The sequence below is a fragment of the Peromyscus eremicus genome, chromosome 1, assembly GCF_949786415.1.
Source record: "Peromyscus eremicus chromosome 1, PerEre_H2_v1, whole genome shotgun sequence".
NCBI classification, from domain to species: Eukaryota; Metazoa; Chordata; class Mammalia; order Rodentia; family Cricetidae; genus Peromyscus; species Peromyscus eremicus.
This window is the reverse complement of record NC_081416.1, coordinates 99,746,838-100,003,455: the sequence shown is the minus strand read 5'-3', so window position 1 is coordinate 100,003,455 and position 256,618 is coordinate 99,746,838. Positions and strand designations below refer to the sequence as shown.

The 256,618-nt window shown below is 45.4% G+C and overlaps 6 protein-coding genes, 1 long non-coding RNA gene and 1 pseudogene across 8 annotated transcripts; 5 read left to right on the top strand and 3 right to left on the bottom strand.

Annotated features, from left to right (window-relative positions):
- Positions 1–3,763: 3,763 nt before the first annotated feature.
- Positions 3,764–31,463, bottom strand: Ppme1 (protein phosphatase methylesterase 1). Its single transcript, XM_059265859.1, has 12 exons — positions 31,298–31,463; positions 28,576–28,589; positions 25,051–25,108; positions 24,692–24,743; positions 21,253–21,407; positions 18,977–19,067; positions 16,289–16,354; positions 11,925–12,048; positions 8,271–8,400; positions 5,125–7,072; positions 4,582–4,649; positions 3,764–4,241 (listed from the first exon to the last, which is right to left on the bottom strand). Exons 1-10 carry the CDS (start codon positions 31,461–31,463, stop codon positions 6,942–6,944), a joined length of 987 nt encoding a protein of 328 aa, XP_059121842.1. The 3' UTR covers positions 3,764–4,241; positions 4,582–4,649; positions 5,125–6,941.
- A 28,519-nt stretch (positions 31,464–59,982) lies between these two features.
- Positions 59,983–177,680, top strand: C2cd3 (C2 domain containing 3 centriole elongation regulator). The gene is made up of 33 exons (XM_059270563.1): positions 59,983–60,207; positions 62,389–62,658; positions 67,733–67,890; positions 79,612–79,835; positions 80,551–80,798; positions 86,492–86,624; positions 87,464–87,586; positions 91,176–91,323; positions 96,249–96,400; positions 97,160–97,387; positions 98,000–98,112; positions 100,914–101,032; positions 103,975–104,097; positions 107,588–108,079; positions 109,755–109,906; positions 112,898–113,144; positions 116,235–116,415; positions 118,620–118,803; positions 119,896–120,068; positions 121,517–121,640; positions 125,020–125,288; positions 125,907–125,996; positions 126,914–127,516; positions 130,984–131,313; positions 137,169–137,307; positions 139,129–139,193; positions 142,853–143,058; positions 143,659–143,792; positions 148,923–149,084; positions 151,915–152,135; positions 154,732–155,644; positions 161,705–161,816; positions 176,889–177,680. Exons 1-33 carry the CDS (start codon positions 60,153–60,155, stop codon positions 177,036–177,038), a joined length of 7,041 nt encoding a protein of 2,346 aa, XP_059126546.1. The 5' UTR covers positions 59,983–60,152; the 3' UTR covers positions 177,039–177,680.
- Positions 177,681–180,600: 2,920 nt separating this feature from the next.
- On the top strand, positions 180,601–195,134 carry Ucp3 (uncoupling protein 3). Its single transcript, XM_059252992.1, has 7 exons — positions 180,601–180,709; positions 187,008–187,227; positions 187,676–187,877; positions 188,086–188,286; positions 189,271–189,372; positions 189,771–189,951; positions 192,633–195,134. The coding sequence occupies exons 2-7, from the start codon at positions 187,102–187,104 to the stop codon at positions 192,745–192,747; spliced, it is 927 nt and encodes a 308-aa protein (XP_059108975.1). The 5' UTR covers positions 180,601–180,709; positions 187,008–187,101; the 3' UTR covers positions 192,748–195,134.
- A 6,219-nt stretch (positions 195,135–201,353) lies between these two features.
- Positions 201,354–204,871, top strand: LOC131916910 (uncharacterized). Its single transcript, XR_009380616.1, has 3 exons — positions 201,354–201,485; positions 202,260–202,421; positions 204,838–204,871. It is a non-coding gene; the product is annotated as an uncharacterized LOC131916910 (long non-coding RNA).
- Positions 204,872–204,897: 26 nt separating this feature from the next.
- Ucp2 (uncoupling protein 2) lies at positions 204,898–207,890 on the top strand. Its single transcript, XM_059270548.1, has 6 exons — positions 204,898–205,059; positions 205,207–205,417; positions 206,199–206,393; positions 206,476–206,577; positions 206,924–207,104; positions 207,488–207,890. The coding sequence occupies exons 1-6, from the start codon at positions 204,934–204,936 to the stop codon at positions 207,600–207,602; spliced, it is 930 nt and encodes a 309-aa protein (XP_059126531.1). The 5' UTR covers positions 204,898–204,933; the 3' UTR covers positions 207,603–207,890.
- Positions 207,891–211,232: 3,342 nt separating this feature from the next.
- Dnajb13 (DnaJ heat shock protein family (Hsp40) member B13) lies at positions 211,233–225,811 on the bottom strand. 2 transcript variants are annotated; one of them, XM_059270528.1, is made up of 8 exons: positions 225,675–225,811; positions 220,347–220,450; positions 218,889–219,050; positions 216,105–216,262; positions 215,030–215,143; positions 212,737–212,850; positions 212,073–212,149; positions 211,233–211,530 (listed from the first exon to the last, which is right to left on the bottom strand). In XM_059270528.1, exons 1-8 carry the CDS (start codon positions 225,740–225,742, stop codon positions 211,377–211,379), a joined length of 951 nt encoding a protein of 316 aa, XP_059126511.1. In that variant the 5' UTR covers positions 225,743–225,811; the 3' UTR covers positions 211,233–211,376. The 2 variants fall into 2 exon arrangements, with proteins under 2 accessions (XP_059126511.1, XP_059126519.1); XM_059270536.1 differs by lacking the exon at positions 211,233–211,530 and adding an exon at positions 211,689–211,731.
- A 12,206-nt stretch (positions 225,812–238,017) lies between these two features.
- On the bottom strand, positions 238,018–238,992 carry LOC131901939 (ADP/ATP translocase 2-like; annotated as a pseudogene).
- Positions 238,993–247,174: 8,182 nt separating this feature from the next.
- Positions 247,175–249,818, top strand: LOC131901931 (cytochrome c oxidase assembly factor 4 homolog, mitochondrial). Its single transcript, XM_059252978.1, has 2 exons — positions 247,175–247,282; positions 249,052–249,818. The coding sequence occupies exon 2, from the start codon at positions 249,062–249,064 to the stop codon at positions 249,323–249,325; it is 264 nt and encodes an 87-aa protein (XP_059108961.1). The 5' UTR covers positions 247,175–247,282; positions 249,052–249,061; the 3' UTR covers positions 249,326–249,818.
- The last annotated feature ends 6,800 nt before the right edge of the window (positions 249,819–256,618 follow it).

Here is a 256,618-nt window from a genome sequence, read left to right as displayed (position 1 = left end):
GTTCTAGCTCAGGGGTCTGAAGGACATGTTGTCTTCAGCAATGGGGACTTAATTGCATCTCTGGGAGTCAACCAAAGGTGATGGCAATAGCCTGGATGTTTTGGGAGTCTTTTGGACAACCCTGACCGACAATTCAAAAGAGGCTTCTCATGACTGGTGTTGGGGTTTTTGTTAGGTGGTCTTTGGCTCTTGGAGGGAATGTTGTCAGCCCAGAAGAGTTCATTTAAACTATATATGTACATTTACACACAGACTTAGGTTCAAGTGTATTTGTCTTAGTTGGGGTTACTACTGCTGGGATGAAACACCATGACCAAAGCAACCTGGGGAGGAAAGGGCTTATTTGGCTCACACTTCCACATCCTCGCTCATCATTGAAGGAGATGAGGACAGGAACTCAAACAGGGCAGGAACCTGGAGGTAGGAGTTGATGCAGAGGCCATGGAGGGATGCTGCTTATTGGCTTGGTCATCATGGATTACTCAGCCTGCTTTTATGGAACCCAGGACCACCAGCCCAGGGTGGTACCACCCTCCCCCATCAATTACTAATTAAGAAAATACCCTACAGGCCCATCTTATGGAGGCATTTTCTCAATTGAGTTCCCTCCTTTCAGCTACCTCTAGTTTGTATCAAGCTGACATAAGACTGGTCAGCACAGAACTTTAGGTTGGTGGGTTTTTTGTTGTTGTTGTTTTTTTTTTGTTTTGTTTTGTTTTGTTTTTTATTTTTTTCCAGACAGGGTTTCTCTGTGTAGCTTTGTGCCTTTCCTGGATCTCGCTCTGTAGACCAGGCTGGCCTCAAACTCACAAAGGCCTGGCTCTGCCTCCCGAGTGCTGGGATTAAAGGCGTGCACCACCACCGCCCGGCTGGTTTGGTTTTTGTAAATGGTTAACAGTATGATTCTTTATGACGTTCTCAGACATCCTTACTGTTATCTTGCCCTATGGCTGCCTCTTTACTGACAGACACTAGTCTGGGGCCCACTCACCCATCTACACAGGTTACTATGGTGACTTTCCTCTGGGGAAGACCTACTGTTGCCTTGTGCCTGGCTGTTTACATGGATGCTGGGAATCTGAACTTAAGTCTTCATGTCTGTCTGGCAGGCACTTTGCCGAGTGAGCCAGCTCCCTAGTTCAGCTCCTCTGCCCATTTGACTTCCTTTAGGGATAGACCAACCTTTGGCTTGACTCAAGTATGTTGTTTTTACCCCTGCAGCAATCCCTCACTCAAATCCCTCCTCACTGGGATCTCCTTCTTGATTGTCTATAGGATATGATGGGTATTCTTAATGGCTAACACACAGTAGGTGCTCATTAGACATCAGAAGTGGACATCTGATCCTTGGAACTCACCCTAGTTGTGGCTGTGGGCAAGCCAATTCCTCATCTCTGAACCTCAGTCACCTTGCCTTTAACTGGAGAGGTGCCTACACTTGATGGTCACAGATGACACATCTATTCACAGTCCCTAACAGAGCTCAACCAACACTTCATTCTCAGCCTCCACCCACCAGACAACCAGGCCTCATTCCTTTGGTCATCCTCCTCCTGTTCTTCTGGGGCTGATGTTCTCTGAGCAAAACAGCTGCCATCTTCAGTTCAGCTGTGCAAATGATCGCCACAGCTGGGTTTGTTGACTGACGTCCCCAATGGGAAGAGGTAGGAAGACACTGGCCCCTCCCCTGAGAACAACATCCATGCTTGGTGAAGACTCTCCAGTGTGGCTGCTTTGGAGTCCCCCAGGCTCCTGTCAGTGACTCTTCACCCATGCTCTATAGTTAGCCCAATAAACTCATTAGTTCCTGGGGAGAACTTCAGTAGAATTAAGTTTTAGTTTGTCACTGGGACCTTCAGGGGTGGGTAAATAATGCACAGTCCCACTCCCAGGGAACTTCTGCCAGGGGTCCTTTCTACTACTCAGGAGGCAGCATGCTGTAGAAACCACTTGGGTTTGGGCTCTGACACTGTCACTTCTGAGCCATATAAACATTTAAATGTCTCCATACCTGTAAAATGAATGTAACAACTATCCTACAGGTTCTTCTGAGGATTCAACGTCAAGTAAATTTGATGATGTTCAAAATGAGTAATCCTAGCTTTGCCTCATGAACAAAACCATAGTGATCATGCTGCCCCCTGCAGGCAACAGGGCATGCAGCCCAAAGGCAATAGGAAAAGATGGGTGGCAGAAGTCAGATCACATGGAAGGTGGGTGCTTCTCTGCCAGGGTGCCCCTGCTTTATCTGGTCATAGTAAGCATTCAATCTCCAGCTTCTCCAGCTTCTCCAGGATGGATGTACTTGACAAATGCAGATCAGTTCTGACTAACAAGATGGAGTAAGGACAAAACCTGCATCAAACCTCCAGGCGAGGCTGGCACTAGTGGCTCAGACCCGGAGCTTTGTCAGCTGATCTACTCTAACATACATGGTCCTCCACGTCCCGGGGCAGGGGCAGTAGCAGGAAACCTACCAGGGTAAGGTGGTAATTAAGAGGAGAGATGATGAGACCCACGTCAGGGAGCAGCTGGGATGGAAAGAGGGGCATGAAGAAGGCACAGGGCATGGCAGCGAACAATGTGAGAATAAAGGGAAGAGGCCGGAACCATGCACTTAAAAGGCTCTGGTCACCTGGGAGAGACCTTCAGAACGGATGGAGATGACAGGGCCTAAGTGAAGGTATAAGTAATGGAAGTCACAGAGGCAAACCGTCCTTTTCTCCACCAGCTGAGCTGAGACCAGACTCCAGGTTCCCTGGGCTGTAGTAGAGACAGGTTCTGTCTATCTTCTAGAATCAGATCTGAGGAAGACACTGACAGGCTGAGGAAAAAGACAGCCTATCATTTTTGCCTCCACTCGAGCCCCTCACCTCCCTGATAATCCTCTTCCTAGCACCCCACTGTCTGTGTCCATCCCAGAGTTTCACTGGGGTTCTTCCCAGGAACACAGGTGATTATCTGCTTACAGGAGCACGGACCAACACTGGCAGAGTATGGAGAAGAGGCATTGTTCCTAGCCAGATCAACAAAAATAAGGGCAATTCCTCAAATGAATAAAGGTTGGGAGATATTTATTTTCTTTAAACAAGATCATAAATAACAAAGAAACAAAGTCGGCCCCAGACTCTGGACCGTGCAGCAGGACAGGGTAGGAAGTTGTTGGGTGAAAACCGGAGAGGGCTACACGTCACCTAAGACAGTCACAGAAAATGGGCTTCAGGGGGCTGCCCTCCCTTCCCGTGGAAATGGCGTGCCTGGGCAGCAGGGGAGGCCGCAGTGCTGGGATGAGGCAGCTGGATGAGGGCGAAGACTGGGGATGCTAGTCCATGATGTTTCTACACAGGAACATGGAAACCACAAGTGGGGCGAGAAGCCGTGGGTCTGGAAGAGGCAAGCGGCACTTGGCACACCTTCAGGAACCAACTATGAAAATGGTTAAATTCCATCATTAAAAACAATTCTACAGGATTCAGCCTGTGGCTTTGTGCGTGGGCTGTGTTTAACCTGGGCTGCTCTGTGGCAGATGAGGGCTCGTGAGGCTCTTGGAGCAGCCTGGCCTCAGCCCGGGGCAGGTGCCCAGACATGTGGGAGTGGGACAGTGGGCTCACCCAGACGGGAAGCTGTGTGCTTGGACTGGCTGGACCTGGCTTACAGGTGGGTTTCTTGGGGTGCTTGCTATCATCTACTACCTCTCCCTGAACCTAAGGCCGGAACCCCGGTCACTCTGACTCTTCCAGACTTGGAACAGTTAAGACTGGGATAAAGGTACCTGACTGGTGTTTTATTTGAAAGGGAAAAATAAGGGCCAGTGTGTGCATTGCCCATCCCATGAGGTAGGGCAGGACCATGCCAAGAACATCCTCAAGGAATGGAGATCCCTGAGCCTGGGGAGACATATGGACCCAGGTATATTGCCGGATGCCAGGAACAGGGACCCAGGGAGTGAAGGCTTCACCCTAGGTAAGGCAGGGAGCACACGGGGAGGGAAAGAGCTGGGGACCCCAGACTGCGCAGGCCACTGTTGGACAGGGGCCCTGGAAAACAATGCTTTTGACAGGTATACAGAGGGTTTGTACATCTGGGGATGCCCCTCTACAGGGAGCCGGTGTCACGTGGCTGGGTGGGATGGTAGGAGACGGCGTCGGCGGCGTCACAGTGGCCTCTGGTGCGATGTATTTACAACAGAGCTCAATGGAGAGGGAGGGTGGACAGCAGGTCACTAACAGCCAGGAAACACGCTGTCAAGGGTAGAAAGGGGATGTTACAGATGCGACCATGAAACCCCCATCTAGACTTCTACACAATCTCCATGGCCTGCCCAGCTCTGCTCAGCAGGGGGCAGAACATAGACATTTCTGGCAAAGGGTGATTCCCCTTCCAGCCTCCTCAGAGAACAGACACCTCATGACAGCAGATAAGGCGTGACTCAAAGCAAGACCCCACTGGACCCACATACAACCAAGAAAAACAATACCACTTCGGGATGCAGACCAGACAGGGCTAAGGCAGTGATATCCACAGCCTCCCAGATGCTTGAGTTTTGAGGCGGGCTGGACTCCTGTGCTTTTATGTACTCACCACTGGAATCCTCCGATAGGCTCTGCAAACCTGTGCCGGATCAGGAAAGTGGCAACAGCTTCAGCTACCTGGAAAAGAAGAGGCATTCTAGGCCCCGTGGAGGCAAGTGCTGGGCTTACGTTGCAAGCCCTGGGGGCTTCTGCCAGAAGGATCAGCTCACTGCTGTCCTCACGGGCACTACTGTCTGGGTAGCTGAAGAGCAAAAGGACCTGGACCAGGGGCTCTCATAAGGGACGGCTCCAGGGAGGTGAAGGGGAACAGGACCTTTTAATCTCGGAAGAGCCCATATTAATCTCTGACTGTAACTGGAATTTAGGGTGCAGTGCCTGCTCCAATTACCCTTGTCTGGTTTTAGGGGTAACAAAGAAGCAGATCTTAGTCACAGGGCCCTGGATGAAACAGAGGGTGCCAATGGCTCCTCAGCCCAGACATACAAAGCCAAGACCACAGACACTCACCCAGGAGCTTGGGGAGCTGGCAGCCCACAAAGGTCTGCAAGCCCACAAAGGTCACATCTCCCCATTGTCCTCTCTAGGCACCAACCTTGTCAGGGGCATCCTCATGGACTGCATGGCCACACTGCGGTAAGACCTGCATCTGGAACTTTCCTAGAGAGAGACAAGCAGGCAACCTCAGGGACAAAAGCCCTCCGCTTATCAGCCCTGGACCTCTCAGGTCACTGGGCAGCCCGGGAGGACCTTCCCTCAGGACACTCTGGACACAGCTCTCAGTCTGCTGAGTGTAACTGTAACCTTGTTCCTGGTCCCTTCACTTTTCACCCTCTCCTTCTGTATCCACTTTGGTGTAAATGTACTTTGGGCAGAAAACTCAGCTCCTGTACTCTCAGGAGTCAGTCCAGCCAGTGAGTAAAACACAGCACTACTGTAGATGTAGTCCAAGGCGAAAATGGGCATGGAGGCTATAAAAGTGTGTGAAAAGAGCTTCCTGAGCCAGCAGGTACCCAGACAGGCTTCTCACAGAAAGAATGGCCCACCTACAGAAGAGAAGGCTTGAAGCGGCAGTTAGCCACGGAAATAAAGAAGCTTGGCCTGGTGCTGATTTGAGCGGCTGGCAATGGGGCTGGGCCGGAAAACCGGAGGCCATTTGGGGCTCTGTAAGCTATGTTCAGAATGCTGAAATGGATCAGTGTAAAAGACAGCCAATGAGTATTAAACAGATGCTTCCTCACACTGCCTCCCAGCACACTGCAAGCTCACAAACTTATGGTAATCCTTGGTGGGGGTGGATTTAGGATTGAAAGTTGGCCCCAAGCATGCTACTCAAACACTACCTGAATGACATCCAATCCCTAATATGGCTGTTATTAAGAGTGAACAGCAGCTGGGCATGCAGCTTTCCTGGTGTGTGTTGGTCCAAGGGTTTGGTGTCCAGCAATGAGAAAAAGAAAAAAGGAGGGACTAGAGCTGAGCTGGCTGAGCACTAGGGGCAGGTGCTTGCCCGGCACCCAAAGACTCCAGTTCAATGCTAAGGACAGGGTTGGGGCGGGGGCGGATTAACTCTCCGAGACCCAGTTTTTCCATTTACAACGTAAGAAAGTTGGAGATGTCTTTGTGGCTCTCGTGTAAGCTGTACAGTAGTCCATGTTTTCGGTGTATATTCTACCCTCTGCTAAAGCTGTGTCTACAATCACACAGGTAATGAACCTAGCTATGAGTAGGGCAATGTCTCATCCAAGGCTGTGTAATTAGAGAAGGAACTGAGGCCACACCATTCATTAAGCCTATTAATGGCCCTTCTCCTGCAGGAGGTGCCTCTCCTTCAGATCTCTTATATTATTAATGCATATGATTCTAACATAGAGCACCCACTGTTAGATGTTATAGCATATAACATCCACTGCTGCACAGCCCTCACGTTCATGCTCATGGGTGTGCTCAGACCCACTATACTTTGTACTCCCTTTGAGGCTGGCATCAATGCTCTCATTTTACACATTCAGAGCATTCCAGCTGATACAGGTTCCTAGGAAAGCAGTGTCTAAAACTCACCCCCACGATGAAGCTCCCTCTTCTCCCTCCTCACCATGTCTTCTAACAGACCTTACACCATTTAGTACCTATACTATTTCTCTTTTCTAAAAACTCTGAACATAAGAAAACTATGTCTGTTCATAACGTTCGACGCCTATGTAAAACTTAATAATTTTCAGGTGCATGACCTCATTTACATCCTTCTACCCTGGAAACACAGCTAGAGTAATAAGTCTCATTGTTAGTTGGGGGGCAGTGAGAAACACGCTTCAGAAAAGGGAAGATACTTGCCCATAATCCCTGGTGTTGGAAGAGGTGGCGGTCCAATGGAGGTCGACTCTAACCCCACGCTCTCCCCACTGTACCTCACTATCTCAGAATATTAATTTTCATATGGCTGCCCAGTTCCCTGCCCTCGGAAAAGGATCCATGGGCACAATTTCTGGACGACTTACCCTGCATCTGGCCTATGGTCAGATCTTTATCCAATCTATCAACACCTAGAACAAAACAGGAGAATCTGTGAGTAGTTCCCTAGAAGAGGCCTCGTGAAATAGGTTTCACTGAGCACTGAGTAAACATTGCCTGAGAACTAAAAACACCACTGTACCCTCAATCCAGACTGACAACATGGTCCTGATTCCCACAGGCACATTCTCATCAGAAGAAATTTTTCAGGTTGAGATTTCTGGGTAATAATTTTCTTCTTCTTTTTTTAGATTTATTTCTTTTATTTATGTATTTGAGTGTTTTGCTTGCATGTATATATGTGTACCGCATATGTGCCTGGCACCTATAGAGGTCAGAAAAGGGTGTTGGATCACCTAGAACTGGTTACAGACAGTTGTGAGCCACAATGTGGGTAGTAGAAACCAAATTCGGGTTTTCTGCAAGAATAATAAATATTCTTAACTCCAGCCCCAATCATGTTCATTTAAAGATATTTATATGAAAACAAGGTTTTACTGTCTCAATTCTCACAGTATTCGGAATGCTGTTATAGCACTATCTGTAGCTCTAGGAGTCAGGTTTGACCAGGTAAAGGCTAGGCCAACACCTTGTACCATGGGAGGGTGTTTATACCCCATTAGGTGTAGGTCTGATGGGGTTTGACCAGGTAAAGGCTAGGCCAACACCATGTACCACGGGAGGGTGTTTACACCCCGTTAGGTGTAGGTCTGAATATGGGGAAGCTAGGGGAACAAGGATAAGTCTCCACTTTAGAAGTCACTACCGATTTGGTTAATATTAATAGTTCTAATGAGGTCACATCTAGGTGACAGTACTCACACGTCTATGGACTGAACTGTCCCCCACCATTCATGGTGAAGCCCTAGCCCCCAGTGTGTTTGAAGATGAGGTCTACAAAAAGGCAAAATGAGTTTGTGAGGGTGGGGGGGGTCTCTGACACAATAAGATTAGTGTCCTTGTACAGGACACCAGAAAGCTGTCTTGCTTTCTCTCAGCCATGTGAAAGCACAGAGGAAGGTCTGCGGACCAGGAAGAGAACTCTGAGAACTTAACCCGACTCCTACCCTCATCTTACACGTTCAGCCCCCAGACTTTGAGAAAAAAGGCTTTAGTTCTTTAAGTCATCCAACCTACTACGGTATTTGATTATTCCAGCCAAGCAGCCACACACACACACACAGACACACACACACACGCACACGCACATGCACACGCACACACACTTACCAGCCAAGAGCAGCAGTTTAGGAATAGGACAACTAAGAAAGAGGTTGGATAAGCCCCGGAACCAGCCATCCCAGTACTTTTCTGTTTTTGCCAGTTCAATTCTCCAGGTATAGGGATGGTCCTTCTTGGTCTGCAGGAATAAAAGCAGAGTGAGGCTGCGGGCAAGCCCTGAAGAGCAGGCAGAAAGCAGGTCTGTGGGGGGAAGGAGGAACAGTACTTCTCCTGAAGCTCAGGGTCCATCGGACTCTTCCTGAACTGCTGCAGGCTGGTGCAGCCTCTCCTTCTGGAGAACCTGACCTTCTCTTTCTCACTCCTGTTTGGTTTCTCCTGGCCCACATGTGAGTCTCCTGCCTCAACTTCCCAAATGGCTGGTACTCCAGATTTGGTCCAACATACCAACAACTCCTATGACTTTAGGAAACTTTGTAAAGATCACAAAGGCAGTTAATTATTGATCCAAGATGGAGCTTTTCCTATACCAGTGAGTAAAAAGGACACATCAGCAAAAGAACATATACAAAGACCACACTGTAGTAAAACAAAACAAAAGAAAAAGCCCAAGGGAAAGAAAAAGCAGAAAGTGACATTCCAGCTGGGATCACTGAGACAAGCGTGACAGACCCCGGGAAAGAACAAGCTGACATGTGAGGAGAGTGCTTCTTCCCATTTCAGATTTGTGATGATGACTAGTAACGGTCATCTAAGGCAATACGGCGAATATGAAAAAGTCAACATCTGTCTTCTCTTGACAACTGGATGAGCACACAGTGCGCTACCAAATACTAGGTGAACTAAAAAGTGAGTCCCATTCTTTCCTGTGACATGGAAATAAGTTAAATATTGTAACCGAAATAAGTGACTAGGAGATTGCATCAACTACAACCTGAAAACCTAGATGTAGACATGAGATGACACAGTGTGCTGAAGATCAGGGTGACTAAGATGTCCACACCACCCAAAGTGACGCACAGAGTCAGCGAAATCCCTATTCAAGGTTAAATTGTGTTTTGTAAAGATATTTTTAATGATCCTAAAATCGTCTAAGATTATGTATGATTCTGAATAACCAACCAACTTTGCAACAGAGGAAGAAAACTGGAGAACTCATACTTCTTGACTTCAAAACTGTTGCAAGCTGCAGTAATTAAAAGTTTGGGACTTGGGGTATAGCTCAGTGGCAGAAGTTTAGCATGTGTGAGGCTTTAAGAACAAAAAAAAAAAAAAAGGTTTGGTACTGCCATCAAAGACAGACAAAGGAATAGAGGTCTCAGAAAAGGACCACTGAGACACACGGTCAAGAGGATTGTAGGGGACAGTGATGAGATAATTAAACACACATAGTCACATGCAGGAGAATGCAGACCCAGACGGGCAATAAGTGGTGCAAAGATGCCCAAGAGCACAGGCAAATTCTAAACAGGAGCTTGGTGTGGCAGCATCTGCTCATAGTCCAAACACTCCAGAGCTGAGGCAGGAGAACTGCTAGTCTGAGGCCAGCTTGGAATAAATAGTATCTTACAAAACGCAAACCAACCAAACCCAGACCTCCCACAATGAGATGCTACTTCATGGCCACCAGGATTCCCCCCAATAGGAATGAAAAGTGTCACAGCCTTCTGAAAACAGTTCTCCCAGAGTTCCCACAGCTCCCAACTCATCTAGCAATTCCCTGCTCACATACACACATCTGAAAAAAAAAAATCCGATGTCCACACACAAAGTTGAAATAAATATTCATAGCAGAGTTATTCATAATGGAAAAGCTATAGAAAAATTTACATATTCATCAATTGATGAACATATTAAAATGTAGCATTATCCATACAATGGAACATTTTTCAGACATATAAATAAAGAAAACACTGATGTATGATGCATGCAACAACATGGATGAACCTTGAAAAGCATGCATTTATATGTAATGTTCAGATTAAGCAAATCTACAGATTGGTGATTGTTTTGGCTAGAACTAGGAGAAATGGGAAGTGACTGCTTATGAATAGTCATTGCTTAATGACTTCAGCTTGCCCCCTCAAACACTTCTGGAGTTTATAAAATCATATGATGGTGCTTATTTTAACACACTGCCAAGAACAAAGAACAGGCATTAAAAGTCAGGAGCATCTAAACGACCTGCTCTAAGTTTCTGTGTGACTACGAGTGAGTACCTGTACCAAGGGGTACGGAGGTGGTCTCCACAAGAGCATCTAACGACCTGCTCTAAGTTTCTGTGTGACTACGAGTGAGTACCTGTACCAAGGGGTACGGAGGTGGTCTCCACGACGAAGAGCTCAATGACAACCGGTGAGGCTAAGTGTGAGACGGCCACGCAAGGGAAATGGAATTCACGGCCATGGTTTCCAAGCTACCGTTTGCTAATTTCCTTGGGCAGACCTCTGCATTGTGGGTGGAGAGAGAGAGGTACTGGGGATGCTTAGGGCCTCTGCATGCTTGTGAGTGTCCCCCACTGAGCTACATGCCCGGCCCTTTTGACTTCCGCTGTTCTTGGAGTTTTTAAGACAAGTTCCCTAAGTTGACCATGCTCCAACCTCATTCTGTAGTCCAAGCAGGCCTTGAATTTGTGATCCCTCTGCCTCAGACTCTCAAGTCTAATTTATGAGTTAAGATGCTACTGTGTTGTAATATGAGAGAAAAATCTCCCTTCACCTTATAACATGTTGTGAGGCCCAAAGAGATGAAAAATGATTTATATATTTGTAAATTCTAAAGTAGTATAAAGCATTATTCTGATCAGTGATCTCAAGGATGGCAGGAAGATCCTCATTACATAAAAAATACTTTAAAAACCGGGCAGTAGTAGCACATGCCTTTAATCCCAGTACTCAGGAGGCAGAGGCAGGTGGATCTCTGTGAGTTTGAGTCCAGCTTGGACTACAAAGCAAGTTCCAGGACAGCCAGAGCTGCTACACAGAGAAACCCTGTCTTGAAAAACAAAACAAAAAACCCTTTTAAAAAATGTAATCTTCTTGCTGACAGTAACACCCCCAAAGGCAAGGGAGTGTGTGGTAATACCAATACTACCGACCACTACGAAGACACTTACCACATGCCTTAGAAAGTCACTAACCCACCCCACAAAGCTGCACTTCCCAGCACTAGCCTCAAACAGACTGCTCCACCAGAACTCGCTACTTACACAGACATGAACTAAACAATCTGCTTGCTTGGGAAATGGTTTCTATATAATTAGAGACAAGAGTTAGCGCTGACTGTCAGGAGTCTATGGCCCCTTTAAATGTGGCTCAGTTAGAGGACTTAAACTGCACAACTCGAAGAGTTGTATCACTGTATCACCGTATCACCGCGAGTCCACACGCAGATGGACTGACAGAGACGCACGGCAGAGACAGTAAGAGCAAGGCAGTCACAGGATACAGCGTGGAACCAAGATCTTTTCCCCTGAGAGAAACCACAGGCACACCTTTACAGAGCGGGAAGGAGCCTGGTGAGGAAGCGACCGACGGGAACACATGGAGTGAGTTCCATGTTCTAACTGGAGCCCAGCGTTAGTGCCCTCACCTGATGACCTCTTACCATAGCGTCTCCACTACAGGACGTAATCTGACAGAAACAACAAGGCTGTCTCTGCTGCCCTCCTCCCTCCATCTTCCCAAGGATGAGACCTTCACTCACTTCCATGTCATCTTCCTTTTTCCTCTTGTTTACTGACTCACTTCCTTCTTCCTCTTCCTCTTCCTCCTCTATGATTCCCTCTACTATGGATTTGGAGCCTTCTGGACTTGTAATACCTTCACACCTAGATTGAAAAAAACACTTTCATGAATGTCTTATCAAATTATCTTAGATATTCTTTTGCCCATAAGGACCCATTGTTAGTTTTTTGGCTGCGTTGTGTTCTTACCCAGCAAGGAAATGCCACGAAACACGACAGAATCCGCTAACAAAGAGTTTTATTAAAGGTAAAGGGACAGAGAGTGAACAGGCCTGCGGGAAACACGTGTGTGGAGAAGAAGGAACCAGGAGCATAGCGCCTGATTTTTTAAAGGCTGGGCGTGGACAGATCAGCGTCACTACTACACGCAAGCGCGTAGATCACATGGCCACGTTGCACGCTTACGTGGCCAGTGAAACGTCACGCATCTCGGTCCCGCGAGATGCCCTGACCCGGAAATGGCTATCCTGACCTGGGCCTGGCTAGGCGGAAGTGTCCGCCAGGCATATGCGAACACGCCTGATCGTGGGGGCGTGTTGTAAATCTTTCACCCATAAAAAGGGAATGGCATCTTCCAAGACATGACAGTCGAGGTTTTCCTGGATTTTTCATATGACCCTCACAGTAATTCTATGAAGTAGTCCTGAAGCGTTAAGACAAAGTTGTAAGTGCGTAAGGCTGGCTATAAATTCGGCCCCAAAAAACCCCAAAGCAAAGCAGCTCCCTCTCACAAAAGAACAAGGCCCAAAGAGCACAGTAAAAAGTTCTGTTACAGCCGCCATCTAGAAACTGGCGAGTTTAATGACCATGGCCGGCAGAACCCTCCCTGCACGTTGGAACATCTGATCCAAACAATTATCATTTTCTTCTTCTTCTTCATCTTTTTTTTTTTTCCCCTGTTGTTGTTGTTTCTTTCGAGATAGGGTTTCTCTGTGTAGTTTTGGAGCCTGTCCTGGATCTCGCTCTGTAGACCAGGGTGGCCTTGAACTCACAGAGATCCGCCTGGCTCTGCCTCCGAGTGCTGGGATTAAAGGCGTGCGCCACCACCGCCCAGCTCATTTTCTTTTTTAAAAATGGTATCTACACAAACAAGACATGACAGCATAAGAGAGACTTGTTGGCAAGAAGGGGATGAAAGTGGGTAAATAGGGGTGAAAATGACATAATCTTTATATACATGTATGCAACTGTCAAATCTAAAAAATTAAACAAGCAAATGATCACAAAAATGGAACCTCTTTACTATATAATTAGGGAGAAAAATCACTATTATATGAACAGTTGGTACCATGATTCCTTTTAGAGAAAATTCAATGGAAAAAGTATATAGACAGGTATGAGTGTGGGTTCTAAGGCCTGGAGGCAGCTAGAGGCAGGGTTTGCCCTGCATGAGAGAGAGTTTATTTTGACAAGAGAGAACAGAGAATACAAAGGGTGGGGGGAGGGAGAGAAACAGACAGGACAATTCTCTCTGCACTGTCCGGTGGCGGATCTCTTTGTTATTTACCATCTACTGCAGGCAGGCGCTTCTCTGCTGAGGGGTGAGCACGGCACTGAACTATGGGTATAGTAGTGAGCCATTAGGAGGTATATTATTGCTATGTTCCTTTAACAGATAATAGTAGCAGGTCTTCCCGTAGGCCTATCACAAAATGGACTCCATGGTTTTCATGCGCTTTTTTGTTGTTTTGTTTTCTGTCTTTTTTTAAGTTTGTGTGTGGTTTGAAGGAAAGTGGCCCCCAAAGGAAGAAGCACTATTAGGAGGCGTGGCCTTACTGGAGAAGTGTGTCACTGTGGGGTGGGTTCTGGGGTCTCTTGCTCAAGCTTCCCTCAGTGTGACACAGTCAGCTGACTTCCTGTTGCCTGCACCTGCACACCAACTTCCTCCCCATCATGATAACAGACTGAATCTCTGACACTGTAAGCAAGCCACCTCAATTAAATGTTTTCTCTGTAACCATGATCATGGTGTCTCTTCACAGCAATGAAAACCCAAACCAAGACATTTTGTCTGTTTTGGTTTTAGTTTATTGTTTTTCCTTTTTGAAACAGAGAGAAATAACATAACGTTGGGTAGAGAGAAAGAATATGATCAAGACATACTGTCAAAAAATTATTTCTAAAATAAAATTTTTTAAAATTGAAGGGAGAGTAGCAGATTTTTATGAACAGCAACTTTTCCTTTTCTAGCATTAAAACAGGGTAAAGTGTGTCCACAATGTTAAGCACTCACTAACAATCCTATTAAACTTGAGATGATGTCAAATTTCACATTAAGTATACAGAACAAATGGGACTTTAAAAATTACTATAACAAAAACCATGTGCGTTGACGTCCAAAGCCCATGGATAAGAAAGCTCAAGGCTGTGTCACCATGATTAAAAAGAGCAGAAAGGCCAAAGGAGCATGCGCAGCCACACACACACTCACACCTAGGCAGGCAGACAGCATAGTGTGGAAGTCACTTGCCACAGATGCCTGACAACCTGTATTCCATCCCAGGTAATCCAGCCCAGGAACCCATGTAAAGATGGAAGCAGAGAACCATCCTAAGTTGGTCTGTGACCTCCACAGCTCTCCTAAAGGATGGACATGCCCTTCCCACCCGCACCTTTCCACAACACGGCCTTTTTTTGGGGGGGGGGTGTGTGAAAAAGGGAAATAGGACTTGAAATAAAACTTAAAACCACTGAACTTCTATACATAACCTATGCAGATTCTTCACAAAATGCTTTACCGCTGTTCACATCATCAGATTTCAAAATATCAGGCGTTGAAAGTGGACAATCTCATACCTGCACCAAACTTTTACATTCTCTCTCCCTAATATTACTACTGAAATTACCTTCTGTAGGCATGAACTCTACACCACAGGCCTTGAAGTCAAACACACCAGTTTAAACCTCAGCTCTATCCTCTACTAGCTGTGGTCTCCCAAAGTCCTTTACGTCTCAGAGTTTCCATTTCCTCACCCGTAAGACAATACTGAATACAGTGGAAGGATTTGTTTGACAAATCTAGACTGTGGGAAATTCTACATGGCCAACTAGTTTCCTCAAAACTCTACTAGGCAGTGTGGCAGAGGAGGGAGGAGAGAGAGAATGCAGAACCTGCACGTTCAGACCCTCAAGAGGTACATCAGCAGACTGTTCATGCTTACTTTGATTTTCACTTTTCACTTAAAGTGAATTAAACAGAAGGGCAACTAAGTCTAACAGTAATGTAGCACATATTTCCAAAAGGCCAGAAAAGATGCTGAGTGATTTCACCATGAAATGAACATTCAAGGTGATAGATACACTAATTACTCTGAATTAATCATTATAAAATATACATGATAGTGAAATAGTTATTATATAATACCCAAGTACATATGCACACATATAATTATTATCTGTAAATCAAAAAATTTAGAAAAATTTGAGACAATAAGATACAACTGCTTAGAGTAATTAATTAATGCTATTAGATTCTGATTTTAGGTGTGATAATGTCATTATTATTATGTTTACTCTTTTCTTCCAGAGCATAAGGAATTCTTACAGAAGGAATCAGATCTGGGTGGAGTTTGCCTCACAATACTTGAGCTTAGGGGAAGTAAACAGGTGTGCAGACTAAACGAGACTGGCCACAAGTTAAAGCACTACAAACGGGCACTGATCACACTAGGGTTCCTTGAGTTACACTAAGATGTAGTTTTTCAGAATTCAAGATCTTACAAACAAGACTGTGCACATTAGATACGCTGCACAGTCCCTGGCAATAATGAGCACCCACGATGCCATTATCTAACTCCAGCACTCCTGTCTGGCCTAGTGGATGATGCTTTCTCAATTAATGTCTATTTTGTGGTCATACAAAGGACTCATGCAAATCCATCAAGAAAGACCAATTAGCTTGAGAAACTTTAGCTCAGCCTTTGAATCTGGCTTTTACTCTAGCTCTGCCCGAGTTTTCACACTTGGGTTTGGGTTTCATACAGGGTTCGGCTCACTGACACCATAGTCCGAACACAGGACCACTAGAGTGGACACTTAGTTGAAATGCTTCCTCACTGGAATCTGCCCACCCTAACAACAGGAGCTGTGCTAACGTAATCTAGTGGTTAAAGAAAACACGGCCAGGCTTCAGGGGTTCTAAAAACAAAACAGAAAAAACAACTAGGAAAATCATCTCCATGGCTGGCCTGACAGAACTCATCTGCAATTTTATCTAAAAGAATGAGGACGTTTAGCAGCATGGCAGAACAAGTGTGGGAACAAAGGAGCCCCAGTTCTCCCTGTCTCCCATCCTCAAAGCAGGCAGAGATAATACAGGACTTACTGTTTAACTTGGCCGACCATCGAGACTCGGGCAGACTCTAGGTTTCGAATCTGGCCACTCTTCACACTAGGAAAGGAGGAAAGGGGAGCGGTTACTCAGCACTCAGCTCGGCACACCACCAGGAAGGAGCAATGGAGATTTTGTGGGCTCTAACAGAAAGCTGCAGTCACCATGTGCAGACAACCGCCACTCTTTCCCTGGCTATTACAGCCATAAGTAAAGAAACGGCAGCATCTCAGCTGTTCATGGACAGCACAGAAGGAAGAGGACACACAGATAGCACTGATACGATAGAACGGTTCAGGAAGGGCTTTGTTTCCAGTGAGGACGCTGAAAAAGTTCACAGCACTGAGGACTGAACGGGAGAAGTTAACCACAAAAGGACGGCACAGCAGAGCACTGTGGACAGCTGGACAGCTGGACAGCTGGACAGCCGGCTCCATGTGAAGCTGAGGGCACGGGGAATGAGTCAGTGGGAGGAGGATTCTGAGAGTACTGAGTGCAAGGAACACAGTGGAGTGCACAGGAGGACCGGGACAGCATGTGGGCTGGCGGCAGACCACAGACAGCCTCCAGGGCCCTGTGAGCTGCTCTACTTGGAATGGGCGCCCAAAGCTCACTCCCTAGGAACCGGATTCTCACTGCAACAGTAGAGATGGGCCTTTAAGACATCATCAGGTCAGGCACTTCCTTCAGAAACAGGCTAAGATCTTTATCACAAAAGCAGTTCACTGGGCTGGAGGGATGGCTCAGAGGTTAAAAAGTGCTTGCTGTACTCCAAGGGACCAGAGCACCATGTCGGGCAGCTCACAACCATGTTTAACTCTAACTCCAGGGGATCTGATCCCTCTTCTGGCCTCTGTGGGCACTCACACACAATTCTTTACTGGCAATTGTGTATCTGTGTGACACACACATATAAATGAAAAAAATAAATCTTAAAAAAAAAAAGGAGGCTTGCTATAAAGTAAGTTTGAGGCTGAAGAGATGGCTCAGTGAGTCCAGGAGCTTTCATACCAAGACTTATTTCTGCAGAGAGCAGCAGAAATGTCCCACTCATCTTTGAATCTTCATCTTTTAGCATGAAGTAAATTTCATACAGACTTATAAAATTATCAGTTAGACTAATGAATATATTCAGTGATGACACCCTTTAACAGAAGCCACAGGCAATTCTGTCAACAATATTTTTATAAAAACTACTTAAGGTTCTTTTGTTTTGTTTTCCCCACAAATCCAAATAATTCTAGAGAGCAGAACCTGCACCTGCCCTGTTCATTCTAGAGAACAGAACCCGCACCTGTCCTGTCATTCTGGAGAACAGAACCCGCACCTGTCCTGTCATTCTGGAGAACAGAACCTGCACCTGTCCTGTCATTCTAGAGAACAGAACCTGCACCTGTCCTGTCATTCTAGAGAACAGAACCTGCACCTGCCCTGTCATTCTAGAGAACAGAACCTGCACCTGTCCTGTCATTCTAGAGAACAGAACCTGCACCTGCCCTGTCATTCTAGAGAACAGAACCTGCACCTGCCCTGTCATTCTGGAAAACAGAACCCGCACCTGCCCTGTCATTCTAGAGAACAGAACCTGCACCTGTCCTGTCTTTTTGAGAACAGAACCTGCACCTGCCCTGTCATTCTAGAGAACAGAACCTGCACCTGCCCTGTCATTCTGGAGAACAGAACCTGCACCTGTTCTGTCATTCTAGAGGACAGAACCTGCACCTGCCCTGTCACTCTGGAGAACAGAACCTGCACCTGTCCTGTCACTCTGGAGAACAGAACCTGCACCTGTCCTGTCACTCTGGAGAACAGAACCTGCACATGTCCTGTCATTCTAGAGAACAGAACCTGCACCTGTCCTGTCATTCTAGAGAACAGAACCTGCACCTGTCCTGTCATTCTAGAGAACAGAACCTGCACCTGCCCTGTCACTCTGGAGAACAGAACCTGCACCTGTCCTGTCACTCTGGAGAACAGAACCTGCACCTGTCCTGTCATTCTGGAGAACAGAACCCGCACCTGTCCTGTTCATTCTAGAGAACAGAACCTGCACCTGTCCTGTCATTCTAGAGGACAGAACCTGCACCTGTCTTGTCATTCTAGAGACTAGAACCTGTACCTGTCCTGTCATTCTGGAGAACAGAACCCGCACCTGTCCTGTCATTCTAGAGAACAGAAGCTGCACCTGTCCTGTCATTCTAGAGAACAGAACCTGCACCTGTCCTGTTCATTCTAGAGAACAGAACCTGCACCTGCCCTGTCATTCTGGAGAACAGAACCTCCACTTGCTGTTTCTTCACCATTTTATGTAAAATACAAAAAATGAATCTAGAACCAGGAGCTTCAGAGGTGGAGAAGGCTTTGAAGACCACCTGGTCCAAGTTCTCACCTTCAGGGCAAAAACCAGCTAGAGAGCAGGTGGCCTATAACTACTAATATCCTAGGAGATGCTGTATTAGGAAGGTACACTTTGCAGATGACCAAGGCAATTATAAAACACTTAAAAAATACTCTGCTTTAAAACTATTTCCTTACATACTATCACAGAAAGGCTTAGAAAGTCACCTTCTGTTTATCTTAGTACCTGAGTTAACAGAGAGAGAGAGAGAGAGAGAGAGAGAGAGAGAGAGAGAGGCTACAACATAACATTTACAATTGAAACAGCTTAGATTTGTGGGTTACCTCCATTCAATAGCGTTCTCCAGAGACTTGAAGGTTTTAGGACGACCACGTAAGAAATTCTGCATGCTATTAAGTGCATCCATGGCTGTACCTGATGTTAAACAAAAATTTTAACCACGTCAATAAACTTTTTTGTTATCTTGCCATGTAATTCTACTAAGTACTTATTTTTCCTTTTTAGGTTAGCACACAAAATTCTGGGTTTCACCATGTCTACGTCATTATACTTTGTTCTCTATTGCTTCCTGGCTCCCCTTTCATGCCCCACTCCAGCTGGTTCTTTCTCCCCCCAGTTAAGTCCACTCTTGCTCTCCTATCATATATAATCCAGGTTACCTCTCTCACCCCCTGTAAGATATCCTCCTCTCCCTCTCCCTCTCCCTCTCCCTCTCTCTCTCTCTCTCTCTCTTTCTCTCTCTCTCACACACACACACACACACACACACACACACACACACACTCTCTATTTTAAACTTAGTTTCCACGTATGAGGGAAAGCATGATATTTCTCTGAGTCTGGCTTATTTTGCTTAACATAATGATTTCCAGTTACATCTATTTTCCTGCAAATATCATTACTTTATTTTTCTTATGGCTGCATAACATTTTATTGTGCATATGTACCACATTTTCTTTATCTATTCGTCTATCATGGACATCTAGGCTAGTTCCATTTCCTGGCTACTGAGAACACAGAAGCTATAAACATAGATGTGCAAGTCTCTGGGATGCTGACTTAAGGCGTCTTTCAGGTATATATCCAAAAAGGTAGAGCTGGGTCAGATGATAGTTGTATTTTTTGAGGAACCTCCATTCTGATTTCCAATGTGGCTACACAAATTTACATTTCAGTAAATTTAAATATTTAAATAAAATTTACACAAATTTTATTCGGCAGTGAATAAAAGTCTCTCTTTCCTCATATCCTTAACAGTATGCAATCAATTATTTTATTGATGACAAGTATCATCCCTGAGTGGGGTGAGTGGAAACTCAAAACAGTTTTAAATTGCAATTCGTTGATGGGTAAGGATCTAGAACACTTTTAAAATTCTTTATTGGCAATTTATATTTCTTCTTTTGAGAATCTTTTTCCCCCATTCACTGACTGGATGATATCCTTTTTTGGTGTTAAATTTTGCGCACACACACACACACACACACACACACACACACACACACACACACACAATTAATTCTCAGTATGACCTAGCTTTCAGTGATCCTTTCCCATTCTGAAGGCCATCTCTTCTTCACTCTGGTAATTGTTTCTTTTTCTATACAGAAGCTTCCTAGCTTCGTGGAATTCCAGTAGTTATTTTTTCAGACTATTTCCTGTGCTGTTGGAGTCCTATAAACCCTTGCTTATGCCTATATTATCAAGAGAATAATATTCATATACTCTTCACATTCACAATGACAGATGGACAGGAAGAATCCTCCCCAAAAGGTTCTGTGTTGAAAGTTTGGCCCTCAGCTGGTTGCACTATCGAGAGGTGGTTGGACAATAAAGACATGAACTTCATCGATAGATTAATCATTGTTGAGTGATACTGAACAGGCTGTTTGGAGGCAGGGCCCACTCAGAGGATGCAGGTAACTGGGGGCAAGCTCTGGGAGCACACAGTTTGTTCCTAGTCCCCCTCTGAGTGATGTTCTGACTCACCACATTCTAAAAGCAATGGACCAGCCAACCATGGACTAAACTCTAACACTGTGGCCAAAATGAATCTTCCCTCCTTGAAATTGCTTATCTTAGATATTTTGTCACAGTGGCGAAAACTAACACACTGAGTCAACTCTATATATTTGCTCCTGGTAATAGCAGAATTCAGTGATGCTTCGGTGAAATAAAGATACAGTTAAGAACATTCTGAAGAGTAACACAAGCCAGCTTCCACTATGGCTCTCAGTAATTCTTGACTACTGGTATCTACTCCTTGTGTGGCACACCCTAATGAATATAGCTGGCCTGTACAAGCAGCAGTGAGTTTCTCAAGGTAAGTCAGAAAAGAAAAAGCAGTTTCTTTCTAAATGGTTAAATAAAACTAAAAGATATACATATGATTAGAAATACTATGCAGCCATAAAAAGGTGTTAATGAAGTGTTTCTGATAACATAGAAAATGGATGTATAACTTTATAAAGGTACAAAGAAATAGGGGCATACTTCAAGATGAGTGAAATTGAGAATAAATACGGCCAAGGTAATAATGTACCAGAGATGTCTCTTCTAAATTACTGAATCTGATTTGGTCAGTATTAAGAAAACTCACCTTCCACAACATCAATCATACAGAGGCCCAAGAGGCTCGGCACCAGGTTAGCTGATGCTGTGTGCACTGCAATGGCACCGCCCATGCTGTGCCCAATCAGCATGACAGGAGGAGGGAGGTCCCCGTACATGGCTTCAACCACATTGCCAACATCTCTGCAAAGAGAGAGAAATCTTAGAGTGCTGGAGGACACCAAAATAGCTTTCTTTCTCAGATCCTTCTTTTGGACTGTAAATAATAGTTGTGGTGGTAAAGATCTACAGAGCCACCCTACAAACACACTGTCTGCTTACATGGTTCTAGTATCTATGCAGAGAGCCACACCCCTAGTTCTCCAGATAAATGGCAGGTTAAGGACTAAGAACCCCAATTTCTGATCTTTCTTTATATCAACCTTTTACCACCCTACACATCTAGTACATTCATATAAACATATAACTGGATGTTTAACCTAAGCTTGGCATTCTGGAGAAATAATTTACTCTAAGCCTCTGTTTTCCCATATATGATACAATGAAGTTTGGAGTAATAAGATAACTATCAGCCTCAGTTTATTTATGTTACACTTGTGCATGTGTGTGTGTGTGTGTGTGTGTGTGTGTGTGTGTACATCATGGCACACATGGAAGTCAGAGGACAATTTGCAAAAGTTACTTTTAGCAATGAGTGAGAAGTGAGGGCTGGAGAGATGGCTCAGCCGTTAAAGGCTAGGCTCACAACCAAAAATATAAGAGAAGTGAATGTACAACTGTTAACTAAAAGTTAAAGGACTATTCAAAAGAAAAGACTCAGAAAAAAGAAAAAGAAATCAAAGCTTCCTTCACAACAGCATTGCTTCTAAAGACAAGACACCCTGTAAAAGGCAAAGTGATATTAGTGGAAGGAAAAACTATAACTTATTCAGTGTTGCTATGATCACTGAACGTCTCTCTCAAATTCAGATATTATTATTTGAAAGTTTGCACTGTATGTGTTGGAAGAACAAACATGGATAAAAGTTCAGCACTGCATTCAGAACTAAAAGGATATTAAGTGTTCATTATTGCTGGCTTTTGTTCTAGTTAATAGTAGTTAAAGGCAGGACTTACAAAAGTGACTGGGTCATAAGGGGTTTGCCTCATGAGTAGATTAACCCCTTTACAGATTAATGAGTGAATCACCTGTTATAAAGAGCGTTCTCTCTGGCTCACAGCTGTCTCACCATGTGAAATCCTCCACCATGGTATAATTAAAGACTAGCATCAGGCTCTAGACTTCCCACCCTCTAGAACTTGGAGCCTAAATAAACCACCATTCCTTATGACTCCACCAAATCTGTGGTCTCAGTGATGCAGCAATGGAAGGCAAGTGCCCATCATGCACTATGAGCTTTCTGTATCCTCTAATGTAAATCTTCAACAGCCTTGTCTGAAAGGGTCCTTACGACTCTTCTACAAGGAAGAAACTCAGATACATTTACCAGCTGCAGACAAAGCCCAGGCAATTAAGCTTACTGGGTCTACCAAAATGTCACCGCATTTATACCAAAGTAAAAAAATAAAAATAAATTAAAAAGCTGCTGATTTCTGCTACCACATTTAGTATATTTAAAGCCCTTTCCCTTGGAATCCAGCACTGTGAATCCAGAGTGACTCCATGAAGTCAACCCCATGATGCTTTGGCTCAGAGACTACTAGTAAATTTCAGGAACAGAGATGACTTAGATAAGGAATAGTCTCTAGAACAAGTAATGTAGGTGATTTATACAGTTTCAGAAAAGTAAAATCAAGTAGTATTCCTAAATATCAATATGACAAAACTGAAAAAAAAAACCTGTAGGCTCATTCTCATGTAAAGATATATGTGTGTGTGTGTATATATATATACTTACATGTACTTACACACAGACAGACATGGACTAGAGAGTCAATTAATTAATCTCAAGCCATGTGTGTTATGATTCTTTTATTTGGGGGCAAATCTTTTTTTTAAAAAGGTTAAAATTTAGAGCAAATATCAATAAATAAATTCCAGAATAATTCACAATTCTAACAAAAGTTTAGTTGCTAAGGATAAAATAAATAAAATAAAATGTTCTGGAAGGCATCGAATTCCACCTCTTAAAATATGCATTAACTGAGTTAGACATTCTCTATGAAAGTTGTTAACATATGAAGGTAGACAGGGTTTAAAATGCATAACAACTGGGGCTGGATAGATGGCTGCAACCAGGCAGTGGTGGTTATGTCTTTAATTCCAGAACTGGGGATGCAAAGGCAGGCGGACCTCTGAGTTTGAGGCCAGCCTGGTCAAAACAGAGAGTTCTAGGACAGTCAGAGCTACACAGAGAAACCCTGTCTTGAAAAAACAAAACAAAACAAAACAAAAGAGCATTGGCTGTTCTTCCTGAGGTCCTGATTTATTCCCAGCAATCACATGTGGCTGTAACCATTTATAATGGGATCTGATGCCCTCTTTTGGTGTAAAGGAGTACATGCAGACAAAGCACTCATACATAAAAATACAAAAATGCATCAACAACATCACATCTAAGCTTAGGAAAGGTGTGTTTACCCAAGCTAAAGGTGACTGATCAATCACTAGGAATTTATTCTTATGAAAGGCAATAGTTCTCAAATACCATTTACAGGACTGACTATCAGATTCCTTGACAGAATATTTTAAGAATATAAATACCAGGGCTGGAGAGAGAGTTCAGCAGTTAAGAGCACTGGTTTCTCTTCCAGAAGACACAGGTTCAATTCCCAGCACCTACAGCTCATAACTTTCTGAAACTCTAATTCTAGGGCATCTGGCACCCTCTTCTGGCCTCCGCAGGCACCAGGCTAAGATATGGCAAAACATTCATACTCATAAATAATAAAATAATTTTAAGTATTTTATATGTCTAGATTTAAGTGCTAAAAATGCCGATTCAGCAGGTCTCAGGTAGGGCCGAAGCTCCTGCATTTTTTGCTAGTTCTCATGTGAGCGAACACACTGTGAGCTCTGGCATATACAATACTTGACTTAGAGGCCCAGTCTCTAAGTAGGTATTCTTCATAGCCTGCCCTCATCTTCCTGTGATACTAGACAATAAATGCATACAGGCTACCTTAGTGCACATTCAAGGCTTCTTGTACTAAAATATTTTTCTAAATATGAGTCCATAAAAGATACCCACATTCCATTCAACTCTACCAACAGAAGGAATTTTTCAAAAGCCTGCACAAACTAAACAATTTTCAAGTGTTTTAGGTGATGACTATCAGACTGGACACACCGAGAAAGATGGAGGTGGTCTTTGAGATTGAATGGTGAGGATAAACTGAGAAGAGAGAACAGAGTGAAACTTGTGTGTTAATGACTGTCAAACAATTTCACCAGCAGCATGATAAAACTGTACCACCATTTACAGTGGCGGCAAGACTCAGGCAATCTATCAGTGTTTGCTCCTTACTTTGCCATCGTTTCTGCTGACAGGTCTTCAGAATTCTTGACTTTAGTTTCTCCTAAAAAGAAAATAGTTTTAAGATAAATTTTCAATGGCAGGAATCACAAAACCCAAGAGTAATGGAATGGGGACTTTATATATTTTAAAGATAGATTTAGCAAGGATGTTCTATATTCCAGATAAATCTTTATGGTTAGCTATTCTGAAGAGGATAATTACAGCAGTCTACCTACAAGCTAGGATTCCTTCCAAAAGACCCAAACAGGGTACACTAGGTTATTTGTGCCAACTAACACTGCGACCACTGGGCTTCTTTAAGGGGCTGGGTGACCGCATGTGTCAGTGGTCACGAGCGCTGGACTCACCATGACTCCGAAGATCCAGAGCTACGATCCTGCACTGCACTCTACTGATGATTGCTGCCTGGAAGGAAAAGAACAAAGGGAAGATGCAGGCTTTGCCCTGTTACCATGCCTTTGTTAAATGAACTGCGGTCATAATTCAAGGTACCCAAGAGAACTAAAAACTTGTCGTATCCCAAAGGTTGCCTTTTCAATATAATAAAAGAACAATGATTTTCTGTGTTTCTGTATACATTGTAGTCTGTCTCCAATTTAAAAATAAACTTTATCCAAACCCCTCCTTAAATCATCATTGTTCCTAGGCTTTCATCACACAGTGTAAGTAAGCACTTCCAGACGCTGGCCTAAGGTTTTCATCCACACCCCGAACAGCTTTTCTTTATTTTAGAGCCTGAATCCCCTAGATAAGGACCATGAATCAGTTGAAATACTATTTTGGCTTAGGGATTACATGAACACGACACATGAGTCATGAAATTACACTAAAATCAGAGCGTCATGAAATCTGAGATTTACCTAAGATAGGCACAGCAGCTATAGTTTACATAAAAATGATGGGAAGTATGAATATCACAGGAGAGATACAATTTTAGAGATTTAAAGAAACTTGAAATACCTCCTTCCTCAGCAAACCAGGTTTTCTGATAGTCACGCATCACAGTGAGCACATGCCATCTCTATTTTTTAAGAATAAAGTAACCATCTAGTCTAACCTTCACATTTTAAGAACGAGAAAACTGAGACCAAGAAGAAGGAAATCATTTGTTTGTGGTCATATAACAAGTTAGTAGTAAAACCCGAATTAGCATCATGGTAAGTTAACAACATAATGTAAACATGTATCAGAAAACAAACCAGAATACACTTAAAAAGCAGCCTCTCTCCTTCTGTTACTCCTAGTGAGCACCTCTTCAGAGTCAACAGAGCTCTGACGTCCCACCATACTGTGCTGTTTGTCCCTGCGAGGTAGCTGGTATTTATGGAGTTATCCGATGCACTGCGATGGTGGTAAAACCTTCTAGACCAAAAACAAATCTACAATTTGAACATAAAGTTAGGGGACAAAATTTTGTCAAACCTGTTTAACTGCTCCACATTTTAAAAAGTTATTACAAACAAAAGATAGGTCGGAGGCCAGTAACAGTCAATTCCGGCCTTTGGCCTGAAGGCAATGATTTATAATCATTATGCGCCCATCAGAAAACTATGACAAGACTATTAAAAGCAGCTTCTTGTTTAGTTGTTTAAATAACTCTTTTAAAATGACATGCAAAAACTGCCACAAATGAGTAATGGGGCCACAGCAGTGTCAACACAGACAATGCCCTGGCACTCCTGGTGTTCACATTTGTGTATGGTTAAAAACAGATGAGAAAAGTCAATGAGTGCAAAGTAAATTCACAGAACACCACGTGCTTTATAGATAAAGTGTGAGAGCATGTCTGTTAGTGACCTTTGGTCTTGTTTCAAACAGCACCATTTTGTTATTTATGAAGTAAGTGAAAAACAGCTGTGGTGATATATTGTTTGTAATCTAAGAAATAAAGCTTTCCTGAAGATCAGAGGACAGAGCCAGCCACAGAGTTAGCCACAGAGGTCAGGCAGTGGTGGCACACACCTTTAATCCTATGGGAGGCAGAGGCAGAGATCCAGCTGCAGTTCTGTGAGTTCAAGGCCACACTGGGCTACATGAGAGAAACGGAGCCAGGCAGTGGTGGCACACACCTTTAGTTCCAGCACTTGGGATCACACCCCTTTAATCTCAGTGCTAGGAAGGTTGAGACAGGAAGTGATATGGCTGGGCAGAGAAAGGCACATAAGGCGGGAGGAGACAGGAACTCTCTCTCTTTCAGGCTGAGGAGGTGGTGAGGTAAGAGGTGGCGGCTGTGCTTGCTCTGCTTCTCTGATCTTTCAGCTTTCATCCTGTTTTCTCTAGGCTTTTATTATAAGACCAATTAGGATTCGTGCAACAAACAGCAAGAACCAGACTCACGCAGCCGTTTCCTCAGTGGGATCTGTGCTATCAACACTATATCAACACTATATCAATCCGTTTCCTCAGTAGAATCTGTGCTATCAACACTATACCAATAGCAGCTAATATTTACCCAAACTGCCGAGGCTACCATTCACCTCTAAGTGCTTCCAGTGCATTCTCCTCCTCCTCCTCCTCCTCCTCCTCAGAACTCTTCAGACACACTTCTCATCATCTTACAGGGACAAGGGTTTACAAGGGGTTAGTATCTCCCTAGGCCAGAGAGCCAATAAACGCACCACCACAGCAGGCTCAACCTGCTGCCTAACACAAGTACCGAAGGAGCTCTGAGAAACACTGGAAGTACAGGATAAACCAACCCACTAGAAAGATCTGGGCAGAGCAGGCAGGGCGGCACATTCCGGGAATTCCAGCAGTGGGGAAGCTGAAGCAGGAGGATCTAGAGTTCAAGGCCAGCCTGAGCTAAACAGCAAGACCTAGTCTCCAAGGTGTGTATGTGGAGGAATCAGATCGCTTTGATATTGAGATAAATTATCTCGGATAATTTCAGCCTGGAGAAGTAGGCTGAAAAAGTAAGACACAGTATTTGTAACTGACAAATACTGAAGATGGGGAGAAATAACCATCCTCACAAACGTGTACATGCTCTTAATGTGTAACTTCTTGTCCAGACTCGAAGAGAGGTATGCTTGTATTTTGTTGCTGTCACAGCTGTGGGATTTCTCTAAATTTCAGTATTTTCACCTGCCTAAACTAAAAGGATCACAGGAAAATTAAGTAAGACCATAGTCACTTAGGCACTGAGCAGGGTGTCTAGCACAAGGAAAATGTCTAGGGAGATGCGGCTGCTTATTTTTCTTATTGTAGTTGATCCCTGTGGCTTACTGGTTCCAAATTCTAGGAGGCATGTGAAGATGACATAAACCGATATGATGAAGAACAAACTCACGGAGAAATATCTTCATTAGTAGTCAGTGTGATTCACTAAAAGTATCATTCTTATCTGTCAGATTCCTTATATTTAGCAAAAGTACTAGACATTTTCAAACACTGTTAGTGTTATAAATCAGTAGAACACTTTTACACTGATTCAATTATCAAAATATTTCTACCATTTAACAAAAGAAATTGCACATTTAGAGATCCTAAGCTGAGGGGAAAAACTGTCTAGAACTAACAATCTAAGCATCTAAATAAAAATGGCCATGTGAAAGCCAGTTCTCTAGCCATTGACTTGACTCCAAAGCAGAATTCCTCAAGCTTTAGTGTATGTCTGTGACTATAAACCCATTAAAAGTGAACAGGAACTATAGCAAATAGCAGAAATAGAGCCAAGTACTTTACAACATGAGAGACATGGCTGATGACATGATTGAGGGTAAGTGATCACATAAACAGGATGTATCCACAAGACAGAATATGGTACAACTCTATGAAATAATTCTCCTAGATAGGGGAAGCAGAAGGCATGCAAAATTGAGTAAGGCAGTCTGTGCTCAAGGATCACAGCACACCCCAATCACAGTACTCACCTCTTCCTCTGACCCTTCATGTCACTGGCCATATGTTCTAGAGTTTGGGGTTTTTCTAACCGCATTATGCAACTTCTTTACCAATGACTTGGTAAAGACTAAATAAATGACTTATTTAATAAAGACATAGGGGCTAGACATGGTGATGCAGGTCTTTAACCCCAGCATGTGGGAGGCAAAGGCAGGCAGATTTCTCTGAATTCGAGGCCAGCCTGGTCTAAATAGTAAGACCCAGTTTTGAAAAAATCATATGAAAATTAAACGAACAGAAAGACATATTCCTGCTTTCTTAAACAGAGTATAGCAACCAACATTTAACCTCTTCTCAACTGTTTGGGAATGACACCAACATATTTAATGGAGTACTAAACATCGACTCCCTAACAGGCATTATATGAAGACATTCCAGAATGATAAAGCAGTGTCTGCTCTCCAGGGTCCTATGACCTAACTTATTGATCACACATCCTGATCACACCTGTGCAGTTGCATTACAACACACACCAGTGCTGTTACTAACTCAAGAACAAAACATTCCTTAAGTATAATATACCAGACATAAATAAGCTATGACTTTTGCCTCCAGTGAGGTGTGCTCTGTAAACTACATACTGGATTTAAAAGATAGTATAACGAGGAATGTAATACATGTTGCTATGGCTCAGATGTGGTTTGAGAGTTCCCCTCCCCACAAAGCTTCCCATGTCAAAATTTAATCTCTATAGTGAAGAATTAGGAAGCTAAAACTTAATCTGTTGATAGTGTTTAGAGGCATGTCCCTTAGAAAATGATTAGGAAAAGATTAAATACCTTGAGAGAGGAGCCTGAGGAATGAATCATGTAGCTTTATTTATTTGGAAGAGACAGGGTCTTGTTAAGTAAACCAGACTCTCAAACTCAATGATCTTCCTGTTGTACTATAAAACTATAGTAATAAAAACAGCATGGCATTGGCATAAAAGCAGACACACTGATCAATGGAATCAAACTGAAGACCCAGACATATGTAAATATATCTGTGAACACCCAACTTTGTGAAGCCAAAAACACACACTGGAGAAAAGATAGCATCTTCAACAAATGGTGCAGGTCAAACTGGATTTCTGCATGTAGAAGAAAGCAAACAGATCCATATTTATCACCCTGCACAAAACTCAAGTCTAAATGGATAAAGGACCTCAACGTAAGGCCAGATGCCCTGAATATGAGAGAAGAGGAAGTGGGGATAGGCTTGGACTCATTGGCACAGGAAAGCCCTTTCTCAACAGACACCAACAGTGCAGGCACTAAGACCAACAATTAATAAATGGAACTTCATGAAGCTGCAGAGCTTCTGTACAGCAAAGAACACTGTCACTCAAAGGAGCAGCCACAGGATGGGTAAAGGTCTTTACCAATTATACATCTGACAGGGTTAGCATCTATAACTGAAAAACATGAACACTAAGAAAATAAACACCCACTTAAAAATGGGGCACAGACTAAGTAGACAGTTCTCAAAAGATGGAACACGAATGGCTAAGAACACTTAAAGAAATGTTCGACATCCTCAGCCATCAGAGAAGTGAAAATTAAAACTACTTTGAGATTTCATCTTACTCCAGGCAGACTAGCCAAGATCAATAAAAAAATGATGACAGATGAGGATTAGGGAAAGGGACTACTTACTCATTGCTATTGACAGTATGAACTGGTATAACCTCTATGGAATCAGTGTGGTGGTTTTCCAGGAAGCTGGGAATCGATCTACCTCAAGATTCAACTATATCACTCTTGGGCATATATCCAAAGGACTCTACATTTTATTACAGAGACATCTGCTCAACCATGTTCACTGCTGCTCTATTCATAACAGCCAGAAATTAGAAACAGCCTAGACGTCCATCAACAGATGAATGGAAAATGACAATGTGGTACGTTTGCATAATGGAATATTATTCAACTGTTAAGAAAAATGAAATTATGAAATTCACAGGTAGCTGGACAGTGGTGGCATACACTTTTAATCCCAGCACTCAGGACGCAGAGATAGGCAGATCTCCGAGTTTGAGGCCAGCCTGGTCTACAGAGAGAGTTCCAGGACAGTCAAGGCTACACAGAGAAACCCTGTCTCAAAATGAAAAAAAAGAAAGAGAGAGAGAGAGAGAGAGAGAGAGAGAGAGAGAGAGAGAGAGAGAGAGAGGAAAAGAAAGAAAGAAAGAAAGAAAGAAAGAAAGAAAGAAAGAAAGAAAGAAAGAAAGAAAGAAAGAAATTCACAGGTAAATGGATAGAGCTAGGGGGAAAAAATCACCATAAATGAGATAACCAGACAAATTGTATGTTTTCTTTTATATGTGGATGTTAAATTTTAAGCTTTTAATATGTGTGCTACAGTCCAAATAACCACAGAGGTTAAGTACTTAATAAAGGACTAGGGGGGAGGAGAGGGTCTCCCAAGGTAGAGGAAATAGACTATGGTGTTATAGAGAGACAAAGGTGAAAATGGGAGGGTAAGATAGGGAGGGGATGGGAGGGAAGGCTAAAGGAGGGACTATGAGGAGGGACAACTAACACTAAAGAGCATTTAAAAAGCCACATGGAAACCCCCTACTGTAGAAGCTTCCTAAAACATATACGTATATGAAAGGAATCTAAATGGAGTCACTAAGTAATAGGGGAAGACAAGGTCCCAACTAGACATCTTATGCCACCCAGTAAAACCTCCAGTGCCAGGAATGGTTACATCTTGTTAAGCCGTTGGCCAAAGTGGCTCCAGGGAAACTCCCAAACAGCAAGGAGGCTATTGATTGTTCTTCACAACCTGATGATAAGGCCCTGTTGCTGAAGACAACACTTACTACGTCATTGAACAGGGACAAGGTGATCTTGTGCCTAACTAGAAGCTTCATCCCTACTGACTAGCATGCATAGTACTGGAAGGTACTCTCTGCACAATACTGGAAGAAAAAGGTAACCATCAATATCTCCCAGCTGCAAACCCTGTGACCTACAACAGTGACCTCCCCACCAGATATACTGGTACAATAGTAGCACAAATGTTACAGGCGCAATCAACTGCTTTCAGATTGGATCTAAGGCCGACTCCATGAGATGGAATCCATATGTGGCACTGCCAACGTGGCCAAGAACCTGAGACTAGAGAAGTCCTGGGCCTAGGGAAAACCTACTACTATTACTCTGCTAAAGGAATACACAATAACTGACTCCTAATGACACACTGTTACACCCACAGGTCAGTGCTTCCCTGCTCAACCGACATCAGAGAAGCTGCTTCTGTAGTAGATGGGAATTAACACAAGGACCCACAACTGAACAATGTGAAGAGAGTGAGAGACTTCGGAAGACTCAGTCCTAAATGGAATATCATCATCAAAGCCCTCCCAGCAAGGCTCAGGGATTTATACAGAAGAGGAGGTGAAAAGACTCTAAGAGCTAGAGGGATGGACGACCCCAAGGAAACTGTGTCTTCCAGACATCACAGGACTAATGCACACATGCGCTCACAGACACTGTGGCAGTGTGCACAGCACTGACAGATGGGGTCCTAGCACTGACAGGGGAAGTGGACATGGGGTTCCACGCCTAACCAAGAAGCTGTCTATAATTGATACCCTCTGGCAAAGGGAAAAAAATCACTCTTCTCCAATGGAATCTCATGGGGTATATCAGCCACACTTCAGGGCAGACTCCATGCCCAGGAGTAGTTAGCCAACACAAAACAAACTCAATGGTATTTTTGTAGACTTTCTGTTTAATTTTGCTTTGTTTGCGCTTTTTTTTGTCTTATTGGTCTTTTGCTTGTTTTGATTTTTTTTTCATTTTTGTTAGTTTTTATTTTGTTTTGTTTTTAATTTCATGTTTTTGATTTTTGAAAGAGAGAAAGAAAAGGAACATAAAATTGGATCATTAGGGAGGAAGGGAGGATATGAGAGGAATTGGGAGAAGTGAAAAATAGGATCAAAATATATTGTATGAGAAAATATTATCAATTAAAAAAGGAACCACTAGATAAAATAATTATGAGCCAAAATAAACCTTCTATAAACCACCTCATATGTGGTACTGTGTTACTGATGATAACAAAAAAAGGACTGAGCCATGTCAATAATTTTTATATTGATTACCTGTTGAAATGATCAAGATGTATCATTTTGGATACAATGATTCAAACAAATTATTCTTTTTTTTTTTTTTTTTTTTGGTTTTTTGAGACAGGGTTTCTCTGTGTAGTTTTGGTGCCTGTCCTGGATCTCACTCTGTAGACCAGGCTGGCCTCGAACTCATAGAGATCTGCCTGGCTCTGCCTCCCGAATGCTGGTATTAAAAGCGTGAGCCACAGCTGCCCAGCAAACAAACAAAATATTCTTAAAGATAATTTCACTTAACGATATATCTACTAGAAAAAATTATTTACACTAGATCTATTTGGCAGCAGTGGTCTAGAGACATGAGAGAGCTTGGCACCATCAGGCAAATGATAAGCACAGCCTACTGTAAGAGAAGGAAACAGCAAACAAAAGTCAAATCCTTTAGTGCCAAGGATTTAATACTGAATCCCAACTGTGTGCCTCCAGGAACAAAGTGAAACACTTAGGGTTGTTATTCACGACCATTTGGCTCCAGGTACCTAGTTTTTTGTCCTTCAGTGGTAAACAGAGGAAATGTGTATATTTGCCCGACACACAAGAGAGCGCTTCATTTTATCCACAGGTGTTGCTAGTATCTTTCTTAGAAGTATCTCCTTGCACGTAGGCTGCCTTATCCTCTAGTCAAAGATGTGATCAAGATTTACAAAGGGTAATATTCACATTAGCCCACACGCTGTACTGTAGACCCAAGCACCACAAGCCAAGCATTATTTCCCAAGAGTTCCAAAGTACAAATGTGCATACACACATACAAATTGTTTTTTAAAGTAAAATAAAATAAAGCATTACTTTAAAAAGAAGACAGTTACTATTCCAGCATGGATGAGAGAGGAAGTCATGAAGATCCACCCCTAGCTGAGGCGCTGCTGGCAACTGATGGCTGTTAGGGGAGGGGAGTCTTTTCTTCCGGGATGTGGCCACTACTAGGTTGCGTAGGTTCCTGTGGATGGCCCCACTTCCATGCACACACAAGCTGCACTAACTAGACTCAATGGGTTACTTAAAAAAGACATGAAGGTGCAAGTATTGGAAGGGCTGAAGAAGTAGGAGGAGGGATTTGGGTTGGATATGACCAAGATACATTGTATTCATGTATGAAATTGCCAAATGATAAAAATATTCAAAAAATAAGAAATATTTTCCAACTATTTCTAAAACATCTCTATATGTAAGGTACCATGGGAGCTCTGAAGAAAACAAAGTGAGAGGCATATTTAAAACATCTGAAATAAAATGTCTACTCATCTAATATAAATTACTTTTGACGGGGCACAAATTCCATACCCCTGGCCCCAATGCACATAGAACCTCTAGCTTAAAGAACAGGGGACCTTGAGCACACAATACTAAAGCTTTGCAATCTACTCTCTCCTAGCCTTCTTCCGAAGCACTGAATGAGCATGGAAAGAACTAGGCAAGTCTACCCGAGAGAAACTAATCATACATAACACCAGTTTCTAGTATCAACGACTTACCGTGAACACTGCCCAGGAAAGGGCAGAATGGCCTCCTCCATGGAGAAGCAGCAGGACCGGACCCTCGGAACCACTCTTGTAAACTCGAAAAGTGTATGAACAGTTAAAGATAACAGATTTAAGGTTTTTCTTAATCAAATATACTGATTAAAAAAACCAAACAGGCAATAACCTTAGGAAAACTGCAGACTTAAAGGAACTTAAGCAGATGTTCCTAAGCCATCAAGACTGTTTTGAAGCACAATGTCAGTATGCCTTCTTTCTTTTTTCCTAAGAGGACTCAGGACTTGGTTTCTAGGAACTCAGTCACTTCAGCTTGCTAGACTGAGTTTTACTTTCAGGAATTTAATCCTTAATCCCTTCCCATGTGTCAGACAACTGCAGCCAAAAAGATTCTGCAAAAGGCTTACAGGTAACATTCCATGCTATGTAAAGGACTGTGGGGGATAGAGAGATGGGCACAGACAGCGGAACAAGGGACATTTAGAGCACCCAAGTCTGACTTAGCACCTTGCCCTTAGACTGAGGCAGTCTCTTTGAGAGGATATATCCTTGCCAGTTTCATTCTCCACTTCCACATCTTCCATTGACTCAAAGTACTGACTCCACGGGACAGGGGAAAAGTCCCGCTTCCGTCCAGGGCTAAGGAGAGGAAGAAAAGAGAGAGACAGCCATTTCAAATAACAGTTATTATGCACAAGGCAGCAAAATCTTGGTCAATAGATTCTAATTGTAAATCCAAACTGAAAATAGCAAGAGTGTTTTCTCATAAAGACACAAAGAATTCATAAAGCACCATATACAGTATTTAAGTAAACAGATTTAAGAGTAAATATTAAGATTTTATACAATGCTAGGTGTGATGGCGCATGCCTTTGATCCCAGCACTCGGGAGGCAGAGGCAAGCAGATCTCTGTGAGTTTGAGGCCAGCCTGGTCTACATAGTGAGTTCCAGGACAGCCAGAGCTACATAGTGAGACCCTATCCCCAAAACAAAACAAAACAAAAAGATTTTATACAATGAAGTCATTGATGTATTTTAATTATGGATAAACTCTGATTACCTATGTATATCACAAAATCTACTTTTATCAGTACCCTAGTACATAGGCTCACTCCTCTTATTTCACCCCTTCTCTAATTATTCTTAGTCACTACTATTGTTCCACATCTCTAACCTCCCACTTTTTCACGTTTCCCAGTCAGCCGAAGGACAACCTTCACAGACGACCGACTGATGACAGCAGTGTCTAGAGCTGTTTACACAGCAGTGAAATGACTCTCTAGTCAATGGAGTACTGATCATAATCAGAAAGCTGGAAAGAACCTAAATATCATCAACAGGGGATTAATTTGTGGCAAACAGAAATAATACTTAATTCTAACAGGGGACTACTGAATAGTAAAATTGTTTACACAGGGATATATAGTATCTCCAAGAGTCAGGTGTGACAGTGAAAGCTTGTGATCCCAAAACTTGAGAGGTGAAGGCATGAGGACCAGGAGGAGTTCAAGGTCATTTTTGGCTACATAGGGAATTAGAGACCAGCCTGGGCTACATGAGGCCCTGTCAAAAATAACAACCAAGATACACCACTAAATAAAAAGACAAACACCATATACATTCTACTACTTGTGTAAAACTGGTCAAACTAATCAAGCTCTTTCTGTTGTAGTGACTAAGTAAAATAATAATTTTTTATTGGTTCTCTGAGAATGTTAAACTATTTTTGAATATATTCATCCCTTCCCACAGTCCTCCTAGATCTCTCCAGCTTCACCCAACCTGTACGTATCTCCCCCGCCCCTTTTCCTTACACCCATGAGCACAGTTGGTGCTGCCCATATACTCCCGGATGTGTGCTCTTCCACTAGCATAGGGACAACTCCACAAGGGTCACATCCTTAAAAACACTGACTCTCCCTCTCAGCAGCCGTCAACTGCCAATAGCTCCTTACATATCCAGCAGTTGGTAGTTGCTGAGCAAATGGATAGGATAGGTCTATCTTTTAACAGAATGAGAGCCTCGTTGAAGTTGTTCATTTCAGCCCTGGCCAGTTTGTTTTATTTGGGGTTATGCAGGAATTCCCATGGGAACCCTAGAAGCAGAACATCTAATTCCACTTGCTCCTTAGTCACTCACAAACACAAGGATGCATATGCCAATTTCACAACCACAACACAACCTGCCAAACTTATCACAGGTAACAGATTCTACAGCTCCAAGTGTAAGCTGTGATACCTGTAACAAAGTAGTAAAAGCACTACCATTGTAGCAAAAGCACCCAACGTTTTCACTGTGCACACCGGTGAGCCACCAAGCCAAATACTTTACTGAATGATTCTATTTAATCCTTACAAACGTAGTTGTTTTTATCCGATTTCACAGCTCAAACAAAGATTTAGAGATGTAAAGTGACCAAGGTCCCATGGCTAGAAAGTAATAGCGACAGAATTAAAATCCAGTTTCTTCATTCTCCAACTCTCTTCAAGCCACTCGGTGCTACATATATTACTCTCAGCTTTTTCAGTTTCTCTTTCTACTCCCATCTGCACTTATAAAAACCAGTAAGGACTTATTCCACATTATCAGAGGCTTCATTTTCAGAGTGTAAATATGGCCAGTTGTGCCAATGCCACTGAAACTTCCTGAGGTGGCCAGGAATCAGTTAAAGAGAAACCACTGTGTGAAATTACAAGTTATCCTAGGACTCTTCACTCCTGATTTCCTCTATTTAAAAAAAGGCAAACACAAAGCAAGGTTTCAACTTACACCTACTCCACAAGCCTACTGGTTCTGCAGTTAGTGGCTCTAGACTGCTAAAGGCTGCTCTTACACATGGAGATGTCCTAGCACATCTTTGGTGTCTGCTTGTGAACACATAATTATTTTTATATTCCAGGACCTCAGCTGGTTTAGCAAACAATTTATACATGAAATAGTATCAAGGAACTTTTTAATCTTTGTTTTCTAGTTAGGCCAGAACACCTTGCATTTGAGAAATGTAGTTTGGGTTCTTTTTAAAAGTAGATTTAGGTTTGGGGAGATGGCTCAGTGGGTAAACTGCTTGCTGGGTAAGCATGATGACCTGAGTTCATGTGACGGCTGGAGCAGTGGTGCACATCTGTAGCCCCAGCAACAGTGGGGCGGTAACAGGTGGATGATAAGGGCTTGCTGGCCCACCAGCCTAATTGAAACAGTGAGCTCCAGGTTTGGAAAGAGACACTGTCTCAAAATAAAGTGGACAGAAGTTAAGGAAGACACCTGACACTAGCCTCTGGCTTCCACACATGTGTGCATACACACACACAGTTCTAGATTCTTATTTTATGTATAGTTACATTATGGCCAGTACAGCCCATATAGACCTTTTTAGCTATAATTTTAAAAATAACTGCTGAGGGGTTTTTTTGAAATATATTTATTTGTGTATACATTATTCTGCCTGCATGTGTCCTTGCAGGCCAGAAGAAGGCACCAGATCTCGTTAAGGATGGTTGTGAGCCACCATGTGGTTGCTGGGACTTGAACTCAGGACCTCCGGAACAGCAGTCAGAGCTCTTAACCACTGAGCCATCTCTCCAGCCCCTGAGGTTTTTTTTTTTAAATGAATAAATTTAAGAATTCTGAAGTAATGAAAGTTTTCAAAAGTATAACAAGGTTAAACTATACTTTAAAATAAAATGGTATTCATTCAATAAAAATTTGCCAAGACCTGTACTTAAAGTTGGATATGAAGTGAGGTATGGGGAAATACTGGCATAGTTATAAACTGAGGAATCCTGTATCTAGTCTCAAGAAAGCACAGAGTCCGTAAGTATCTAATACAACATACAGAGTTAAGAACCCCGAGGTTACAGCTAAAGTGCTAAGGAAAGAAGATGACTTCCAGCTTGGGAAATAAAAGAGAGGTTTCAAAGAAAAACTACTCTACGGGACTGCAGGGCAGAATGTGGACTGTGGAAAGGAGGAGTGAGCAAGGTATTGCAGGTAAACAGAAGACAGGGAATAGGAGCCACCACAGACAGAGTCTGCAGCAAGAGACACGGGAGACAGAACTGCTAACCGGGAAGAAGCGGGAACAGCTACCACAGTTTAGGGAAGCTAAGAGAAGCCAATACAATCCAAAGCATATAGTAGGAGAAAGACAGAATGTTGGCTATAATGAAGTAGAGAAGGTATGTATGTTCTTGGCGGTGTGTGTGTGTCTGTGTCTATGTACGTTTGTCTTTGTGTTTTTGTGGGACTCCAAAAGTCAAAGAGGTGTTGGATAGTACAGGAAGTGAGAGGCCAATAAAATGTACAGATAAAATTCCATATGATAAAAGTACAAGATGACATTAATTTGGAAGAAAATATGTTTATAACTACCTTGTTAGGAAGGGGTAAGAGCCTTGACTGGCACTGGAATTAAAAAGAAAGAACTGACCTTTGAAAAGGTAACCAACAAAACTCAGGAGTATCTACAATATGAGGAATTTCTGACAGAATCAGAATCAATTCTAAAGTCGAATTATTAAGTCTTATTTTAAAATAACTACTTTGATAGGTCAGTGCATGCAAAATTACTTTATGTCAAAATAAAATTTACTTTAACCCTAATCAAATGAATAAACAATGTCTATTTCCTGCTACTCTCTTGGCAGAGAGGAACAAAGTGTGGTGTGGGACACAAGCAAATCTGGCTCCTGTCTAACCCACGGATCCTTCGCTGTGATCACAGACCACATTCAGAATCTGGTAAGAGCTGTGGACACTCCATGGAAATTCCACATGCAGGTCCAGTGCATATACAATTCTACTGCTCCAGGAATCCCATCTGCAACTGGATTAAGAGCCACAGACCGCAACTTTGACCCCCAACAACCTATTTCTAGAGAAAAGAAGGAAAAAAGAAAATGACAAGATAATGTACTTTTTAAAAATAGTTGTTAAACCTGCAATCATTTTTCATTTGTTACCTAATAAGTTTATTTTTAAACCCCAATTCTGTGTTTCCTGTATGACATATACATATCACTTAATTTCTACAAGGCAAGCCTCTCTATGTCTGATGGGACTGTATCGTCAACTTTATACAGGTTGGCATGAGAATTAAAGTAGCCTCCTCACCACTCATTACTCTCAAACTAGCTTCTCTGTTTATGCATTTCTAAAAAGATTTTACGTCTATATTTGCCATAGTTCTCCAGCCAGTGCAACTCAGCACCCCTGCGAGATCCCTGAGAGGAAGACCATCCTCCATGTGTTCACAAAATCTGACACATCAGTAATTAGCATCTGTTAACACAATGAAATGAGCCAATGAGAATACAACACTAAGCTTGGTGTCTCAGTATATATCCATTATTACTACTATTAAATGGCTTGGAGGCTAATAAATACAATCCCCCTTACTTAAACCTAGTAAGGTTTCCAGTAAAAGAAAATGAGATACTACAAAACTATACTAACCAAGCCTGTAGTACAAGAGTAAGGATAACAATCAACTCAGTCCAGAAACAAACTCTACCTGATTTTCAAAACAGAGATCAAGGCAATTCAACGGAGGTCAGTCATTCCTACAGATGTGGGATTACTGAACACCTATAAGCAGTTTCCACACAACTACTGCTTTCAGAAGGATCGTTAAGTACATTTCATGGACAATAGCCTGGCTCTGAAGTCAGGTTATTTTGTTTATATTTCACTCCCAATAATCACAAGATTTCTGAGTCACTGTGGCATTAATCTGTCACAATTTCCTCAGCAACAAGCTCCAAGAAGTGAATAGGTAACCTTCATTCCAGGACCCAGAACCAGAGAGACAGAGGGAAACTGCCAAAGCAAAGGGCTACCTCACAGCAAAAAAGCATAAAACATACAAGGAAACAAATTGATAAAGGTTTCACATACTGAAACTACCAAAATACAGGCTGTTTTGTATATTTAAATAAATAGTAGAAAACTAAACAAATATGACATTAAAAATGAAATAATGACAAATAAATGGTCTATTTCTAACAGATTAAGCAGAGCTAATGGAAATGCTTCCGATGTGGTCATGCTGCACTGAAGGGGCTTCATGAATCTGTGGCTGAAGACTACAGCTGTCACCTGTGTGCGTATCCATCCTGTCCCACTCTTACTGTTTGGAACTTGCATTTGACATGAGGCTTGTATGTTATTCTCTTTGAGGTTCTTTGCTTCTATTCTTTGTTTCTACACTGTTTTCTAGATATATCCAAATGAATGATGGCTGGTTGTTCATGCCTGTGGGTTCTTTACTGACTTCAGTTACAGGTGCTTCTAATATTTAGGGAAACAATTTCTTGTCATCCCCTTACAGAGCAGCATTGACCACATCTATAGCATTTCCACTGTATTAGGTGTTACAGTGCCTAAGAAATATGTCAAAATGTTTAGCAACCATAGCAACTAGGAAAATGCAAATCAAAACAACTTTGAGACATCATCTAGTCCCAGTCAGAATGGCAAAGATCAAAACTGACAATAAATGATGGAGGAAGGATGTGAGGAAAGGGAATTCTCATTCACTGATGGTGGGACTACAGACTGGTATAGCCTCTGGAAAACAGTATGGAGAATCCTCACAAAGGTACAAACAAATCTACCATATAACCCAGCTATAAGATTCCTGGTCATATGCCCCAAGAACTCCACATCCTCACTGCTGCTCTATTCTCAACAGCTAGGAAATGGAAACCCTGCCCTTCAACTGACAAATAGATACTGAAAATGTGGTATCTGTGCACTATGGAATACTATTCAGCCCTAAAGAAAAATGAAATAATGAAATTTACAGCTAATTGGATGGAATTAGAAAATACTATATTGAATGAGGTAACTCAGACCCAGAAAGGCAAATGTGGTATGTTCTTTCTCATCTGAGGCTCCTAGGTCCCAATCTTCAGATGTGAGTATACAGCATGAAACAGCCATGGAAACCAGGGAAATATAAAGGAACTATAGGGAGGGGACATTAGGGACAGCAAGATATGAATGGTTTGAAAGGAGAAATAGAAAAATGGGGTGGGGGTTTCAACTGGGGAGGGAGAGAGAAGGCTAAAATAACATTAAGCATGTCTGAAAAAGCCATAATGAACCCTATTATTTTTTACCTAAATTACATATAATACATCTAAGTCTACACGTATACATATACATATATAATTTGAATGAAGCTTTCCCATTTGGGCTGACAATGCTTCCCACAAGAGCCAGAGACTATCTAATAAAAACTCTAATACCAGACCTGAAAAGCCCCTTTTGGTTGTTGGTCAGGGGAGTCCAGGAGACTCTCAAAACAGTACAGGCTATTGCTTTTGCGCTGGTTTGCCTCCCAGAAATTGAAGTTAAGTCTGTACTGCTGAAGACACCATGCACTTTTGACACAGGACCTCAAGACTCTGAACTAGAGCTGACTTGAAAGTCTCCCCCCGCAAGGACTACCTTTCATATTTCATAGTACTATACGGTGCCATGCAAGCTTCCAAGCAGGGAAGCAACCAGTAGTTGTACCCACCTGTGACACCTATTACCACAACGATGACCAGAGTAAGATATCCTGAAGGGTGGCACTCTTTATTTTGGTTAGCACCAGATAAAGCAGCTCTCTAATTGAACTTAAGGCCTGTGCAACTGGAGGGAAATCATACCTGATACTGGAACCTAGTCAACTGAGGCTAGTGAGGTCATGGATCTTAGAGGACCTACTCCACCACTTTACTAGACCAGCATAATTCCTCGCTGCATTCTCAGTCTTTCTCCTCATGCCCACAGATCCACTTACCAAAGAAACTTCTCTTTGCAACGCTCAGAGACCATTACAGAGAACCACTGAGAACAACTGATCGTGGGAGCTCAGTTCCAACTGACACATCCACAACACTCCTGCACCTATGGCTCAAGGAACATCATGAAGGAAGGGCAGGAAGATAAGAGCCAGAGGACCAGAAAATCTACTGTGATCAAGTGTTCACTAGAAATGACATGGAAGCTTCTCCCACGATACCTCTACAATATGGCTGCCTAAACATGACCTGAACAAGTACACCACCAACAGACATGATAACACAGAGGGGTAAATCTCCCATGGCCCCACCCCTAAACAAAGAACTACAGGCAACTAAGGGATGCTAACAGCTGGAGAAATAGTCTTCTCCAGGGATGAGCCCCCCATTGACTGTTCAATACAAAAAGGCTCTGAATTCAAGAAGGAGCAAGGGAAAGTATATGGTGGGGGTTGGAGGAGGAAAGGGAAAAATGATGTAATTATACCGTATCTCAAAAATCTTTTTTCTAAATCAGATGGTAGAGGTAGAGACATGGGTCAGTGGGTAAAAGCCCTCAGCACCAAAGTGGAGAGTCATCTCTCCAAGTTGTTCTCTGATCTCTACACACTCTGTGGCACAACCATGCCCCCACACACACACACGTACATGTTGTGTTGACTAATCTTGGCTGTAAAGTTGATTGCTACTTTGCTGAAAGTGATTTTAAGAGCTATGAACTTTGTGAAGTAGTCTTCAAATACACAGGATCATACTGTCTTCAAAAGGTTAACCTGACTTCTTTTCTACTTGTATCCTTTGTTGTTGTTTCTTACCTGACTGCTCCAGCTAGGAGCAATTCAAGCATAATAACAATAGGAGTGGAGAGAGTCAACACCATTGTCATGTTCCTGACTTAAGAAGAAATGCTTCATTGTAAAGCAGGCTACCAGTCTGCATAAATAGCCTTTACTAGGTTGAAGTATGTTCCTTCTATTCCTGGTTTCTTCAGAACTTTTCATCACACAGAGATGCTGAACTTACTGAAAGCCCTATTTGCAAAAGTTGAGCTAATCATGTGATTTTTGTCTTTGATTCTATTTATGTGAAGGATTGTTTATTGATTTGCATATGTAAAGTCATCTTTACATACTTGGAATGAAACCAATTTGATCATGATGTATGATCTTTTCATTGGTTCTGAAATATCATGTGCAAGTATTTTATTCAGAATTTTCATAGCTACATTTTATCAATGAAAGTGGTTCATGGTTTTCAATTTTTGTTATTTTTTTTTAACTTTTTGAGATAGTGTCTCACGTTGCAATCCTCCTACCAGTCTCCTGAGTGCTAGGATTACAGGCCTGCAGCACCATGCCCTGCACTCAACTTTTGTTTTGCAAACATTAGTTTACAAAAACCAAATGCCTCCTTCAAAAATAAGGAGCAAATTAATAATATATTAGAAAAATTTCCAAATGATGTCAAAACAATTATTTTACTGTACATCTCTGGTAAGGCATATTTTAAGGAAAAAAAGAACTAGAAAGACATTCTAGAAAGTATGTGTTTATATTACTGGTTATTTTTAATCGTTTTAATTTTGTTATGCTGAATATTCCTAATCTTAATTTCAAAGTAAAGATAGGAGTGTGCTCATGATTCCTTCTGTCTCTATTACTGCTGGTTATGTCTACTGTACTGCAAAGGCCTACAGGCAATAATCAACTTAGCAGTGCTGAGTTTTTCTGGTGCCCAGGATGTGACAACTCGGTGTCTGGCAGCTGCCTACAACACTGACCTTTTGTGTCTTTCCTCGTTTTCCTTTTCAAAGACAACAAGCAATGCCGGGCTCAAATCTCCCTCATACTCCTCACACTCTAATCCAGTCTGCCTGCCTCCTCCCTCACACTCTAATCCAGTCTGCCTGCCTCCTCTCACACTCTAATCCAGTCTGCCTGCCTCCTCCCCCCTCACACTCTAATCCAGTCTGCCTGCCTCCTCCCCCCTCACACTCTAATCCAGTCTGCCTGCCTCCTCTCTCACACTCTAATCCAGATTTCAGGGTCCTAGATCTTCATAACTGTGGATGCTGTCACTCTACCTGGTACAGACTCCTACACTCTTTGTACCACATTAGAAGAACAACACAGAGTGGTTTAACTCCAACTTTTCTACTCAGTTATAACACCTATGGCAAAATCCTAAATAATGCACGGAAACACTTTAGTTTTAGTATGGTTGCAGAAGACAAGATCAACATTAATGAGTTATATTTCTATATAGTTATAGTTAAAAAAAAAAACAAACCTAAAAACAAAATTAGTAGAACAATCCTATTAAAGCATCATTGCTAAGAATACGAGAGGGCAGGGTGGGGGTGAGATGGCTCAGTGGGTAAAGGAACTGATTTCAAAACCCGACTGCAGTTCAATCTCCGGAGCCCATGTACAGGTGGAAGGAGAAGACTGACTCCATGAAGCTGGCCTCCACAGGCACACCATGGCACGTACATCCCAAGCCCATAACAATAGTAAATACTCATTGTTTTATTTTTAAAGAGTAAACAACACTTAGGGTGGCTGGGGAGATGGTTCAGGTGGTAAAATGCTTGCCATACAAGTATGAAGATTTGAGTTTGGATCCTGGCACCCAAGCAAAAGCCAGGCATGACAGTGTGCATTTGTAACCCTAGTGCTGAGGAAGAGATGGGTAGAAAATCTGGAGCTTACTGACCAGCTAGCCTAGACAGATCAGCGAGTTCCAGATTCAGTGAGAGACCCTACCTCAAAATAAGGTAGAGGCTGGAGAGCTGGCTCAGCCATTAAGAGCACTTGTTATTCTTGAGAAGGACCCAGATTCAATTCCTAACACCTACATGGTGACTCATAACCATCTCTAACTCTAGTCCCAGGGGTCCAACACCTTCTTCTGACCTCTTTGGGCACCAGACAAGCATGTGGTATGCATGTGGGCAAAATACTTGTACACATATACTAATAAAATAAATAAATCTTAAAAAAATGAGGTGAAGAGTGATGTGGGTGCTTGCTTGTTTTATTAAAGGCGCAAAGCTACACAGAGAAACCCTGTCTCAAAAAAACAAAAAGAAAAGAAAACAAAAAAAAAATTAACTCAATATAGAGTGGGCTTACATGTTGAGAGCTAAAACTATAAAACTCCTCGAGTTGGGGCAAAAGAAAGAAATAAAACAAGCAAGCAAATAAAACCTAGTAAGAGAAGGGGGCTGGAGAGATGAAGGCTCAGCTGTTAAGAGTATTGGCTGCTCTTCCAGAGGATCTGGGTTCAATTCCCAGCACCCACATGGCAGCCCACAACTGTAACTCCAAGATCTGACACCCTCACACAGACATACATGCAGACAGAACACCAATGTACATAAATAAAAATAAATTATAAAAAGAGAAACATTTAAAAAAGAAAAACCTAGTCAGAGCAAAATTCTTTTCAGCCTATTTTCGTACTCCTTGGGGCCTCTGAGTCTCCACCTTCATGGGGCTGCAACACAAATGAGCTTGTCCTTTCATCTGCCTACAAATAGTCTTCAGTTTTTCTCTTCTAAACAGCTTACTATTTATTCTTCACTTTGTTTTCTCTCTTCCTAAATCTTGTTGGTATCCTATCTTCCTTGACTTTTGATTTTATTCTTTTTTCCGAATTACTACAATTGAGGGAGATTTTGACAGGCTGGGGAGGGGGACAACAAAGATAAGCACACATTAACTTCTACAACAACTTCCTTGCTTTTCAAACCGACAAAACTAAGGCAAAGGGAAGTTAAACACCCTACCTAAAACCACAGAAAGCAGATGAGCTAGACCTCTCAGGTCACTTTCTGATCAGTTCTCCACACTGTCCTCAGAATATTATTAGCTTCTCTATCCTTGAAACCATCAAAGCTGGCAATGGACCCCAGAAATCCTTAGGAAGAGGTAAAAGAGAACCTGTTCCTACTGCAGGGAAGAAGCGTACCAGTAGGCAGAGGGTTATTCCGTGAGGCTGAAAATAGAGACTGAGAGTAAAGGTTTGTAACTGAAATGATAACAGTGGGACAAAGCAGGGGCAGGAAGCAAGAAGGAAGAATCAAAGATCTCTAGTTTATCTAGTGTTACTCCCAGAGAAAGAACACCGGAGGAGCTTTAAAAGAATTCCATCATAAATAGACGTGCAAATCCTAAGTCCTAGTCTTAGTTTTGTGGTGGTGGTGGTGAGAATATTAAATTATCTAGAGATCAGGCATTGTGGAGCCCAAAAGTAGAAATAACAGTGGTTTATATATAGTCTTGCATTTAGACAAAACAGGGTATGCGCAGCAGGAGTACTTAAATATTGTGGCCTCAAGCAAGTAAGTGAAACTGTACTTCACTGAAAACCATTTCACATAAGATATTTAATCCACAGGAAACGCTAACCTGATGAGTCAGACAACATAAAAACATCCTTTGTTTAATGAAATGCAGAGGTAAGAGACTGCCGCTGCACAGTAAGAACAGCTGTAATTTTATATTTTTGTAATCAGGAATTCCACTTTAATTTAGGGGGGAAGGCCTGTATTTTGTTTCGCTACTCACCCAAAATGAGGACAACATAGTCACTAACTTCTTTTACCAAAAACTAAGGATAAAACATATAATTTCAATGTACTAGAATGGCCTCTGTGGCCTCATTACCTAACACATTACTGACATAAACCTTGGCTCTGTTTTCTTACACTGTATAAGGCTAGCCTCACACTGTTTTGAGGAAGAGCTGAGGTAATATGGTAGTTTGAATGTAACTGGCCCCATAATCTCATAGGGTGTGGTACTATCAGGAGGTGTGGCTTTGTTGAAGTAGGTGTGGCCCTGTTGGAGGAAGTGTGTCACTGTGGGGGCAGGCTTTGAGGTCTCCTATGCTCAGGATACCGTCCAGTGTCTCAGTGGACTTCCTGTTGTCTGCAAGATGTAGGACTCTGCTCTGCTAGTACCATGTCTGTCTGCATGCCGCCATGCTCCCCACCATGATGAGAATGGACTGAACCTCTGAAGCTGTAAGTGAGCCACCCTCAAATTAATGTTTTCCTTTATAAGAGTTGCCATGGTCATGGTGTCTCTTCACAGCAATAAAAACCTGAACTAAGACAGATGGCATACATGTGGAATCACTATAAACCATGTAAAGCAATCTAACAGAAAGTCTTTATTCCAACAATTCTGGAACATCTCTTTTTATATTTAAGACAGCAATATTTTAGTAATGCAGGTGGCCAAGGAACAGGCCTAACTGGACAGTAACTGCCTATATGAGAGTGAACAGCAAAACTGGAAATTTCAAGATAGATGTTGACAGCTTGGGAGAAAATCTTGGAGACTAATGTAAAATGCTCTTCTAACCACTGAGAACTGAATGGTTTGAAGGCTAGCTGTGCAGTCAGATGAGGCCGGCAATAGACAGCAAAGGTAAGATGGTTTTACATAAGCAGGATGCTGGCGTGTGGGCTGCTGTTTGGTTTGAAGAAGCGAGCGCTCCATGGCCGACGTTCCTGCGAGGTGCAGAGAACTATATTGGTCAGAGTGATTCACAGGAGTGAAGAGTAAATATGAAAATGTGTCAGGAGCACTGTGTTTGATTTCGTTCCCTTTCCCTTTCTGCATGCACTCATAAGTGAAATATGATCACTCCAAGGGAGCTCACAAAAAATATGAAATTTTTATATCCAAATAGAAAATGAACTCTAAGTGATAAGGTATTATGCCACGATTTAATTGGTAGGCCTTTTTAAAAAAGATTTATTTATGTATGTATTTTATGTATATGAGTACTCTGTCTACATGTATGCCTGCACACCAGAAGAGGGAATCTGATCTCATTACAGATGGCTATGAGCCACCATCTGGTTGCTGGGAATTGAACTCAGGACCTCTGAGAGAGTAACCAGTGCTCTTAACTGTTGGGTCATCTCTCCAGACCGAATAGGCCTTTTTCTTAATGGTTCATTTGACAACTGATGGTGCTTTGTATATGCAATATTTTCTTTATTCTCCTAATAACAAAATTGTGACTGATTTGCTTATTTAACTCTAAATTCCCTTTGTATTTTCTTTACTTGCTTCAAAGTGGTTAGGTAATTGGAACTCACATTTGCTGGTGGAGCGAGTAACACTCAGAGACAATGAAAACATGGCGTTTCCCCAACAGTTTAGCACTGTCCACTCTAAATTTAAATGGGCAGGAGGGGCAATAGACTTAACAGAAATGAGATTTAAAACTGATTACCAAACCAGATGTGATGTGCATACCTGTGGTTACAGCACTGGGAGGCTGAGGCAGGAGGATCATCAGTATACAATAAACAAAGTGCTACTAAATTGTGTTATACCTTGAATAATGAGTCTGCATATACAGAATCCTATTTTCTCCTCAAAACTGAGTAAAACTAGTCTTACACATTTTTAGGAAACAGAGTGAAGATTGCTGTAATTATTGCTAATTAGTAAAGCCAAGAAGGGAATCGTACTTTGCTTTTTAAAACCTATCTTCTTAGCCGGGCAGTGGTGGCGCACGCCTTGAATCCCAGCACTCGGGAGGCAGAGCCAGGTGGATCTCTGTGAGTTCGAGGCCAGCCTGAGCTACCAAGTGAGTTCCAGGAAAGGCGCAAAGCTACACAGAGAAACCCTGTCTCGAAAAACCAAAAAAAAAAAAAAAAAAAAAAACCTATCTTCTTCTACAGGACAGTAGTAGTGAACCAAGAGTACTGAAATAGAGTTGAAAACCATGTCTGCAGGCAAGTCCAAGCCAATCCTTCTATTTCTGTATGGCTCGTGAGTTGAAAGTGATGTCTGAAAGGTAGGAAGAGAGAGAGACTGCTTAATGACATATGAAAATGTTATGGTCAAGGTAGGAAGCTGCTTTGGATTCCAACTCAAACAGTTGTTTTAAAGGAACAAGAGCAAAGAACAGCAGTTGATATTCAAACCTCGGTGTCTACAAATAAAGTACTATTGGAGCACAAATCCATTCACCCTACAACAGCAGAACTCAAGGTCTGTGACAACCGTTCTATGAGGCCCTTCATGGAAAAACTGCTGACCCTGTGTAAAAAGGCTAGGTGCCACAAAGACAGCAGAAAGCAGGACACACAGGGGTGCACTGACCAGGCAAAGCCTTAGGAGAACCTTATGTATTCACCAGATCAAATTATAAAAGGATTTCTTTACCTTGCTACTACAGAAGGAACAAAGACAGAAAACCCTTTGCACTCCAGGAGTTTGAATTTTATAAAGGGAAGCATCAATTTGCATTAATTTACCACACGTAAGTCTGACATAGTAACGATGAAAGAGAGTAAAACCAAGTAGTAACACACAAAAATTAACAAGTGAGCGGAAATACAGAACATGTTATGGGTGCTCAGGTGACAGGGAGAGAAAAAGAAAGGGCTGGAGCAGCCTCAAAGAGCTGCACAAGAGTAGGACTTCAGAATGTGAAGGGAAAGGGACCGCAAGCAAAGTAAAGGTAGCAGTTGGCACAAGCAAAAAGCCTTCAGTGGACTGGTCGTGTTGCTCAGTGGAAAGGAACATAATGGCATTCATGCAGCCTGAGTTTAAAACTCATCATCAACCGACAAATAAAATGCTAATGCCACTGTCTGAGACATAATTATGGAGAGCTTCCGATGCTTCCACTTAAAAGTGCACAGCTTGACTAGTCCCTAAACTTGGCAGAGTCACCAGGATGTAGGTAGCATCTCCTTACAAAATAGTTTTCAGTCAGAGAACAAGAGATGAACAGGGCAAGAGCAGAAGAAAAAAAAAAGGTCCTACAAAATGAAGCTAGTGTAGAAATAACTGCTAATAGATATTACTCTGCTATGTGGACTTGCTTTCGGGTTAGGGGAATCACAGAAGAAAAGATATTTCGGAGGCAGATCTGCAGGCGGATCTGTGAATTTGAGGGCAGCCTGGTCTACAGAGCCAATTCTAGGCCAGCCTGGTCTACACAGAGAAACACTGTCTCAAAAAACAAAACAAAACAAAAACCAAAAAAAAAAAAAAAAAAAGAAAAGATAATCAGGAATGGATCCTTACAATAAAGAGACCAGTAACAAGTATGATTAGTTTTAAGTCTTATAGACACCCCTACTGTACCTACAATTTGGTGAACTAAAGTATAAATCTATTACTCTATAAAGTTTAAGAGATTTTCATAGGAAAGGAAATACAGCTCTGGCTATGCCATCTCCAAGGCACCAGTGGGGAAACAGGAACGGGGTAACCAGGTCTCTATCCGCGGTCAGCACTTCAAGTTTCAGAAAGGGCTGGTGATGGCTTACCAGAGAACCGTGCCATCCACTCAGCCTGATGACCGGAGTTCATCCCTAGGACCCACAGGGTGGAAGGGGAGGTCCAGATTCCTGCAAGTTGTTCTCTGACCTCCCACATGCGTGCACACACAAAAACTAAATAAATGCAAAATTAATTTTTTAAAGGTGTCAAAAAAAAAAAAAAAGAAAATAGAAAACCCTGGGGGAAAAAAAACCTACCCTAAAGAAGCTCTTGAGAAGAGAGATTCACATGGTTATGTCAGATGTTAAGTGTCTACCTCCAAGGGCCAAACAGCTACAGCGGTATCTATCCTACTAGAAGATACCAAAGGAAGAAAACTATACCATCAACTAAGGCAAGAGGGCAGCGAGAAAACTTTTATCCTGAGAGAACAAGAAAAAAGAAACGTAAGTTGCCAATTTTAAGCAAATGGCTCAAATATAGACCTGAAGATCTGTTTAGAGAGTTACTGATGAGGCATGACTTCACAGGAGCCGTCCCAGACACTCGTCACAAATGCTCTAGACAAGGAATTGCAGCAGAGGCTAATACTGAAGTTTAATTGCAGCCAGCCACTTCAATCAAGGCAGTGCTGCTTTTAAGATGTCCTCATTAGCAGTACTTTAAAGAGAACAGAAAAAAGCAACCAGATGGCTGGCTGGGAGTTGTAGTAGGGTTGGAGTGCCCATTACTAGAGAAAAGGACACCCTCTTAAAGTAGAAGTTGCAATTCAAAAAACTATATACAATTTGAGTCAAGCCATTAGAAATTATCTAACTCAAATCTTGCATTAAGGAGGAAACCGCATAGGTTCTGTTATGTATCCAGCATGGTTTTAAATTCTGCAATAATAGCATTTCCATTTTAAAGATGGCTCAGAGAGGCACTTTTTTGGTAACACTGGAGATTGGATATACTCAAGTATATCTGGTGCCAGACCATTCCTTCTATGATACCATGATGGTTGAGGTCCAGCCAGAGAAAAAATAACCAACCAGAGCTACATAGCTTTCTAATCACAGATTTCTACTTACACCCCTAAAGGTCTGTGGTTGAGGATATGCACAGATATATGTTGTAAAAAGACTTGACAGGAAGCAACATCAGTTTTTCTGATGGGATTTGAAATGGCTGGAATTTTCTACATATTCTCTTAGTCAATCTTCAAACTATAGTGATGGCATGTGCCGAAGATAGTAGTCGACACTGCATTTGGAACATCTAAGTGTGGCATCTAACCTTTTAATGGCTTTATTAATTAACAGCTTCCTGGGACGGAAAGTGGGTCAGCAGATAAGTGGCTGCCACCAAGTCTGTCAGCCCAAGTTTGATCCCAGATGCACATGGTGGAAGGAGAGAACCACTCTGGCAAGCTGTCCTCTGACATGTAAACTGAGGGACACCACAAACTAAAACAATTTTTAAAAGTTTCTTCTGGGGCTGGAGAGATTGCTCAGTTGTTAAGAGCACTGGCTGCTCTCCCAGGACCCAGGTTCAATTCCCAGCACCCACACAGCAGCTCACAACTATCTGTAACTCCAGTTCCAGGGAATCCAACACCCTCACACAGACATACATGCAGGGAAAAGACCAATGCAATGAAATAAAATTAAATTAATAAAAGAAGAAAAAGAAAAAAGAAGTTTCTTTTCTAAAAGAAACTATTTCAGCCGGACGGTGGAGGCGCACACCTTTAATCCCAGCACTCGGGAGGCAGAGACAGGCAAATCTTTGTGAGTTTGAGGCCAGCCTGGTCTACAGAGCGAGATCCAGGAAAGGCACAAAGCTACACATAGAAACCCTGTCTCGAAAAACCAAAATAAATAAATAAATAAATAAATAAATAAATAATAATAAATAAAAAGAAAAAAGAAAAGAAACTATTTCATAGCCTGAAAGGCCTTTTCTTCCCCCATTCCTGCCAATCTGCCCTCAAGTTATCACTATCACAATCAAGTTATAACTACCACTCAAGTTATGGAGAGCTCACTAGGTTTAAAAATCAAAAACAAAAGCTAATTACTCTTTTGGAAATACAAAAGTAGGTTTGCTGATAGCAGGCAACAACAGACCTTCTGTCAGAAGATCTCAGGTGAATTTTAAGTGGTTTAAATGTGGCAATAAGAGGAAGGCAGTGGGAATCACCTCCTTTACCCATAGTGTAAAGAAAAGAAGAGGGAATTTGTAGTTAAAAAAAAAATTCAAAAGCCAGGCGGTGGTGGCGCACGCCTTTAATCCCAGCACTCGGGAGGCAGAGCCAGGCGGATCTCTGTGAGTTCGAGGCCAGCCTGGGCTACCAAGTGAGTTCCAGGAAAGGCGCAAAGCTACACAGAGAAACCCTGTCTCGAAAAACCCAAAAAAAAAAAAAAAAAAAAAAAATTCAGCCAGGTGGTGGTGGCACATGCCTTTATCATAGCACTCAGGAGGCAGAGGCAAGCAGATCTCTGTGAGTTCGAGGCCAGCCTGGTCTACTGAGTGAGTTCTAGGAGAGCCAGGGCTACACAGAGAAACCCTTTCTTTGAAAAAAAAAAAAAAATCCATGCTCTTACACTTGTTACTGCTGGAATTTGGGGTAGGAGTCATTGACTACCACACAGACATGTCTAATTGCACAGCTCTTTCATTCTTTTCCTGACAGCAATGAATCAGCATTGGTCTGAACAAGTCATAATAATCACATTCCTATGCCACTGATTTGGAAAAATAAAGATGGAACAGGCAGAATTGCAACAACCATCACAATCACACTGTTAACAAACAAGAGAAGAAAAGCCACCGTTGTAAGAGCAGCAAAAGAAAAGTCAAACCAAGTCTGGGAAATGAATGGGAACATGATGAGGGAATCAACTCTGGACCATTCTATGAATAATGAATATCCACCCCAGGAGTGGTAGCACACACCTACAATCCTATCATTCAAGAGGCTGAAGGCTAGTCTAAGCTACATAGTTAAGAGCCTGTCTCTGAAACAACAACAAAAGTTTATTCTGTTAGAATTCAATAAGATAAATGTGAATGAGGGGAAAGCTACCTTTTCCATCTGTTAAAACAGATTACTAAATCTCCTCTCATGAAAAATATAGCAATGACACAAATAAGCCAACAGAAAAGGAGAAACACATCAGAAAAAACACAAATCTATGTGAAATGTGTCACGTAAGAAAGATATTACTGTAATCAATGAGGAAAGGACAATTTCTTTACTAATATGAAATTTACATAATGGGAAAAAGACTTCGAAGAAATAGTATTACAAAACCCAACCTGTAGACAGCTAAAACTAGGCCTGTTCCTCACTTAACCCAACACAGTATATTTAACAAAAATGAGAAAGGGCTTTTATGTGACTTAAAAATACAAAAGCAAGATACTCCAGATGATATATCAAAATAATTTTAAAACAACTTTTTCACATGGGAAAAAGATATGCAAAATAAAAGGCAACTGGGAACTATTTCTGATACCAATAACAAGAAAATATCCCTAATACATGAAAAGCTGTAAAGAACTATTAGCAAACTGCTTGGCAATTTCTTCAAAAGTTCAACCTAATTTACATATGACCTTATAATTCCAATCTTAGATTAGCTACACAAGATAAATGTAAACATATTTCTACACAAAGATCTCTATGTAGATATTCATGATATCATTATTCCTAAGAATAATAAAGTAAAACAACAACAAAAGTATCTATCAACTGATTGAAAGGGGAGTATATATCCATACTATAGAATAAATTGAGTCATGGAAAGAAATGGTGATACATGCAATAACATGGATGTATCTTGAAAACATCGTGCTAAGTGAAAAAACCTAGTTACCAAAGATCACCATTTCCAGAATGGGTAAATTCATAGAAACAAAAGTAGATTAGTAGTTGCGAGGGGTTTGGAGAAGAGTGACAGCTCTAGGTAGTTTCTCTGTGCACAATGAAAATGGTTTAAAATTAGTGGGAATCATTGTGCAGCCTGGTAGACAGAATAAAACCAATTAATTTCATTTATTTATTCATTGTGGTGCTGGGGATCAAACCCAGGGTCTCCAGCATGCTAAACACATGGTCTACCAGCAACCTTTATCACTAGCCCAAACTGCACACATTAAAAGTATGAATTTTGCATTATTAAAATATAATTTCTGTTGGGCAGTGGTGGCACACACTTTTAATCCCATCACTTGGGAGGCAGAGGCAGGTGGATCTCTGAGTTTGAAGAAGCCTGATCTAGAGAGCAAGTTCCAGGACAGCCAGGGGACACAGAGAAACCCTGTTTTGAAAAACAAACAAACAAACAAACAATATATAAAATCTATTTTAATATAATAATTATATTAAAATAAATTATATATGTATATGTATTATGCATGTGCATCTAATCTATTTTAATATAATTTAATTTAAAAAGTAACAAATCAGAAACAAGAGAGATTTAGTTTTTTAGTAACTCAATCTGTGACCGCCAGCAAATCACTTCACAGTACTCTTTCTCTCCTTCTGGCTGAATTAAAACCTTCCTAAGACACCTGGTGTCCATAACATTTTAAAAGTTGGACGAGAGACTACCAGAAATGAATAAACACATAGCTTGAGAGGAAAGTAGCTTGCATAGCCATAGTCTCAGCTACCAAAGGTGAGAGCATACCTAAGACCAGAAGCTGGTGACTGGCCTGGGCAGTGTAGTGAGACCCTACAGCAGAAAACCAAAACAGCTAATCATGTAAGAATTTTCTTTCACAAAGTAAAAAGCCCTTCCCACAGTTCTCCAAGTGTAACATCCACCAGCTCTCAAGAGCTTACAGGTCAGGAACCTTGTGTTTTCTCAGGTCTTAGCCTATGCCCACAGCCGTCTGAAGACAGCAGAAGAACTTCCCGGGTTAGACAAGAGAACACTCTAGGAAGACAAGTGGTTGACTGATGGAAACGCTCAAGCTAGGCGCTAGACCTTATTTGTCTTATTCTGAACACCACACTCTTTGGTCTAAGAAGATCAATCAACTAAAAAATCTGGAGTCCTGGGTTTGAATGCTGTTTCTGCCTGATTCTGTGGTATTAGGCAAGCCAATAGACATTTGTTAAAAGAAAATGTTACCTGAGCATATGGTGCCTGACTATAATCCCAGTGCTTTGTCAGTCAGGAGAATTAAGGGTTTACAAGATATTGACTCAAAAAGAAAGAGTGGGCATGGGGGAAGAAAGCAAAATAACCCTCCATCTTGCCCTGGTTTAATTCATTGAACACAAAAAAAGCACTAACTTCATTATCTTAAATCTTATAGAAACGTAAGTTTGTTTTTGTTTTTAATAGTATTGGGGCTAGAGAGATAACGCAGTTAAGAGCACTCCCTGCTCTTGTTGAAGACCAGAGTTCAGATCGCAGCATCCACTTTGGGTAGCCCACAGCCACCTGTAACTCCAGCTCCAGGGGATCTGACGCCCTCTTCTGGCACCACATGAACCTGCATTCCTATGTATACCCACACACATCCAAAGTAATCTTCTTTAAAAGTAAAACTATCGATAAACCATAAACAAGTTGAGTAATGAACAGCTTTACTACCCTGTAGTCTTTCCAACAGTAATGGTATGCACTCAAGCAGAAGTGTTTAAGAGGTTCTCCCCTTAAGCCTTTCAGAGGTGCAAGGCAAGTAAGGACCCAATCCAAAATGAGAGTAGCTTCAAAAGCTGTAATAAATTCACAACTATATGACTGTGTTATCCAAGAGCATCTATTAAGGAATTACGCCCAGGATTTCAGGCCTTACCCAAGAGCAGCACTGGTATACTTGAAAAGGAAATGGATCCCAACAACTAAAGCTAGTTCTACCATACACTAGTTGGGTGACTTTTGATCAGGTACAAAATTCCCTTACTCACAGATGGGGGTGGGGATCTATTTTGTAGGGCTGTAAATAGACTAAACCAAATAACATAATAAAGTTGCAGTGACAATGCAAAACATTTTTAAAATTAAGTGTTATCACTATTACCCATGAATACATTGGAATTTCTAAGTGAAATTTGAAAAACCAAATGATGGAAACTCAAGAAAATTTATAAACTTGGAATTCATAAAATTAGAATAAACAAATGTACATAAAGTTTAGTGAAAATGAGGCAAGAGAGCAGGATGTCACAGTAAACATTTCTAATCCCAGTACTAGGAAGCCAAAGAAAGAAGACTGCCTAGAATTTGAGCCAGCCTAAGAGACCCTGTTGCAAAAAAACAAAAACCAGTTGGGTGTGACAGTCAATGCTTGCAATCCCAGCACTTGGGGGGTGGGGAGAGGCAAATGCAGGAGAATCCTTCAAGTTCAAGATCAGCCTGGTCCACATATAGTGAGTTCCAGGCCAGCCAGGACTACACAGTAAGACTGTGTGTCCATCAAACCAAGGCAGGGAGGAAGTGGTAAGCAAAAAGCAAGTAGAAGGAGAAATAAAAATGGATGCTTTAAACTGACAGAAATGAGATTTGTCAAATCAGGACTAAGAAAAATGAATCTGAGAGTGACAACATGGACAACTCAAGTTAGGTATAAGCAAGGTGATACCCATGAATCAAATCAATAGGTCTCTGTCTAGACACCTAATCATACTACCTAGAGCCCTACCAATTAACTTTTAAGTGCATCTTACTTAGTAGCAGGAATATTTGAGTCTTGGTTTTCACATTTACTTTAAAATAAAATAAAATAAATTCCTCTGCCTTTGAGTCTACCTTACAGTGAAAACACAGACTTCTAGGACTCTCAGGTTCCTCAACCACAAGTCACAGTAGTAAAATGGGACAGTTTCTAAGTTTTCTTTCAGCTTTATGATTCTAAGAGGAAGAGTCTCTTTTTACTATTAGCATGAGACTTCTTAGAAAGCTTATGTACCAATATGGAAGAAGAAAAGGAAAATAACACTTGAGGACCACATACACATCTGCTCTTCTCTTCATAACACTATGACAACAAAGCATTTTTCTGCAGGTTTGGTGGCATACACCTGTAATCTTAATACATAGGTGGTCAAGGCAGGATGATCAAATCCAGACCAACCTGGGCTTCAAGCAAGACCCATATCAAACAAACAAACAAACAAACAAACAGCATCTTTCTAAAGCATTATCTTATTTTCTGGAATAAGCAATGACCTAAATCAATAAAACCAAAGTTTTATTATTTATTAAAAAGGATAAAGTACCAGCACCTATAAAATCTTTTAATGAACAGATTTTCTCTTGGTATTGTCCCCCAATTCTTCATTTTCAGAAAACTTACTTTGATAAAGTGAGGTGCTGAGGTCTACCTAAACTTACCCCAAGCATATAGAATTGTTTTTAAAAACTAGCATTTAGATATATTTGTACAGATGAGTACCAGTATACTGAAAGTTGGAATTGTAGTTAGGAAAAACAAAAAACAGCTACTAAGCCAATGTGTGGCAGGAGGATCAAGAATTCAAAGTTAGGCTTGGCTATATAGTGAGGCCATGCCCCCCCCAAAAAAAACTAAAAAAAAAAAAATCAAGAATAATCATTAATTTTATATTAATTTTAAGGATATTTTCCAAAATAATGGTATAAGTCAGCTTCCATATTCTCTTTATTCATGTTAAAAGCTTAAAAGCTCAATCTTTATGTCTTTTCATGACCAATCTTTATCTTATAACAAGCCTTTCATTTTCCCTTCTATTATGCATCCATCAATCTATCTTCAGTCAAAATATTTCCATTTTTCTACTTATAGATCATAGGTCTCTTGGATTCTGACTTTTCCAACCATTTTCACCACCCCTCCACCTCCCGTTTTACTTTGCAGGATTCTCTTTCTCTTCATTCCACTGTTAATCTTCACAGTACGACATTTGTTATCTTTTGGACATACTGCTTCTGTGGAACTGAATGTATCTCTTTGGCAATCCTTTCCCCAAGAATATCTACCAGTTTATCTCTTGAATCCCAAATCCAACACATCCCTCTTTTCTCTTTATAATCAGCAGTCCTCTAAACCCAATGACAATTCAATTCTCTCTACCTTCTAGCAACTCTCTTTAGTGTGTTCAACTATCACGCTTTCTCCAGCAACCAAGTATGCTGTAACTCGGCACAAGTCTGGCAAGGACCTAAACTTCCAAAGCTGCTCTCAGGAACTCAGCTGGTAAGCTGGGAGTGTAGCTCAGTGATGTGGCATTTGTCTAGTTCTGGGTTCCATTCTCAAAACCACGAATATGAATAAATGTTTTTAAATATATCACACACACACACACACACACACACACACACACACACACGCACACTACTCCCTTTCCAGCAAACTGCTTGCCCCCATTCTATGGCTACTCTCAGTGCCTCACTAATTCTAAATCTCTAGACCAGCACATAGCTTCCCTCAGGCCCCATTTGCTTGGAAAAAACAACAACAAACAATTGCCCACACCTTTCTCTTTTAGCTTCCCAGATTTTACCTCCCCAGTGCTTCCATTTAACAAACCTAATCCTAGTTATTTTTTCTCAGTCTCTGGAGATCAATGGTCACTGTTCCAAATTCAGCTGTCTTCCTCATCACATCCCACCTATTTCCCTAGCCTCTTGGCTCACTCCCTTTAACAGTCTCCTGGCCATGTTCTCTACCTTTCTTTAGGCCTGTTCTCCAAGCTTTTTAGTTCACTCTCTCATTCTCTGAACCCAACTCTTACATTTCTGGAAACTTTTTCTATACCCCTGAGGTGAAAGTCTTCTTACTCCTGGACAACTTACTTGATCCACCAATTCCCCTCAACTTTTTTCTCAGTCATTCCCTACTCCCCTCAGCTATGGCCGATTTCTCCTCATCTCACTGTCTCACTCTATCTCCAGTCCATCACTTCTGGAGTTGCTTCCCGTCATCTCTTTAAATCATCCTTTCATCTTTCTCAACCTTGTCCTTATTCCTCTCTCTCTCCAACAATGTTATCCGTCCTCCAATTTCTTTTCCCTTAGCGCCTCACCTAGTCCCCGAATCTACCTGCTACTCCATCTAAGCATCTCCAGGCCAACGCCAGCATTTCCTTCAATTCACAGCGTCCCTTCCCATGGTACTCTGAACGCCCAGACACCATTCTCCAATGGCCTGGGCCTGGCCTCCTGGGAGAGAGGTACAAGTCACGTACCCCATCCGCATCTTGGCTCCGCTCTGACTGCCCCCGCTGCCGGGCAGAGGAGGGCGAGAGGGTAGACGGCCGAGGTGCATGCTTTTTTCGAGGGCCGACATCAAGGAGAGGCCGCACGTCGACAACAGTGGCCGAAGCTCTGTCCCACGATACGTGCAGTACAACCGGTCACAGCTCACTCCTCTAACGACGCCCAGTCGCCTTTGGACAGCACCCAGACACCGGCAGCGCCGCCTACCGCCCACTGGATCAGTAAACCCCGCCCCCTCGACTCGGCGCTTCCACCGGAAGTGCGCAACAGCTTCGCACAAAGGAAACTGGGTAACGGAGTCTGTGGATCCCTCAGACTCTTATCAAAGAGAACTCGACAACCCTCGACGGAAGAAGGAGTCCTCCTGAAGGCAATGCATGCTGGACAATGGAGTCCTCAAATGGTGTACCATTTTGCGCTTGCGCAGCTGCAGGTGCCCTGCCGCAACCTCGCAAAGGTAGGGAGGCAAAGCATTCTGGGTGTTGTAGTCTACTCGCCGGAAAACATATTGGCGCCTTCCCTTGGCACCTCTTTCCGGGAACTGTTGGAGAGAGTTGCTTCTTCCTGCGTCCCAGGCTTCCCAGCGGCGCCCGTTGCCGGGGAACGCAGGCGCCGTGGGAAGGGATGGCGGGAGCACACAGCTTAGGAGCTGGCACCTGTGTTGAGTTGGTCACGAAGGGCCCGGGCTCGGCATGAAACAACGGAAAGGCCAAGGGCCTGGGGGCGGCCGTGGGCGCAAGAAGAGAGGTAACCTATCTGTCGAAAAGTTGAGGAAAGCATAAAAGGGCGAAAGGAATTCTGAGACTTCCATCTGCTCCGGTTAAACAAAACAAAAGAGGACGGAACAGAGAATATCCAGGCGACTAGAAAGTTAAAAGACAATACTTTTATTTTAAAGAATAGAAAAGAAATAGTGCCTGTGGGTCGATAAATGAGGCAGTGAGGGTTAATAGGTACGGATAGGAGAACAACAAAATTAAGAGTGTCTTTTACGACAAGGATAAATGTATGTGTGGTAGTAGGATTTGGAGTAGGGGGAAATGATATAAGTATCTCCCGAAGAGCCTGAGATGATGAAAGTGTGTGTGGTATAGGACTTCTTCAAATCAGTAACCCAAACTGACCAGAAGAATAGGGATTGTTGACCGTAGTGACAGCAGTTACTGTAGGAACTCAGAGCAGATCATGAAACTGAAAATTAAATATGTGACCGTCTTCATTGTGTCACATTGGGTGACCCTGACTTTTGAGATTATAATTGTCTCTTTAGTGAGGAGAGCGCTATTGAGAACAGTGATGGTACATGAGATCATCGGGTTAGGGACTGAACTGAAGCCACAGTCTGGGAAAGAATCTTGTGCAAGCTATCTAAAAATCAATAAGGCAATTTTAAGGTAATGCCTTTCCTGCCAGCAATGATGGAGCTTCTGAGAAGAAAGATGCCCAGTGCTGGTGTTCCCAGTGTCAAACCAGTCAAGCATTGGTTGGTAAGAAGAAAGTCAAAGTAGAAATGCAGTGGAAGTATAGAATAGAATAACCTTGCTATGGCATATGCATATACAGGTACACTTATTATATGCATGTATATGCATATACTTTTATATCTCAGCAGATTATCCCTGCGCTTTGTGGTGGATCTTTTCTCCACTATACAGAGCACAAATTATTTGTTTTAGTTGAAAGAACTATTCTTATTTATTAATCAGATAGATTTCAGTATATTTTCTTCTTATGATATATGATCACTCCCCAAAGAAAAAGAGAGATAGAAAGATGTATACATAAATGTTTTTATTTGTTGAGACAGGATCTCCCTCTGGACCCCAGGCTGGCCTTGAACTTGAGATCCTTCTGCCATAGCCTTGCAAGTATTTTTCTTCTTTTAAAGTCTTCTCTAAATCTTTCAGGAAAGGCACTGATTGAAAGGAAAACCAGGGTTGCAATTATTGTTTCATTTGCATTTTGATTCATCTTTTTGAAATCTAAGATTTGAAGTTAATAAATGTTATAAACCCAGAACTAAAAAAATACCACCAAATCTAAAGATGTTAGTCTCCATCCTTCTTGATTGTGTGATCTTGGCAGCAAAGATAATTTAAGATGGTCTTTGCTGAAATTCTAAGTTATGTTGATTCACACTAAATTGTGTGTCAGGGGAACTACTGTTTCATGTTTAATGTTGGTTTTAAAATAAGAATGAGATCAAGATAATGTATCTTAACTGTGGATTTGCAGCAGTATTTAACAAAACTTCCAACTACTGTGCACTGGAATAATTATGTTTGTGTTTTTCTTTTCTTTTTTTTTGTTTTTGTTTTTGTTTTTGTTTTTGTTTTTCGAGACAGAGTTTCTCTATGTAGCTTTTGTGCCTTTTCCTGGAACTCACTTTGGAGACCAGGCTGGCCTCGAACTCAGAGATCCGCCTGCCTCTGCCTCCCGAGTGCTGGGATTAAAGGCGTGCGCCACCATCGCCTGACTGTTTGTGTTTTTCAAGTAATATCTTTCAATTAAAGCAAAGTTTGGATTAACATGCCTTACATGGGCTGTTCCTTACGTAAAATTACCTGAATGCAACCTAAATACTTAGTATCCAACTCCTATAAATGACCAGGTAGGCTGGTCTATGGCCTGTTTTTCTAGTTACTTCTCAGTATTCGAACAGGTAGGAAAAGCCTTCTCCTTAGACACTAAGTAGTTTTGTTTATTTTTCATTCAAAGAGCATATTACGGTGTGGTGGTACACACCTTTATCTCAGCTCTCAGGAGGCAGAAGTAGGTGGATTTCTGTGAATTTGAGGCTAGCCTGGTCTACATAAGTGAGTTCCAGATAGGTTAAGTCTACCTAGTGAGATCCTGTCTCAAAAAAAAAAAAAAAAAAATCCATAGTTAGTCTAGATTTTAACTCAGTTGTGTTGCGTTCCTCTGTAGGTTTGAGTGACGTTTCACCATCCACAAGCCTGCCACCTCTGGTTGAAGGGCAGTTACGCTGCTTTCTCAAACTTACTATTAACAAAGTCGTCTGGAAGGTTGCGAAGCCTCCCACTTGTGTACTTGTCCGAGTAAGATGGTGGGGAGAAACATCAGATGGCACCCTCTTTTGTCCCAGGGATGCATTGCAGACTGAACCAAAAGCTGTGAGAACGACTACCCGTTATGCTATCCGTTGTGGTCCAAAGCAGTTCACCTCGTATCTAACAGGTATGCTCTTGTTTTGTTGTCTTAACTGCAAACCTGATAGGAAACCTGCTTGCCATCAGCAGTCTATTATTTCAACAAAGACTAACTTTAAACTGTCTTTCAAGTTCATACAGTCAAGGATTTTGCCACTATTTTTTAGTGCTGGGTTCATAAGACTAACTTTGAATCTTATCAGATTTCAGAAAGATGATAAATCTAAATGTAAATCGTATTTATTTATAAAACTTAAATCTTCAAATGAGGAAGGTTAACAGGTCAGTAAGAAAAAAGGTGTCTTTTAATGCAGGAATCAACACTCATACATTCATTTGTACATCTTGTGAGATAACTATGCTTCATCTAAACATTTAAGTTGGTGTTAGGAACTATAGGATTTGGGGAACGTACTTTCACATTTCTGACCCTCTTTCCTCTGCTATAAAGTGACATCAAATAGCTACCTACCCTTGACCATCTGGGTATTTTCATGAAGAAACAAACTAGCTGAGGAGAAAGAACACAGATTTGAAGTCCAGACGGTTAAGTTTGAGCTCTAGATTCAGACCTGGGTTGTTGTGTGATGCTAGGAGGTTTTTGTTTGGGTTTGGTTTTGTTGTTGTTGTTGTTGTTGTTTGTTTTTCAAGACAAGATTTCTTTGTGTAGCCCAGGCTGTCCTGGAACTCACTCTGTAGCCCAGGCTGGCCTCGAACTCAGAAATCCACCTGCCTCTGCCTACCGAGTGCTGGGATTAAAGGTGTGAACCAGTCGGCCAGGCTAGGAGGTTTCTTAAGAATGTAGAGTCTCAGTTTCCTGTTGTGGGGAGAATAGTATGTTCCTATTAGGAATTACCATGGAACTTGATTGAAAAAATATGAAGTGACCAGTCCAGTACCTGCTACATTGTAGGTGTAAGGTCTGCACAGATAGTATTCGAGGAACTGGGGGAGAAAGTTTTAAAGTATTGTCTCTATCAAGAAGAACTCACATGAGGCATTAATGAGTGAGGCCAGGCCGTGTGTGGCAGTATGTATGCAGTTACCCCATACATAGAGAAATATGACTCCTGTAGGTTGTCAAAAAAGGGCAAGCATGTAAATTATTAGGAAACCAGAATCCTACTTCTGCTTTTTACTTTTTCTACTTTATATTGAATGAGCCATTTCATCTTTCTGGACTTTAATCTTCCTACCAGTAATTTGAAGGAGCCTAACACAAAATAATATGTCCATGCCCAAGTTTCATTTTCTAGTTAGAAAAGAAATCATGGGAAAGGTAGTGTTTGAATAGGACACAGATGGGGTGAACCTTGTAAGAGTGAGCCAGCTGTCAACATAACCATGATATGTTTTCTAGAAAATAGAGAGCTAAGATGGGCTGGGGAACTGGCTCAGAGGGCACAGACACTTGCCACAGAGCCTGAGCACCAGAATTTGAGGCAAAGTTCCCACAGGGTAGAGGAAGAAAACTGACTCCCACAGAGGTCCTCTGACTGCCACTTGTGCACGGTAGCAGTGTCCCCTCCAACAATAAATAAACGAAGTAGATGAAAAGAAGAGGAGGAGCCAAGTAGTGTATACTTCCTTCATAGGAATGCCCACTATAACTGAAAACTTGGGGAATATGACTATTTCTGAATGGGGGGGGCATCTGTGCTATTGTTGTTCTTATCTGTACCCCCCTCTCCTGTACCCCCTCTCTCCTGTACCCCCCTCTCCTGTACCCCCTCTCTCCTGTACCCCTTTTCTGCATGTCACACTTAAGACGCAAAGATAAGCTAATGAGTAGTTTCTAGATTGGCATGAGACAGAGAGTCCACGGGGAGAGGAAATAGCAAACCAGTGAGTTCAGGGAAACAGCAACACCGGGAGCCATCGCATGTCTTAGAGTTTATGAAACACTTTCAAGTCTGTCAGCTCAGGAAAGCCGTCCTGTGACGCAGTGAGGTGGTTGCTTGTTCACTCCTTCAATCCTGTTTTATCTTTCTCTGAAAAGAGGTTAATACAGTCGCTAAACACTCTAGGTAGAGTGTTTTAAAAGCCATTTTGTTGAAGGAAAGTGGAAATACAGGTGAAGGATTAAGCTGAAGCCTCTGAGGAGTCCTAGAACACTTGTTGTGAGGCCCTGCCTATTTGCTGGGGTATTAGACGCATTTTCTAGATGGTGGGTTTAATTTTTGTTGTTGTTGTTGTTTTGTTTTTTTTGTTGTTTTTCAAGACAAGGTTTCTCTGTGTATCTTTGGAGCCTGTCCTGGAACTCACTCTGTAGACCAGGCTGGCCTCGAATTCACAGAGATCTGCCTCCCAAGTACTGGGATTAAAGGCATGTGCCACCACAACCCAGTGACATAAAAAATTTTTAAAAAAAAATTTAGCCGGGCGGTGGTGGCGCACGCCTTTAATCCCAGCACTCGGAAGGCAGAGCCAGGCGGATCTCTGTGAGTTCGAGGCCAGCCTGGGCTACCAAGTGAGTTCCAGGAAAGGCGCAAAGCTACACAGAGAAGCCCTGTCTCGAAAAACAAAACAAAAAAAAATTTAACCCAAGGTCACCATAACCTTAGCCCCAATTTTAGGAAGACTCTTGGCTCCAGGATCACTAATATTTCAATTCTTTTATGCTGCCTCAAAAGGTAGAGAGCTTGGAGCTGGAGAGATGTCTCTGAGGTTAAGAGTATTGTCTGCTCTTCCAGAAGATCTGACTTGGGTTCCCAGCACTCATATGGCAGCTGTCAACTGGCTATACCTCCAGTTCCAGGGGATCCTTCTGGCCTCCAAGGGGGACCAGGCACAAAAGTGGTGCATAGACATGCATGCTGGCAAACTCCCATACACATAATTTTTTTATGGATAGAAGGCTTGATAACACCTCATTGTTTCCTTTATGTCTTTTTCCTTTGCCCTTTACTCTTTTGCCAGAAATAGTGTCCATAAACATTCCGAAATATACTTCAGTGGCCCTCAACCATCCATCTTCATCACTGCTTAATCAGAGATTAAACAGATTCAGTTGGAATGAGTGACATGGGAATGTGAATATACTGAGTGATAACAGAGCAAGAATAAGGATAAAGATCACAAATCTGTTAAGAACGAAGCATCTTCTCCTTTAAGCAGTGTATAGTAAAGTAACATAGTATAGTCAACTTTAGAATTGCAGAGAACTAAGTTTTAGCCCATTTTGATGACTTTAATACTTACTGAACCTAGCACTGTTATGTGACCTCTCTGATCATGTTTAACCCCCACCCTAGAGTTAGAACACCTCTGCCAGAGTATTGTAAAGAAAGGGCCAAGGGTTGGGGGCTTAGCTCAGTGGTGGAGTGCTTGGTGGAAGGCCTTGTGTTTGGTCCTCTGCGCTGGGAAAAAAAAAAGGCCAGTGAAGTGACTCAGTGCATAAAGGCACCTGCCACCAAGCCTGATGACCTGAGTTTGATCCCCAGGCTCCACATGGTGGGAGGAGAGAACCAACTCCTGCAAGTTGCCTGTGGCCTCTACCTGTGTGCTGTGATATGCTCACACACACAACACAAAAATAAGTCAAGAGAAAGGTGATTTTAAAAACGAATTCTGAAGAGAATACTGAGGCATGAAAGAATCTAGTCATTAGTAAGTAACGCATAGATGTTGGTCCACTTCCCCTATTCCACATCTGGATAGCATTTGCAGCCTCCAGAGTACTTTTGATATATTTATGTAATTTTCTGAGATAAGCACCAGGAAAAGGACTGTGGTATGTTAAGTAATTTGTTTAAAGTCATGTAATAGTCATTCAGTAACTGCTATGTGGGAAGACAGTGTCCTGTGTAATCTATATGCAGTATCCTCAGTTCCCCCACACAGATGTTAAGATGCCTATTTTATAGATGGTTCCACCAAAACAGCTCATGACTTAGAGCCAAGAAAATCCCACATGGATCTTCTCATTATAAGTCCTACATACTTTTCATTTAAGGGTTGAACAAATAGTAATAATGAACCATTTCTCAGCTTCGATAAGAAAATATTCAGAATTTGTACTGTCTTGACATATTAGATTCCATTTATGTACACTTTATTCTCTTTCTATGAATTAAGATCCTGAAGGGATGAGAAATAAATTGTACCATGTAGTTAATGTGTTTCTGTTTGTCTTGGTTTCAAGTGTTTTTTGGTACCTCAGTATTCCAAACATAATTTAGGAACAAGCAATTAGCTTCTGGGAGGTCAAGGCCAACCCTACAGTCCCGCAGGAGCAGCCCTTTCTCCAAGTCAAAGCTGAAAGAATGGGATGGAAGTAACTAGGAGTTGTTATTAGCATTTATAGTCAATATTTTAGGACCATTGCTGGAGTTCTTGGCAAATACATCTACTAGTGTTTTTTGTTTGTTTGTTTGTTTGTTTTTTATTTTTTAATGAGACAAGGTCTCGCTATGTGGCTATGGCTGGCCTGGAATTTACTGTATAGACCAGGTGACTTCCAACTCATAGAAGTCGATCACTCTGTCTCTACCTCCACAGTGCTGGGATTAGGGGTTTATGTACCTGGCTGATACATTTACTAGTACTCTTAAAGGTATCTGTGTGTGTGTGTGTGTGTGTGTGTGTGTGTGTGTGTGTGTGTAGGACAACCACAGATTTTGTTTCTCAGGCTTGGTCACTTTTGTGTGTGTGGGATCACTGTGTGGCACTTGCTAGGTTGACTGGATGGCAAACTCCAGGTATCTACCTGTCTCCACTTCCCCCGTGCTGGGATTGCAAGTGCACACCACCTTGCCTGACTTTTTTACGTGGATTCTGGGGATTGGACTCAGATCCTTGAGCTTGCAAGACAAGCACTTACCCACAAAACCATCCTCACTAGCCCGTGGAAGTTGTTTTTCTTACCACATACTTAATATGCTAACTATTCAGTATTTATACTATATATAATATCCCGTACCTGTTCTTCCTCTCTAAAGCTCTCGTTCTTTTGGTGTTGGGCTCACCTCTCTTTTTATAGTATCGTAAGTAAGCGCCTGGTTTACTTCAATTTAAAGTCTACACCATGTACCCTATGGCCTACTTCCAAAAAACCAAAATAGTGGAAGCTATCTGAATATGTTGTAATTGTTTCTGATTAGATATGGCGGTGCTGGTGTTGGAAGTCATCACCAAACTTGACCACCTTCCGGTTGGCAGAGTTCAGATCAATGGACTCGCCCAGCTGTCTCCCACCCATCAAATCAATGGATTCTTTACCATTGTTTCACCAGCATCTAAGAAACTTGGAGATCTTCAGGTAAAAATGTAATTTTTCACTGCCGTGTTATCCCTTTCTCATTACTGGAGCCAAATTCCTGATGGGAAGCCACCTGAGGATTTATTCTGATTCCCGGTTTGAGGGTAGTCACTTGTGGGAAAGGCTCGGCAGCAGGAACTTGAGGCTGCTGCTCACACTGGGGAGGATCGGAAAGCAAAGATGGGATGGGAGCCGATAAACCTCAGGTCCACCTCATGCCTCACTTCTGTTGGCGAGGCCCCACCTCCTAAAGGTTCCACAACTTTCCAGAACAGCCTCACCAGCTGGGACCAAGTGTTCAAGTACAGGAGCCTCTGGGGGACATTTCCTGTCTGACCACCCAGTGACAGCTGCAAAGAATAGAGTCTGGGGGCAGAAGTCAAGTCTTCTAGAATGGATAGGGCTGTGGTTCCCATGTCTCTGCAAAGTCCTACCGTGTGCCTTACTCACTCTGCCCTTGGCTTTATTTCCCCTTTCTCTAAGTCCACCACCATCAGGAGGCTTTCACACTACCTGCACTGTATCGAATTCACAGGAGCGTTGATTGTGTCGTCACTGGTCTAGTGCAGTATCCAGAACTGTTTATTGATGGGATCCCCATGTGGAGTCTAGACTTTAAAAGATGAAACTCCGTTTTCTTCCTTTGCTCCCCCCAGTTCCTAGTATAGTGCCAAGAATCCGTGGTTTGACTCCTGTACATGCCGTCTTTAATATTGTCACTCATTGACCCACTTTTATGTACCACTAATACAGAGATAAGACATGGCTCTCATAAAATTTTCTAGAACACAGTATGACACATACTGGACTGTAGGTATGAGAGGGTGCTGTGAAGAACATAGGATTCCTTTTCTGAGAGGACTCTGGGAGAGTTTCAGGGTAAACACTTCACATCACATTTTACAAATTTCAAGCAATGAATGAATTCTCCCAGGAGCCCCCATGCTTCTTCCTGTAAGCGGCCTGAGGTGAACTGTGAAGATGGTTTGCTACTCTCTTGACCCAGAAAGCCCTAAAAAAAACATGCAAATCATGAGATTCAAATCTTCGTGTTCACTTTAAAAACACTGAAACTGCCCAGACCATCAAGAGTATGCATGTCCAAAAAGCCACGAAGTATCTGGAAGATATCACTTTGAAGAATCCCTGTGTGCTGTTCCACATTATAATGGTGGAGTCGTAGGTGCACCCAGGCTGTGTCCAGTGGGGCTGGACACAGGGTCGGTGGCCCAAACAAGTACTGAATTTTTGCTGCACATGCTTAAGAATGGATAGAGTGATGTTGAACTTAAGAGTTTAGATGTGCATTCTTGTCATTGAACAAAGTGCACAAAGCTCCTGAGATGTGCCTTTGAGTTGACAGAGCTCATGGCTGGATTAACCCACACATGAGCTCACTGCCACAGTGAGATGATCCTCACTGGAAAAGAGCAAATTGTTCCAAAGCCAGAAGAGGAGGTTGCACAGAAGAAAAAGGTATCCCAGAAGAAACTGAAAAAACTAAATCTTAGAGCATGGGAATAAATTCAGCATGAAATAAATGCAAATAAAAGTTTAAAATTTTCAATTGGTTTTACACCTTGCTAAATTTGCCCTAAAGTTAATACAGAAAATGAAATAAATTGGAGAGGAAACCAAGCAAAAGTAGAGGAAGAACACTAACATTGCCAGATATAGAATGACCACAGAGGCACACATGTCACTCTGTCAGTGCTACAGAATAGCAACTCCGAAATGCCTGCAGCCAAGTGGAGGAGCTCAATGACTTGTCACTAGATATGTGTCACTTTTATTCCGTTGATGACTACGGTGAAGTTGTTTACTCATGTGTTTCTGCTGCTGTAGGGTTTGCATCAGGTCTACAAGATGCTGAACTTTATGTTTCAAAGCCATAAAGACAATCAGCTTCATTTACCTCAGTCGTACAGAAATACCCCCCAAAGAAGAGAATACTCTGCATCCTTGGGGTTAATTAGGGCAATGTCTTTTCAGTACTAGAGAAATTATATCTTGTTCAACAGAATTAATTGTAGTTTGATGATGACCAAAGAAAATTAAGATGGTACTACAGGTATGCATGTGCTTTGATGCCTAGGGAAAAATAAGGAACGAAAATAGTGGTAGGAATGTAGGATTCTATGTGGCCTTTTATGGTGGTGTGTTTTTTATGATCAAGATATAATTTGAAAATATGAAATCCACCCTTTTAAAGTGTACAGTTCAGTTTTTATTTTCCAAGTGTTGTCAGCAGAGTATGCAAGCTTTACTATTTTCTGATTCCAGGACATTTCTTTCATTCCAAAACCCGATGCTGTACTCAATATCAGCCACTCTTCCATGATCTCCATCCCCAACCCCTGGCATATCATTCTACTTTCTGTCCTTATGTATTTTCTACTCCTGACGTTTCAGATATATAGAATATTGTGTGCACTTTTGAAACTGGCTTCTTTCACTTAGCATAATGTTTTTAAGATTATATATGACATAGCATATCTTCTTTTTTGTGGGTGAAACATTCGATTGTATAGATAGACCTCATTTTATCTGTTTTCCAGTTAGTGGACATTGGGTTTTTCAGCTTTCGTGAACATCTCTGTTTAAGTCCTTTTGTGAACATGTGCTTTCAGTTCCCTTGGGCACACACGTAGGAGTAGAATTGGTGGGTGATATGGCACTCTGTTTAACTTTTTGAGGAACTACCAGAGTTTTCCAAAGTAGCTATCCTATTTTTTGACCATATTTAAATGTAATTTATGTAATAAGATTTGTATTTTTAAATTTAAAAGTCATTGGATTTGAAATTTTTTTTTTTTTTTTTTTTTGGTTTTTCGAGACAGGGTTTCTCTGTGTAGCTTTGTGCCTTTCCTGGGACTCACTTGGTAGCCCAGGCTGGCCTCGAACTCACAGAGATCCGCCTGGCTCTGCCTCCCGAGTGCTGGGATTCAAGGCGTGCGCCACCACCGCCCGGCAAAAATGTGTAGCCCAGGCTGGCCTCGAACTCGTGATCCTCCTGCCTCCGCCTCCTTCAGCAAATCCTACCGGCGTGCGCCACCACAACCGGCAAGGATTTGAAATGTTTTTAATGGAAGATTGAGACAGAAGTCAGATTCTGAAAGATAAGGAGTTTGGAAATAAGGAGCAATTACAGTGAAGTAGAAGTAACAGTTAAAATTTCCCTTTTTCCAGGGCTGGAAACATAGTTTAGTGGTTAAAAGTACTTGCTGTTTTTCCAAAGGACCAGAATTCAGTTCCCAGCACGCATGTTGGGCAGCTCATAACTGCCTATAACTCTAGCTCCAGGGATCCAACACGTCTAACATGTACAGGCGCCTGCATTCACAATCACATAACCACACACACAAAATTTTAAATAAAACAAACCTTTTTTAAAATATATATATATATATATATATATATATATATATATATATATATATATATAAAACTTTTTAAAAAAGTATTTTTAGGCCGGGCGGTGGTGGCGCACGCCTTTAATCCCAGCAGAGCCAGGTGGATCTCCGTGAGTTCGAGGCCAGCCTGGGCTACCAAGTGAGTTCCAGGAAAGGCGCAAAGCTACACAGAGAAACCCTGTCTCGAAAAACCAAAAAAAAAAAAAAAAAAAAAAAGTATTTTTAAAAATTCCTTTTTCCCAGAGAAGCGGCAGTGAAGGAGGGATATAGGATGATATAATGGAAAATGTACAGCTGGAGAGAGAGCTCAGAAAGGGTTTGCTGTGCACGCACGAGGACTTGAGTTTGGAGTCCCAGTACCCTTGTAAAAGCCAGACATGGCTGCATACACCTGTAAGCCCAGGGCTGGGAGGAGAGTCAGGCAGATCCCAGCCAATCTAGCTGAATGGAGAGCACCAGGTTCAGGGACTGGCCCTCAAAAGAATATGGTTTTTAAACAAATGTGCTTGAGGAAGACATCCCTAGGTCAGTCTTAGCCTCCACATTGCTGCCACACAGGCAAGGTGTGCCTGGACGCATATGTACACACATGCTCAACACAAGCAACTAGATGTGGACAAAGAGAACTTGGTTACCAAAATAATTTTATGTTTACTAGCTATCATTTATAGTTGCTGAGCTTCAGTGCTCCATTTGTAAATGGCTCTAAAGCACCATTGCCAGCATTAAATGAGAAGAAGCTACAGAAACACTCTGTGTTGGGCTAGCCTGCAGTAGCAGCACAGCAAACCGCATGCATTCGAGAGGAGCTAAGCACAGTGAGTAACAGGATTGAGAAATTTAGATATGGCAGAAAATGGCTAGCATAATGCCCAGTGGTTCCCATCTAGTGTTTGAGCTACAAAGGCTTCTTGTATCTTTAAATGTAAAAGAAAAATATGGAATTTAGCCTAAAATATTGTAGGGGACCTAGTGCATTCAAAGAAGAAAACCATGGGAGATGGAAAATAAGATCATTGAGCCAGTAAGATTCTGAGGAGAATTTGATGGGGATAGTCTTGTCATGGGCACGTGCAACATTACCACTGGCTATACTTACATATGTAATAGTGTTTGCTGCACACAAATCCAGGTGCCTTTGGTGGGAGTCCTTTTCAAAATTTACCATTCTCAGTAGGCTTTGGTTCTTTCTCGCTTATCTGTCTATATGACTTCTTGTGATAGAACTGCCTTTACGTTTCAGTTTTTAAAAATCTCCTTAAATTCCAGCACTCCTCTATTTATTCCATTTTTATCATGCATCTTTTCTACAGAATGGCTATAGTTTGTTTCATAATGGTATTGACAAAATGGTTTTGACATCACATTTTGTCCATATATTACCCATTAAAAATATTTTCTTTTCCATAATGAAGCATACCTGTTTCCATTCATTTTAAATTTCCTAAGTCTCTTTTTCTTCCTTCATGGACACAGAAATATTCCACTTTCTTTGCATACACACACTTACATATGGTATAAAAATGGAATCAAGGCTGTTTTAGAAGAAGAAGAAGGGGTCTTGTAGGAGGAGGAAGGGGAACAGGAGACTATGGGGGGAATATTGTCCTAAAGTACATAATATATTTGAATTCAAATGTTGTTATGAGGGCTATGAGGACGGCTCAATGGGCAAAGTGCATGCTGTGCAAGTATGAGAACCTGAGTTCAAATCCAAAGAACCCATTTAAAGTTGGGCCTGGTAGTGCATATCTCTAATCAGTGTTCCTACAGCAAGATGGGAGGCAGAAACAGGAGAATCCCTAGAAGCTCATGGACCAGCTAGCCTGTCTGCACACTGGTGAACAAGAGACTCTCTCAAACAAGGTGGAAGGCAAAGACCAGACCCAAGATTGTCCTCTGACTTCAATATAATACCATGCACAGCCATGCCTGCTCTCACACACAAACACACAAGGCACACAAAGTTTATTTAAGATGTCATTATGAAAACTATGAGTATATACTCATTTGAAAAAGAAACATTCCCCTTTCCTCTTATCTCTACTATAAAAAAGACTCTAATCAGTGTTCCTACAGCAAAATGGGAGGCAGAAATATGAGAATCCCTAGAAGCTCATGGACCAGCTAGCCTGTCTGCACACTGGTGAACAAGAGACTCTCTCAAACAAGGTGGAAGGCAAAGACCAGACCCAAGATTGTCCTCTGACTTCAATATAATACCATGCACAGCCATGCCTGCTCTCACACACAAACACACAAGGCACACAAAGTTTATTTAAGATGTCATTATGAAAACCATGAGTATATACTCATTTGAAAAAGAAACATTCCCCTTTCCTCTTATCTCTACTATAAGAAAGACAGCAGATTACAGAACCCACAGACACTAAAGAAAGGTCACAAGTAAACCTACATGTTGAAATTTTATGACTTAAATGAAATGGCCTGATTCTTCCCAAACTAAACTACGAGAACTCCCTGAAGTAGAAGAAGAAATAGCCTGAGTAGACCTAGGACTATTTGTAAAAATTGAATTTGTAGTTTCAGACCTGCCCAAAAAAGAGAAATCTCTAGGCCTGTATCACTTCATTAGCAAATTCTTCCAAACATTTAAGGGAAGAAAAAAATACCACCAATCTTACTGTCTCCTCCAGAAAAATTGAAAAGAAAAAACACTATTCTGAGGCATGTCACACTTTGATGCCAAAACTAGAGAAGAAAAATATAAGAAAACTACAGAGCAGTATCCCTCATGAACCTAGACCTCAAAATCCCCAAGAAAATACCGGCAAACTGGGGCCAGCACTCCAGGAAGAATAGTCCTGTCCCCAAGAGCTTACCTCAGGAATGCAAAGCTTCTTCAGTATTTACAAAGTAATTAGTGTGATAAGACACCAGTCACAGTGTGCTAGCCACTAAAAAACAGAAACACTTGCAGCACCACAGCGGAATACCCTCCAAAGCTTATACACTAGATGATGGCATTTATAGGAGAGTCTTAAAAACCACCATGAGTAGATGGTAGAGGTTCACAGTAAGGAGGGCATAACTACAAAAGGATAACACAAGGCAATTATTGGGATAGTGGATCTGTTCCCTTTCTTGATTATGGCAGTTACAGTTACATATATATATATATATATATATATATATATATATATATATATATGAAATTACAGTTATTAAATTGTTGTTTTACTATAAGGAAATTTAAAAAAAACCTAACTGCTGTGGGATGTCTTTCTGTATGCTGTGAATATGTGTGGCTCCCATTGGATAATAAATAAAGCTGTTTTGGCCTATGTCAAGAAAGCTTACAGCCAGGTGGCAAGTCCAAGCAGAGGTACGGAGAGAAGAAGGGTAGAGTCAGGAGAAACTCGAGCCCACTGCCAAAGGAGCAACAAGATGCCAGCAGACCGGTAATGCCATGGCCATATGGCAACATATAGATTAATAGGAATGGGTTAATTTAAGATGAAAGAGCTAGCTAGCCAGAAGCTCGAGCCATAGGCCATACAGTTTGTAATTAATTAAGCCTCTGAGTGATTATTTTATAAGCGGCTGCAGGATCATGGGGCCGGGTAGGATCAAAGAAACTTAACATTACATTTGGCGCCCAACATGGGGCGCCAAAATGTAGCCAGAAGTTTCTCTGTTCCTGCCGAGCCTACAGGTGGGAGAGATTCATCCCAGCCATGGTGCTGGGCAGTCCCGGAGAAACTTCTGGCTACAACTAACTAATAGTCCCGGGTGTAACAACAGAGAGTAGTTATCACTCTGCTTCACATTAGGATGTTCTAGGAACTTCACAACTGGATACGTATCCTGACCAAGTCACTGGTCTATTATAGTTCATTTTTGCCACATTAGAATAGGGATTCAATATTGCTGGATCTTCTTATTTTTCAAGAGAAGCCAGAGATACAAATTTGTATAAGAAATGTAATTTTTAAAGCATTGCTTAATCATTGTTTAAGTGCTGTGTTACATAGCATAATTCTGAAAATTGTACGTTAGATGCCACAGATATAAGTAGAAAACTGTAGGCAACTTAGTACCAAAGAGACCCTGAGTCATTGCTAGAAGTCAGATATATCCTTAACATTGCTCTGTTATAGATGGGAGATGCATATGGTATATTTATGGTATATGTGGATAGTGTGGGCTTCAGGAGAGGGTGATATATTTAGATGGCAAAATGTGGTCTGGAGACAGAAGAACAACAGTAACAAATACTGTTAGTTCCTTATCCTGACGAATGAAAGTTGTTTTCATTGGAGAAAACTTAGGGACATGAAGACATTTTAAGGGAGAAATCTCCAGTTTAAAAAGTAAAATAGTTTATATAACATAGAAAATCTGGTTGGAATATAGCATATGTTTAGCATGCATGAGGACTCAGATCCAGCTCTCAGCATGGGAGACAGGCAAGCAGACAGAGACAGACACTGACTCATTAATGACACTGGCAGAGACGTGAACACAGAGAGAACATAGTTGGGGAGGGGCATAGAGTTGGGGGGAGTGAAGGTATAGATGAATGCAGGACTGTATTAAGAACACTGAGAAGCAGAGGGCTTAGGAGGCAAGCCCAGGGGGTAAACAGTTGGTTAATCTGTTTTATGCATCCAAAGTTAGATGTTTTTCCTTAGTCTGCAATGTTTTATTTACCTCAGCCGCACTGAGCTTCATCTGGCTTCATGCCTAGTATTTTCTGCTTAGTCATTTCTGTTCTGCTCCTGGAAACGGTCCCTGTACTCCTTCCTCACCTCTGCCCTGAGCTCAGCTCTCTCCCTAGGGTCCCCACATCACCCGTATACATTCTTACCCGAGCAGTTGTGTTTAATTTCTAGATTATTTAAGTTCTGTAAGATCCATGCTCTTCCGGGACTGTGTTGTAGTCATTGCTCTGCCCCAGGCAGTTAGCACAGAGCTGGTACCAACCAATATTAACAGAGAGTTAGGCCAGCCCTGAGACTGAGGGGAGGTGGTACCAACCAATATTAACAGAGAGTTAGGCCAGCCCTGAGACTGAGGGGAGGTGGTACCAACCAATATTAGCAGAGAGTTCGGCCGGCCCTGAGACTGAGGGGAGGTGGTACCAACCAATATTAACAGAGAGTTAGGCCAGCCCTGAGACTGAGGGGAGGTGGTACCAACCAATATTAGCAGAGAGTTCGGCCGGCCCTGAGACTGAGGGGAGGTGGTACCAACCAATATTAACAGAGAGTTAGGCCAGCCCTGAGACTGAGGGGAGGTGGTACCAACCAATATTAACAGAGAGTTAGGCCGGCCCTGAGACTGAGGGGAGGTGGTACCAACCAATATTAACAGAGAGCTAGGCCGGCCCTGAGACTGAGGGGAGGTGGTACCAACCAATATTAACAGAGAGCTAGGCCGGCCCTGAGACTGAGGGGAGGTGGTACCAACCAATATTAACAGAGAGCTAGGCCGGCCCTGAGACTGAGGGGAGGTGGTACCAACCAATATTAACAGAGAGCTAGGCCGGCCCTGAGACTGAGGGGAGGTGGTACCAACCAATATTAACAGAGAGCTAGGCCGGCCCTGAGACTGAGGGGAGGTGGTACCAACCAATATTAACAGAGAGCTAGGCCGGCCCTGAGACTGAGGGGAGGTGGTACCAACCAATATTAACAGAGAGCTAGGCCGGCCCTGAGACTGAGGGGAGGTGGTACCAACCAATATTAACAGAGAGTTAGGCCGGCCCTGAGACTGAGGGGAGGTGGTACCAACCAATATTAACAGAGAGCTAGGCCGGCCCTGAGACTGAGGGGAGGTGGTACCAACCAATATTAACAGAGAGTTCGGCCGGCCCTGAGACTGAGGGGAGGTGGTACCAACCAATATTAACAGAGAGTTAGGCCAGCCCTGAGACTGAGGGGAGGTGGTACCAACCAATATTAACAGAGAGTTAGGCCAGCCCTGAGACTGAGGGGAGGTGGCTGCAGAAAACGCGAGGTCTTTTGCTGAGCCTTTCTGTGCTGTTGAAAGTCCCGGCAGGCTCCTAAGCTAGACATCGCTGGTTCAGATGTGCTTAGGGCAGAGGAAGCCTCGCTGGCCAGTCAGCAAGTCCAAGTTAAGGGCAGGGTTCTCTTAGTCCAGTGCCTCCTGTGCTTCTAAATGCAGTGGCAGTCTTTGGCAAGTGATACCTGAAGCAGCCAGGATTACAGGTGACACTATTCCAGTGATCAATGCACATAGTATTCATCTTGCTACACCCTTGGCGTATGTCTTGTAAGAAAGTCTTGATGATGAGCAGATGTGAAGGGTTTATAATTCTTGGTTCATGGTCAGAATTCTCAGTAAGGTTTGGATTTTTGAGTTTATAGATTGGCATTTTCTCTACACAAAATATTCATTGACCTTTTCAAAGATATCTGAAAAAGTATTTTCATTTCTTGTGTTGGTCATTCATCATTATTTGATTGTTTAAGCAGTTTCTCCTCCTCTTTCTGTCATTGAAACTAAACTTTTCTTTTTTTTTTTTTTTTTTTTTTTTTGGTTTTTCGAGACAGGGTTTCTCTGTGTAGCTTTGCGCCTTTCCTGGGACTCACTTGGTAGCCCAGGTTGGCCTCGAACTCACAGAGATCCACCTGGCTCTGCCTCCCGAGTGCTGGGATTAAAGGCGTGCGCCACCACCGCCCGGCCGAAACTAAACTTTTCAATGAATAAACTTTAATTTTATTTTATTCCCCCATTAGGTTTTTCTCAGTTAGGCTCTTCAGAGGGCTGGATAATTTTTTTTAATTTTAGGAGAAAAACATAGGGACAGACGTGTGCGTGTGTGTGTGTGTGTGTGTGTGTGTGTGTGTGTGCATGCGTGCATGCGTGTGTGTGTGTGTGTGTGTGTGTGTGTGTGTATGTGTGTGTGTGGGTGGGTGAGTGGGTGGTGTGTGTGTGCGCGCGCGCGCGTGTATGTGTGTGTGCGTGCGCATGTGCGTGTGTGCGTGCGCCCGTGTGTGGGTATGGGTGTGTGTGTGTGTGTGTGCGTGCGTGTGTGTGTGTGTGTGTGTGTGTGTGTGCGCGTGCGTGTGTGTGCGCGGGCGCGCGTGTGTGCGTATGTGTGTGGGGGGGTGTGCATGTGCGTGTGTGTGTGTGTGTGTGTGTGTGTGTGTGTGTGTGATCAGAAGACAACTATTGAGAGCTGTTGAGTCACCTCTCTCCTTCTAGCTCTACCTGGGTTCCAGGGATTGAACTCTGCTCTCCAGGCTTGCTCAGCAAGTGCCTTTCCCCACTGAGCCGTTTCACTGGTACTGAAGAATGTTTTAATAGTATACTTCAGCTCACAGCAATGAAATGATAGGGAACTTTGTCTTTTCTTTTGAGACCAGGTCTTGCTGTGTAAGTCCCCCAAGTCCAAGGCTCCAAGGGTCCCCCTGCCTTGGCCCCCCATGGAGCTGGACTGCAAGCAAGAACTCATCTCAACCAGCAGAAACATAGTTTCTCCTCTTAGTGTTTTTCACATTGTATGTCCAGCGTGGCAGTAGGGACTTTTCCTGTGCCAAGCAACAAACAGTAAGAATATGAGCAGATGCCATGTCATTCATTCCTTTATCAGAACCTGAGACATGTCGGATATCAGAACCATGCATGTGGTTTGTGCTAATCAGTCTATAGAAAACTAAAGACTGTGGTTCGTGCCTTCAAGGGATTCATAATATATTAGTGTTGTAAGTAAATAATACAAATACATTCTCTAAACCTTGGCTTTGTTTGGAGATAGACTCTCACCAGGTAGCCTAGACTGGCTTGAAAATCGTAATTCTCCTGCCTTTGCCCCCTCAGTGTTGGCATTACTTGGCATGCACCACCACATCTGGCCTCGGCTATTTTTCTTTCCTTAATCTTACAGTTACAATAATATAAATTCCTGACAGAATTGTGTCATCACTGAAATAGTCTCAATGGGGAACACAGCACATTCCTGGCCTATAGTGAAGTATTCAGAAAGTGGTGATGATATTGGTGGGTGGACAGAGTAAGGAGAATGAGCAAGAAGGCCATGACCTTGACATCTTTACCCAGATAGAGAGAATAGGATGGAATAAACAGAGGTGCAAAGCCGTGAATATAGGACACTTAGAAGGAACCCTAGGTAATTGGTCTGTCTCAGACAGAGGGATGAAGGAGTCCTGGAAGCATAGTGAGAGCGGTTTTTGAAGTAGGCAGAAAGCTAGACCTACACTTGTGAGGAAAAGGTAGACATTAACTTCTGTCAGGAGGGATTTCTTACAATTAGTTACTGAAGGCTGAAGAAAATCTGTTCTGTTTCATGCTCTTTCAGGTCTCACTGGCCCTGGAGCCTCTGTCAGAAACTTACGACAGCTACAAGCCTCTTCCTACCACTGACATGACAGAAAATGTGCTTTTATCTGAGCGAGGACTCAGAGAGAATACTGAATCCAGCAACACTCAGTCCATGGTTCCATCAAGGCCTTGTGGGGCACCTACCATCAAAACTGATGGAAAAGAGTTAGCAGGCAACAGCAGTAGGTCCACCACACCAAGGTAACACTCACGTCTCCAGGTCTGCATCTGCTAGCCTCACTGTCCTCAGGATGTTTGTGTCGTCTGTGGTAGACTGAAAACCTGAACAGAGAAGCACAGTCATGCATTCAGCAGGTAGCTCTTAAGCACCCACTGCTGGCCTAGTTGGATCCCAGACACTGGCACAGAAATAAACAAGACACCGTTCCTGGGGCTGAAGATGTAGCCCAGTGGTAGAATGCAGGCTTAGTGCGCTCCAGAGCAGTTACGGCAGTCACAGAAGTCCTGTCTTTAAGGCCTGCTCTCGGTCCAGTAGAGAAGCCAGTATACACACGTGACTACAAACGTTACAGATGCCATGATACATGTCTGTGAGGGGAAAGGGCATTATTTTTTGAAATAGAATGGAGGATGAGAAACAGATTTTTGTCGTAATTGCTTGTGAAGTAATCTGCATTGTATGAGACTGTGTAGACACCCACACTCCCTTTCCCTGTGTGCTGATCTCTGTTTTGTGTCACTTAAGGTATAACCCACAGCTGTGGTAAAGATCTATCATTCCTTTAATTGAGGAGATTAAAAGCAGATATACAAAGTCACACTGGAAAAAAAAAAAAAAAAAAGCCACCTCTTACAAGGCCCCAGCTACAGGGCCCTCGCTGACCCTCCGAGCTCTGACAAGGTGGAATATTCCCCAGACAGGGTATGAGCTGCTGGCATTCTTTCTCTCTAACAGGGGGAAGGACCACTTGTACTTTGCAGAGAACCCCGATGCAGCGAAGAGTTCTTTGTGTGGACTACAGCATCACGTTAATTCAGGGCCAAGTTTAGAGACTGTGTTGCAGAGAGGCAAAGCCCCACAGAAGCAGATGTCCCTCCTCAACAGTTCCAAGTTTCAGCCACAAATAAGTACAGTCGCTAAGAGTCACAGTGACTCATGCATCCTGTCTTCAAACAACCCTCCTACAAAAGACCTTCTTTCAGGTACGTCTCTGTCTATAACCTAAGACTATACTGCATTTATTGGGATTGTTGTGCCCATAGAGGGGAACTATTGACTTCTCTATGAACTAGATAGCCAAATGGAAGTGTGAGACTTGCTTTCATCCAGAGTCTCATTGAAAGGCAGCTCTACTAAACTGCTAGGTGACTACTATTTAGATGTTTTTCTTTTAAATTAGTTGTAGCTGTTGTGTTTGTGGGGTGTAGTGTGATGTTTCAGTACACATATACAGTGGGTAATGACCACATCAGGTGACATCTATCATCTCAGACATCTATCATTTGTGTTAAAAACATTTAAAATGCCCTTTATGGAGTTGGTAAGATGGCTCAGCTTCTCCTGCCAAGCCTTGCTGAGCTGAGTTTGATCCCTGCGACCCACATGGCGAAAGAGAGAATTGACTCCTGCAAGTGGTCCTCTGACTTCCACACATGTACAGGTGGCATGTACCCACCTCCCACCCCACTGCATGCACGCACACGCACACACACACACACACACACACACACACACACACACACACATACACACACACACACATACACACACACACACACACACAACAGTGATGTAATTTTAAAAACACAAAGTGTCCTTTACTAGCTATTTCGCAACGTTCAATTACTTGTCAGTCATAGTTATCCTATGATGCTACAGAACGCTAGAAGTTGTTTCTTCTTCTCAACTGCACCCCTGTCCCCACTGGCCTTTTCCTTCCTACCCTCCCACCTGCCCTTCCCCGTTTTTGGTAACCTCTCTTGTATTGTCTGTTTAGGGATCAGCTTTCAAGCTTCCACAAATAAATGAGACAATAGGATATTTGTCTTTCTGGGCTTTACTTTATTTCTCTTAATGATGTCCTCCAGGGACATATTATTCATTCATGTGTGCCTGAGAACTTGTAAATCAGATTCTTACATTGCAAGTTTGGATATAAGGGTAAAGCTTTTCTTATAGAAATGTATTAGTCCTTGTCTGGCCCTAAATAACATAAGGCAGCTAGAGTAGTACCAAATTCATTTCACATTCTAAAAACTGTTCTTCTTCATGGGGACATTTAATGTGCAGGTGATCCTTATTGCTTAAGACTGGGAGTTCAGTTCTATTGCAGTATTTACAGTACTACAGAATACACAGACGTAGAAGGGAGACAGTTTGCTCATTTGTATGTTACTTTTCTCAGTGCTGTGATCAAGTGCACTTGACAAGGCTGGTCTTGGATTATGGCTTAAGAAGGAATATTGTCCATCCTGGTAGTAGGAGCATGAGGCAGCAGACTGCATTGGGCCCTGCAGCAGGAAGTGGGGCCAAGGCTATAGAAGTCCAAGGCCTGCCCTTAGTGGTCCACTTTGTCCAGCAAGGCCCCATTTCCAAGTTCCACAACCTTCCAAAACAGTGCCATCAGCTGGTGACCAAGTGTTCAAGCACATGAGCAAGCATACGAAAGATATTCACGTTCAAACCCAGTAAAAAGTGAAGGGGAGCAGCGTGTATTACCTCAGATCAGGGAGCAGTATGCCGTTAACTATTATTTCTGTGACATCAGGAGCATGACAGGAATGTGTATTCACTCCCATAATAACATTTCCAAAGTAGTTATCTGTACCATTTGTGAAAATGTCTTATAAATAACTACTTAGATACATATTTTATATTATTAGGGACATGTGGTCTTATATATTCGCGATGATAGGAATCAGACCCAGGGCCTTCTGCATGCATAACATACACTCTACTATTGAACTGTGTTGTTCAAATCTTTTATCTGAATGTCTTATGAATCCCTGTTTTTAAATATATACTGTAGGGCTAGGTGGTGATGGCACATGCCTTTAATCCCAGCACTCAGGAGGCAGAGGCAGGCAGATCTCTGTGAGTTCAAGACCAGCACCTGGTCTATAGGGCAAGATCCAGGACAGGCACCAAAACTATACAGAGAAACCCTGTCTCCAAAAAACAAACAAATATATATATATATATATATATATATATATATATATATTTATTATATATATTATTATATATATATTATATATATAATATTCCAGGGCTAGGGCTTAATAGGTAAAAGCACTTGCCATCAAAGGAGACCTGAGTTCAATCCCTGAAACTCACGTAAAGGTGGAAGGAGAGAACTAACTACCGAGGGTTGCCCTCTGACCTCCACATGCACACCATGGCACACATGGTCTGCACTCACACACACACATACACCGCATGTATACATACAATAATAATAAATACATTATAATAGTAAATACATTTTACACATACACTCTCACGTGCACACATGCTCTAAGATTATAAGTCATTAATTTTAGTCTTTTAATTTAAGGAGTTCATTTACAAGGAAGAAAACTGTCCACTACACTTAGCACTTAATCAGCCTCTACCTGGACTGTTGTATGGACTTATACCCCAGACTCTGAGGAAGGCATTTGTTCATTAAATAGGCATTTACCCAACACCTACCAAATGTCTGTGGCTCTTCTATGTGTCAGGGATGTAGCAATTTAAGTTTTTCTTTAAAAAGAGCCTGTCTTAGGAATCTGCTATTCTAGATGGGAAGACAAACTGGATAAATAAATACTGTATGTTAGATGGTGGTAATGGCAGTGCAGGTAAATTAAGCAAGGAAGATGAGAGGGGAGGATGCTAATTTTGCATAAATTGGCAAAGTAAGACCTCATTAAGAAAGTAACAAATGGTGCTGGAGAGATGGCTCAGAGGCTAAGAGCACTGGCTGCTCTTCCAGAGGACCTGAGTTCAATTCCCAGCACCCACATGGTGGCTCCAACCATCTGTAATAAGATCTGGCGCCCTCTCTGTCATTCAGGCATACATGCAGGCAGAACACTATATACATAAAGGAAGGAAGGAAGGAAGGAAAGAAAGAAAGAAAAGGAAGAAATGTTCTAAAGGGGACTAGAAGCGTAGCTCGGTGGTAGGACAGTTGCCTGGCATATGTGAGTCCCTGCAGTCACCACAAGGAAGAAAAGGAAAGAGTCCCAGGTAAAAGAAACACTGAAAGAAGTTTAGCCTGAAGGAAGCAGCTGCCCCTCTCTGAGCATCGCTGAGTTACATACTTGCTCCTTGCCACGTGTTTTACATACAGAATTTTATCATATGAGGTAGAGATGGTTAATCTCACTTAAAGTTTTTTACATTTATGTTATTTGTATTTGTGAGTGTGATGTGTAAGTGTAGGTACATGTATGCGATGGCGCATGTGTGAAGGTCAGAAAACAACTTGTAAGATTTGGTTCTGGGGATCAAACTCAAATGATTAGGTAGTGCAGCAAGCACCTCTCCACTGGGCCATCTCACTGGTCCTGCTAACCGCATTTTAAAATGGAGACATGAACTAGTAGTTAAGGAGAGCTCCTACCCTGTCAAAAATGGCAGCCTCCTCTCTTAGACTTTAAGGCTAAGGCACTCTGCTTCATTTTACTATAGGTTATTATCTATGTAGGCCTACCTGTGCTTTTTTAAGACTATGCTGAACAACTATTCAAGCCAAGCAAATATGCCAGGCACAATTTGTTCCTTTCCATAAGAATTACTAGGGTAAGTGGATTTAAAGATGAAATAAAACCAGGTGGTGGTGGTCCACACCTTTATCCCAGCACTCAGGAGGCAGAAGCAGGCTGACTTCTTTGAGTTTGAGGCCAGCCTGATCTACATAGTGAGTTCCAGGACAGCCAGGGCTACATAGTGAGACCCTGTCTGGGAGAAGAAAAAGAGGAGGAGAGGAGGAAAGTAGAAGAAGTAAGACAAAGGGTGGCTCGGTGTGATAGTCCAGTGGACAGTGACAGAAGAGGAACCCTTCAGCAGCTTGTGAATTCACTGCTGCATCTGTAAATGGCCAGGAGTGGACTGGATGGCCTTCTGAGAGTCTCTTACATATTGGATTCAGTGATCTAATATACAGTTGGATATGATTTTTGTAATAGGGCTTCATAGCCCAGGCTGGCCTCAGACTTAACTGTGCAGCTCAGAATGAATCGTAATGTAAGTATCTGTGTTTTCTGATGGTCTTAGGGAACCCCTGTGAAAGGTGTCAGGACACACTGGTTGAGAACTGCTGCTTTAACAGGTCTGTGCCCATGGCACCTGGGAAATGAGTGTAGGAAACATTGTCCTGAACACACCTGAGTGCCATTTCAGTGTGGGAAAGAGTCCTCAAGTTGTTGTGACCAGCTTCTTGAGAACCTGAGACATTCCTATTGTCAAGCCTGAAGCTTGGAGACCATTTTTCAAGGATGGCTTTCTCCACAGTGAAGCCAGTTGGAGGCCAATGTGTGAAGAACTTGAGGTCTAGTTCCTCTTCCTTGTTTTCCTTACTGTTTATTCCCTTTTACAACCTGCCTCAGAAGAGTATGTAGGTGACAACTGCCCTCCAGGTACCCGTGACTGAGTAAACTACTCTTGAAATGTTGGCATTCAAAGAGAAATTTTTATTCTCAGAGAAGAAAAAGAAGCTCAATTCAAGTATCAGAAAGCAAAAATAAGGGGAATCGGGAAAAAATCAGAAGCTATATAGGTACAGTAAGATATTAATAATAACTAATGAAATAATTATGATGATATGGTATATTAAAGTTGTCAATACCACTGTTCTTGTGTGTGCGGGCCTTTATTAGGTAAAGTAAGGGTTACTTGTAACACAAATCTTGAACTATCACAATGGTAATTCTGAGTAATAAAATAGCAATTGTGAGACTCAAAAGCAGGTAGAATATTCAGTGTGGCCAACAGTAGACAGAGGGGTGATTTATGTCCAGGACACAGTAGAGTGGATTAGGATTTCATCTCACTAGTCAGAAGAGCAACAAAACTTAGGGAGTATACATTCTCTACTTAATTTTTTGACTGGAATTGCAGAAAGTGAAACAATAGATAGTGGGGTACTTACAGTACGATACAGGTGTCATGTGTGTCTGGGCAGGTTCCTTACCATCTCAGAGGAGTGTTGAGAGGACCCAGTGAGTTGATATACATAAGATACTGAAGTGATGCCTGGCACATGGTTAGGTCCTAATAAATGCCCATTGCTATTGTTACTGCTGTTATTACCTAAGGGATGGGGCGACTTTTACTTATCAAAAATTGGAAGCCTTAGGTTTCACCTCAATTTTTTCATTATCCTGCTGTGGGACCTTAGATGAGTCATGGACTTCATTTTTGCATTCTTCGTTCATAAAAGTATAGATTTAGAATAGATTGTTATAGTTATGACTGGTTTCCAGAAGTTTAGCTGGAATAGTTGCCAGTGTTTTTTGGGTAAGAGTATTAAAAGCTCTTATAAATAAGAGAGTCAGAATAAGGTATCTGGTTATGAAAATAAGTCATAGGCACCATTAACCTCATGTGTAGACAGCAGCTGGGAGAGTTGGGTGGCTGGGACTTAACAGCTCCCACAATAAGATCAGTCTCCCTGGGATAGAGCGTTCACTCATTGATTTAGCATCTTCTAAACACAAGGTAGAAGCCAAGTAAACAACAGTTGTTAAGCGAACATCCTCTAGGAATTCTCGGGCTGTTGGGAGAACAGACGCAGAAGCCGCTACAGAACCTTGTAGCAAGTCATGCATAGAAGGACAAGTACTGTGACTATTGGAACCCTTCCTGCTGGATTTCAGGTGCTTTCGTTTTCTGTTTTTACTGCCTTCAGCTCTATTAGAACAGGGCAATAAACTGAGGAATGCCATGTTGATTTCTGCAATGAACTCGAGCCCAGATACTAGCATGCTGCTGGACAAAGTTCCTCCTCCTCTGATGGAAGATGCTTTCCAGTCTTCAGTGCCGTAAGTTAGGGGCAAAAGCGCACCCCTCCAGCTCGTTTCTTGAGTTGTTGACTTACCTTCTTTTTTGTTGTTATGAGTGGGATAATTGGAAATGTTCATCAAATAATTCATATATATATATGTGTGTATATATATATATATACACATATACCCAGAAGGTGGTGGTGGCACCCACTTTTAATCCCTGCACTGGAGAGGCAGAGGCAGGAGTTTGAGGCCAGTGAATTCCAGGACAGCTAGGGCTGCACGGAGAAACCCTGTCTCAAACAACAACAACAATAATAATATGCTTTTTTAAATTTATTTTTATTTCATGTGATTTGGTGTTTTGCCTGCATGTATGTCTGTGTGAGAGTGTCAGATTCCCCTGGAACAGGTGTTACTCAGTTGTGAGCTGCCATGTGGGTGCTGGGACCAGAACCTGGGTCCTCTAGAAGAACAGCCAGTGCTCTTAACTACTGAGCCATCTCTCCAGCCCTCAGCAAATAATTCTTAATGTGGTGAGCCTACAGCAGAAGGTACTCAGAATCTGTCACCTAGCATTGGGGTTTGCTAAATGTATAAATGGATACATTCTTTGCTCTCTACTCTGGAATGCTTATATATAAAATGAAGATTTTTTTTTTCCCTCTCCCTTCAGAAATGAAATGGGATTCTGATATTGGGAAGAACTTTGCAAAGTGTAAAGTTTTATATACATTTAAGGCAGATAAGCCTAAAAATGTTAAATTTTCTAAGTCAGACTTGTGCTTTCTACTCTTTCTTAGCTTGGTTAGGATTTGAATTTTTCCCATCTGTCAGCCATTCATGACAGAGTATTTTTTATACCTTGGAACCAGGAACTCATCTAAGAATCAATTTAAAGACCACAGTGATGACCACCTCCTCCCCTTGACTGAGAATTTGTTTTGTAAAGATGATCCAAAAGCTGACACCAGAGCCATACAGCTGCTGTTAGGCAGGTAAGTGCTCTTAGCTGGCTCTCCTCCATTGAAAACTTCTTCCAGTCACTGAGTACGTTGTTAGTAATACTTCCTTGGCCGAGTCCTTTCCTGGTCCTTAAACTAGGACTGTTTGCCTACTGAACAAGAAGCCTTTTCTTTCGGCTTTATTCACACACTGGCCGCAGCCCTCCTCTCTGTCCTTGTCTCCCCACTCTTCACCACCCCTGGCAGCTGCTGTGATGAAGGGAGCAGGAACCTTAACTAGAGTCAGGTGGGAAGCTGCTTAGCATTGTGGCCTTGGGCAGGTATCTCAACTACAGAGGCCCCAAAAGAATTTGCTAGTTTGCAAAATTTCAGTGAGGTTGAGAAATTCTGTATATAAAGGAGTTAGCATGGTGTTAGCACATACATGTGCACTAAAACCAGACTCATCATGTATTGTCTCTTGAGGAACTACTATAAACATTACTGTCTTGGAGAGGTTAAAAGCAATATGTTATACATACACAAGAAACATGTTTTTAAGAATGCACACTTGTTTAAGGTTTATTACTTTTGGGGGGGGTATGGTTTTTTGTTTTTTTTTTTAAGAGAGGATTCATGTAGCTCAGGGTAGCCTTGAACTTGCTGTGTGCTATGTGACTGAAAATGACATTGAACTCTGATCCTCCTACCACTGCCTCCCAAGTGTTGGCATTACAGGCATGCATCACAATGCCTGGCTTTTCCACTTAGTTTAATTTGGTTAAAATTTAAGCTTATAGGAAAGTGGCAAGACATAGGACCTTTGGTCCGTTGACAGAGGACTTTGACTATTACATTAAAGAACTTGAACTTCATACTAAAAATGGGGTGGATACCAAAATATTCTGAGTGGAAGAGTAGGAAGATCCCAGTGTATCGCTTCTCGGCCTTTTGGCTAAGATCAAGTGTAGGAAGATCCCAGTGGAGATGGGAAGAGAAGAAATGAAAGTTAAAATCCCAGGCTTCTATGATAGCAGTTGTAGAAAAAGGCAGGGAGTAAAGTACAGCCCCTGGGAGTTTTGTTCTGTGTGTCCTAATGAGTGAAGTATAAATCCTCACTTGAATGTGAGACAAGGATCTGAAGATGGTTCACGTTTGAGACTGTAAGTCTGTACAGGCCCTAGATCCGTGGGTGCCAAGCACAGCTGAGGGTAGAGGTGAGTGCCACACTGAGGGAGAGGAGACTGAGCTAAAATGAGTCCGTGGGATGATGGCTGCCCGCCAGCCTCAAGCCCCCTTTTCCTTCTTGACTCCTGAGCACACTGCCAGCCACACGCCCTCCCAGGCCAGGTGGAAGTCGTTCTGGTCAAGATAAAAGAGGTTGAAATACACTAACTGGCCCTTACTCAACAAAATGATCCAGCTCTGCCCAGTTGTTTGGTGATGAAGCCACAGTTATCAAGGTCCTCCTGACTCAGCCTGTGGATTGAGCTTCTAGTCGGCATTGAAGGCCTAGATTTGAAGACAGGAGGAATGCTTCCAGCATGCACACAGAGAACAGGAGTAGTAGAACATTGAGAAGAGAAAGGAAAGGAAAAAAGCCCCAGAAGATTTAACAAAAAGAATGAAATGGGAAAATATGAAAATAAAGTTTAAAATTGAAAATTAACATTTTCAGAATATTCAACATCTAGATAGTTGAAATTCCAGAAATTATGTTTAAGAAAAATAAAGGAATCGTGCTGAGAGTGGGCTTGTCTTGAGGCTAACAAACACAGATAAAATTCAACACTACAATAAATCATAAACAGGTAAATTAATTCAAAGAAATCATAATTGTAAAAAAGGAAAAACCATCATCTGCAGATAATTATTTTCCCTCTGAGAGACATTTCTTGGTCTGCTATTGGTCCTTAGTGGAACTGAACGTGGTAACCAAGTTACCATGAGATCTGGGCTGCCCATCAGGAACTGGGTGTTATCTGGCCCACCAAGGTATCAGAGGACTGCATACTGAGCAGCATAGATCTCTGCAAATTTGTATGCAGAGTAGGTGGCAGGCAGCAAAGAGCTATGGTGGACAGCAGAAACCCGAAATAAAGTTCTAGAGAGGGCTGGAGTGACAGCTAAGCTGTTAGCAGTACTTGCTACTGATACAACCTGTGTTGCTTCCTAGCACCCACATGGTAGCTCATAACCAGCTGTTAAGGAAGGTTCCAAAGGCTATGATGCCCTCTTCTGACTGCCACAGGAACATACTAGGTGCTCTCTTAGGGTTTTATTGCTGTGAAGAGACATCATGACCATGGCAACTCTTATAAAAGAAAACATTTAATTGGGGGTGACTTACAGTTTCAGAGGTTTAATCCATTATTGTCACAGCAAGAAGCACGGTGGCATGCAGGCAGACATGGTGCTGGAGAGGTAGCTGAGACTTCTGCATCTAGATCCACGGACAGAAGGAAAAGCACGTCACACTTCCTAACAGTGCCATCCATTCCTTATGAGCCTATGGGGGCCAATTACATTCAAACCGCCACAGGTGCAAATACATACGTACAGGTAAACAGAGACATAAAATGAAAAATTATTTTTTAAGAAGATGTTATATAAATGAATCCCAGAAATACTTTCAAAAAGAGAGCAGTTTTAGTTGCTAAGAGGCCAGCAGATGAAGAAAGGCACTTGCCGCCAAGCCTGACACCTGGAGCTGTCCCTGGAGGCCATGTGGTAAGAGAAGTTGTCCCATGTGTGCACATGTGCTCCCTCCCTCCCCTCTAGTTAAATGTAATAAAAGTAAAAAAATCTGAAGTAATGTGCAAACATTGTCTCATTTAAAGGTAATGATTGTGCCTTTTTGTAGAAATTTTAAAAAATGGTAGCTAGCTTAAAAAGGAAGCAGAGAAATAATAAATACATGAGTCAGTGATGAGCATACACTATTTAATAATATTACTGCTTTATTATTAATGGATGTTCATTAAAATATTGTTTAGTTCACCAACATTAAGTATTAGTTACTATAAGAAAGAAAAATGAAAAAAGATAAATTGTTCCTTAAAATATGAGTTTATAGTTATTTACATACGTACTTCCTCAGTTTATAAACTCCTCGTAGTGTTTTATTCATTTTTGTTTGTTTGCTTTGTTTCTTAAGACAGTTTCTCTCTGTAGCCTTGGCCTTTCTGGAACTCAGTCTGTAGACCAGGCTGGCCTAGAACTCACAGAGTTTATTCAATTTTATATCTAATGTGAAATTAATCATGTCATAATAATTCCCAAATACATGTGTTTGCTTAATTGAAGAAGGTATTTTTGTGAATTAGCCATCTTTTTCTCCCAGCTAGACCGTAGACATGACAGGAGCACAGCTGGACCTAGATTAGCCATCTCCATGGCAACCATAGCACATAATAGATAGCCAGCAGATAATTGCTGAGAACACAATGCATGTCAGGGTTTTGAGTACTAGTTGACGTCATCCCAAGAGAGGGGATAGAGCTGGAAAATGTCACCCAGTAGTCTATGGAGAGTGAGTCCTTAGCATACCATCTTTCACATGTTAGCAAGTTTTACCAGCGAGAGAGAATAGTTCCACTGAACGTTCTGTTAAAATCTTTGCCTTTGTTTTTCTTACCTCCAGTGCTGAATTATCCCAAGGTCACTTTTGGAATGGATTAGGCTCTCCTCCAGATTCCCCATCTCCTGGGAGTGATGTGTATTGCAGCAGTGACCTGAATGACCCTCAGTATGACCAGAGTCTCTTGGAGAACTTGTTTTACACAGCGCCTGTAAGTCATTGAATCTGAATGAAGTCCTACAAATCGGGGTCACAGCGTTTAGTAGCCACAGTCAGGATATTTGCAGGAAGCTATTCATTTTACATATACCTTATTTAATAATAATGATAGCCGGAGGAAGAAAGTGTTACCATTTTACGGAAAAGAGACAGGCCAGACACTTGAGTCTGTCCCAAGGATATGTAGCAAGTATCATTGCCAGAATCAGATTCAAATTCACCCAAGTCCAGAGCCTGTGTTGCAGTATGTCATATGGCTTCATTAGAGCTCTTCTAAGAAACAGCTAATGCAGACATGCCTCTGAACCCACTCAGTATCTGTTCAGAAAGGTCCAGAAACATTTCTACTCACAGGTGACAAAACTCTCTTTTGACGTGTAAAATAGGGAATTCTTTTCAGGTAGTTCTGCTTTATTCCAACCTTTTTTATGTCAAGCTGCATGATCTGGTTTAGCATCTTCTAGACCAGTGGTTCTCAACCTGTGGGTCGTAACCTCTTTGGAGTCATATGTCAGATATTTACATTATGATTTAAAACAGTAGCAAAATTACAGTTATGCAGTAGCAACGAAAATAATTTTGTGGGGGAGGGGGAGTCACCACAACACGAAGAACTGTATTAAAGTGTCGTGGCATTAGGAACCGCTGTTCTAGATGCTATGCACAATGAGCCTAATCGCTTTCCACAAGTTACCCTGGAGGTTGCTGTCATGCTTCTCATATAAGTCTGTCGTTTGTTACTATAACAATACCTGAGAAAGGCTGACTTTATAAAGAAGAGAGATTTATGTAGCTCATGGTTTAGAAGACTGAAAGTCTAAACAGCACTGGCAAAGCTCTGGTAAAGATCCCTTTGGCTACACCATCTCATGGCATCTATGAGAGAGGGATCATCACATCACCAAACAGGAAGCCCTGGAGGGGGGCTGGGGTCCCATCATCCTACCTTCTTAAGGACTTGTTCTAACAGAACTAAGGATCTCCTCCCATGAGGCCTGACATCTTAATGGTCACCAAGGGCCAAGCTTTCAACATAAAAAGCTTTTAGGGACATACTCTAACCATGTCCAGACCATCACACTTGTGATTTTCCCTTTTTCTATGTCAGGAAAAAAAACAAAAATGACTGAAACACAAGGTAGTTTATTCTGGCCTGATAGTAAGTTGGGGAGAGCTGCCAAAGTTGAGACAAAATGGGGGAAAATTATCTGATATTGCCAAGCAGGGGCATAAGCAGGCATAAAAGGTTTTAATAGACTTGAGAGTTTTGAAAGGCAGAGAAATGGGCTGTCTTAAAGCAACTTGGGGAGGAAAAGATTTATTTCGGCTTACAGCTCACGGCTTACATCTTCTCTCACTGAGGGAAGTCAGGGCAGGAACTCAAGCAGGGACAGTGGAGGAACACCACTTCCTGGCTTGTTTCTCATGTCTCAGCCTACCATTTTATACAACCTAGAACCACCTGCCAGGGGTGGCCTGGGCCCTCCCACTTCAGTCATTAACCAAGAAAATGTCCTGTAGACTTGTCTGTAAGCCAATCACACACACACACACACACACACACACACACACACACACACCCCACAAAAAAAAAAAAAAAAAAAAAAAAAAAAAAAGCCCAGCACATGGGTATAGAAAGAAGGATCTATATTTAAAAAAATTAAAAAGAATGTTGGGGATATACTTTTTCTGTGTGGTGCTGGTGATTAAAACCTATGGCTTTGTGTGTGTTAGGCAAGTACTCTACCACTTGACTATATCCCAAGTCCAAGTATAAGTGTTTATGTACTGCAAGAAATCCAGTTAACTAAATGAGAATTTGCAAGAGAATAGGGAAGTTAGCACTGGCCTAATGTAGACAAGGCCTTGAGTTTGAGCCCCAACACTGGGAAGAAAATTGCGTAGAAAATTAGTTCATAGACTAGACTGGCACACTGTGACCAGAGTGAGAAGCTTTTCATGGCAGGTGAGGTAGAAATGAGGGTTTAACCAGATGAGGAGCAGAATTAGAGGGCAAGTAATCCAAAGCAGATAAAAAGCTTTTGGGGTCTTGGAAAGGGAAAGAGAAACAGTAGAAGGTGGAATTCGCATCGAGAAAAAAGAGTTTGAATTTGAAAGACACTAACTGCTAGGATCCCAGGACTTCCTGCCTCAGCAGTCATCTCTGGTAACTGTGTTATGTGTGGGATAAAGAAGAAAGGGTCTCTTTGCTACACACTTATTTAACTAGTGTTCTGTGTGTCAAGGCCTTTACATGTTGTCTGCCATTAATTATGAACTGTACCAAATGTTTTTAATTTACCACTTCATTTACTTCTTTTACTAGACCCATGAAACAGTATTCTCTGTCTTATATACCGTGAAAAACAGCTTAGATAGTTAAATACAAGGAATTTAAATACTTAGAAGTGAAATACAAGGAAGCTGGCCTGTGGTGATATACACCTGTAATCCAAACACTAAGGGCTCTGCGGCAGGACCCGAGGTTCTAGGCTGCCCTTACAAAGCAAATTCAAGGCTGCATAGTCAGAATCGGTTTTAAAAATAAAAACATTGTAAGCTGTTAAGAAGCAGAACAGGAATCCTTGCCCAGACATTCTGGCAGGACACCTGTGTTCTTTTGCTGTCCCACACTCTCTTAAGTTTTAAACGTGGCTTTAGAACTCTACCGTGACTTCCCTCCCTGACCTCATCTCCCACTTTGGCCTTTACTCACTGGTGTCTCCAGGCTGGCATCCCATCCTACTCCTCAAACACACCAGCTGCTCCTGTACTTCCCTACTTTCTCCTCCTTCTAGTCCTTCTACTGGGAATATGGAAATGTTCTTAGCCATCTAGTAAACTGCATTCTTCAAAAGGCACTCTATGAGGAAACCATCCTGACTCTCCCAAGCAGAGTTTGATGCCCACAAGTTCACAGTGTCTTGTACATAACTTTTATTGTACATCTCTGATGCAGTTCTTCATAAACAGGAACATGTCCTATCTTTATTAGCCGTACAGCAAAGACAATGAATAAATGAATAGTTTAAGGGCACTAAATAATCCCCCCATGCTACATAAGCAAAGTAACTTTAGAAAATGTTTGTTGATGGAGACAGTGAACAAGTTGATCATGCAGCATCAGGAAGACCAGGAGTTTAACATGTTCTGCTCCAAATGCAATGTTTGACATTCTAGTATTGAGTAATAGTCACAGCTTAGAAATGCAGCATTACTGCTGTATGATTTTGGTTCCTGGAATTCCAAGCTTTTTAACAGCCCAATTTGTATTTGCCCTAATTTATTTTAACCTATGAACCTACTTAGATTTTGATTGTCTTGCATCTAACTATTTTATTTTTAGGATCCCATTATGTAGCCCTGGCTGGCCTGGACCTCACTATATAGATCAGGCTGGCCTTAAATGATCGGCCTGCCTTTGCCTCCCAAGTGCTGGAATTAAAGGGATGTGTCACTATGCCAGGCATCTGTACTCATTTTGAAAAGCAGCCATCCAAGGAAAACCTATGAGCACAAAGCTTTCTACTTTGATCTTTGAGTTAATTCGTCCTCCTTATCATGGGTCAATAAACTATGCACCCCAAAATACTGAAAGATGGGAACTGGAGAAGACAGGCTTGAGTAGTGGGCCTTCCTGAGCATACTGTGTGTTAGATACTGTGTGTCTTCCTGAGCACCCTTGTTAGATACTGTGTGTTTTCCTGAGCACACTGCGTGTTAGATACTGTGTGCCTTCCTTCCCGAGCACACTGCATGTTAGATACTGTGTGTCTTCCTGAGCACACTGCATGTTAGATACTGTGTGTCTTCCCGAGCACACTGCGTGTTAGATACTGTGGGCCTTCCTCTCCAAGCACACTGCATGTTAGATACTGTGTGTCTTCCTGAGCACACTGCATGTTAGATACTGTGTGTCTTCCTGAGCACATTGCATGTTAGATACTGTGTGTCTTCCTGAGCACACTGCATGTTAGATACTGTGTGTCTTCCCGAGCACACTGCGTGTTCGATACTGTGTGTCTTCCTGAGCACACTGCATGTTAGATACTGTGTGTCTTCCCGAGCACACTGCGTGTTAGATACTGTGGGCCTTCCTCTCCAAGCACATTGCATGTTAGATACTGTGTGTCTTCCTGAGCACACTGCATGTTAGATACTGTGTATCTTCCTGAGCACACTGCATGTTAGATACTGTGTGCCCTTTTGAATCTGAAGCCAGATAATCATGATTCCACCTTCTCTGTTGGTTTTGCATTTTGTAATTCAAGAGGCTAATTTAGTCGATTACAGTAGATGAGTTTTCTCAAAAATGAAATTAAAAGGGGGTTTTCAACTGATTTCTTTCATGAAGGCAATTTGTGAAATAGAGTCATTAATTTTTTTAAGCAAAATTAAAAACAGAACGAATTACTTAGAGCATGGATATTGGGGGGGGGTGGAGGGAGACAATCTTTGCACCCAGTTAGGTGACATTGTAACAGCCATTCTGCCTCAAACTATGATAGAAAGACAGACTTCAAAATCATGGAGATAAAAATGTGGATTTCCTCCATATAGCTAGGAATCACAAACAAGCTGCCTGGCTTTTTCCACTTGTAAAGACATGAACACACTGCGTACTGGGCTGCACGTGCAGCTCCTAGCACAACACAGCGGACAATCAGGACAGTGGTCTCCCTGAGCACTCTTGTGTCTTCTTGTTTACTCTGAATGGACTTAGAGCTTATCTGTGTGACCTACAGATTGTTTTTGTATACCCGGGAACAATGTGGCGTATATCCCTGCTCTCAGTTATCTCTTTAAGAGAATGGTGTTTTCGAAAAGAATGGCTGCTTGCTTTTGGAGAGCTGATTGGAACTGCTTTCCCTGAAGCAAGCGTCTTTCAATGCCGTGCCTTCTGTTTATCTTCCCCAGAAATCTGAAGTCAGCGCCAGTGATTTCCTCAGTGAAGATGATAGCATGGAACCTTCTAAAACAATGAACCAGTCAAAGGCCTCTGGCAGATCTAAGGTTGTGGGGTCAGGCGAGCACAAGCTGAGGAAGAGGGCAGCTGAAAAGAAAGGCAGGTGAGCCTCTGTGAATGCTCGATGCAGGCGAAAGCAGAGCAGGGCCATTGCCGCAAGGGAAACACCTGGAGTTGGCCAAGACTGCCTACGTGCTTAAGTTATGTCCACTCACTGAAGGATTTCAGTCCTTAAAACGGTAATGCACCACTCAGCAGGCAGAGGTAGGTTGAGCTCTGTGAGTTCGAGGAAACCAGGTCTATGTCTTGAGTTCCAGGACACCCAGAGCTACATAGAGAAACCCTGTCTCAAAAAGTCAAAAAAAAAAAAAAAAAAAAAAGGGACGGTGCATGAGAAGAGGGGTTATGAAGAAATCAGAATAGTGGGTTGTGGTGTGTGTGTGGACCGTGATCATACCTATATGGGAAATGTGAAGAGGAATAGACAAAGTGACATGGTAACAAGATTAGGAGAGTGGGTAAACTAGTTAGACTTCCCTTCTAGAATAATCTAATTCTGTAACATTCATTCCTATACTTGTATGGATATAAATCTTACAGTTAAAGAATATTTGACATACTTTTAGATGAGAACCAGATTCTGATCATAAACACTGTTTCCTAGCCCGGCACGGAAGTAGAAGCAGAATGGGGGTTTCAGACCAGCCTGGGCTACATAGTGAGACAGTCTCAGAGAAAAGAGAGCTGTTCCTACACTTGCCTTTGAAAAGAAATACTTGCTGCTCGACCTCTTTCCTCCTGTGCAGCTCGATTGTTCCCAGCTGGGCCTCTAACTCATGCCTACCTGTCTGTGAACTTGCAGAAGTGTGGTTGACGAACAAGTGCTCTCAAGAATTCCAGTACATACCCCGGCGACATCACTAAGTGTGGACAGACTGGCGCTTCTGGGTAGAGTACATTCAGTCAGAATCATCGTTGAAACCATGGGAGTCCCTCCAGATAGTCCACATATGACACCAAGCAGAAAAAGCTTTGCCGGGAAACCACCAAAGCCAGCAGCAGCAACAGCAACAGCAGCAGCAAAAAAGCGGTATATCTAAATAAGAAAGCGAAATGGCTTTGGGGGAAAGCGTGGCTGACAATAGGAAGGGTGTAACTCGTTACGATTTGTTTTCATGTACATTTCCAATCAATAAAAGTGATTTGGAGTTCCCAAAAATGAGGGTAAATTTAGAATAAAGAAAGCTGGGTTGGAAACCATTCTTACAGCCCTTACAGTTTTATAGTAGGAGAGACAGGCACCTAAGATGCCTGTCTGTAGCATAGCACCTCAGGGGCCGATAGATCGACCTCAGGGGCTGATAGATTGTTCATGTTGAACGTATGTTGGGTGCTCTAAGTGACCTCTGAGGCCATGTGATCCTGGAAATGGGAACTTCAAAGAGAGAGAGGCAGAAAATACATCTACTTTTTGTTTAGTTTAGTTTTAGATTTTTATATATCTGGGTGTTTTGCCTGTTTGTGTACCGTGTGTGTGGTGCCCAAGGAGGTCAGAAGACGGCATTGGATTCCCTGGCACTGGACTCATGTGGGTGCTGGAAACCTTGGGTTCTTTGCAAGAGCAACAAGTTCCCTGAACTGCTGAGCCATCTCTCTAGCACCCACCCACCCCACCCGACCCCTTTTCTGTTTTTTCTTGCAGCACTTTCTTTGTGGAGTATCACCTTCCTGTGGGCTTTTCTAAAAGTGGACTGGCAAAGACAGCTTTGATCACTGAGGTCGTGCGACTTGCCTCCAGTAAAATCACAGATGGAGGTAAAAAGCGTGCTGGTGTTCTGCTGATTACTGCCCCTGACCAGAGTGCTAGAATTAGAAGTGTGTGCCACCACCCATGGCCTGGTGTTTGCTTTTTAAAATGGTCTCACTATGTAGACTAGGCTGACCTCAAGCTTTCAGTCATCCTACCTTGGCTTCCCAAGTACTGGGATTTCAGGAATGTACCACATGCCTATCTGTAGATGGTACTGTTTATAGTAATGTTTTAGGGTTACTGTTGCTATGGGAAGAAAGCGTTTATTTGGCTTATATGTCCACATCTTAGCCATCATCAAAGGAAGTCAGGACAGAGACTTAAACAAGGCAGGATACTAGAGGCAGGAGCTGACACAGAGGCCATGGACAGGTGCTGCTTACTGGCTTGCTCTCCATGGCTTGCTCAGCCTGCTTTCTTATAGAACTCAGGACCACCAGCCCAGGAGTGATTCCACCCACAATGGGCTGGGCCCTCCCCATCAATCACTAATTAAGAAAATGCCCTACAGCTCTATCTTACTGGTCATTTTCTCAGTTGAGGGTCCCACCTCTCCAGTGACTCTAGCTTGTATCAAGTTGACATAAAACTAGCCAGCACAAGTATAAAAGTTTTTTGTTTTTATGTAGTTGATTTTATCTAATGTAGTTGATTTTGTCTGTTTTTTCTTTTGTCCCTTATGCTTTGATAATGTCTTTTGTTTTATTCTTTCTTGTTGTAAACAAAGACACCAAAAAATATATTCCTATAACCTAGTATTGCAGTTGCTCTTATTTTTTTAATCACTTTTTTTTTTTTTTAAGTTTAATTTTGCTGTGAAGGTGGATGTGAGGGGCATCAGCAGGTGTGGAAGTTCAGCACAACTTCCAAGAGTCAATTCTCTCCTCAGCCTTGGCTACACGTGGTTTTAAACTCTGAGCCGTCTACTCGCCCTGCAGCTGCTTTCCTCATACAGTGTGCTCTGAAGACTGGGTCCTCACTCTGATCATACCAAACACTAACTGTGTGATCTGAGCAGTCACTTTTTGTCTTTAGGCCACTCTTAATATAAATTAGACTGTGTATTTCATGATCTCTTTCAACTCTAAAAAACTTTCTCTAAGACATGGTTAGCAACTTATACAGATTTCTTCCATTGCCACAGTCATTCAGTACTAAAAAAGGCTTTAAGAAACAGAATTATATGATTGATACAGTAGTTTTTTTCTTTTTTTTTAAGATGTATTTATTTATTATGTATACAGTGTTCTGCTTGCGTATATCCCTTCAGGCCAGAAGAGGGCACCAGATCTCATTACAGATGGTTGTGAGCCACCATGTGGTTGCTGGGAATTGAACTCAGGAAGCTCTGGAAGCACAGCCAGTGCTCTTAACCTCTGAGCCATCTCTCCAGCCCGACTGATAAAGTAATTATGACATGTGCCCAGGTAGGAAGGAGCAGTTTTAACACCAGATTGCAATAGAATTCAGTTGGTTCATTAAGAACTACTACTGTACCCATAGTCTTTCTATTTGTCCCCTCAGTTGACCTTCCTGGTGCCCAAAAGAGGTATAAGTGTTACCCTCCTTTTCCTGGGGGTAGCAGCCAGAGAAATTGATCTCATGGTGACTGTTAGTTCCTGGGCACAGGCCTTTTGACCTGTGTGTGGATGAAGACCTATATTCTGCCTAAGAGTAATGAGAAGGTGAGAGTCAGGAATTGAGATTGCCACAAGTGAACAGAGAAGAGTAGGTCAAAACTGGCGATTTGAATGAATAGTACTCAGTGCCAGAATCTCTCCATAACTGGGCTGTTGATGAGACTTCTGCAGACCTATTAAAGATGCCCAGAAGTGAATGGACAGGAAGGAATCTTACAGGTGACAAATGTACCCCAAGTAGTAGACCTGAAGCTCGAGCACATTTCCTTTGATTTTATTCTCAGATTTCTTATTTCCTAGATGAAGCTGCATATCAGTGAAGACAAACTAAATACCACTGTCACTTCATCCTGTTTACAGCAGAAAGCCCTGGCTATTCAGAGAAGGCCTCTACTCCACCTGACACAGCTAACTAGCATGAGTAGTTGATACTCCATCATCATGACAGCCTGAGTGTCTTGTCCATTAGCGAGAAAATTAGCTTACTTTTATTACTGGAATTTTTAATTTTATTTTTCTATGAATTCATTTCTCTCTTGTCTTCCCCCTAGTTAATCACCTTTTTCTGTTGAGCCACTTGACCTACCTGATTTTCAAAAACAGTCATGTTTGCTAGGTCGTAGTAGTGCACACCTTAATCCCAGGATTGGGAGGCAGAGGCAGGCAGATCCCTGTGAGTTCCAAGCCAGCCAGGGCTACATAGTGAGACATGATCTCAAAATAAATAAACATTTAAAAAAACACAATGTCTGGCCGGGCAGCAGTGGCACATGCCTTTAATCCTAGCACTCGGGAGGCAGAGGCAGGCGGATCTCTGTGAGTTCGAGGCCAGCCTGTTCTACAGAGCGAGATCCAGGAAAGGCGCAAAGCTACACAGAGAAACCCTGTCTTGAAAAACCAAAAAAAAAAAAAAAACAAAAACAAAAAACCAATGTCCTGGCCACAGTGAGTTATATGGATAAGTCTCCTTTTATATCCTGGTTCCCGTTTGATGAGCACTTCTCATAGCAAAGCTGAACAGTATAACTCCTACAGCCTTTGATTTTATGAAGTCACACTGAATTCCTGAAAGAACTTGAAAAGGGCGGGTGGAGTCAAAGCATGGATTAATGATGGCTGTGGTTGGTTTGTGTGACCTGTGCCTTTTTATCCGTTCTCCTTCACAGTGGTGAAATTCCAGCAGCGATTTGTGTGTCCAATAGAGTTTGGTGGCCCAATGATAGAGCACTGGTGGAATTCTAACCTCACCTTCCAAATTTATGCAAAGAAAACCCCACAGAAAAAGGTAAGTCATTTGAGCCTTGCCGTTCACACTAGGCATTTTCCTAGATAAACGAGATTTCTGGGCTCAAGTAACACAAGTGTTGCTATGCTAAATACTATCTTCCAGCACACTGTCAAATCCAATAATGGCAACAGCTCTGTGAATTAAGTACCTTATCGCCTTCATTTCCTAGAAGAAACTGAGACTTGCGTTCAGTGACTTGTCTTAGATTCCCACTCTAACAAAAGCAGAGCCATAGCATCATGCAAGTTCTTAGTCTAGTCTGGTCTGATCTGGGTGTGTTTTGTTTTTTATTTTTGGGATAGGATCTCATTTATGTAACCCAGGCTGGTCTTGAACTTACAGTCCTCCCTCCTCAGCCTTCTAAGGACTAGGATTGCAAGGGTGTGCCAACCACAGCCGCCAGAGCCCATGTCCTTGACCTCCTGCTGTGCTTGTTCACTGCAGGGCAGTGACAGTGTCGGTGCAGGCTGTTTCGTGTGGGCCTTAGTCCCCAGAGTACCCAGCCCACACCCCGAATAGTAAAACTGTAGGTAGCGATTGGTCAAATAGCTCCCGTTTAGAAAGTTCACTTGCAAGTGTCCCCTCCTTCAGTGAAAGAGCAACCCAGGTGATGAGTCTCTGTCTCTGGTGTGAATAGGTGAATGCACCCCAGAATATAACAGGACAAACTCAGAAAAATAGCAAAACAGGAAGAAGAGGGAGTAAAAATCACAGACTTGTTCAGTCGTGAGGAAACTTCAAGACAACCTCAGTTAACATTTTAATATATTTACATTGCATTTCCCTAGACGTAGTTCATGGCTTTTTTCTAATTATAAAAGAATTTCACATTATTTATAACTTTAAAAAATGTTTTTCCTTTTGAATACCACCCACCAAGAAGGCAAACTTTGCCTATAACCTGGCATGGTGGCACATGCCTTTAATCTCAATACTCCCAAGGTAGAAGCAGATCGAGTTCTGGAAGTTTAGAGCCAGCCTGCCTATGTAGCAAGTTCCAGGCCAGCCATGGCTACACAGTGAGACCCTATTTCAAAAACAGAAAATAAAACAAAACAAAAAAATCCTCTATCACTAAGAAATAGCTATTGTTAACATTGGGATTTTTTACATTTAATATTTGTGTTTAACTTATTTATTTACTTTTATTTAGTGTGTGTGTGTGTGTTACTAGGGATTGAACCTAGGACCTCAAAAGTGGTTGCCAAGTTCTCTATTACTGAACCCCAGACATCTTTTTACTTTTTATCTTGATCAAGCATTCAGTAAGTTCCCAGGCTGGCCTTGAACTCACTTTCATCCAGGAAGATACCGAACTTTCTATTCTTCCTTAGCCTCCTAAGTGGCTGAGATTACATACCCGTAGGGCTAGGCCCTGCTAACATGTCTTTCAACTGAGCACAATATGTTACATAATTTTGTATGTATCTTTTGTTTATTGGGTTTTTTTGTTTAACATTGTATCATGGGTTTTTTATTTCATTTTTCTTTTAATAAAATAGTTTTCCACATAATTTTATGTTTGATGAATTATATATTTGTATTTATATAAGCCTCCTTGGGGCTATCTTATTGGTATCTGATCTTGTCCTCCAAATCATCTTATATTCCTGATTTTCTGACAGAATGGAGGGTTGGGTTTGGGCGGTGGTCTTGCCCAGTGACTGCCTAAAAGAGGTGAGTTTTTCCATGGTGCTAGTTTGGTTCGATTCTGTAATTAGCCTGGAGGGATACTGTCTTATCTATCTCCGGTTCTCTAGTCCGTTAGAGGAAGTTAATAGGTTTTCCAGCAGCTTGGCAATTGGCCAGAGTTGGTGTCAATGGCATTCTCAGATGTGGGGGGAGCAGTGGAGACACCTGTGGCGGTGAACTGTTGGGTAAATTAAGTCCACCTAACTTTCTGGCCAGTTGAATTGCTTCTTTCATATTTCCCATTGCCCTTCCGCTTTAAATTGCGTTAGATCAAGTGTGGGGAAAGCCTGCCTCCATGCAGCTGCTGTCCAGTCCAGTAAAGGGAGGGTTTCCCTCTGGCTACATCTAAAATTTGTTCCAGACCTTCACATTTATTATTCAACTTTGATCAAAGGTAACAAGTGTTGCTCATATTACTGTAAACCTTTAGTGCCCAGCAGTGATGGAGCATGCCTGTAAATGAGAAGCAGAGGCAGGCAGCAGGAGGGTCTCCTGGTGCATAGCAAGTCCAGGACAGACAACGCTACAGAGTAAGACCCGATCTAAAAATAAAATAAACGCCTTTGTGAACTGGTTGCTTCGGTGGCTGCCTGTCATACAACTATATGAATATGCTAAAATTGGCTTAATTGTTATGTATTATTAGACCAGTGGTTCTCAACCTTCCTAATGCTGCAGCCCTTTATTTAATACAGTGTTGTGGTGTACCACCCGCCATAAAATTATGTCATTGCTACTTCACGACTGTAATTTTGCTACTGTTATGAATTGTAATGTGAATATCTGTTATGTGACCCCCCGGTGGGTCAAGACCCATGGTTGAGAACCACTGCATAGACATTTAGTTGTTTTTGGTTATTAACTACTTTTAACATATGCAATTTGTGCATAGCTTTTATTCTAGCTTGTTCATATGACAGCCTTTTGCTCCTTTGTAGCCTCAGTAGCATCAGGCATATCATGTGATTTTCTTAGTCTTAAGACATTAGTTAATGAAGCTTACTGAAGAAATCAGTATGCAAGAAGAACTAAGTTTTAATAGAGAAAGGTGCTTTTTGTAGCTTATGAAGTCCTCTGTAATCTGTGTTTTCTAGGGGAAAACAGTCAAACCCAGAAGGGAAAGCAAAAGCTTTTGTGGCTGTGGTAGCATTGTTGGCCGTGTATTCTCTCACAAGCCGTCACAGGCTATCACTTCAGTTAAAGTCCCCTGTGGCTCTCCTTAAGCTTTTCTTTCCTTATTCTGTCAGCCAGAAGTCATTGGATCTGCATCCCTCCCTTTGCGTGCTGTCATTCAGTCAGAGCTGCTTTCTTTCAGTAACCAGCTTCCAGTGCAACGGGAAGATGGCTCGTCTTCACTTGGCCCCCTAAAGGTATGTGGGGATACATCCAGAAAGTCACAGATGTTTCCTGAACATGAACCTGAGCTAGCACTGAGAATGTAGCTGGGAACAGGAAAAGCGGGTCTCTGCAGTGGGGAGGCTTCTGCTGAAGAGCAATAGAGTGCCTTGAAGGCAACAGACATGTACAGTATTGCCAGGGAGGAAGCAGGAGACGGGCAGACAAGCCCTCTCTAAGGAGCTGCTGTCCAAGGTGATAGCTGAAGAAAAAGAGAAGAAAAGTCAAAGCACATATAAAAGCCCTAAGGATTGTTACCACCGGATAGCAAGCAAGAGTCAAGTGATAGAAAACAGTTGTACACATAGGAGGTAAGAGTGAAATTCACGTCTTTTTAGGTCAAGGCAGTATTTAAATTTTGGCCTGTGAGCCAAAGAAAAGACACCAGAGCATTGACGTGACATCTTATTGTCAATTTAAAGTATTTCTATGTAGGCGGTACATTATAGGAAGTAAAGGGAAAATGGAAACACTGAAGCATTCGTTCTGGAAAGATGCTGGATGATGCTTAGACCAGATTTGCGGCAGGGAAGGAACAAAGAGAGAAGCAGCAGTGTGCGCCTGCTGGAGTGAGTGCTGAGGTGCCTTAGAGAAAGGCTCCTCCCTGTGTTCCCAGCCTTGGGATGTCTCAGATAGCAGGATTTGAATACGGGGATTCAGTACAGCTTCGTTTGCTATCACATTAAGTTTTCTGGTTTGGTTTTTGAGACAAAAATCTCACTATGTAGCCCAAGCTGGCCTGGAACTCACTATGTAGTACAAGCTTCCTTTCAAACCTGCAGTCCTCCTGCCTCTTAGCCTCCTGAGCACTGGCCACCATGCCCAACTCTAGTTTTTCAGTTTTGGGAATTTCCATACTCATGCCCTAAAACATTCTCCTCACTCCTAATCACCCAAAGGATAAAGTACAAGGCTTCAGTGTATTACCCCCTTCTACTTCACCTTCCCTACCAATAGCCAAGTCAGACAAATCCAGTACAGGCATGTCTAACCCATAGCCCAACAGGCACGTGACCCAACACAAAACAATAAACTTACTTAGAACATGGGGGACTTTGTTTGTTTTTGCATTGTTTGTATAGCTCCACTGCCTGATGCTCACTCATGGATTTTAAACATGACAACAAGTGGTGACGTTGAAAGGTTGGATCACTGAAGTGCCATGCTTGTTCATGCTGCTGTTCCCCAAGCCCACCTTCCTTATTGAAACAGGGTCTCCCTATGTAGCCCAGGTTGGCCTGAAACTAATCATCCTCATCCAAGTGTTAGTTCTCACCTGTTGGTCCATTCTTGAATACAAAGTTGAAGTTTTAGAAGGGTAATAAATTGGACTGATGAACTGGAAATTGTTTCTGTTCTTGCCCTACAGCAATGGTTCTCAACCTGTGGGTCGAAACTCCTTTGGAGGTTGAGTGACCCCTTCACAGGAGTTGTATATCAGATACTTACATTACAGTTCATAACAGTAGCAAAATGACAGTTATGAAGTAGCAATGAAAATAATTTTTATGGTTGGGGTCAGCACACCATGAGGAACTGTATTGAAGTGAAGGTTGAGAACCACTGATCTACATGGTAGGAACCGAGAAGTACTAAACAAGATTGAAACTTGACAGAGAAAAAGAGCTTGGCCATGGAGACAAGGGTTTCAGAGAAAAACAGTATGCACTCTATCCTCTAATTCCTTCTTGTAATAACAAGTGGCACTTCTGTCCTTCAGATTCATTTCTGTCCTGCTTCTGCTTGCTTTTTTGAATTTTGTTTTTGAGGAAGGGTCTCATCGTAGCTGACCTGGGGCTCACTCTCCCTTCCCTCTCTCTCACTTTCTCTTCTCCCTCCATAGCTGCATAAATAGGTAGTGTAAATGTACACACTTGAACATTTTCTCATAGTAAATTACATCAAGCTGGTTCCTAAGTCCCTTCATGTGAATTCCATACATTTCCTAAAAACAACATTCTATCATACATAGTACTTCAGTTTAAAAAATCAACTTAACATGAGTGATATATTCTATCTACAACCTATACTAATTTCACCAATTGTGTCAATACTTTTTTCCTTTATTGCAGTTTTTTTTCTAATGCAGAATTTTCCAATTCCCTTTAAATTGAAAGGGTTTCATAGTCTTTCTTATTTCAGTATTTTAGTAATTTGTTTTGTTTTGTTTGTTTTTCGAGACAGGATTTCTCTGTGTAGTAGTTTTGGTGCCTGTCCTGGATCTCGCTCTGCAGACCAGGCTGGCCTCCAACTCACAGAGATCCGCCTGGCTCTGCCTCCTGAGTTCTGGGATTAAAGGTGTGCACCTCCACCGCCTAGCTGTATTTTAGTAATTTTTAAGGTAAGCCAGTTATTTATTCTGTACACTGTCCCTCTACTGGTTTACCTAAATTAATTTTTTTTTTTTTTTTTTTTTTTTTTTGGTTTTTCAAGACAGGGTTTCTCTGTGTAGCTTTGCGCCTCTCCTGGAACTCACTTGGTAGCCCAGGCTGGCCTCAAACTCACAGAGATCCGCCTGGCTCTGCCTCCTGAGTGCTGGGATTAAAGGCGTGTGCCACCACCGCCTGGCTACCTAAATTAATTTTTTATTTTACTTTGTTTTTTGAAACAAGGCTTTATTATATAGTCTCAAACTTTTGATCCTCCTACTTCAGCCTTCCCAAGTCCAGGAATGACAGGGGTGCTCTAGCTAACTCAGCCTCCATCATGTTATTAAGATCATTATAAAATGGTAGTTTCTTTCTTGTTGTTTTTGAGATAGGGTCTCACTATGTAGTCCTGGCTGTCCTGAAACTCATTCTGTAGACCAAGCTGACCTCAAACTCACAGAGATCTGCCTGACTCTGCCTCCCAAGTGCTAGGGTAAAAAGCATGCCCCACAACACTTAGCTTAAAGTGGTGATTTCTAACTTCATGCTTCTAGTGCTTTTGTTTTTATTTTTTTTTCTCCAGTGCTGGAGAAAAAAGTGTGGACATTTGTACCCATATGTACTTTCTCTACCATAGAGCTACCTCCAGCTCTCTGAGCATTTACTAATTGACATTATTCTGCACAATGATAAGGAGGAGTTACTGTCCCTTTAATTTTGTGTTGTCCAGGTTAATTTTGTGTTAGTGTGAACTGACAAATTCTTACATTATTCAATAGGTTATATAATCTGTTGCTGTTACTAATTCTGACTTGGCCAGTAGGAGCTTCTTCAGCAGGAGTCTGTCAATTATACATGTCTTCATCATTTTCTTAGCATTTCCTTATTTTCTGGTACAAGATGATTTTCTGGGTCATCATATGCTGGTAAGTAATCTGTCTGGCTCCTGTTAGTCTGGCAAATTGACATATATATATATTTCTGTTAGTATTTGAGGATGGATGGATGAGTTCCTTCTTGTTTGCTATCAGCTCCAAAATTCTGATTCCAGTTCTATGAGACATTCTTACTGCTGCTTCTCCTTTTGTGTTTCTAGGTCACCATGGAGCTTGTCTTAGGCAACAAGGATTTCACTGGTGTCAGTGCTAAGTTAAGCAGCAGCACCCAACATATTCCACTTTCTGCTGCTCCAGGTCTAGATATGATACTACCAGAAACACTCCAGGATACAACCTGTACCAAAAATCCACAGAACTCAAATCAAATTCATGAGGAAACTGCAAAGAAAACACAGAATTTAGTGCTCCCCAACCCAAAGTCCACAAACCCTATAGCCTCAGATTCCTCAGGCTTCATGACTGTGCCAAATCACAGTTTAGTCCATCAAACAAATGGATCAAGCAGAGACAATGCTTTACTACTACATGTACTGTTGATGGTGCCAGATGGGAAAGGTTTTGTTTCTGGAGAGTCAGAGAAACCACCATCCTGCAACGTTTATATAAAGTGCAAGCTCTTCAGCACAGAGGAAGTCACCACGTCTGCCATCTCATGGGGCACAGCACAGCCTGTCTTTAATTTTTCTCAGGTAACTTTGTGTGTTTCCTGTCCGTTTGTGGTTTATGGGGCAGGAGACAAATGTCTCCTAATCATGATTCTGACTTAAGTGTAGAGTCTTCATACTGAAGAGACTTTGGGAGCTGTCAGTGTGCTGTGTTGATAGGAGGAACTGATACTACCCAAAGTTTGGATCTCTGTTTGTTTCTGTCTGTCTACCATTGTTCTGTTTGCCTAAGTTCTAGCGTCTATTCCTTCTGCTTCCTTTAGAACTATCAGCTAAACTCCCCACCTTTCTCTTATCTCTAAGCTCTTCGGTTTTTTAGTTATCTGTTTTCTCTCACTTATTCTCTGTTTTAATATCCATCTCTTGATTCTTCTGTAGAATTTAGTGCTGGAGCCTTTTTTTTAATGACACTGATGATTGAACCTAAGGCCTTGCATGTGTTAGGCAAGCACACTGCCACTGAGCTCCATCCACAGCAAGCCACTCTGGTTTTCTTCCTGACTCGCAGCTGATCACATTCAGTCTTCAGGCCAAGAGAAAACCTGGCTCATTTTCCTTGGGAAGGTTTGGGTACGTTTGACAGGCACCCCTCCATTAGGAAAAGGGTGGAGGCCCCAGCACATTCTCCTTCCTCTCTAGCTTTAACTGTTAGGCCCCCACCTCTGCTCTTGCTGAGTTCTGATCTCCCTATTCTCCAATGGACACATGCTTCAGCTTCACTCTGTGAAGGTAACTTCCAAATCTGCACTTCTGTGTAGGTCAGACGTTTCCCTCCAGGGTCGGCTATGATTGTCGGCGAACAGCAGCACCTGGGTATCTCTAAAGCACCATCACACTGGCATTGCCTAGCATGTACCAGATAGTCAGTAAGGATGTGCAAATGAAAGAATTCAAAGATGGCCTACCACTTGCAGTCCTTCAAATAGGTGGCCTCTTGCCACTACTATTAATTGGATGGAGCTCCTCTTAGCTGTAGATCCCTAGTTCATCTACTAGCTAGCTTATTCTAGAATAATTTTAAATGAAAAATCCAGATGAACAGCTGGCTTTGTTACTTGCTATGACACATGTTAAATAGGAGGTGTTTGATGTTTGTTTTTTGCATTTGATTTATTTTATTAAATGTTGTCTAGACACTGGATTAGCAGCCCTTTGATGAAGGGTTCAAAACTCTTTCTCCAGGTTGGAGAGATGACTCTTGCTAAGAATATGCAGTACTCTTGCAGAGGACCTGAGTTTGGTTCCCAGCACCCACATCAGGCAGCTCACAATGGCCTATAACTCCCAGGCCTCCAGCCTGCTTGCAGATACCCACACAGACAATACACACGTACACTTATTGAAAATAATTGTTTATTTTAAAGCACACATACCGTACAGCATGATTTAAAAGTAGATCACTTTACCTTAAAGAGAAGGTTGGGTGAGTTTGGGTGGCACCATATTTGACATGCCTGACAGCCTTCTCTGTGTCCCGACATGAACCCTGTCGTCAGCTACGGTTGGTAGCTGTCTTTGTGTGTGTTGGTCTCTTATAGCAGACCGTGTTTCTATGAGGATATAGGCTGGATTTTACTTTAATATCTTCAGCATAGTACTGTGCATGCACATAGTGGGCTTTCAGTAAACACCTGTTGAATAAAAGAATAAATTAATTGTTTTAATGGTGGAAATTCTTTTTCCTGATTATTCTCCCCAGGTGATTCCTGTCTCTCTGTCTTCCAAACACCTGGAAAGACTTAAGAACAATGTGATGATAATTGAAACTTGGAACAAGGTGCGGAGCCCAGGACAGGACAAGCTGCTCGGACTGGTGAAACTCCCCCTCCATCAGTTTTACATGTCATTCAAGTAAATAGGACCTTTTGGTGTATTCTTTATTCTTCATTTTTACCTTTATATAGACTGAAGAGGAATTCTTTGGGTATGCAAGCATGAATAGAATCCCCTGAAGGGCCTTTCCTTCACTCACTCCTTGCTCTTTCTCCTGTGGGAAGCTGCCACCCAGACCTATGTCCCTGAGTGTCAGGAGTTTGATAAGAACCTTAGGACTTCAAAGCATTTAACTTCGTAGCAGCCTGTGATGCAGGTGTAGAAGAGTGAATAGAGTCAAAGGAGTTACACTATCTGTTGCATAAGCAGTCAGAGCAGAACCCGGTTAAAAGGAGTTACACTATCTGTTGCATATGCAGTCAGAGCAGAACCCGGGTTAAAAGGAGTTACACTATCTGTTGTATATGCAGTCAGAGCAGAACCCCGGTTAAAAGGAGTTACACTATCATCTGTTGCATAAGCAGTCAGAGCAGAACCCGGGTTAGAACCAGATAGCCTGGCTCCTTCCAGCTAATGGTTGACTTCTCCATCATCAAGTGGCAGAATGGTTCATAGCAGCTGTTCTCCAGATTTCTGTAACAAGTTGAGATTTGCTAACTATTTGTACATCTCTTTAATAACTAGTAAAACACTGGTTAACTGGAAAGTTACTTCTACTCATACAGACTTCCTTTCTGTTTGATTCAGAGTGCAGGTTTTTAAGTGCTTTAGCACTAAGCAAGGCTCTGTTGTAAATTTACAGACAACACTTTTGTGTGCATTATCTCACTAGAGCTTCACTATAACCTCGTGAGGGATCATCATGGTCCTTACTGTACAAATGAGGAAAGTTGTCCTGTAGCTTTGGGAATTCAGTGTCTCTGGCTTCTTTTTCCTCATCTCTAAAATGAGGGTGGTGCTGGGTCACTGTCTCACTTGTGGAGCAATCATGAGGCTCTAGTGAGAAAATGCATAGGTTCGCCTTGCAGGAATAGGTAAGTCCCTATGATGGTAACATTGAACATAACCAGGCTGAGGAGTACTGCAGAAACCATAGCTGTCAATATCTGTTCTAGCCTTTCAGCTCACCACCACCACCCCCGCTAACACACACACACACACACACACACACACACACACACACCACAGATCACACACATACACACACACCACACATCACACACACATACACACACACACATCACACACATACACACACACCACACATCACACACACATACACACACACATACACACATCACACATACCACACATACACACAAACACACACACACCACACATACACACACCACAGATCAGACACATACACACACACCACACATACACACACACACATACACACACACCACACATCACACATACATACACACATCACACACACCACATACACACACACACCACACATCACACACACATACACACATCACACACACCACACATACACACACACACCACATACACGCACACACCTCACAGATCACACACATACACACACATCACACACATATATACACACACACACACCACACATACACACACACATCACACACACCACACATACATACACATCACACACACCACAGATCACACATATATACACACACACACACCACAGATCACACACATACACACACCACACATCACATACACATACACTCACACATACACACATCATACACACCACACACACACACACACACACACACACACACGCCACACATCACACACATATACACACATCACACACACTATACACACACATACCACAGATCACACACCCCCACCTCTTTTTAGGGGTGTAATTCATCTGACTTATTATCCTTCCTTCACTTCCCTTCATATCCCATTAGCTCCCATCCTTTGTTGATCAAGGACAAAACAACAGTAGCACCAATTACTGAGCATTTCCTGTGAACCAAGTACCTCAGTTGGCATTTTACATGAGCTGGCTCAGTTCAGTCCTCACACCTCCTTTGTAGAAGTTTCAGAACCTATATTTCACAAATAAGGAATCGGGCTGTGAAAAGTTCAGTTGGTGATTTAAGCCATATAGCATGTACATGGCAGCACCAAGAGCCAGCCTGGTAAAAGAAAATGATTCGGGTTTAGAATCAAATAGTTCAGGACTGGAGGTGTAACCCAGTGGTAGAAGAGTGCAGAGAGAAGTCAGCTGGTACAGTGCTTGCTGCAAAGCATGAGGACCTGAGTTCTAGTCCCAGCACCAATGCATGCATCTGTAAACCCAGCACTGTGTGGATGGAAGCAGGAGGATCCAGGAGCTTCCTGGCTAGCCAGTCTTGCTAAATTGATGCTTCAGGTTCAGTAAGAGACCTTATCTCAAAAAATAATATGGAAAGCAATCAAGGAAAAAGTTGACATCAGCCTCCAGACTGCACATGCACGTATATAAATTAGTTAAGAGTGAAAAATAATCAGGAGAGTCAATACCCGAATCCCAGATCAACTTGAATCCCTGTCAGCTATGTAGCCTTAGCTAAGCTACTTAACCTTTTGAATGAGATTTCCTCATCTGTTAATAATGGATAATACTAACTTTTGCAGTGTAAATGGGTTAAAAACACTATGAAAATGATTAGTGCTTCTGTGTAGTTAATGCTTAGTAGATAGTAGATATCACTGGTACTGTTCTCTGATCTTATCTTCCAGACTGTGGGATCTATACTTTTCCTAGTTGACCACATTGACTGTTTAAAATAATGCCATTCAATAAGCCCCCTCTGAAGTACTGTTCCATTGCAGACACTGGACTTGGTGCCATCATGCTACAAAGATAAACTAGACTCACTCCCAGCCCTGTACTTATGCAGTCTGAATTTACCTGCCTTATAATTTTAGTTTGGTTACTAACAGAATCTTCGTTTTTAAAACCACTAATTTATTTTTCTGGTTATCAATCCATTTCTAACACGCTGAGAAAATGAACCAAGTAAGCAGCTCTGACATGACTGATGGCTGTCATCTGCTCATTCACAATGTCTTCCTCCCTAGAGACCCCAAGATTTCTCGCCTGCTGCTTGATGCCAGGTATCCAGTTGTTGCTGTCGACAGCTATATGCCTGTGATTGATGTGTTCTCAGGCCACCAAAATGGGAGTCTTCGAGTCTTTTTAGCCATGGGTTCTTCAGATCAGATAATGATGCTGCAAAGATTAAAGAATGAAGAAGGAATACTCCCTCCCTTCAGCCCTAGGCCAGCCCATTTCCTGGACCAGCCACCTGTGGCATCTGTTGCTTTGGTAATGACCCAACATTATGGTTCACAGAAACTATCTCATTTTCTCTTACACATTTTAGTGAAACCATTACCCAGTGAAAGGCTCCAGCAAACAGTATAACTTACACTCCAGTACTTGCTTTATTTTGTGTGGGGGAAGGTATGTGTGTGCATGTGCACTTTATTTGTATAAGGGCATGTGTGTGCACATGCATATAGCAGCAAGTACTTAAACTCAGATGTCATTCTTCAGGAGCCCTCAACCTTTCAGGCGTGTGTGTGTCTGTGTGTGTGTGTGTGTGTGTGTGTGTGTGTGTGTGTGTGTGGTGTGTGTGTGTGTGTGTGTGTGTGTGTTGTATATATAGTTGGGTATGTGCACATCTGTGTGCAGGTGGAGGCCAGAGGTCAGCACTGGCTGTTGTTCTCTGTTGCTCCCTACCCTAATTTTTTAATAATGTTTTCATCTTATATGTATGGATGTCTCACTCACAAATACATCTGTGCACCATATTTGTACCTGGTGCCAGAAAAGGGCATCAGACTTGAATTGGAGTTACAAACGTTGTGAGCTGTTTTGTGGGTGCTAGGAATCAACCCTGGCCCTCTGGAAGAGCATCCAGTGCTCCTAACTACTGAACCATCATTCCAGCCCTCTCTACTTTATCTTTTAAGACAGGCTTTCTCGGTGGGACCTGGAACTCACCAATTGTGCTAGCCTGACTAGCCAGTGAACCCAGGCATCCACCTGTCTGCCTCTTGAGCACTTGGATTACAACCACAGCCCACCACACTAAGCTATCTCCTGAGCCCCACAAGTGCTTGTTTTAAATCAGAAGAGTCATTGGTATTCTTCTCTTACACTTTAAATGGTCTTTATATCCCTCTTAGCTCATTGAATTTATAAACAAAACCTAGGATTAGAAGTATAGTTCATTGATAAAGAACTAACCTGGTATGCTGAGTATGTGGCTCAGTTGATAGAGTGCTTGCTAGCATTCATGAACCTCTGTTTTATTGCCAGGACTGCACAAAACCAAATGTGGCAGCACACATCCATCATCCCAGCACTTGGAAGGTAGAGGCAGGAGACTGAAACACTCAAAGCTATCCTTGCCTATGTAGTAAGTTCAAGGCCAACTTGGGCTACATGAAAGTTTGTCTCAAAACGCACAGAGACGGCCGGGCGGTGGTGGCGCACACCTTTAATCCCAGCACTCGGGAGGCAGAGCCAGGCGGATCTCTGTGAGTTTGAGGCCAGCCTGGGCTACCAAGTGAGTTCCAGGAAAGGCGCAAAGCTACACGGAGAAACCCTGTCTCGAAAAAAAACCCAAAAAAAACAAAAAACAAAAAAACAGAGACACACATACACTAAAGACTTTTGGAGCTGGAGAGATTGCTCAGTGGTTAGGAGCACTTGCTGCTCTTGCAGTAGTCCCAGGTTCAGTTCCCAGCATGCACGTCAGACAGCTCATAACTCCCATAGCTCCACTTCTAAGGGATCCAACACCCTGCACACATGTGATGCACATACATATACTCAGATACACACACATACACATAAAATATAAACAAATAAATCTTTAATAACTTACCTATTGTATAAAAGGTTTTGATCTCAGTACCACAAAAAGAAGAAAATCTGTTTGGACAACCAGATATTAATCCTCCAATGTACTAAATTGTCTTATGAGAGACAGAGACCCAAATATAGGACTGTAAAATCTTACTGTGTGTGTTGACAAAGTCGGTGTGGTAAGTAACAATGAAATGCCTTGTTTTTCACTACTAACCAAGAAGTAATTTATTTTATACATTGCTGTACAGTTGAAAAGGTATATTGGCCTACATTTCCATGTTTAGTTTCATCGCTGCATACAGTGGGTTTTGACATTTTTTTAATAGGTGGTAAAACAGAACCAAAGTCACTATTAATTGCCTGGAGTTATAAGTTGCTAATTGAAAATTGCATAAAAGACACAGAAAAAGAATAATTCTTTAGTATTCTCAACTCTTTTTAGGTGGTATATGGACCTCAGCTTGCAATATAGATTCATAAATCTATTAAATTCATATTGAAAGAACATGGTTCTTAGGGTACATCCACCAAGGAAATCCTTGGGAGATTTGCCTGTGTGGTTGGATATGGTCTACATATATAACTGTGGCCTCTTACACTGTCTTTCATCCAGTTCACCATCTGCAGGATCAATTGTTAAGTTGCTCTAGTGCCATATGGCAAATTTAACAGCTGTTACGACTCTTACGAGGGCTCCACTCTGCCATTTTTTTTCTTCCAGGGATTAAATTGTAAGCTTTCTATTTCCCAAAGGGAACTTTTGAACCAATATTGCTTACATATGTTTTTGGATTTCAAAACAAATACTTAATGCAGTCTTCTCTAAGTTTATTAGATTCATTGTTAGGGTGTTATTTAAAGCCTGTAGTCCCGCTCTGAGCTGAACCCTGAATTCGTCCTCTGAACATTTCTGTTAACTGGTTGCTCATGTCAGCTGAGGCTGTGTAAGGTAGAGCTAAAGAACACTGGCTGCAAGGTCAGGCAGCTTGTGAGCCTGGACTGTAGTTAACAGTCATGCACGTTAACCTCTAATACAAGGGAAATGTGGATACAGTACCTGGCTCATGGTAAACACTCAGTAAGCACACAAGGAGTGGTTATGAAGTAATATAATACTCTCAGCAGCTATGTGTTCACTACCTCCTCAAGTCAGCATTATCCCCAACTTATTTAGAAGTAATAGTTAATGTCTGCTTGCTTCAAATATGTATTCCTTTTCCTACTAAGGAAGTAATGTCCTATTCTGCGTTCTAAGTGCTTTTATCAACAACAGATGTTGAACTTTATCACCTTTGTTTTTAGCATTTGTTGAAACTGAGACCATCTTCCTGTGTTCCATTCATGCGCTGAATCATATTTGTGGACTTCCTGACACTGACTCAGTCTTATGGTCTAGGGTAAATCCTGCTTGTTCTGGTTACACTGAGCAGTCGTGAGAGTTATTCGTAGATTTCTGCTAGGTTTCTTCATAGACAAGCAAGGGTATTCTAAACAGGTTCATCTTTAAAGCTTGCCAATATCTGTTTCATTTCACAGCCAGAAAACCAAGGAAACCGCTTGATGGAGCACCACTTTGAGTTCCATGTGGTGATGGTTAAAGGGCTTATGCCCCTCCAGGCAACAGTTTGGGGAGAAGCAGATTGTTACGTCCAGTACTACTTTCCATTCCAAGACTCCCAACCCAGTGTGCTCCAAGGACCTGACTTCCTTGAAAATGGTAGGCTGGGAGACCACATCCTCTACTCATGCTTGGTTCTTTTATTGGACATACTTAGGAACTGTGTTTTTCCTGAGTGGATTTTATCTTGTTTGTTGTTCCCAATCTTACCTATGAATAAGATAGTTATGTGGACACGTAACATAAAAGATGGCCTAAATTTGCATTTTCCTTTTTAACTAACTACCTTTTTGGTATGGTCATAGTATTCATAGTATGTTTTCATATATACTAGTAACATGAAGCAACACACTCATACACTGTACTTTTTCTTGTTGCACTTGGCTGTTTGTGTTGAGTTAGAGAATATGCCAGGATTTCTCTAAGCTCTGGTTTTGGAAGGTTTCGACAAGGTTTCTCAAGCAAAGTGTCTTCCAACCATTGCTTCAGCCCTTCAATTGTAGAAACGATGAATAACAAAACATGGATTCATATAATCTTTTTGTTTTGATATGATTGAGATTTAACAAATGCTTATAAAAATAGTACAAAGAATTTCTGTGTACCCTTTGCCTAAATCTACCAGTTAGTTATATATTAGTCCTTATTTACATACGTACGTGTGTGTGTGTGTGTGTGTGTGTGTTTTACTGATATTTTGTGGCAGTCATGCTTTGTAAAGTCACTGAATACTTTAGAGAATTGAAGATGCTGGACAATTGTGCCTGAGGAACAAATGTCCACACAACTATCTCATATAGATCATAGTCTTAAATCCTACAAACTACTTTTCTAGGTAGATTCTGTTCTGTTCTTCTGCAAAAGAGAAAACAAAGTTCAGAAGCACTAAGCAACTTGCCTGGAGCCGCCTCATTAACAAGTGCCAAATTTAGGATTCCAAGCCTGGTCAAGCATGGTGGTACACACCTGTTAATTCCAGCACTTGGGAGGCTGAGTCAAGAGGATTGGGAGTTCAAGGCCAGCCTGGGATACCTTATGAGATCCCAATCTCAAGAAAATAAAAGACCTAGACCTAGACCCAGAGCCAGAGTTTCTTTCACAATACTGCCCTACCCTTTCCATCTCCGTCTTCTGATCATCTCCAAGAACTAACACAAGAAGGCAGGGTTTTGCCTTGTGTGATCTTACCTGATAGGAAGCAGTGCTCATCATTCTACATGTCGGCTAGCAGGTTCAATATTACTTTAGAGATCAAAGAAGGAACTTTTAGCCAGAATATATTACAAACTCTTAAAAAGATCTTTTTAAAAAACAGCTAGGGATGTGGCTCACTTGGTGGAGTGCCTGCCTGGCATGCACAGAGCCCTGGGTTTGGTCCTCAGCACCACACCACATGAATCAGACATGGGGATGCTCACCTGTGATCCCAGCATTTGGGAGGTGGAAGCAGGGGGATCAGAAGATCAAAGGCATCCTTGGCTGCATACCAAGCTTGAGGTTAGCCTGTGCTACCTGAGCCCTATTTCAAAAAATAAAATAAGTGAGTAATGTTCCACTCCTTGGGGAAACTGAAATAAGAGGATCGTGTTAATGGCCAGTCTGGGCAACTTGGTGTGAAACTGTCTCAAAATAAAAAGTCTGCTGTTACAGTTCAGCAGTTGAACCAGACCTAGCATATATAAGGTCCTGGGTTTAACTCCTTATACCACCAAAAAAAAAAAAAAGACCAAAAATGGGCTAAGAGCTGAATAGAAATGTCTTCAGAGATATACAAATAACTAATAAGCACTTAGAAAAATACTATATTAGTTTGTTTTGGTGATATAGCAAAATGTCTGAGGCTGGGACTTCCAGAAAATAAACAAGGTTAATTTCGCTCCATTTTGGAGGTGGCATGTCCTCCATTGCTTTGGCCTCTACTGAAGACCCACTTGGCTTCAAAACCTTCATGAAAACTCTTACCCACAAAGGTAGGTATAATTGTTTAAGAGACTAGTAAGTGTTTGAAAGGACATGGAACTTGTATACTGTCCACCAGAAAAGGGATCTGCTCAGTATTGTCATAGTACTCACTGGACCAAAACCACAGAAATGTCAGGAGTAACTCAGTTGGAAGATGTGGGGGGATGTAGCAGATCTAGGACCTACTATCTTTAATACCTTCAAGGTGTCCATATTCTCCTTTGTGTTCTCACAGAAATAGCCTGCAGATAGAATTGACTGCTGTGTATGTAAGTCAGTGTGCTGCAAACACAGCATCTGTTTGTGTGTTAGATGTTCTCAACTGCTTTTCTTTCCCAAAGGAATTACTCTGAAGCCCTTTAGAACTTCGACCACACTGTGTGTCCCAGATCCCATCTTTAATAGCGAGCACCACCACTCCCTGCTGTTGCCAACAGACGTGCCAGTGCAGAGGCTCCTGCTAAGTGCCTTCTCCTCCCAGGGGCTTGTGCCTGGAGGGGGAGTCCAGTTTGAAATCTGGTGCAGGTACAGTATGGACACCCCAGTCCCCTGCTTAGGAAGGAAGTGCCCAGTCATAACGAATCCTGGCCTTGGTCAGGTGGAACTGTTGGAAGACGCTAAGCGGGACCCTCCCTCCCTTGCTTTGTAGTCTTTGTATTTGACAGCAGCTTTTGTCTGCAGTTTGTATGTTGGGCTCTTCTGAGCAGCTAGGTCTACACTTCTACCTACAGTAGGAGTAAAATCCTATTAGTGTTATCTGCTACTGTCCTTCAGGCATAGCACTCACCATTTTTGGTACTCTCTTACGACTTGGGTTATTTCAGGTCTTTATTTTATGATGCTTAACTGCTGTGACAGCCTTCCACCTGTTCTCCCCACTTCTAAACTAACTTCTTCCCACCATCAGAAAATAGTCTTCACAAAACATGAATCCACGTAATGTTCCAATCACTGGATGGTTCCCAGAAAAAATGCTGGCCTGATTGTAGATGTCATCCCCGCCCCAGCATCTACACCTCCAGAAAACCTACTAAAATGATAAAGAGAATACAAAGAAATGTAAAGGAAGAGAAATGGGATCACAAACAGCACTGTCACATGACAAAAATACTTTCTACAATCAGGTGGAAACCAAGCACAAAATGGATTTTTACACCCACCAGCTCTGATGCACAGCTTATGATCTAGGAACAGATCAGTTTGACATGAAAAGAAAATAGTGTGGGTACTAAGAGAGTCTCATCCTAGTGCACATTAGAATGTCATAGACCTAGAAACAAAGAAGAGCTGTGGAGAAGAGGGAGAGACTGCCCCACCCAGAGCCACTTATGCTGCTCTTGGGTGGATGTTTTGAGGAAGGCCAAGGCACAAGCAGATCCTCAGACAGAAAGTTGTAGGAAACAGAGCTTTGTCACCTTGACCTGAGGGTGTGCTGTATGAGGTTTTTTCCATGTAATAGGCAGCATATCCTGCTGGTCCAGCCACCACTGTATATCACCAGTCCAAAACAGCTGGCTCCACAGATAACTAGCTACTGAAAACTGATCACCGGGGAAGATTGCACTGTTCATCCACCTAATTATTCCAGCTGGCATTTTGTGCTTTTGTGGTTTTCAGATACTATTATCCTAATGTAAGGGACCAGATGGTTGCCAAAGGAACCTTGCCATTATCAAGGATCTGTGCCATGGTAACCATGCAGTACCGTGAAGATACAGGAATGCAGAACTTTAATCTCCCATTAACCCCCAGACTTGAGAACAGTAGAGAATTGAAGAACCAGTCATCAGGTAACTGAAGACTTAATATCTTTCCTTTTCAAAGTCAGTGTATATAAATATCCTTTTTCTTGCTGAATTAATTATTCTTTACTTGGGGTATTTACCCTTTCGAGTCTCTCACAAGAACTATGAGTCTCACCCTCTCTTAGAAAGATGAATGTAGCCAGGCAGCAGTGGCGCATGCCTTTAGTCCCGGCACTCAGGAGGCAGAGGCAGGCAGATCTCTGTGAGTTTGAGGCCAGCATGGTCTACAGAGCAAGATCCAGGACAGGCACCAAAACAACACAGAGAAACCCTGTCTTGAAAAACCAAAAAAGAAAGAAAGAGAATGTAGAACATATATTGCAAATTTTGCACATGATTTTAGAAAACTCACAGTTCCGTGGACTCTGTATAAATGCTGCTTGTCTCATTTTACCTTGAACTCTTAAGCATTTAAAAAGCCCTCATAGCATAAATGCTAAGTACTTTTTAGATACACTAGAAAATTATTATTCTAAGCCAACGTGAGCAGAGGTGGGCCTGATGAGATTAATTAGCTTGGATTGGAAATTAAGGGAGAAGGTTAAAAAACTTTTTTTGACTCATGTGTGCATACACATGTGCAGAGAGCACACCTCCCATGGAACATATGTGATGTGAGAGTTACGATGATTTGATTTTATGTGTAAGAGTATTTGCCTATCCATGTGTATGTGAACCTCGTGCATGCAGTACCCTCAGAGGTCAGAAGAGAGCATCAGATCCCTTGAAACTAGAATTACAGGCAGTTTGTAGCCTCCAGGTGGGTCTAAGACTTGAACATGGGTCCTCTGCAAGTGCAACAAATGCTCTTACTGCTGAGCCATCTCTCCAGCTGCAAGAGAAGTTTAAAATTAAATTAAGGCTAGCAAGATGGCTCAGCACCAGCTGCCAGCTCTGATAACCTGAGTCAGTCCCCAGGACCTAATTGGTGGAAGGAGAAAAAGCAACTCCCACAAGTTGTCCTCTGAGCGCCACCACAGATAGACAGACAGACGGATAGAAAGAACATGAAAGAGCTTAACAAGAATTTGGCACTTTAAATGTTTTCCAGAAAGGCAGTCCAAACTGCAAAATGATCAGAATTAACTTCCTAAGTCAAGTTACTGTGATACTTTTTGAAAAGTATCACAAAAACCAAAGGTTTTATCTTGCCTTAGTTAAGATTGAGTTGTTCCTCCTGAGCCCCCGTGATTAAACTTGCTGAGTTCTTCCTTAAAGCTGTCTCTGGGCTGAGGCTGTATGGAAGACTTTTAGAAAAGATGGCATGTGATTGATTGCCTGAAGTACAATATCCAACATGGGCAGATCTCTCCCCACTCACTGTGATTGCTGCCATCCTCCTCCCTCCTCCCTGGCTAGGAGCTGATGGTTAGAACAACAGAGATCCTTCCAGCCAACCTGGTAGTCTTTTTCTTCCTGTTCTCCTTCGACAGGTTTTCTGGATGTGGGTTTGAGGTACCGGAGAAGCCCAAGAACAGCAGAGGGAGTTCTTGCTACCCGAGCTGTCTCCATCTCAGTCCAGATTATCAGAGCCTGTGGTCTGCAGGCAGCAGCCAAGTAAGTCCACCCTAGAAAAGTGCTTCTTAAACCTTCCTGTGGTGCAGTCTGTGCATGCGATGCTCCCGTGTGGATGACTGACTGAGACCTTCCTGTGGTGCAGTCTGTGCATGCGATGCTCCCGTGTGGATGACTGACTGAGACCTTCCTGTGGTGCAGTCTGTGCATGCGATGCTCCCGTGTGGATGACTGACTGAGACCTTCCTGTGGTGCAGTCTGTGCAGTGTGATGCTTCCATGTGGATGACTGACTGAGACCTTCCTGTGGTGCAGTCTGTGCATGCGATGCTCCCATTTAGGTGAAGGTCTTGTGAAAAATTTCCATTTCACTAACCATGACTTTCTGTTAAGAAAGCGTTTCAGAATTTCAGGAAGTCACTTGCAGACTCTTGGTACTGTTATTGCAACAACTTTGTGTTCTACTCTCCTTAGCCCCTCCCACCATGGTTATGCTCTGCACCTTCAAGCCATGCCATGCCGTGCACTTGCTGCATGTCCTTTATAAACCCAAGATCACGTATGCCTGTCCCTGAGTATCATCTGTTTTGCCATCTCATACCCCTGCATCTGTTCTCAGCATAATGACTGATGACCTGTTAAAACTAACTCCAACCGTGATCATATGTGTTAAAAGAAAGCCACAGTCCTTGCAGTTTTATAAGGGCCCACATCATTTGACCTCCTGTTATCTTTGGAACCTCTGCTTCCTCTGAGGCTCCAGTCGCTGGTCCATTTGTTGCTTCTGAACACATTAAGAGCATTTCCCCTACTCATGTCCATTCTCTTTCTGTCTATTCTGCCTTGTCTCTCTCTGTATGGGAACAGCATGCTGTCTCCTTCAGGTCTTTGCTGTTATTTCTCTTGGCCTTAAGTATTGTTCCTCTTGCCTGTTTAAACTCTGCTTTCCTAATGATTTTGTAGCATCTTCGCAGCCCTCCTTTACCGTTAGCACCTAGGTTGTAGCACACTGGTCTGTTTCTGCTAGGACATGCATTTTCCCACACTAGACCATCAGTTCCTCTAGTTAAAGACACTTTCTGAAATCCTCTCTGCACCCCACAAGCCACATGGATGAGCTCTAGCAGCAATGGGCACTGACAGTAGATCAGGCGCCTGCCTCAAACTAGCTTACTTGAGAATGACTTCCAGAGAAGGCCCGTTCCCTGACTTCTCCTTGTGTGACTCTGTCAGGTTGTTCACCTTGAACTTTCCTGGTGTCTAAGTATGTAACCGGCTTACTGCCATGTGAGGGTGATGCCGAAGCAGCGGAGAACAGTTCCGTCTAGTAAGCCACTCCTTACTAACTCTCCAGTGACTTTGGTAGTGAGCACCCAGCAACATCCTAGTGATATCAAAATACTTACCAGGGGTGGCAAAATGGCTCAGTGGTTTAAGGCACCTGTTGCCAGGCCTGATGATCTGAGTTCAGTCCCTGGGATGCACTGTATGGAAGGAGAATACCAACTCCTACAAGTTGTCCTCTGACCTCCATGATGCACATACAAAATTAAATAGTGAAAATGGACTAACAAGTGTAAGTTCTTTCAGGGAATAGTTTTACATTTTATTTTATTTGATCTGTTTGTGTGTATGCCTTCAGAGTGTGTGTGTGTGTGTGTGTGTACCATGTGCATACAAGTACCCTTAGAGTCTAGAAGAAAGCATCTGAACTAAAGTTATAGGCAGTTGTAGGCCATGCAGTGTGGGTGTCGGGAACAGAACCAGGGTTCTCTATAAGAGGAACAAGTATAGCCAGGCAGCGGTGGTGCATGCCTTTAATCCCAGCACTCGTGGGGGGGGGGGGCAGAGCCAGGTGGATCTCTGTGAGTTCGAGGCCACCCTAGTCTACAGAACAAGCTCCAGGACAGGCACCAAAACTACACAGAGAAACCCTGTCTTGGGGGAAAAAAAAAAAAAAGAGGAGCAAGTACTCTGAATTCCTGAGCCTTCTCTGACCCCAAATACCCGAGCTGACAAAACTGGTAAAATTCATCTGCCAATAGTGAATGGCACTACGGGCATTGTACTGTCTAAGAGCACAGCGATCAGTTTCGTTGAACAAGTCGGGTTTTCTGCTCATCGCGGTCAGAAAGTAAGCACCATGGGGAAGCAGAGGCCATCTTAGCTGAGAAGGCACCACTAAGGATGTCTAACATCCAGCTGGGATTCGCTGATCTAGGAAAGGGCTCAAAGGAGCAAGCCTTTTTCTTGGTAAGTTTCTCTAGAAGGAGGGGAGGCAAGACTGGAGTCAAAGGTGAGCTTGTTACAGAGTGATCTTGCTTTGGTGTGTTCTTAGAGAGGTTGTAAAGATCCACTTTTTGTCTCACTCTATGGTGGTGACAGAGTAACCTTGTCCCCAGACTCTCAGGGTAGCTTTTAATCAGGTTACTTCCTATATTAAAACTTTCGAGTTTCCTACTGTCAATAGTGGTCTAAGCAATTTTAACTGAGCATTTTAATTTAGAAGTTAGCATATTTTCAAATTAGTGTGTGCTTATTTATGTATAAATTATCTGTAATAGGAATCTTAAATGGATCTTATTAATAAAATCAAACCCAGGGCCAGTTATTGGAGTGAAATGCTGGATGGTCAGAGAGACAGAACAAGCCACAGCTAACCTCACCTGGCCAACTTCTCAGCTGATCTTGTTTCCTCAGACTGGAAGCCTCTGTGTCCTCATATCCGAATGGCTCTCAGCTGAACTATTTCTCGAAAGCCTGAAAGCTTAACCAGCCAAAATGCTTAACCAGCCAAAATGCTTAACCAGCCAAATGCTTCTAGTTTCTGGTCCTCATGCCTTATATACCTTTCTGCTTTCTACCACCACTCCCTGGGATTAAAGGCGTGTGTCACCATGCCTGGCCATTTCCAATGTGGCCTTGAACTCACAGAGATCCACAGAGATTTCTGCCTCTGGAGTGCTAGGATTAAAGGTGTGAGTGCCACCATTTTCTAGCCTTTGTATCTAGTGGCTGTTCTGTCTGTGACCCCAGATAAGTTTATTAGGGTGCACAATATTTTGGGGAACACAATATCACCACAATTATCTTTAGGTACTTCTGTATTAATATGCTAAATACATTATTAAATATAGAATAGGGAAACTTTAGTATAGATGATAACAAATTTTAGTATTTTCTTCCAATGTCCCAGTGTTTGACCCGTGAACCTCCGCAGTGTGTACTCCTCTTCAGGACCACTCCCTGTAAATATGCTGTCGTAGCTAGGTTACTAAGAAAGCATGCTGTGGTGCTGCCAAAGCCTAGCTAGAGAAGGGTTGACGTGCATGCTCAGATCCTCTCACAGTAGTGGGGCTACTTCTTGGGCATTCTGATAATGTTGTGGTATCTCCTTCTCCTTTCCTGTCTGTCCCCTACAGGGCTTTGGCTGAACAGGAACCCGCTCTACAGTTTAGTGCCACCGTAGGAGTCAATACTTCTGTCACCACTCATCTCTCATTCCTGCCCAAGGGGGAACAGCGCCGAACCCGCCCTGTGGCCTGTTCCTTCTGCCCGGAGTTCTCCCATCACATTGAGTTCCCCTGTAACCTGGTGACTCAGCACTGTAGTGGAGAAGCCTGTTTCCTGGCAGAGCTATTGGAGTTTGCAGAAATTATTTTTGCCATCTATCATGAAAATACCAAGTCAGGTAAGCACCAAACGACCATCACCTTCAGAATCAAATGAGTCTCCTGTGGATGGCATGTTCCTTCCTAGGAGATACCCTGAAAAATTGAAAAATGGGTCATAATCTTTTGTTGATTTGTTTGTTGTTTGTTTTTGGAGACAGGGTTTCTCTGTGTAGCCCTGGCTGTCCTGGAACTCACTCTAGACCAGGCTGGCCTCGAACTCACAGAGATCCACCTGCCTCTGCTTCCCAAGTGCTGGGATTAGTGTGCACCACCACCATACAGCTTAATCTTTACAACTTCTAAAGGGCATAACGAAAATAAGCTTGTGAAATGTGTGTAGAAGAGTGTAGAAGGAAACAGCAATTGTATTAACAAATTAACAAATATAAGAAAAATGTTAATGGGTGAATCTAAAGCATAGACATGTGCTCATTGAGTTTTGCACACCCTTCCCATATGCCTGTGTGAGTAACACATCTGAAGGACATTCAGATTCTGACTAGGATGTAAGCAAGATAATCCCTGATCTAACAGTTCAGCACTGATTCGTGTGTAGAATGAAGTTTTCCAGGAGTATACTGTAAACAGGCCTCAGTAGCCCACCAGTAATTATCCACTTTTGCTTCACTTAACAGTCAGTGATATAACCAGTATCCACTCGTGCAAAGATTATCTGCTTGGAGTAGTAAAGGTTCCAACCAAAGACCTGCTGGTCAAGAGATCAGGTAAGAATCCTGAGTAATCATGTGCTGATCCTGCCCTTGATGAAATAATCCTGTCTCTATCTCCCATGCAAAATACACAAGGAAGCCTGCCCCCAAAGACATGCTGTGAACTCACCAGGCACCTCACAGTTCTCTCAGACATTGGAAGGCCTGTCCCACTCACTGCAGAGGTCAAACCAATGCTACTCCAGGAAAGATGGCAGTGGTGACAAGAAGAAACAGACTGTTGTGACATGTTTCCTCAGGTTTGTTTAGCATCACAGTAAACCTCCAGCAGGATACAGAGGCATCATCTTCATTTAACAGATGAGGAGATGAGGTCCAAGAACTGATTTGCCAAAACCACACAGCTGTTCAGTAGCAGAACTTGAAATCTAGCCAGGATTCACCCATTATTTTCACTCTCCTGTCCTTCACTCCAAATGGAGTAAAGATAACCATATAAAGGCCTGGACGATGAATACACACTGTTGTTTGTCCAGGAACACCAGACCACTTGACTTGCTGTCCCATTCCCTTCCTTTCGCTCGCAATACCATGATGACGTTTCATCTTCAGACACTTCCTCCACCATTGTGTCATTTAGCAATTATAACAACTTTGGTAAATAAGATCAATGTGAATTTTCCCATGCGTACCATATAGAAACAAGAGAGATTAGTGATTTATCCAGAATAAACCACTAGTTTGGGGTCTCAGCCAAGAACGAACTCAGATCTTCCGATTCCTAGCCTCATCCTTCCTATCTATTGCATTGCTTCTCAGTGGTCAGAGAAAGACCAGCTCCCAACTCAGTGTGGTCATGCTTTCTATTCAGCATTGGGCCGGCCGGGGTAGTAGGGAATCTGAGCTATAAAGAGGGCGTGTGTATTCTCTTTGAAGACAATGATTGAAAATCTTTTCCTTTTTCCCATAAGGGATCACAGGATGGTATCCTGTCATTTTACCAGAAGATGAAGGCCTGTCTCGGGACCTCGAGTTTATGCAGAAGATTGTAGGAGGCCTGGAGCTTTCTGTTTCCTTCACGCACCCTGGAGATAGAGAGCGGGTGTTGGAGGCTGCTGAGCTCTTGGGCTGGACCTTTGACAGCAGCCTGAAGGATCTTGTCAAGATGGAAGAAGAGGTGCCAGCCACTGTCACCGTCTCCACCCCAAGACTCTGGCTCCCTCTCCACTGTGTGCTGCTGGCAGGCCACAGGAGCATTCATAAGAATACATATTGCTACCTTCGCTACAAGCTGCACAGTCAAGAAGCCTTTTGGACCCCTCTCAGGAAGCCCAAGGAATCTGCAAACAAAAACCAGGTCCTGGTTACTTTCAAGGCATCCAAAAGAACAGAGGTCACTCGGAGCCAGTCACTGCTGTGGTACTTCAGAGAGGAGAAGTTAGAGATCCAAGTGTGGCGAGCATACGGCAATGCCAGCTTGGAGAGGCCACACCAGACTGACAGCTGGATCGGCTCAGCCTATGTAGACCTGTCCAGACTCGGGGAAAAGTCACCAAGGACACTGACTGTCAGTGGTGAGTGAACATTCAGGTCTAACTCTGTGTTTGGGCACCTTCTCTCAACATAAATTCATCAGATTTGTATGTGTAAGGTGGTACCTATGTTTTCATAAGCACTCAGCGTGTGGAATGAGGTTGAGCGAATTTCAGTGACTACCTTCACACGTGTGTCAGAGCCTGTGTGGTCACTGAAGGTGATGGTTTAGTTACTACACTGAAAAGAATATCTGCCAAGGATAGTCTTTTCTCTGGATATTCCCCGGGATATTCATCTTCTCTGGTGAGCACATCTTGGGACTGTAAAGAAAATCTGTGTGCCATTAAACTGGTTCAAAAAGCAAAAATGAAAAGTTAATTTTACAAGTGGAATGCACTGTGTACTTTTATTTCAATCATTCATTGGTGCTTATTTTAGAAAAGTTAATTTTACAAATGGAATGCACTGTGTACTTTTATTTCAAACGTTCATTGGTGCTTATTTTATGTATTTGGCCCTGGGAACTGAAATATGAGTAAGAATTAGTTTCTAGCCTAATTGTGTTTATATTCTAATAAACACTGTGACCGTAAACAATCAATATGAAGCATAAGAACTAAAAAGATGGTGTTCTCAGATGGGACTGTGAGGGTTCATGGTCCTTACGGTTCGATTAAAGGACAGAATCTCAACCGAAGTAATTTAGGGTTTAGGAATAAGCCAGGGAAAGGGGAAAAGAATGGATTTGTTTTGTTTTGTTTTGTTTTGTTTTGTTTTGTTTTGTTTTTGTTTGAGACAGGATCTCTCTACATACCCCTGGCTGTCCTGGAATTCACTCTGTAGACTCGGCTAGCCTCAAACTCACAAAGATCCGCCTGCCTCTACCTCTAGAATGCTGGGACCATGCCTAGCTAAGGAAGGTTTTCTAAAGAGAGGAAGAACAAGTGTGAAGACACAGAGGTGTGAAGCGGTATGTTGCAGATGCTCTAAGTAACCTGAATCAGCTGTGTCTCAGGGTATACAATAAAACACTGCAATAAAGCCAGACCAGTGCTCAAGAGAATTAGTCTCATCGAAGCAGAAGTATTTGGTCTTTCTTCCAGGAACTGTGAAAGGTTACTATAATGGGTTCTGGAGAGAGAATTCATAGAGCTTTGCGGTCTATCTAGTGACTGTCATGTGGCATGAATTGAAGGTAGCCAACTAAGTTCTTTTTCATTGGTGGTGTTGAGTCTGTGTATCACATAGCCCAAGGTCACCTTAAATTCACTATGTAGCCAAGGATGACCTTGAACTCCAGGGCCTCCTACCTCTACTTCTAGAATGCTAGGATTTCAAGTGTGGACCACCACGTCTTGTTCATGTGGTGTTGGGGATCAAACCCCGGGGCTCTTGTCAGCCTGGCAAGCACTCTGCACTGAGCTCACAGCGGCCCACGACTGGGTCTGTACAAACACGACACTCGGGCTGGAGAGATGGCTCAGAGGTTAAGAGCACTGACTGTTCTTCCAGAGGTCCTGAGTTCAATTCCCAGCAACCACATGGTGGCTCACAACCATCTGTAATGAGATCTGGTGCCCTCTTCTGGCTTGCAGACATACATGCAAACAGAACACTGTAAACATAATAAATAAATCTTTAAAAAAAAAAAAAAAAAAAAAAAAAAAAAAAAAAACACGACACTCATTTTAACACTCCTTAAGGTTAGCTGCTTCCCTGCTCTGTACAGTTAAAGAACTGAGGTCATGACCCTAAATTTTACTTCAGTTAGGCTTTGTGCCTCTGAACCTTGGGGGTTTGGTTTGGTTTGTTGTTTTATTGTTGGTGTATGGTTTTGGTTTGGGTGGTTTTTTTTTTTGCTTGCTTGCTTGGTGTTTTTGAAACAAGGTGTCTCAATATAGCCTGTGTTGGTGTAGAATTTGTGATATATCTCAGACTGGCCTTGAACTCATAATCCTCCTGTTTCAGCTTCCCAGGTGATGGGATTATAGGCATATGACTCTAACCTTTTGTTGGACAGATGGCCCAATCTAAAAAAAGAAGAAATGAGTGAGTTTGGGTGATTGTCGGGTTCCTTTTGGACCCAGCAGATGTAAGTCTGGCCCTATGAAGTATCTCTTCAAATGCTACATGACCTATTTTATCTAGGCCAGTTCAGGTCACTTCATAGAAACTAGAGGAAAAGTCTTTGAAGTAAACCAGGCTCACTTGATCTAACTTTTTTTGATAGGCTTTTAACTTCACTACTGAAGAAAATAGATCTGGGACACAGAATATAGGTCAAGGGTCAGAATTCCATCACAAATACTCCCTTTTTATTAAGTTTCCAAAGAGGCTATTCAACTTTTCCAATTGTCTGTCATACATCTCCATACCCCACTAGTTTAAGGTTCGTATCCACCTGAACAAAAGCCTTATACATTTGATGTATTTGTTAAATGTGTCATCCACATCCACTCAACCAGCCAACCTCTTCCCTCATACTGTTTAAACTTCCTGAGGATAAGGACCCACGGGGTTGTGTGTGAGCGGCCTCCCTCTCATAGTTATGACTCTCATTTTCGGCTTGAGAGCCATGGTAATCTACACTCTGTATCGAGAAGAGACTGTCAAGAGACAAAAAGTTCTGTCTTATTGCCATCCATGACAGGTAACATCTTTTTCCTCAAATAGGAATGGATCTAGCAAAGGAGGCTTTAAAATTCAGAAGGAGGGGGCTGGAGAGATGGCTCAGAGGTTAAGAGCACTGGCTGCTCTTCCAAAGGTCCTGAGTTCAATTCCCAGCAACCACATGGTGGCTCTCAACCATCTGTAATGAGATCTGGTGCCCTCTTCTGGCCTGTAGGGATGCGTGCAGGCAGAACACTGTACACATAATAAATAAATAAACCTTTAAAAAAAAAAAAAAAAGATTCAGAAGGAATGATTGATGCCATCTACTCTAAGTAAATCTCATTTTAAGATCCAGCAAGCCAGTGGAGTTCAAGTCCACTGACTATCGGGAGGAGTGGTCCCGACAGTTCCACTGCCCGTCTGAAATCCTGGCCTAGAAAGGACTCAGCTATTAGTACCCCTTTTCCTCTCTTCCTCTGCCGTCACCTCCTGCCTCCCCGTCAGTGACTCCTGGGGAGGTAAAAGAGGCTGCTGTGAGCCCTGGATAGCTTCCCGGTGGGGAGAAATCTGAAAGTGGAAGCCTGTGTGCATACAGAAGAGAGGACGGGCTCCTCTTGTCTCGCCCTGGGTGTGGGAATTCTCTTCCACAGAACGCTGTGTGCCTGCAAAGCATTTGGTTCTGGCTTCAAACCAAAATGTCACCACTTAATATTATTGGATATAATTGGACATAGTAGGGGCAAGGACAAAGTTTTTACATATACCAACTTCAGATTCTTTCTGAAAATTGATGTGTTGAGACCTGTGGTTCTGTCACTGGAAAGAGGCCCATAAGCAGCCTCCGAGAGTTCTTTTCTCTCACCCAGGCTTACTTGCCTCCATTCTCTTGCAGGTGTGTATCCTCTGTTTGGAAGAAATGCCCCCGACCTCTCTGGCGCTGCCTTGCGAGTTCACGTGGTTCTTTCCCCACACACTGAGCCCACGCGTGAGCTGGACTCCATGGACTGCAGCAGCCACAGTGAGTCCGAGCAGCTCCCCAGCAAGAAGGATGAGCTGCAGCTCTCTCCACCCTGTGTCCTCCAGAAGTCTCCAGCCTCCACCCTGGTCTGCTGCCCCAGCACGGCAACTGAAGTGTGCCCCACCCACGAGGGCCCTCCCGAGTTGGATGGGACTTTTGCAGTCAGTATCCTGGTAGAGAGAGCCATGCACTTGAGCTTGAAAGGTATGCTCTGCGTACTTACCCAAAAGCAGGTGTCCAGTTCCTCAGGGTACTCTCTGTCTTCAAAGAGCTTCCAGATTATGGCAGGACCGACAAGGATGGTTAATCATCTTAGTCGATCATTCTATTTTCCAAGCCTAAAGGTTGAAGTAACGTGAAAGCCTTTCTGAGGTTAAAGCCAACTTTGCTAATTGTATTGATGCTGCAGATCATAAATTCTTGTTCAGAAATCCAGGCGTCAGCCTTAGTGCCCCTCTCTTCCTTATCCACCAGGCATGTCCACATCAAATAAATGGTTCTTTTTTTTTTTTTTTTTAATTTCTCATAAGTCTCTTCTTCCTCCTCCATTCCACCCACTTAGGTCCTCAGTGTGCACCCAGGACTAGGGGTTCTTAGCACTGGGTCTGCAGGTCCCCAGGAGATTCATAAGGAAAACTTGGGGTTGATGATACTAGATAGAAAAAAATTCTATTAAGAGCAGTCCTACAATGTTGATAGCCACAGAAATCATAAGCATCTTTGTGTCATTGTAGTGTCTTAGAATATCATTTTATTCTTACCAGTTCTTTGAATTTATAGCACTTATTACCTACATCTAGGTTTCATCAATAAAACATATACTTTTATGTCACAAAGTTATTCTAAGTTTTGATAGCTACCAGTATAATTAGATTTCTTTATAATCCTGTGTGTTTTGCATTATGCATTTTTAAAGAAACACTCTTAAACGAAGGGGCCCAAACACGTCACCAGACTGCGAAGGCGTCTCTGGAAAACAGCCTCCTCCCTCCCTGTGTTAGCCTGGTATCTCCACTGAGATTGTCACTTTGCTGTCACCTCCCTCTCGAGGCCGCTCATTCCAGCTCCACTCCCAAGGCTTAGGTCTAGCATTGCTGTGTACTGGAGGGCTGCCTGACAGAAGACTCCCTCCTGTCTGGTCCCTTACACCTGTTCTTCTCTGGTCATGCAGCATTGGCCAAACGGTACTGACACCTTTGCCATGTTTGTCCTCTCTGCTGATAACCTCTCTAGAGTAAAGGCCTTGGATTGTTCACCCTGCATTCGTTCATTTAGCAGCCAGATGAGCAGCAGTGTTGGCCCTGCAGTAAGCACTGTCTTAGTGCAGGGCAGAGCAGAGCACAGAGTAAGTATCATGTGCCGTCCGTCCCCTGTGATCCAGTCCCTGGCAGAAACAGCTCGAAGAAGAGGAGGGAAGGACTTCTCATAGTTTTAAAAGTTCATGGCTGCTTGGCCATGGAGGCCAGAGCATGTGGCACAGGCTTTTCTTCAGTTCTTGGCAGAAAATGCAAAGAAAATGGGAGCCTAGAACAAGATGCAGCCCCTAAGGACACACCCTGTACCTTACTTCCTCCATCTAGGCCCCTCTCCTAAAGTTCTCACAACCTCCAAAAATAGTACCACCAACCGAGGGCCTGGCACACAGCACATGAGCATGTGGGAAACCGCTCATGCTCAGACCCTGACAGCTCTGCCCTGGCTGTTGCTTCCAGTGCTCTCCTCCTCCTCCTCCTCCTCCTCCCTCCTCTTGCTCACTCTACCACCGGGTAACATAGCACACGAGGTCCTGCCCATCTGGCCTCATCCGCCTTGCCAGCTGCTTTTCTCACCATGTTTATCACACTTGGCAGCTTGTTTTGTGCCAGGGCCCTATTAAGTCTTGAAACTATCAAGCCTTGTGCTGTTTCTTCTACTAAAAATGCCGATTTTCTCTCTCATTTGTCAGACTTGCCCCTCTCCTTAGAAGAGTAGGCTGAAGTCATGCCAACACTCTGACGCCTAACCCTGTCACACCCATTAGCAACAAGCCTGCCTCTGCGCCCAGACTGTCCTGTAACACCACCAAATTTTCAAGGAGTCATGTTACTTTGTACTGAATACTGTCTCTGGTTCCCGTCCTTGGCTCGGGGAGTGTGTTACTTGTTTCTGTGTCCTCACGTCCTCACTCTTGATACAGCTGAGCGAATATAACCTCCTGCTCTGGGGATCTGAGCCACAGCCTCCCACATTTCTGGCCGCCTTCACTTGTAATCACTTGTTACTGGGCCTCTTGCAACAGCCAGGTCATGACACGTCAGGGTAGACACCGGCTTTCAGAGATGTCCTTTGTGTTCAGAAATCTGCTCCTGAGTGATGATCCATGTAGTCCTTTCATCCATACACTTGTCAGCCAGGTGGGGAAGTGCAGAGCTGCTCCCTGTCTCTGACATGACCCTCTCCATCATGGCATGACAGAGCTCCGGAATGGGAAGTGGAGGGCTGCGCCTGCCCTGGCTGAGTTGCGACTGTTTTTTGACCTGGAGCAACCGCAGACCCACTTCTCATTTCCTCAGCTATCAAACATGATCACAGGAGTTCATTGGGGATTCTTTCTACTTCCATCTTCCGAGAACATGGGGCTGAGGGGGGGGGGGGTGCTCTCTGTACACTGTCGTACCTTGTCAAGCTTTCACAAGCGTCGTTTACATGCTTCAGCATCACATTGCATTTGCTCCTGCCTCCAACAGCATTCTCATTGTGCCTGAACTTTCCAAGCCTTGGCGTGGAGTGAATGATTTCTTTGTACATGCTGATGATTTACAGACAACCCTAAAGCTTGAATGTAGAGCAATTACAAACTTTCCATGGTCCCCACTGTAGACGTGGTTCTGAAAATACAAGTACATTTGTTACAAAATCCCTGGGGAGCCCTCCTTTAAGAAGTAGCTGCATGCCTTTAATCCCAGCACTCAGGAGGCAGATACAGGCGGGTCTCTGTGAGTTCAAGACCAGCCTTGTTTACATAGTGAGTTCCAGGACAGCCAGGGCTGTTACACAGAGAAATCCTGTCTTGAAAAACAACAACAAAAAAAAAAAGTAGCAGCTTTGAGACCAGTACAGTGGCACATACCTTTAGCCATAGCTACTCAAGAGGCTGAGGCAGGAGGGTTGCTTGATTCTAGGAGTTCAGAGCCAGCCAGGTCAACATAGCAAGGCCCTGTCCAAAAAGAAGAGAAAGTCAGCTTCAATAATCTTTATGTTCTTATATTACACAAGATAGGTGTTTTAAGCCCTGTTTTTACAAATGAGACAGCTGAAAAAGAAAGGTAAAGTGCTTTGAAGCAATGTGAGTTACAGCTGGAGATAGATGTTGCTGACTGCCTCTGTGTCTCTCTCCTCAGATCAGAACCAGTTCTGACTCGGGTTGTGCACATTTGACACAGAAGTGTCAAGTAATGCTAGATCAGTAGAACCATACTAATTTTTTATTTTTAAATTTTTATTTATGTATTCATTGTGTGTGTCCATGCATGTATACACACGCCGTGGTGCACATGTGGAGGTCAGAGGACTTGGGGAAGTGGTTCTCATCTCCCGCCTTGTAGAGGGGGGTCACTGAGGCAGGGTGTCTCCTTGTGTCGGCTGCTGCTCTATGGACTGGGCCAGGCTAGCTGGCTGTGAACTTCCCAGAAGTTCTGTCTCTGGTTCCCATCTCAGTGGAGGAGTGCCCGAGTTCCAGTTGCATACCGCCAGCTTTAGATGAGCACTATGGTAAAGCTCGGTCAGCAGGCCTGTGTAGTAGCTCTTGTGCCTGCTGAGCCGTCTCTCCATCCTTGGACTAAGTTTTTTTAACATACAAGACCGGCCTTTGGAAGGTTTTCACTGGTTCATAATAAGAGAGCAAGCTTCCTCTTAACTAACTAGAGCGAATTAGAACAATTACATAGCTGATTTTTCTACTTGCTGGCTCACCAGAAATGTGAGAAGCCAACCACTTGACTTCCCTGCCTCTTGGCTTGCCTTACTTGTGACACAGGAAGAGTCACTTATCTTACCTGATTTTTCCAAGGTGTCATTAGCATGAGTTTAGTGTATAAGGAAACAGTTTATAAAGTGATATCTAAATATGAGTTTATCTCACTGAAACAACTCCATCCTTGATGCATAAAATACTTCTCCTACTTATGTAGAATTCTGGAAATGGAGTGAAGAGGTTAAGTGCTGTAGAGCTGACTCACCTCAGACCTCAGCTGCTCTCAATGTGTGTGTCAGCCCTATTAGGGGTAGAATGAGTTTCTTCTGAAATGCCTTAAAAAGTGCTTGAGTAGCCGGGCAATGGTAGTGCACGCCTTTAGTCCCAGCACTCGGGAGCCAGAGGCAGGTGCATCTCTGTTGAGTTCAAGGCCAGTCTGGTCTACAAAGCTAGTTCTAGAACAGCCAGGGCTTCATGGAGAAACTCTGACTCAAAAAAAGCCAAAAAAAAAAAAAGGGGGGGGGGGGTCAGAACCTGACCCTTTCCAGAAATGTAAACAAGCCCAGATGAGTTCTCATTCACAGGGGGAGAGCAGAGGAACCGGATAGACCTGCGCTGCCCAGCAGATTTCTTTATCAATGCCTGTTTGGCTAAAAGCTCCGGAATTATTTCCTCCAAAGTCAAAACAGTAGTATTATTTCTAGACCTCTACAAAAAGTAAAACTCAGGGTGGATCTGGGGAGCCGCAGCATAAGAAAGATCAGAGCAGTATTGATGTACATCTAGAATTAGAATTTTATTGTGGGAAGTGATTTGAGAGCATGTGTCCAGAAGAGAAACATGAGCTGAGAGAGCCAGAGGGAAATATCTGTAGTAGAAAGGTCACCAGTGAGCCAGGCTTGGTGGCATAGTCCTGTAATTCCAATACTAAAGAGGCTGAGGCAGGAGTACTATAAATTTGAGGCCAAAGAAGGAAGGAAAAAGGAAAGAAGGGAGGGGCATGAAAACATGTCAGGTAGAAAGAGTTGCTCAAGCAAAGACCAAAGGTAAGAGAGCTAGGCGCGGTCCTGCTTACATGTATGAGGCCCCTTCCAGTACTCTCTGATACCCGGAAGCCCAGCTTCCTGACCTGGGGGTCACAGCTCTTATGGGTTGCATAACTGAGTGGGGATCACAGAGCATTTGACAGCAATGAAAGGCTTCTGATGGTACAGAGACTAGAAATTAATGCAAAATTGAGCACTAACAAATCGGTAGTATTTCTGGCAGCTTTTAGTGCTTGACTTCATGGTAGCCTTGGTTCTGAACTCACACTATATATCCAGTCACTACTCAAGGCCAGCAAACAGCTGATTTTAGGTTACCATATGTTCTGAGTTACAGTGCATACAAAGCTTTCCGCCTTTGTATTTTGAGATAGGGTCTCGCTATATAGCCCTAACTGGCCTTGAACTCACAGAAATCTACCTGCCTCTGTCTTAGAGTGCTGAAATTTAAAGGCATGAGCCATGACACCCAGCAGTTTAATTGTGAAAAACAGACTTAATGTTTTCTCATCACTGTTCCTCAGCATGTATCAAATTACTTCATCTCTGAATCGTAGTAGAATGTTTGGCTTTTTTTCTTAATTGCTGAATTGAGTTTCACAAATAAATAAAAATCTTTTAATGAGTTTTAGCTTGGAATTAGGACAGAATTTCCAACGTTTTTCTGAAATGGCCCTAAACGTGCTTCTTTGTCCTGTGTATTTGCAAAGTGGCATTCACAGAATTGACTATTACAAGTCAGATCAGCCACATCCTGAGGAATCCAGTATTCAACCAAGATTTCATTCCTTATGTAAAAATGAACAAGCATGGCCATCTCACTAGTGTATAGATTGCTTTTATCCTTTATGAACAGTGAGTTTATATGTATTTTAGAGAATTATTTTTAAATGAACTTTTTATAATTTTCTCTGAGTAAATATTGATTTCTATACCTGTTTTAAATGTATATGCCTGCCCACCCAAGTCACATACAAATTTCTCAGATAAAAAGTAGTCCTAAGTAGATGGTTTAAGAAGCCCTGCCCTGCAGTACAATCCCCTGCTGTGTTTTCTTTCAGGGAGCCCCTTGACAGAGCGGAAAGTGTCCGTACCCAGTAGCTGTGTGTCCTTTGCAACAGCTGCTGAGCCGTCCCCTGTATACACCCATGTGGTTGAGAACACCGATTCACCCATCTGGAATTTTCAACAGCAGTCGAGGTTCGTGTGTTCTGATGTTTATTATCTGTTTAGAATCAGCTTTTTGTTCCAAGAGACAAACTCAGAGCCAGAAATACAATAGAGACAATAATGTTTGAGCAGGTCTGCAAAGTGCATCTTTATGCAGTTGTTTGGTCCCAATGTTTACAAATTCATGGCTCCCAGTGGTTAAAGGGCTTATTGCAGTGTTGTTGGTTTTTAAAAACTTACTACGTGTGTACGTGTACATACCATGGCAAGTGCATGGAGGGCACTGGACAAATTGTGGGAATTGGTTCCCTCTTTCCCTTGTGGGTACCAGGGACAACTGAGTTGTCAGGTTTGGTGGCTTTTACCTGCTGAGCCGTCTTGCTGGCCTTGTTTCAGTGTTTGTTTGTTTAAATTTATTTATTTTATGTGTTTGAATGTTTTGCCTGTATATATATACATACATACATACATGTGTGTGTGTACCATGTCAGAGGAAGGTGTTGGCTCCCCTGCAACTGGGGTTACAGATGGTTGTGAGCTACCGTGTGGGTGCAGGGAATTGAACTGAGATCATCTGTAAGAACAACCAGTGCTCTTAACCACCGAGCCCATCTCCCCAGCCCCTTGTTTCAGTGGTTTCAGCTCTGATTGTTGCTCAAAAAATAGTGAGAGACAAGAGATATGCCTTGCTCTGGGAATGCAAATGAGTTAAATTCTCTCTCCTGTTAAATTGTGGTCATCCTGGGAAGAAGCACCAAAGTTAAAGGCTATACTCAAGTTTGACAGTGTGGTAAAAGAAGTAAGATGGGTACTGGCAGAAAGATGGCTCAGAAAAAAGGGGTTAATTAAGCCAGTGTGGAAGCCAGAGTGTGCCTCATAAACAAAACTGCCGAGCTAACTATTAGAAGAGTGCATACATAAATTACGTAGATGAAGAAGCCAGGGATGGGGGCAGTATTCTAGGTAGAGAATTAATCTCAGTAAAGGAAAAGACCTTTAGTGCAATGGAAAGAACCTGGTCTCTGGAACCAGAGAAACTTTGTATCCAACCGCATCCCTGCCATATCCTAGCTGTGTGAATTAAGTTACCTACTATCTCCAAACATCGAATTCCTCATCTTAAGGTGGATATAATTTTATAGGTAACTGTAAAATCTAAATTAGATGAGTTTTTTTTTGAAGATTGCTTAACCAATCTTAATAACATAGACGTAAAGCTCTTAAGGTTGATATAATCATTATATAAAATACATACATGAATACTGTCTTTCAAAATATAAAGTTGCCAGTCCTGGTGGCACATGCCTTTAATCCCAGCACTCAGGAAGCAGAGGCAGGTGGAGCTCTGTGCATTTGAGGCCAGCCTGGTCTACACAGCAAGTTTTAGGCCAGCCAGGGCTATATAGTGAGACTGAAATATATACACGTACACACGTGGGGTGGGGAAGTCCAACTTTCTATTGAATGAAAGTTTGTTTGTTTGTTTGTTTGTTTCCCTTTACATGTCACTTGAAGATGGGAAATCGTCATTTATATTCAGGTTTATTAAACAAGCTTTGTTAAGTATTATAAATGTTTACCTTTCACCAGCTTCAAGGTTTATGTTATGGCCAAATTTCCCATCCAATTGTTCTATCAAATCCCACTGAATGAATGCCACTCTGGATTCTAAGGCATCAGTTTCTTCTTGCAAAGTTTTCTTTGCTGCTTCTAACATTCCTTGGGTTTCTTCTTGAGAATGTCTAAAGAAAACATCTCTAATCTGGTAGAGTATCATCCTCAAATCTGAGTTCCATACTGTTGGAAGTTTCCTGTAGTTAACTCATGGTGACTGTTGGTTTTTCCTAACAGATTATCAAAAGAGCTGCTTCTGGACCCACATCAAACCCTGGTCTTTAAAGTGTGGCATAAAGGAGGTATGAGTGCTATTCTGTGATCTTCTTTTCCAGATAAGGAGAGCCATGGTACTGATGACCGTGGGAACACAGGTGTCTGGTAGAAGAGACTCACACAGAAGCCTCCACTATTCTCTTGTGGAAGTTAAATACTTAGGAGTCATATTTTTTAGACTACCTGCTTAATGTAGGAATCCAATTACATTTGAGCATTTCCAATTGTATCTGTCTTTAACTATAATGTTCAGGACACATACAAGTGGTTTCCTCCACTTTGTTAGACCTTCTGTTGGCTCTGGCTTGTCAAGCAAGACCAGCAGAATATGAGGCCATAGTGACAGCTTATCCTTCCTTGTTTTAAAAGCCTCCCGAAGAGGGAGTGCTGACATCATGGTCCTTGAACCTATTTTTACTTAGCTACTATGGGTTGTTTGCTTGTTTTGAGGCAGGGTCTCACTATAATCTGATCTGTCCTTGAACTCACTACCCTCTTGCCTCCAACTCCCAAGTGCTGGGGTTGCAAGATGCACCCGTACTTCAGAGGCACAACCTGGGTCTAGTAAGATGGCTCAATGGGGAAAGTGGCCACCCAACCCAATAACCCACATGGTAGAAGAAGAGACCCAGTGCCCACAAGCTGTGTTCTGACCTCCCGCCACATACAAGCTGTGGCACATGCACCCCACCCTACCCCCCAAAATAAATAAATGTAACTTTTAAAATGTAAAGAAAATAAAAAGAAACATAAGCCAATAGTGTTAAAGGCATTGACTCTGAAGCCAGACTCTTTGGATGTAAATGTGAGTTCTGCCTCCGACTGTTGCGGTGGGATCTTGGATAAATGACTTGTCTGTGCTTCAGTTTCCATAGCTTCAAAGTAGGGGTAATGTAGTGCCTACTTCAGAGGGTTCACGGGGTAAGGCCAGACAGCACATGTCCTGTTGGTTTCCTTGTGCCTGTGCAATGAATGGCCATCATCTAATGACGTTATACATATAACGGGGGGCATGGCTCAGTCACTGGAGTGCTGCTGGGCAAGCGTAGGAGCCTGAGTTTGGATCTCCAGCTCCTACATAAAAGCTGCTCACAGCACTAGAGAGGTGGGAATGGCGCAGCCCTGGAGTTCATTAGCCAGCCTAGCCAAGTCGGTGAGCTCCAGGTTCAGTGAGAGAGCCTGTCTCGAAAAATAAGCTGGAAAGTGATTGAGGAAGATACTAACATCAACCTCTGGCCTACACACACACAAACACACACACACACACACACACACACACACACACGCACGCACGCACGCGCACACACACACGAGGTGGGGGGTCCAGAGAGAGGAGAGCAAGTGCTGAAGCACAGCTGGGTAGAGCCAGGGTCTGAACAGTTCTGACTGACTGTGTAGCTGTCACTGCAAGACTGGCTGATACAGAAAAATGAGATGGCTTGGACACCCTGTCTTCTCACAGCCTGGTAAATTCAGTCCCACTCAGCCATTCCTGAAGTCTAGCCCCTTTAAGATTCTGCTAGCTCCTGGTTTCCAAACATCCAGTTGTTTGGCGTCATCCACAGAGCACAACACTTTGTCTGCCAGTGTTTAGTTCCAGTATTGACTGAGGCCTGAAGGAGACCAGGAGTGCCTGGGGCAGGAAGGGCATCGGCGGCGTGCCTTTTCCTGTGCTCCTGGGCAAGGGCTGCTCTGATCTGGCTTTGAAGAGGAATTCTTTGCTACTGCTTTGCATTCACTTACAACCCCGCCACTACCAGCCTTGTGGATGCAAGGACTGGTCCGAAGTCAGTTTCTCTAGATCAGCATAAGTAACTCCTCGTGTATTGAACTGGGCTCCACACTCCTCCCTCCTTCCTTTCCTCCCTAATGTTCTATAGCAGTTGTCTGCCATATAGGGTTCACCTCATTCAATGGCAAGAGAAAAAGAATAAGGTCTGATTATATGCAGACCTAGGTTCAAATCTTCACTCTGCCATTTGCCAACTGAGTGACCTGAGGTAGACCACTGTACCTCTTTTTCATCTTCCTTATACAATTATAATATAGTACATTCTTTTGGGGTTGCGTGAAGATTAGAAATAATATCTGTAAATAACTTGGCACATAAGTGCTGCTCAGTAAATGGGACCACTTTCGTTATGCTGCCATCATGTTAGGACTGCTGGGTATGGAGAATAAAATGCTGCCCCTATCGTTGGGACCCCCAGTGATGCCTGTAAGCTCATGTTGTAAATGGATTTAAGGGAAATGCCTCAACCAGACAAGATAGATTCGTCTAACTGTCTAGGCCCGCCCACACAGATCCCCCAGACACACCACAGAGAGCATCTGAAGAACACCAGGCCATCCGTGGTCAGCAAGTGCTTGATTTCCTGTTCTGCTAGTTCCTATGCCAAGTGACAGGATACAGAAGGCAGACAGCCATGGGGACACGAGAAGTGCAGTTAGCATGCTGGAACAAATGCAGGGTGGCATGCTGGAACCTTTAACCCAGACTTAGGATATCAAAGCGGCTTCCTGTGTCATACATCACCTAACAGCTGGATCAGCGTGGATCAGTATCCCATGCTGTTTTTCAGGGGTTGTCTTTCTTTTATAACTGATTTATTTGGTTCTTAATTAATTGTAATACATATGTATATCTTAGGAAGTGTGGGAAATATATGCAACTATAAATAAGAAAGTGAAGCCGGGCGGTGGTGGCGCACGCCTTTAATCCCAGCACTCGGGAGGCAGAGCCAGGTGGATCTCCGTGAGTTCGAGGCCAGCCTGGGCTACCAAGTGAGTTCCAGGAAAGGCGCAAAGCTACACAGAGAAACCCTGTCTCGAAAAACCAAAAAAAAAAAGAAAGTGAAAATCTGCCAGGCAATGGTGGCACATGCCTTTAATCCCAGCACTCAGGAGGCAGATCTCTCTGAGTTCAAGGCCAGCCTGATCCACAGAGTGAGTTCCAGGACAGCCAGGCCTAGACAGAGAAACCCTGTCTTGAAAAAAAACCAAAAAAAAAAAGAGAGAGAGAGAGAATGTGAAAATTCTTGAAATTTCAAGACTACCCCTCATGTATCGGCGTGCGCACATGTGCATGCACACGCCACACACACACACACACACACACACACACACACACACACACACGAAAAAAATCATGGAGGCATGCTATGTCTGTAGGAAAGTAGTATACAGGTTAGAATTTTTCTAGTTGCTTATATAAAGAATACAAAGCACAACTCTGCCAGCTCTTCTCTGATGCACCAAAACAGGGACCTGAGATGTAGCTGTTTGTAGATGCTTGCCTAGCACATGTGAAGATTAGGTTTGATCTCCAGGGCCACATAAATACAGCACGGTGACACAACTGTAGTTCTAGCACATGTCTGTGTCCCTAGCACTCAGGAGATGAAGGCAGAAAGATCAGAAGTTCAACTGGTCTGTAACTACAGAGCAAGTTCAAGACCAGCCTGGGATACTTGAGACCTTGCTCAAATAAGACAATGGGGTGGGGGATAACCACAGCACAGAAAAGGACTCGTAATAGGCTCTGGCTCCCAAGCCTTTCAGCTCAGTGCCAGTGTTGTTGGGTGGCTCTAGTCATCTGAACCAGCTTCTCCATGTAGTCTCCAGTCTCAACAGGAGGAGGACATGGCCAGCCACACTACCAGCTCTTCTCTTCTCTCCCCCACAGATGAGGAGAGGGTGATTGGCTTTGCCTCGGTGGACCTCTCCCCACTACTGTCCGGCTTTCAGTTTATCTGTGGCTGGTACAACATTACAGACTTCAGTGGAGAGTGCCAAGGGCAGATAAAAGTTGCTGTTTCCCCTCTGGAGAGTCTGATGCACTTAAAAGAAGAAAGACAAGCCAGGCGAGGGATGGCGGCCCCAGGATCCCTGGTAGGTTTCCTTGTTCACACTAATTACAGGTCCACCGTAAGAAGAGCCTTTATACTTTGTGCTACTTCCAGCTTAAAGCCCACACTTTATGTAGACAACAACTTCCTGGCTTCGGGGTGAGGGTGTAAAAGAAGGGGAGTTTTCCAGACTGCTCAGGAGGGGAACTCTTATTGCTGTAATAGTCTATTCACCTCTCACATTTGCCTGGCACAGCATGGAATCAGTCAGTATTGAATGAGTGAGCGTGTGAGGAAGTGACTGGGAGTTTGGTGATCCCTTTGTAAGCAGTCTTCTGATCAGTTCTGGTGACTACAAGATAAGAATATCACAGCCCAAGCCAGGTGGTGGTGGTGCACACCTTTAGTCCGAGCATGCAGGAGGCAGAGGCAGGGGGAGCTCTGTGAGTTCCAGTCCAGCCAGGGCTACACAGAGAAACCCCGTCTTGGTGATTATTAAGTTTAAATGAGGCAATGCATATTGCTCGTAACAGTGTTCAGCGCAGAGCGAGTAAACTATACCAAGCGAATTTCAGGTTTATGTCTGGCTTTGTTCCGAAGGATTAGTGGTAACCAGTGCGCCATTTTTCCATTGCTGCTGCAGGTACCAGTGTTCAGCCCCTTTTCCTTCCTTGCTTCTTCTGTATGTGACGCATTCCCTGGGCCCGTGGCAAGGCACATGCAAGGCCAGCTTGCTCACACTTCTCCAAAGGAGGCAGATGTCTCCTCTCCTGCAAGGTAATTGTTGATGGGAAGAACTGTCTTGTCATTCCTCTCTCCTTTATTAGAGGAGGACACCGGAGAAAGACAGGGAAAGACTTCATACGCAGACACATTGATTTTCAAGATCTCTGGAAACAACTTTGTAAGACAGGAACTAGAGTGTTTTTACTGCCATTGAGAGATGGAACGCTCTCCTCTTGTCCTTAGATCCCTTTCACCTTTTATGAAAATTATATCACCCTCCAAAGAAAAAACTGTGCCAAGTTTTGTTTAAAACACTTGGTTCAAGGGCCAGGACTGCAGCTCAGTTGGCAGAGTGCTTGCCTACCACGTGCAGGGCCCTGAGTTCAATCCTTCACACCTCATAAACCAGCTGTGGTGGTGCACACCTGTGATCCCAGCACTTGGGGTGTAGAGGCAGGAGGATCAGAATATCAAGGCCATCCTCCCCTACTTTGTGAGTTTGAAGTCAGCCTAGGCTATATGAGATCCTGTCTAAAAAATAAGAATAAATTTTAAAATCCCAAACCATACACATACATGCTTAGCTCATTCTGTTCACTAAGGTAGCCGTGACAGTATGTGTGGATTTCTGGGCTAGCGTATGCCTCATCCTGTTAGAGAACAAGACCAAAAGTCAGAGTGGTCCTTTTACCTCTCTCTCTTGCAGGCCTTGGTATCCCCTACCAGAGGTTTTTCCCCACATTTTTCTTACCACTCAGCAAAAATATTCTCTCATAGGGCACATGCTTTTAATGTCAGCACACAGGAGGCAGAGGCAGGCAGATCTCTGAGTTCAAGGCCAGCCTGGTCTACAGAAGGAGCTCCAGGCCAGCCAGGGCTGCATAGTGGGACCATGTCTCAAATGGAAGAATCTTCTCTTATGCAGCTGCCCCTGCAAGGGCCGTTACTAAGTAGACCCCTTGTCTGAGATGGACAGACACCCCCACGCTGCTCCCCCTCTGGTCTGTTTAGGACTTTGTAGTTTTCCCTTGGTCACCATGTGAAGGTAATTCTGTTTAAATTCCTGTGTTCAACATTCTAGGCTCCAGGTGCTGCTTTGACCATAGCCAAAGAAACATAGCCGAGGGGCTTGTTTCTAAGTGACGCTGTTTAGTAACTCTAAAGCTAAGAACTTAGTGACTTGCTTTTTATCGGCATAAAAATGCCCCAGTTAAATCAGAAGACCGTACTGGCGTGTCTTTATTCTAATCTGACCATCCGCTCCAGGATGAGCTCCACGCCATCCCTAACCACCTCCAGCTGTTTCTGAGCCTGTCTCCCTCCAGGGAAAAGGTGGTAAAGTCCTATGCTAGCCTTAGCGTAGACTAGCTGTATATGACCTAATGCTAATTACTTTGATTCTTTTTTAAACTTTATTTATGTGTATGGGTGTTTTACCTGCATGTATGTCTGTGTATCACATGAGTGCTTGTGCTCTTGAAGTCCAAAAGAGGGTGTGGGTCCCCTAGGACTAGAGTTACAGACAGTTGTGAGTCACCACATGGGTGCTGGGAGTTGAATCTGTGTCCTATGGAAGAGCAGCCCATGCTCTTAACTACTGAGTCATTTCTTCAGCCCCTACTTCGGTTCTTTGAGCCTCAGTTTTCTTCTTTACTCAACAAAAACAATATATTACCTCAAGGATTGTTATAAAGAGTAAATGAGACTAGAAATAAACTCATTTAATACACTTTATATAAGTCATCTGTTTGTTTTCACACCAATCTTAAACAAGAAGTTTAATTCCTAATAGTACATGGCAAATGCCTAGAGTAGCCTTTTCTAAATGTTTTGTGTGTTTGCTGCAATGGGAAGCTAAACAGCTCAGATAGCCATCAACAACTAGGTGAACAGATTGCCCAATAGTGGTATATTCATAAAATAGAATGTAGCACAAAAAGAAATAATGTTATTAAGATAAATACTGAATCTCAAAATAGTTATGCTAGAAAAAAAGAGTAGATTGCAAAAATGCCACTTGTATAAATTCTAGAGAATGCATACTAACCTTTAGTAGCAGAGAGCAAATGAGCAGTGACCTAGCAATAGGGTGGGGTGAGCAAGGAGGCCAGAGGAAGGCGTGTCAAAAGGAGGAAGCTGTGCAGGGGTGGCTACATTACCTTGTAATGACTTCCTTGAACGAAGGCCAAAATCAAAACTCATCAAGTCGTACAATTTACATATGTTGAGTGTTGGGGTTTTGGTTACATCTTAGTTAAAACAGTGGTTCTTAAACATTCCTACTTGGGAACTCTTTTGTACTATTAAAAGTAACAACCCAGGCCAGGCATGGTACTCACACCTTAATCCCAGTACTTGAAAGGCAGAGGCAAGCAAATCTCTGAGAGTTTGCACATAGTGAGTTCAAGCCAGCTGAGCCTACACAGTGAGGTTCTCACAAATAATAATAATATGATGAGTCCACAGAGGTTTGTTTATATGGATTATATCTTAACCATTTATTATATTACACATTTAAATTGAGAAAAAGTTTAAACATACAAAACCAATTGTATTTCTGTACACTGGCAATGAGGAATCAAAAATAAAATTGAAAAAACAATTACATTTGCAATAATAGCAGACAGGATAAATATTAATGAATACAGATATTTTCTGAAAACTATCAGTATATTGTTGAAAGATGGTAAAAATCTAAGTAAATGGGATAATGTCCCATGTTCTTGGATTCATGAATTTAACATTTTTAAGATGTATTTCCATAATTCTTTTGTAGGTTCAACATATCAAAATCCCTGTTGGCTTCTTTCTAGAAATGAATAAGTTGATTCTAAAATTCATGGAAATTTAAGATATGCAGAATAGACAAAAGAACCTTTTAAAAAGAACAAAGTTCCCAATTCTACAAAGCTACAGTAAGCAAAACACAGCACCAGCTAGAAATAGGATCACTGAAGTAAAATTAATAATCCAAAGGTAAATATGTCAACTTAATTTTAGCAAGGTGCTAAGACAGTTCAGCGAGGAAAGAGCAGGCTTCTGAGGAGTGCAGCAGCAGCCTGGTACCCAGCCCAGGCCGGGCCAGCCCCCCTCCAAGTGTCAGACACAAACCAGCTTGACAGGAATTAACACAGTAGCACAACAAGAAACTCTTCAAAGAAAACATGGTCAGGGAGCCTTTGGTGAGGCATTGATTCCCTAATATGACAACAGAAGCACAAGCAAGAAGAGAAGAGCTGACTTATCCCAGTAAGACCCTGGATGCTGTAAATGACGCCGTCAAAAAAGGAAAGGGCTGGAGAGATGGCTCAGCGGGCACAAGTTCAGTTCCCAGCACCCACATCTTGGGGCTCATGGCCACTTGTAGCTCCAAGTCCAAGGAATCCAACACCCTCTTCTGGCTTCCACAGGCACCACACACATGACATACTTACACACACACACACACACACACACACACACACACACACACACACACACATAAAATAAAAATACTTTTTGAAGAAATCTAAAAATAGAAAGTAAAATGGAAACCTATAGAAGAATAATTTTAAAATATAGCTCTAGTAGGGATTTGTAACTAAACTACAAACAGAACTCTGACAGTAATATGAAACAAATATCCCATCTGAAGTACTTCTAATATAGAAACACTTGTCTGCCTGGATTTGATTCCCCAACACTGCAGAGGGACAAGATTTTAAAACAGACAAAGTAGCTGATAGACAGTTCTCCAAAGAAAATATGCACGTGGTCACTGAGCAAATGAAAAGATGTAAATCAAACCAAAATGAGATGCAGCTTCCTACCCACTGCAGTAACTGTTTGAAAAGAAACAAGAGATAATAAAGTGCTAGGAAGAAGGTGGTGGAACAACTGTGAAGTTGTCCAGCTGCCTTGCCAAACAGTCTGGCAGTTCCCTAAAAGTTTAAATGCAGGGGCTGGAGAGTCGTGTCAGCAGTGAGGTGCTGCTCTTCTGGAGGACCTGAGCTCAGTTCCCAGCATCCACAGCAGGCGCCTCAGAGCTGCCTATAACTCCAGCTCCACTGGATCAGACACACTCCACACTCAAGCATGCATGTACACACAAAAAATAAGCAAGTAAATACTACTTTTTAAAATTCTAAATACAAATGGAAATTTTAATTAAAAAAAAAGGAAGAGTACTGACAAATTTTATTATATCCTAATGTGTGTGTGTGTGTGTGTGTGTGTGTGTGTGTGTGTGTATATATATATATATATATCATATATTATAACATCAAAGAGACTTAAAAGTATATTGTACGATCCCATTTGTATGACATTTAAATAGACAAATGGTAAAGACAGGAGATAAGTAAGTAGTTGCCTCAGCTTCAGGGTTTCAGGAAGAAATGGAAATGGTTGCTAGTGGATCTGGAATTTACTTTTAGGAGCTGATAAAATGTTCTAAAACTGATTTTTGAAAAGGAGTAGATAACTCTTAATATACTAAAAATCACTGGATTGTATTGTATTTCTTTTTTTCTTTTTTTTTTTTTTTTTTTTTGCTATTTGAGACAGGGTTTCTCTGTGTAGCTTTGGCGCCTTTCCTGGAACTCACTCTGTAGCCCAGGCTGGCCTCGAACTCACAGAGATCCACCTGGCTCTGCCTCCCGAGTGCTGGGATTAAAGGTGTGCGCCACCATGCCAGGCTTGGATTGTATATTTTAATTGGGTTAATTGAATGCTGTATGAATTACATCTCAGTAAGACTGCCTAATTGTCAAGAGAAAGAAGATTGTTGCGGTCACATTCTTGAATATCATGCTTAGGAATTAAAAGATTTGTTCTATAGATTAAAAGAGGCAGAGCCGGAAAGGAATGATGCTGCTGACTAGATTAATCCCTGGTGAATCCTTATAACGACTGCCGTCATAATGAAGGTTCCATATATATTGGTGTTGTTACTCTTGTTGTTAGATCTGTGTTTTAGAAAAATCACTCCGGCTCTGATGTGGAGAACAGAAGGAAGTGGAGTGGCTGAGACCAAAAGCAAGTTTCTCTAGGAAACCTGCTGATCCGAGAGAGCTGAGCAAGCCGGAGTGGCTGCAGAGGTGGGGAGAGGTCTGCAGTGTCATCTCACGGCAGTGACTCGGTTGTCACACGTGGAGTTCTCTCCTTGGTTAGGCATTTCCTTCACTCCCGGTTTCCCCACAGAAATGGAGCCATAAGAAGCCAGGCAGCACGCCATGAGGAGCATGTGCAGAACATCCGCCGCTTTCACGAGTCCCTACAGCATGGGGAGGCAGCCTTGGCAAGTGATGAGAAAGTGACCACAGCGCCTTTGTCCTCCCACACCTCCATTCTGACTTCTCTCAGGTGAGGACCTGCAGTGGGAAGAAGCACAGGGAGCCATTGTGTGTGGAGCACAGGGGAATGAGCAGTGGTAATGTGGAGTATGGCATTTCCATTCATTGTTCCTGCTCCAGAAGGTTCTGTGGAGTGATCTCATGCACGTTAGTGCTGAGCTGGACCTTGGAGCCTTGTAGACTTTCTCACAGATGAATCTGTCGGTTAGAGCTCTGTATTCCTTCAGAGGACTCTGGTAACAGTCCACCTGTAAATCCAAGAACTTTAGCTTGTTCACCAGGACTTGTTGATGCCACCCTCACATCTGAACAGTGTCGCATCTTTACAGCTCACAAACCTCATCCTGTCCATAGCCTTTATCTTCCCAACCACATCCTTACTCTACTTATCTGTCTTGTCCACACTTCCCTGTCATTGTGTTGGTCTAGTTAGCAAAGAATCATTGTAAGAAGTAAACATACTGTAGATCACAAGATCAGCCCAAGGGTATTGAGAGATCTGGTAAAGTGGAAAGGACTTGATTTCACCGTTAAATAGCTTTGACCTCGAGGCCTGCCAGCCCCAGTGCAGGAGATAGCCATGGCCAGATAACTACAGTGCAGGGTAGTGAGAGCTGTGATGTCCTGTCCAAGAGCAGACAGAGGAATGAGTAATCCAGAAAGATGGACGTGAGAAGAGTTAAAAACAGCACATGGGGCCTTTGAAAGAAGAGGCTAATAAATGGGAAGGCTGTTCTCTGCAGGAAGAATATCTCCAAATGCCGGAGGTATAGAGTATATCAAGATTGGGGAAATACTGACTGTACGGTTAAAAAAAAAAATGAGCTAACGATACAAGAAGTAGGCCAGCAAGATGGCTCAGCAGGAGCGGCACTTGCACACAGGCCTCAGATCCTGAGTTCAATCCCAGGATCTCACACAGCAACAGAGGAAAAACAACTCCCTAGAGTTGGCTTCAGTCTACACACACACACACACACACACACACAACACTAAATTGAATAAATAAAATTTAAGTGCAAGGAGCAGGGCAATTCTTTAGGAGTTGCTCATAAAAGGCCTTGGCGACTGGGGACCCATGTGTGACCTGTAGAACAAGTACTGATAGACTGTGTCACTGGTGAGAAGGTATGATATGGTGACCCATGTGTGACCTGTAGAACAAGTATTGATAGACCTGTGTCACTGGTGAGAAGATACGATATGGTGCTAGCAAGTGTGCAGGCCCTGAATCTGTGCCAGAGCCTCTGATGGAAGCCCTGGGGTTGCAGGTTTTCTACACTGCCAAATGTGCTCTGGCTTGCCTTCTGCTGCTGCTGCAGGCATTCATCTGTGCAGATGTAGACCCTGAATGACTTGGTGATACCTCCACCATTTGATAGATGCAATCCTGTAGTGATGGAACAAGGATGAGCCTTGTCCTCTCCCTTTACTTCGATTTGACTCAGTCTGGGATATGGGAATCCTCCCGGGCATATTCAGGGCAGCAGACATGCTTCCTAGACCATCTGTTCCTGGATATTCATGGCCGAATTAGAGAAAGTTAATGAAATACCAAGTAATGAGAAAATGACAAGACAGAAAGCCGTGTACGCTGAGAGTAGAGGGATGAAGGAGACAGGGGACCCAGTGATTTCAGATTGTAGACTTGGAAAAGTCACGAGCAGCAACCTTAAAAGAGGAATGGAGCCAGGTGGCTGTGGCACGCACCTTTAATCCCAGCACTTGGGAGGCAGAGCCAGGTGAATCTCTGTGAGTTCGAGGCCAGCCTGGGCTACAGAGCAAGCTCCAGAACAGGTACCAAAACTACACAGAGAAACCCTATCTCGAAAAAACAAAAAAACAAAAAAACAAAAAAAAAAAAAAAGATGAATGGAAAGAAGAGACAAAGTAGAGAGAGTTTGATCTCAGGTTTCATAATCTGAAGAAGTATGAGAAGGAACGGACCAGGTTGGGACAGAGCCCATTTAGTGTCCTAGAAAAAAACCTAAGACTTGGAGTCCCAGAATCTGAATAGACACATACTACTTCTTATCCTAGACAAATCACTTACAGTCTCTGAACCTGAAGTTCTTTATTTGTAAAGTAACAATTACTAATTTCAAGTGGTCGGCTGACAATTACCAAGGTAGTGTATTTGAAAACGTAAACTCCTATACAAATGAAGACTGATGTGATTCTCCATTGGACAGTGGTGAGAATGAAAACAGGATGTTTTAAGTCACTCACCTACGTTGACTTATTCAGTAGTCGTTGGTTCTGTGCCCAGCACTATGCCGGGTGGCTATGGTAGATGGAAGGAATTGTCACTGAGTCACAGTCATAAGGAAAAGTAGATATGAAGTCAACAGGCACAGTGATTGAGAATACAGGGGAAACGGAGATGGAGTCTGGAGACAAGCTGGAGGGTCAGGGAAGGCTGGCTAGATGAGGGTCAGGAATGACTGACTGAGAGGTGACAGGAGTGAGGCCAAGTGAGGACTGCCACGATGAGGACCAAGAATGGTGGCTTGGATGCCATGTGTTATGATACTTGCTTGTCATCTCAGCTGAGACGAGACTATAGCAAGCCCCAGGCCAGCCTGGGCTCTACGAAGACCTGTCCTAAAGAAACAAAACAGTCTAGCAAAAAGAATGGTTCCTTATGAGAAGGGTGTGTGTTTGGGAGGTGGGGGCAAAGTTGGCTCTGCAGTGGAAGGTGGAGGGTAAAGGGTTGGTTGAAGAGGATAGTAGTTCTAGGTTCTATACCGCACTAAGCCAAGTGAGCAGTCCTGCCTTGTCTTGTGAAGATTCCTGTAATCACTATGAATGACCTCTTTGTCACCCTCCCCTTTCCCCAGGAAGAATCTGAGTGAGCTAGATGAGATCCAGAAGTACTTCACCCAGAAGCTCAGCGGGCCTTTCCTGCCCTTCAGCTCTCACAGCTCTCCTGCTATCACAAAGAGCCAGGAGAGCCAGAGGGACTCGGTGGGCCCAGGGACCAGCAGCCGAGACCCCGAGAACCAGTGCATCCTGGAGAAATCCAGTAACCTGGTGCTGCAAGTCAGCTCCCTAATCTCAGGTATGGCTCAGGGCTGTTCCTGCTACAGCTTTGATCACTAGGGGCCAAGTCAGAGGCCACCTGAGTGTCTACCCTCAGGTGGGCCTCCATCACGAACACAAACAACAGTTTTCACATCTTTTTTCTGCCTTTTGAAGGAAAGGACAGTGGTGTGGACAGGAGCATGGGGCAATGGGAAGAGCACTGGGCTGAGAGGCAGGAAACCAGGTCCTTGGTTTCTAGCACCAACTTGTTATTGACACTGGGCATGCTCTTTCTTGACCTTTCATTCCCCTAACCAAAAATGACAGGTATAGATTAGATGATGGTCCCCTAGCTGTTCTTGAACTTGTCTGCACCTCTATCTTTCAGGGGAAAACTTAGCTACAAACATATTTAAAATTCTAATTCTCAGAGTCCAGAAGTGTGCAAGTTTTTCTTTTTTTGTTTTGTTTGGTTCGATGGTTAGCTGGCTTTGAGGCAGGGTATCACTGTGTACTTCAGGCTGGCCTCAGATTCACAGTAATCGTCCTGCATTGTCCTTCCAAATGTTGGATTGCAGACATGTACCCACATACCCAGAACAAAGTCTGCACATTTACAAATCACTGTAGAAGACCTGCATGGGTCTATAGTTTACCATTCCAAGAAGTCCCTTAGAGCAGTTCTCATTTTTCCTCGATACTGGTATTGAGAGGTATGGGAGGGTAAAAATCTACATGTCCTGAAAGACACTCTGGGTATACCCCGTAGTGGACTTACGCTCCACATTGATCACTGTCGGGCCGACCAGACAGTTGTGTCTGCCGTCATAAACTTATACTCTGTCCTGAGCCAAGGAAGCTTCTCCCAAGAAAGAGTGCCACAAGACAAAACAAGAGAGACCTTATCAGGATACAAAGGGCTACAGATAGGCGAGTCCCTTTACAGAGATGTAATAAAAGAATAGAAGGATTAAAGCTGGCCTTGAAGTCAAATTTGGAGGTTTAATACTTACCCAGAAAGAAAGTAAGGATGCAACCCAGTGGTCAAATATGTGCAAACCCGTAGGCTCCATCATAGTGCTTCTTACAGAAGGGAGTGGATGTGGGGTGGAGAAAAGGGAGTTCTTGACTAGGAAATAACAGAATAAGAACTCATTTTCACAGAGACAGTATGGGTTTGAAGAGAGCTGAATCTCTACTTCAGGGAAACAGTTCAAAAGTAACAAAAGCCTGCTCTGTGTCCATCACGCTTCAGTACACTTTTCTGAAGAGGGCCCTAGACTAATGGGTATGAGTGAGTCACTGATGAGGTCTCATTCACGCTGCATCTGTGTGGTAGGCCTTTGCTGGCCCCTGAAGACAACATGAACTAGACATGTGGGCCTTGCCCTAAGACACTCACAAGTTGATGTGGGAAACAGCTTTACACTGTAGTGTGTGCTCATGTGCTTCCTTATGAAACATGGCCAGAGTAGAGCCTCCCAGCTGTGCGTCTGGGTAGGCTTCTTGGGGGAGATGTAATAGGCATTGGAAGACAAACTGGTTTATAAAAAGGGAATTGCTCCAAGGCAGAAGACCAAAAGACCAGGGCCAAGTAAGTCTGCCTGGTGCCTGTTCTGTTTGCAGGTACACTGGTAGATACATAGACACACTCTCCTACGATACCTGAACATTAAACAAGCCCCTCCTGTTAGTTAACCCTCGAAGTCAGCAGTAGAGCCCTTAGCCCTGGAAGTCAAATCCACCACTAGCTTCTGACTTTTTCTCTAAAAGGATCACACAAACGTGTCATTTCCTGTGTCTTTGTTGTTTTTCTATTGTTTATTTGAGATGAGATCTTGCTTTGTTGTCCAGGCTGGTTCAAAACTTCTATACTAAAGCAATTGTCTTGCCTCAGCTTTCAGAATAGCTAAAACCAAAGGCATGTACCATTATGCCAACTTATTTACTAATTTCTCCACCCTCATTTTACCAAAAAATAATTTGAGTTGACTGGTACTTCCTCCCTCCTGATTAAGTGCCTGTACATGCACTCTGCAGGGTTTGCCCGTTTCTCTCAGAGTATCAAGCCTGTGAAGTGGCTGGTAGTGGTCACATTTGATAGGAAAGCAGGCCCGGGGGACAGTTTGCTCACCACCACAAACGTAACTGTAGAGACTGGACCCAAAGCCTGCGTTCTTCCCAGTGCCCTGCTGCTTCCATTCTTCCCTTCCGTTGTGCGTTGATAAGATTTCCTTGCTTTAATTTTCCAGGTAAACTAGATAGTTTCAATAACTGTCATCGAGCAGGTCAATGAGTGGACTCTGTTTTGGTTTTAATATAGGTGATTACTGAAGTAAATGGAAGCATGAGCATGCCCGTCAGGACCTCAGCTCCCGAGAGATCTGAGCATGAGCACTTCCACGGGTGTCTCCACAGCTACAAATAGATTAGATCTCAGCCCCTAATATTAGAATAAAGTACTAGAAATCATACTGCTGTGAAGATAGTTCCACTGACTCCTGGGTGAATTAACTGTTGTGAGGTTCCTTTAAAGTCTGATCGCAAGGATGCTTGTGAAGCTAGAGGCCGGTGAGGAAGCTGTGTGGTCTGTAGCCCTGCATATAGTAAGAGTGGTATCTGTTGCTATTCAGATCTGCAGACTATCACCAGAGACTCACAAGCAGCTTGGACTTCTCACCAAACCAGGAGTAGAAGCAGAGCAGTCACCACCCTCCCAGATGCTCAGGACACCGAGGCCATGGGAGGACGAAGCACCACTCCAGAGGAGCCACTGGCAGGAGCTGGAGAGGCGAGCACAAATTCCCTGCCTGCCCCTGTCCTTGAAGAGACTTCAGAGAGAGGAGGAGTGCTCCATGAGTCGGTGGAGCACATAGAACCCATCACGAGGGTGCAGAGCGGTGAAGACACTGAGGTGGACCCAGACCTCAGTGATGAAGACTATGAAGAAGACATTATTGAGCCCAGGACCCTAAATGAAATTACCACAATGACAGACAAAACTAGCCCCTGGTCCAGTTTCATGTCAGACATGAGTGAGGTCTTCAGCCCTCAGCCCAATGAGGGAAAAAGGGAAGGCCCCTCCTGTCCTCCAGGACCTTTCTCGAGAGAGGAGCTTAAGGGCAGAAGTAGCTTGTTGTCCAGCCCACAAAAGGCAGTCAAACCCCAATCTGTAGAGGGCTCCCCTAACCAAAGTGTTGCCTGGGAGGGTGGAGCCTATAACACCAAGGTTGAAGAGTCTGCCGCAACCAAGCCTCGGCTTGTCCCAGGCCTAGCGTTCTCAGGAGCCCAAGAGAACAATGATTCTGTTGGACGGAGCTCACCACAGATCAGTCAGGACAAGAGGCCCATGCCAGAGGCCCTGGCCGAGAGTGAAGCTTTCTCCAGTGAGTTCAGTGACTCTTCTGAGAGCTTTGAGAAGTTTCCTCCACACCTGCCCTCACAAAGCAAAAGAGAAAACCACAAGGAGCTACCCGTAGACTCCCCTGCTTCAAGGCAGAAGCAGGTAACAACCGGACCAGAGGTGTCCACGAGGCAGAACCTCCTGTATCCTTTGGTGTTACCCACAAGTGGGTACTTAGGCCGTCTCTCCCTGGGCACTTTGGGTGCTGCTATCAGGCTGAGAGAGTGAGTGTGACCAGTGGCCCTTGTGGAATGCACTGGAGGATGTAGGGCATGGGAAGGCTCTTCCTTCAGAAGTCTCACTTGCATGACTAGTGTCTTAAGTCTACCAATGAAGCCATGCTTGGTGATGCATGCCTATAATCCCAGCACTGGGGTGGGGAGGGATGGAGAACTGGGAGCTCTGGGTCAGTGTAGGTTACAGAGCAAGACCGTGTCCAAAAACAAACAAACAAATCCACCATTGATACCAGCCCCTTCAGGTAGGAAGCACTGACTGGGACTTGGGTGTTGGTAGCACATTCACAATGAACTTTTCTGTCTAGCTTCTCCAGTTTATATACTGTGCAGTTTCCTACCTGAAGACAAGGCTCAGGCCCTCAGTTGGAATAAAAGGCAGGCTGGAGCTGGAGCTAGAGTAACTTGGTAGGACACTTGCCTAGCCTTGGCTTTTATCCCCAGAACCACAAAAAGGAGAGTGGGTATAGAGAGAGAGTATTACTATTGATTAGTATTTACTGTATGCTAGGAACTTTTTAATTTCTCACACAAGTATTTTAAATGAGTGGCATCTACTCTGCATGTGAGGAAACAGGCTCAGTGACTTTTTTAAAGATTCATTTATAATTTATGTGCATGAGTATTTGCCTGCATGAATGTCTGTGTACCATGTGCATGCAGTACCCATGGAGGCCAGAAGAGAGTGCTGGATCCCCTAGAACGGGAGTTTACAGACAGTTGTGAGCCACCATGAGAATGCTGGGAGTAGAACCTAGGTGCTGTAGAAGAGCAGCCAGTGCTCTCCACCACTGGAGCATCTCTCCAGCCCCCAGGATTTAACTTAAAAAAAAAAAAAAAAAAAAGTAGTGGGGCTGGAGAGATGGCTCAGAGGTTAAGAGCACTGACTGCTCTTCCAGAGGTCCTGAGTTCAATTTCCAGCACCCACATGGTGGCTCACAACCATCTGTAATAAGATCTGGTGCCCTCTTCTGTATACATAATAAATAAAACCTTTTTTTTTTTTTCAATACAGGGTTTCTCTGTGTAGCTTTGCGCCTTTCCTGGAACTCACTTGGTAGCCCAGGCTGGCCTTTAACTCACAGAGATCCGCCTGGCTCTGCCTCCCAAGTGCTGGGATTAAAGGCCTGCGCCACCACTGCCTGGCCTAAATAAAATCTTAAAAAAATTTAAAAAAAAGTGAGCTAGGCAATGATGGCACACACCTTTAATCCTAGCACTCAGGAGGCAGAGGCAGGTGGATCTCTGAGTTCAAAGCCAGCCTGATCTACAGAGCAAGTTTTAGGACAGCCAGGGCTACACAGAGAAACTGTTTAAAAAGGAAAAGAAAAGAAAAGTGATGATAGAACTAAAAAGTAGGTATCATTGAAGTAGACTTGCCTAGGCTCTCAGAATGTAATTACTGATGGAAAGATGTGGTACCTGATTCTCCCCTGTCCCTCCTTTGAAACGATGACATGTTATAGGAAAGTAAAGCACTTAGCACCATCTCTACCCTTCGTATGTGCTCCTAACCAACTGATCCTGTGAGCCACACGGGCCAGTGAAGTAAGCTGCTTTACGATAAGAGATCTTCCCATCCTAGAAATCAGGAGCCTGACTTTGACCCTCCAGACCCCACATCTTATTACTGGTATGAATTCAGGTCTAGCCTTCCTGAGCCTGTTCTCAGATCAGATGGAAGACATGATCCCTATCCGACCAGACTTGCAAGTTCCTCGGGTCAATGTCCTTTTTCCCCCATGCTCACCCTCACCTAGCATTGCAGAGTAGAAATCAGTAAATATAGATTAAACTAAACTATCACATTTCCATAAAACAGAAAATCAGATGAGTAGAATCATTGTATAAATGATTCATTTGTATGCATGTGGTATATTCATAATCATGGGCTCATGTATATGCATATGTATATATGATCACTGCGTGTGTGTGCTAGTGCATGTGGAGGCCAGAACCACCTCCATTTTTCTTCACCTTATTTTTTGAGACAAAGTCTCTCACTAAACCTGGAATTCACCAGTGCAGCAAAACCAGCTGGTGGCTCCTGTGCTCCAGGGATCTTACCGGCACTAGGATTACAAGCATGTGCCACCATCCCTGACTTTCTATGTGGGTGCTGGGAATCCAAACTAGGGTCCTGCACAGCAAGTACCAGCTGAGCCCTACTCTGATTCATGATACAGATGAGAGAGAAACCTAAGGGTTACAGAGATCGGGAAAGGCCTATGGCTGGGTAAAGCCTCCCGAGACGCTCAGAGCTCCTGACATCCCTGCCGACATAGTCAGTATAGTTATGGTCACATTGTTGTCAGGGGAAGAGCTGCCACATGTGCCCAGGCCTCAGGCTGCTTGAGTTCAGACCTTCCATTCTTTCAGACCATACACTAAGTCCCAAGGACAGAGCAGCCTTTACTAAACTCCAGTTCCATTGTCTGGTGAAAGGCAGGTACAGGCAATTGCTCCAAGTGCTTTGGTGAGACACAGGAGCAAGAAGAGAGGCTGATGTAGGCTGCTCAGAAGTACAAAAAGAGATGGGCTGGAGAGATGGCTCAGCGGTTAAGAGCACTGACTGCTCTTCAGAGGACCTGAATTCAATTCCCAGCACCCACATGGTGGCTCACAACCATCTGTAATGAGATCTGGTGCCCTCTTCTGGCCTGCAGACATACATGCAGGTAGAACACTGTATATATGGTAAATAAACCTTTAAAAAAAGAAGTCCAAAAAGAGATGTGAGGAATGGGCCTGCTGGTGTGGTAGGGAATGCCTGTTATGCCAGCAGTCAGAGGCTGGGGCAGAGCAATCAGGAGTTCAAGGCCAGCCTGGGAAAGATAATGTCTCAAAAAAGAAGAAAGCAAGCAAACATCAGCGGACCACTCAGGACACTGGTACCAACAAGAGATGGAGACCATCTGGCCTAAAGCATGGAGAAGACACGGGATCAGACAGAAGGTGGGGATGAAGAAGAAAATCTCAAGTGTGGCTGACGTTTCTGTCACAGGTTATAGGTTGGCAATGTCTTTACTAGATAGGGAAGCACAGAGAGCTGGTCTTGGAGAAAGATATGTCCATGGTAGACAAGTGTCACAGGACATCCAGGAGGAAATGCGGTCCTTGATTACAGGCAGAGGATCAAGTGAGCATCTCAGACGTGAAGACAGCAGAGAGTAGAGCTGTGAGACCTGAGAGTGCTGTCTTAGCTAGGGTTTCTGCTGCCATGAAGACACCGTGACCATGGCAACTCTTACAAAGGAGGACATTTAATTGAGTGGCTTATAGTTTCAGAGGTTTAGTCCATTACCATCATGGTAGGCAGCATGCAGGCAGACATGGTGCTGGAGAAAGACCTGAGAGTTCTACATCTCGATTGCCAGGCAGCAGGAGGGAACTGTGACACAGGACATAGCGTGATCATGGGACCTCAAAGCCCACCCCACAGTGACACACTTCTTCCAGCGAAGCCACACCTACTCCAGCAGGGCCACACCTCCTAATAGTGTCACTCTCTGTGGGGGCCATTTCTTTCAAACCACCCTAGGTGGCATGCAGACGGGGTTCCTGAGGGTGGGGGCCCTGGGGAGATGACATGCAGACGGGGGGGGGGGTTCCTGAGGGTGGGGGCCCTGGGGAGATGACATGCAGACGGGGGGGGGTCCCTGAGGGTGGGGCCCCTGGGGAGATGACATGCAGACGGGGTTCCTGAGGGTGGGGGCCCTGGGGAGATGACATGCAGACGGGGGGGTTCCTGAGGGTGGGGGCCCTGGGGAGATGACATGCAGACGGAGGGGGGGGGTTCCTGAGGGTGGGGGCCCTGGGGAGATGACATGCAGACGGGGTTCCTGAGGGTGGGGGCACTGGGGAGATGACATGCAGACGGGGGGGTTCCTGAGGGTGGGGGCACTGGGGAGATGACATGCAGACGGAGGGGGGGTTCCTGAGGGTGGGGGCCCTGGGGAGATGACATGCAGACGGAGGGGGGGGTTCCTGAGGGTGGGGGCCCTGGGGAGGTGACACGCAGACGGGGGGGGGGGTTCCTGAGGGTGGGGGCCCTGGGGAGATGACATGCAGACGGAGGGGGGGGTTCCTGAGGGTGGGGGCCCTGGGGAGGTGACATGCAGACGGGGGGGGGGGGGTTCCTGAGGGTGGGGGCCCTGGGGAGATGACATGCAGACAGAGCTATAGTTTCGTGTCCTGGTCAGAAGTGAGGATGGGTCCCGTGGTGGGACGTGTGAACTTTAGGAAAGACCTGCAGTGGTAGGCGAAGACCACATTTCAGTGCTGAGGGAACTGGTGGAGAGGACAGCTCCAGTGGGCACCTGTCCCTCCACACTGTGTCAGCAGGAGCAGCAGCTCTGTGAGATCAGGCTCCATTCCAAGCCTGTTTCCTATAGAAACTAATCCTCCTGATTGTCAGCTGAGTGGTAACTAGAAGTGGGGTCATGGTGGGGTGGGAGGCGCAGTGTTAGTGTTTTTATAAATGTAAGACCTTGTACACTCTCACAAACAGGAGAAAGAACCTCAAAGTAGACAGTCACCCTGCAGAGCAAACAGGACGTAACGAACTAAGGAGAGCTTCTGTGTTCAGGTCCAGCCGACACCTCCCGGCAATGCTCCTTCCCCGTAACCTCAGCTGAATGCGGCTAAGGGTAGAAAGAGCAGCACCAGCAAACAGCCCCCCCCACCCCACCCCTGTCCAGCTCTGGAGATAGCCTGGGTCAAAGGGTCCACCCCACCTCTCTAGGGAAATCAAAGGCTTATACATGTGGGTGCATGTCGTCCATTCAGGAGATATTCATTGAGCATTTATTCTGTCCCAGGCTAGGTAATGGGAATAGGGCTATGAAAATGACATCGTCTCTGCCCTGTTGGAGGCCACTCTGTCATAAGAGAAAAACAATAAAATGGAAAGCTGGGTAAACAAATTAAGTCAGAGCCATACTTAGCTACTTAAACAGAAACCCTAAAAAACAGCACCACAACAGTCCCCTCTGTCTCCCTCAAAATTAAGGCAGTCTGAGTCAGTGCTGTAACTCAACAGATATTTGTGCTTCTAACAGCAGCTTATGGGGTACAGAGAAGTCCGAGCTATAGCCCACACCTTTATAGGTCTCATGTGCAGACCGGACAGACTAGCTCGGCCACGTCTCCCCACCCCAGCTCTGGTTTTTCAATGTGTTCAGAGAAGAGCCAGTAGGCAGGTCCTCCAGGACCAGTCACCTCCTTCCTGGTCGAGGCACTGCCCTAAGCCACCTTTCCACCCTCTCCATGTCAGAACATGACTTTTAACCAGCAGGCCCTCAGCCAGTGTTCAGCCCTTGCTGCCCTCCCACCTCCTGCAAGCTCTAGGCAGGTACCGTGGTAACTGAAGGACACTGCTGTTGGGAAACTGGAAGAACGCTGCACACATAGGAAATTAAATATGGGCCGGAGAGATGGCTCAGTGGTTCAGAGCCCTAGCTGTTCTTCCAGAACAGGGTCAATTCACAGCACCCACACGGTGGCTCACACTGTAACTCCAGTTCTAGGGGATCTGGTGCCCTCTTCCAGCCTCCTTAAGCACCAGGCATGCATGTGGTACACAGACATACATGCAGAGAAAACACCCATATATATAAAGTAATAATTTGAAAAAATTCTTATAGTAATTGAACATTCTTCTGTGTTATAGACTGCTCTCGGGAGCGGAGGAGGAGGGACCATGTAGCTAAGGTTAGGAAAGGTCTTTCTGGAGGAGGTTGGGGTGTGAACCCACTAGAGACTAAAGAAAGAGAGGGACGGGACAGGAGGGAGGACACAGGTTAAGAGAGGGCAGGGTCTTCCCGTGAGGGAACTACTTGTGCCAGGATTCACGGACAGGAGGAAGGAAATAGGAGAACACGAAAAGCATGGCTGAGGTCAGGTGGGGTGCTGGTCTGACATGAGGGTGGCCGTCTAGGTATTTTTGTCCCTTAACTACCATTGCAGCCCAGAACCGATTGTGGTGCCCAACTTCTTTCTGCCTCCCCGGCAACTGGAGGCTTCTCTCCGCTTGATCTCCTACTCCCCAGCTCTGCCACCACCAGCCACAGCTGACCAGGTAAGAGCAGCCACTGGCCTCCCGTTCCTGCCCAGTCAGCATCGATTCCCTGAAAGCATACAGCACACAGAGCTGCCCTGAGCCATCTCCCTGGAGAAGCTGCTCCAGGGGTCACCACAAATAAGAAGTGCATCCCTAGGGGACCGTGACAGCCTGTCGGGTCCAGATGAAGAGCAGGGTAATCGAGGCAGTGTGTCCAGTTGCTCCTTACAAAACACTCTGATAACTCTTCATCAATACGAACGTCAAGCAGCTAGACGTGTACACAGATCCCGTTCTCCACTTTTCTCTCTGACGTAGTGCCTGGTCTCACTGCAAGGAGCAAAACTAACAACCATACTGTTCGGATATAGATATGTAGATATATGTCATAGATATAGATTATATAGGTAAATTATCTGTCTTTGTGTAACACAAATCCTAAACAAACAAAAAGCCAGCCAGCCAGCCAGGTATGGTGTCACAGGCCTGTGACTCCAGCATTTGGTGGAAACATAGTTATCTGGAGTTCTAGCCTGGCCTGTGTGAGCTCATCTTTTTTTAGAAAGAAAGAGCTGTCCAAGAACCAGTCATACCTGTGATCCTGCCTCAGGCTACCTTGCCATGTCCCCAAGGCCAGCTGACGGCTTTTCCTCCTTGGGCTCCCTCTGGAGAGAATGTGACCTAATTTATATTCTAACAAATACATAGAATGCCACATTTAAGGTGGGGGGACATAACATAGGGGAGAAAGGAGCTAGGGACTGGTGCTGTGTAGTGGACACAAAGCAGCCGCCCCAGAGCTTTCAAAACATTTTTTCAGAGACAAATGTAAGTTATAAGAAAATGTGCTTGCTTGCTGACTGTGGCAATAGCCCCTATTCAATACTTGCATGACTTAAACATTGTTCTAAGTACGCTACAGTCGACTGTTTTTATCTTCCAGCCACTGGGTAGGCTAGCCAGACTCTCCCCACTTAGTGAGTACATCAGGTTGGCGCTGTGGTAGGCTACCAGACAGAAGCAACTTAAAGTAGAAAGGCTTCCTTCAGATCACAGTCCGTAGTCCTCGGCTGCATTGATGGTGGCAGAAGCTACCCACCTCAAGACAGACAAGAAGCAGGTAAACAGAGAAGGACTAGCAGCCAAACGTAACCACCAGAGGCTCATCAACCTCCAGCCAGGCCCCTCCTGAAACTCCCAGACTCTCCCAAAATAGAGACACCAGCTAAGGATCCAGCCTTGAGTACATGAGACTTTTGAAGGAACACTTAATATCCAAACCATGACAATGAGCAAACTGAGACTCAGAGCTTCCTGTCCACAGCTCCACACACGAAGAAACTGAGTCTCTTTCAAGAGAGTGGAGACTCTAGGAGTCAAGTGAATCTGTTTGTGTCTCCAAACCCTGCCCTCTCCTTTCCACCTGAAATCTTAACACTTTGCTTCTTCTGGTGTGTGTGTGTGTGTGTGTGTGTGTGTGTGTGTGTGTGTGTGTGTGTGTAGGTACTGAAATTACAGTGTACCACCACACCCAGCACATGGGAATGTTTTCCTAGCCCATCTGCCTTGGTTTAAATAGACTTCATTTAGCAGTTAACAATGTAAACGTTCCCCATGCCTCCCCAGAGGCTGTGTTGATAGGGGTAGAGTCAGTTCTGACTGGTCCTGAGAGCCCTATGTTAACGAGTTCTATGCTTACTCATAGTTCACAGGCCAAGAGACAGCTGTGTGATGGTTCTCAGGAGAAGTGTTAAGATGTCTGAACCGTTCACTGGCTTCCTCTCCCTCTCTTTCCAACCTCCCCTGCGTATTTCCAAAACATCTATTGGTTTGGCAGATAGCTCAATCTGAGGTCCTGTCTGTCTGAGTAGAACCCGTCCGGGGGCAGCAATGCAAGGAACCTGTGGGCTTTTGTGGTCCTGATTCCTCCTCTGGCTCACCTCCTTCCTCTGTACCTCTTCTGACATTTCACACACATGGCCAAGCCTTCTGCACTAGGCTTTGGGGGCTGTGTCCAGGCACTGAGCACCAGCTGGAGCACAACATTCATGAAACAGAACGCTGGACCTGCTAGTGAGTAACCAAAGGACCCGGGGCACATGGCTTGACCTCTCTGGGTCTCGGTTTTGTTCTAAGTAACAGCAAGCTGATAATGCGTGGTTAACAAGACGAGGGGAGAATTAAGTAGGCACACTTGAATCCTCCCTGCCGCCCTCTGGGCCAAGTGGGTGAAGGGTCACTGAGTCATGCCCCACAGGAAGAGTTCCACAAGTCGCTGTGACAGAACTACCAGACAGAATGCTGTTCCTGTTTCTGTGTTTGTGCCTCTGTGGTGGCTTCCTCCCCCGGGGACAGACTGTCTTTGGTCTTTCTGAGACAGAGTGTGGGAGAAAGAAGAGATGAGAACCTCCCTTCCCTTAAAGGGCACACTGAGTTTCATGCAGATGAGACCCATGCAGGTCTCACCCTTCCTGGCTTGCCCGCAGGGGAATTCCATTGCTTGCTGCCCTTGGGACCATCTCTCCTTAGAACTGTCTGGGTCCCACTTAGGATAACCAGTGCCATCACAGTTGGCCCAGTTCAGCACTGGAAGGTCTCAGACCAGGAAACCCCAGGAGATGGATTCTGGCTGGAAGCCTGCTGGTGCTGAAAGTCAGATCGCCTGTGCGTTTAAGGCACTGCTATGAAACTTCCCTAAAGCAAAATGGAGCTGCCATGTCTTGTTCCAGCAGTGTTAATAATCAAATGGAAAATTATAAAGAAGGGGACCTCGTGCCTGTGTGCCTGGTATCAAGAACTACGGCAAATGATATCTTGACCAACGGCACTGCAGCCTCCCACAGGAAGCATTCCCGGGGGCCTATCTGCCCAGCGCTGGTGACACACCCCTGGACTGGTGCTGCCCTTGTTACTGGTCCTTGGACACCCTTTGTTAGTAGTCCCTGTAGCCAGAGGAGTTGTTTTCAGTGAACGTACGTCTTCGTTGTTGCCGTCAGAAGCTCCCTGTAAGCGAGGGTACCGTGAAACCACCTAACTAGACCCCTCACGGGTGAAAAGAAAGGTTTGTTCAAGCTGCCAAGGCTGTCTCCAGGGAACAAAGGGAACAATAGCAAAAGGCCAAGAAAGCCGTGCCAGTTTTAAAGAGCTGTGTTTGCAAAGGGAGGGAGTGTGTAAGGGGGGCAGCCTAGGTGTTAGAGTTGGGGGAGGGTTGCTGTCTAGAAGAGCCTGGAGCTGTGTGGAGGACGTGATATGTGAAGCAGCTATGTGTTAATAGGGAACTAGATGCCCTGTTTCCCGGAAGTAGTTGGCTGTAGGAGCACATAAGGAAAGTAATGGCCTTTCCTGACAGAAACCCACTTCACAAGTTTCTGAAGAATCCACTAGCAATCCTTCTGTTTCCCAGGTCAGAGTCCCCTGAGCTGAGCCCATGATGTCATTTATGACATTGTCAGGGGCACTGCCTTTATGGGGAGCCCACTTTGGACCTAACACTTCCCTCTGCCCATCCCCTTGGGATACGCCATGGTTCATGGCATACATGGTCCACACTGCAGTGTTTCCTGCTTAATCCTAAATAAATACTGCCATTCTTTAACATCTCTGTTATGTAGTTGGACACTAATAATACAGGTACCAGAAGTTCAGAGAAACGTGGTTTTTTTTTCCAAATTCACTTTAAAAAAAAAAAAAAAAGATTTATTTATTTATTTATTATGTATATAGTGTTCTATTTGCATGTGTCCTTCCTTGCAGGCCAGAAGAGGGCACCAATCTCATTGCAGGTGGCTGTGAGCCACCACATGGGTGCTGGGAATTGAACTCAGGACCTCTGGAAGAACAGCCAGTGCTCTTAACCACTGAACCATCTCTCCAGCCCTCAAATTCACTTTTTAAAAGCACTGAAATAATTTCCATGGCTTGTCAGAACTTTGAGTGTCTTATATTTACTTTAGAGTTAATTGAGAATTACATTTGGTCAGAGACACCATGATCATCTCAAAGTTTGGCATTTCTGAAGGTCTTAAAAATGGCCCCCATGAGAAACATGCCTGCCGCACAAGCCTGAGGGCCTGAGTTCTGATCCCCAGCACCACATAAAAGCTAGGTGACAGTCACATTGGAGGGAGGAGACAGGAGGATCCTTGGAGCTTGCTGGCCAACCAGTCTAGCCAAAACACAAGTTCCAGGCTCAGGAAGGGCTCTATCTCACAAACTAGGCAGAGGCCATAGAGGAAGATGCGCTGCATCAACTTCTGGCATTCGTGTGCGCACACGCACGCACGCACGCACGCACGCACGCACATCCTCACTTTGAAGAGTTTTAGTGTTTGATGTTTAGCCACATTCTTGCTGTGCTGTGCACTTCATTCTCTCACATCCTGGTTCTTGCTGGGCGGTCTCCCTGCAGCCTGAAGAACTTCCTTTGAAGTTTCACATCACATGGACCTGCTGGGGACCAGGACTCTCGGCTTTGGTGCTCTCAAGCAGCTTTATTTTGAAACTGATTTTCACTGGCTATGGAATTCCAACTCGAACTGCTGTTTCTTTTGGCGTTTTAGAGATGCCTCACTAGGGTGTACCTCAGCTGCTCAAGTGCTTACTTACCTAGTGTGTGCAGAGCCTTGGGTTCAAGCCCTGGCACCACATGAACTGGACATGGTGGTGCATGCCTGTAATCCCAGCTCTTGGGACACAGAGACAGCAGGATCACAAGTTCAAGATAACCTTTGAGACTCTGGGGAAAAACTAAAATCCTCATCTTTAGTCTTCCATTGTTTCTGATGAAACATAAATGTCTCTGTTACTGTTCTCTTGAGTGTTATGTGGCCTGTATCCTTCAGCCGCCTTTAAGATCTCTCTGTCGCCAGGCAGTGGTGGCTCATGTCTTTAATCCCATCACTGCAGAGGCAGACGATCTCTGAGTTGGAGGCCAACCTGGTCTACAGAACGAGTCTGGGACAGCCAAGGCTGCACAGAAACCCTGTCTCAAAAAACAAAACAACAAAGATTGCTGTGTCTTGGCTTCTGATCAGCATAGCTACAGTGTTTCTAGTTGCGGAGGCGGGAGGGGCAGGAAGAACATGCTGGTCATTAACAATCCTAACAACATTGCAGCTCGTAGGCTGGGTTGTGGGTTTATAGAGTTCATTTTTATTGTGCTACATTATTTACCTATGTTATATAGAGTCATTGGTATGTGATGAAGTCATAGAATCTTACGTAAATAAAATTGTAATGGTAATTAATGGCTATGGGTTTGGCGCAGAGAAATAGGACAGTGGCTGGGATGACACATGCAGTCAAGAGAAAGCTTTTTGTTTTTGTTTTTAAGATGAGTACTTTGCCTGCATGTATGTATGTGCACCACATGAGTGCCTGGTGCCCACGGAGGTCAGAAGAGGGCTTCAGATCCCTTACAACCAGAATCACGTGTGATGTGAGCCACCATGTGGTACTGGGAACTGAATCTGTCATCTACAAGAGCAGTAGTGCTCTCAGCCCCCAGGGAAGGCATTTATGATTGGAGAGCTGCAGCTTCTGTGCAGCAGTGCACAAGCCTCTAGAGAACTGAAGGTGGAGATGAGCTGCAGAGGGGCAGGCCTGTCCTGGTCAGAGGCATTTGATCCAGAGCATGAGTGGGGCGCTTGCAGTTAGAGGAGAAAAGCCACACCCTGAAACGACAAGACAGAAATATTCTGAAGCAGGTAGAAGCTGTGGTTTGGTGATGGAATTGCTACCCAATGGAAATGTGGAATTTCTCAGTAATGTTCCAGGCATTCTGCAGCTGAGAGCAGTGAGAAGGCAGGGAGGGGAAGGGGATCTCTGCGTCGGGGCTTCCTCTGGACCCTGGGTTAGACACAAACCACACCCAAACACCTGTTTTCACAGAGAGACCCTTTAGTAAGTGGGGAAGAAAAGTTAAAGTGGCCGCTTTCTGACTCAGGCAGAGAAACAGCAGCAGAAGACCTTGCTGGTGTGATTTTTAAGAGGAGAAAAGGGGAGGTCTGTGTTAGAATGGGCTAGGACGAGGTGGTAAAGGAAATGGGGGACCAGGGAGAAGGGGAAGGGGAAAAGGGAAAGGGGGAAGGGGTATTGGTCCCAGAGGGACAAAGGGCTGCCTCTGGATAGAGAGGAGACAGACGTGGCACATAGGGAAATGGTGGCTTATAAAGGTAAAGGGGAAACCCTGTGTTAGGACGAGGTGTTTAATTCTAATTGGGTGTGTTAATTAGGTGAACCAAAGGGGGCTTTTGATTGCTGAACTTTGGCAGTCAGCCCCAGGAGGACGAATTGGCCAAATAAGGGAACAGACCTTGGTGGCTAGCTTTAGGAATATAATCTAACAGTTTTTAGCAAGGCAGAGGGAATGGAGTTCTGAAGGGACACTAGCTCCAGTGGGCTAGTGTCCCTTTGGAAGGCAGAAGTGCAGTCTTAACCTCCATTTGTGGGTCCCATGTGTTCCATAGCCTGTTTTGTGACAAAACTTTCCCTAGGGAAACAACACACACATCTACTCACCCCAGATAGGGATCCCATGATGTACCAAAGTATGGATACCACCAAAGTCCAATTTGGTGAACCATGAGTTTTATGGGGGCTACATACAGGAATATGGGTGAGGGGTTACTTCAGGAGCAGAAATGCCTCAAAGACAGCTGCATCCCCCATGCCCACCCAGCATGGTGACAACTCACAGAAGCTTGGGCCTGGAGCACACTAAACACCCTGCAGTACATTCAACAGGTTGAAGAGTGTCCTTTCCTGGAGACTGAGGTCTAAACCTCGTCCGGGCAGCTTGGCTGGTCTCAGAATCTTTACAGCTTTTCTCCTCCATGACATTGTCTGAGAGTCAATGCATCTCAGCTTCACTTCTGACAGCTACTCCACAGCTTTATTATCCTGGCAGGGAAGGGCCTAGTGAATCTGGTCAGTTTCAGGGACTTCCTGAAGCTTTTTTGAGTTGTTTAACTTTTTGCTTAAGGAGCTTCTCTTCAGGATGGAATGTTTCAATCTCAGAAGAAACTTACATAGCACCCCCTAAAAACAGTAGTTCTCAGCCTTCCTAATGCTGTGACCCTTTAATATAGTTCCTCATGTTGTGGTGATCACCAACTATGAGATTATTTCATTGCTACTTCATAACTGTAATTTTGCTACTGTTATGCATCATAATGTAAATGTCTGTTTTCTGATGGTTTTAGGCGACCCCTGTGAAAGGGTCATTTGACATAACCCCTTTGGCAACCCCCCTCAAGGGGTCATGACCCAGAGGTGAGAAGCACTTCAGGACCTAAAGCCAGGCCTGGCTCTGAAAACTAAGGAACAAGCATGCTGAAGGTCGCTGGGCTCTTTCCAGCCTGTGGTCTAGGACCACTGTACACTGTCAACCTGCTTCAGGGCCAGGACAACGACCCGTCCCCAAAAAGGAGAGAGCTTGCAAGTGTAGGAGTCACTGCTCTGAGCTCCTCCACAAGGGCTAAGGGAAGGCCTAACGCTCCCTCTGTGTAGGAACAATGCACACAAGCCCAGGTACCTCCCAGGTAGTCTCCTCGTGAGCATTTGTGAAACGGCTTTCCTCTCTCCCTCCCACAGGAGAGTGGATGTGTAGAGGTCACACCAGATCCGGTATCTTTCATCTGTCGGTTGGGCTGTCCGGCCTTACAGGGTGGGAGGATTGTAATAGCAAGTACCACAAGAGAGGGTATAGAGGCCAGGCCTTCACTCACCCACCCCATGACTGCTCACGTTCTGTCTGTCCCTTCAAGAAAGAAAAGGGGGGTGAAATGTGGCTGGCCTGGCGGGAGCCTACAGAGCCATCCGGTACCCAGGCTCACAGTCTTCATGCATGAGTCAGATTCCGCTGCCTCCAGCACCTCTTGTCTCTTGAGATGAAGTAACTTCACTGGGATGGTATCTCCATTGCATTTATGTCTGGTTTATTTGCAACAGGCAAACTAGTTTGATCTGCTTCCTTCCAGGGGAGAAGAGCGGTAACTGAGGAGAGGAGGGAAGACTCGCTGGCTCCTTCCATGGGGAGCTTGCAGCTCCACAGCAGAGCCAGCTTTCTAGGTCAGACTAGATAGGAGCTGCCTAGTAAGTTCTTTTTTGTTGTTTTTTTATAATGTTAGGATCAAAGTCAGGACTGTGCGTGCCAGGCAACTGCTCTGCAGATCCATAGTCCTCCCCTGAGCTCCTCGTACATGCACTCAGACGTTTCCAAATGCCATCTACCTATATTAGCATTTAGGTGAAATGAAGCCAACAGGGGAAATATGGAGGACAGGGCCTTATGGGGGCTTGGGGAGAATCGGCAAAGATGAAGGAAAGGCTTTGAGAGTTGTGCAACTCAGAAGAAACCTTAGGAAATCACCCAGATCAGGTGGAACCAATGGTATCTGCCCAAGAGGAATTAAGAGAGAGGGTTCTGGACTAAAGCAGTCAGCAGGCTAGGAATTAAAGAGCAAGAGGGAGGCAACCTGTCCCCTGAGCCTGGCCTCTGCTCTGCCTTCAGACTGGTTCTTCTCCTCTTTTGTTCCATGCCTTCCCCCATCAAGCCCTGCCTCTGCCTCCTTCATGTAGCAGCCTCAGGTTAACCACAGACATGGAGCCAAACACATTTCTCCATCAACAGTGAGTGTAGGAGGCAGGAAGTAGAGGACGGGGCCAGGAATGATGACCCTGGAGGCCTTGGGGTGCCCACCTCCATCAGTGAGCCCTAGGCATTGCAGGCAGTGACCAGCAGGTGAGCTGAGACGTCACCAGGCGTGGATCTGCTGCTGGCTTTCTTGGGTCTTGGGCAGTGTGCTCTCTGGTCTGGAGAGGCAGCGCTGACTTGATTTTTGTATAGGATCATGACTTCTGAATCCAGACAACTAAAGTTTAAAGTTCGCCTTTGCCTATAGACATAACCTGGGACAGGTTATCTGACTCCTGTGTGCTTTCTTTATGTGAGAAGTGGGCGTAATAGAACCTGCCACCTACAGTTGCTTGTGGAGTGACTCAGTCAGATATAGTGTGTTTAGAACAGTTCTTGCCCCTAACACAGAAAGAACCGTGAGTGTTAGCTATCTTATTTTTATTATTATTATCCAGATGTTTTCTCTTCTAAGCTATTCCCTTCTGGCATGTGTGTAGAGGAGGGAAGTAATGCTAAGGCAGAGACGTTAAGAGACAGGGTTATGATCCAAAGCTTGGGACCAGGAGGGGCACTGGGAAGATGCAGGGCAGCCCCAGAAGTCTGGAGAGCAATTTCCTGAACCATAGCAGTTGGCTGGACTCAATTCAGACTGAGTTAGAGGCCAGACCAGCATACAGCCCACACCAAGGGTCTATTCCTAGCCACAACAGTCGCTGCCTGTCACTGAAGCTAAGGCTTTGCAGGGCCTGTTCTCCCTAGAGCCAAAGAATTCTCCTTCCCTTGGGTGGTCTTCCTAAGCCCAGTGGCACCAGAAAGATGCACAGTCCCTCACAGTCACTAGATCATACCAGAAGAGGTCAGGACCAAGGGAACGTCCTGAGTCCGGGGCCCTTGTCTCAGACTGTGGCCCAGGCTTTATGGCTGAGCTGCCCCTCTTGTTTAGCAAGAGGTCTTGACCTACTGTCTCATTTCTTTGAGCCTCCAAGTCCCTAGCCCTCTGCAGAGTCCAAAACAAGACCTAAAGGTCACAGGGAGGCTCTGCTAAAGGCTACCTAAAGCTTATGGAAGGAGATGAGCAACCCGGCCAAGAATTTACAGGAGGCAGGGGAAGAAGCCAGAACCGGCTGGTACCTAGCCTGACCCAGACAGCAAGTTGATGAGTGCCTCCCCAGAAAGGCCTGTAGACCTGTTGGCATGTGCTGTGCTCAAGTCTCGACCTGAGCTGCAAGCAGGCTGGTGTGTATAGCCGGACCCCGGCACTCCGCCAGGACTCTTACTCTAACCCACGCCTCTGGAGTCTGGACTGTGGTTAGTATGCTAAAGAGTCTGTCTGGCTCTCCTGGGCCCTGCATTGTGGAAACTGAGGTCCAGATGATGGTGTGAGCAGGAACCCTTCAGGTTGGGCCTGGTAGGAATGGCTATTCCAAAGGACAGAGGTACTGGGTGATAAGGCACAGAAGGGCACTGGGGTAGGAGAGCTCCGTGAGTGGAGTGCCAGCAGGAATGGAGAGTTAGCTGGAGCAGGCCAGCCATACTGTAACTCAGTTGGTTGGAGTCTAGTCTGCTCAGGGCTGGGGCTCGGGTCTGAGTGACTGTCCCCACTTCCCCGGTCTGAGTGACTGTCCCCACTTCCCCGGTCTGAGTGACTGTCCCCACTTCCCCCTACTTGAGCTCTGGCTGCTAAGTTCTCTGCTGTCTTTGGTGTCAGGGAAGTCCTTGTCACTGCCTTAGGAAAGGAAAGTGGGAGCCACCCTGGAGGAAGGCAGCCAGCCAAGAGGGTGAAAGTTGAACAAGGAGGCGGCTGTGTGGAGCCCTCACACGGCCTCTGAGGCAGCAGCCCAGGCAGCCTGGCTGAGCAGGACAACTGCTCCCCTTCCGTGTTCCTCTGCAGTGTTTTCTCATCACTTAAGGGGCTGCTCTAGAAAAGAAGAGTTTAAGCCGTAAGGCAACCGGAGGATCACTTGGGGTGGGCGGACCGTTGTGGAGCACTTGCCTAGTGAAGCACTAAGTATACTTTGGGGAGGTGCTAAACCCTAGATCTGCTAAACCCAGGACCCGTGGGGCCTAACTTCTTGCCTGAGATGATAATAAAAGCTTTGTTTTGCTCTGGTGTCTGAGGCAAGGTCAGCCCTAGCTCCGGCATAGCCCCCGTGTTCTGTAGTCAGGGTCAGCCCTAGCTCCATCATAGCCCCCGTGTTCTGTAGTCAGGGTCAGCCCTAGCTCCATCATAGCCCCTGTGTTCTGTAGTCAGGGTCAGCCCTAGCTCCATCATAGCCCCCGTGTTCTGTAGTCAGGGTCAGCCCTAGCTCCATCATAGCCCCTGTGTTCTGTAGTCAGGGTCAGCCCTAGCTCCATCATAGCCCCCGTGTTCTGTAGTCAGGGTCAGCCCTAGCTCCGGCATAGCCCCCGTGTTCTGTAGTCAGGGTCAGCCCTAGCTCCATCATAGCCCCCGTGTTCTGTAGTCAGGGTCAGCCCTAGCTCCATCATAGCCCCCGTGTTCTGTAGTCAGGGTCAGCCCTAGCTCCATCATAGCCCCCGTGTTCTGTAGTCAGGGTCAGCCCTAGCTCCATCATAGCCCCCGTGTTCTGTAGTCAGGGTCAGCCCTAGCTCCATCATAGCCCCCGTGTTCTGTAGTCAGGGTCAGCCCTAGCTCCATCATAGCCCCTGTGTTCTGTAGTCAGGGTCAGCCCTAGCTCCATCATAGCCCCCGTGTTCTGTAGTCAGGGTCAGCCCTAGCTCCATCATAGCCCCTGTGTTCTGTAGTCAGGGTCAGCCCTAGCTCCGGCATAGCCCCTGTGTTCTGTAGTCAGGGTCAGCCCTAGCTCCGGCATAGCCCCTGTGTTCTGTAGTCGGGGTCAGCCCTAGCTCCGGCATAGCCCCTGTGTTCTGTAGTCAGGGTCAGCCCTAGCTCCATCATAGCCCCTGTGTTCTGTAGTCAGGGTCAGCCCTAGCTCCATCATAGCCCCCGTGTTCTGTAGTCAGGGTCAGCCCTAGCTCCATCATAGCCCCTGTGTTCTGTAGTCGGGGTCAGCCCTAGCTCCGGCATAGCCCCTGTGTTCTGTAGTCGGGGTCAGCCCTAGCTCTGGCATAGCCCCTGTGTTCTGCACACTGTACCTGACATGAGCCTCAGACAGCTCTGAATTCTGAGTTTCACAGTAGACCAGAGAGAGAAAACCAAATTAGTAAGCCCCACTAGGTAGTGGGAACTGAGACCACAAACAGAAAGAAAGGGTTGTAGTCTTAAACAAGTGGGATCTGTCATCTGTACCACAGACCAATATTCCTCCATTCACCCCCCTACCTCCTCTCTGAGAAAAGGTTGGAGAAGCATCTGCACCCACTACTCCCCAGGAGCACATAACCTGGATGAGGTACATCTAGAGGTGTAATAAAGGGGCCCTGAATTGAGATCAGACCACCTTACGGACCAAATAGCACTTTTGAAGAGACCACATAACAGGGACCTGGATAAAGTCTCAGGTGTGTGCTCTCTCTCTCTCTCTCTCTCTCTCTCTCTCTCTCTCTCTCTCTCTCTCTCTCACACACACACACACACACACACACACACACACACACACACACACACTTTTACAAATCTGCTCATTAAGGTTGAAGAGGAATAGATCAGACTTCCTCCAGACTTTTTTTTGTTGTGTTTTTTTTGTTTGTTTGTTTTGGTGGTGGTTGGTTGGTTAGTTGGTTGCTGTTTAGTGATTGTTTTGTTGGTTTTGAGACAGGGTCGTACTATGTGACTTGGCTGGTCTCAAACTCAAGAGATCTGCCTGCCTCTGCCTCCCAGGTGCTGAGGCTCCATTTTCTAGGACTCCGTTCCTGCAGTCAGCCCAGCATGGTGACAGCAGAGACATCCCCTCTCTGCACCTGAGCTCACCTCCCATCGTACCGTCTTCAGACTCCATCTTCATGTTTTTCTCAAGTCCCTCTTGGAAGCTCCCTCCTGGGGACACCACTCCACGTATGGCCCCTCTGTTCATACCTCAAAGGCTCTGCAACTCTAAAGTTTGACGATCCACTTCCCCTGTGGGCTTCTCCTGCCTCCTAGGGCGTGTGGCTGCTAGGCTGGATTGTGGCTGCTTGTTTATTTGCTGTGCAGCTGCCCTAGGCAGGAGCATGGCAGTGTAGAGGAATGGCTGGCACATTGTAGATGTCCCTGCCCTGGACAGTTTTCTTCTGCCCAGACCTTCAGGGTTATGTGTTTAGTACTTACCAATCAAGATGTTTATTAAAGTCAACAGTTCCTACTGAGTATATATGTATCTCCACCCCTCTTCCCTGCACATGGGGCCAAGGCCTGGGCCATATAGATAAGGTCTCCTGGGTCACTGGGGCTGGGTGTGGGTGCTGGAAGGTTGGCTGAACAAACCACCTTAGCTTCAGCTCCAAGGGTGATAGGACCCAGCAGCAGCTCTAGGCCTGTGTTCATGCACTTCCTCCTCATGGGTGGCCTCACTCCCACCCCAGCCTCATTGAAAGTCAGCCTATCTTAGATCCCAGACTCCCTAAGCCTGCCTGGGCCTTCCCAGCTGTTGCTAATGGCTCCTTTCTCCATGCTTCTGAGCTCCAAGCCTCACCTCTGTGACTGCTGGGTAGGTCAGTGTTCACCTCCCCTCTAAAGCAGCCCTGCAAGGACAGGAGCCATGTCTGCCTGTTGCCCACATGAGTTGGTCAGATGGAGTAGGTCCTAAATTTCTAGAAGGCTTGGTGAACCACTAGCAGATGTCTGTGATGGCCATTTCATGAACTGAGCAGAACTGTGTCGAGTCCAGAGTAGAGAGTGTTAGAGCTTCTAACAAGTGTGGAAACAAACATCTGGTTTTAGGATTTGACAAAGGATCAAAGACCAACCCTTCCAGTCAGAGGTACAAAATGAGACCCCGACTCACAGTCTCCATCTGGCTTAGCCTCTTGGTTCTCTTTCTCTGTAGCAGAGGATAAAAGAAAATGGAGTGTAAGCCACAGCTAGTGACCCAAAAGATACAGCTACAGCTACAGCCAGAGGATTGTATGGGACTCGTGTGCCATTAAACACCACATACCCCGTGGTCTTGGGAGGGACAGAGATGCTTAAACGTCTTGCAGAGAACCCAAAGGACGTATACATGTAGACGTACACATGTAGACCAGCGGCCACTGGTTCAGAGGAATGAGAGAGGCCTTTGCTGCAAAAGGCAGTCTCCTCCCACCTGATCTAAACCGGGTCGTTGTGACCTCGTCCTGCCCATTCACTGGTCTCACGGTCCAGGCCGTCACCTTCACCTGGCCTGCCTGGGCTTTTATGTATCAAAGCCTCTAGTTCTCGCCCTCAGAAGTGCCTAGTCTGGAGCAGAGGGCTACATGGAGACGTTGGCCCTGGGCCCTCCCCTGGCCTGAGGTGTTACTTTGGAAGGAAGGACTGCACACCAACAGATGATGTCCTTCCTGTTAGCCTAGACCTGCCCAGAACACGGAGCTGTACCTTCCAGGCTCTGCCAAGCAGCCCAGCATGGCACTGCTTATTCCTGGTCACCGGGAAAGCCTGCCTGGGGGGCTGCTCGGCTTGCCTCTTCACCTTCCCTCGGTTCTTAGCATTCTGGACTGGCAGGGGCCATCCTGATTACTTGACCAGTCCCCTTGTTCATGGCGGAAACTAACACCAAGCAGCAGGAAGACCCCCAGCTCTCCTCCTCCTATCGCACTCTGGCCGCTGCTCCCATTCTTCAGGTGGATCACCGGGTCTCACCTGTTTAACTGCTGTGAAGCAGGAACTGTTCTTCTCTGCCTCCACTTGACATGTTGTCCTTTAGAAAGAAGAGATGGGATTTCTGAGTACTCATCCTGACACCTCTCTGCAGGCTTACAGAGTACAAGCTAGTCCTGACCTCCAAGCTCTGCCCACGCTGCTGTCCCACTGTCTGGGGAGGTGGGGTAGTGTGGTAGTCTCACTGCTCCATCGGCGTGTGGAAAGACTCATGGATTTGGGGACAGGAAAGAGATCTTCCCATAGGGCAGGCTGTGTGCTGTGAAGCCAAGCACATTTGCCCATGCCAGCCTCCATCTACAGGACTGCCTCTTCCCTGCCCGGCCTCCCTCTCTTCCCTGGGGGCCTTCTTTCAGCCCGCTTGCCCAGGGCGGCTTTACTATACAGTCTGAGCTTCAGGGCAGGAACCTGACAGAGTATGCTAAAAAAGCAAAAGGTGAGTGAGCACATGGCCTTGTCTATGGTAGACGCTCAAGTGGGATTCCCACCTCAGCTCTGCCACTCAGAACTGCACAGCCTCGAGCTAATTGCACCTGAACTGTGTGGAGAAAGTTGTCCCTACCCTGTGATATTGTGGCAGGAGTTCAACAAAACAAGGCATGTGGCGTGGTTTCCAAACCAGAGCATGAGGGACCAAGATCGGTCACCAGCAATGCTCTCCCCTCAGGGCTAATCCAGCTGATGTCTTTCTCTCCAGGACAAGACTGAGACTACCAGGGGAGCCCTCGCCCAGAGGCCTTGTCGCCCCCGACCTAACTCCCTCCCTCCCAGCTTTCCTGAGGAAGAGACTCGCAGGATTGCACGGATATTTTCTTCCCAGTGTTCCCAGAAGCCTGATGACGCCTGAGGGACTGAAGGAGGGGCTGACCAGCCAACTTCCCTCAGCTTTGTGCAGCTTGCAAGAGGCACCAGGTCTGTTTCCCTGGGCATCCTGAGGCCACTACCACCACCCTATTCCATGGGTGTCTTGAGACCTAATCAGCTAAGACTAGATTAGGGATGTCGGGAACCACTAGCTTCTGCCTACCAGGACCTCAGCTTCCTTCTGTAATGAGACAAAGGCTGGAAATAAAATGGACTCCAGCACCCACGTGGCTCACCATCCATCTTCTGACTGTGGGGCCTAAGGAGGCATCTCTGAGCAGAGAAATCAGTGTCCTTGACACAGCCTACCGCTGACCAGAGCCACCTCTGCTGGAATAGGACAGGCTAATTTTGCTTTAAATATTGAAGGGAGCAGTAAGTGTGTATAGAGCTGAGAAAATTCTAGGGCCCTGTTCAGCTTGTTTGTTTGGGAATGAGGGTGTTTTATAGATATAAATTATTTTTATGATTTATTGAATTAATCAATAGAACAGGAGGGATCACCTCCTTTAAACTGTATTTGATGTCTGAAACCTAACCATGTTTTTAACTTAATGTTTGTTTTTTACTCAGCTCTGAAATACATTGTTCTTGCCTTTGTTTTAATAAAAGTCTGGTATTTGTATTTGTGCACAAGTATTTTCTGGGTTGGTCACTGGGAAAAGGTGTTGGAATCCATGTGTAGTCTTAGCTGCAGAGACAAAGGCTACAGCCATCCTCAGCCATCTGGAACAAGGGACCAGAGCTGCCATGAGACTTCTGAAGTCTCCCGAGTGTCCGATTGGCCCACATTGAAGGGACACCAGTGTCCCCTCTTTTGGTTGTTTGGGTTTTTGCTTGTTCATTCCTGGTTTTGTCTTTTCCTATGCTGGTCCTTGAAATCTCTCAGCACAGTGAAAGTGTGTCTAGAACCGGATCTCTCAGAGTCCCCTGTGTCTCAGAAGGATGTCTGTATCAGAACATAGCCACTTGGGCAGCTACCATAGACAAAGCCCTCTGGGGATGACTCTGAAGGGGCACAGAAGTACAGCACCAGCTGGGTGACAGGGCTGGAAGGGAGCTACCAGAGGGCCCTGCTTGTCACCAGAGGGCCCTGCTTGTCATCCCTAAGCGTGTACTATTTCTGAATCCTCAAAACAGCTCTACACCCTAGACACTGTGATGCCCCTCCTACAGTTAAACTCAAGGTCAAGGAAGTCGAATGCTTTGCCTCTGGGTATCTAGAAAGTGCATCCAGACACAAGACTTGCCCAGAGACAAGGGGCTTGATAACCAAAGCAGGGTGCAGCCATAAGTACTCTGACTTTGGACAGTCCCAGGCTGCTGCATCCGGGGAAGGATTCCTGAGAGAAACCAGTGCTGGGGTAAACCAGAGAATGGACCAGGCCACAGATAGCTGCCCGGAGAACCAGAAGGATGTTCTGGGCCATATCAGAATCCAGCCTGGCAGTGTCTGTGCCTCTGGCCTTGTCTGGAAGGCACAGGCACCTTTAGAGCCTGGCTTCATAGGGCTGCTGTGCAGATTTCTGAAAATCCTTAGCTGGCATTTGGCACCGAGTGGAAGCCTAGGAAATGTCAGCCCCACCCACTCTTCCCAAGCTCCTGGAGTGAATTAGAGTCAAGTGCTCCAGTACCCAGGAGGAGCACTCCAGCCTCCTTTTCCGGGCCATGGACCCTCAGCCCAACCTGCCCTCATATCTGCCCCTTGAGCTACACCCTGCACACCTGCCCCCTCCCCAGCCAGAGCTGGCCTCAGCCCCAGGCCTCACGCTCAGGCAGAACAGAGCTTCCAGGACCTGGAGTTCCACGTCCCTTAGGGAATAAGAAACCTCCGGGTTCCAGGCCTAAGGGGTAAAGCCTCAGGTGAAGAAGATCACTGCCAACTCCTGCTCCTGTAAATAACCTGATGGGGTCAAGTGAGGACAGGGCCACAGGAGGACATGGGCTGCTCTTGCCCCAGGTTGCAGGCAGCGTCTGATGACAAAGACATGGTGAAGGTCTAAAACACTGACAGCCCTCACACACGGTGTGTCATATCTCGTCCCAGGGATAGCTCTTAGGTGACATGACCTGCCAAGTTATACAGCATGTTTGTCTCTGAGACCAGAATGAACCCGTGTCTCTCTGACTTCCTTGTGTACGAGCCCACCTGAAAACAGGTGTTTCTGGTGAGCCAGAGATTGTAGCAGCCAACCTTAGAACATCAAGCAGAGGCCTGACTCTAGCTAGAACCCCAGGCAGACCTACCCTCAGGGAGCAGAGTCAGCGGAGCTCTCCTCTCTGGTTCCTCCAGGACCTGCTGTCTCTAGTCAGACTCCCCTTGTAGCCCCTCCCCCCATATAGCTCCCAGTCCTGCCCAACTCCAGATTAATAGTTCCAGACAGAGCCTGAAAGCATAGGGCAGGGCATGGAGCAAAGAGGATAAGCACTCTCCTCACCCCACCCACCCTGGGACCAGGGCCCTGTGTTCACGTTTCAAAATGGCCTCTACCTTTCTGCCCTGCCCATCTTCTCTCCCCGCCCCTTTTGTCTCTTTTCTGGCCCAGGTTCAGCTCTGCCCGGTCCTTAACCTCAGTGCCTGCAGATGGAGCCTACAGTGGCTGCTGCAAAGGATTCTGCTCACCCTGCCCCATCCCACGCTGGCCCCAGCGTGTCCATGCTGAAGCCTCCAATGACACGTCATGGAGAACAGTACTTGCAGCAGACAGACCCAAAGTGGGTTATAGGTTACGGGCAAGGCTGGGCTCTGCGGTGTACGAGCTGTGTGACCTTGGGAAGTCACTGTCCTTGACACAGGAGGGGTCTACACAGTAAAGGAGTGAAGTACTGATACACACTGCCGCATCTAACACCACTGTGCCAAGTGAAAGAAGCCAGCCACACTCTAGGATCCTACTCAAAAGAAACATCTAGAACAAGCAAGTTAAGAAGCAGAAAGAGTGGTTGCCTGAAGCTGGGGAAAGGGAAAGGGGTGACTCGTTTGGGGTTTTGATTTTGAGCTGCAATGAAAATGTTCTGAACTAGATTGTAGTCGTTGCTCAACCTGACTACACTAAAAAGTATTTGAATTGTGTGCTCTAAGTGGACACATCGGATGCTATGTAAAGTACATTTCTCAAAGCTGTTTTGCTTTCTTTTTAAATTTAGGATCCTGCTAATACTTGCTTCCTCAGGGTAAGGGAAATAGAAATGATGTGTCTAAAATATCAAGCACCTAATGGGCACCAAGATATGATGCTTATCATCATTGCTGTTTGTAAGAAGAGACCTCAGAGAACCCCTGTCCTAAGAGGCCTCGGTCTATGGCAAGTGCAGGTGCACACACCCCATATCTCCTGGTCACCAAGGTAGCCCTCCGCTTGAAAGCCCAAAGGAGCCATATTCAAGAGGCCCAGGTCCAGGAAGCTAAGCCAGATCTGGAACTCACTGCTCCCTCCCTGCCCTGCCCCTCAGCAGCCCGCCTCTTGTCAAGTGATCGGACTGTCAACCAGCTTCTCAGAATTAGGTTTCAGGTCAGCTGGTACATAAGGCCAGTGCAAGCCAGAGGCAGCAGACAACAGTGAATGGTGAGGAGGGGCCATCAGACCCTGCTGCTACCCCTGGAATGGAGCCCCAGGGAGCCCCTGCACTAACCTACCTTGGCTAGACTCACAGGTAAGACCCCATACCTCTCCTCGGTTCCCCCTGTCCCCTCTGCCTGCTCTCCCTTCCACGGAGGCTCGCTGCCAGGAATCGCTCACTGCGGCTGAGAGTGATTCAGTCTAGCCCCACCTGGTCAAGATGAAGGAGCTGCAGCCCTAGGGAGGCTCCCGTATCTGCCTGACTCCCCCGGGACTCCCCTTTGTCCTGCTGGCACCTCTCTTGGAACTTCACAGATCCCAGATGTGTCCCTCTCCTTTGGCCCAGGATCCCCCAGAGGACAAAGCCCTCTCCAGCCAAGGTTCTGGGGCCCTTCCTGTGTAGAGATGAGGAGGGCACGGCTGGCCCGAAGCTGGCCCAGGTGTGTGGTAGACATTTCTAGAGCCTGTGGTCACTCTGCCCGCTGGCTTCTCAATGCAGATGCAGGTGCTTTATTGGAGGGAGTTGGGTTGGGCTGAGTGCAGGACACTTAGCAAACGTGAATGGGCCCTGTAGACTGGAGCATCCCATGCTCTGCGTGCCCCGGTAGAGCTACAAGGATGAGGATTGCTCAGAACTTGCACCTCCAGCTGGTTGCCAATGTCTGCTGCCCACATTGAGGCTTCCTCAAATAACAACTGAGGTTCAGCAAGAAGGAGGTTGGGGAACCCTGACCTCAGGGAGGTCCCTACTGTGTCTGCCTTGGTAGCCTTGCCCACATACTCAGGTATGTCTGCCCGTCCTTTCTAATTCTGACGGATGGCTCAAAGGTACTCCTTCAAAAACTGGGTACACCAATTGCAAGCTCCTGACCAAGTTCAGGCTTTAGTGTCTCTTGTGAGCACCTTTCCAAAGACGTCCTCCCTGGTCTTAGAGCCCTGGTCACCCCCTCCTGATCTATCCTTGATGCCTGCCCCAGCCTGCGTCGACCACCCAGCCCTCCTCGTTCTCCACTAGACTACGTCCAACCTTGGCATTGCAGCCCCCTACCAAAGGCCCCTAAGGTCATCTCTGACCTCACTTCCTGTCTCCTCATTTTGGTAAGAATGATTCTTGGGCCAGCTGGCCCTCCTTGAGCTGTCTTACGGCCTTCCTTTCAACAGTCTTCACAGAGGAGGAGGGTCACTTGATCTTTCCCCTGCTTTGGAGGCTCCGATGGAGCCAGAACATTACAGATAATGAGGTGACGCTACAAGACAGTAGGGTCAGAAGTAGTGAGGACTGCATGGGCTGAGGAGGGAAGCCCTGCTTGACCGGGAAGCAAACACTGCAGAGACACACCTGGCCTCAGCAGGGAAAACTCCTTCCAGGGGTCTCTGGAGGACCCGGCTCCGCACCACCACCCCCTGATGGTCCTTCCAGCAGAAAGTGCTCTAGAGTCCCGTGTCTCTGACAGCGACCATACACGGGCCCTTTGCCTTTCTCACCTCAGTGTTTCCAAAGCAGAGCAGAACACAGGGTTCTTCTGCTAGCACCTGAGTGGCCCCCAGACAGGCTTTGAAGATGGGATACTAAAGACCTTACCCCCAGGGGCCTCCCCAGTTGTGTGAGGCTCAGATTCATGCTATCAAGTCATCCAGCAGCCTGGCTCTCCAGGCAGATCCAAGGCTGGGGGGAAGAAGAGGCCACCAGCATGCCATGAGGAGAGTCAGCTGCTCCCACAGTACATTCCAGGCCTGGGCAGGGAACCCAGTACCTCCCTGCTGGGAAGGAGCCAGGCCTGGCTGCTGTTCTGTAGGGCAAAGGGGAATGGAGCCCGAGCAAGTGGAGGGTGTTTTCCTGACGCGCCTGCACTGCTGGTCCGCAACCAAGTTGGTCCAAGGCCCTAGGCCTCAGGTCTCGCTCTCCAGAGAACCTGTGCCCTCCTTGGGCTTGTGTCGGTTTTCAACTCAGACAGACAAGATGGGCTGAAGGAAGAAGAGCCAAGGTCTGACCACACCCACCCACACAGATTTTAGCCTCTCTGGGCCCATGAACTTCATCTGATTAGTGGACCTTGGTATCCACCCAGCCTTCTCCAGACTTACTTATTTGGTTTTATGAAGCCCTCTGTAACTGCTTTGAATGCTTCAGACAAAACCATGAGTAGCCAGATTACCACACTGACTGGACCGTGGGTGGGGTAGAGATGGCAGCTTCACGGCTTGGCCTTTAGAACAATTAGATTGGAGTTCTGTGACCAGTGGTCAGTCAACCTCTTTCCATCACAGGCCTCTATTTTCTCATCTGTAAATTGGATTTAAATACTGCCCTGCCTTTTCCAAAGTGATTTTGAACCTAACACAGGCTGAACACAGGCTTGGATACCAGGGACTGGCTACACTGAACCATCTAATGTCTCCAAGCTCCGCTGCCCTTCATGACAGCTGTGGAGAATCAAGAGAGAGAACGTGTGGAAAGCTCCCACTGCAGGGGCCCCACAGCCCAGCAGCCAGGTCCTCCTGCTCTGAGCGTCCATTGAGCCCTGGCTTCCCCTACAGCAGTGGTTCTCAACCTATGGGTCTTGACCCCCACTGGAGTCCCATATCAGATATCCTGCATATCAGATATTTACATTACGATTCATAACAGTAGTAAAATTGAAGTTATGAAGTAGCAACGAAATAATTTTATGGTTGGGGGTCACCATGACATGAGGAACTGTATTAAAGGGTCACAGCATTAGGAAGGCTGAGAGCCACCGCCCTACAGGTTCGGGCCTCTGCCTATCCTGGGCATCCTTTTCATTTTTGCAGCTGCCAAAAGCCCTTTCCAGGCCTGGCCTGCATTAATCCTCTTGTGCCCCTTACAAGCAAAAGGACGATCTTCCTCCTCCGAGTCCCTTCTTGACAGCTCCTCCCCGTCTATACTGACCACAGCTCAGCTTACACTACAGGTATTTATGGGCACTGTCTAAGCCAGCCCTTAAAGTCTGCTGGAGACCCTCCATAGGCAGCTCACACGTGTGGGTTTTTACTCCCCGAAGCCAAGCACAGAGCCCTGTGGGTGGGTCTCTTCAGTGTGTGCTGGCCTTTACCAGCTGACTCCCTGGCTTAGCTCCGTGACATGATGTGAGAATTAGACAGATGTGAGGGGGGATCTTCCAATAATGTCGCCCACTGTTTTCTTAACAAACACAGTGCTCCTGGATGGGAAGGCCCTGTTCTTGGAGACGGTGTGTCTGAGTAGGAAGTACAGCTGTAGACAAGGTCGAGGGGGGACTGGTGCCCTGAAGTGGATGAGAGTGATACTGAGCTAGCATTTGAGTTCAGGGAAGGCCCTCGAAAGAGGTGACATCTGAGGAGAAACGTGAAGGAAGTGAAGAGGCAATCTGCAGGTGTCTGAGAGAACTGTATTCCAAACAGATGATGTAATCCGAAAGCGCCCATGTGGCTGAAGCTCAGTGTGTGAGGGGGAAGAAAAGTGGGGAGAGGGGAGCCTCACAAAGAGCCCTGGAGGCCATGACCAAGATGTTAGACTTTGTTCTTGATCAAATGAGGAGCCGGCGGACTGTCTACAACCAGGAGAGTGACAGGCTCTGACTGGTAAAAGCTTGGATGTGGGTCTCCAATGGGGAAAACCTCCTGTCTCCACTGTTTAGACCCAACATTCCTGAGTCAGTGTATAATCCGTCTAGAGCTTAGTGGCCCTTAAGATGTAAACAATCAGGGCCAGGGATGTAGCTCAACTGTAGACGCTTGCTTAGCATACAGGAGCCCTAGGCTTGATCCTCAGCACCACATGAACTGGGTACAGTGATGCAGTCCTTTAATCCAGCGCTTGGGAAGTAAGAGACAGGAAGAGCAGAAGTTCAAGGTCATCATTGGCTACATAGAGAATCTGAAGCCATCCTGGGCTACAAGAGGCCCTACCAAAAGAAAAGGAGCAGGGGGAGAAAGAAGCATGGAGCTGTGGGGGAGGGTGCACGCCTTTAATCCCAGCACTTGGGAGGCAGAGGCAGATGGATCTCTGTGAGTTCAAGGACGGCCTGGTCTACAAAGTGAGTTCCAGGACAGCCAAGGCTACACAGAGAAACCCTGTCTCAAAAAACTAAAAAGAGAAAGAAAGAGAGAGAGAGAGAGAGAGAGAGAGAGAGAGAGAGGAAGAAAGGAAGGAAGGAAGGAAGGAAGGAAGGAAGGAAGGAAGGAAGGAAGGAAGAAAGGAAGGAAGAAAGAAAGAAAGGGGACTGATTCTCAGTTTTGCCTCAGTCCTTCCCCAGGGCAGAGTCCAAAAGCCAATCTTCTACACTAGGACCCGGCTTCCAGACTGGAACCCCGCAGCCATGAGTTCCGGTCTCAGTCCATATCCGACTTACCCAGCCCCATCTCCTTCACTGCCTGTTCCTTTTCCTGACTGGAACTCAAACCCCATGAAGACAGAGCCAACCAAACCTTTCCATCTGTAGCTTGCCAGTGCCTGGTATGGCGGTCAAGAAATAGCTGACCAGTCAATAGTCACTTCACTTCACACCAGCTCCTTCCCAATGACAGGGTTTTTCAGGGAGAGAGAGCAAGCCTGAGTCCTTGGTTTCTGAATATGTAGACTGAGGCGGCATCACAGAGGAAACCAGAGTTGTTATATATGGCGGACCTGAGAGAAGACCTGAGAAATCACCTGACCTGGCTCCTACCCTTTGATACCTGAATGTTCACTATTGATGAACTAATATATATATATGTGTGTGTGTGTGTGTGTGTGTGTGTGTGTGTGTGTGTGTGTACACATACACATATATATTCTCATTGGCCCAAGACCAGGTAAATGTACCTAAGGTAAGCCTTAGAAGACAGGCCCAGAGCCCAGATTTCCTAACCACTGGCCCTGAATCCTGTTGCCCTGTAGGGAAGGGATACACACTGTTCACAATTTTATGAGTCTGGCCCTGGCTCTAGGGATGGGTCATTGACGGATGCAGGACTTGAGCACACTAAGAGAGTCTGAGTTAGTACATCAGTGACTGCCAAGAGATGGCCTCAACACAGAAGGCCTGATGCCCAGAAATCCAATCGTAAGAACATGGCGTCACCCATGATAGTACACCAGTTTCCCTGCGCATCTAAGGCTAAATCGAGCCCTTCACATCAAAAGATCCCTGGGTAACCAGCAGAAAGATAGGTATACTCATGAGACCACGACTCTGTGTGTGTGTGTGTGTGTGTGTGTGTGTGTTCATGCACATATGCACACACTAGCATTGTTTGTGTATTGCCTTAACCTAAGACTGAGATTCTCCTGAGATTTTGTCTTCATCTGAGAAGGGATCCTTGGTGGCATGAGAGGGTACAGGATCCAAGCTAGGCAGAATGGTCATAACCACCCTAGACAGCAGAAGTGTTCATGTATCAGACCACCGCCCTCAGCCACTGGGAAACAGAGAGCTCAGCAACAAGTACCCGAGGCCCAGGTCCACCAACAGACCACCAGTCAGGAAACCCTACAGAGATGGGAGCAACAAGAACTGAGGAGGATTCTGTGTCTTTTATATATAGAGAGAGGTATATCCAGGTCAAGCATGGCGGTACAGGCATACAATCCCAGCATTCAAGAGCCTGAAGCTGGATGATCTCAAGTTCAAGATTGGCCTGGGAAATTTAGTGAAACTTTTGTCTCAAATAAATGAATAAATAAATAAATAAATAAATAAATAAATAAAAGGACTGGAGAGATGGCTCAGAGGTTAAGGGCACTGGCTGCTCTTCCAGAGGACCTGAGTTCAATTCCCAGCAACCACAGGGTGGTTCACAACCATCTACAATAGGATCTGATGCTCTCTTCTGGCCTGCAAGTATACATGCAGAGCACTCATACATAAAATATAAAAAAAAATGTTTAAAAATTTTAAAAATTGAAAAAAGAGAATGCTAGGAATGTATCTCAGCGGTAGAGGTTTGCCTTACAGGAGGCCTTAAGTGCAGGGCCCACTAAAGGGGGCGGGGCTAAGGCGTGCTTTCAAGGGGAACTGGCTTAGTCCAGGATGAATGACTATCTCCTTGGGTCACAGGGAATGTTCCCCCGTTTGAGACAGAGGCATGGGGCACCTCAGAGAGCTTGACCAGTGAGGAGACAGCAAGACCCTGGGAGAACAGGGTGCCGCCTGCCAGGACCTCCGTTTCTTCAGCCATTCAGTGATGGTGCCAACAGCCCCGTCGGCTTCCCTCCTCAACGCTCTGTGCGGGTGACAGCGAGCGTTAGGTGTGAAAGGCAGGCTTCTTATGGGCCAAGTTCAGGCGTCTTAAGTGTGGCAGCACCCAGGCTTCTCACTTTGTAAAGCCCCTTCAGAGCGTTGCGGGGTCCCTGGACACAGGCAGACCCAGACAGCCTAGGCGCCATGTGTCCCTTGGTCTGTCTCTTGCAGCTGCCTCCAGAAACGGAAGCAAAGGATCGCCAGGCAACCTCGCTCCTTGGACCTCAATAGACACCAAAGGAACCAGGCCCATCCCACCAGGACCATGGTTGGACTTCAGCCATCAGAAGTGCCTCCCACAACAGTTGTGAAGTTCCTGGGGGCCGGTACGGCCGCCTGTTTCGCTGACCTCCTCACCTTCCCCCTGGACACCGCCAAGGTCCGCCTGCAGGTGGGTGCCTTTGGCCAGCGGTTGTGATTCATGAGGAAGAAGGGGCTGCTTTCTGCACAGCATGTGCCAGGGGAAGGCCGCTCCCTACACTGCTTTGTCCCCACCGCCATCCCTTGGGACCAAAACAACCCAAATGACTTGATATGATGTGATAGGGCTCTTTACCTCTCACCCCTGCTTTGTAAGCCATAAAGTGGAAAATAAAGGTAAGGCAGTAACGGTGTGGGCTTGGGTAAGCCACTAGCCATCTACTGTGAAATAGGAAAAGCAAACCGGCCCCTCGGCGGACCAAGGAGCCACGTAAGTGAACGCTGCTTTGTGAACTTCACCACGCTGCACACTCAGCTGTGATAAGCATGCTAGTTCTAAGACTCTGCAGGGGCCCTGCACACACAGCCCCCCCCCCCAGCCGCCCATCAGCTCCTCGGGCCCTATGCTTGTTCCTCAGATCCAGGGGGAGAACCCAGGGGCTCAGAGCGTGCAGTACCGTGGCGTGCTGGGTACCATCCTGACCATGGTGCGCACCGAGGGTCTCCGCAGCCCCTACAGCGGACTGGTTGCTGGCCTGCATCGCCAGATGAGCTTTGCCTCCATTCGAATCGGCCTCTACGACTCTGTCAAACAGTTCTACACCCCCAAAGGAGCGGAACGTGAGTGCCAACACCAGTGGATACCTAGGGACACCCAGGGGCACCCATGGACACACAGGGGTGGGCAGGAAGCCCAGCTGGCAGCTGGTGTGTGGGTCAAGGACATGGCGTGGTCCAACAAGGCTAGTTGGGCATGGGGAAGCTGGTGACAGACACTGGCGAGATTTTGGCAGTGTTAAGGACTCACGGTTCTTTCTGCCCTCCCCAGACTCCAGCATCGCCATCAGGATTCTGGCAGGCTGCACCACGGGAGCCATGGCAGTGACCTGTGCCCAACCTACGGATGTGGTGAAGGTCCGATTTCAAGCCATGATACGCCTGGGAACTGGAGGCGAGAGGAAATACAGAGGAACTATGGATGCCTACCGAACCATCGCCAGGGAGGAAGGAGTCAGGGGCCTGTGGAAAGGTAAACGCGGTACCCTTGGGCAGAGCTTTCCCTCCCCGAGGGCTGAGACAGGGAACTCAGCAAGGAGGAACTCCCAAAGCATGGTTCAATACCCTAAGAACGCCCAAATACAATACCTCACACACCAGCCACAGGACTTCAAATATTGTTCACCTCACCAGTCCTCACCTGCGTAGGCCACCCTGAGAGAGACAGAAGGGGACACAGGGCACCCACTCCTCAGGGCTTTACCGCAGAGGAGCTAAGGAGGCCAGGGTGCAGCTTGTATCACAGGCAGGGGGCCAGGAGGCAGGCCAGAGGTCGGAGAGGCTGAGCTGACTCCAGAAAAAAGCTGGTCTCCAAGACCAACGTGTAGAGACGGAAGGGGAGAGCCTCCCGAGGACACAGCGCAGGCACAGAAGGATAGAGGAACCCAGCCGTGGAACCAGTTGCAGTGAGGTGTGTGAGTGACTTCCTTGGGAGTGAGGGCTGTAGAGTTCCCTGTGTGCTAAGCCCTTGGCAATCCCCAGAATCCCTCCGGCCGGCACTTGGACCACCATTCCCATGAGTCCTTGCAAGAGAAAAATGGCCCTGTGGTGTTTAAGGGCAGGACGCCCAAGTCACAGCGCTGCCAATGCACTCTTGCTGGTGTCCCACTCACGCCAAGCCTGTCCTCTCCCAGGTGACACCTGTCTCTGACGCCCTGCCATACCTCCTGTCACTGTCCTAGAGGCTCTGCCTCCCTCCTCCATGAAAAATTTCCTTTCCTGACTTGACTGCTCCTGGGTCTCAGGAAGGCACGTTGAAATTTTGACAGAGTGCAAATTATGCTCCAAATGCAGCCAAGCAGTGGGTGTCTGTTTGTGAAGGTGCAGGAGTTTAAGAGCTGATAAGAAGTGGGATCTGCTTGGCTGAGGTGTGGTCCCCTGGCTGAGACCACTGCTAGAGGGCTCTGACCCCAAGCTGGAGCACTGTATTCATCATTCCCCGCTGCCTTCCTGACAGGGACATGGCCCAACATCACGAGAAACGCCATTGTCAACTGTGCTGAGATGGTGACCTATGACATCATCAAGGAGAAGCTGCTGGACTCTCGCCTGTTCACTGGTGAGAGTGGGCGGGGAGACAGCAATGGGTGCCACTCAGAGGCATCAGGGACCGTGAAAGAGAGAGAGAGGAGCAGTGCCCCGTTCAGGACTGTGATGAAGAAAGAGGCCCAGGTTCCAGGCCAGAGCCTGGGTTCAAGGGCCAGCACCTAACTCAGGTTTCCATAAGTGATGGCCACTTGCCTTCTCTGACTTCAATTGCCTAAAAGAAAAAAAGCTCTGTAGCTTTCTTACTCAGAGATGCTCGGTTCTAGCTTGCTAAGACTAACCAAGAGCTCAGCCTTGGGCACTGTGCTCCGGAGGTCAAGGTCAAGGTTGCACTGGAGACAGACAGTAATCACGTCTGCAAAGCGTGCGCACATGTTCCATTCCTGGGATGTTCTTCCCTCCCCTCTACAGACAACTTCCCCTGTCACTTCGTCTCTGCCTTTGGAGCTGGCTTTTGTGCCACAGTGGTGGCCTCTCCAGTGGACGTGGTAAAGACCAGATACATGAATGCTCCCCCAGGCAGGTACCGCAGCCCTCTACACTGTATGCTGAGGATGGTGGCCCAGGAGGGCCCCACAGCCTTCTACAAAGGGTAAGGTACCACCTTCTTCTCTTCTTTCCTCCTTCTCCCCCTTTTTCTTTCTCTCTGACTGAGTCTCATGAGTTCCAAGCTGGCCTAGAACTCACTACGTAGCCAAGAATGACCTTGACATTCTGATCCCCCTGGCTACACCTCTGAACGCTGCATTATAGGCTTGTACCACCACACCTGGCTTTGGGGGTTCTCTTATCCCAGGTGCCTACAACAGAAGCCTTTCTAAGAAAAAGTAGGCCAAAGCCAAATAAAATGATTATTTGTCTCCAAATGTTTCGGGTAGGGGGCTTTCCACACCTGCTGCCCTGGCCATTCACCACCACGCTCACTGCAGCATAAGTACCATTCTCCTAACCAACACTCAGGGTCCCTGTGCATCTTTTTTTTTTTTTTTTTTTTTTTTTTTTTTTTTTTTTTGGTTTTTCGAGACAGGGTTTCTCTGTGTAGTTTTGCGCTTTTAACTCACTTGGTAGTCCAGGCTGGCCTCGAACTCACAGAGATCCACCTGGCTCTGCCTCCCGAGTGCTGGGATTAAAGGCGTGCGCCACCACCGCCCAGCTTCCCTGTGCATCTTTAAAAAGAGTTATCATTGTTATCATAATCATTAGTGTGTGTGTGGTGCATGTGTGTATATGTGCCACAGCACATGTGTGAAGGTCAGAGGACAATTGTGTGGAGTTGGTTCCCTCCTTCAACCTTTACATGGGTTCCAGGGTTCAAACTCAGTCCAAGGGCACACAAAGGGCATGCATCCTTGTGTGCAGCACCTTAGCCCACAGGGATGGCCTTCCCTCAATGTCTACATAGTCTAAATCTCAGCCACTCTTGCAGATTAGTCCAAATGCCACCTCCACCCTCACACTGTCACACGGAAGTTTCCCCTCCTTTCCATGAGCCTCAGCAATACTATTTGATTCGCTGCTACGATAATTCCACCTCCTACAAAATTAAATTCATCTTCACACTAGCGCACAAGCTCCTTGGAGCTGAGACTGTTGACTCATCCATTTTTTATTATCTGAAGATCCAAACAGAGCAAGCATTCAATAGTGTAGTTATTCACCATCATCCTGAAAGCCAAGCCCCTCCTCTGAGCCTTGTGCTGGGTACTTTATATAGGGTACTGCAGCAACCTTCTGCACTAGGGAGTATTCCCCACAATGCACTTCAAAACAGTAACTTGTCCAAGATCACAACATGGCAGAGCCCCAGCCCCAAGGCCACACCCCTGTGGTGCTTCCTACCCACTGGTAAGGTCTTGCCTTGGCTCCCACAGGAACGCCTTTAGCTGATATTTTCTGGTGCGTGGTGTTTAGTTGAACCCAGCAGACAAACAGAAACCACTGGAGTTCTCATGTCTGGAAATAACACACTCAACCTGTCACCTGGCACTGTTTGCCTGGGTGTTTTCAGCTAGTGCCTCAGTTTACTCTTTCACTTGACAAACCTTTATTGAACAGGCTCTGCCCTATGCCTCCCTGGAGGAATCATAGACAAGTAGGTGGCATTGACTGAGCAGGGTTAGGTGCTGTCCCCGAGGATTCAGTTAACCCTGTGACAGCCCTGTAAGGGAGGTACTGCTACACCTTCTCTTTTGTTTTATTTTATTTTATTTTGTTTTGTTTTAAGGTCTCTTGTTGCCTATACTGGCCTCAAACCCCCGATCTTCCTGCCTCCACTTCTCAAGGGCCAGGATCACAGGCATGGCCACACTTTTACTGTCCTCACTTCAAGATGAGGAGCTGGAGGAGCCAGGATTTTAGCCTAGGTTTGACTCGCCTCCAAAGTTTGGATAATATTGCCACAGTGATATAATCCTTGTGAAGGTTTAAGAACAGCCATGACAAGCTGGGTATGATGGCTGAAGCAGGGGTTGCCTTGAGTTCAAGGCCAGCCAGAGCTACATAGTAAGGCCTTATCTCACACTCTCCCCCCAAAGGAAATGCTGTGGCATATGGCTGCCATGCCCAACTGAATCCTACAGCATGAAGAGCAACCCTTCAGGCTGGAAAGATAACCCAAGCTGAGGGAAGGGCAATGTGTTTAAAGGGACAGAGGAGAGCCTGGCATCATCAGGGCATGGTGACTTGATCCTCCAGGAACCCAGGGGCCCAAGAGGGAGCAATTGGGGAGAGGCTGGCCTGAGGGACCAGAGGCCAGGCTCCTCCCTGCCTGTGAGAAGCACAGATAAGTGGACCTCTCTCCCAGGGTACTCCCTGAGCAGAGCTCTCTGGAGATGAGCTGATTCTGGTACCATGCTCCCTCCACCCTGCCCTACATCCACTTCTTGATGTCCTAGTCTGGGCCTTCTCTGGGTGGAAATCTGGATGTGAACCGGCCCAAAGCCCCTAGCATCAGGATGAGTTGGGTCAGACTGTGTCCCAACTCCACAGTGCTATTTACCAATTTTGTGGTTCCTCAGCCTCTCTGGCCTCAGTTTCCAAAAAAGGACTTGCAACCAGCAGAGTGAGCCCACAGACCTGTGAGAATTAGTTTCCTCACATGGTAACCTGCCTTAAAGTTAGCTTTCTTTCCTTTTCTGATTCCAACTCCTGCCAAAACGGATCTCAGAAAAGAATTGTGACAAGCAGCCTTCGTCCGGCCTGGGGACAGCGTGGTAGGTGTGTCTGTGCCTCCTAGCCCAGTCTTCCTCATGTGGTAGTTGTTTCTCTCCTCAGATTTGTGCCCTCCTTTCTGCGTTTGGGAGCCTGGAACGTGATGATGTTTGTAACCTACGAGCAGCTGAAACGGGCCTTGATGAAAATCCAGATATTACGGGAATCTCCATTTTGAACACGGCAAGCGGGCTACTTGGTGCTTTCCTCATAAAAGGCTGCCTAGAAGAGAATAAAACCGCGGCTCTCTGCCAGAGGACCCGATGGACCGAGTGGACCGAGCGGACCCGATGGACCCAGAGGACCCAGCGGACCCAGCGGACCCAGGCCCACACACATTACAGAACTCTGCGCTCATTGCTGATTCAAGAAACTGAACTAAAAGAGGAGGAAAGTTTTAGTCTTCCGTGTTTTGTCCTAAAACACCTTTGTTTTGCACTGACCTGATGGGAATTAAATTATATTAATTTTTAAAGCCCTTCCGGTTGGATGCCTAACATTTAGGCAAAAGAAAATCCGATTCCTTTGGACAAAAGGGAGGTTTGCCAACCCCCCAGAAATGTAGGATTAGACGATGAATAAGAAAGTGGAAAGGCTGCAAGCATTGGGAAGATCAGCCCACTGTGTAGTGGAATCACCTCAAATGCCCGAGGGACATTTCATCTTCAGCACAAAGCTATGACTACAACCTTCACAGTCACCCGAGGACATCTGCCCTTCTGTAATGAGACCACCAAGTGGTCTCCATTAAGATTCTGGGAAAAATGAGAAAGGAAAAAGAAAACATTGGGCCCATATAAGCGGGTCCAGCTGGGCCCACCCGGGACACTGGAGGATGGAGGATGTACAGTGAGTAACAGTCCCTGCCTGTCTACCTCAGGGTGTTGGGAGGATCGAATGAGAGGCAGGGCCGGGAAGCACTTTATATGAACAATGCCTGTCTACAAATGTAAACACGAAGACACTGCTCTAGGAGAGATTTTTTTTGTCCAGAGAGGAAGCCTGGCGAAAATGCAGTTTAGCGGTGAGGCCATGCACACCAGCATGGTGAGGACCACGGATGACCAAAGCCATGGGAACCTGCTGCCTGGTAACGGCAAAGGGCTGTGGGTCAGGAGAAGAGGCACTACCTGTCCATCAGTCCAAAGCAGCAGGACCCAGAATCTTTAGGAAATTGCTTTGACTCAATTAACAGAATCCCACCCTAAGGGAAGTAAGAACGGCTGCTTTCCGGCCTTCTCTCTCCGACAGATTTTGTGTCAGGGTGGCCACAGACCCGGCTGGCTCCACTCGCCTGGACTTCCTTCTCTCTCACTGCCTTTGGCTGCAGAGACAATGTACCCCCTCCACCTACAAGAGGGAGGGCTGAAGCACAGGACCAACTTACAAGCTGAAGACCGCACATCCGGCAACGACACGGCTCCCTGGGTTCAATCCCCAGGGCCCACGTGGTGGATGGAAGGAGAGAACTGACTCTTCTAAGTTATCATCTGACCTCCACAGGCCGCTCATACAGACATGTGAATGCATACATGGACAAACACAATGAACAAAGGAATACATGGGGAAAGAAAGAAGAGTTTAACTGCATTTGGTGGTTTGAAGGAGATGTCCCCAAATGTCCCAGGCATTTGAATACTTGGTCCCCCGTTGTTAGGGGCTGTTTGGGGACACTTAGAAGATACGGCCTTGCTGGAAGAAGTGTGCCATGGGGACTGGCTTTGGGAGTTCAGAGACTCATGCCATCCCAGTTTTTCTGTTTCCTGCTTTCAGTTTGGGATGTGAGTTCTCAGTGGCTGCTCCAGCCACCGGGCCTGCTGCCAGATCTCTCACCAAGACAGACTCTTTCTGGAACTGTCAGCCCCAAATAAAACTGCCTTCTCTAAGTGGCCTTGGTCGTGGTGTTTCATCACAGCAATGGAGAAGCAACTCAGACAGTGCACATCTGTCCAGCTGTGTCTTCCAGTGTCGTACAGTCTCGGCCTGCTTCTTAGGAGCTTGGTTGGCTCTGATGGACGTCAGAAGGGGCTCCAGGCTGGAGATGGAATTCATCGGCTGAGCACTTGTCTAGCATGCAGAACCCTGAGGATGACCCTCAGCACCCCATAAACCAGACATGGCGATGCTCACCTGTGATGCCAGCAGGCAGGAGGTAGAGAAAGGTGGATCAGGAGTTCAAGGTCCAACCTTGGCTCCATAGCAAGTTCAAGGTCACCCTGAGACACATGAGACCTGGTCTGGAAAAGAAAAAAGAAAGAGCAGAACCAGTCAGTCTCCAAGCCTCATCCTACCTCACTGTACTAGCCACCTAGCCACAGAGAGCCCTTGCTTTTCAGTGTCCTCCCAGAGAAATGTCAGTGGATTTCTGTAAGTTCAAGGCCAGCCTGATCTACAGAGTGAGTTCCAGGACAGCCAGGACTGTTACACAGAGAAACCCTGGGAAAAAAACAAGAACAAAAAAATTTAAAAATACAGGAGAAGCTTGGCAATGTCATTTCTTCCTTCCTGCCCAGACTCAGCTCACTGAGAAAAACTGTACCTCAGCATGCCCAAGTTTCAACAGTAACTAGATAATTGAAACAAAATCAAAAGAAATTATCTTGACTTAATGTCCCTCCTAGCCTTCAAATAAAAACCTGCATTTAGAAGGCCCTCTTTATTTTGACTTGACTGACATGTGTAAATCACTGTTAAACTGCTCTCTCATTCAAGTGCCCGGGGGCCAGAAACTGTCTTCTATTCATTTCTGTGTTATTAGGAGACTGTGCAGATGAAGAGGAGGAGGGGGCAAACGGAGGAGGAGAAGAAGGGGAAGGAGGAACTGGGAGGTTGGGGGTGGTCTTGGTTTAGTGTTTGAGACAGTCTGACGTAGTCCAGGCTGGCCTGAATTTACCATGTAGCAGAAGACCTTGAACTACATATCTCTTGCCTCTGCCCCTCTAAGTACGGGATTCCAAGAGTGTGTCACCAAGCCTAACCTGAAAGATTCTGATGGAGAGAAGAATCCCAGAAATTTTGGGTCCAGCCTTTTGGAGACAAGAAGATAAAATTGATGAGTAGTCTGAGAACCCCTGGGCAAATTCTTTGGCTTTTTTGTTTTGTTCTGAGAATCAAACTCAGAACTTTGTGCTAGGCAAGCACCCTACCAGCTGAGCTCCACCTCTACCCACTTCTTAAAAGAGGAGGTTAAACTCGCGCGTCTAAGGGCCTTTAGTTCTGGGACCCCAAAGACTGTTTACCCCACCCTTGTAGTCCCGGCTTCAACTCCGGCCTCTAGGAATTGGTATGAACTCATGAGAAGGTCAACTCAGACAGCAGAGGCCCCCCTCCACCAGGGAGATGGACTCCTGGGCTGTGTGACCCCACAACCAACATATGTCCACCCTCAGTCAAGACATTCAGAAGAAACCCAAGGGCTGGAGAGCTGGCTCAGCAGCTAAGAGCACGCAGTGCTTCTGCAGGGCGTCTGAGTTCTGGTTCCAGCACCTGTGCGGTGCACGAGCCCGGGTGATTCCAGTTTGGGGGCACCCAAGGCTTCTGGCCTCCACTCATACACACTCGTGCCTCCACTCATACACACACACACTTTAAAATCAATAAAACCTTAGGCCGGGCGGTGGCGGCGCACGCCTTTAATCCCAGCACTCGGGAGGCAGAGCCAGGCGGATCTCTGTGAGTTCGAGGCCAGCCTGGTCTCCAAAGCGAGTTCCAGGAAAGGCGCAAAGCTACACAGAGAAACCCTGTCTCGAAAAAACAAAAACAAAAACAAAAACAAAAAACAAAATCAATAAAACCTTAAAAAAAAAGGAAATCAGCTTTTCCTCAAATTCTTCTAGTGTATCCAGCAGAACTAAACTAGTTTGAACCTAGATTCAATGACAGAGGTGACACCATAGATGATAATCACCATGGAAATCTTATGAGTAAAAATGTATTTTTAAATTAACATTGAAACGTTGGCATTTTTCTTTCCTTTCCTTTCCTTTCCTTTCCGTGTGTTTGTTTGTTTGTTTGTTTGTTTTGAGACTGTGTCTCTTGTTATATAGACCAAGCTGGTCTTGAACTCACGGAGATCCATCCTCCTGCCTCTGCCCTCCGAGCACTGGAATTAAAGGCCTTCATTTTGGCATTTTTCTTTGTTCTTTTTCAGGGGTTTGGTTTTTTTAAGACAGGATTTCTCTGTATAACAGCCCTGCCCTCACTCTGTAGAGCAGGCTGACCTTGAACTCACAGAGATCTACCTGCCTCTGACTCCCGAGCACTGGGACTAAGGGCATGCACCACCACACCCAGGCATTTTGGCGTTTTTCTTAATCACTCGGTTTGGTTGATCTTCCTCCCCTGCTCTTCTCTCTGTCTTCCCTACACTCTGCTCAGGCCCGTCAGTAGTCCCTATACCACCACCCTGTCACCTTGTTCCCTTATCCCCCCCACATCCCCTCCTTAAAACTGTCTCTCCTGTCATGGTCCCCTTTCTCCTTTTATAGCTTATTACCACCCCACCCACCCACCCTACCTACCCCACCCATGCACATCCACACATCCAGGCACACACACACACACACACACACACACACACACACACACACACACGAAGCCAGGATCTATTGTGTATGTAAACCACTGGGCATTTGAGGGTGGGTCAAGGTCTTCCTGGGTAGCTGTGAGATCTTAAACGTAGCCAAGGCTGCCATGACAACATCTGGGGGAGTCCTGGGAGCAGCAGCTGTGCAGCTGACAGCTCCTACAGTCTCCACAAAAATGGATGGGTCAAAGCAGTTGTGTGTTGCCACCCCCCCCCCACACACACACACACCTACACACACCACTACCACCTGCTTAACTTCAGGAGTAGCAGCAACATGGCTCACATGTCTACCAGACTGGGGGACAGCAGTAGCAATTCTACCTGGGCTCTGATCTCGCCTGCTTTGGGAAGACACAGGGTTTGCTCCAAGGCCGTTACCGCTACAGCCAACATAGGTGAAGGCCTGGCAGCTACTGACCAAGTGGCCGAATGCCGCACCCAGCAGCTTCAGCCATCAGAAGAGAACCACACTGGTTACAGCCTCGGCTTCCCAGGTCCAGTCAACCTGGGCCACATAAAAGAACGCATGGGCTGACGGGGAGCTGGCTCAGTCAGTAAAGTGCTCTGTGGCCAAAGCATGGAGACCTGAGTTCGAATCCCCTGCACTCCCACAATTGTATAATCTCAATGCTGAGGAGGCAGACACAGGAGGATGCTGGGCTTCACTGGCCAGACAGGCTAGTCAAATCAGTGAGCCCCAGTCTCAAAAACCAAGACGAACATGGTGGCACGTGCCTTAGTACTCTCGGGAGGCAGAGGCGGGTAGATCTTCGAGTCTGAGGCCACCTGGTCTACATATCAAGCTCCAGGCCAGCCAGGGTTACACAGTGAAAGCCTGTCTCAAAAACGGGGGGAAAAAATTTAAAAGATGGAGACAGCGTCCCCGTGGACTGTCTCCTACCCTCTCACAAGGGCTCCATTTTTTCATATCCTAATCAGTGCTTATTACTTTCTGGGGTTCAAAATAGTAGCCATCTTAATAAGTATGAGGTAGCACCTCATCATGGTTTTGGTTTGGATTTCCTTAACAATTAATGTTATCAGTCATCTTTCCATCACTATCCCAAATTCCTGAAATAAATCAACTTTATAAGGAAGTGTTTCACAGTTCTCCATTCACTCACTTGGCCCAGGTGTTTTGGAGGCCTGTGGTGATGCAGAAGCCCATGGCGTCAAGGAAGGAGAGATGTAGATAGATCATAGATAGATGATAGATAGGTAGACAGATAGACAGTAGATGATAGATGATATAGATAGATGATAGATAATGATAGATAGATAGATAGATAGATAGATAGATAGATAGATAGATAGATAGATAGTAGACAGAGAGAGACTGAGCTTTTATATACCCTTCCTGCCTCAGCCTCCCAAATGCTTTACCAAAAGTGTGAATCCCCAGAAGCTGCTTTGCTGTTTGGCTCAACTCTTTGACAGGAAATCTCTCATCAACAATGTCAAACTCTCATTTAGGATCTGAACAGCTTCCTAAACAAAGAACTCAGGAAGTTTCAAAATGCTGGTAAAGGACAAGTATGGAGTACAAAGAGATTTTGAGAAGCAGAATTCTATGTCCATGTCATAATACAAATATAGCTTCCCAAGTGAGAACAACTCAGTGTTTTCCGAGTCTCCTATACTGTGGAGGCTTCCTTGATTTAGACCCTGTGACCTGCAGTAGAGATCTAAATAAAATTACATATTGGAGCTGATAAGACAGATTAGCAGGTAAACGCACTTACCACTAGCTTCGACTTTGACATGCATACCATGGCCTGTGCACCCTACAACACATAAGCGTAATTTTTAAAAATTAAAAAGTTACGTCTTGTACACCACCAAAAATAAAAACAAATTGCTCACAGTTTGTTTCCATGGCTCCTTTCACCAATGAATCTAGCCCATCTGAACAGGATGCCTCTGTGTGTCATTATGTAGGAATCACACCCGGAAGTTGGAGTTATGTTTATTTTATTGCCCAAAGGTTGAAAACTTCAGCAAGTAGCAGACTAGTATTTTAAGATCAGCATCATTATTTACCATATTTTGTTATTTTTTTCAAGACAAGGTTTCTCTGTATAGTCCTAGAACTCACTCTGTAGACCGGGCTGGCCTCGTATTCAGAGATCTGTCTGCCTCTGCCTCCAAGTGCTGGAATTAAAGGTGTGTGTCCACCACTGCCCAGCTAGTAGTTTTTAAATAAACCAACTTTTGCCAGACAGGAGGCATATACCTATAATCCCAGCATTGGGGAAGCTGAGGCAACATGTTTGCCTCAAGTTTATGGCCAACCTGGACTACACGGCCAGTACCAGGCCAGTTAGGGCTACACAGCAAGACCCTGTCTTAAGAAAAGGAAAAAAATATTTAATTCAACTTTAAACAAGATGTGGTAGCAGCATTTGGGAGGCTGAGGCACAAGATCATAAATTAAGGGCCAGCCAGGGCTACATACTGAGGCATGGTTTCAATGGATTTTTTGTTTGTTTGTTTTTGCAACTTTATGTCATTTTAAATATATATATATATTCTTAAATATTATAAATAAAAAATCTTTATTTTTTAACTACCAGAACAATACCTTGGTATTCAGGCTTTTGGATCCATCTGGATCTCCCTCTCCACCACAAATTCGCCAAGAACCCTGGCGGTTCCTTCACCACTGCCAGAGTCAGAATCCAGAGCAAAAGTTGACCAGCCAAGTGACTCCAGCCACAGTGAGGGAAATCGTTTTCTGCCTTACCTTCTGTATCCTTGTTTCTGCTTTGGATGGACAGAACATTATCTACCTGGTTTCCAAGTGGCCAGAGTTTAAGCCAGAGTGTGCCACTGTGTGCCATTAGGCAAGGGATTTCATCTCTTTGGATTTGGTTTTGTTGTGGGGTATCCACCGGAGAAGACTGCCAATAGAAAGCCTTTATTAGCCAGCTACACTGGGTAACTATCCCAGTGTAGCACTGAACCTTTCTCTGGGTGAGCTTTTAAGCACAAAACCGGTTTGGAGTCGACATACTTCAGTTAACAAAAACAACCAGAAACAGAACGACAGAAGCCGAGAAACAAGGTTAGTCTATTTAGAGACTTCGAAGAACTGTGGACTTTGATGGATTAGGTCTTTATTTCCATTTTGGCTGGTGGTGCTGTCTGGGTGCTCAGCTCGTTCTGAGTTTTACAGCCTGAATGGCACTTCCATCATGGAGTCAGCTGTGCTAAGGTCTGGGCACCTGGTACAGTTTCCTGCTCTGGAAAATAAAGGTTAAGACAGTTTGGACGGGTTGTATGAGGTGTCCTCGCCTACCTGGCGAATAATTGCTTTCTACACGGGTTCACTCAACCCCCTCCTCCCACTGCACTTTCCATAGCAGCCCAAACCAACTTGAGCCTCTATTACAGTATATTCGGGCCCTTGGTTCCCGCTTCCTGTTCTTAGGGCGCCTAACTCCTAGGCAAGCAAAAAGAGTTCCACGCCCTGAGCTAACTTCTTTAAAGCGAGTCTCTGGGGCAGACACGAATCAAAACAAAAGAAGAAAGCCGGAGAGTACCAAAGCAGGAACACAGTCCAAAGACCAATCGAGACCTGCTTCCTCCTCTCACAATGCACGTTAGTCCCGGACACAGGGCTCGAGTGTTGTTTTCGTGGCTGTCACCCCTACGGGGACATTATCTAGCTGAGGTCCGGTCCACCTGCTGAGTCTGTCATCCCCGGGCTAGGAATGCAGCAGGCGGGGCTCTGCCCTCTCGCTTGCGAGGCGCCCGCCTGGCTGCGGTCGGTGCAGAGAGGAGGAGGTGAAGCCGGGTGCACTCACCCCACCCCAACCGTTAGGTGCCCGGGTCTCCAGGGACCAGACGGGAGCGGCGGAAGGCGGGAACGCCAGCCTCACCCTACCGCCGCGCCCGGGTTGGTTCCGGTCCCTGGAGCCCGCGCTCCGCCCCGTCCGCAGGTGGCTTGCAGGGCGTGGGGGTCGCGAACCAGTCAGTCTGGCTGTCCTCACAATGAGAGTGGAGGCCTGGGGACCAGAGGCCGGGACCCTCTGGGGAGACCGGGGGACCCACACGGCTATCTGCCCTCGCGGAAGCAGGGGTGACACTAGACGCCCAGACAACCATAGATGGAAACTCCCCCTCACCCCGGAGAGTGGGCCACCCTGGCTCCGCCCCGGCCACACCACGCCCCGACCACGCCCGCGAGACTTAAGTTCTGCAGCCGTGGGTTCGCAGCCACAGTCAGCCCCGCCCGCAGTGCCTTCGGATCGAGCGCTCCCTGGGCAGCCGTCACTCGCCCGCCGTCGGACACAGCCGCCCCCACTCCCGTGTTCTCCTGCGGTCCGGTGAGCGTGGCCCCAGCCCTGCGCCGGCCTCACCTGTGCCTTCCCACTCCATCTCTCTTTGCCCTTTGATTTCCCTCCCTGGAGTCCTAGCCTGCCCTCTCTCGTTCCTTTCTGTCTCTTCCCTCCTACTGTCTCTTTGTTCTTTGTCTCTGGCGTCCCTTGGGTTGTAGGTTAGCCTTTATCCATCCACTCCTTCCCCTAGGGCCCGGTGCACACAACCTGCCTTTTGGCGTGGAGCGTGGAGGGGGAACGACACACACCTTCCACGTCAGCGAAGACCAGACCGATTGTCACCAGGCTTCTCTGGGCCATGTGCCCTAAAGCCTGTTCTTGTTTCTGGGGTTGTTTGTGCCTGGAGGAGGCTTGGAGATTAATTGGCCACTGTCAGACTCTCCAATCTGCCCGAGGCCAGAGGTGGGAGTAGGGACACCGAGGGACTGAGCCTGCCTTATCATGACCGCACACAAAGAGACACTGGATTCAACAGTCCAGTGACTGTTTCCCAGCACAGCGAGGCTGCCTATCTACACAACTGTGGGGAAAGAAGTTTGGAAATCACCCAGAGTGTGGGAGGAAAGACTCCTGAGTCCACCCCGCTCTGCCCCAGGGTGCACTTAACTAGATCCTGGCTGCCCTGAGCAAATCGGGCCTTGGGTCCCTCCTAGCGAAACTGTCTGAAAGGGCTTGTGTGGCAGGTGACACGTCCTTTGTAGGCTGTGGTCCTGCAAAGAGGACATCCCTTTCTAAACGTGGCTTCTTTCCTCTCACCCACAGGACACATAGTATGATCTTTAAGAGTTCCGTCTCCCAGCCACTTTCTATGGAAAACCGCGGGGATCAGGCCATGATAGCCACTGGCAGCTTTGAAGAACGGGACACCTTTAGAGAAGCTTGATCCTGGAGGCCTCAGTGTGAGACCTCAAAGCTCCGCACCAGGTAAGAGCCAGGCTAAGGATGCCCACTGTCCTCTCTGGGGCCTGGGGTCTGGGGCTGCAGTCAGCAGGACCATCAAGCAATACCCTCCTCCACCCTAGCAAGTGGCTCTTCACAGTTCAGTGAGCACTTTCGTCATCCTCGTCAGCTTCTGGCCCTTAAAGATGGCGGACTGCGGTGTCTAAAGGCAGAGCCTAACCCAAGTGGGACGGAACTGGTTCTGGGTCGCCCTGGCAGTCAGCTGCAGAGGGGGCAGGAGCTTATTGGCATTTGGTTGTGTATTTGTTTGTGTTTTGTCTTCGTGTGTGTGTGTGTGTGTGTGTGTGTGTGTGTGTGTGTGTGAGGGCACGTGGGTGCCAGGACATGCTGATGGAGGACAGAAGACAGAAGATAGCTTCTACCACATGAGTGCCAGGGATCAGACTCAGTTCCTCGGACTCAGTGGCAAGCAGCTTTACCCATCTTGCTGGTTTGAACTTCCCCTTCTAACTTGGACCGTCCCTGTGAGATTAGAAATTGGGTGTTTTTTACTACCTACAGTGGTTACTTGTCTGGTCCTATAAAACAGGTTTTTTTGTTTTGTTTTTTTGGGGTGTGGTCAGGGTCTCATCACACGTCTTTGGTTGGCCTATGTAGCCCAGACTGGCCTTGAACTCAGAGATCTGCCTGCTTCCCAAGGCCAGGAACTAATGGTATGCACCACCATGCCTAGCACGGTTAACTCTCTAGGCCTGGGTTTTACTTGTAGTAGGAGCTTTAGTACAGGTGATCTTTGCCTCTATACCCAACCCTCAAGGGCCTGACCTTTGGAAACCCCTAAGCAGCATTCACAATGGCGGCTGAGCCACATGTTTTCGGTTTGGACAGCAACTGAGACTTCATCTTTCTGGGTTTCACACCACGCTCCCCTTAGCTCGAGGTCAGGCCGAAATGCAATGGGCTCATGCCTCATGTCACTGATGCTTAGAAGAGGTCTGTTCAAAGCTTCTCAGAACTGTTTAATGGGCGTGAAAGGGTTTCCGTTGTGAAGGGTCCTACCAGAGCCTGGGACTGAGAAAACAGAAGGAGAGGAGAGAGGCACTACAGTTCAGAACAAACGGAGCAGCTTTGGGGCCTGCAGACATGGTTCTGAGTGCTTGCTCGTCTACCAAGGAGGTTCTGAGCGCTCGCTCGTCTACCAGGGAGGGCAGCTGCCTCCCTGACTGCTCTCAGGATTTCTCAGGGTTCTGTGCCTGTAGGAGCTGTGGAGTCAAAGTGTGGAGCACAGCCGAGGAGAAGGAGGTGTCCCCCCTGGGGAGTCGAGAAGCACCTCCACCCTTACAATTTGCCATTTGATTCCTGTCTCGCTGAGCCCCAGGGGCCAAGACTCAAAGGCACGTGAATCTGGCTTTGCCCCAGAGGTGCTCTTGAATCCGTTGTTCTGGGGAGTCACTCTGATGGCCCTGTTTGTCCCAAGCTGTTGTGTTTCCATGGTTGTCTGTGTTCACAGGTGACTACCACCACATCCTCCCTCCTCCAGCCGGGGCTCTCCTCCTGAGCCCTGGCAACACAGGCAGCCAATCAAGCTGGCCTCCGAGCAGTAGCTCCAATGAAATCAGAGAAGTGAAAGCAGGGACGAAGAAGCAGGTCACCCTCCCCCACTGGGGGCTGGGCTCACTTCCTCCTGGGGCAGTGAGTGAGGAGGGTGGTGTTCCAACTCTCAGAACAAAATGGAGCGTCTGGTTTCCTGTATCTATGTCCTCTGTGTGGCTGTGACCTGCACCTCCCATCCCACCACCGAGAACTGAGAATTTCCCTGCACTGGGGGAAAACAAACAGGCCTCCTGGCTGCCCCGGGTCTCCTGGCCTTGCCCTGTGCCTGCCAGCCTGGAGAGGGTGGACAGTGCCCCTCTGTGAACCTGCACCTGGGGAGGCAGAGGGCCTGAGCTGTGGGGGCCAGCAAGGATGGAATTAGCATGTCTTCCTTCTTTCAGTAATTACATACCAGCCCGAACCTCCCCTGCCTAGGAACCCAGAACAAAAGCCTGTGGGGTTTGGCTTGCCAGGTCCTGCGCTGGCAGAGCTTTCCCTCACTTCTGTCAGCCCTGGGGATAGACCCACAGAACAGGAATGTGGCCCTGCTCTTTGCAGTCTGTGTCAGCAGATCGGGAGCCGGTCGGTGGCTGTGAGGCAGTCTCGGGATGACCCGGAAGCCATAGTCCCTGCACTAAATGAGAGGAAGCCCTTCACAGAATCTCGGCTCCTTGGCAGGAATCGCTTCCCAGACCCCACTTGACGACTCTTAGAGCTCTCCTAGGGTTTCCCTCCTGGAACCCCTGAGACCTCCGTGGTGCCTTTAGGCAGGGGTAGGTAGTGGTGAGCAGGGAGCGAGGCCAGGGGATGCTGTGACTGAAGGGCTTCTTCTCTTCTTTTGGCTTAGATTCCGGCAGAGTTCCTCTGTCTCGTCTTGCTGATTGAAGGCTCCCACTTCTCCAGTTTTTCTCCATCTTCTGGGAGGCAGAAGGAAATCAGAATCATGGTTGGTTTCAAGGCCACAGATGTGCCCCCAACAGCCACCGTGAAGTTCCTGGGAGCTGGGACAGCTGCCTGCATTGCGGATCTCATCACCTTTCCTCTAGACACTGCCAAAGTCCGGCTGCAGGTGAGGGTGGCAGGAGGCTCCTGTGCTCCCTAATCTGCTCCCTCCCCGGGTCAGCCTCCTCGGGGGTGATGAGGAGCCTAGAGCTGGCAGGAGATGGCAGAACCATCTGCCTGCGCCCACAGCCACTCCATCTCCTTGGCCTTTCAGATCCAAGGAGAAAGTCAAGGGCTAGTGCGCACCGCAGCCAACGCCCAGTACCGCGGCGTGCTGGGTACCATCCTGACCATGGTGCGCACCGAGGGCCCACGCAGCCTCTACAACGGGCTGGTCGCCGGCCTGCAGCGCCAGATGAGCTTTGCCTCTGTCCGCATTGGCCTCTACGACTCTGTCAAGCAGTTCTACACCAAGGGCTCGGAGCGTGAGTGTGCAGCCAGGACACAGCGGATGAGTGGCCTTAGTCTGTGTAGCTGAATGGCTCCTTTAGGCTTCCCGAGACCCCTGGGAGGATCGGAGGGGTGGAAGTGACCCCGGTTCCTTGTTATCTGAGCACCAGAGCGTCTCAGCTCTGAGCAGGGTATGAGCCCATGATAGTCCTGGGTCACAGATAGAGAAACTGAGGCTTGAAATGGGGGAGGGACTGGGCCAAGGGCACAATGGAGAGACGGCAACCACACCCTCTGGCTCGACAGCATTCTTTCATCTCCTAAATATGCCCTCCTTGGAGGGGAGGGAGTTGAGACAGGGTCTCACTATACCGCCCTGGCTGGCCTGGAGTTCACATGGCCGTGAGTTCACTGCCTCAGCCTCCCAAGTGCTGGCATCACAAGGATGTATCACCATACCTTCCTAAGGTCAGGAAACTGGGCACCGAAGACCAGGATGCCTTTCCCCGGGATCACACCGTAGGAGAGGCAGAGCTCGGCTGAGAGCCTGCCTCTCAAGTCTGGTTCTGCTAGGAGAAGTCACTTCTCTTGGTCGTGGGTTTCACATTTGTTAAATGGGACTGTCTGATTTTCCGAGGCTGCCAAGTAGCTTAAACAAACACATTTGAGAAAGGACTGCCTCCGATTTTTGTTGCTCCTTGTTATACCCCTGTGAGGGCTTCGTAGAGCCAGAGTGGTCTAGTGGCATGGCGGTCGGGCAAGAGTGTGTACGTGAGTGTGAACCCAGCTGGCCACTGACCCCCTGTGCGCCCACAGATGCAGGCATCGGGAGCCGTCTCCTGGCAGGTAGCACCACAGGTGCTCTGGCTGTCGCTGTGGCCCAGCCTACAGATGTGGTAAAGGTCCGCTTCCAGGCTCAGGCCCGGGCTGGCAGTGGTCGGAGATACCAGAGCACTGTGGAAGCCTACAAGACCATCGCACGAGAGGAAGGGATCCGGGGCCTCTGGAAAGGTGTGTGCTGGGTGTTGGCTTCCCTGCCCTCCCCTCCCCTCTCCCATACCCTGGGCTCACAAAAGCTCTCCTCCCTCTACAGGGACCTCTCCCAATGTCGCCCGTAATGCCATTGTCAACTGTGCTGAGCTGGTGACCTATGACCTCATCAAGGATACTCTCCTGAAGGCCAACCTCATGACAGGTATGTTAGGGTCAATAAGAACTATCTAGTTCCCTGGAGACCACGTCTTTTCATCTTCTTAGCCTTTTGCTTATAGAGTTTATATTTCTTACCATTCAAATTCAGCATTCAAAGTGGGGATGAAGACCCCACTTTGCACAAAGAAAAACAGGCTAGATTGGCCAAAAGAATCTTTTAAGTCCTCCTAAGAGATCCCAGCTGCTATCTGTGTCTTTAAAAGCTCTCTCCTTAAAACTCTTTCCCTCTGCAGTGATGGATGAGGGCTGGGAGAGCTAACAGCCTTTCCCTCTGCAGTGATGGGTGAGGGCTGGGAGAGCTAACAGTCTTTCCCGCTGTTTTGTGGCAGATGACCTCCCTTGCCACTTCACTTCCGCCTTCGGGGCGGGCTTCTGCACCACGGTCATCGCCTCCCCTGTCGATGTGGTCAAGACGAGATACATGAACTCTGCCTTGGGCCAGTACCACAGCGCAGGCCACTGTGCCCTTACCATGCTCCGGAAGGAGGGGCCCCGAGCCTTCTACAAGGGGTGAGCCTCTGATCCCCCCCATACCCAACTCCAGGCCTTACAGAAGGGAGAGAACCCCCTGGAAGTGAGATGCAGCCACATGTCACACACCCCACAGTTGCTGTCACCTCTGTTTTTCAGAGGTCAGAATGGGGATTCGGGCTGGGGGGAGGGTGGCTCAGTGGTGGAGTGCTTGCCTAGCAGGCGCTGGGTTCTGCCCCCAGCACAGCAGAGCTAGTGAGCTGAGTACTCGGGATTCTTGCTCTTGGGCACAGAGCTGTGGGGCTCTTCACCAGATCCTCTCCGTCTCCTTTGAGAGAGTCCATGGGTGGAATGGATGGCTAGGCCCAGTGGTAGAAGCAGAGGGTGGAGGTACCTCCATGACTTGTGTTTTCTCTCTCTAGGTTCATGCCTTCCTTCCTCCGCTTGGGGTCCTGGAACGTAGTGATGTTTGTGACCTATGAGCAGCTCAAAAGGGCCCTGATGGCTGCCTACGAGTCCCGGGAGGCGCCCTTTTGAGCACCGCCTGCTGCTGACATGGACCCCGCTTCCCTGCCCTGCCCTGCCCCGCCTTTTCCTTCATCCTCCGCCCAGCCCCACACCGCTTCCCGGTCCTTCGTTCCCCTCACCTCCCTTCCCTTCCCACCTCATCTCCCTGTGCCTCAGTGCTGATGGCCCCACAGTGGGAATGCCTGACACCAGCCAAGACCCCAAGCCCTTAGTCATTTTAACAGTTAAACCCAGATCCCTGTCTTTATCCCCAGCCCAGCTCAGCCAGCCTTCGCCCATAAAGCAAGCTCAACCGTGGTGTCTTCTATCTCTCATAAGCCGTGTATAGAGGTCGTGGGCCAATGGGCCTCTTCAGCCCCTTGGCAGGCAGGGGAGGAACCTTCCAGTGACTTTGAAAAGGGATGTGACCCACATTCCACCTCCGGCATCGGGGGAGGGGCTCGTGGGGGTCATCTAGTCCATTCCTCCAGATGCAGCCTAGGCTGAGGTAACAGTGGAACAGCCCAGGGAGACAGCAGAGCCTTTGCCCGCCCTGCCCTCGTGGGCCCTGTAAGCTGTCACTCAGCGCCTGGCGCTCTAGAACTGCCGTCCCACCCACACTGGCCAGGCCTGTTGATCCACACAGTGAAAGTACCTGTGTCCCTCCACATCAGCCTGTTGGGAGATGTAGAGAAACTCCAGAACCTTCCATTCTTTGGGGATTGATTTACTCTATTTCACACATAGCAACCCACCTCCCCACGTCATAGACCTGAGGGCAAGTGAGGTTGTCCCTAACAATAATCACACCCTGAGGCATGCTCTGAACCAGGGGGGCAAGGCAGGCCTGACCCATTGAAGGATTGGGCTCAGGCCCCCTGGCAAACATCAGCCTGTAGGGATTTTGTTCTGTTCTGATGTTTGAGACAGGGTCTCACACTGTAGCCCAGGCTGGTCTGGAACTCATTGTATATATAGTCCAGGGTGGTCTTGAACTCATGACAATTCTGCCTCAGCTTCCCAAGAGCTGGGATTACAGCCACCATACCTGACTTCTCTTGGAAGTCTTACCCTCTCCCAAGGTTGGCAACCAGCCAAGGCTTAGTTGTCCGGGGATGTCAGTTTGTCCTCTTTCCAGCTGTCCTCAGGCAGGAGAGTGAGGCAGGGCTACTTTTCAAGGAGCAGGGACTGTGAGGTCCCAGAACAAGTCTGGGCCCATTAAGTCCCCAAGGCCCATCTTATACAGGTTTCAGCCATCTTATGCCTGTCTCAGATGAGGGCCAAGACAAGACATACAGTGCCGAGGGTCCTTGGGGAATTAAGTCTGGCCGCTGTGAAGTCGGACCCAGACAACAGGATGTCCTCCTAGCCTAAAGCTGCTGCGGCTTCTGCCCCTCCACCCTAGCAGGCCGGGATCAGAGCTAGAAGGCTAGACCTTCCCCATGCTTGGTAACAGGCCAGGCTGTTAGACTGTCCCCCAGAGTGCCCCAGTTCTCAGCTTCTGATAAATCCAGCCAGGGTGGGGGTGGGCCGGGAGTGCAGCCTGGTGCTCTTTGCTTCCCCACACAAGGACACAACAAACGGAGTTCTGGCCACTCTAAGTCCGTCGGGGAACCGTTACTACCCTAGGCGTGTCTACCAACCGCTAACAGACGGGGCAAGTGGGGGACGCAGTATGTCAGCTGGTTCCTTTGCCAGCAGTGTCTTCAGACATGGGGTGTGGATGTGAGACCGCTGGAATTATGATGGGGAATGCCATCAGATGACCTGAGAAAGGGGAGGCATTCACTGAGAAATCTACCAGAGGCCTCAGTAATATGAGTGGGTGTGTGATAAGCCCTGCTTTGCCTCCCTAGGTAGCCCAGGTCCTGAGATGACAGGGATCTCATAAAGATCTGGTGGAAGCCAGGCTTCCCACAGAGCCCTCCAGGAGGGTCAGCAGCAGTGGCCTTAGAGAAGGCAGGGAGTCCCACTTCCACAACCTCCCTGTAGGACTGGAGGCTTGCCCCCAGAGCAGGCAGTTATAACCACCTTCTGTCGGTCCCTCAGAGGGCAGCGATCCACTCGGACATCTGTTCCACGGGTCATTATGGAAGGGTTGGAATCTTTACTATAAAACATGGATCCCGGGGGCTGGAGAAATGGCTCAGCAGTCAGGGACACTAGCTACTGTCGCAGAGGACCTGGGTTCCAGACCCAGTGCCCGTATGGTAGCTAGGTCTCATTTCTTAGTTTTGTTTTTTGAGACAAGGTTTTTCTGTATAATCCTGGCTATCCTGGAACTCACTCTGTAGACCAGGTTATCCTTAAACTCAGAGATCCTGAACACTGGGATTAAAGGCATGTGCCACCACCCTTAACCTGTCTCAAGGTTTTCCTGCCTTCATGGTGGTTCAAAGATGGCCGCAGGTGGCAGGGTAACTTAACCCAGAGGTCTGGGGCCAGCAGGGACCAGACTGAACAGGTTCAAAGACAAAACACTTGCCAAGAGCTGAACACTCACTTCTAAAAGTGAACGAAAAAGTCTTTCAGTTGGCCATGGTGGCACATGCCTATAATCCAGTGTATGGAATGCTGAGGCTGAGGACCAAGGGTTAAAGATCAGCCTCAGCTACCTGAAACCCTGCCTCAAAATTTAAAAGGACAAAAACTGGGTGTGGTAGTTCATGCTTTTAATCCCAATACTCAGAAGGCAGAGGCAGGTGGATCTGTGAGTTCAAGGCCAGGTCTATAAAGCAAGTTCCAGGACAGCCAGGGTTACACAAAGAAACCCTATCTTGAAAAACAAAAAAAAAAAAATTTTTTTTTGAAAAGTCAAAAGGAAAAATCCTTAAGCTAACATGGCACAGTGAATGGCAGAATTCTAAGCAATGTAGATAATCTGGGTTTTTTTTTTTTTTCCTCACATTTCGGAAGCCATTGAACCTGCTTGCTGCCCATGAGCCTAGACCTCATCACAGCCTAAACTCAAAACCCAGACAGGAAGAGGAACACAGGGTTGATGACTTTAAAAGTACCTGTGTGGGCTACCCAGTCCTGGCTGCACCGGAAGTCGGACCTCCTCCAGGCCAACTGGGCAATGATGTCGTGACCCTCTCTATAATCTAACCATGAGTCTACCAAGAGCTTTCACACCAGTGACCCCAGTCCTCACACCTGTAGGCAGGGTGTAAGCTCTACTAACAAGATGAGTTAGTAACCAATGCAAGAGTCAGGGGCAGATCTGGACAGACCTGGCGTGCCTCCCAGACCACTGGCCCAGAGGCAGCCTGAGACCCGTCTCACAGACACGGAACCAGAGCCCAAGGTAGAGCAGAGCTCTTCAGGCACTGTGTTCTTGGTGTGACTCTAACTGAGCTTGTGAGTCTGTACAGAGTGGCCTAAGGTCCTAGTGACAGCTTAGCCATGGATACCAGAGTGCAGGCACTAATGTTGGCTTTCTGTACTTGGCTTTTCCTGTCTCTCTGTTTCTCAAGACAGGACAGTCCACAGAGGGAGGGTTCCCTCTACAGACTCATGTTGCGAAATGTCAAGAGCAGAGGGACCTTAGACAGGGCCGGTCCATGCCTAGGAAGCCAAAATGGGGCCCCAGGTACCTAGCTTTTTGAGGACCTACAGGAAGATGGAGCAGGAAGCTTCTCTCCAGCACACTCCAGGCCGTAGAGGATAGGAAAGGAATCTTTATTGTATCGGCCTAAGGTCTCATGCTTCCCCATCTTCACGGGCTGCGGGGGTGGAGTGAGTGGGAGTGGGTGAGGCCCAGCTAGTCCTCTCCATCCCTGCTCCTGTCCAGGTGCCCCAGAATTAGGTCAACAACGCCTGGCGTAGCATCTGCTTCTTCTGGGGTGTGAGGCGGGTGGGGAACTGGATGTCAAAGAAAATGTAGAGGTCCCCCTTCTTGGTAGGGTCCTCAGGCAGTGGCATACCCTCACCCGGCACCACCTTGAAGTACTTAGGGCTGAGAGAGGGAAGGATGAAAGAAAGGATCATAGGAGACTCAGAGTGTCCAGTGAGTCCATACCACCCTACCTCACAGGACCACAGGAATGGGCTGCTACTACAGCTTCCCAGTGCGTGGACAGGTCTCACAAGCCAGAACAGGCGGGAGCAGAGACTGGCTTGTTCCGAACATCACACCCTAGGAATTGTGCAACACTCCCTAAGGAGCAGAGCAGATTCTGGGGGCCAAGTCAAACCTTCCCTGTCTGGGACCTTTCTAGGTAAAAGACTTGGGGGGCTACTGCTGCACACTCTGATGAGAAGTTTGGGGAATGGAGGCGAGAGAGTGACCGACACTGGGGTTCCCCGGCCTCTATGGGGCTTCACACATATTAGAGAAAGGCATTCCTTTTGTAGGGTGAACACAGCCCACGGCTCAGCCAGAGAGGAGGGTGGATTTGAGTTTCAGCCTGAGGGAGACCCTTCTGCGGGTGCTGCCTGCACAGCTCCACCCTCCAAGTCTCGGCCCACCCTTTCTTGTGACTGGGCGGATGGACTCACTGGACGATGTCGTTGATGGGGATGTTGAGCAGACGGTCATCTAGGGTCTTCACCTCCACGGTGCAGCAGGTGAGAGCCTGGGGGAGGTTGGAACGAGAGGTGGGTGTGCAGAGTGTCACCACAGCCGTTCTATTTAGAAAGCATTCAGAGCCTACTTGGGTTCCAACCCTGAGCTGGACACCAGGGAGGCAAAAAGCTGTTCAGGAGCTACTTGTGAGTGAGCTGTGACCTGCCTTCTAGTCTGAAGTGTGGCAGGCAGGTCAGATTGGTGATACAGTGTGTAAGGCTCCGTGGGAGGAAGGCCACAGAGCCGCTGAAGAGCCTCCGGAGTGAGGTGGGCAGGTATGAAAGTGCTCCAACCAGGCAGGTGTGCTCACCCTGAGGCCTGCAGTGCTAATAATGTGTTGACAGCAGTACCTTGACCAGTACCAGCTGGGTAAGTTGAGGCAGTGGGGACAGTGGCGGGATCAGGGCACGGTGTGGAAGATGAGGAGGTGGGCGAGAAGGAACAGCTACACAGATCCACCCAGTGCCAAGGAGGGAGACACGTGTGCTGGGGGTTCCTGTGACTTTCAGAAGTTGGCTGGGGAAGAAGAAGCCTAAGCTGCTGCAAGTGGGGTTCAGTCTGGGTCCCCATGCCCTCTTCTGCACCGTCCCCACTCACCTTGCCCAAAGGGATGGGGTACACGAAGAAGAGGTTGTTGAGCTCCCTGCGGAAGCGAGGGTGCAGCTTCTCCTTTACGATGAAGATGATATCAGCCGGGATAATGTTGGGGCCCTGGCAGGGACACCAAGGGGTAACAGCTTTATTGCTTTTATGACTTAGCCGAGTGTCTGCCTCTCCTCGCCTCCAGGCCTTGCCCTGAGCAATGGGGAATTACACCCACTTTTCTAGAGGGGGCATTCAGTGTGGCCTAGGACCACTCCCTAGAGAAGCCGACCCGGAGCACCCCCACTCCCAGAGCACTTCTCTACTGAGTACAACCAAAGTAAACGTCCTCAGTGGTATGGGGCAGGGACTTCCCTGTGTGACAGCTGGACACTGAGCTGGGGCCAGACAGCTTCCCTGCCTGACAGTAGCTCAGCAATGATTTCTCTGCTTCCGTGAGGCACCCTGACACCAACCTCTCTTCTGGCCACTGCAGACAGAGAGTGGGGCCAGCTGCAGCCCCAGTGTGAGAATCAGCCTGATGGTGATTCCCCAGTAATCTCAAGGCCAGGATAAAGGGAGGCCCAGAGTCTGGGCTCTGAGGAGACCCTGGGCCTTGTGGGGAGGTTGGGAAACGCTGCCCGGAGCGGGAGATGTTGGCACTGGGTATCTGTTTGCTTTTGTGATTGCTTATGACAGGGTCTCGCTCTGGTAGCCCAGAATAGCCTGGGATTCACTATGTCACCCAAGTTGACATAATCACCAAGTCAAGGCTGAATTTGAACTCCTAGGCTCAAGTGAACCAAGTTGAAGGGTGATTGTTGGAAGCAGGTATTTTACAGGTGAGAAACAGGGCGGGTATGGCCAAGGGAATTCATCTCTCTCTGAGCTCTCCATTATTCCACTTCATCTCAGCACGTACGGACTCAGCATCCCTAGCACAATAATTTGATGGTTTCCACAAACAAGTGTTTTAATTTCAAATCATTATGAATGAAATGCTTCTGAGCGGCCTCTCTCCTTGGACTTTCTTGAGGATTATTACCCAAGAACACTGGAGGGGTGTGTGTGTGTGTGTATGTGTGTGTGTGTGTGTGTGTGTGTGTGTGTGTGTGTGTGTGTGTGTACACTCATGCATGTGCTGGGGAACTAGAAGCTCACACCGAGTGTCTTCCTCAACTGCTGTCCATCGTGATTTTTAACCCTATGTCCTGATCCTGGAGCACACCAGTTCAGCTAGACTGGCTGGCCAGTAAACCCCGAGGAGACTCCATCTCTCGTCCTTGCCAGCACTGGGATTACAGCAGTGCCTGCCCCTACCATTGGCGCTGAGGATCAAGTCCAGGTCTCCACTCTTGAGTGGTAGGAACCACCTCCCCATGCCCTTCTTTTAGTTTTTTGAGGATTTTTGTTTTGTTTTGTTTTGTTTTTTGTTGTTGTTGTTTTGGTTTTGGCTTTTTGAGACAGGGTTTCTCTGTGTAGCCCTGGATGTCCTGGATCTCGCTCTGTAGCCCAGGCTGGCCTTGAACTCACAGAGATCCACCTGCCTCTGCCTCCCGAATGCTGGGATTAAAGGCATGTACCACCACCGCCGGTGCTTTTTGTGTTCTTATCTTGAGCAGGTCCCTTCCATCTTGGGGCCTCAGTTTTCCCACTGTGTAAAATGGTAATAATCCCAAGCTGCATTCACAGAAGCATTATGAGGCTCTGTCCTTGGGATGGGACTCTAGAGACCATCTCACTCTACTAGACCAGAGCTTGTAGGTGTTGTATGGTATTTTGTTTGTACTCTGACAAGTAAAGCTTGCCTGGAGATCAGGGAAGCAGAGCAGCAGCCGCTAGAAACTTCTTACCTCTACGAAATCTCAGACCGAATTGGGGCGGTCGGGGGGCGGGGGGCGAGATCTTGTCTCCACTGCCTTATATACCTGTCTCCACCTCCCTAGTGCTGGGATTAAAGACATGAGCCTCCCAAGTGCTGGGATCAAAGGTGTGAGCCACCACCACCTGGCTCTGTTTCTCTTTTAGACTGCTTCAATCTCATGTAGCCCAGGGTGGCCTTGAACTCCTCATCTTCCTGCTTCCTCCTTCCAAGTGCTGGGATTAAAGGTGTGTGCCACCACTGCCTGGCCTCTATGGTTAGCTAGTGGCTAGCTTGGCCCTCTGATCTCCAGGCAAGCTTTATTTATTAAAGCACAAACAAAATATCACACAACATACAGCGACAGGAAAAACCATAGTCTTCTTCCCCCTCAGCCCCCCCACTAGAACCTGAAGACTGACCTGAGCCAGCTTCTCTCCCTCTCACCTGGTCCCCTTCTTTTTCAAAGGTGATGCGTGTGCCCTGCCTCCACCCAGGCCTCACGTCGATTGTCAGGATCTTGTCTTTGATGGTGGAGGAATACTTGTCATCGTTTAGCACCTATGGCAATAGGGGTGGGGGTTGTGAGTTGGCTCGGGGTAGGCTCTGTGGAGTCCGTGCTCGGATAGTACCCGTAGCAATGGGGACGGACTGCCACAGCCATTCCCCACTGCCACTGGATCTGAGAGCTTGTGGCTCTTGAAGGCAAGGCATGTCCTCAGACTGGCCTGAGACACCAGTCACCAACAGGAACACAGTGAAAGGTGCCTCTCTCCAAATCCCAGAAGTCTGAACTAATCCCAAAGTCCTCCCTCCCCTCCCCCAGGCTCCACGGCCCCTCACTGTCTAGTACAAGACCGTTAGAGACCCAGACTTCAGTTTCTAGGAAGTTATTGGTTTCTCTGAAGAAAAGAGGAGGCCAGTCACAAGAGTGCAGCAGACCTCTCAGAAGGCAAGATATCGAACCTCACACAAAGCATCCCCCCATCATGTCCCCAATCCCATGAGCCCTCAGTGCCGCCTTTGGAACGCATGGCCACAATGGGCATCTCCCTCAGGCAAAGGGGAGGAAGAGGGCTGGACCACAGGTCAGGGTCAGGGCAAAGACTGAATGCTGCAGCAGCTACTTACAAGGGTCTTCCCTAAGCCGTCACCTTAGAGACTGTACCAGCCCACCCCCAGGCCTGCCTGTGGCCATGCACACTCTCCTCAGGATGTGGTCTGAAATGGAATGGTGACTCCACCCACATCTACTCCTCTGGACTGAAAAGGGAAGGATCCTGTCCCCATTAGATGGCTGCAGAGGTGATTTCAGTACCAGAAAGAAGGGTGAATCCCCTCTGTTACTCATTTCAAATTTCAGATTCTAGAATTCTGAAATCTAAAATTGCTGAGTCTCTTGGTCTGAGATCCGATGGTTCCATCAGAAAGGATCGCCAAGTTGACTGTTGGGGGTGGGGAGGTGACAGGGAGGTTTGTAGGGTTAGGTGGTGCCTGCGAAGAGAGCAAGGTGAGTACTCACCCTTCGCGAGATCTTAATTTTTTTGGTACAGCCAAAGAATAAGTCCTCCAGGGACAAATAGAGGTCTCGTTCGATTGGAGGGTCTTGTTTCTGGACTCCTCGGCCCCGAAGCCCCCCAAAATTCAAATCTATATCATTTCCTTCTGCATCAAAAAATTCTAAAGGAGATAGGAAGATGAGTAACAAAAATGATGTCCAAATGCCAGATCAGACAGATGACAGACAGACAGACAGGTATACACACACACACACACACACACACACACACACACACACACGTCCCTATCCCTGTATTCCCTTGAACCCCTTCAGTGGCCCAGGAATAGGACTCAGCACATCATATTCCCACCCCTCAGAGTGGCTTTGTTTCGTTTCATTTTGGTTTTAGCCTTGAACTCAAGGCAATCCTCCTGCCCCGGTCTCTTGCATGCTGGGATGACAAGTGTGAGGCACCACACTTGGCTTCAAGAAGCTACCCTTAGCTACAGACCAGTGAGCATCAGGCTTGCGGGCCCCAGTGCTCCCTGGGACTCCGACAGAGCAAGGTGCTGCTGGCAGCTCCTGCCGAGTGAACAGAGGCATCGCTCTAAGTGGAAGACCCTGGTAGTGCAGAGAAGATTCCATTCAGGCAGACTGGGTCAGAACTGCCTGTCCACTCCACCCTTCCCCAGGCCCTACTGGCCCCTCTCTGTTCACTCCCGTGACGGTTCTAGACAAGCCAGACTCAAGCTGTCTGGAGTTGCTAGCTGATAGGAAGAAGGATTTGGTGGTCCACGGCGACTGTGAGTGGTCACCGGCATGCCTCAGGCTCCTTCCCTCAACCTCGCCTACCCTGCCTGCCCTCCATCCAAAAGCCCGTCTGATGCCCTTGTCTTTAGCCCAATGGCAATGAGAAAGAGATACCCTCCCCAATCTGCTTGGAGAACTGTAATCCTTTGGAACTCAGTTTTTCAGTCTCTTTTCAGGGTAAGGGGTAACACTTGCCCTGCCTATACCATTAACATGAGCAACAGCTAAACCTTGGGAGAGTGTAGCCGGAGGCTTCTGCGTCCTGCGTGGTTTGCTGGTGGGACAGAAACTTCTGTTTACAGGAGAGTCCGCTGTGAATCGGGCTCTGCAAAATGCCCTTGGCTCCACAGCTAGTGATGAAATTGGGACCTATACCACAGGACCACTTGGCCACAGAACCTGTGGCCTTGGTCACTATGATATATTGCTAGATGTGGGGCCCTTTGTAGACTGTGGAGTGCGAGGCCCTTTGTACTCTAGTCAGAGCTGGCTGTTACGTACCCTGTCCCTCATGGTTAATGCCACAGAATGAATACATCAAGCTAGATGGCGAAACGACCATCAACAGTAGGGAATGTGCAGTAGCTGGGGCTATGAAGGCTGGGGCTATGAAGGCTGGGGCTATGACGGCTGGGGCTATGACAGCTGGGGCTATGACGGCTGGGGCTATGATGGATGGGCCTATGATGCCTGGGAGCCAATGGCATGGCTGTCAACTAAAGGCACTTGTCACCAGTGCCCGAGGCGGAAGAAGACAACTGACACCTGAGGGTGGTCCTCTGATTTACACACTGTAAATACATGTAGTAAAAGTTTGGTTTTAAAAAGGACCAAGGAGGTAGTTCCACGATAATTCTTTGCCTAGGGCAGTGGCTCGCAACCTTCCTAATGCTGCGACCCTTTGATACAGTTCTTCACGTTGTACTCACAACCATTAAATTATTTTCGTTGCTACTTTGTAGCTCTAATTTTGCTACTGTTATGAATTGTAATGTAAATATTTTTAGAGAGAGGTTTGTCAAAAGGGTCATGACCCACAGGTTGAGAATCACTGCCTTGACTATACAAGGCCCTGATTTCAATCCTCAGCACCGTAGAATATTTTTAAACTCAGAGAAGAGCTCCAGAAGGACATGAAGGATGTTAACAGCGAGCGGCTGCATCAGGAGAGGAAAGGACATGGAGGGTTAGAATATTTTCAGTAAGTTCCGTTTGAATTTTGGTGTGGTGGTTTACATGTGTGATCCCAGCAGTGGGGAGACTGGAGAATTTGAGGTCAGCCTGGGCTACAGAGAGAGATCCTGCCTCAGATAAATAAATAAACAATCCTTTTTCCTTCCCTGTCCTGTGTTTATTTCTCCAAGAGGCAAAACCAGGCTGGCTGTGGTGAGTGATACCTGTAATCCTAGCACTCGGGTGGCTAAACCAGGATTGCCATGGATTCAAGCAAGGCCAGCTCGACTACAAAACGAATCTGGAGCTACCTGCTCTACAGAACGAGCTCAAACCCAGGAGGCTGCAGAGATGGCTCAGTAGTTAAGAGCACTGTTGCTCTAGCAGAGAATCCAGATTCAGGTCCCAGTACCCACATGGTGACTTACAGCCACCCCTAATTCCAGTTCCAGGGGATCAAATGCTTTATTCTGACCTCCGTGGGCACCAAGCACACACGTGTGCACATTCCTATAGGCAAAACTGTCACACGCATAAAATAAACAAATCTAAAATTTAAAAAAAAAAAAGCAAATGGGCGTGGTGGCACATGCCTATAATCCCAGCACTTGGGAGGCAGGAGATCAGGAGTTTAATGTCCCCCTTGGCTAAACATCGACTCCAAGGCTGGCCTGGGATACATGTTTCAGTAATAATAACAACAACAACAATAATAATAATGCAAACAAAATAAATAAAAAGCAACCAACATAACCACCAAGAAAGGTATTTCTGCAGCTGTGTCCTTTCCCAGTGAGGCAAGGGGTAGGGTGGACTTCTTACCACTGAAGGGGTTGTCTCCCCCAAAAAACTCGTTGAACACTTTTTCGGGGTTGCCGTGGAAGACGTAGCCCGTTGTCCATGGAGTCTGGGATCCAAATTCCAGAGGGATCCCGCCCTTCAGGCCTTCCTCGCCAAACTTGTCGTAAATGCCTCTCTTCACAGCTGTGGACACATGTGACCTTGAGGAGGGATCCAGGGCATGAGTGACTGGAGCGGCTAGGAGATAGTGGGAAGGCTGGGGAAGGTGGTGGGCAAGGGACAGCCTTATCTCCTGCAGCCTGCTGCCTGCAAGTGTCTGGAAGTTAGAGCGTCAGTGTCGCTCTGTGTGGGTTTCAGAGTCGTCCATCCATCCTATAGAGTCTGTAGGGTGGCCAGACAGCCCAGAAAAGCAATGAGAAAAAATTGCCTGGATTGGGTCTTGGGGCAGAGCTGGGAGACTGAGGGTCAGGTACATACCTAGGTTTGGCCTAGCTCAGTCTTGGGAGGGAGACTAGAACTCTAAAACCTTAAAATTTTAGAATCTAAGAATTCTGAACTTGCAAATTTTAGAGTCCTGAAAAGTCAGGGCTTGAGAAGTCATAGTCTAGCTGTTGTCGTGAATGGTAGCCACGCTCACAGTCCCCAAGCCAGCCCCTAGAGAAGCCAGCCGGGCCCCCAAGACCAGCCCTAGAGAAGCCGGCCGGGCCCCCAAGACCAGCCCTAGAGAAGCCGGCCGGGCCCCCAAGACCAGCCCTAGAGAAGCCGGCCGGGCCCCCAAGACCAGCCCTAGAGAAGCCGGTCGGCCAGGCCCCCAAGACCAGCCCCTAGAGAAGCTGGCCGGGCCCCCAAGACCAGCCCCTAGAGAAGCTGGCCGGGCCCCCAAGACCAGCCCCTAGAGAAGCTGGCCGGGCCCCCAAGACCAGCCCCTAGAGAAGCTGGCCGGGCCCCCAAGACCAGCCCCTAGAGAAGCTGGCCGGGCCCCCAAGACCAGCCCCTAGAGAAGCCGGTCGGCCGGGCCCCCAAGACCAGCCCCCAGAGAAGCTGGCTGTTCTTCGCTGGGTGGTGAGTCACTCTCGCCCCACACAACTGACATCCAAAGAGAGAGATTTCCTAAGGGCTCTAAGCCTCTCTGAGGCTTTCCGCTCTCACTGTCCCTGGAGGCCCCTGGGCAGGAAAAATGAGAATGCCTCCTCCTCCTCAGCCCTCTACCCCGGCAGCCAGCATACTCCTCAGAACCTCAGGGGTCTCCTCTCTGCGGGCTAGAGGCAGGGTCCATGCCCCCTTCCGTACTGCCTCAGCTGGGTGAGCGATCAGCCCCTCCCCCTGACGGCCTGGTTTGCTCTCAGTTTGTCCAGATGCTGGACAGGGAGGACGGTTGCTTTATTCTGGACTGGTCTCTGCAGAAAACCTGACGGCCTAGAAACCTGAGGAATGGTCTTACTGGAGGGGTGGGTGACAGACAGCCCCTCCATCACTCACGGTCGCTCAGGACATCATAGGCTTCTGCTATCTGCTTGAATGTCTCTGGTGCAGACGGCTCATTTGACTTCAACGGGTGGTTCTTCAGCGCAAGTTTCCGGTACCTAGAGGAGGGAGGTAAGGCAAGCCCTGGCCTCCGACCTGCTTCTGAGGGCCGGAGCATGGCTCAGGGCGGACTTTTGCTGTCTAGCTTTGTTATGAACCATGGAGAGGGGCACAGATGTCAGCAGCTGTGAGGTGTGCTGCTCAGATCTTTTGGAAGAGAACTTGGGGTAGAGAGCACAATTGACCAGCAACCCTGACAGCGGCTGCCTAGACATCTGTTCTAAAGCTGCTTGACCCCTTAGCTCCCACAGCCGAGACCTAATGCAGCGGAGACTTGGTGATGGTCCACCTGTGAGACACAGGACGGCCCCCCATTAGCTTTTTGTCACTGTGACAGAGTACTGGAGAAAAGGGACTTAGAAAGAGGAAACACTTCTTTTGGCTAACAGTTTTCACTCATGGCTGGCTGGCACTGCTGCTTCCTGGCTGAGCATCACAGCAGGAGCAAAGCTGCTCACCTGCATGACAGCCAGGAAGGAGAGCCAGAAAGAGAAGCGTGGGGGAGGAAAGGGAGAGGAGAGAAGAGAGGGGGAGGGGGCGGAGGAAATGGGGATGGGAGAGGGAAGGGAAGAGGAACAGAGAGCGGGAGTCTGGGGACAAGACATCAAAGGCTGACCTCCAGAGAGCAGCCTCTTCTTGTGAGAGCCTGTTCCAATATGAAGGGATTAATTTATTGATTAATTAATTAATTAATGATGAAGTTTATACCATCACAAGCCAGTTGTTTCCCAGAGGCACAACCTGCTAGGAGTCAAGCCTTTCACATAGGAGCCTTTAAAGGGGTGGACTCTTCTTGTTCAAACCACAATAGCCCCTTGGCTGGAAGATTCCTCCACAGGCCACACTTAGCTCCCTCTACCTAACACTGCCTTCCCTTTCTTTTCACTGAAGTCTGCAGTCTCTCTCTGCTTATTCCCAGAACAGGTTCCTGCCACACACTATTGACATTTCATTCTATCTTGGTGTCTACTTCACAGAGGACCAGGACCAACACAGGCTTCTCAGGTGGATGACAAGCCCTCAGGTCCCATCAAGCCCTGGCACACTCTTCCACCTCTGTGCTCAGTCTTGCCCCAGTTACTCCCTGCCATCCCACCACTCAGTCCTGGGACACCTGCAACATAGCATCCAGAGAAGAGATGGGGTAGATGACCTGTGGAGAGTTTAGCAAAGGGATCATTCACCAGGATGCAGGAAGGAGACCATCCATCACAAAGACATCCTGGGGTATGCTGACCATCCATACTTCTAGGCATGACAGCAGGGAACTGGACTGAATCTTGAAGGCTGTGGACATGGCCTGTCAGGAGCCGGGGCTGTCATTTCAGAGATGTGAGCAGCATGGGGAGAGCCCGTAGGAAGGGAGCGGTGATGTAAGGACTCCCTCTCCTCCTCTAACCTCCTGCTTCGCTCCCCTTCAGAAGGAGGTACAGGGGAGGCGTGTGGGCAAGGAAGTCTGCTGCTGCAGGGCATGGCAGGGAGGGCAGAAAGAAACCCTCGAGCCCAGATGCCCAAGTCACTCAGTCCCAGTTTGAGCCCACACAGCCCCTGCGGGGTCTGATCAGGGCTCCTGTCCCTGCCCAGCCCTCCCACACAGGCGCCTGGAGTTCCATGGCATCTCTCCTCATTTCACAGTCTGCAGGCGGAGCTCATCTCTCACACAGCTGATGCCCATCTCCTACCAGCCGGCTTCCCTGAGCTGCAGACACTCGGGTGCCACTGCATGTCACTGTCTTCTCCCAGATAATGCAAGCATGCCAGATGCACAGCCCAAACAGGACCCTCAGTTCTCCCCAGGTGCCACAGCTGGAAATCTAAGCATAGTCTTGGACTCTCGTCCCATTAGTCACCGAATCTCATCAGTTTCTCTCCTTAAACGCTCTGCCCTACCTCTCCTTCCTGCAGCTGGGGCAGAACCATGTCTCCCTCTAACCACAAGAACCCTCTCCAGTTCTACCCTATCGCACACTGCAAATGGGTTTCTCCTTCTATCCCTTCCCCCGACTTCCTCCTTCCTTCCTTCCTTTTCTTCCCTCCTTCCTCTCTCCTCTCTCTCCCTTTTCTCTCTCCTAAAATGCTCTGACATCACTTTCCTAGTAAATCTCTTCACTTCCCTGTTTCCTTCAGCAGACAATCCTGACGCCTCAAGCTAAGATTCAAGCTCCTACTTTTTCCTGCAATAACATCTCTTTGCTCATCAGCTGTCTTGAATGGGAGAGAAAGGATGAAGTCACGGTTCAACATATATGGCATGATGCCAGATGTGGTGGTACATGCCTGGGAGGCAGAGGCAGGCAGATCTCTGTGAGCCTGAGGCCAGTCTGTTCTTCATAGCGAGCTCCAGGCTAGCCAGGGCTACATAGACCCTGTCTCAAAAACAAACAAATAGCAGGGCAATGGTGGCGCACTCCTTTAATCCCAGCACTCGGGAGGCAGAGGCAAGCAGATCTCTGTGAGTTCAAGGCCAGCCTGGTCTACAGAGGTCCAGGATCGCCAAGGCTACACAGAAAAGCCCTGTCATGAAAAACAAACAAACGAATGGTGTGTGTGTGTGTGTGTGTGTGTGTGTGTGTGTGTGTGTGTGTATGATGCATATGTCATCATGAAACAGGGGATCATTACATGGATATATTCTAATAAAAGAGTAAATGAGTAATCCTGAAGCAGTTGATAACCCGATGATCAGTAATCAGCAGGGAGACTTTATTATAAAGGCTGAGTATTTCGCGAGTGTGTGTATGCCTGTATGTGTATAACTTTAGTTTCCCACCTTTTTTTTTCTTTTGAGACAGAGTCTCTCACTGCCCTGGGGCTCACAAGTTCTACTACAGCAGCTGTCCTCAAGTGCCAGGGACCTGCCTGTCTTATGACACGGTGTAGCATACACGAGGCCGAAGCCTTGAAAGCTGTTACAGTGGAAGGGTCTGGGCTGTCATTAGAACATGCAATCCTTCTCATTGCTCTTACCTCACACGCTTCCATCTACCAGTGATTTCTAGACATTTTCATATACATTGTCTCATCTGATCCCATTTTAATACTGAAACAACTCCTGCCCTTTAAAAAAAATGTGTGTTCTGTGTATGTGTGTGACTGTGCAGGTACACATGTGTGTGGAGACCAGAGGACGACCTCTCCTGTTGGTCCTCTGTCCACCTCAGTTATTAACACAGTCTCTCGCTGACCTGGGACTCTCCAGGCTGACTGTCCAGGAAGCCGCAGGAATTCACCACTGTCCCCTCCTCCCCAGAGCCGGGGTTACAAGCGAAACACAGCTTCTTCCATGTGGTTCTGGGGATTCAGCTCAGGTCCTCCTGCTCATACAGCGAACACTTTACCAACTGGACTGTCTTCCTGTCTCCCTGGTCTGTCTCTTCCTCCACGTTTGTTTGTTTGTTTGTTTTCTTTGTTTGTTTGTTTTTAAAGATTAGAAGCTCAGGCTCAGGAAAGTTTCTAGTGCTGTGCCAAAATACCATGACCTAAAGCAGCTTGGGAAGGAGAGGGTTTGTTGTATCTTACTCTTCTACAATCAAATCAAATCTTCCATCATCAAAGGAAGTCAGAGCAGGAACTCAAGAGGGAACCTGGAGGCAGGAGCTGATGAAGAGGCCATGGAGGGGTGCTGCTTACTGGCTTGCCCTCCATGGCTTGCTCGGCCTGCTTTCTTATAGCACCCAGGGCCACAAACCCAGGAGTGGCACCACCCAAAATGGGCTGGGCCTTCCCATATCAATCACTAATTAAGAAAATGCACCTTGGTGGGGACATTTTCTCAACTGAGAGTCCCTCTTCCCCAGTGATTCTAGCTTGTGTTAAGTTGACATAAAACTAGCCAGTGCGGTTGGTCCTCCAGTAACTAAGCTGTGCTTCTCTGTTTGCCACGGTAACTGTTTCTTTGATGAGTCCCACTGGCTGCCTGCTTCTCTGTTTGCCACGGTAACCGTTCCTTTGATGAGTCCCACTGGCTGCCTGCTTTCTCTCCTGGCAACCTTCCACTTGATAAATCACTAGCCAGTGAAAGCCCTGAGCAGTGGGTGACGTCATCCACTGTATCGAATTGTTCTCAATTGTTTACTGAGTTTATCTTCTTTCTCTATCCCCACTGGACACTCCAGTCCACACAAGACCCTGGCCCACGCAGGCAGGGATGGTGTCTGATTTCTGATTCCATTTGTCACATACAAGCTCCTGGGAAGACAATGGCATTTACCTCTCAGGGTCACTTGAGGATTAAATAAAAACAATGGTAGGAAGCTCTCCGAACAGCACCTCCTTGTTCAACACACGCAGCGAGTGTACCCCCAAACCTTGAGTTGCCTCGAGTGCTTCCTTTTTATTTCATACCTTTGATGACACAATTAACTGTCAAGTTCAGCCTTTCCTCTCCCCCTCCAGCCCACCGCAGAGCCTGAATCCTCCTTCAAGACTTGTCTTTTGGCTTAATTATCAGGATAGCCTCCCAAGGAACTGCCCGACTCTCAACACAGCACTGGGTATTTCTTTTATAACAATCCACGCTCCATGAAAATGGCCTGCACTGTGCACAACCCAAAAGATGAAGGCTCCATAAATTCTTGCCCAAAACTTTTTTTCAAAGAAAAAAATTTAAAAGATCAATTTTTTTTTTCAGATATACAGCCTGATTTCTGTCCTAGATGTCCCCCGCCCCAATCACACTTACTGACCCCTTTGCTTTTTTGAATAGAGCCTTGCTGTGCAGCCCACACAGCCCAGGCTGACCGCGAACTATTTGGGGATTATGGGCAGGTACCATCACACTCGTATCTAGACTGTCACAAAGTCCCTGAGACTTGACAGAGGTATTCAGAGATGAGTATCAGCCAGTGACAAAAACCCATATGATGACCAGAATGGAAACTGTAACATCCACTTGTCCAGGTCATTTCTGGGTCATGGTCCTGGAATCTCCATGAGACTCAGGGTAAGGTCTGAATTATCCTTTGTCCTCCTTTCACAGCCAGAAATTCAGACATGTCCCAAAAGGAGATAAGGGGCAGGGGGATTGGGCATGGGGAGCCCGCTGGTGCACTAAGGGTGTGTCTGCATTTCCAGTCTGTGCCCTGACCAGCCCAGAACCAAGATAAGGTATGCAAGAGGAAAGAGGTGCCCCTTTCCTGCCCCAAACTGCACAGGGAAGCAGTTTGGTGGGCATCAGAGTAGGGCTGCCTCAGCAGGAGCCAGGCTCCGACTCCACCCACTTACGCCTTCTTGATCTGGGCATCCTCTGAGTTTCGAGTGACCTGGAGCACAGCATAGTAATCCAGCCCCATGGCTGGTAGCAGTGGATCAGTTTTTCCTCAGACTTCAGCCTCTGTTAGTCTGCATTCTGTGGTTGCCAGGAGCAACCACAAGGGGCACTCTGGGAATTGTAGTCTTTCTGTCTTGAACAAATGGCTCTGGTGTGCCCATAGCTGGTTCTGTGACCCGATTAAGGCCACACAGCCCGGAAACAGGAGTCCCTGAGCATTTTTATTAACTTATTTATTTTAGTACAGCAACCACCTTGAATTTAAAATTTTCAGAACAAAGCCAGGTGTTGTGGTGCAATACCCTTAATCCCAGCACTCAGCAGAGGAATTGGATCTCTGTGAACTGGAGGCTAGCCTGAACTACACAGTGAATTCATTGTGAGCCCGAGGTCGTTCAGAGATTCACCAGTCTGACTCAAGTTTTAGTTTTAGTAAATTAGAGGCTTTTTATTAAAAAGAGACTGGCTAAGACCAAACCAGAGAATTCTCTAAGGAAGGTCCTAGCTACAGTTAGCCAAAGGATTATAAAGGCAAACACCACAAAGCTGCTATCTTGGAACTTGCTCTGTCAACCAGGCTGGCCTTGAACTCATGGAGATCTGCCTGCCACACTGCCCAGCTAGGGCTTGATTTTATAACAAGCGTCCAACAGGTGACTCAGCCACCCAAGCAAGTGCTTCATACAAAAGCAGAACCTAGCTTATTTAATTTTGTGACCCATTACCTTGTAGGAACAGCTGAAGCAGTGAAATATAACGGTCAGCAGTTTTCTAAGAATAGCCCAGTTGCACCAGGGAGTGGTCCATTTCCAGCCTCCTGACAGAGAACATTCAAGATAGGAGCAACTTCCTCACGGAGTATACACGTTAAAAACATTTTGTTTTCATAAGCCTAGCACAAGTAAATGTATCCTCTAAACCTAATGTTCACCATCACAAGTTCCAGAAGCTAGAGCTAAATAGTGAGACCTTGTCTTTAAAAACAGTGTTTTATTTTGGGTTTTGGTTTTGTTTTGTTTTTTTATGGTGGCTTACATCGACGATCCAAGCACTTTGGAGGCTGAGGCAAGAGGACTTCCCTGAGTTTGAGGCCAGCCTAGGCTACACAGTGAGGGTGAAGCTAGCTTTGGCTGTGGAGTAAGTTCTTTTTTCTAAAAACAACTTTACTTGGCTGATTTTTTAAAATTGTAGAATAGTTTTTTTTTAAATTTTTATTTTGCAATACAATTCAGTTCTACATATCAGCCACAGATTCCCTTGTTCTCCCCCCTCCCACCCCCCTCACCTTCCCCCCAGCCTGCCCCCCATTCCCACCTCCTCCAGGGCAAAGCCTTCCCCGCAGACTGAGATCAACCTGGTAGACTCAGTCCAGGTAGGTCCAGTCCCCTCCTCCCAGGCCGAGCCAAGTGATCCTGCATAGGCCCCAGGTTTCAAACAGCCAGCTCATGCAATGAGCACAGGAACCGGTCCCACTGCCTGGATGCCTCCCAGACAGATCAGGCCAATCAACTGTCTCACCCACTCAGAGGGCCTGATCCAGTTGGGGACCACTCAGCCATTGGTTCATAGTTCAGGTAGAATAGTTTTATATTTTCAGAAAAACAAGGAAGCTTAGAAAGTTCTCATATTCCCTGCACAGTTTCTATTAATATCTTAGATTAGAACAGTACATTTTCTGGGGGCTAAAAAGACATTGAAATAGTTAAGAGCGTGTATTACGCTTACACAGAACCTGAGCCAGAGCTGAGCTCGGTTCCCAGCACCCACATTGGGCAGCCCATAACAGCTGGTAACTCCAGCTCCAGGGGATCCGACGCCCTCTTCTGTCTTCCCCGGTCAACTGTACTCACCTGCACGTAGCCACACACAGAAACCCATCTCACTTGTTTGAGGCAGGGTCTCTCACTGAACCTGGAGTTCACAGATTGGCTAGACTGGCTGGCCAGCAAGTCTCCCAAATCCTCCTGTCTCTACCTTCCAGCAATGAGCTTCCAGGCACACACTGACCTGCTTAGCTTTTTACATGGTGCTGGGGATCTGAACTTAGTACCTCATGCTTATGGGGCAAGCACTTTACTCTTGAACCATCTCTCCAGTTCCATTTTTTTTAATGTTCTTACATTTACTTTGAAGTACATGCGTGAGTGCACTTGTGTGTGTGTGTGTGTTTGGGGGGTGGGTAGTGCATATGTGAGTATACAAAGTACAGAGACTGGTCCTCTCTGTCTGTCATGCGGGCTCTAAGGATCCACCCCATGTCACCAAGCGTGACAGCACGTTCCCTTACTCACTGAGCCACATCTTGATGAAGTCACTCCCCACTTTTTTATGGTCTCACTGGAACTTAATATGAGATCAGGGTAGTTTTAAACTTGCTTCCACCCTCGATCCCTGTGTTCCAGCCACTGGGATTACAGGCGCACGTCATCTTTTGAATGATTCTTGTAAAATGTTCTGCAGGATTGAAACTATTTAAAAATAATATACATGCACAAAAAGACATGTTCCCCAAAGAAGCCTTTATCTGTGGTGAGGATTTCGGTATGGAGTGAAAGGCGAGACAGGAGGCACTTCTCACCAGAAGTCACAAGGGGGCGCCGGAAAGCCGAGAAACAGGTCTTCGCAGCCGACTTTCACAATGGACAAAAGGACAGAGAACCAGGGAGCTGTCACAACCAGGACGTCAACTCTGGAGACCTTATGGAAAGCAGAGTGATGTGGGGGCTGGAGAGACGACTCGGTGGTGAAGAGCACTTGCTGTTCTTGCAAAGAACCTGAGTTTGATTCCCATCCCTACTGTCTCAGGGCTTTACTGCTGTGAAGAGACACCATGACCACGGCAACTCTTGTAAAGGAAAACATTTAACTGGGCTGGCTTACAGTTCAGAGGTTTAGTCCACTGTCGTCATGGTGGGGAGCATGGTGGCATGCAGGCAGAGATAGTGCTGGGGAGAAGCTGAGAGTTCTACATCTGGATCTGCAGGCAGCAGGAAGAGACAGTGAACCACTAGGCCTCACTTAAGCTTCTAAAACCTCAAATCCCACCCCTAGTGACACACTTCCTCCAACAAGGCCACACCTACGCCAACAAGGCTTTTCCTCCTAATAGTGCCACTCCCTATGGGCCTATAGGGGCCATTTTCATTCAAACCACCACACCTACATTAGCCAGCTCACTCCAGTTCCCAGGGAATCCCATGCCTCTGGCCTCCATGGGCACCTACTCACTCACATACCACAAACATATTTCAAATAATTCTTTTTTAAAAAGCGTGTGTAGCCAGGCAGTGGTGGCTCACACCTTTTATCCTTGCACTTGGGAGGCAAAGGCAGGTGGATCTCTGCGAGTCTGAGGCCAACCTAGTCTACAGAGCTAATTCCAGGACAGCCAAGGCTACACAGAGAAACCCTGTCTTGAAAATAAATGCAAGGTGTGTGTGTGTGTGTGTGTGTGTGTGTGTGTGTGGTGTGGTGTGGCCATGTGGGATCCTAAGCCCTAGAACAGGAACTCAGGGACAGTCACTTGCTGTACAGATTAAGCCAATGACACCCTCCTCTTGCTTCCTGTCTTGTTTCTAATTCAATAACATATTTAAATTAATACCTTAAAGTTGGCAGTGAAATCTCAGATTAAGTAGCATTTTACACTTAGTAGTTTTTTGCTTGTTTGTCTGTGTGTTTTTTTTTAAAAAAACAAAAACAAATGTCAGTATGGCCAAATGTGAATTCATTTTGTTTTTGTATCAATAAGTTAATATTTATAGTGTTCAAAAGGTGTAAAAGTTACTTGGCATTATTTTGTTTTAAAAAGAAAATATGGAGCCGGGTGGTGGTGGTGCATGCCTTTAATCCTAGCACTCAGGAGGCAGAGCCAGGTGGATCTCTGTGAGTTCAAGGCCAGCCTGGTCTACAGAGTGAGTTTCAGGAAAGGCTCCAAAGCTATGCAGAGAAACCCTGTCTCAAAAAACAAACAAAAAGAAAATATGGAAGCTGGAGAAATAGAGGAAATAGAGATGGCTCAGGGTTTAAGTGCTTGCCCTGAGGAGCCTGTCCCAATGAATAAGGTAGAAGGACCAATGGTGTGTCCCCTCACCATTGGTCAGGGTTAGTATTCTTTACTGATATTTCTCTTTCTAAGGGATCAGAGGTCTGGAAGTGATAACGTCACACCAGACTGTCTGAACAGCACATGCAAATCTGATTCTTCCCTGTGGCAACCTGGAACAAGAATTCACAGCTCAAAGGAATTTAGTATTCTTTCAGCACAAAGAATGGGACCCAGGGTCGGCTCATTGGTTGAGAGCACTTGCTATTTTGCAGAGGGCCATTTGGGCAGCTCACAAATGCCTGTAATTTCAGCTCCAGGGGATCCAGTGCCCTCTTCTGGTCTCTACAGGGCACCCACACAGGTGGCACACACACACACACACAGAAATAAAAATAAATCTTAAACAAAAACAAAAGCAATTTCTAAAGTAGAACCCTGCTATTAACCTTCATTAATCCAAGGGAGTCTGGGGGGAAAAGGGTTATTTAGTGGGTCTTACACCCAAGCTGACCTCAAACTCACTCTGTAGCTGAGGAGGACTTGAACTTCCAGACTTCTTGCCTCCATCTCCAGAGTGCTGGGAATACAGTTGTCAAGCCAAGTCTGAGAAATGTATTGCCCACAAGAGTAAGCGAGGGGCCATCATGAATACGTGTTTGTAGCACCTCTGACCAGGATCAATGGTGCACTTCCGGAAGGAAACAGAGGAACTGACTATCACAAGTGGAATGAAACCCCGTTAGCCATGTTCATGGCTCAGTGCAGAGTCAGCTCCTGGGGGGCGGGAGCACACACACATCCATCAGTAGGCTTTGTCTCTCTGAATCTCTAAGTTGTATGCATAAAGTTCTGACTATATGCCTTTTCCTCTGAGGAGCATTTTATTAATTTCTCAGTGAAAGGTAGGAACCACTAATACCATAGAAACAGCATGCATTTTGGAAATAATACAATCTCATTTTTACTGTCATAGAGCAGTATTTTTACCTACAGTGACTTCCTTGGTCCTTTGGTCCTGGCATCTTCCTTTGTAAAACCAAAATGATGTGTTAGTTCAGTAAGACTTGGACTATGTCATTGAGCTTAAAGGCAGCTACACCCTATATGCAGTAATAGATACAGACCATTACACAGAAATTATAAAATACATCTATGTGCATTCACCTGGGGAAAACTCCAAGATAAACCAGGGGTGACAAAGATAGAATGAACCCAATTGCACATAACATAAACTAAGATAAATAAGACATTGTTTATATAAATATATAAGTACACAGATGCAAGTGCAAGTTTTCAACAAGATGTAAAAGATACACAAATATAGCCTGGCATGGTGGCACACGCCTTTAATTGCAGCGCTCAGGAGGCAGAGGCAGATGGATCTCTGTGAGTTCAAGGCCAGCCTGGTCTACAGAGTAAGTTCCAGGACAGCCAGGACTGTTACACAGAGAAACCCTGTCTTGAAAAACAAACCCAAAAGAAGATACATATATAGAACTAGGTGTGGTGAGTCTCACCAGTCCAGTGCTGAGGCAGGGGATTAATGAATTTGAGAGCTTATCTTTAAAATATATATATATGAAACTACTGGGCTTGGAGAGATGGCTCAGTGGTTAAGAGCACTGGTTTCTCTTCCAGAGCATGCAGGTTGATTCCTAGCACCCACATGCTGAGTCAGAACTGTCTGTAAGTACAATTCCAGGGGAACCAAAGCCCTCTGAGGGCACCAGACATGCACATGCAGGCACAACATCCATATACATAAAGTAAGATTGATTAATATATATATATATATATATATATATATATATATATATATATATATATATATCACTGTTAATCCTAATAATTTAGAACAGACAATTATAATTCAGTATTGTTTCAGTTTTTGTAGTTATGTACATAATGATTGTATGTTTTAAAAATTATAGCCGGGCGGTGGTGGCACATGCCTTTAATCCCAGCACTTGGGAGGCAGAGCCAGGTGGATCTCTGTGAGTTCGAGGCCAGCCTGGGCTACCAAGTGAGTTCCAGGAAAAGCACAAAGCTACACAGAGAAACCCTGTCTGGAAAAACCAAAAAAAAAAAAAAAAAAAAAAAGAGTGAAAGAGTAAAAATTATAAGAATAGAAATCACCAGTACAACGTCTGACCAAAAAGATTTTTTGTTTTTCTCTGTCTACTCTAATTAGCCTTAATGAAGCCTTAGTCCTTAGGTTATTTTGGTAGATAAGACTTACAGATTTATAGTCACTATGCTTGTCATCCCTATAGTTACGTTAGTTAGGTTATCCAGATTTACAGATACATAGGTCAGATGGACAGGTAATCTTCAAACACTTCATAGACCTAGAGAATATGGCATTTAAATAACTTAGGATTTTGTTGACGTGAGACACAATTGCTCCTGGCAGCACCAATTTGATCCCAAGAGAATGTTGGGCTTCTAAGACATTTCCATTTGGAAGTTTGTCTTAGAAGAGTGAACAATAATAATAATTACTGATATTTCAAAAATGCATATACCAGCAGCTTTCCTGTCCATTATCTCATTTCGGGCCTTACTTTGCAGATGAACCAGGAAGCTGAGGAGATAAAAACATCTTTTGAATTTCTAAAGCCAGTTAAGTAATAAAGTCATTTACAAATGACTGAAAACACGCTGGTTTCTTTCTGTTCTGCCAAATTGCCAACACAGTAAGCAGTTTGTCAGCAACCCTAATGGCCACAGGGAAGCTCAGTTCAGTCCCTTCGAAGCCCTACATTCCAGGTCAGAGTCACCAGGTGACCTGTCCTTTCAGTCCTGCACCTAGCACATAGGGGTGGAGCCAGCCCCATTAAGCTCAACGACATAGTCCGAGTCTTGCTGAACTTAAATAACGCGGCATCTGTCACCAAAGGCGGAAAGAAAATACAGACAGCTAAAGAGAATGCTGCTCTCCACGGATTTCACAAAATTCGGGGCTTTTGCTCTTTCCGTAGAATACTGGCCTAAAGAGGATGGTCTTGGGCTGGTGAGATGGTTCAGCGCATGAAGGCACCTGTTGCCAAGCCTGACAGGCTGGGTTAGAGTCCAAGGACCCGGAAGACAGGTGGCATTTGCAAGCCACCCTCCACTCGGTGTCCACAAAGATGGCCTGAGAGGCTCAGCAAGTCTCACTGTGAGGCCGACTAGGATCCTGGGAGGTGTGTCGTGCTGGGAGGGTTTGAAGGCCAAGTGCAAAGTGTTGAAGTGTTGTCAACATGAAGAAGTGTTGTCTTTGATCTGCAACACCTGCCAAGACAGAACCAGCCGCTGCAAGCTCCCACAGTTACGTGTCTGTTTGCGAACTTAACCTTGACAGTGCTTTAACATACGAAATCTATCTGTACAAATGCTTCCCTTAATTTGCTCTCAGATCATCCTGAAGCCATGAACTTGGCAACATACACTGGGAGAAGAAGGGGAGTTTCACCAAGAAAATCTAACACTGGGCAGGCAGTGGCACTCGCTGGAAGAACCCTTGCCTGGCAGGCACATGCTCCTGTTTTTCCCTAGCTGAGGAACTATTGGCAGTTGATGGCGCACCGGGGTGGGGGTGGGGGGCTCATTCTTCTTTGAGGGTGCGGCCCCAACTGTGAGTGCCCGAGTAGGTGGTTCCACACTTGTGTGCATGTGAGCAGCACTAATTGGCCTCAGTGGGTTATGAAAAAGAAGATATGAAGTGGGTGGAGAAGTGGCTTAGCAGTTAAGAGCACTCGCTGCTCTTGCAGAAGACCTGCGTTCCATTCCCAGCACCCACATGGCCACTCACAACTGTCTGTAACTCTAGTTCCAAGAATCTGATGCCTTCTTCTGGTACCCATCTCCAGCTCCAGCTCCAGGGGTTTCCACCCCTCTGGGCTGCACAGGCAGCTGTATTCACATACACATGCCTATACACAAGGGCACACATACATATAATTTAAAATGAAAAAGCTGCTTTCTCATTTTATCTAATAATAATAAATAAGTGCATATTCCAATCAGAAATATGCTGGAAGCTTTAGTTTTTTTCCTGCATTATTAGTAACAATTATCATTTTTTTTTTAAGGCGTCCTCATGTTTTAGATGTTGTGGTCATTTGGATGAGGCTCATATGTTTGGATACTTGGTCCCCAGACAGTGGAACTGTTGAGAAAGATTAGATGCAGGCTTGTTGAAGGAGATGCATCACGGAGGGTTTAAAAAGCTGTAGAGCTGGTGACCGAGAGAGAAACTAGGTTTGAAGCTGAGGGCCCAGGACTTTGTAGATATGTTGATACTTAACATTTATTTTATTTTTAAATTATGTGTATATGTGCATGTATGAATGCGGGTGCCCAGAGTCCAAAGGAGGGTGTCGGATCCTCTGGAGCTGGAGTTATAAGTAGTTGTAAACTGCCTTCCTAGCACAGGAGAAGCCCTGGGTTGCTGGATACCACAGCACTGGTTTATGAGTCCAGCACTTTGGAGGTAGATGCAGGAGGATCAGAAGCATAAGTCTCTTCATGGGGTTTGCCTTTTTTTGTACTTTGAGATAGGGTCTCAGATTGTCTAGGCTGGCCTCAAACTCACTATGTAATTGCATGCGACCTTGAACTCAAAAGTCCACTAAGCCTCCACTCCATACCTGCTGGGATCACAAGTGTGTACCACCACTCCTAACTAGAAGTTCAGAGTCACCCTTGGTTAGATAGAGTTTGAGGCCAGTCTGGGCTACTGAAGACCCAGTCTCCTCAAACAAGCAAAAACAAGAAGCTCTATCTTTATGTCATCTCTGGCACTGATAGGAAATGGGGACTCCCTTCCTGTCTTTTCCAAAGCACACGAGTAGATGATCTACAGAGAAAATTCTCCCCACGATCACTTGTAAAGCATCTTTGTATGGGATCGCTCAGCAGCTAAGAGCACTGGCGGCTGCTCTTCCAGAAGACCTGGGTTCAATTCCCGGCACCCACACGACAGCTCACAACTACGCCTTCTTCTTGCCTCTGCGGACATCAGACACATATGTGGGACCCAGACATACATGCAGGAAAACACCCCTATGTAAAATAAAATGATAAACTCAAGAATAATCTGTGTAAGACAGTACTAGATATCTCTAACAAGACTGACCAGGAGCGCTGCTCGAGCTCAGCTGGTAAAATGCTTGCCTAGGATGCATCCAGCCTGGGTTCCATCTCCAGCACTACATAAAGCCAGGCATAGTGGCACATATCTATAGTCTAGCACTCAGGAAGTGGAGGCTGGAGGATCAGAAGTCAAGGTCATCTTCAGCTACATAGCCTGTTTGAGGCCAGCCTGGGCTACATGAGATCTTTTCTGAAAAAAATGAGCCAGAAGCCCTGACACAGGAATTTCTAGTCCTCGGGGAAGTAGCGGCCCATCCAAATGGCCAAGTGAGTGAATTATTTATGCATTTGTGAATAACTAATTTCTGTTCCTATCTTTACAGTGATTTGCCCTTGGAAGTCATTAGAGAAGGCTTTTCATAGCTCCTTTGCGACCTTTGAAGGTCACCGCACAGCGAACGTCCTCGGGGAACCAGATCTTCAACTGAGCATTCATCCCCGTTCAGAACCACCGGGCCTGATGGGGGAAACCTGCAACAATTCTCACCAAGCACACATTTCCTCACCTCCCATCACTCGGTCCCTCATATGAGATGTTTTCATGTGTTGCCCACATGCTGGCTTTTAGGAAAGCCTGTCTAAAGGGTCTCTTTAGCTCATTTGTCTCCCTAAGCATTCTAAGGCTGGTGGCTTCCTTTCCTGGGACAGAGCTACAGCGGTAGAACTGAATTCCTTGGCTCTCAGTCTAGATCTCAGTGTAAGGGACTGGGAGGCTTATGGACTCATTTGCTCACCCCTTAGTCTAACAGCCCAGCTCCTGTCAGGAACTGACCCTGGAAGGCAGGAGGCCCACCCACTGAAGGCATTCTCTGGCCTGGCTACTTGCTACAGTCCCACTCTGTCTGGCAAGTCACTAACTGTGAGAACAGACCTCTGATTACCAAATAGGTAAGTGAGCCTAGTGCAGATTGGTGGTCCTGTGTTTTCACAGTGGGCCATTCTTCTGTCCAGCCCTGGGTTTCTCAGACCAGCCTTTATACATACGTTTTTAAAAGCATCTAGACAAGTCAGGGCTGGAGAGATGGTTAAGAGCACTGGCTGCTCTTCCAGAGGACCCAGGTTCAGCTCCCAGCACCCATATGTCAGCTCACAGCTTCCTGTAACTCCAGTTTCAGGGGATCTAATATCCTCTTCTGACCTCTGAGGTCACTACATGTTCATAGTATGCAGGGAAACAAGCAGAAGCTCACAGAAACAAAGAAAATAAAAACAAATAAAAATGTTAAATGTATCTAAATCCCTTGCTCTGAGTTCTCCATTAGAAACCTGCCAGATGGGGCTGGAGAGATGGCTCAGAGGTATGGAGCACTGGCTGTTCTTCCAGAGGTCCTGAGTTCAATTCCCAGCAACCACATGGTGGGTTACACTCATCTATAATGAGATCTGGTGCCATCTTCTGGCATGCAGGCATGCATGCAGACAGAAACACTGTACATAATAAATAAATAAATCTTTAAAATAAAAACAAAACAAAACAAACAAACAAAAGAAATCTGCCAGATCTCCATGCTTCCATCAGAACTAGAAGAAACAACAAGGCCTCCAACACTGGAAATGTCCAGGCAAGTTAGCTGTTCAAAACTGAACACAATATTACAGATGATGAAAGGCCTTATGCCCTTGAAATATGTTATAAGCCTCCTTGATTCACACTCCTCCAAACTTCCTCCAAGTCTGTGCTTCACATGTATGGGACCTACGTGTGAGATGCACATGAGATGTTCATCACTGTCCTCCCAGGGCTGGAGGCCATGCCTTCCACTTCTCCAAACAAAAGGGTACCCCAAAATCACCCACAGCTTCCTGCTTCTCCCACATCTGTAGCTTGCTCCCAGACTTCCCTACTTCCACAGTTTCTCTTTTGCAGTTCTACCTTTTCAGTTCCTTTTTCAAATTTTTTTCTTTGCTTTTTTGAGACAGGGTCTCTCTCTGTAACCCAGGCTGGCCTGGAACTCACAGAGATCCACCTGCCTCTGCCTCCCAGGTGCTGAGATTGAAAGCGTGCCACACCACACCTGGTTCTTTTACAAATTATTTTTAAAATTTTTTTACATTTATTTATTTTGCATGTGTGTGGACATGCAATGTGTGTGGCTGAAGGACAACTTTTGGAACTCAGTTCCCTCATTCCACCATGTGGGTTCTGAGAATCAAACTCAGGTCATCGGGCTCGGCAGGAGACACCTTTACTTTCTGAACCAGCTCACTGGCCCTTCTCCAAATTCTTAATAATCCACTTACACAAAAGATAACTCTCCAAGGTATACTCTCACACACATTTACCAAACGAGCGGTACAGAAAATATTACCATTTCTCTGGAAATCATAGTATATGTGTGCAAGTGTATGTGTGTGTATGTGTACGTATATGTGAGGGGGTCCCTGCAGGTGTCAGACAGGGGAGCAAACCCTGAGAAGAATGAAAATCCTATGCACATTGGCTTTGTCAACATAGATCAGACTCTGGGGAGTGTAATGCCAGGCAGTTCATTGTCAGCATATTTAAAACACAGTACGATTTGGGAAAAGGTTTCCAGGCAACAATCAGTCCAATTCCAGGTGCACAATAAAGCTTAAGATGTGACTACATAGAAACTTTTACAAAGTACATATGACCATGAGAGTGGGTTCTATAGCTAAAAGGCCTAGAACCTAGTGTGGTCTCTGACTGATAGCATAGAGGTCAGCAGGCCATAAAGTACATGTGACATCTCCCCTGAGGATGGGTAATGGTCTAAGGAGGGAAGAGTCTGGGATAATCATTCTGGGGAATTAGGATGAGATCTGCTTATATAGCAAAAGGTGGGTGACATCTTCCTCCGTAGAGAGCAAAAAGGTCACCAAGTCGTGAACAACATCCACTCTTTTTTTTTTTTTTTTTGGTCTTTAGATAATCTTTATTTCTTTAATCTTTATTATCAGGAGTGACTAAGTCCAATCATTATTGTCATTATGGAAATGGCTTTAAGAGAAAATGGGTCAGATGAATATTATTGCTTCCCACTTTTCAACTGGTAAATAGTTGCCATTGATAAAACAGACAAGCCCAGAGACTCTGCCCAGATTGTTCAAGATACAACACGCCTGTTCTCAGGAGAACACCTAAGACATAATTATGTGTACTTCTTGATTTCGTCATACAAGACAAGCACAAAGGCACCACCCATTCCCCTGAGAACGTTGGCCCATGCACCCTTGAAAAAATCCTTGCTTCCTTCGTCACGAGCGATCTTCCTCCAGCAGTCAGTCGTGCCTGTACACTATTAGTCCTTTGTATCCTGACTGCATCATCATACAACGGCGAACCGTGTCAAAGGGATAGGAAGTCAGGCCAGCAACAGCAGTGACAGGCTGTGCAATCAATCATCCAGCTGATGAAGATGTGAGTATTCTTGGGATCTGGAAGCATTATTCCCTTTGTAGTGTCATAGATACCAAAGTCGGCAGCTTGGTAGATGATAATTACCTGTACTGACACATTAAAGTCTTGGTACAGACCCCTAATCCCATCAGATTTGTAGATCTTAACCAGGCAGTCACCAAGGCCTTTGAATTCCCTTTCAGCTCCAGCTTTGCCCACATCAGCTGCTAGACGAGCACAGGCAAAATCAAGAGGGTACGGGCAAAATCAAGAGGGTACACAAAGCACAAGGATGTGGCCCAGTGGAACCATCTGATGCCAGGTCCCCAGCAAAGTAGCACCAAAACTGGGTCCTCTTGTCCACACTACCCAAAAAGATCTGCTTGTATTTATCTTTGAAGGCAAAGTTGAGAGCCTGGGTGGGGAAGTATCTGATGACATGGGTCAGGTTACCACGCCAGAAGGACAGGACTCCCTATTCCTTGGGGATACAAACCACGCAGTCTATAATGCCCTTGTATTGCTTATCTGCTGTGATTTGCTTGCTGGCATGCTGCACCTGCAGCAGCAGCTTGACCCGCTCGATGGGCGCTACCGCCGTCTTGGAGATGGCCGCGGCCACTCCACCTGCCAAAAAGTCCTTGGCGAAGGACACAGTGGCATCTGTCATGTTGAAAGAAAAAGAAAAGGCGGAGGACTGCAGGACAGAACTGGGTTGACAACCGGCTTTGACTCCTGGACTCTGGGCCAAAATCCACTCTTAGCTTTCTGGATGGAATGCAGATGTTTGATTTTTATCTCCTGAGGAGACGCCCCTGTGTGATTAACATTCCTGGTTCTGTTAGTGCTTCTCTGTGAGTACAAGGACCTCTGTGCCCCCAACATGTGTGTATGCCTAGAGATGGTATTCTTACTATAATTACCAAAATACAAAATGCTGAAATTGGAAATACCTGTGTGTATGAGAATGTAATAGTGGAAAAATATAATAGTCATGCAAATTACAGTATTATTGAAAAAATAAATTGTGCAGTGTAACACACAGCCCTGGAATTATATAGTACATAATAAGAAGCAAGCTATCAAACAGAATTACGGTACAATTTCTTCTTGTAACACAGTTAAAGATGAAAGGATGAAATGAAATAATATGCAGAACTCAGCATAGGAGGCCATCAAAAAAAATCTGACTTTGGGCTGGAGAGATGGAGAGATGGAGAGATGATGGAGAGATGGAGAGATGAAGAGATGATAGAGAGATGGAGAGATGAAGAGATGATGGATAGATGGAGAGATGGAGAGATGATGGAGAGATGGAGAGATGAAGAGATGATGGAGAGATGGAGAGATGAAGAGATGATGGATAGATGGATAGATGGAGAGATGGAGAGATGATGGAGAGATGGAGAGATGAAGAGATGATAGAGAGATGGAGAGATGAAGAGATGCTGGATAGATGGAGAGATGAAGAGATGATGGAGAGATGGAGAGATGATAGAGAGATGGAGAGATGAAGAGATGATGGATAGATGGAGAGATGGAGAGATGATGGAGAGATGGAGAGATGAAGAGATGATGGAGAGATGGAGAGATGAAGAGATGATGGATAGATGGAGAGATGGAGAGATGGAGAGATGGAGAGATGGAGAGATGGAGAGATGATGGAGAGATGGAGAGATGAAGAGATGATAGAGAGATGGAGAGATGAAGAGATGATGGATAGATGGAGAGATGGAGAGATGATGGAGAGATGGAGAGATGGAGAGGTGGAGAGATGATGGAGAGATGGAGAAATAGAGAGATGGAGAGATGATGGAGAGATGATGGAGAGATGATGGAGAGATGGAGAGATGATGGAGAGATGATGGAGAGATGGAGAGATGATGGAGAGATGGAGAGATGATGGAGAGATAAAGAGATGGAGAGATGGAGAGATGGAGAGATGGAGAGGTGGCTGGCTGCTTTTCCAGAGGACCCAGGTTTTGGTTTTGGTTTTTCAGGACAAGGTTTCCCTGTATAACCTTGGCTGTCCTAGAATGCTCTGTAGACCAGGCTGGCCTCAAGCTCAAAGAGATCCACTTGCCTCTGCCTCGTGAGTGCTGGGATTAAAGGGGTGTGCCACCACCACCCAGATGGCAAATTAAAAAAAAATGTTACTCATGATTATTATTACTACTAACACAGTGAACTAAAAGCTCACAACAGTTATCTTTAGGTTAGAGAAGTATGACTTTCCACTTTCTTTTATATTTTTTCACTAAATATATATTTCTTTTGTAATATGGGAAAAATAGCTTTAAAAATGTATTCTACCGCCAGACGGTGGTGGCGCACGCCTTTAATCCCAGCACTCGGGAGGCAGAGCCAGGTGGATCTCTGTGAGTTCGAGGCCAGCCTGGTCTACAGAGTGAGTTCCAGGAAAGGCGCAAAACTACACAAAGGAACCCTGTCTCGGAAAACAAAAACAAAACAAAAAAAAAATGTATCTTACCTACTAAGAAATAAAATGACTTTACATTGAATTCATGATGGTGCACTCCTATGATCCTAACACTCAGAAGGTGGAGGCAGGAGAATGAGAAGTTCAAGGTTTGGCTACTAAGTGATTTTGAGGCTGGTCTTGGCTCCAAGAGACCTTGTATCAAAACATCTTTTTTTAAAGTACGAGGGGAATTTACTGGGAAGAAGGGATGGGGAGAGTAATATTAGATAATAGGAAGGGAATATAATCAGACTCCACTGTGTGTGTGTGTGTGTGTGTGTGTATTTATGTATGAAACTGTGAAAGAATAAATAAAAAAACTAGAAAAGAGTTCAAGGTCATCTTCAGCTATGTAGCAAGTTTGAGGCCAGCCTGGGCAACATGAAGCCCTATCTCAAAACAAAAAAGTAGGAAACTTTGACATAACCAATTTATCCACTACTTGCTTCTGTTTCAAAAAAGTCCACGGTGGAAAAGGGGCTTAATTACATAACTTTCTATAATTATTCCTCAAATGTGATGTTTGGAATTTTGAGGAAGTGTGTCTGTCTAGGGAACAAGGCAGAAAAATATGATCAGTAGCATGTTATGAAGTGTCCTTTATGGTGCCACTATATTATGACAGTTTAAAGGGGCCGCAGAGATGGCTCCTGGCTATGAGCACTTGTTCTTTCGGAGGGCCTGGGTTCAGTTCCCAGCACACACATGGTGACTCATAACCATCTGTAACTCCAGTTCCAGGGGCTCTTCTGACCTCTGTGGGCACCAGGAACACATGAGGTGCACATACAAACATAAAAACAAAACATTCAGACACATAGATAAAACAATAAATCTTTAAAAACATATTTAAGGAAATTTCATATTATCCTCAAGGTTCCTGATGAGTAGTTTGCAGACACTCTCTTGAGTACCAGTACTGCCAAACACTTCACACACTTGGTCAGTCGTGTTACCTTACAATGAAAACACCCATTAAACACACAGAAAAAAAAGAGACAAAGATGAACATGTTATTATACTTTTTCTTTACTAAAATCACTTAAACTCTTTTCATGAATCCCAGGAAAAGTAGCATATGGTGCCCAAAACTTTGAAGAAGCATTTTCCTGTGGACATGAAATATGAATGCTTGTCTACACAGATGGAAAGGAAGAAAGCCACCAGGGAGGCAAGTCAGATGCACTTAAAGCTTCTTAATGAAAAGACTAGGACTACAGGAAGTGCTCCTCTCTGTGCATCTCCTCTAATCCTCCCTACCAAGCCCACGGAACCATCACTCCCCCTTGGCTCCTTTTAGTGCAGAGGGATGCACTGTCATTTCTTATCAATGAGATGCCATTATCTTCTTAATTATGAAGTGAGCTGTCCCCATAGAAGACAGCCCCAAAACAGGATACAGCCGGAAGACATGGGCAATAGTTCCTAGATGAAAATCAGATACTAATACTCCCAGTGAGCTGTCAAAGGAACAGGCAAGTGCAGAAAGAAATATGAGGGAACTCAGGACCCAGCCCAAGCCTATAGCCTAAAACACAAGGTTAAAACCAAACTTGCTGGCAGCTGGGCATGGTGGCTTATACTTGTAATCCCAGCACTTAAGAGGCAGAGGAAGAAAGATCATGAGTTTAAGGCCAACCTCTATAACAGGATGAGTTCAAGGATAGCTTGGCTATGAGACCCTGCCTCCAAAAACAAAAAGACACACACACACACACACACACAATTGGGGCCAGCAAGACAGCATGTGCATCCACACTCATACACAGACAATAAATGTAATGAAATGTTTTTTTTTTTTATTTTTATTTTTTTTGGTTTTTCGAGACAGGGTTTCTCTGTGTAGCTTTGCGCCTCTCCTGGAACTCACTTGGTAGCCCAGGCTGGCCTCGAACTCACAGAGATCTGCCTGGCTCTGCCTCCCGAGTGCTGGGATTAAAGGCGTGCGCCACCACCACCTGGCTTGTAATGAAATATTTTTTAAAAAATACATAAGGAAGGCTCAGAAAACCTTCTACAGGGTTTCTTTCGATGTAACACCTCTTGCTCTAACCAACACCAGCAAAAGGGACTGAGAACAGAATGCCACTGAGCTGTGCTTCGTGTGAGATGTTGGAGCTACACACACCAAAGGGCCCTCAGCCTGTTATCTCTCCTGCATTCATACTTCAAAATTTCTGGGAATTCTGAAGGACAATGACAATGTCTTCAATAATCAATACTTTCTGGAACCTCTTCATGTCCAACAGGCTCTCACATTTCATTAGAAAAAAGTTTCAAAGTCACAATATTCCTGTCCCTAAAAAAATCAATATTCTCTTATGACAGGTCATCGTTTAAAAAGACAATTAGAATATCTATGCAGGGGCTGGAGAGATGGCTCAGTGATTAAGAGCGCTAGCTGCTTTTTTAGAGGAACATGACTTCAATTCCTAACACCTATATGGCAGCTCACAACTGTCTATAACTCCAGTCTCTGGGGATCCAACCCCCTCTTCCGGCCTCTGCAGGCACCGGGCACACTTGTGGTATACAGACATACACACAGGTAAAACACACAAATACAAATGAAAAGCTGTCTTTTAAAAATATTCAAACAGCATGTTCTTAGCCAGCACAACCTTGCCTGGCTGTCTGCAAGCCCTTTGTTAAATGGGATTTTTGCCTCCAACCACGTGACAAACCACATTGCCAGCCGCAGGTTAGCTGACCTGGATCTGGAAAGTCTCCCATACCACAAACTGAAGTGCCAGCTAAACTCTCTTGGCTGAATTAGCCATGCCAGCAGGGATGCAGGGAGCACCCAGTGCTCGGTGCTCAGTGCTCGGCCTTTAGAAGATCTGGGCTTGGGTTTGCTCTCGGAGGACTTCATTTCTTTGGAGCTAATTAGGTGACAGATTTCAAGAAGCAGTGTTTATTGCCTGCTTGCCAGCCTACAAATCAGCCTTTAATTCATAAGCAAATGATGGAGGGAGAGAAATGCTGAGCTGCATTCTGATGCCACTTGGGCTGCTGCTGAAATCTGTTGAAGAAAAACTGCAGAAGTCAACAAAACAGATGAAATCCAAGAAGAAAAGCATGAGCACATGAAAATTCAAAGTCAAGCTTCATTTTATTTCCTAGGATTAAACATTTATGTCTAACGACAGATCTACTGTTTAACAGAATACAGAGCAATGTGAAACAGCGAAGTGGCTCATGGCAGGCAGGAAACACACCATTCAACTGACACACTCACTGTCTGGACCCACCCAGCACGTTCATGGCGAAAATCAGCAGTGGTGCCAGGCTGTGGCGGCACACGCCTCTAATCCCAGCACTCGAGAGGCAGGGGCAGGTGGATCTCTAAGTGTGAAACCAGCCTGGTCTACAGAGTGAGTTGCAGCACAGCCAGGGCTGCACAGAGAAACCCTATCTTGAAAAACCAAAAAATGAAACTAAAACAATGTGTATCTGTGTGTGTGCGTGTGTGTGCATGCACTTGCACTTGCAGGAGTGTGCACACATGCCACAACTCGGTGTGGCTATCAGAGGACAACTTTCACAAACGGGTTCACTCGGTTCACCGTGTGGGCCCTGAGCACTGAACTTGAGACATGAGTCAAAGAGGACTTCTCACCATTTGACAAGGACGGTGATGGAACTAAGACAACGAAGGAGCTGGGAGCTGTCACGAGGTCTTGTGCAGAATCCCACGGAAGCAAAGGGAGAGGGCATGATCAACGGAACAGATGTGGATGGTAATGGCACAGACTGTGGAAGGCAGGAGAAAGGAGAGACAGATGTTGAGGGGGGATTAGAGCAGCACCCAGGCTTGATGAGGCCGGCAATGGCTGGTTCGGTGCAGAGCAGTTAGCAGATAAGAAAGAGCCTGGTGAAGTGACCAGGGAAGCAGACACAGCCATGACATGAGGGGACGTAAAGAGCTTGTGCAGAGGACGGTAGCAAAGGGAAGACACAGTGTCTTTAGTTTCTTTACGAGACTGTGCAGTTGTTGCCCTTCCCTTGTAACACATCTGCGTATAGACTGCCTGAGTAGGGCTGGATGGTAGAAGGCTTGCCTAGCAGGCCTGCAGCCCTGGACTGGGTCCCAGCACCACATAAGCCAGGCATGGTGGTACATCACCACCAAAGGCACACACCTTTGGTTATTACAAATGAAGTGGAGAGGGTAAAGGCAGCATGGATAGCTGAAGGAGCTGTCTGGCTAGGACCAGTTTTCAATGCTGTAGCATTTACAGGACATAAAGCTTGCCTTGTTCATGTTATTCACAGCAAGTCCTTCTAAAGCTGTCAGCGCTGGGACCCCATCTAGGCCAATTCATTGGTAAAAGGCTACCATTCCAAAATGGTTTCCTCTTACAGCGCAAAAGAATATCTCAAAAACTTGTTGGGCAACATGGTGTACATTTTTTGTTTTATTGTTTGTTTGTTTGGTTTTTCGAGACAGGGTTTCTCTGTGTAGCTTTGGCACCTTTCCTGGAACTCGCTCTGTAGCCCAGGCTGGTCTTGAACTCACAGAGATCCGCCTGGCTCTGCCTCCTGAGTGCTGGGATTAAAGGCGTATGCCACCACTGCCCAGTGGTATACACTTTTGATCCCAGAACTTTGGAGGTAAGGCAGGTGGATCTTTGTCAATTCAAGGCCAGCTTGATCTACATAGCAAATTTCAGCCCTAGCAGGCCTACATAGTGAGACCTGGTCTTAAAATTAAATAAATAAATAAATATAAACAAACAAATAAATGAATGTCAAATTTATCTCCTTGAAGATCCAATGTAGGCACCTGCACAGACGATATGCTTACATCATTGAGCCATAGGTACCACACACACACACACACACACACACACACACACACACACAAAAGAAAAACCAACCCACATACTTATATTGACGTTAGGTAAAATGGGAACAACAAACTGAATACAATGAAAGACTATAAATCAGAAAACAAAGCTAAGCTGTGGTGGTGCATGTCTTTAATCCCAGCACTCAGGAGGCAGAGGCAGGTAGATCTCTGAATTTGAGGCCACCCTGGTCTATAAAGTGAGTTCCAGGACAGCCAGAGCAACACAGAGAAACCTTGTCTCAAAAAAAAAAAAAAAAAAAAAAAATTAAAAAACAAAAAATAAAAAAACAACAACAACAACAACAACAAAGTTTTAGAGATGTAATTTACCATTTGTAGAGAAAGTTACTAGAATAATTTTAACTTGTTTACCAGTTATGAAATAGAACTCATTTTCTATGATAGGTGAAGATCATCAGACATATATGTATTCATTATATATGTATATCTTATTATGCATATATAATACTGTGTATTATATATAATAACAGTAAATAATTAAGCTTCAGAGCTGGGCAGGGTAGCACACACTTGTAATTGCAGCACTCAGAAAGCTAAGACGGGGGAATGTCACAAGTTTGAGTCCAGCCTGAACTACATAATAAATTCAAGGCTAGCAGCACTACATAGTGAGCCCCTAGCCCCTCAAAACACAAACAAAAATACCCCCAAACAAAACCAAAAATGGATATAAAACATAGCAATGGTATCTGGAATGACAGAAAATCAGGAAAACAAGCCCTCACAGAATTTAGGAAGGCTGATTTCTTTTTGATGAACTCAGTGACACGGAGTGCCAATCAGCGGGAAAGAGGCTAAAAGTTAGGAGCTGTCTGGATATGGCTCGGCGAAATAACTCGCTTTTCACCCTGATGTCTAGAATGATGATACAGCCAAGAAAAAGAACTTCAGCAAGTGAGCACTGCCGATGGGAGGGGGGGGGAAGAGGGAGATAATCTCCCTTGGGTCCTGCAAGCTGGCTCATGAGTAAAGGTGCCTGCCACCAAACAACCTGAGTTCAATCCCGGGCGGGACCCACATGCTGAAGGGACAGAACCAATTATTGCAAGCTGTCCTCTGCTCTCCACCCATGTGCCTTGGCGACACGCATAAATAAATGTAATCTTAAAAATAAGAAAATGTCTCCCTCTTTCACGGCAACAATTAAGTGCTTATAGATCCTCGTTCTGACATGGATCACACTGCGCATATGTTTCCTGGGTCTTGGGAATGAAAAATAATGTCCATGCGGTTTTGAAATTTATTTTCTGGACCCTGTGCCCTCCAGCTTACTTGGCAACCCATGCAGTAACTCACTTCGGACATGGGGCCAGGCATAGCTCTCGCTGATGAAAAGGCACATGGGGTACACGCTTCCCCGTTTGCTCTTTCAGGCCTGGAGTCAACTGAGGGTGTGCACCTAGTCTCTCAGAACCATCAACAGTATCTCCCCCATGATCCCGCCCCCACTTGTCCGCCTCTTCCGCCCTTTCCCGGAAGAGTAGGGCTGAGGGAGGGCTCTACATGGAGCCCACCAATAAGAATGCGCAGAGGGTTCCATACTTCCGTGTGTGCGCTCCCACGATGGTCCGCTTCCTGCAGAGAGAAGCCGGAGACTCCTCAGTGCCTGCGGAGCTAGGCATCTGAGGCGGAACGTGCTCGCGCGCTCTTCGGCATCCGCGGGTGAGCACTGCGCACGCATCATTGCGCCAGAGGCACTGTGGGTACCGCCGCAGTGAACCCGGAACTGGGAGAGGTGCTTCAAGGGACCCGGATGCCTTTGTTTCTCTGCTTCCCCCTCATTGCCATACCTTTCTAGAAGAGCAGGGCAAGCTGTCAGCCATCTAGCCTGCCCTTATCTCAGAACATGGGTGGAAGTCGTTTCATTCAAGGAATACCGAGGGCAGTAACGTTTACTGAGTCTACCTAGTGAATCCTAAAGCGTGTGTGTGTGTGTGAGACTTGCTGGTGATTCCTCCCAGTGAGGCAGGTTTCTAGCCAGTGTGTGTCAAAGCCCTTTTCCCTTTTATTGTGCCTCTATACAAGTGAGGTTTATATAGAGATGGAGTGCTTCATTCCACTTGTGCCTTTCTCCTTGTCCTCATAATAGTCTTAAACTCCTAACATGGACTGCAAAGCTTTGCTGGTCAATCATTTAATCATTTCCGCCAGTTTTCATTTCCTGCTCAACTGTTTTCTCCAGTCACTGAAGTGTTTTATGGTTTTGTGGTGCTGGGGATCAAATTCAGTGGACTCTCCCATGTTGGACATTTGCTCTACCACCAAACTACACCTTCAGCCCAGTCACCGAACTTTTGATTCCGTGTGTCCAATGCTGTCTTTCTACCTCTAGCCAGAAATAGTTTTCTCATGTCTGGTTAACTTCTATTCATCCTTGAATTTCAGCCTGGAAGTCATTTCCTCTAGAAGAGTGGTTCTCAACCTTCCTAATGCTGCGACCCTTTAATACAGTTCCTCATGGTGTGGTGACCCCCAACCATAAAATCATTTCATTGTTACTTCATAACTGTAAATTTGCTATTATGAATCGCAATGTAAATATCTGATATGCAGAATATCTGATATGTGACCCCTGTGAGAGGGTCATGACTCACCAGTTGAGAAACACTGATCTAGAAAGTCTTTGAGGCTTATTCCTGCACATTGTGTTCCCAGCTGAATGTATATACTGTTGTAAATTGCTTGTTTACTTGCCTAAATTGTAAACTCCGTGACGGCAGGAGCTGTCTCTTGTACACTCTCAACATAGTAGCTGGCACACATCTCTTAGTAACCACCAGTTAATGAACGAGACAGAGAAGAGGCATCTAAGTCCTTTTAGCTCCTTTACAGCCATTGTGACAAAGTGTGTGCAGAGGTGACGTCATCTCTGTTGAAGCCTTTTCTCCTTGCGGCGTGCTGAAGTAGATGATCTTGGGCAAATACACCTCACATTAGGGTATCGTTGACTAAGCAGCTCATGCCCCAGCCTCATCCTTTGCCCCAGCCTCCCTGTGCTTGTGCTACAGCTACACTGAACTCTCAGTTCCTCCCATGTGTCAGCCCTGCATGTACTTGGATTCCCTTCCACGTGTTTGATGTTATTCTTCTAGAGGAAAGAAGAAAGGCTGGTTCTTTTGAGGTAGATCAGAAATGGCTTCTTCAAAAAGATAGCATTTCATTTCATTTGCATCCTACTAGCAGACTCCATTGAGCTTAGATATTTTTATCTCAGTTCTGTTCAAACCATTTTGCAGGCCCTCTCTCTGCCAGGCTTCATGCTGGAGGGCCCTCTGGTAAATCAGGGCCAGTATTTGACCTTCAGGAGCTTAGTCTCTAAGGGAGACAGGCATAGAAGCAGGCCTCACTGTGCAGTCCGGACTGTACTGTTTATGAGCAGGAAGATGTGTATAACCCTGCCTGTACTTTAACCTCGTCTGTGTTGACTCTAGGTTCCTCAGGATGTCAGCTTCAGTCCCACAGGGCCATAACCGGACCCGGCCGATGAAGAAAGATGATGAGGAAGAAGACCCGCTGGACCAGCTGATCACCCGCTCTGGCTGTGCTGCCTCCCACTTTGCAGTGCAGGAGTGCATGGCCGAGCACCAGGACTGGCGTCAGTGCCAGCCACAAGTGCAGGCCTTCAGGGATTGCATGAGTGCACAGCAGGCAAGGCAGCGGGAGGAACTGCAGAGGAGGAAAGAGCAAGCCAACGCCCATCACTGAGACCCTAAACCACCACCCACAGGCTGCCCCTGAAGAAATAAGCACCCACAGAGACCCTGGAAGAGGCAACCCTAAGTAGTAGAAGTGTGCAACAGGAGGTATAAAATCTGGGGACAGTCTTTGGACTGGGGTGAAAGCCACACACCAGGCATTTGCACATGACAGTCACCATGAACTGTTTTACACTATGGTCAGATCATATGTATCTTCGTCTTTCCTGTTCCACCAATATTTGTATTTAAAACAAGTGGGATATAGGCCACTTCCTCTGCCCCACCTGGAGTCAGTGTGCCAAGTGCTTTCTAAGTAAATTCACAACCTAAAGGTAAATTGGTTGCCCAATCAGGCCTTCTTTTTTCAGCCACAAATTTAACAACAGAAAGTATTTCTAAGGCAGTGTGTTAGTAATGTGCAATTCAAAGAGTAATATGACCTTCCTGCTGCTTAGAGACTAGTGTGAGAGGCAGAAATAAAGCCACACTCAAACAGCGAACTCAGATTCCAACAGTGACATAAGAGCCTTTATCTTTCCTCACTTCTGGGTGTTTTATTCAGTTTAATGGGGGCCAGGAGCTAATAGAGAAACTTTTTTTTTTTTTTAAAGATAGAATCTGTGTCGTCCAGACTGACCTTGAACTTGTTATATAGCCAAGGATCACCTTAAACTCATGATCCTCCTGCCTCCACCCCACATAGTGAGATTACAGGCACATGCTACCACACCGACCAGGGAAACATTTTCAGCTGATACCTGTCATATTCCAGGCTCTGTTGGACTAACAGATTCAGAGTCTGCCCCTAGCCTAACCAACACACAAAGCTTGCCTGACATTTTGGAAGTATGTTTAACATTAAAATACAGACTTTGACCTTTGGAAGAATGGAACCACTACCAACATGGAGCTTATGTTCCTACTTGACAACAGATTGACAGAACTGATAATACCTTCTTTGGGGTGCTGGGTCCTGTTTATAGCATCAACAGTTGCTTCTCATTTTTAGTCAGTGAAACCACCAAATCTATTTCTGCATGTCCCTGGAAGTCATCTGAGAATGGGAAGGGGGTTGGAAGGTGACCCTGCTACAGAAGCTGGGGTGCTTTTTAATCATTATTAACAAACATTTCTGAGGCATCTATATGTTAGCAGTCCAAGTCTGAAGTATGGTAGACCCTAAAACCTACTTTGAGCCTTGTGTGCAGAAATTTTAGGGAAGCAGGAGGGACACAAAGTTTTAGCTGATCTTGGTGGCAAGTAAAGTGACCAGTATTGATGGAAACAGGAACAGACATATTCTTTAAGTGAGGAGATCACTAAGTTTTTGGAGGACAATTTGGTGGGCTCTATATACAATTTAAATACACCAAGCTGTATATTTATGTAGTGATACATGCCTATAATCACAGCACTCAGGAAGACTGAAACAGGAGGATTGCAGCCAGTCTAGGCTACATTGAGTTCCAGGACAGCCAGAGCTACAGTGTGAGAACCTATCTCAGGAAAAAAATTAAATATAAAAAACCTAAAACGTACAAATCCATTTCATAAGAGAGCCTCTACTGAATACATGTCATCAGATGCATGTGCTTGTGTGTCCTGCAGTACTGTCCAGGTAAATCCATCAGTAAGGAACACAGTTGCTCTGTATTCAAATCTGTGATGGGAATGTGTCCCCATAAACTCCCATCATAAGTGGAAATGCATTTAGGTAGACGGTGTACCATGAGGGAAGGGGAAGATACCCTGAGTGAGGGAGTAGGAGGAAGGGGGATAAAATTTGAAGTGTAGTAGAGGCATATGTGGAAATATTTTGATGAAACCCATTCCTCTACAATTACAGTGACTGAGCAGTGGCATATTTATTTATTTATTTATTTATTTATTTATTTATTTATTTTAATGCAGCTTAAAAAATTTATTTATTTATTTATTTATTTATTTATTTATTTATTTATTTATTTATTTATTTTAATGCAGTTAAAAAAAAAAACATCTAAGCATGAAACAAGAGACTTCCAGGTTAGAGGCCAGCCTGGGTAACAGCAAGATCCTGTCTTAGAATTATAAATAATAACTAAAGGCTGGGCAGTGGCTCAGTGAAAGGGCACGGCCTCAGTTTGCTGCCTAGCATCACAAAATGAAATAGCACATGAGCTTGGCAGTGTTGGCTCACACTGTAATCCCAGCAAGGGAGGCTGAGACAGTAGGACTGCATTCCTGGGCTCAAGAACAGGCTGGGCTACAGACTGTAGACTATCTCAAAAAGCAAGCAAACGAAATGTTTACTACCCCAACCTGCCGATCAGCATAGCTTACCAGCATAGCACAACGTAGTCAGTTGTTCCCCTTCTTTATCCTAGTGGCTGAGGGGAGCCAGGATCCCAGCCACCCACAGCATCGCGGAGACTGTATGGCTTATCTACAGCCTGGAAACAGATCAACATTCACAGCTGAAGTATGCTAGGTACAGCTCAGGGGCTGATCGGTCGGTCACCTAGCAGGCACAAAGGTTCAGTCACTAGCACTGCAAAAATGAGTAAGTAAATAAATAAAAAAAGAGCTGGACATGGTGGCACACCCCTTCACTCCCAAGCACCAGGAAGACAGAGACATGTGACATACTATGAGGACACCCTGGTCGACATAGTGAGTTCCAGGCCAGCAAGGCCTACATGGTGAGACCTTGTCTAAAAAAATAAAAATTGAAAATAAGATTTCTATTTTTATTCATTAAAGTAGAAATATCATTAAATTCTACCGTCACGTGTAGAAATTATTAGCTGATGTAAAAATAATAGGCCATGGACACAGCCACATGATAGCAGCAGAGAGGACTTCCTTAGTAAGTGGCATAGCTTCCCTGCTGCCTAAGCAGAGTGAGCCAACTTCAGGGACTCCAGCTCAAACCATGCTGTGTCAGCTTACATTACTATAACTAAGTACCTCAGAGAATCAACTTAGAAACAGGAAAGGTGTACTTGGTACTTTGCCTCACAATTTTGGAGATATCAGTTCACGGCCAGTTGGCTCCATTGCTTTTGGGACTGTGGCAAGGTAGCATTTTATTACAGGAGCATGTGGTAATGGCAGCCAGTTCACCTCATGGCTGGGAGCAAAGAGCAAAGGGTCCAGAATCCTACAATCCCTTTCAAGGGGTTGTATCCCTCCTTGACCCAAAGACATCTCACAAGACCCTACCTCTTAAAGCTTCTGCCATATTTTAATAGCGTCGGTCTGGGGATGAGCCTGTAACACACGGGACTTGAGATATTATCTAGCCAGCACTGAGGCATGAACTGTATTTGGGCCAACAGGACTCTTACTACACACGCCTGTTTCTTTAACTAAACGGGGGACATTTCCTACTTCCTAGTCCTACTAAGAAAATTGAATGTAGCTGAGGAAAGGTAGAGTTTAAGCTAAAGGACTTGTCTCACTTCTAGGGGGCCCTGGGTTCAATACCCAGCACTGAAAAAAGGGGGAAAGAAATAAAATGGAGTGGTCGTAAACAGGTAACAGAATTACTGCCATTCATTGAGTGCTGATAACTAATGTGTTCTAAGTCCCTAGCTCAGACAGTTCAGGTCCACAGTCTGTGCTGTCAACCCTGTGGCAAACTGTCTTCGAACCCTAGCGATGACCGTCACAGCACTCTATCACAGAGAAAACAAAGGTCAGATTGAGGAAGAACACACCTAGTTTTCTCTAAAGCATGAGCTGTTCTCTGCTGTGTTCTTGTGTAGATACCCAGTGTCCAATACAGTGCTTAACACAGCGAATAACCACATTGACTTTTAAAATATTGCTTCTGTCAGCCCTTTACAAAAGGAAATTAGCCACGAGAGCCACTCATAGTGATCTGGATTGGCTTGTGGTTCTGTTTTCCAGAGCTGAGTTGGATTTAAAGGTGGTCCACACCACCCCCCTAAGATCTACGCCTCCTTAAGGAAGCTTTGTGTCATCCCTGCAGGTGTGATGCCAGGCATTAATAGAGAGTGTAACAGGAACTCAGAAGCTGCTCTAGCTAAAAAGCATTGATTTCTCACTTGGACCTCAAGGTCACTAATAGCAGGATGGGAAAGCCTGGCATCTCTGCCTCCATTTTGTATCTGTCCCCTTTGGGTTCTACTCCCGAGTGATTGCGTCAGCATGTGAGCCATTCACACATCTACCTAACCCACCTCATCCCCCTTCAAGGCTGAAGGCACAGGGATATTCACTGTCTTAAACCTGTCACCAAACCGAGTCCCCCTTGGGTTCTAGGAACAGCATAGCCTGACAGGACAGGACATTCCCCTCACCCAGTTGAGAGTAATTTCCACAATGGTGAGGTTGCAGCCAGGAGTGTTGTGAGATATTTGATTATATTGTGTAAAAATATGTCACTGTGGGCTGGAGAGATGGCTCAGAGGTTAAGAGCACTGGCTGCTCTTTCAGAGGTCTTGAGTTCAATTCCCAGCAACTACATGGTGGCTCACAACCATCTATAATGAGATCTGGTGCCCTCTTCTGGTGTGCAGACAGAACACTGTATACATAATAAATAAATAAATAAATAAATAAATAAATAAATAAATAAATAAATATTTTTTAAAAAGTCACTGTGATGGGTTTAATAAAAAGCTGAATGGCCAATAGCTAGGCAGGATTTCCAGGCACAAAGGATGCTGGGAAGAAGAAGGGTGGAGACACAGAGAGACACATGGGCCTTACAAAGTAAAGGTAACCAAGCCACATAAAAGAATATAGATTAAAAGAAACGGGTTAATTTAAGTTATAAGATCTAGTTTGAGACAAGCCTAAGCTATTGGCCAAGCTTTCATAGTAAGTCTCTGTGTGGTGATTCGGGAGCTGGCTGGTAGAACACAGAAAGTCCGACTACACAGAAGTAATCATCTCCTACCAGACACCTTGGGATTCACATCCAGATCCCAGCACTTAGAAGGTAGAGTCAGAGAATTGCCAGGAGTTTGAGGTCATCTTGAGTTACATACTGGGAGTTGTAAGCCAGCCTGGGGTATAGAGTGAGTTCTGTCTGAACAAACCCAAATAAATGAAAAGATCGTATAAGAATCAGCATGTCCACCCAAACAAGGACTTTTTGTTTTGTTTTGTTTCTCGAGACAGTTTCTCTATGTAGCTTTGGCTGTCCCAGAACTCACTCTGTAGACCAGGCTGGACTTAAACTCAGAGAGATCCACCTGTCTCTGCCTTCTGAGTGCTGGGATTAAATGCATGTGCCTTTATAAATTTATAATTAAGATTTATTTTATATGCATGGATGTTTTGCCTGCCTATATATGTGTTTGTGTGTACTTGGTGCCTACTAAGGCCAGAAGAGAGCATCAGATCCCCTGGAACTGGAGTCACTGATGTTTGTGAGCCACAGTGTGGGTGCTGGGAACTGAACTGGGTCCTCTGCAAGAACAAGTGCTTTTAACTGCTGAGCCACCTCTCCAGCCCCAAAGACCTTTCCAGACCACTTTACAGAACTAGAGCCGAGACAACGATCAAGGCAATTACACTGTGAATGAACGGTCTAATTACATGGACCTCTTGCCCCAATTCTTTTATTTAAACCTAAAGCCCAACTCAGTTCCCAGAGTCAAACAGGTTCTTCTTCCCAGTGTACTAAATCTCCCTTGCCTTTCCACAGCCATCAGTCTCTCTGTCTTACTGGATGGGCTGCCAAGGCTAGCCTGCCTGGGTTGCCAGAGTTAGGGGACTTTTCCCTAAAGCTCTAGTTAAAAGACTTCTTAGGTGGGTGCCCTCTTGACTAGGCCTAGGGAAGACTCGTGTTAGCTCCTCCCTGCAAGGTCCTTGTCTGGCCATTTGGCTTGTGCTTGGTACAAAAATGCACTGTAATGCATTTTACTAGATAAGTAAGGTCTTCTCCCCTCCTACCCGCCCTCAGGTGAAGTGGTCAGACAGCATCCTTCGGCTGCCGACTTTAGAAACCCAAGGAGACCTGGAGTGAGTCCAGACTGAAATTGTACACATCACCTATGCAGAGAAAGCAGGGGCTCCCTCCTCTGCTCCAGCCAGGCCTTAAAGCTTCGGGGAAGTGGAGGGACTTCTCCTCCTGCTTAGCAGCTATTATTCTAAGAGAATGAGTTGTTCCAGGGAAGTGTAGAGTTAAGTAAATCATTTCATGTTCTGCAGGTCAGAGTGATGTAGTCATGTGGAGGGGAAAACACCACAAAGAAATCAAAGCACAGATGAAATCAACACAAGACACATTGGCCACTTCTGCCTACGGTTTCCAGCAGGTCTAGCTCAGACATGTCCAATGCGTACTCAGACATCGTTCCTTCCTTGAATCCACTAGCCCTGGCAATGGGCGACCAGGGGCCTCAGTGCTGCTGCTGTTCCCAAATGGCCAAAATACACACATTCACTCCTTTTCTCTGTGACTAAAATATACCGTTTCAGAATCCACAACTGGCTAGTTCGCAGGCATCCTAGGAAGAAAAGCAAGGCATCTTCAACCAGATGAAAAGGACTAAGCCCTTAACTAGGGAAACTGCCCTTCTGACTCAGGCATGCTGTCCTTGGAAGTTACTAAGCTACATAAAAGTCTTTTCTAAAAGTCCTAGTAATGTGCGTGGGACCGGGCACTGTGAGCTGGAGCAGGCACTGACCGGAGGGAAGGGAGTCTAGCATTCACTGAGCTCTTGCCTGCCGCCCACCCCCCCAGAAGGGATGATCCCATCTTGCAGGTCAGAAAACACCAAGTCAGTGAGGTTACAATAGCTTACCAGGATCAACAACTCACAAGGGGCCTCGAAGTAGTGCAGAAGCTGGGTACAACATGGGACTGTCTGCTTTTCCCTTATAAAGGTCTGTGAGTTCAAGGCCAGCCTGGTCTATAAATCCAGTTCCAGGACAGCCAGGGCGGTTACACAGGGAAACTCTGTCTTGAAAAGCAAGCAAGCAAACAACAAAAGGTTGTTTCAAGGAGGAAGGGACAGGCATTTTCAACCTGCAGCTAGATGTATTTTCCATTTGGTTTCATTATACGAGATCCTAAGGAAGTCATTTCTCCTTAGCCCCACTCTGCAGAGTCCAGTGAAGCTTGTGACTGTTTCAGAGCCCTGAGGATCTAGTGGTCAGACCCTCTGCTGTCACTCTGACCAGGACAGAACAAATGTTAACAGCCATTTCCACTTCCCAGAGTAACAAAGGCCTTTTGACTCTGGGGGAGGACAAATCATGAACTAGGTCAGGGACACAAGTGCTCCCAAGTGACAGAGTCCAGTTGCCTCCTGTTAGAGATAAGCCCGACTCACCTCAG

Bases quoted from the DNA above. Each gene is read 5' to 3' on its own strand.
- Ppme1 (XM_059265859.1), bottom strand. From the start codon at position 31,463: ATGAAGCTTCTAGTTAGGCACAAGATCACCTTGTCCCTGTTCAATGAC. The intron at 12,049-16,288 runs GTAAGTCCTGTA...TTTTCAATCTAG, and splicing joins ATGGTCGGCCAAGTTAAACA to GTGTGAAGGTATTACAAGTC. The intron at 7,073-8,270 runs GTAAGTGTGTGT...GTTTTGTTCTAG, and splicing joins TAAACTGCTGCTCTTGGCTG to GTGTTGATAGATTGGATAAA.
- C2cd3 (XM_059270563.1), top strand. From the start codon at position 60,153: ATGAAACAACGGAAAGGCCAAGGGCCTGGGGGCGGCCGTGGGCGCAAG. The intron at 127,517-130,983 runs GTGAGTGAACAT...ATTCTCTTGCAG, and splicing joins AAGGACACTGACTGTCAGTG to GTGTGTATCCTCTGTTTGGA. The intron at 155,645-161,704 runs GTATCCTTTGGT...CTACCATTGCAG, and splicing joins TCCACGAGGCAGAACCTCCT to CCCAGAACCGATTGTGGTGC.
- Ucp3 (XM_059252992.1), top strand. From the start codon at position 187,102: ATGGTTGGACTTCAGCCATCAGAAGTGCCTCCCACAACAGTTGTGAAG. The intron at 189,373-189,770 runs GTGAGAGTGGGC...TCCCCTCTACAG, and splicing joins GGACTCTCGCCTGTTCACTG to ACAACTTCCCCTGTCACTTC. The intron at 189,952-192,632 runs GTAAGGTACCAC...TTCTCTCCTCAG, and splicing joins CCCACAGCCTTCTACAAAGG to ATTTGTGCCCTCCTTTCTGC.
- Ucp2 (XM_059270548.1), top strand. From the start codon at position 204,934: ATGGTTGGTTTCAAGGCCACAGATGTGCCCCCAACAGCCACCGTGAAG. The intron at 205,418-206,198 runs GTGAGTGTGCAG...GTGCGCCCACAG, and splicing joins CTACACCAAGGGCTCGGAGC to ATGCAGGCATCGGGAGCCGT. The intron at 206,394-206,475 runs GTGTGTGCTGGG...CTCCCTCTACAG, and splicing joins GATCCGGGGCCTCTGGAAAG to GGACCTCTCCCAATGTCGCC.
- Dnajb13 (XM_059270528.1), bottom strand. From the start codon at position 225,742: ATGGGGCTGGATTACTATGCTGTGCTCCAGGTCACTCGAAACTCAGAG. The intron at 220,451-225,674 runs GTAAGTGGGTGG...TCCCTCCTCTAG, and splicing joins GATGCCCAGATCAAGAAGGC to GTACCGGAAACTTGCGCTGA. The intron at 219,051-220,346 runs GTGAGTGATGGA...ATGTGTCCACAG, and splicing joins CTATGATGTCCTGAGCGACC to CTGTGAAGAGAGGCATTTAC.
- LOC131901931 (XM_059252978.1), top strand. From the start codon at position 249,062: ATGTCAGCTTCAGTCCCACAGGGCCATAACCGGACCCGGCCGATGAAG.